The sequence below is a fragment of the Vidua chalybeata genome, chromosome 2 (genome assembly GCF_026979565.1).
Source record: "Vidua chalybeata isolate OUT-0048 chromosome 2, bVidCha1 merged haplotype, whole genome shotgun sequence".
In the NCBI taxonomy this organism is placed as follows: Eukaryota; Metazoa; Chordata; class Aves; order Passeriformes; family Viduidae; genus Vidua; species Vidua chalybeata.
The window spans coordinates 106,506,256-106,794,613 of NC_071531.1; positions in this window are offsets into that span (position 1 = coordinate 106,506,256).

A 288,358-nucleotide genomic window follows, 5' to 3' on the forward strand; every position below is an offset into this window, starting at 1 on the left:
AGTTTCTGCTCCAAGGATGTGTGGACAGATAGAACTCTTCCGTTTTGCTTTGTAGTGGGATCCTGCCTTTCTTGCTCGTAGGCTTGATTCTTGCTATACAGTTTTCCTCATTAAATGTTTTTCAGGCTTGTAAGAAAACAAATTAATTCTTCACACTCACTACCATTAACATGAGAAGAGAGGGCAAGGTTAGGGCAGGAGTTCAGACTGGGGCTTTTTATTCATCATCTGTAAGAGCTTTCCAGATAGAATGGGAGCATCTACAAGAGAAGTGGAGAAGTCTTTTACTTCTACAAAGAGAGGAAAAGGATGGTGATGCAGTGAAATGTCGGAAGTGGACAGTTGAGCATATACACTTCTCTTCCCCAAATCCCTGTGAATGGTCAATCTCTTTCAGGGCTTGTAGACTAAAGGCTTTTTTTTTTTTTTTTTTTTTTTTTTTCTTTTTTAAGGTCACAGTTCTGCTTGTTAATATTAACCTCCCAAATGAAGCTTTTAGTGGCCTATTTCATCCCATTTGTGAGAGACGAGAATTTATTAAGAGCTCTCTCTCTCTCTAAATTTCCCATTACTAAATTAAGCATGGAACTGTGGTTTTCTTTTTCCTCAGATACCATTTGTTTCCCAAAAGTAATTACAATATCAGCTTGATAAAGGCTGCTAGTAATTTTGTTAAGAAATTTTCTGAAAAAGCGCAGGAAAACTTAACAACCTAAGGGAATTGCCTGTGGAATGGGGTGGTCTCCGGAGACCCCCCCTCCTACCCATTAGGAATTCTAACCACTGTAATTAGCAGCAAATTTCCCTATCTCTGTATGTTAAACAGGGAATTCATCTTCGGTTTGTTTCTGCCTGGGGCAGAGGGAGGCTGAAGGAAGGGAAATGCAGGGATGTGCCTGCCTGGGTTAAGCAGCCTTAGCTGCACTGGAAGGAAGCAAATCCACAAATTACACCAGCCTCTGATTTATAACCTGTGCAATCCTGTCACAGTCAAAGGCCTTACTTCAGTTGTAATCCAAGGGAAAATGCAAGTGCACAGGTAGATAGGAAACACCCAGGTAGAGAAATTATGGGGTTATGGACGAGGTTGTTTAAAAACGAATGAATAAAAGATGAACATTTGCATTGTAGAGTTACTGTGCTGAGAAAACCAGTAATTTTTTGTGAGCTCTTTTACTGCCTCTGCAGTAGCAAACTTTATCTAAGTAAATATTTTCTGTGTCAGAGATGGTGAGGAATTGGGAAGCTGATTACTGCATAAGAAGACTGGAAATATATCTCAGCCATCCTCTGAGACTCTTGATGAGCTTCTTCTTGCTGAACAATAATCCTGTCTGGAAAAAAGACTGAAAAAATAAAAGATACAGCCACTGTTGTAATGAATAACAAAAGTAGATGCTAATAAAACCCAACAAATTGCCTTGCCTTATGCATTATGTTTCATTATTTGTCTATCTATCCACTTTATGAGCGATGGTACAATTGCTGGTTTAGATGCTAACTTTGTGCATCCCCCACAAAGGGTACTTAAGTAAATGGTCAGTAATCTGTTCATAATGCTCCTGAAGTGTGCACAAAAGCCACTAGAAAGAATTTCTAGTGTTCTCCTAGGAACATCAATGTTTTTTATATAATTATTTCCAGTGCATTGAGAAGTAGGTTATAAAGTTAGTTGTTTTCTTACATAACAAGTATGTTGTGTTATAAATATTTACACAAACTGATGCCGCAGTATGACCTATATTTGAAACTGGACATGAATTTATAACTATGTTTATATTAGTTTCCCTGGTTGTCATAAGCCAATTGTCACCATGGAGTCCTAAATAAAAAGAATGAGTGATAAACACTGCGGTTTAGATTATTTTCTATTTTTCTGGTTCAACCACTACTAAAGATAAAAAACTGAGCTAAATTGTGTTTTGAAATATCTAAAAACATTATTAATGTCAAATTATTTTCTTTCATCTGTGATGCTAGCTGGAATGACAGAATATAGAATGAAGAGAGACCAGTGAATTACAGAGCAAACTATCATATTTGCCACTTAAAGCACCTTATTTTTAAAATCTGGAGTAAATAAAACTACTTTAGATTTGGCTTTGCATTTGCACATTAAATAAAAAGAAGAGGAAATTAATTACTTTGGTGTCAAAAGCTTTCCTAATACAAACTAATTTGCATATTTTCTGTTGTTCACTAAGGTAATTTTGGACTATGTTGGAACACTAATCTAAAAAGAGCTTGACTGTCTTTAGAGAAAAGAAGAGATTAGAAAACATAATCAACTCTTTTTACTGAATTCACTAAAGGAAAACCAAGCTATCTGATCTTCAGGAGAAGAATGTCAGTTTCCCAGGTGACCTTTCTTTTAAAATTGTTTATGCTGCTTATGTGTTTTAAAACTAAACTTCAGTCCAGCCATGGAGCCATAGCTGAAGTCAAGGGATAAACTAATTCTAATTCAGAGAAACAGGATAACTTAAGGAAAAAACAGCTGAAAAATAGAGTGCTTTGAAAAGTAATGTTGGGAGAAAATAATTGTTATTATACCCTGAGATTTTAATGTATTTTTTCCCCAACCATCTGGACATTATCATAGCTATTCTTCCAAAGCAAGTATTATCACAAATGCTACATTTCTGACTGAGGTCTATTTGTTTCATGTGTGGAGGTGGTGAATACCTGGTGAAGCTGGATGGAATTTGGTGCATGGGATTTTTACCTTTCCATTGCTCTCAGGAACTACTGGCATTATGACTGCTTTGGGGAAAGCCAGACCTCATCTGCAGTGCACTTCTTGTGCCATTAATAGATTATATTAATTACATGCCTCAGAGGCTTCTTTTGGTCACCTCCAGAAGCCAGAAAGCAATTTCTTCTCCCTTACTGCACAACAGTGGTAGAGGGGAGAATGAAATGGGAAAGAGATGAAGAGATGAAACATCAGAGATGCAATTGGAGCTGGAGACAGCATGTGTTGCTGCTAAAAATTCTCATCTGCTTTGTTGACATGTTTTTGTTAAACTTGATGATAACAAATTATATTTATCCGCTATTAATTGATTATAATGGCACTTATCCTCCCCTGCTTATGTTAACAGTTTTCAAGTCTCTTCCCTGTACACAAATGCCATAGAGTCCATGCCACACCATCCTATAAGAGGCTGAACCAGCTCCTGCTGTGAGACAGGACCTGCCTATCCCAGGAGGATCCCACTGGGGCTCTGCTCAGGGATGTCCCCAGTGACAGCAGTGATGGGCCAAATACTCACCCTTGGAAAGCGAAAGAGAATACAAATATTGACAGCACAGTGTGGGTGTTCAGTTTCTTATAAAATATCGCTGCTACACATTTGTCATGACACTGAGGGAAGGCCAAAAACAGGGGCTGTGTGACAGATGGTATAGAAAAATCTGGAATGTACTTTTCAACTTTATGACTTTTTGGTACTGGCAGCAGAGAAATGTCTCAGGAGATTGTTAGCAGGGAAGAGAAATCATGCTCAGGAAAGAAATATCTTCTACTTCTGTGAGAGAAACCAAAGTAACTGCTAAGTCATTATTCTCTGCTAAATCATTTGGGATGGGATATCTTTTTCCTACAGAATTTAAAACAAGTGCTTAAGAATACAACATTTGTATGTTTGCATACATGTCTGGCATTATTTATTTCTTATAAATAAACGTGGCTGTCATAAAATCATTAAATAAAGAGAGCTTAGGCTACACTTGGAATCAGCCCATAATGTTTGCATGCCTGTATGTGAATAATATTTATCACTATCTGGTCTTGAGTATTTCATCATGATTTTGGATGTTTTGTATAATTACATCATTATTTACCAAAAAAAAAGTGGTGTTGACAGAAACAGGACAACTGAACTCTGGTAATGCAGTTAATTGCTGCTAGACCTTGCACCTCAGACTGCATCCCAATTAATTTATGGTTTGGATTTCTAAGTAGCTAGCATCCAGCTGTAAATGGATTCAAGTGTCTTAGACCTGACTGTTGGAATGGGATCCAAACAAAGAATAACTTGATGAATTTTTATGCTAAGACACATGATAAACTTTTTCCTATTTTTTCCCTCAGGAAAGTTTTCATTCTAGGGTTTATCTATTAGACTTTAGGTTCATAGTCTCATCTGATAGTTTACATTATCCTACAATATTGGAAAAAAGTGACAGAACTGAAATGGATGTTTTCCCTTTTGTTTTTTTTGTGTGTGGTTTTTTTTTTGTTTTTTTTTTTTTTTTTTTTTTTTTTTTTTTTTTGTTTGTTTGTTTGTTTGTGTTTTTTTTTTCCTTCTTGATCTCCTTTCTTTCTGCTTGGTTACAGTTCTTCCTGGATTCCTTTGTCACATATTTTAATTTTTAAATGCTGGGGGAGCATGGGTGCAGACTGCCAACATCCGTTAGTTTATCACTAGGGTATCCTGTCTGTAGATGAGCCTGGCATAAATATTATATACCTCAGCTCCCATACTACCTGTGTTTCCACATGAATGGCTTTATTTCCACCACAGAAGGAATTGTAATGAGGCCATGAAGTGACACAGAGCATGCTCCTGTTTAGTCAGAAGGAAGCACACAGCTCTGTGCTGCCTTTGTGCATGTTATTCTGAATGTACACAAATCTAAAGGCTCGAGTTAAAAATAATCAAGAAGACCATAGCTTTTTCTCTTCCTCTGCTCTTCCTACACTGTTTTAAAAATATTTCTCCTATGTTACCTTACAAAGGCCATTAATTTCTGTGTGGGATACTTGTGGTACCCTTGCTTCTCTCTGCAGGACAAATACTCATGGAAGTTAATTGTTAACACATTAGAGTCGTTAGAGTCAAGAAGCTGCCACTGTTTCTCCCAGATTGGTATCTGACTTCTTCTACCTGTCTTGTTAATTGCCCTGTTACTGAAAGCATTGCTTACTCTGGGTATTTCTGAGTGGTGGCTGAGCATGTGCCACATGGAGCTGCTTGACTGAGAGAGTTTGCCTGAACACCCGGAAGCTCTCAGACCTGAATTCCTTGCTTCTCTACTCTAAGCATGTAAATCCCCATTGAAACAGGACTTGGATATGTATATACTTCTTTGTGTCAGGCTTTTACTGCTCTCTATGTACATAACACTCCAACAGATAGAAACAGCAAAACCCTTATAAAAATTGTAACTAGACCTAGATATAGCTATTCTGAAATGAAAAGCTCTGTTTCTGAGAGAATGGTTGTATTTCCCAGCTGAAATTTATTTCTAAGCTCTGAACAGTGTAGAATCAAAGCAATCAAACCAACCAGGCTACACTGCTGCTTCATATTTTCAAGAAATAAATCCTTAGTGTGCCAAATGTGTATCTTCAGGGCAGCAATATGAATGGGAAAAAAATTGATTCCAGCACTTCTAAAAATGTTTGACTAAAGCAGTTGGCATCTTCCACAGCAGGTAGAAAATCACGAAACATTTAAACCAAACTATCTTAATACCAATTTATTAAAGTAGTTGTATCATCAGATGTACCAAAAGGAAAATTAAAGCAACTACCTTTATAAAATGTATTAAACTAATTTATTTTACTGCACCTCAGCAGGAGGAAAAAAATAAAATGAGGACATGCCTGCCACCAGTAATGAATAAAAAACACTCCACAGCAGGAAGGAAAAGAAACAGAAGGAGAAAAAAAAAATCAGATTGAAGGCAATTCGTCATAGAGTACCATGTGCAACATGACAGCTGAGGTCAAAATAGGTGCACCTTTGTAACTACATGCTGATGTTCACTCAGACATGACAATTTCATCTCATTATTAGCATTGCCTTACAAAATTTCTCTTTGTGGGCATTAAAAGAAGCTGAAAAGGCATCCCACCAGGATAGCTTAGTCATGTTCAGTGTAACACTGTTGATTTCCATGGGGCTGTAAGACAGGGAAAATACACCTGTATTGGAAACACTGTCGTCCAGAGTTCTGAGGGTGTTACTGTCTCTCGTTGGGTAATATCCCAGCTGTTTTCAGAAAGGGATTTATCTTGCTGTGCTGCCAGTTTGATCCTCTCAGTTTCTGTTCCTGTATTCCCAAAGGGTCTGGCAGGTCAGTGTCCATTCAGCACAGAATAGTGCTCTGTACAAAGAGCAGCCCATCAGCTTTTTGTTTCTGGAAAATCTTTCTCTCTGAGAGATAAGAAAGAAAAGGAATGCCAGATAAGCACAACTATTAACAGAATGGTCTTTAAAATGTTGTGTGTGCTGTATCTGGTATCTGTATCTGTTGTATCTGAGATCTTCTTTGACTGCTCTAAATAGGATATAAAAATGTTACATGTGTATTTTGCTTTTTTTTTTCTGTAAACATATCCATTTCCATTTAATTTAGATGTCTCTTTTGTGCCTAGAAGCATGTGTTTACTTCTGTACTAACTTCATTAAAGCAATTCTTGCTAAATTGTCATCAGCTGTCTCAGTTTAATGTAACATTAAAGGTGTAGCATGGACAATATGTGTGCACACATACCAGGGAGGCACATATTCCTGTTCCACAGGGACACAGCTGGCACAGGACCTACCAATAGTATGGTACTGACACTGGTGAAGAAAGAGCATCAGCACAGGAGTGGTAGCATTGATGTGGAACACTGGTAGCACATTTAGCCTTGTTTAGGGAAGAAGAAAAATAACCTGAAAATCCTGGGGAGTTGAGAGAAACAAGCCTGGATGGAAGTTTCCCTGAGAATGTCTTTTTTTTTTTTTTTTTTTTTTTTTTATTATTATTTTGGCCATATGGGCTGAAGCAATGAAGTCAGATGCAAAAGCAAAATATGATTGGGTGGGCATTCCTCAGTGTCCAGAGAAGAGAGTTTGGGGGTTTCCTTGTTGTTGTACTTATAACTGTGGAATAACCAATCATTCTCATGTCATCCAATTACTGGTGGATAGTTACAAATACTCTAACTTTTCATAGAATCATAGAATAGTTTGGGTTGGAAGGAACCTTAAAGATCATCTTGTTCCAACCCCCTGCCATGGGCAGGGACACCTTCCATTGTCTCAGGTTGTTCAGAGCCCCATCCAACCTGGCCTTGAACACTTCCAGGGATGGGGTATCTACAGCTTCTCTGGGCAACCTGTACCAGTGCCTCACCAGCCTCATAGGGAAGAATTTCTTCCTATATTCAGCCTAATCCTACTCCCCGTTTGAATCAATTCCCCTTTGTCCTGTCAATGCATACTCTTTCCATCTCTGATAACTTTCCCTCTGTTCTAGAACCCAGCATGGGAACTGGTCCAGTTTTCCAACCTCCTGTTGTCTTCATGTGTGTTCAAATACTGCTTTCATTGTCATCAGTCCAACACATGAAAATGCCTAAGTTTGAGGGATTTTTGTGGCCAGCAAAGAAAGGTTCACCAAGTGTCAGTAAAAAATTTCTGTGAGAGATCTGTGTCATCTTCTAACATACTGAAGTTAGAAATATTCATTTGCTGCTAAGTGAAAAAAGAGGGAACTGATAATAAAGCTTCCAGACTGCACAGGGGAGGTGCAATGATAAAACTGTATGAAATCCATGCTTCTCCAAATAAATTCTTCCTAAATTAAGATATTTTTTAAAGATGGCTGATTTTCTTTTTAATATTGATAAGTAATTTTGCATTAGCTGTCAGCTTTGCAACAATTGCCTGTAATATTTTTTGATGAACTTAAAATTATTTGGGATGGAAAAGTTGTAAAAGTTGAGACTGTCAGTATTCCCACACGAAAAAGCTATTTTTAAATTCCATTGTATTTCAAAGTTTGCAGGTGAAAATATTTGTGTTTTCCCAATGAATCCTTAGTAGTACTTAAAAGGAAGATGCAGGGAAGCCATTTTATGATTAAAGTAAGAAAAAGGAAACAAAGAAAATGTCCTTGGCAAAAACTAATGAAAAATATATAAGAGAAAGCATATATATTTAATATAAATAAATTTAATATAAATAAATAAGAGAAAGCACCAATGGCTGAACTGCAAGGGTTAGTTTTAGGGCCACAATAATTTCTCACAAGTGACTCATAAGATGGGATGAAAAGCGGAATATAAATTTGCTTATGTCATAAAATGAATTTAAGATCAAGCAATCCAAATGACATTGGTAGAATTCAATAGGATTTGTACAGATTAGAGAGTAAGGATATAAGGGGGAGAGAGATGAAAGAATTGCTACACAATGGAAATGCAATACATGACACTGATGTATTTTATCACTTCAGGTCTAAATAGCATAGCTTATAAAGTGGTGTCATGGTCCTACATATAATCTATTTTTTTCTAATAAAAATTATATATCTTTATAGCCCTATGAGCTTGCAAACCTGTACTACATAACAACCAGGCTATGTCTCTAATGGAGCCACACCGTAATGCAATGACTAGTGGGTGGAATTTATGAAATGCATTGTGCTGGAAGAATTACAGCACCCTACCCCATGTCATCCTTAATGTGTGCAAACAGAATTCTGCTCCCCAAAACCTGCCACCCATTAATGTTCTGCTGCTGAGAGGGATAAAAAATTAAACAGGTCTCACAGGGCTGACTTCACGTGAGACCAGTCAGCCATGGTGAGTGATACTGTGGAGGACCAGTGATTTTTGGGTTTAAGGAACTGGAAACCAAACCTATTCCTTCTTTCTCATCATGTAGATGTTATTAAAGTCTTCAAGAAGCATCTCCTGGCAGGAGATGAGGAAGAATCTGTCATGTCTCCCTTCTCAAGGCAGCCCTCTCTGTTAGGCATGACTTTGCCAGAAGGATTGATGTGTATTCCCCTTTCTCTGTTTTCATGGTAGAACATTAGCAGTGCTGGTGGAAAAGCTATTCATACTGTTGCACAAAATACTTGTTAATTTTATGGTCTTCATCTTATATTTTTTTCTTCAAACTAGAGCAATTCTGGGTTGTAATAATTGCCTGCTACATGCCAGAAAGTGCTTGGAAGTGATTTAAAAGTGGGACGTGGTAAGCACCTGGTTCTACAAATACTTCCAAAATCAATGTTCTTTGAGCGAACTTAAATGCATGCATACATGTTATTAGGAACAAAACACTGAGGAAAAGGTAGAATTTTAATCTAACCTGAAAACATCCAGGTTATCTCTTTTAGCTATTGTTTAACACATTTTTTTAGGGATTTTTTTCAAGTAGGGCTTCTACCTTGAATTTCCAAAGACAAGAGAGCACACATGCTTTCAAAAACTTCCTTTTATTAAAGATTTTAAGCTCTTTTTTTAATCTCCAATCCAGCTGCATTTTGTTCCTTCTGTGATTTTCTCACATGGTCTTTCCCATGTCACTGGTGTGATTGCAAGCTTAACATGCATAGGCAAAACTAAAACAGAGCCTGTTGTATGCTTGAAATGTTTCATTTACATGCTTTCCTGAATCCATGAAAAGTCTGTAAATGGAGATCATTGGATGATAGCAGCCTAGCTATGGCTCTGATGTTAGGGAATGAGTGTATGTGCTACTTTTCCTAAAGTATGCAGATATATTTAGAAAAAAATGGAGTAACCTTAAGTCAATCACTGTAGAAATCATGTTTCAGTGGATAAAAGCTCAGTTCCTTTTGGCTCTAAGTGTGGGAGCAGGCCTTTGAAGAAGTTATTTGCTATAGTTCATATGAGCACTTGCACCGCTCTGAAATTATTTTTTATCTCTAACACAGAGCAAGAAGCAAGCAGGCAATGTGGTGCCTGCAATTATCTTAGGGAGCTTCTCTCTCAGTAAATGTTACTGTTATATCTTGAGACTATGTGCAGATTTGCAGCATTTATAGCACTCCCATTCCCTTTGTGCTTTCTGGGTATTTCTAGGTCACCAAGTTGCCTCATAAACTGATACAAAATCATCTGAGCCCCACTCACTCCTGTGACATTTTGACAGTGGGTCATTGTATTCCTCTCCTGTTTCCCTGATGTTCATGTGCTTTCTCTTCTGTGGAGTGAGTAATTTGATGCTTGTAGCCCCTCCTGCCCCCACTTCCCTATGGATGCTTTTCATGTCACTCTTTTCTTGAGCAAAGGGGAGCCCATAATATTCCTTCAGGACTGCTGCAGGAGGAGTGATGAAGCTTCTGGGTCTGTTCAACATCTGCTCAATGCCTGCAGGCCGTGTATGTGTCAACCAAAGGCCTCTAAGAGGGTGAAGAAGAAGCACAGGGTCATGCTGAACGTTCTGGGCTTTGGCTGAGAGTGGTGGTAAATGTCTGCACTCACAGTTTATTTAGTTCTGTATGAATGATTTGCTATTTCTGGTCTTTGTTTTTAACTGGAGCAGAGGTGCAGGGCTTATTGTGTGGAGGAGCTGGACCCCTGAGGCCAAGACAAGGACCAGGGATATCCCAGGCAACAGAATTAATTCCACCTTGAGAATGAACCCAAAAGGAGAACCAAATAGAATTTCTATTATCAGGAGACATACATATCTAGTTGCCTGTGAAAGGTATGGATAAACATAGTCATTAGTTACTTTGCACTCATACTGACACTATACAACTTGCTCTTCTCTTGCTCTTCTGTTGTTCTTCTCTTGCAAAAGGTACAATGATCATGCTTCAGATTTAATGTACACAAAATGGTATTTGATTGAAAGAATAAATTATCAGTGCTATAAATCTGTTAATGCAAGATAAAAGCTGAAAGATTCAAGAAGGTGATCACATATAATCTTGAAACGTAATTGAAATATCAGTTTTAATCTAATTTTATCATCTCTGCCAGTTGCTTCTGAATGCATGCAGTAAAAATATGGGTATTTACTGGAGGTTGTTAGAATGTGTCTTCATGTGTGGCTGTGAAAGGAGAGGTCAAGATCGATCAGTTTTCCATAGTGCCATGTGATGCTCTACTATGAGCCTTGTGAAACCCTAAAGCAGTTTTTATATTGTTCAGGTTCTTACTGAAGATTAGCAGCAGACAGGAGGATTTATCAGAAAACTGATGAGAGGTTTCTCATTTGTGTTTGTTTTTTTTTATTGAGATTGATGTTGTACAAGCTTCTCCCCTTATGTAACTCACTTTTCTATCTGATCTACAAAATTAATTAAGTCCATTCTGTTAAAGTGGAAAAAAATACATGGATTAATTTAAATCTCATAACAATATGCAACCAGAAGCAAGAAAAGCAATTAATACTTTAAGTTAGAGATAAACCACAAAATTCATAACAGAGTTCCTAACCTATTGTAAATTTACTGTGAGATTACATCTGTATGCAGGCATGAAACATAGTGTTCCAAACACTGTTCTTCCTGAGAAATATCCAACTTTTTTGCATTTAAGAGGAAAACTCTTTTTGTCTTGTTAGGAGAGGGCAAAGAATCCTCTCCAGGCTCAAGCTGCTGCATGTATCACTAAACCCCCTGCTCTTTCTGGAAAGAAACATCTGCCTGTGCTGGCCCCAGCTGTGCCTTACCTGCAGCAAACTAAAGGCTGTTTTCTGGGGGCTAAAATCACATTTCCTTTGTTGCCTGAAAATTCTTCAGCATTGTCCTAAACTGTTTGAAAACTAGATTTTCAGTAACATTGCCACTCTAATTGTATTCAGTGTCAGTTTTTGCTTGCAGGACTTCTACAAGGAAAGTTATTGAGATTCCAAGATCCACATATTTTTTTTGGTTGATTATTTTTCTGTGTAATAGCACAACCACTTAAGGGGATAAGTTTATTTTAACACTTACATGTGTAAGGAGAAACTTATTATTTGTGGAAAAAAGGCTTTTAATGGAGTGGACTTAGATAGCCAGCTCAATTTGAAGGCTTGATAGTAATGTTTGAAACTTGATGGAAATGTGAAATCAGGTCTTGATGAGGAAGAAGATCTAATCCTAGAAAAGCTACATTTTGCTTGGTCTACACAACTGAAAGCCCCTTCTTGTGATGCGAAGATTTTTTTAAAGCATTTAAATTCCACAGTGCTTATGGTTTCTTGATCCTGCTGGGGAAAACTGAAAAACTAGTAGTGTTTTGGGGGGAGAATTATATATTATTGGAGAATTATATATTATTGGTACAATATTACCACTGTGCATTTTAGACACCCAAGTCAGTAACCAGAATATTACTTTTAGGGATTTGCACAAAAACAGAATCAAAGGGTGGCCTTAGTAGGGTTGAAAGAAGAGGAATCTCAATAAATAAAGGAAGTAATTAAAGCGGAAATGAAGGGGGAAAATAGCATAATATTTATCATTATGATAGGCAGTTTTGCCAGTGGCCATGCTGTTTTCAGAGAGAGTTATAAGGGAGAATTTTAATGAAGCAATCAAGAGGTTTATGGGAAGCTCCTCCCACAGACCACGAAAGAGACCTTGAAAGTGAACAGCAAAAATTATTTCCTTAATCCTTCTTTTGTTCATTTTTCCTTCTTTCTCATTTTACAGTTTCAGTTAAATTGCAGATTATCCAACCTGACCACAGGCTACAACAGGCTGTGTGTTAACCCAGACATCTTGTATCTGCCTTTGGATGGTCTGGGGAGGTTTTTTTATGTCATGTTAAAAGCTCAATTCAAAAAGCAAAAAAAGGCCTTCCTTGGTTTTTTTTTAGCACTGTTGTGTAGTGCTGTAGTGGTTCAACCCTTATCTGTGTCTGTTCTGGATAGCACTTGATAAAGATGACTGAGGGAACAATTTTTCCTGACAGTGCAGGAATGATAAGCTCTGGCTAGTGAGACTGAGTGGGTAACTTCAATGAATTCACTGGTACATTACCGCAGAGAATATCCTGCACTGGAAAATTAGTAGGCTAAATGATCTAATAAGTATTTTCCATCTGTAATTTCTTGCATATTAAGTACACTTTCCAAGCTTTCCCTTCCTTTTCTAGCTAAGATGAAAGCCTTGGTTTTCCTAAAAGAAAGAGCAGCATACCTTGCTTTCCTGAAGGTGAAGGGTTCTCTAATCCTGCACAGATTAAATCTCAACTGCAGTTTTTATTGAGAGTGCTTTCCTGGGTGGGAGAGAAAACTTGCTATGGAAGTTGGATGCATGGGAGGAAGGGAATTAGCACCATTGATTCAAGCCCTGCAGGAAAAAGTTTTCCCTTTTCCAAGATACAAACATCCATAGCAGGTTTCGTGTCATCTGGGATTCAATTTCTTTTCTAAATCAAGTGAACTGTGGTACAACAGTTCAGAGGCAGTTTAAAAGTATTCTCTCAGGTCAATTTTGGCCCCAATTGCAAAATTCTAACAAATGTTTTTATTAGTCTTTCCAGGTTTTGAGGGTATTTTCTCATTCTATCCTTTAATGAGCTTTTTATTTTCCCTCTGCTGATTTTAAAGTGCAAACACTACTTGAGTAGTGGCTTACTTCTGAAATCAGGGAGGAAATGGACCTACTCTGAGACCAGTTTTTAAAAAAAGGGTAAATTTTCTTACCTCCTTTTCACAAGTGCCATGCAAAGGATAGCAGAGGGCACAGTGAAAAATAGCTGCAATGTGTAAATCTGCAGAGGGCACCTGAGGAATCTGTAGTAGGACCTTTACATGGCCCTGCCACTTTCTTAAATGCACTTTGCAGCTGCAAAGGGAGTTTCCTTTATTCTTTTCCCAAGACTGAGGTCATTGGTGGTGTTATATTGCTTCTAATGTATTTTGTTTAGTTACTTTCTCATGAGAGTGTACCAGAAAACATATTGTACCTCAATAAAGTAAACTGAGTATGCAAATATCCCAGTCAGAGGTGTTTAAAAATGCTTTGGGGAACAATTTTCAGTGAAATAAATACATTTTAAAAAAGTTAAATCTAATCCAGTCCATTTATTGACAAGTGTAACTAGTCTTTCACATCCTAGTCTTTCATATTTCTGTGCAGAGACTAACTGTCAACATAACAGTCTTTTGAGATATGTTGGCTGCCAAATATTATCCTGGTTGTAAAAATGAAAGAAACGAATGCAGAAACACCAGTCAAGCACAGCTCCATTAAGAGGGTAGAACTGTCTGTCTGCTTTACACACAAGGCTACCTCCTGCATGCATCTGTGTATGTTTATGGGCGTGTACACACACACAAGCTGAAGATGTGCATGCTTTTTTTTCCCAGAGGAAAAAGGTGCATTCTCCCTGCTTTCCTCAATAAATCTGGATGTGAGAGAAGATGCTGACAATTAGACACTCCAAGCAGCTGTGGAGCCTCTGGCTATCTGAGGCAGCTTTAACCCCTGACTTAACCTGCAGTTGCACCCAGCTCATCCCCTTTGTTTAAGGCTGCTTGAATTGGCCTCTTGTTTTTGCCACAAGCACTCTTCCCTGGATGCATGAAAAATGAGTCCATGTAAGCTTTCATTCAGCTTTCTTCAAAGATCTGGGTCAGGTTTTATTGCATGAGGTTATTGCACATGGTTTTGGTGTGTAGTAAGAGAGTTTTGTCTTTTCATGCGCCACCAGGGTGTTTGGCTTCCTCTTCCACTCTTCCACTGCAGTCACTGCTTATATTTTAAATGAGATTTAACTTGCATTGTTTTCATTTTTTTTTTTTTATCATCTCTGGAAACAAAAAGGTCTAAACAGGGTCCTAGTTGTGAATGTGGAGACAAACAGGAGAATACAGCCTGTAGGGGTTATGACCAGGGGACAAAGGAAAGACAACCATTGATGTGTAGTCAGAATTCATGTCAATCTGGTTTTAATCTGTTGTGTCAACACAGTAAGTAAAGAGTGGAACAGGAAGAAGAGCACTTTAACATCATGATGGCTGCTGTGAAGTTTCACTCTCCTGTTTATGACATGTTCATGTAGTGCTAGGTACTTCCAAGATGTTCAGGAAGGTATAGATGCCACCTCTTTCTCCAAGAACAAAGGAAGACTAAGTTTAGGGCTGAAATTCAAGAAATTGAACATTTTTAGAAATGCCTTCTTGATGAAGGGGAAATTAACTCAGGCAGATGGTAATATATTTGAAAGGTAGATCATAAAAGGAGGCATAGCAAGGTTGTGCAAGGTGCTAAAAGTTTGATAGACCCTGGGAAGGCCAGTACTGGTAACAGCAAAGAAAACATAATGGAACAGAGCAAACAAAAGATACAAGGATAACTTTCTGCTTAATGAGATAGGCATAATTCAGGTCTTTTCTCTTAGCTTTTTAATTGTCTCCTTCCTGGCCCTTTATGATACCCTAAAAATACTGATTTTTAGCTATTTGTGGAATTAGTTTCCTATGTGTTTACTGTTTAGGTTCTGATCACTCCTCTGATTTTAGATAAGGCATAATTCAAATGGATCCTAAATTAATCTCTTGGATTGGACAGTTTTGTATGCTAAAAGAACTCCAATTCACCTGCAGCTCTAAAGTCAGAGTAACTTATTTCAATTATAAATTGGAAGAACTTTCCAATTTATTGGTGGTCAGGTCCAAGTCGAAATGGATGTCTCAGGACTACCTTGGGTACAGACCTAGATCCAGAGTTAAACTCAGAACATTTAGGAACTGTCTTATCATCCAGATGTTTTGAATTAGTTCATGTTTTGCTAGAAAAGCATCTTGGACTTTGAGTGAGAAAAACTCCTTTTGTTCCCTTCTGGGAAATGATAATTTCATTAGACAGATTACTTAGGCAGTGTCTTTTGGTTTCCCTTTGGTCTAGCTTCTCTCTATCCTCTCGGTGTCCTGTGGATCTACATAAAAATAATTGTTGATTAATTGCCAGTAAAACAAGAAAGAAATTAGATTTAGTTCAGAGTGGCTCTTGTGCCAGTGAGGCTCAGCTGACTCTTCAGGCTACACTCAGACTACAAATTCGTAAGGAATAGTGAAAAATTGCCACAGAAAGGAAAATATCAGTTTTACTCTACTGGATTTTAATTTAGTACATAAATGAAGAAGTGATTTTCATGAATAATGTAAATTCCAATTTACTTTCACAAATGAAGTGGAACTCGAATACTAAGTTTTCTTAGGACTTTGTATTCCTGAGAGCTACCAGGCAAGGGAAACTCCTTCAAGCCAAGTGAAGTTATTTTCCATATTTTCTAATAACAGGGTCTAATCTCTATGCATTGCTTACCCAGAGTAACTTCTAACTGCATCTTTGGGATTCGAATCTGGTTGTGTCTCTTCACTACCTATGGAAATTAGGTGTGTTCAGTACATGTCTGAAGTGACCTCCTGCAATATTCCAGAATGTTTGTTAACATCATAACACCAAACAATATTTTATAGCTTGAAATTCAATTTTTATTCTCTTAAAATTTGTAAATATTTATTTCCCTATTATTTTCCCCTTTCTATTTACTAAGTCTGATTTTTTACATCTTCCTCTCTCTTTCTAAATGGGATATTTGCTGCCTGTTCTTTTTTGTCCACATACCTTCGCAATAAAAACTGGCAATAATAGTGATGTTTCTACTCTTTCCACCCCAAATTCTACCTGTTGTATGCATAAAATAATAGAAGTTAAAAACAATTCATGTAAACATTATTTTTTTCTGCTGGGTAGGGTTTGAGTTCTGCTCCTTCTACACCGATTTCCAGCTACCTGAAGAAACATAATTTACTTAGCCAGAGCTCCCTGGAAAACTAGGTACTCAGAGATAGAGTTATTCCCTGCCCTCCCAAAAAAAACATTTTAGACTTGTACCTCCTGCAGCTTTTATCTCCAAGAGCTGAAATAATGCAGTAGATTTCAGTACTCAGTGGGGTTTCATTCCAAAGTACCCATCACACAAGAGGAAACACGAGCAACAGTAAGAGTCACTGAAGTCAGAGCATTTCAGAAAAATAGTCCAGGGATTTTTTTATCTTGAGCGCTTCCACATGGTCACAAACATTTGGGTATGTTATTTTTGTGGGACTATTTGTAGAACAAAGTGAAAAACTGGCATGCTGAATATTGTGTGCATGCATGCTTAAATTTTTCTTCTAAGTTTCTTTTTTAAAGCATTCTGTTTTTACCACAAAATGTAAAATAATACTCAAAAATTGAAAACTGGGGAAAAACTGGTCAATAATGCAGTAAATACTTTGCAACTCCCTGAATAATCTCCCCTATTTTGTTGCTTGCAGCCTTGGTGAGCTCTGGTTAGAGTAAAAGTGGTTATGCTGTGGAGCAGGAGAGTTTGCAGGCAGACACTTGTACATGGAATTATTGGACTATCTTTTCAACAGAAAATAGCACTTAGCAATCTTCCTGCTGTGAAGGGACAGCATAGGCAGTGACCCACAACCACGGCAGTAATCATCTACTGGGGGGTGGGGAGCAGTCTGTCAGCTCTATGGATGCAGCTTTTGCTTCTGACTGTTCCTGGTGGTGATGTTCCTGCCAAATAAATTGGGCATAGAGGGAAGAAGTACAATTACTTTTCCTATCCAGAAGAAAAGTCTCAAGGGAAGACATAAGAACAGGCTGAAAATATTTTCCTGTTGCGCAATCAGCGAGAGGTAAGACTGCTGCTGTGATCTGGATTATAGGAGCACTCAAGTAAAAATTTTGTACAGCCAAAAAACTGTAGGGAAATAAAACAATCCCTCTTTCATGAGTTTCAGTGGACAAGCTACAGTCTGACTGGTAGCTTGAATCTGTCCCATGATTTACACAAAGCCTGGGCATGATTCTGCACTTCCTTGGATGCTACAGAGGGGTTTGTGTCTCTGTGGTTGATGAGCACAACCAGCTCATCCCAAATCAAGAGCTCTTTCAGGTGATGCTTCCAGCAGGTCTGGGTTCAGTTTGGTAGTTTGAAATAATAATCTCCATACAATAAAACTAGAGACAGAAGTGTTTCTTGGTTGCATGGCTACCTTTTAAAGCTTGTTATTGGTTAGTGCAGTGCTTGAATGTATTTGTAGGCAGGAGAGAGAGGGCACAGCTTTGGGAGAATGGCTCTGAGGGACTGGCCCTTCATCACATTGCAGAGAGATCTTTAAAATTCAGGAACTTTAAATTACTTCTGTCCTGCAAAAGAAGACCTTGCAGGTGGCTCTGCAAGTGTGCTTACAGAAGATGCAACATGACACACAGGCCAAACTCCAAAAAGCAGGGCCAGATCTGGAGCTGGTGTAATTCAGTGTGGTTCTGGTGGCTGCAGGGCTTAGCTGATCTAACTTAGCTGTGCGGTGTGTGCTGGTGTGAGTGCTGAAGGCATTTGGTGGGAGTAATGATGAGTGATTGCTATCAGATGACAACATGTGGCAACATTTGGGTTGTTTTAATTCATTAACAGCCTGGGAGTTAGTAACATAATCACAAAAAAAAAAATTTAAAAAAGGGGGAAAGGACCAATAAAGAGTGGGGGAGTTTTTTTGCTGTCTGCTTAAGCAGCAGAGAGGGATTACAATGGGCTGTTGGAAAAGCTTGCTGCTTTCCAGAGCTTCCCAATGCATGGGATAACCAAGCAATTCAGGCAATTCTGCACAGACACTTCAGAGGACTGCCATCAAGAAGGAAAAACTGAACCTGTTTCATCAATTACCCATCCTTACCCCTCAGTGTCACACAACATGAGACGTCCTCTCTGCTTTTCTAAAATGGTCTTTTATAAACTGTGGGGACCAAAAAGAAAGTTTCCTGTCCTTCCCTGATAATTTCCTGCTGAAGGATGAGCTGCTGATAGTCTGTAAATTCTGAAGTTTCTTCCCCCTTGGTTGCTGTTTTGTAACACGTCATACATGGCCATTATGTTTACCTTCCCTTTACATGATATGCTACGTTTTATGTTGCTTTCCATTCTATACATTTCCCTTCCTTTTCCATGCTTAATAGTCTACACTACTTAATTTAAATTATTCTTGTTACCTACAAATTGTCTTAAAATAACTCAAGATGAAACTGAGGCATTGGCAAAAAAAAAAAAAATAAAGGGCAAAAGAATGTTGTTTCTGTAGTGAATAATGTAAAGAAATGTTTTAATGGAATTCTAAAGGTTATTGTAAGGCCAAATCAGAATTCTGTATGGGTGCAAGCATTTTATGTAAATATGCAATCAGGATGTGTAGAACACTGCTCAAACATTATGACTGTAGAGGATATACATTTCTTAACTCTCCAATTAATAATCATAATGTTGCTCTCATTAAATCTCTTTTGCACCATTATTTCCAGTGGTCAGGCTGATACACTCATACTGAACAAAATAATCACTTAATATCTCTGTATCTGAGTTAATTTTAAAATTAAGACAATAATTGGGCACACCTGCTCTTACTACTGTCGAGACTTCTGATTTTGAAAGTAGATGTCAGGTTGTTTAGCAGCAGTCTCTGTAAGACTTTGACTTTGAAATTCCTGACAAATTTAGAATTCCATGTGCATATGCTGACACTGCCTTGTCTGTGCAGTGCATCTAAAACATACCAGGCACTGAAATAATTGATGAAAATAGAAATGTGGCACATGTTTGTCCAATCCTTTGTCTTCCTTGTCCATTTAAAGTAGTTTTCTGTGGCTGTTCTCATTATGTATTTGCACATCTACCATAGTGGGGCCTGTAGACAGAGCTGAAGGGAAGTTGGTAAACAGTAATAGAGTGGAAGTTTTCTTCTCTGAGTGGAAAGCAACAATTTCCAGGCACATCACTTGAGTGGAGCTTTGGGATTTAACAGCTACCTGAAAGTTTCAGCAATACAGAGGACAAGGTTCTCCAGTTCTTTGGTGACAGTAATTTAAATTCCCCCAATGCAGTATTTACTAAAAGTAATTATTTTTCAATTCTTATCTTCTTCTTTCTAATAATGCATCACAGATGTGAACAGATCAGCCAACACCTGTGATAATTCACTTGTGGGGAGTTCTGAATAAGTTAGAGATGGGACCTCTGAGTTGTTTTTGATGATGTGATTTATTTTCTTATCTTCTACATGGATAGGAAGAGTGAGTTCAGTTCACATCTTTGCTGCATGGTTCAGAAGGTCACAAGACCCTTAGTTACAAGACCTTTTAAGGAGTTATTGACCAATAAAACACTGCCAACAATTATATTTATGGGTTTGACCCAATCCTTAAATTTATGGTTTTGACTCAATCATTAGATATTTCGTCTTATGGACCCATACTACAGTGTAAGCTTTCTTAGCCAATCATGTTATGACACACAAACCTGCAGTACTACACTCTAAACTCCTTGTTTACCTCTGTAAATACTTTTATTTTTTCTGTATCTTAAACTCTAAACTTTCCTTTACTTAGCTTAACGTGTCTCTGCTTTAAACTATAAATCCACATTCTCGCTTCTAGCACAAAGTTTGGAAGCCTTTTCCAAGGTCTCAGATCAAATCCAAATTCTAAGCTTTGGCTTACGGGCCCAAAGTTCTGAGTTCCTTGCATTTCAAATTCCAGCAAACACCCAAAGCTTTTCTGCATCTTAAGAGTGGTGTCTAGTTGCATATTATAGGTATGAGCTGTGTGGAAATGGTAGCTGGAACCTCTCCAGTCACTAACCTCATGCAAAATCCTGAACCTTTTGAATCCCTAGTAGATATTATATACTGACATGCTATCCAGGTACTGAGTTTGACAGAGCTAATAATACTATTTATATGTATAATTATTGAAATTACCCATACTCTTTGGGTTTAATGGTGTTCAGTAAATTGGCATGCATAATTTATACATTGCTGCTGTCAACCATCAATCCAAATGTAAGGCAGCAACATATAAACTGAATGGCAGAATAAAGTGTTTATGAGTTTATTCAGGACAAGATCACCATAAACTATGACACTGGAAATTTTCATATCAGTTTTTCACTATTTGTGGGGAATAGAATGCTACCTATGGGATTTCATTTGTTGCATTACTGTAAAGCCTCTTCAATAAACAATTTAGGAGACAACAACTACATCACTCTTCAAAAAGGCCCTAGGGACAGGATTTATTGTGGAAGTCAGTGTTACCATTTCTGCTTCAATTTTTGCTATGGTTTAATTTAAGCCTCTTATTGAAATGTCAGTCATTTAATAATGGAATGGAACCTTAAAAATGTACAAATGCATACACCTTTGAGGCTTAATCAAGACGTACAGTAGGCCAACCAAATTCAGCTATTATTATGATAATTTAGAATAATAATTAAGACTTTCCAACTCTACATTTAAACAAGAAATGCTTAAAATAACCATTGTCTTCACACATCTGAATATGCATCTATGTGCTTGAAATTACTTTGTCATTCATGATATTAATCAAAATGGCAGGGTACATTACAGAGGATTCAAATGCCCCAATCTCATTACATGGGACTGCTACGAAGTGCTATTAGTATTATGTTTTCATTTTTACTTTGTGAATGCAGTAAACAACTAATAATTCAAGATGTTCTGAAATTTTTTGCAAGGTGCCAAGTGCTGAAAGAAGTGATTAACATGAAATGAGGGAATCTATGAATAGAAACAAAACAGAAGCTGCTGAGTTATTTTTGGCACTCTCTAATGAATAAATGGATTGTTTTCAATGTCTGTCAATGAGTACAAGTGAATGTGCGCTGTGAGTTGAAATATGCGACCTCACTTTAACATGTTTTGAACCAACAACCTAAATCTAAAGAATTAAAAAAAAAAAAGGAAAAAGATTTGATGTTCATATTCTCATGGATCTAAAATTCCTGATTCTCATAGAAGCAAATTATTTGTACTTAATCAGCTAAACAGATTTTCATTAGAAATACATTTTGATTTTATATGTGAATTTCTATGACTGAACACTGTCATGGCTCAGGGCTACTTATCAAGTTAAATGTTAGTACAACTTTTTCATGACTTAAAAACACTTCTTTGGCCTCAAGTTATGGCAGCAAAATAGCTTTCTTTTGATGACTGTTGATTTAAACCATTGAGAGATCACACAGAATGGTTATTAACCCGAGGAAACACATACAAAGGATGCATAAAAAGTATGCATCACTTCAGCCAAATGTGAAAGCAATCATAGTACAAATTTATTTAGGACCAAGGTTGTGATGCCACATCAAGCAAGCAGGATGAGGATAATGCTTACCTACTAAGCAATCTGGATAAAACATTGTATTTTGTGGCAGTGCCAGCATTTTGCTTTGAACAGGAGTTGGGACAAGGCTTTCTGAAATCCCTTCCACTCCAAGTTATCCTGTGGTCCTATCCTTGAAAAGTATAAATGCAGTTCATGAGCTACAAGTGATGATAGCTAATGACTAGTACCTTATGAATGTTTTTCAGAAGTTTACTAGGTCTAGTTTCTTACATCTTGCTATTTTTATTGGTGAAATTTAATTTATTGGGCTGTATCAGATATTTAAAAATAGTATAAAAATTGTACAAAAAATATAGTATAAGAATATAGTACCTTATATACTTTCTGTTGAAACTGTTCTCTGCTGTTTTTATAGTCAGAAGAGGGGATCAGTCCCTTTTGTTTCATGGAGTAGCTGGCCACTTGCTGGCATGGTTCCTCCTCTGCCAGAGCACTCTCCAGACAGGCCTGTTTGTCCCAGTGAATATGAAGAGGGTTTGGATGACCTTCTCAGATATTGACACCCACAATGCAGACCCTGTGGACCTTCCTAAGCCTGGACCACCAGGCACAGAATGTCATGCACACAGCCATGGTGTCTCTGGGCAAAGAGAGCCGTGCTGTCAAAAAAGCATTTAATAGCAAAGTTTGTGACCTCTTGTTATGCCTCTAAATTATTTCATATAGTTTGTGTCAGTGACAGGAAAAGGACAGATTTGTGTGCTGATTAGCTACTAGTGAAAGAAAGGCCATAGTTTTATTGGAATACTGTTGAAAATTGTATATAAAGTTACTGCAGTGTCCAGCAATATCATTTTTAAGTAAAACTCTGCAACACAGGCCATGAAGTCAAATACAAGATGCCAACCAGATCCTACATGTGAAGACCCTTCAGCTGAACTCTTCAAAACCATGTTTTTGTGTGTTCCTGGTGTCAGGAAGAAGCACAAGGACAAAGCAGAAGCTTTGTGACATTCATGGGTTGTGTCTAAAGATGCACTTAAAACATTTTTAAGCATAACTTGAACAGGGAATAAAACCCTGTTCAAACATGCTAAAATGATGAAGACAGGTCGTGATCAGGTAGTAGCTTCAAGAAAGATGGTCTTGGAGTGCAGTGCAGTGCCCTCCCTCCCTGACCATCCCTGTCCTGTACCCCCAGTGACCATCCCCAGGCACAGCTGCAGGCCTTGGGCATGGGATGGAATTGAAGGAGCCCCAGAGGGGTGATGTCTGGCTTATTAGGACTCAGTGCAGGATAGGATGCTGGGCATGGAGTTTCCTGTTTTCCCATTTGTACCCATTGCCTGTTGTCCTGTCACTGGGCTCCATTGACAATGAGCCTGGCTGCCTCTTCTTTACTCCTCCCACCAGGTGTTTGGGCACATGGATCAGAGCCCTGAGCCTTCTTTTCTTTTTTGTTTTTTTTTTTTTTTTTCCCCTTTTAAAAATTAAATCTGAAAAGTTTACTCTTTGTATTGGCAGGTAAACTACATATAAAAGGAGAATGCAGGTCTTACACTAGGTGAATTCTTGGCCTTTTTCAGATTCTCACCCCACACTGTTGCCCTTCATAGCACTTTGAAGGGAGGCTTTAGGAAATCTGTAAATTCTTACTCTTGAGAAATACGCTCAGTGGAGCTGTGGGTGGAGCTGCATGTTGAGCTGTGGGTGAGAACCAGAGACAAGAGGCTGTGAACTGCCACCCTTTGCCCAGCAAAGGGCACAGGGACCTGTGGCACAGCCAGGTGAGGGACACTGAGAGACACGGCAGGAGCTGATGGCTGGGGAAACTTTGGTGTGCTTGGACTTTGAGAAGATAAAAGCCCGGGGGTTGTTTGGCTCAGGGTCCCTCCTTGGAGGAACCAGCTTGGCCTGTTTGTGTGTATGTGGATAAATGGCACTGTGGAATGAGACATCTGAGATTCTAGTATGGAATTCCTGGGACTGAGCCAATGAAGAAGCCTGGTCTGACTGTGAGTGGGTGTGCAGGGAGTCAGGCAGGGACCCACCGGGTCACTGGAGCCACCCCTGTGAAAGGGCCTTGGTCTCAGCAGTGACAGTCTGTGACATTGGGAGTGTGGCTGCCAGAGAGTCTGGTGAATGGACACACTGGGAAGTTTCCTTAAAGCTGTGGGGAAACAGCTGTAACTCTGCAAACAGTATTGATTCTACAAGGTATGCTGATAGCTCAGCTAGAAGCCATGCTGGCCTTGATAATGTTTGAATGTCTGCATGAAAATGAGACTGAACTGGGGTAGCAGTATGATGCATTTCATTTTTATGGCTACTTCCCTCTACCCTTTCCTCTGTAGGCATTCTCCTCTCAGCAGCCACCGGAGTGTCATTGTCAAAGCCAAACTGACAAGACCTCAAGTCCTTGCTGCCCTTCAAAATGTAAAAGGTTCACCCAGTGTGTGGCACATGATTAATGGGTTCCCTTCCCCATATCAGCAAAACAAGAAATTTTCTCGTCCTTTGAAATTTCTTCTGCTGCTTCCAAGTTTTACCTCTCCCAGGCAATGGAAGCATCATGCCCTCGTGGAAGATCTCTGGGTATCCAAAGGGAGCACTGCCCTCTAAAGGTCGAAGGTGAGATGGAATGCAGCTTCCTATAGACCCTGCGAACTCCTTTCAGAGTTACCTTTGTAAAGGTGCTTTAGGTCACAGCAGCAATTGAGCGTGAAGTCTGAACACCCTGAAGCAGCACTGTAAAGATTAATGGTGCAGTCTCACCAGATTTACGATCAGAATGAGGAATAACAATACAAAAAAAAAAAAAAAAGTATACAAATTCAGTAATGTTCAAAATGTGATGTAGTTTAAAGTTTATAATCTTAAGGCACATTTAGGGTTTGGCTTTTGTTTTGTTTTTTAAAAAAGATAAATACCCAAGTGTTATTTTCCATAGCTGCTACCCCAATCCCCAATATTTTTTTTTTCTTACTGCTCAGATCTGCAATTTTAAGTGTTTAAAAATCCAGCAGTAGGTTTACCAATAAGCAAATGACAGGGGTAAAATTGTAAATGGATTAGTAAGACCTAGAGGGTAGCATGTGATATTGAAGTAAAAAAAATTATATGAGACCCTGAAATTTTAAATGCTACATTTTTCATATATCAATAACTATAAATAGTAAGGCAGGTATGCTTAGAAGGTTTACCTACATTTCTGTAAGGTATTGTGCACTGGAAGGGCTTATTCTAAACAATCTAGTGAAATACAGTTTTTTTGGTATTTCAGTTCAAAAAGTTCAGATCGCCTGCTGAAAAGATAAAGCTACATTTTCTGGGAATACATTTTCACTCTTAAACTATGGATATAGTCTAGAATGTGAACCAGGTTATCTGAACAAAAGAAATTGGATAGAATCTCCAATTGGGAATTATATGCTTAAGAAAATATAAATCTAATGACAGAAATGAGTACAGCAATACTGGAAGACAATGGCAATTGTAGTGCGAATATTCTATAGGTTGGTTTTGGTAGGAGTTGGAAATACATAAATGAATATAATTTAGAAATCTCAGTATGACCATGGTGTTAGTATACTGGTTGTGACTAAGGGCTCAATTCAAAAGTCATTTGAGGATTCTCTGAAGAGGAAGTTCCTACAGTGAGTCAAAATGGTTTTAGAGCCAATGTGTGCTGCCAGGATATCATAAAACCATTTGAGTGCCAAGAAGGAACAGGTCCAAAGAATCAGATTCTTGTCAAGCACTGCCTTGTAGAAGATTGAACAGATGCCACTTAGGTCAATGGTTTGATAAATGAAGGAGGAATTATATTTTTTTTCTGTGAGGAAACTAAGCTTGGAGCAGCCAAGGTCTTGCCGGAGTTCAACTCATGTGCACCGAACTTCTCAGACAGCCCTCACGCTGAACACCAAGATTTCTAGAGCCAAGATTTCTCTCCCACACTGACAAAATTTTTGAGGACATGAGAGCTTTTCACACCTTTCCACATCACCACAGCATAGGAAACTGCCAGGCCTCAGTTTTCTATCCATAAAGGAAGTGTTTAAAATCACATATGAAATGAAGCCATGTGCAGTTTAGTAGTCCTTCCAGACAGCCCTGTGCTGTCTCTGCCCTAAACAACCTAGTGTCATTTGGACCAGTGATTTCATGGGCAACCTTTAGTTGGAAAAATATTATAATTGTATTTATTTTCTTTGGAGAAAGTCTGAAAAGTACTCTAAAATTAGAAAAGGAGGTAATCGCAGTTAAGAGACAAGTTATGTATGGCTATTACCAGGATATAAGGAGTTTTTTTCAACATTTTGGTATTATTAAATGTTTGCTGTTATTTGCAAATTATTTGCTCTTAATAAATAGTGCTGACCTTTGTTTTGTCTTTTTCTTTTTTTAGCTTAGCTCTAAACTATAAGAAATAAATACACTTCTGTGGTATTATCTGTAGAAAATCTATCTTCATATAGATAAAATCAGTTAATTTTACCTCAGTTAATTTTACCAAATTTGAGGCAACCATCAGTAAAAGTGTCAAATGCAACTTCTGAATTATTAACTGTATTCCTGGCATATTGTGGTATTAGAACCTCCCTCTTTAGTTTTCCCAGTTTGATTTTCTCTAAAACTTTCATAGAAAATGAGAGAAAAATTACTTGTAAGATCATTGTGTGATCAGTGAAAATTTTGGATAATTTTCTGAGCAGAACATTTTGACAAAGTAATAAACTCATGGGGTAGAATGGAAGTAATTTCTGCTCTTTTCTTCTCTGTGTAATATTTGCATTCTCAACAAAGCCTCCTGCACTGCCCATAGCTTTGTAAAATATGAAGTCTGGCTATATAGTAGTGTTATGCATTGCATTAGATTTAATAAATTATGGTAAAATAGGGGAGCAGAGATTTCCTGGTAGGTTTATGCAAGAAAACAGGGATTTGAGATAATCCCTGAGAGATATTTAACACAGAATCAGGTTTTCATTGCTGGAATAGTGATAGTAAAGCCGGGCTTTCGATAATTTGGTTTCTGTAAAGAATATTGCTTTCAGTAACCTTCATCAAATTTAATTTGACTTGCATTTTAATAATATTTTCATAACCTTGCATACTTGCTCCTGTCTTTCTGGAAAGGAAGCTCATCATCATGTCAAAGGGCGTCAAATGTTGTAAGTTCACAGAGTTTCACTAAAGCCAATTGAGTTACTCTGTAGTTCACCTACACTTTTTTCAAATTTTCAAAAGAATATTTAGTTTTTCTTTAGTGAGGGCTCTTGGGAATACCTGTTTGACTGTGGTACCTTGCTGTGCTTGAGTGAATCACAGTGGTTTTCCTATAATATGCAGTGATTTTTAGGGGTCTGCCTGCAGCTAATTTTAATGAGAACTGTGGCTAAATCAATGTGCTCTGTTTCAAATAACCATATCCATTGAGTCTTTCAATGTGTTCTGGATTTTTTTGATATGATTTTTTTTCAATATGAAATGTGTATCTCCAGTAACTACTCCCTGATCATGTTTAAAGCAGGAAAAATGCCAAGAAATCAAAGGTTATTTATATTTTCAGCCTAAGAACCAATTACTTAATGTAAGACACAATAAACAGGTAATCTTATATAGACCAGATGTTGTTCTGGAATTTGAGATATCAGGCCAGAAATACTTATTATGCCTCTTGCTTACCTTGCATCCAAGTATGTACTCTACTACTATATCCTCCAAGTGATTTCAAAGGCTTGTAGAAGCCCTGCATGTGAAGAAGGGCTACTTTATTTGCTTTTTCAGTTTATGTGGTTGCACAGAGACCACATAAAAAGGGTAGAAATTTAAAATACAGTTGTGCAAGTACTTCTAAAAATTTAAGCTAGCACATATTTGCCTGCTGCAATATTGGATCACATTCTGCTAGTCAGCAGTTTGACAGCTGTCTCAGAAACAGTCCCAAAACTGGTTCCCATCATTGAGGCTTTGCATGTTTGGCTGGCTGCACTGGGGTGATACCCCAGACTGTGCTTGTTCTGTTACTTGGTTGTTTTAAAGGAGCATATTTGTAAACCTTCTGACAGTGGAATATTGCCTTTTTCCTCTGTTGTGAAACTTTTTGATTGTTCGTTGATACTATTTTATTTTTCCAAATAAAAAGTTGAACTTAGTGAACAAAAATCTTCTCAGACATAAAATTTTATCATTTTTATTGAGTGAAGTAACTGTTTACTATAACTATTATAACTTCAAAGAAAAACATTTTATCCTAACTCAGAGGCTGTATAATTCCCCAGTGCAAGTACTTTTGTTGTTTTCCAATACAGCTACATATATTTAATAATCATGGTAGCAAGTGGTTTGTATGCAGTAAGCTCATTGGGTACATTCCTCAGCTTATGCCTGCAGTTACTCATTTCATTTCTGTTAATTATTTATACTTCAATCCAATATTCTCTGAAAGCTTAATACCATAGATACCATAGGAGAAATTCCTTCTCCTTGTCTCAGTGTGAAGAGAAATTGTATCCAAAATTTTAACAGGATTTTTTTTTCTTTTTTTTTTTTTTTTCATTCCCCTCCCCCACTTCATCACCTTACCCAAGGTGATCAAGTCAGCTTTAAGTGTTTAAAGAATACTTAACTTTGTGTTTGTAGCATCATCTCTTGTTGCAAAAGCCAAATTAACACATGTACCAGAGTGCCAAACTTTGATAAGTTATATAAAGACTAAGTTTAAGATAAACTTTCTGCTATGAATACACAGTAATTTGCCTCTTTCTCCAACATCTGTTTCAAAGGCTCGATCCTGATCTCTCCCTGAAAAGTCATGAGGTCACTGGCTGTCTTCATTCCTGGCTGAATCCTGTGGGAATGAATCATTCTCAGCATTTTTCAGGTCTCAGTGCCTAACGAGTGGGCATTTATGGAGACTGAGCCTGCTCCAGCTGAAAAATGCAAGTCAGATAATGGTGTGGAATGAAACCAAAGAGACTCCATTCTCCATTCATGACTTCCTGCATGCTAATTGCTGCAGAGGTCCCTTTGGTTGTTGCTATTTCCTTTTTCTGGTTGTAAGAGAGATGCCACAATAGCTGATGTTGCCTTTGGTTTATTAGCCCTCATGAGACGTGTTTTTCTTTACACTTGAATTCTCTATCTCATTGTTTGCTTGGAGAAAGGAAAAGCAAGGAGGTGAGACCCCAAAAATTTTTCTCACATGCTTTCCCACTTCTGTTCAAACGATTTATTAAAGATATTTATTAGCTTCCCTAAATAACATTCTAATCAAGCATTTGGATCACTTCAGTAACTAATGTTTATTTTTATAAGCAATACTTTAATTTGACACTTTGCATAATGCATGTGCAATAAGGGTGCCATGTCTGATGGATAAACACCACGAAAAAATCATATTGCCTAATAAATAATATTGGATTTAGATATCCCACTCATTTAAAACAAACTTGTCATGGTTTATTAACTGTATTAACTAGTGGCTTTTTTTTATATCTGGTCATAAATAATATGAAGCATTTTTGAAAGATGCCCCTTTCAAAGGACATGATATTACCCCTTTATTGTCACAGATTATTCATGTCTTCTCTGTGGTGGGCAACTTGCCAGTGCAACAACACGTATTCGAGCATATCTTCATATACTGAACCCTTTGCCTTGTCTCTTGGGATGAAGATTACTGAGGCAGAGGTGGTTGTAGTAAGGAAATTAGTAGGGCAGCACATTTGTAAAGGCACGGCTCTGAATTTACATGGGAGGCACAGACTCTCCTGGGATTATGCAGGTAGCAATGGTTGTGCTGTGTCTCTGGACTGCCTCCCTCCCACTGCAGAGCCATGGGATCACAGGAGCTGTTGTCCCACACCCTTTCTGAGGCTGGTGTTGATTAGGATTGCACCAGCAGGCTTAAATGACAGTGAACATCCACCCTCCTGTTCCCTCTGTGACCAGCAGTTCACACCTTGCTCTACCAAGGGTTACCAGGGCACTGCACTGGTTATGTGGTCAAAGGATGCCTTTAATAAGATGTGTTTAAGAAAGAGTGTCTGCTTGGGGTGCTGGTAGCAGTGAGCCACCTGCAGTTTCATTTTCTTCCCAACACAGTCTATCCATAAAACTGTCCACCTATTCCTATCTCAAGTAGCATATGTTTTAAATATTTTTACCCTTCTCAGTCCTCCCCACCTCTTATTTCTGAACTGGCTTCAGGCTGAACTTAACTATAGGATCTCAGCTACCCTTTTGTGTTCAGTGAGAATTTGCTTGTCTAGATTGAATGTGACTCTTCCTTTATTAATTTTCCAGTGTTGTCTTCCAAAACTTGGTTTTCTAGACAATCCTTAGGTAAACAGATCAGTATAACTGTGACTTATCTCACTAATGAAAACTTGTGCTTCTTAACAGAGCCATGTTCTTAATTATGTCTGTTACCCTTTATCTAAGTCTCAATTGGCATGCATACAGATTCTAGCAAAAGGTTTTTAAAATCCTACCACCTTTATGATATTAAATTTAGCATCTGAGCAACCTGGTCTAGTGGAAGATGTCCCTGCCCATGGCAGGGGGGTTGGAACTAGATGATAAGGTCCTTTCCAACCTAGGCCATTCTGTGATGCCATAATTTCCTCTTTTAGATTCTTGCTTTTGCTCTTTTTTTCTTTCATTCCTCTACATACCATTTCTCGTCCACTTCAGAAGTTCATCTCAGATTTCTGTCTTTCTTTTTTCTCATCTTTATTTTAACTTCAAGCTGAGTCTTTATGTTAGCTGATAAACACTGATACCTGATTGAGTTGGTCCATCCAAAGGCGACTGTCATGCTGCCTCCTACAGCACTTCTTTCCCAGCATCTACTTTCTACAACCACTCCTGTGCAGAGAAGTGCAAAGGACACAGACCTTTAGTATAATCATGTTTATGGCATTTTCTGCAGCTCTGCTCAATGATCCACTTTAATTTGATAGCTTTTTGTTGCAATACATTAGTTGGACTCTGGCGGGGGGAGAGGAAAGGAAGGGGAATGTGTATTTTAAAGAGCTCTGATTAATAGAAGAAGAGCACATATATCCTCTGCCTGATACCTCCTCAGTAGGGAAAGTGTTAGTCCCTTGAACCAAAAGGAATTCCTAAATTTGGGGACCCTGATAGGGTGGAAAGCATCATGGTTTACAGCACAGAGGATAGCTGGGGAAAAAAAAAAACAAACCAGTTTGCTTCTTGGCCTTAGTTCCACAATTTGAGCTATGAGTGGAAAAGTTTAGTCTTTACTCTGTGCCTGCAGTGGGTGGATTCCCCACTTCCCTGCAAGCTATCCCAAAATGGCACATCTTCCTGCATTCACAGGAACAGTTTACAGAGAAAATTTCAAAAAGTGTTCCCTTTTCCTGCGATCCCCAACCTGTGGTAGGTCCCAGTTGTTTTGTATTGCTGCTGTTATTCTAGGTTAATTGTTTCCTACACTGGGTAACTCCTTCAGATTGTATCTTTATGCAGCATTATGTATTTACACCCTCATTATGATTTTAATAATGCATTTCATTACAGTTGGCAATTGATGGTTTTCATTACTGAACAAACTGTCAATTTGCTGCTAATGCTGCTTTAATTATTGACTTAGTTTTATTTCCTTGGTTTAATTCTTTCCATCTGTGAGGAAAAAGGTCTTTATATTTGTGAAATTGGAAATTTTAGATTAAAATTTAAAGTTTTCTAAGGGGGCTTTTAGGAAAATTGTTGCTAATTTTCTTAGAGTTTCTGTCCTGTTCTATTTTAGCATGTGTTTGTCAGTCCAGAATAGCTCATGGCTCACTGAAGACCTCAGGATAGGGCAGAAGTGTTGGTAACATTATGTAACCATGAACATAGGATTCCAAGCATTACTCCTACTCCATGGACAAATCTGACTTGAAGATACTGAAAATGATGCCTAAGTATAACCTGCTGTAGAGTTCTTCTTTCTGAAAAGGTAAAGATTTGTGGAGACTTCATTGTATTTGCCATACCATTCAGTTCCTCCAGTGACTTCTATATTTTTTTTTAAGAATTGGGAACATGTGCAAATGCAGTATCTTCTTTGTAGTCCTGTCTTCCACGGTCTTTATTGAGAAAAGATTGGAAGAGAGAAAGTAAATTTTGATGACCCTTCAGAACTGTTCTGGTGGCCAGAGTTTTAAGATGTGTCTTACTCCTTGATGGAGGATCTAACCAGTTGTTATATGTGTACTGCAAAGGGGCTGCAATGACTTTGCTTTTCCTTAACCCCAAAAGGCTGCAATATTTGGACATGGAGATATGGAACTGATGAACATGGTTTAGTGGTGGATTTGGTAGTGCTGGATTAACAATTAGACTTGATGATCTTAAAGGTCTTTTCCAACCTACATGATTCTGTTGTTCTATAATTGAAGCTGTTGATATAGTTTGGAACCTGTTTCTAGTCTATTCATATGACAGGTCATGCCTGTTCATGGCATTTGATTTTCCAGTGGTCTGTGCCAATATTATGTTAGTGTATTTGTACTGATTTCTGGCAAGTGGCATATGCTTTATTCCTCCCAGTCATATGATGTGAAATGCAAAGATCAAGAATAACTTCATAGCACATATAGAAGAAAAAAAGAGGAAAAGCAGGTTTTAGTCACTGTAAGGCAAGGGTCAGTTCTTGTATTTGGGAGTAACTTCTCTTTCCATGTTTGTATAATGACAAACTTGATTCAGTGGAGAGTCATGTGAGAGAATTTATTGTTTCCTCTCAACTTTTGATGGGATCTAATCAAACTTGAAGGTAAACAAACAAATCACAAGCCTATGTAGAAATAAGTAATTCTTAGTCACTCTAAGGTGGGGGCTAATAGTAAGTGGGTTTGCACTAACCCAGGAGGGCATATGTGAAGTGTAAAAAAGAAGGGAGGGAGGTGCTGTCTGACACATGAGAAAAAATTATTTAGGTTAGGAACATTCATAGACCAAATCCTTGAACAGTATTATGTAGATACTTATTGACCTCAGGATCTGGACTGTGATATTTTAAAGACTTCGCTGTGTGGAGATATTTTGGCATGAGTTCTATTTATTACACCAAAATCTAAACCCATATATAAAAATAAGGAGGAGAAATGAGTAATGAAATTCCTTACTAGAAAAAAAAGATAAAGCATTACACTTGGTTGGATGTATAGAAATTAATATACATGACAGAACTTTAATAAAAACTTAGGTTAGTTTTAACATAAATATGTAACCGGTGTGAGTGTGCTAACTCAATTAGACATGTATTGCCACCAGACCTGGTGGCCTGTAAAAACAAAAGTTTATCATCTAGGCTTATGTGCTGGCTAACAACCAATTTTATCCTACCTTTCCAGTCCACTGTGTCCAATCTGCCTTAACTTTCCCAGCTCAGTGTTGTCTCACTTGCAGCAGTAGGTTGTTTGCCCCAAAGTGTGAGGAGGGCAAAGCAGTGATTTACTGGAAAATCCTCTTGGACTTCTGACTAGCTGTATGAAATGTGAGAGCTGAGTTATTCACAGGCTAGGAAGAGGAAGCAGATCAATCCTGAAGAAAAGAGGATTTTTCTCCCTACCACCCCATTGCTGTGACTATGTTTCCTCCAGGGAGCTTATGGAAGTGCTGTCTGTCACCTTAGCTCGTTCACTGTCCTTCTCCAGGGATGGGGAGCATCAGCTGCTGACCTTCATGTGAGAAGCAGGCCTGTGAAAGCAGAAGGAGATAAAGCTTTTTGGCCTTCCTGTAGCAGCCCTGGCCAGCAGCTCTTTCTCTAGAAGTGGGCAAGCAACGAGAGCGAGTGGCCACATGGTCCCCTCCACCTCCCACGGGCATCAAAAACAGGCACCTCTCACTGACTCAGCTTGCCCATTTGAAAAGCTAATTCCCACCTCCCTGGAAAAAAGCATCCTTTAAGCAGTATTATTTTTCACTTTTAATAACTGTCAGCACTGATGTAGGGATATCTGCAAAAAACTGGGAGAAACCATTGCACCATTTATATCCTAAAGCATATCTTGACTCTGACCCAGTGGGGAATGAACCTGTGTTCTGCTCAAGAAACACTGGAAGTATTTTGGGACACCAATTATGTTTCAGAGCATTAAAGCAGTACTAAAATTTTGCAAAATGTAGCTCCCTCTGGTGATGTGCAATAAAATAGGTACTAGGAGGCAACAGCAGAAAACATAAAATTCTTACTCTGCCAATTCCAATTTCAGAAGCTATTTGCTTACAACAGCAAAGGCTCATTTTGATGTGTAAGAAGTTTGATATATTTTATGCAGAATTGCTTATAGTGTCTCTTAAAATCTCCAAAATCTGTCAAAATTAGTTGGCATTTGATCAAAGCAGAGTTAGTTCTTCAAAATTAGGATGCTGTTAAGAAACCTGATGTCTTATCTTATTGCATCATTTTAAAATTTTAGAAAATAAGCTATCTAGATAATAAAATCCTCTTTAGAGAATTTCCTGAATAGTTTTCAGTGAATATTGGAGAATACCTCTGAGAGAGTGATGTGATTATACAAAAGATAGACCAAAAGCAGGGGGAAAATATAATTAACAGAGATTTTATTTGCAGTGGGTGTCTAAACTAGTTTCTATGTTGTAGAAATGCTGAAGTTTTGCAATGAATAATGCTGGATTTGTTAAAATCTACTGGTATTTCGTTGGTGTCAGAATGATCAAGTTTCATTCTTGGCATCACCAGTGAAATTATGTTCTTAAATCCTAAAGAGTGAATAAGCAAAATTCAATGATACACAGTTCTTTGTCAATAGTTCTTCATTGAATTTGATCAGTTTACAGGTATTACTATTGCTTTTCTGACAGTCAGATCTACAGTCTTGAGGTAGTCTTAAGATTATATCTGTTTATAACTATCCTGTACACAGAACATTTCAGCCTCTCACTTGACCTGAGGTATCAACAGGAAAGAAATTGAAGTTTCAAGAGAATTTCTCATGAGTAAAACAGATTAATTTTTAAAAGAGTGAGAAATTCTAGGTTTTTCCATAGATGGAGTTAGTTGTGGGCTTTTTTTTTCTTCTGACATGTTTGCTATACTGAAGTTGTTTGTGTATGGTAAAGGCTGTGTTTAAATGCAGAAAATTTAAACAGACAAAAAGAAAGAAAGACAAATAAAAGTAAGGATGGAGTTGACATTCATTACTAACTCAAGTGTAGTCGTCTTTGGTACATTAGTCTAAATTTAAGTGAAATTAATTTTATTTAAGTAAACTAATGAGAAGGACTTAAACTGAATATGGAACAGATGTTCACTGATGCCAAATTTATTTTGGTTTAGCTTGAAAAATTCTTACAGTACCTAGGCTACTGATTGAATGTTTGCCCATTTCTTTGGTTTCCAGTTCTTTTTAATTTCTTATGAAAGTATACTACAGTGTCTATTTTCACAGGAGGCACATATTTTCTTTTTTCATATGAAAATATATTGCAGTAGATCTCCTATATATCAAAAGGGAAAACTATATGCTTTTTAGTAATTAGATATGCTGTTTACTTTGAATAAGCAGATATGGTATTTAAAATATGAAAAGTATGTCCACATTATAATACTGTCTTGACTGAACTGTGGATTTATTAGATTACCTGTATAATTTCCATTGACACTTATGCATATTGAAGGAGTAATCAGAATATTCTTGTTAGAGAAATATTATCATGTAACTGAAATAATGCATGATTAGATGACCACATTATTTCAGCAATGTGTCAAGCACAGGAATTAAGGTCACTTCTTATTTACTTCAGGTCATTTATTTTAACTACATTGTCCAGGGTTTTTTTTCCTGTATATGGTTGGTACAGAAATGCTTTGAAACAATCTTTCAGAAACCATCATAATTTTTCAGTTTTATGTTGGAGGAAGGACACCTTCAAATATTAGAAGATACAAATTTGAGTGTAGGTAAAATGTGTAGATTTCAGTCTCAGTCCTGATGCTGGATTTTAGAAAAAGCTCAATTGCAATTTTTATTCCATATAATTAACTTCTGTGACTTGAATGTTAGGGTTTTTTGTTTGGGGGGGTCAGGGGCTGGGGATTTGAGATGGATTTTTTTTTTTTTTTAATTTAAAAGATAATCATAAGACATGCATCATGTCAAATTAAGCACACTAGGAAGTCTGTGGGCTATGCAGTCTCTCTTATTGTCATACTGCACCAAAGTTCTGCTAATTACAATTATTTTGTTCATTTTGAGACTAGAGATCTACAAAAATTACTGGAAACTATTCAGCCTCCCTCCACATCTGGCCAAAATGTTCACTGAGCAATGAAGGAGAGAAATTGGCACCAAAGATTTCTTGTGTCACTCCATGATTTTCCAACAAACAAAATATCAAGTTTCCAGTGATGCTTATATCAATTTGCTCTCATCTCCCAGCTGAAAACCATAACATGTTGGTGCTGTAAAAAGAAATTTGTGATTTCTTAAGTTATTTTTGTGGTAGAAGAAGCAAGCCCAGTGGAGGAAAACTATCTATATATATATCGATATATAAAATACATAAGTAGCATATAAATCATATATAAATATGATGTAAGTATATAAATATTAACCTTTCTTTTGTGGAATATTTTCCCCATATTCGAGGAAGGCTTGTTCCCTCTCACTTGAATTTTATCTTCTCTGTTTGAAGGCTCTTTCTGATGACTACCCACAGATGAGCAAGCTGCTCACAGGGGTCATGGACAAGAGTTGTAGTGCTTTGAGTATAAGCTCCTCAGTGGGGTTGTGAGATTAAAGTTATAGTCTGTCTGCAAGAAGACCATTATCATTATAAAGTAACACACATCATTAAAGAGAAGCTCCATGAAGGCCATTATCATTATGAGGTAACACACCATTAGACAGCATCTTCAGCTGCACAGCCCATTGAGGAGGGTACACTGGTAATGTGACAGCTCTCCAGAGTGACATCAGTCAGTCTGCCAGTGGGTTTCAGCAGGGGTTACTCGTGTCTCAGGGATTCCTCTTGTCATCCTTTCTTAGCCACAAGTTGTTAAATAGAAGGAATTGCTTTGGGATAAGCCCCAGGGCTCGTTGAAAAATAAAATTCCCACCGGAGCTGGAGTATTCCTTTAAGCAGAATTCCTGCTCGGTTGCAAAGGGTTCAGACCTGTCCCCTCTGTGCCAAGGTGACCAGCTGGAGAGGAAAATACCTCAGGTGGCTGCACATTGCCTGTGGATTTCAAAAGGTGCCTGCACTATGGTAGAAAATAAGCAGGCAGTGAACATATGAGCCTACTGCTATGGAAAAAACCTGTTACACCATGCAATGGATACACCTGGCTCTCCTATTTATCAGGGAATCAGGGAATGAATTATCCTGACTTACAACAGGCTGGGGAGGAAACTAGATCTGTACTACCTGTAGAAATTGTGTTTTCCTGCTGAAATAGGAAAGTGTAAGAAGGTCATACCTCTATATTTTAGGAATCAAAATCAGTGATCACAGTGATCAGTGATTTGATTGTCAAATCAACGTTTTGATTTGATCCAAATGCACTTAGCTTTCTCTTTTGGCTATATAATCCTGTCCTCCTCTCTGCAGGACTACTGAATCAAAGATGATTTTGTTGTCTATCATAGATAGAGGAAGTATTTCTCTTACCAATCTGTTTTCATGGCCATTCTCATTATACTGTATTCACAATAAGATATGTGTAAGGTATTATTTTGTATCAGTATGCTGTTTTTCATTAAAGCAGTGTACTTTGTATTCCTAAAATACATTCCTCTGGGTTGTGTCTTTTCATAAATTCTAGTATGTAAAATATCTTTAGCTGTATTTTTACAAAGAACCATGTTTTTTAAGTGAAGTCATTAATTTTCTGCTTCCAGGCATATTTTCTGGCAAGATAGTTCAGAAAAGTTCCAAACTTCTATTCTAGAACATGTTTTTAGGAGCCAGTAGAGGGTGCATTTTCCACAGTGTTTTCCACAGCACACTTTAATTGGTGCTCTAATTAAGTATATTAATAGAAATAGTCTGTAACAAATATATTATTTTAGAATTAACATTCAGGAAAGCAGAACAAAATCTACCCATTAAATCATCAGGCTATCCGTTTTTAATTATTCCATCCAATTTTTTACAATAATACAACAGCAGTTGAAATATTTTCCTCTCTTCTTTTCTTCCTTTTCACATCCAACGACTTAAAATGGCTTCCCTTTATAACATGGCCTGAATACATGACCATAATATTTATAACATCATTACTTTAGCCACTTTGCAGTATATATGAATAGTGAATGGGACTGAACAAAGGATCCTTTAACAAGGATCCCCTGGAATGCAGGTTCAACCACAAATATCTCAGTCATCCTTACAGTTAATGTGACATTTCTGCTCCCCTTTAGAGTGTCAAAATGGAGAACCAGTTCACAATCAGGATGTGGTAGGTGTACAGGGATGAGCAAGAGTCTGTGAAAACAGACAAGCTACATTACCTTCACACCAACCCCAAATACTGCAGTGGCCAGAGGAGATGTGAAGTCAAGCCTGCTGAGGGAAAATCTCCACAAATATGCAATTATTTATTCTTGACTATGGTTTTATCTCTTGGGAGCACTGTGATCTGTGGAGCCACTGTTTATTTTCTAAATATATCAAGTAAACCAGTTTCAGTAACAAAATCCAGACTTTCTTTCCAATTTCCATCACATTTGCGTAATTATACGGAAGTTTTTAGTACTTGTATTTGTGTTTTTCAAGACACTTCAGTAATAGGTGTGAATTTCCCTTCCACATCAAATTAAGATAAGGTCATATTAACTACACAGCAAAATGTGTCACTAGGCACCCATTGAACAAATCCTGGGGCATGGAAATGTAGGCAAAGTTAAATGATACAGACCTGGAACAGCTCACTTTTCCTTCCTTGGAAGATGCTTGGCAGAATGCATTTCTGCCACCCACATTAGTGCTGCTAAGGCACCCCTAAGAAGGTCAGAGAAAAGCAATGGGGATGTCTTTGTGGAAGCCATTCCCGCATCCATATGGAAAATGAGAGGTCCTTGCTGCACTCAGCAAAGATGAGGCACATTTACTCTGCACGGGAGATCTTCTCACCTCTGGAGCTATAAATAGGGCTGTGGAATTAGCAACCAATATGTTTCTGTGTCACTGTGTGTGTAATGTCTCTCTGTAATGGTTCCATTTGCTAGATGACATGTACTTAACTCTATTTTGAGCAGCACACATTCTCCAGAGGTCATTCGGAAGGTAACTTTCGGACACGGTCACTCCTAATATGTTTTCTCCTGAAGACTTCCTTTTAACATATTTCTGAGCTCGATGTTTCCTCTTATTCACTTGAGAGTTTTTTAGAACATAATATTTTGGTGTTACTAGGGTATTTTTTTCAACATAGAAATATAAAGTTTAGGACTCCCAATGTCATTTGAAACAATTTGTAATGCAATTAATTCTCACTGGTAAATCCCAATGGCACAATATTCTTTTAGAAGATAGCTCTCCTAATCTCTGATTAAACTGATAATTTCTGATGGATGTCTAAAGAGAGCATTACTGCCAAATTCTGTGATGTTGATAAGAGCATCTTTAATTTAAGGAATGAGAGGAGGAATTTAACAGTGACTGCATAATCTCTGCATCTAGTTTAGGATGCAAGAGGAAATGAGTGTAAGAGGTAAAAAAGTACTAAATTTACTAGATCAATAGCTGGATAAATAAAACAGAGAGTTGTAGTGTTCTGCCTATTTCCTCTAGAAAAATGAACCAGAAAAACTTATCATTATGTTCTGATCAAAGCCTAAAAACAAAAGGCCAAAACTTGAACCTAGGATGCAGGATTTCAGGTGGGATCAGAAGAGTGAGGTCAACTTTGTGTTGAAAGACTTCTGTGTCTGAATGGCGAGGGATCTGCTGAGAATGGGGGTTTGTCTTTCTCATTTGTCTCTGCACTTTTTTAGTTGGTGTCCGGTCCTCACATGGTAGGCAGTAAAGGAATGGGGCACAGTAAAACACAAAAATCCTCAAGGAATGGAGCTTAGCTGGGTTCTGTTTGTTCCAAGAAGAGATTTCAGCTCTGATAGCCAGAAAAAAACAGATTTGCCCCATTGTGTTGCATTGTAAGGTTGTCTTTAGAGAAAACAAGGTTTCATCTGCTGCTAAGGAAGATAGAAGTGAAGAAATGTGTTTGAGTAAAAAAATCCTACATCATTATTGACTGTGGAGTAGTGGGAAGGATGAACAAAAGAATGAATAAAACAATGAATAGAAGGATAAATAAAATAGAAGCACTTTTGGATCAAGAATGCTTTGGGGAAGCACAATGGCAGGAAAGTTTTAGTGTTTCTCAGAGGACAGATCTGAATATAGATATGAATCGTCTGTAACGTTATTAATCAGATAAATATTGGGAAACATTTAATCCCAATACATCAGTAAAATATCTTGACTTTCCTGAAATACACTGTATCCTGCTACTATTAAAAGAAATTGTAACACAGTTAGGCTTGTAAGTGGCAGCCAACAGATTTCTTCACTTAAATTATCGGTCAGTTCTATAGGTTTTATTTTAAAAATATTTTACTTTCTATAACTGTTGCCACAGTGGTATCTAATGGAGCAGTCATTATGTCATTCATCCAAAATTCAATGGAAGGATAAATATTTTCAGAGAGACAAAGTTTGAAAAATGGAGGAAATTAACTTCTGTGAGAAGATGAACCGTGAAGAACCAAGGCCCTCAACAGGAGAGACATGAAAGCAAAGAGACCTGCTGGTTGCATATCAGTGTAGTTAAGGTTCTGGAACAAAAGGAGATTAAAACATATGAAATACAAAACATTAGGGGGAAAAGATTGTAGAAGTTGTATAAATGTGTTATACAAAATGATTTTATAAATGGAGTTCTAGTGCATGCTTTATTTGGATTCACTAAAGCATTTGATATGAAGTAATTAGTGAAGCATGAAAAGACAGGGGTTTAGCAGAGTGACTGTAAAGCAGTTAGAAACTGAATGAAAGCCAAATAATAATGGGTAAATTAGAAAAATCATACATTCATTAGCAGGATTCTTCAGGAGTTAGGATCAGCATTATTTCATAGTTTCAGTATTAAAAATAAGAATTTACTGGCAAGTTTTCCTGTTGACAAAGTTATTACATGGAAAAACCTTCATGAACTGTGATAAGAAGGAAGTATCAGAGGAAGGGAAATTTTTGGTTTCTCTGAGCATCACCAGGATGTTTCAGCTATCAAAATTATGTAGCCCTGAGAACGAGACCCTAGGATGTGGCTATTTATCATATTACTACTAGAGACAGGAATTCCTGACATCGTGCAGGGCATTGGTGGACTCTTACTGGAATACAGTGTGCAGTCCTCTTCACCCAGGTTCAGAAAACCTAGACTAGGAGAGATGCAACGTAAAGCTACTACAGTAACTAGAGATCACAAATACTGTAAGAGGAGAAGATGAAAGATATTGCCTTAGACAAAATGTGAAAAATTAAAAAAGGAGTCTTTACAATTGCTCTCTATAACTGCCTCAATGGGGAAAAAAAATAGGAAAAGTGAGAAAAGAGCTCAGGGAAAATATCACTAGAGAAGTTGTTAGGTAGAAAATGATCGCAGATAAATGCATGTTGAAAATAAAGAAGTGGCAGAGAGATGCTGGAAAATAGTCTCCCATTGGGAGTCATGGGGGCAAAAAGTTAATTAGTTTTAAGATGGAGATTAATCCTATTTTTAAACAGACTCTATGTGATGGCCACCTGCAATAACAGGGGATTGGACTTTGTTCTGCAAGTTTTCTGCACAAGCCAGGTTCCAGCAGTTCTGTCATGAGTCTTCCAGTGCCTTGGCATTTTTTTTTTAAGTCTCTAAGGGCTTGTAGCAGTGTGAAAAACTATTCTTTCAGTAACTGCTTTCTTGAAATGATTACGGTGAATTTGAAAATGTGAACTTCAAGGGTTCAATACCTAAGAAAAAAATAAAGCCCCATTTACATATATTTTAATACTTGCAAGATTTATTGCACCAATATCTAGGAGCTGGAGACAATGAACTGAAGAACCTGAATGCTAATCCTTTATTGAGTATCAAATACTGTCTATGACATCTTGTTTCAAATCCTATATATACTTTAGACTGGATATTTCAGAACTTGAACTTCATTTGACGTCTACTATTTTTTAATATGTACTCAGCTTACCTTTAATCTTAAAATCCCTGTGAAAAGCAAAATGTATTGCTCTGCAAACTATTTACACCTTGATCTTGTTCTTGTAAAAACTTAGATGGGTCATGTCTGGTGTATGCCAGTGAAAAATGTCTGTGGGTGATCAATTATTTCAATAGGGCAGCTGGCAAGGAAGTTAACACCTATGCATCTGTATGCAGAATTATGACCCTGATTTGGGAGCTCATGGATGCTCAGGGAGGATGGCTGTGAACCAGATCAAGGATCCTCTTTTTTCCCACCTGAAAACTGTGTTTGCAAATGCAGTGAACTACTTTTCTACAGTGCCTAAGATATTTTCTTGGCTTGCTAAATGGGAAATGCTGTGCTCTGGTGCGTTTCAAGCCTCGTAAGTGATGTGCAATTGGTACCGTATTGAAATGCCTTTTAAAAATCCAATCAAAATAATTGATTTTTCATAGACAGAGCTCAGCTTGTCATTGAGTTGCATTCCTCACAAAACCCTCAGAAATGTAGCATGCCAATAAAATAGACAGAATGATTACAAAATCACTATCAGTTTTGGTTGTGATGTATGCTTTGGCATCCTTACATTGAAAGGTTTTATTTTCTTCCAAGACTGAAGTGCCCAGAAAGAACATTACTTTATTTTGCAGCTGCTCAGTAAACCCCCAAAACTGAATAGGTGAAATTCCAGACTTTAGTGAGTTCCCTTTCCTAACTGTGATTCATCTGCAAATAACAGTAAAATATTAAAACAACATTCTAAGCAGATATATGGTTATACAAATCCAACCATATTTTAAAAATTAAAAGTAGAATTTATGTTTTAAAGATAAACAGATTTAAGGTAAAGAAGGAATTTCAATTTCAGTGGCTTTGGGAGGATGATTTTGGTTTGGATTTTTTTAAATCTGTTTCAGCTCTATAATAGAAATGCAGACAAATAACAGAAGTTTTGCATATGCTAAGGAATGGATTCATAGCAGATGAAAATCAGTGTAGATCCACTGAAAGCAATGAAGCTTTTCAAGACCAAAAAATCAGAGAGAAGCCTGATTGGCCTGATTTGGTCTATTATTTTTATGGCTTTTCAAAATGGGCTTTCATAGACAGCTCAATTTTCCATCTCTCTTTTTTTTTTTTTTTTCAATAGACCCCATCAATTCACAGATGTTTTGCAGGCATGCTAGATAATAAAAGTGCATTTTTTATTAAATAAGTGTGGCTACAAAAACAGCATTGAGATATTACCAAAGGATGCTTAAGGCTTGCAGCCCAAACCTGTTACACTACGACACGAAATAACTCAGACACGGACGCTAGATGTAAAAGAGGGAAGAAAAGAACTAAAAGAGATGATCTTATTTTCTGATTCCACTATATATAGAATAGCAAAAGTGACAGTGGATTGGAGGGTGAAATTGCCACTTCTCCAACCACACTGGTCAGACCAACAGTCCATCAATTCTCTCCACCCACAAAGAAGAATGCAAAACAATCATTATTTACATGAACAGTGTGAGAAGATTCAGTAGAAATATGTAAACATCAGAAGGCATAGAAAACTTTTAGAAGAACTTTAAAACTCTCAAAAAAGCAAAACAACACAAACCAGCCTTGCACATCACTTGGCTCAGAGCCTTCCTGATTTTGGAGGTTCACAAAGCAGACACACAAGAAGATTCTGTTGTGTGGGCCAAGTTCCAAAGATTAATACTGAATATTAAAGCAGCTTATTAAAACACTTAGCTACTGTTTTCTGAAGTATGACCACCCACACTTGGTTGTTTGTTTTATATCAAAATCTGATTTTTTTTTTCACACATATGAAATACACAAAGCTACAGAGGGTAATAAAAGCGTGATCAAGGTGTCTGTATCCTTTGTGGTAAATGGACTGGTGCCAATTTAACTTTATAAGCATTCCTATTATGTGGATTTTTATAAATTTAAATCAGATAAATATCAGTTCATTCTCATTATAGAATGTTATTTTTAGATTTAGCAGTTACTTGTACGCCTTTTAGTACAGGAAAAGTATCTTAGAGGTTTGCTGGATGTTTTTTAAATTGAAAAGTTTGACTAATTCTTCTTTCTCAAAAAAAAAAAAAAAAAACCAAAACACCAAAAAAGGCATGAAAAAAAAATCACAAGAGAATACTACTATTGTACTATTTAAGACAATGAAATATAATATTTACTATTAGCTGCAAAGTAGATTGAAATGTATGGTGACATATATAAAGTCAAGCCAGCAATAATTTTCTGTTTTAAAATCAGCTGAAGTCAAATAAATTATTGGCTCCAGTGGGGCAGTGAAGTTGTATCATGAGAATATGGCAGTAGACAGCAAATTCTCTGAACAGGGAAATTTAAGGGGTAGAAGTTTCAATTATTTATCAGCTTAGATACTGTACATTATTTTTTAAAATCAGATCAGTTTGGCACAGAGAGGAGGTGTGGTGCTAGAGCCACATCCTGAGGTCAGTGACATGGTTACTCCTCAAGATTTTAGGTGAGCTCTGAGCCCTGTGTTCACCCTGCATCCTCTCTTCCACTTCTCTTAAGAGAGGGTGGCACTCAGCACACGGTTTAGCTTCCACTTTTTTCTGCCACAACTGTTTTGATTTAGTTCTGAAATGCTCTGAAAGCTGCAGAACAAAAGCAGAGTTTGAGTCTGGGGAGAGCTCTAGGGTTTGTAAGATTTTAATCATCCATCTCACTAGCATGTGTTCCAGTGAAAGAACATACAAATGGAGCTTACTGAATAATGTCTAGGATCAGCTGCCCTTTTCCAGCAGGAATTCACTTAATGCACAGAAGGATGAATTTTCAGCATGAAGTTTAGAGTCACACTGACAGTGCCATTGTAATTTTACTTAATTCTTTCTTGTTTCTTTTATTTTTATTTTTTTAAGTTAATAAAAACACAAGGAAGAGAAGGTGGAGCATTCACTGAAGAATTGTAGCTAAGAAAAAAATAATTGAATCAAGTTACAAAAGGATTGTGTATCCCACGAGACAGTCCTCCTCCTGCCTCATTGTATTAATTACTTTCTCCATAAGGAATGCCAAACAAAGACCATAGGAAAAAAAATCAGTCCTTCTGTTTTGATTGGGATATATTTCAATCCTAGCAGGATATTGTCATACCTATCTTTTATTTGTAAAAGCTGGCAGTCATTTCAGATATTGCCAGTACAGCACACGAACACATGCAGGAATTACTGTTAGATATTAACTGTGTGTATTGAATGCTTCATTGCATCTATTTAAGAGTCTCATGAGAAAAATCTCAGCCTGTGCACAGAAATGACATGTGTTGCCACCACCACAGCTGCTACAGTATTTTCACACTTTAGTGTGCTGTCTCATGGCAATCAGGAAACTATTATTTTGTGTAAGAAATAAAGAAAACTTGAAATGGTGGGTTTTGTTAGCCCTCAGCACTTTGTAAAAATCAAACCCCACACCCTAATCCCTGCAATCTACTTCCAAATAAAATCAGCCAGCTATGCATTCTTTGCTGCCTGTCTCCCAGAATATCCCTCCTTCTCACTTGACAAAAACACTGCCTTTGGCTTTTTGTGAGAGTGGAGTGTAAGATGTTGTGAAATCTGGGATCCAAATGAAATAGAACCAGATTTGCCAATGCAATGCCAAGTTACCATGTTTAACGTACATGCTTGGAATATGTTTTCACAAATAAACTTAAAGAAATGCCCAAGTGAAAGTTGCTTTAACTGTTTCTCCACTACAACTAGATGGCCTGACATCCCCAAAGAAGGTCTGACACAGTGATGTTGCCATCAAGGTTTTATCTCCCTCAAAATGTGTTATACTGTGTTTACATATTTAGATTTCAAAAGAATGAGCATCATAAATGCATGTACCCTACCGTATTTTTTGTATACTTACAAAAATAAAATCATTGTTGCTTTAGGATCTGGTAGTGAGAATAAAAATTGAGCTGATGGTCTGAGGAACAGGATCCTTTCCACAAAGCAGAGACAAAATTTCTGCATTACTTGTTCTCAGTGCAGTGGGATCATAGCTGTTAATCTGCACATGGCAGCTTCCCAGGTAGGAAGCTAAATGCATCTCTGCTCCCACCCCTATTCCCAAAGCACTGGAACCTGGCACCAAAATCCTGGGGTGTGTGTGCAGCAGTCTCCCTGCCCCTTGTCTCCCTTGTTAGAGGCACTCTTGGTTGGAAGCTGATTTTCATTCAGAAAGGGTTTGGGATTTCCCTTTCTGTAACAAGCTATGAATTTTCTGTGTGAATATTGAAAAAGTCTGCTTTGTATTCTGCTGTGCAGAGCATCAATAAACCACACTGAGAGCAGGAGGGTCTGGAAATGTTCACACAATTAGTGAGAGCAGCATGGGGCAGCTCTTGGTGGGGACTAGAAAAGGGCAAAAAATGTGCCACAAAAGAGTTAAAAAGGAATGGAAAACCTTCACTGCCTCTGGGTAGACAGAAGAGAAGTTACAAACAACATATTTTTACCCAGAAGAAAGTAGCAGATGTTCCTGGGACAGCACAGAGAGCGCCTGGAGTGCCTGTAGTGATTTCAGTGTAGATTCTGCAGTTTTAACTTCATCTGAGGTGGTTTAGTATAAGGAGTTAAAATCTTGGCATGACTTTCATCAATGAGAAAGACATAAAGCTGCATTTTTAACTATCTATCTCCAAAAAATACAAAATATGGCAAGTTTTGTTTTTTGTCTTAGGAAGTGTTTGGAATATGCTGCTTTTCCTCTCCAATCCTTTCTGTCTGTAACAATCAAATGCCTTCATTACCAAAAAGGAAATACCAGTGCCCAGAGGGTTTATGATATCCAGATTTTGTGTGAAAATATGTGCCCACAGCCAACTAATAGAGCACTGGGACCATTTCTCACTTCTTTCATTTTTCAAAGATGAAGAGAAATATACACTGCTCCCTGTACATATGGCCCAGTCCAACTTAGAATTTGCAGGTTGGAATGGTGTAATAAGCAGTGTTGTGGATTACAGATTCTGTGTCTTGAAAAAATGGAATGAGAGCCTGGGTTTTCCAGGGAGATGGTTCTTACTGCAGTAGAAAGTGACAAACTCAACCAGGTGTACATGCTGCATAGAGTGCTAGAAAAGCAGAAACACAAATGATACTGTGGTGTTACTCTACAAATATTAGTGAGGGGAAAAAAGCCACCAAAGAAGGCAAAGTCTGAAAGACAGGGTGTTGTACATCCTTGGACCTTCAACAGATGTTTTCCAGCCACTTCTTCTCACTGCAGATACTGATACGAAAATAGAGTCTTTACACAAAGTCTTAGCCTGCCATGTTTGTCAGGACTCTTCCCACAGGTGCAAACTGCTTTTCCTGGGCTGTGTCAGAATTAGAGATGGTGTTTGAAAGAGCCTTAGGTACAACAATATAGATGAGACTTGACAGAGCTGTGTTGCAGCATCTGACTTGATGTAGCCTTAGGCTAATGCCCTTTGTCTTCATCTGTCCAGTACAGCATTATTACTGCAGTGCTGTATGATTAAACCAAGAGAATCTTTAATTAAAGAATAAGAAATCCACAGATCATTCCACATATTACAGTGGTACTAGATTTAGTAGGTATCTTATTACTGCTGTTGCTTCTTCTTAATATGTCTCTTAAAAATATTATCAGGAAAATAATTATTTTCCGTGTACAGTGCACCAAGTCTGGTTTCCTTTGGTAAATTCACATGCATAGCAGCTACCTACTTACTTAGAAACCAATTATATGAAAACACATAAAATCATTGAACTATTGGAAAAACTCAACCAACTGCTTTAAGGTTTGAAATTTTTATTCCATGAGCTTATGAATGTACAATATAATTGCTTTTGTGATTATAGCAGAGGAATTGCTGATTATTTACCAAGGAGAAGGTTATTATTAGTCTTGTCAAGATGACAACTTCATTAATTATCTAGTGGCCTTGTTGATCATTTCATTTCGTCATATGAATAATTTAAAACTTTGATACATACAGTAATTTTTGTGAAAGGCCTTCATATTGGTCAACTTGTCAGACACACATAGAAGACTTAAAGCCCAAATTAAATACCCAGTGTCCTTTACAATTTCAGGGAAATTATGTGAAACACTGTTGCTTCCTTCATTTCTAATCCTGCTGCAATAGTTTAAAGGAAATTACTAAATAAAATGTCTTATCTTCATAAGCAAAATTTTAATTAGCTTTATATTTTATTTTATTTACATTTTTATGATACAAATAATATTTCCATGTGCTACTTCCCATCTCTGCCTTATGGCAAGGCATGTTGAAGAATTAAGAGCAAGGCACTAAGGGACAAGCAATAGAGGAGATAATAAAGCATTAACTGTTGGAAAGTAGATCCAAATTCCCAGTCTAAAAAGAAACAGACACATGTCTAGTATAATCTTATTACTACTTCTATGATATGGAATTGCTGAGGACCAACCTAAAAGAAGTTTCAAACATGAGCTATGGTTTTGAGTTACTGCCTTTGAACATCATTTATATTTTACTATTATGCTGCTTTTATTTTTGTGTTGGGTACTGATATGTTCCTCACCTCCACAGTGTCTGAAGATGGAAATACCCCTACATTTCACCTTGGTGCCATGTCATTGACACACAACTGAGTAAAAGAAAAAGTATTCTTGCTAAATTTGCAGTGTATTTAGAACCAGAGATTGTTTTCAAAAGTTGATGAATAGGAGCAAAGTTTTCCAACTAGGTCTCTTATCCAAATTTAGCACAATAAATATTTATTCTAGGAAATAATTAAATGCACACAGAATGTCCATTCAGAATATAAATGAATATTCGCATGCTAAGCATAAAAACTGAATGTTTCCCACAAAACTCTTTCCTTAGCCAGTTTTAGATCTGATGGGGTACCTGAAATATGGTCTCTTATTGATCAGCTTCTTTGAAAGTCCTTCATTATCTCTCCGTGTAGGAATGGGCAGCCAAGGGGTTTGGTGAATAACTTTTAACTAACAAGGGAAAAATTTTCAAAAGTTATCAATAGGAAGCAAACAGTTGCAATACAAAAATCAGGTTTCTTTTTTATATTTCCATAGAAATCAGTCAAAAATGTGGCAAGAGGACTAAGTCATCTAGAAATGCAATATGCAAAAACAGCAGTTAAAAACATTTCTTGTATGTTCCACTCCATGGCATCAGGTAGAGAAAGGCATCAGCACTACATTGGAATAAGCTCTGAGACTCTGCACTTGGTTGCCTTCCAGTGTGAGGCCACACTGATTTCCTCTCATGATGCTCACCCAGATTCTCTCTCAGAGAATTAAGTCTCTTTTGACAGAGATCAGCATTTAAGGGATACCCCACGGACACACACTTATTTCTTAAGTTGTTCTCAATTAGTGAAGCACCCTTCAAATACATTGGGCAGACTTTGATATTTTATGTCTATCTTCCATTTTGCCTAATGTGCTTTTAATAACAATCTTCATCAGATACTAATGACTTCTGGATCTTTCTGTATTGAGTATAATGTGTAATTACTTCAAATTATTCATATCTGAGATAACAGTTGGACCCCAATCGTACCCCTATAGAGAAAGGGAAGGCACATACACACAGCTAAAATGCTTCACATAACTCAAGGGAGATCAGCAGATCTAAGAGCCAAACCTAGCAGAGTATACATTCCAGCCAGGATCAACAGATAATCTTCGTGGAAGGTTTCTTAAAGTAGAACTTTTTTTTTTTTTTTTTCACAGATCACCCATACTATTAGGATGGGTTTTGTACCACGTACAGGAGAGTTATCCTTAACCTAATGGAGCTCTGGGCACACCCTCTCGATTAACAAGACGTTTGTGCCCAGAGTTAACATCTTGGTTAACATCACCTGTGATTTTCACAGGAATCTTATTTAAACCTTTGTGCCTTGGGTCTTCATGTATGTCAGTGGGATCAGAACTCAGGCTAGGCTGAACTCCCTCCAGCAGTAAGTAAGTACAAAACTCTACTAGCTCGCTGTGCTCAATTCAGTAAATATATTTTGTATTGAGAATATTGATTTACTAGCAAAGCCTATGTGGTCAGATCAATTTCTTCTCTGGGAAAGAGACTTGAGAATTTGAATTTGCCTTTTCACTTCCTGAAAGGTCTGACAGTGCATCAGACCTTTTGCAGGTCTAAGAAACCTATTTCACAGGTTTTGTTCTCTTACAACAAATATGCTTCCAGGGTCACTTAGCAATTTATTATCTCGGAAATGGAATTTATGCAATTAGTACTGGAGATGCATGGGAAAATACAGGTGCTGGCCTTGTTTTTTTCTTCCTTTCAGGTGTTCTGTGGTTGAAAATGCTTTCACTCTTGTCCTAACAAAAAAATTCTGGTGCCTTTTGTAATGCCACTCACTGAGCTGTCAAGCAGTCTTGATGACAATTATTGTCATTCCTCTTACTTTATCAACTGCTAACACTTGGATCACAGGAACTGCTGCTGTCCCTCTTAAGGAATGCAGTGCAGCTGTGCCATTGGTCTAGGGTGGGAATTCATCCTTGTTATCTGGGTGCTAATTAACTCAATTTTTAATGTCCTACTACATATGCAGATGAGTTTTCAGGTAGGTGATGGTTGATAATTACTTTGAGGAAGATGAGGTGCCAAAGGAAATGGTTTCTATCAGTGTGAAATAAGTTTTGGAAGCAGATCCAGTTGCATACATGATGCAATGTATTCGTGGGGATGTTACAAATGGGGTGTGTGACTTCATGCAATTTGTCCCTTAATATAAGATTCAAAATAATCCTTTCCAAAGCTATATAAATAATGTAAAACCCTACTTTATTTTTTTTTTATGTTTTGTACTTTAGTCAACTTTAACTTTTTGAGAATGCGAGCATCTTTTATTGTTCATGAGACTGGAGAAGCAGAGCTCTACTCATCTTGGCATACCATGCACATAAGATTTGTTTACAATTAAACACAGCTTGCCTATGTCTTTTTTTTTTTTAATATGGAAAAGAAATTAAAACTTTTTGATTACTGGCATAAGATACAGTTTCAATGGCAAACTTTCATATCTCTTTTGTCTCTGGATAATTTTGGGTTTTGTAATTAAACTGCAGAGAAGGCAAATACTAGGAACCATTCAATTTGGCTGATCAAGATTAGGTAATGAATAAAGAAAGAAATAATCAAAGCAAACTGTTTACAAACACTGATTTTGAAAAGTCAGAAGTATGCTTAATGAAGTAAGTGTTTCACTGCAGTAAGCTTCCAATGATTTCTCTGTTCTGTTATTTACAACATTCTGAGCTGTAACACAAAATTCAAGAGAAGACTGAAAACATGTACTACCTAATTAAAATAGGAAAATAGTAAACCAAAAACTTAGGTCCAGAATCTGAATACTTTTAAATATGTGGGAAATAAAATTATGTAAACTGAAGTATTTAGGTATTTCCAAAGTTTTCAGAAGAGCAAATTTCACATTTGGAATTCATGCACCAGGGAATGATGAAAGCTTTTTTTTCTCTTCTGGTAGTTGGAGCTTGTCTTGTTTAGCTGCATGTGTGTGTATATACACATATATATTTATATTTGTACCATGAATAGTTTTTCTAGAGTACCCCAGGAGAGGAGAATTTTTACACGGGCCCACACAAATTCCTCAAACCACCACTAAAAAAAATACCCTTGACAGAGAATAGTATCCCAGGCAGCAAAAGCCAAGATGCAACATAATGAAAAAATAATTGCATAAATTCAGGAGGGGAGAATGAACTCCCTAGATCAAGTATGAGATAACAACTACATTTGCTAAAAAAAATTAGAAGGCAACAAAAGCACTTTGACAAAGTGTTGTTAAAGTGGTAATGCTGTCAGAATGAAACAAAAATTTCAGTGCATTAGCATCAAACTAGTCAGCCCTAAATTGTGTGATAAGTATACTTGATATAAATAGTAGTCTGGACAGTGGTTATAGAGTGTTCATTTTTTAAAATATTTTTTAAGAAACAAATTTCCTGAAAACACTAGAGTATGAATAGTCAATATTCAAGTTCAAAGGTGGCCTGCAAGTAGAGCAGAATTGGGCCAAACTATTAAATCTATTAAAACTATTTTGTTGAACTAAATTAGGGTTATTTTCCATAACTTGAAAGCACTGAGACTTTGAGTTGTATGCTTGGGCTGGAGTTGCAAAATGTCAGGAATGATATGTCAAACCAATAGATACAAACACAAGTCATATAGAAGGGTGGGGAGACTTTTGAGTGGCTGGAGAGGAAGCATTTGTTCCTAATAAATTAATTATCTGAACCACAGACAGTGATCTCAGAGCTGCTGATTGCCAATCCTTCTTCATATGCCTCATCCCCAGTTTCCTTTCTCATGCTCCCTTCAGTCATTTCTCCCCCCCCTCCCCCCACACTTGATTCCTGAAGACTTTGGAGTGCACGTCCACTTGTCCCTTTCCTCATTCCTGCTGCCCCCCTTCAGCTCTGCCTGCCTGACGTCCTCATTCTCTTTGTTTTCTCCTGGCAAAATTTTGCTCTGCCACAGGGGTGACTCCCCTGGCACTGCTTTTATCCAAATGGTTTGTGGAGAAAAAAAGGATGCTTTTTCTGTAAATCATCACCATGGTCCTCCCTTCAGGAGGGTTTCCTTTGTAGCCTGTTCTTGGTGGTGATGTTGTGCCTAAACTTGAGCACTAATCCTGAGGGCACTCTTTGCCTCCCTGGCTACTCACCCCAGTGGTCCCATTGACTCAAACAGCAGTTTTATGTGATTAAGAAGAGTGAAACCTGGAATTTCATCTTTGTTAAGTACAAAATATAGTCCTAGTTATACAGAACTTTCAGGAAGCTATCAGAGGCAAAAAAAAAAAAAAAAATCTAGCAGCAACCATTTCTGATCTACCAGTTTAAAAAAAATAAAATCCAGTCCCATCTAGGCCTGATTAAACTTCAATTTGAACTTGTCCTGGCCAGAAAATGAATGGTCTATGGTATCTGGATTTTTGCCTACTTGAAAAAGCTTGTGTGTGTGTATAGGAATATGATTTATGGAAGTATTGATTTTTTTGTTAAATAATGAATTAGATGTCCTACCACAATATTATTTATCAAACTTTTTTGTCATATAATTAAATTGTCACATAATGGATTGCAGCCATATAGATTCATTAAATATTAAAACCTACATACGACACAGTTCACTTTTCCTTTAGCTAACAACACAATTCCTCTGTTTTTTTCCATTAAGTTCAACAATAGCTGCTCTTTAGCCTTACCATAGAAGCTGCAGCTTCTTTTTACCAAGGTTAGGAAATAGATGGTAAACAAAGTTTGTAAGTTTACTTACTTTCAGTTTGGAAGCTGATTCTTGGTGATCCTAAGTCTGTTCAATAAACTTTAATTGTAAGAACTAATGGAGCTTTTTGCCATGGAGTTGTTCCATCAGTTGCCTCCAGGTGTGAAATGAGCAAGTCTGCTGAGCTGTAATAGAATGGCTAGAGTAAAATCAGATTCCCGTTGTGGAGAGAATATTTATTTGAAGTCTCTGTGTGACTAAATTCTTAGTCTGTAAGCAGGGAACAAGAAAAGAACTTGAGAATAATATTTTTCTCTCTCAGTAAATTTTGAATGATACAAGATGAAGAAGGGAAAAACCAGTATTCACCACTATCTCAAATGTACCTCTTAATGGAATTTAAAATATATTGAAATTGAAATGTTTTAATCTGCACTGAAAGAGAAGTATATAATAAACTGTCAAGTAATAGTAACTAGAAATTATGTTTGAGAAAGAGGAAGTTGTCAACTGTAATTGCATCCAATGAAAGGCACTAAGACCCCTTTCAAGAACAAGTTCTTAGTCAAAAAAGGACTAAATGACTTCTAGTTGAAGATAAAGTTTTAGAATATTTTCTTTGCAGTATAAGGTAATACTACATTACTGCACTCAAGTGCAGAATTAACTTCAGCTAAAGGTAAGCCTAGTGATCTCCCAATTGGCAGTAGTACTTCTGAGTAATCATTAGAAACATAACAAAGCAACAAGCAAACCAGAAAACAAAAGGCACTCCACTTTAGACAATTTTTTTAAAATTAAGAATTATACTTTAGACATTTTGTAATGGTAAAGAAATTATTTGTTGTGAGGGAGTACTACACTGCATTTGTTGTGAGGGAGTCTAGGTGTAGTTAATACATTGAGGTCAAATTTTTTTGTACTGCTAGTTTGGTGCTGCATGATGTTTCTTCCCATCTACAAAAAATAGGATTGCTTAAAATTTTTAAGCCCCTGATGCCACACTATGGTGTGGGTTTTTTTCTTTTCAGTGTCGTAAATTTTACAAGCAGTCTGATTATTGCATTCCCAATATTACTTAATTTTATTCTGCCTTCAATGTTCATTATCATTTATGAGATTGTGACTTGAACTTTAATTACTTGTAATAGGAGTCTCACTAGGGATTTAAAACAAATTTTACACTCTACCTTTAGGGAAAGGAGCATGACCAAACTTTAATATACACTGTGGAGTAGAAAACATAGATGGCAAAGCTGACTGCTTCTAAGTGCCTTGGGTGGGATCCCTCTTAATTTTAGGAGTCTACAAACTGTCTGTCTGAATTAGATATTTAAAGTTCCTTTCTAGTCAAGAAGGATAAATAGGCACCTTCGGGGGCACAAAATCAATATACTTGCCCCCTCTAAAGTGCCTCAATTGATTTTAAATAAAGCCTAAACTAGTAAGTAGTTGTTCTAGACCAAATACATACACTCTGTTTTTGTTGTAGGTCTGACATCTTAGCCAAAATAAATCCAGTTTTAGGATATGAGACTGAAGCAGACAGGGTAATCCAGGCAAGCATATAGCCTGTCTCCCACCAATTTAGTAAAAAAAAATCTAGCCGTTTAAAAATGATTGTTTTAGTTCCACAAACTTAAAATGTAGGGGATTGCTAGTAAAAGTGTAACTGTCAGGTGAGTTTGTTGTGTTTTTGGGGATTTTTTTTCTGAAAATGCAGGACAGGTTTTTCATGAGTGGTGTGATTCTCCCAAAAGGATTCTAAAAAGAGCGACTGTACCCAGAATAGGAATTGTGTGCTTTTGTAAAGATACATATTTTCATATCATCATTAAGGTTGGAAGATATCTCTAAGACCATGGAGTCCAAACATTATTTTAGCACCATTGTGAATGCCTTAGGTCATGGAGAGGTCAGTATTTTGTGGTCAAAGTTAGGAACTCATTAGGCACTTCTTAGCTGTAACAGTGAGGTATGTGTCATCTCCTTTCTTGATCTGTTTTGTTGAGTGTTTTGTTATTTCCTTAAGAAAGTGACTAATATATATATAGGGTAGTTTCAGTGTATAAGGCTAATATTGCTATCTAGGGATACACAGAAACCTAAATATTCTTGCATTTCAAGTATGTATTTTTCTTTTATGCAGTCCTCGGCAAAATAATAAGTGGCCTTGTTGAGAAGCATATTTGTTTTCCAGTTTCTTTTGTGGTTTTGTTGGCTTTCTCTTTTTTTTGTTTTTTTCTTTTTGAATGCTTTTATTTTACATGACCTGTTCTCAGTAAGCTTCTGGAAAACCTTGAATCAAGGCTGACAGTTTTCCAGTAAATGACTATTCAGATGAGATATAGTCAATCTTAAATGTAGGAAGCTAACATTTTCCAGAAAGATTTCATAATTCTCTTCACTCAGCCATTTGAAAGACATTGCTGCTGCCCATCCTTGTGTGACTACAAAAGCTTTATGAGTATTTTACTGTAGCTCTCTTTTTGTGTTGTTTCTTTTTTATCCGTTAACATTCACTACCACACTCCAGAGCAGATTCCCATATGTGAGAACTGTAGGGAATTTTTCAGCTACTAAATATGAACTTTTTCCTAAGTTTAAATTAGGTTTTGGGAAAAAGATTATTTATTGTGGGAGTGTATGCACTGGCACAGGTTGCCCAGAGAAGCTGTGGCTGTCCCATCCCTGGAAGTGTTCAAGGCCAACATAGATGGGGCTCTGAGCAACCTGGGACAGTGGAAGGTGCTCCTGCCCATGGCAGGGGGATTGGAACTGGGTGATCTCTTAGACCTCTTCAAACCCAGACCAGTCTGTAATTCTATGATTTTTGGTGACAGCTGGTTATTTCCTTGAGAAATAATTGAACAGGAATGGACAAATGGCTGAAAGAAATAAAAAATTTGCCTGAACTATCATTCTTGCTTTAGGTAATCTTTTCAGATAGAGATTTTTTTTTTCCCTCACCTATTTCCTTTTGTAGTTTTTAAAGATTATGATTCTTTCTCACTTCATGTACCTCTAACTTCTGGCCTAGTGTACACGCCCTTCAAAAAATTGCTAGATATTTTTTCTCTAATGTTGCAGTGATGCCTTTTTTAACTAAAGGATAACTGGCACCTGCAGCAACTTTTCTCCTACACAATACACTGCCCTGCAGAATATAAAGGAAATGCTGCTTTATGAGATTTATATGCCAGCACAGGTGAAATTTGAATTTTCTGGGATGAGTGCCCTAGAGAATGAAGTCATCAGAGGAAGCATGGCAGAACCAGAACCTTAATTAAGGCAGTATGAGAAAGGGACAAGGTGACCCTTCAGGATGTTTTTAAACTTCCCCTGTGGCCTGTCTTGTGGCTGCAGTGCTGAGGAGGTGATGGTCCTCCTTCAGGTGTTGGGAGGGAAAAAAGAAAGGCAGAAAGCATGGGGATGGGGTAGTTCTGTGCCTGGGGCATGGGGTGCCTGCATCTCGCCTTGGGTGGAAGCACAGGCTGCAAGCCCCTCTGATTTCCTGCAGGGCTTCCTTGCAGAGCCTGGGAAAGCCAGTGCTCATCAGCCAGGCTGGTGAACTGTGACCTGCAATTAGCAAACAGTCTCAAAAAAACCCCAAAACAACCAGGATGAGAAATGGGGCTGAGAAAGCATTATAATCTATTGTGGAGACTCCTAAGAGTAAATGAATTTTCCCAATTAATCAACAGGATGCTGATGTGTGTGCCAGGTTCTGAAATTTTAATTTAATATTTAATTTTAATCTTGATTTTGTCCTGTTCTCTTGAAATAGCCTGCTTTAAAGCAAAATGTGTTTTGTGTATATTTTTCATTATATTCTACTACTGGCTGTTCCTTTGGTAAATGAATGTTTGAATTGACTTTTTGATATGTTTACTGCTAAATCGTTAAATATCGCACCTTGCCCATTAGATACCCGACAAGCCTGATATTAGATAAATCTAAATAGACAAAATTATTTTCCATTCCCATTAGAGTCTAAAGCATCTACTGCTTCACTGAAGTTGCTGTAGTAGGTGATGGGGTAGATAATTTTAGCCTTTCTTTCTGCTGGATTTCTTTATCCTGTCACTTTCAATTGATGCTGAGTAGTGTGAAGTGCATAACCACCAGTTCCTAACACATCCTAAAAAAATTTGTAATCTGAATTGCACAGGAAGCAAAATTATTAACTTTTTTGTATTTTTTGCTGCACCTCATCATTTTATTTTAAATGTTACAGTATGCTAGTAAGTGTGGTTTGGGGATATGCTTTGTATGCTGCTTATTATGTATTGGTATTTAATGATGTGGAACATTTGTTGGAAAATGCACGTGCAAGAATTACTCTAGAAGGTTTCCTAGACCAGGATTTTGCCCTTGGCTTATTGTTTGAGAAATGATGGAAAAGCATATGGACATGTATCAGTATGTGCATGGATAATTTCAAGTGTTGCTTCACACTTGAAGTGTGAGTCAATCTATTATGCAAAAAAATGACACTTTTGATGAGGCCAGAAATGCCAGTGGGAGAATAGTGATACTTTATTAATCACTCTCCTTTTCTTGTAATTATTCCTCTAATAAAAATTTGTAAGAAAACATGAAAAAATCATCTATGAAAGATAATCTTACCCAGAAAATATTTAGAGCATAAAATTAGGATTCATTTATGATATGGAATTTTAAAACATTTTCAAAAGTATTGTGAGAAACCAAAAAGCATAAGTACTAAAATATCATTTATAGCTCATCAGTGCTATGCATGCAGTTTCCACATTTCCCACCCCATAGTCCTATATTAGTTTTTTTATTTTACTGAAACAGGTAAAACAATCTATAGTGCATTCAAACAAAGATAACAATCAACCCTCATTTTTGGTGAGCAGAGAAAATTTTGTAAGGAGGAAACTACTGAAGACTACTATTTAAGCCACTCTTTTCCCAGAGCTTCTCCTTCTTTTGGTACTTCAATAATTAGATGTCAAGCTTCAGGTATACAAGCAGGATTTCCAGATGTCTCCACAAGTGTTAGAAATGTAAAATACAGGTGTGTATACCACAGAAATTTGTATTGTTTCCCTGGTTTTCCCTCCTTCCTTATGCTTTCAGTTTAATTCTGGAACCCTTTTGGTTAGAAACAGTTTATTAGATCCCATAGTGCTTTCTGACTTGATAATTAATAGGATAGGGAACTTGCCAAAATCCTCACATTGAGGTGGAGGTAGGTAGAGAATCCTCAGGCTACCGTGTTTTCAGTGAGATTCTGTTTTTACTGTGGGCCCATCAGGATGAGACTTGGACTCTTGCCTTCTGAGTAGGCTTTGAGTTTCAGATTTAAAAGTGAAATTATAAATCATTAAGATAATTATGGTCTGTAGTTTTGGGTACTGTGTAAGACACAATGTATTCCTGTACCACCCACGGAGACACGCAGTGTAAAAAAACATGCCTCAGAGTTTGGTTTCTTTTGTTGGTAGTGGGTTTTTTTTATCTGCCACATTTGCCCCATCTGCTGGGACCTATCCTGACTGGCTCTTTGAAGTGGAAGAGGATGTGTCTTGTCTGGTCATATTCAAAGTGGGGTTGTGGTTTTTGGGACATATACAGCCACATCTTTACTGGATTTTTAACAGAGAATTAAAAGCACTTGTATCTCTAGAAATACCTTATAAATAAGACTCATATACTTACAGCAGCAACGTTTAGGCTTTGTGTTGAATTGCACAACTCATTAGTGAGATAAAAGACTTTAGCTCAAAAAAAGGTGTTGATTATGCAGAGGCTGTTCACAGGTATAAGTTTCTTCCATCATGGGTCTTTTCATGACTGCACAGCCCATCGTGATGTGAGCACAACACATGTACAGGATTCTTTGCATCACATTATCCATCTTCTAAATCTTTTGGCAATAATTTTAGTGCTATTTGCTATTAATTTTATAATTTTCATTCATCTTCATTAGTTTAATTGATATTGCATTTTTAATTTTCTTTCCTCTTTGTTAAATTGATATTGAATTTTTTTCATTTCTTGTGATTTTCGTCTAATTTCTCTTCCTGAACTTCATACTTGTTCACATAAACATCAGCTGATTATGAAGATTATATTTTGGCTGTGTTACCAAGGTTGATGTAATGTCCCCCTGCCACTGTCACAGTCCTCAAACCTTTGGTTATATTTTCTCTCCCCTGTCCAGCTGAGGAGGGGAGAGACAGGACTTGGTGGACATCTGTCATCCAGCCAGAGTCATGCCACCACATCTTGAAATCAGGCAAACCCTCAAAAGACATTACTAACATCTACATCAGTGGGCATGTCAGAAATCTTAAAATTGTTTCATTATTCTGTAGGGTCCACAAGTGGTTGAAATATTCCTTTTGAAAATCTAAGCAAAACATGATTTACAATATCCTGTAATTTTTATCAAGGAAGTATTTCAAAGAGAGTAGATGTCTCTAGTCAGGAAAGGGGGCTGTTCTGCAGATGTGTGGAACAGAGTGATTCTATGTCCCTCACAAAGACATTTCACCAAGACAAGAGGATTTCATGTCAGCAGAGCAGATCTGAGGCCTCCTCAAAGTTTTCAGAAGTGATTCTAAATTTACATCAGTATAAATGACTAGTTCTCATATTGTAATGAGGTGGTATTAGCAGGCATTCATGCAAAGTTGTATGAGTGGAAAATATTTTAAAAGGCCTAATCTTTAAATTGGGTAGAAATATTGCTCTTAGTCCCATGGTTTTAGTGTCAGAAAGCATAGAAAAATATTTCCAATGGACGTGGTCAATCCCATCACAAATGTACAGACAAGAAATGTTGCATTTCAATACAAATTCCCAAGCTATACCTTAAACAGAGCTGAGTTCAGAGTACCCAGAAATTGAAGCTGGTTGCAGGACTCAGCCTTGAATTTTATACTGTTTTAATTGATCGTTGAATAAATTGGACATTACAATTATTTAAGAAACTAAATTGGAATTACTTAATTATCTAAGTCTTTTCTAATAATGGAAATTGGAATCCTAAATCACCTTATTTTTCTTGAAAGTTTTACCAAGTCCTTCAATAGCTGAAGAAAGGTGGGGAAAGTTAGGTGAGACTTCTAATTGCCAGTGTCTTCGACACAGTTTTGGAAGCCACCCGTGCCTTTTACATGACCTCTCTGTTGCATTCTGAGAAAAGGAGAAATAGTTTTCTGCTGTTTTTGTGAAGGAACAGAATCTGTAGCTGTGTTGGCAAGAGAGGTCCTGGCTCTTCTGCCATTCTGAAGCATGACCATACTGCAAATTTGTACTTTCTTCAGTCCATCAGGATATAAATACGCTAAATCCATAGCTGATATTTCAAACTGTGTATTCAAATTTTCTTCCTTTTTTTTTTTTTTTTTTGCCTGTGTATGCAAATATTCCCTTTTTTATTTCCTTTCTTAAAATAATCTTATTCTCATGCAACTACCATATGATTCGTGAGTGATGTTAGAATCCCAAATGTATATGTTGGGCTCTTTTTTAGGGGAATGACTTGATTTTGGTTGGTTATAAGGAACTTTGTTTTTTTAAAAATATGTTTAGATATACAGAGAGTGGAAGGCTGGTTGCTTACTATTTGTTGGTTTGTTTTTGGAATAAGGAGGTCAAAATCACTAATCAGAATTTGAGGTTCACTGACATGACTTGCTTTCAAATCTAATCAAATGAAACAAAAGTACAAGCAAAGAAGTTATATTGTTGTTCTGGTGAAGTGACTAAAGCTATTTCTCTATCATTCCAGGGCAGCAAAAGAATGACGCTTCTTCTAATTACTAGTGGCATAGAGAAAGGAAAATACACATCTGCAATTTTCTTCCTTAGTTATATGGATTTCCAACATGTCACACAGATGATCAGTGAAAATGCTGGTGTTCAGTAATTATATTCTGCACTTCAAGGGTTTGCACAGATATGTTAATAATCCCATTAATCTTCTTCCTTTATATGGAAATCTGCAGCCCAGATGTTGCATCATTTGCAAATCTTGCAATTAAAACATTTTATAACTTGCAGTTATGCAAAGAGGCAGTAGACTGGAAAATGGGTAAAATTGCTTGGCTAGGGCATTACCATGGCAACACACTGACCTCTGTTCAATTAGTTACAACTGAAGATCCAGCTATTAATTATAATGGTCAGAAAAGGATATAATCTGAATCTCCTTTTACCTTTTTAATATGGACATTTCTTACTTGCCATAAATCTCTGACTTTAAGAGACAAATCTCCAGACCTGAAGCATTAAAACTGATAGTGCTGAAATACTGATGGAAAAGGAAGGACAGTAAAGGAATCTCATTTATCAGCTGTAGTCAAGGTACTACTTTAACTTTTTGTAGTCTAAGCATTCTGTCAAGCAAGCTTCAAAGTGAATATTCGTTATTGCTCATTTTAGCTATTGAAATCTATGTTATGTGTGCCAGCAATTATCTCTCACTTTAGAAAGCTGCTGTTAATTAGGGCCAAACTAATCACCATGGGTCTTGTGGAAACAGATAGATGCCTCCTTTTGACAGAGTTTTACATTTTGCTGTAGCAAAGTTATTATTTTCTTGGCATGCTATCAAAGATGAGTTATCTGTTAATTATAGAAGGCACTCCACTTTCTGACACGGGAGCAGTCCGTGTACAGTCAGACAGCAGCACTCTGGATGGGCACTAAGTTCCTTGGAGTAGGTTGTTTTTTGGGAGCTTGTGCAAACTACAGTGCCTTCCTACATCACATTCACTCCAAAAATTGCAAATCCTCAGCCTGTGAGGTACTGCAAATTTCAGGAAATTTGTGTCCTTTTAATTTATTTTCTTTTCAGTTTTCTGTTAATCTCTTCACTACACTAAGCAAACAGAAGACCAGGTACTTCTGCACAGTAGCTTCTTCCTTCCCCTTGAAGTACAATATGGTCAATATTCATTTAATCAATGTTGATGCATTTAGGGGATTTGAAGTGCTTTCATTCTGGGTTTATTTGTTTGGGGATTTTTTGTGTTTTTTTTTGTTTTGGTTTGGGTGTTTTTTATTTTTTTTAAACACTGCCCTGATAATTACAAAAGAAAGGCAGGGAGTGAGTCATAGGATGGCCTGGCTGGGAATAGCATCCTAAAATCACTCAACTGGGCAAAAGTTTAGCTAAATGCAAGGGCCTGCAAAATATGGAATTCCTCTTGGACTGATTTCCAGCAGGTCTGGATTAGAACCATATAGATTAAAGTGTACGTTTAAACATGTCTCTCTTATGCAATAACCACCAAGAAATCTCACCCCAGAAGGTATTTGTGCATTTCTTATGACAGTCATGCCCTGCACAGATGGCAAGTGTATAAATTGTATCCTGGTTTTTGCAGCCATGTGCAGGACCCCAGTATGGAACAAGAGGCAAAGAGCAGTGTGATACCAAATGGTCACTGAAATTTTGAGTGATTCCTTTGCAAGATGTGAATTTGTGCCACTTAGCCCCCCCAAAAAAGTCAGTGAAATCCTCTTGGTAATCATAATTGCTTTGCACTGAGTGGTGGGCAATCACATCAAGTTCAGAGCACCTTTTAGCACACTGATTATGGAGCTCTGACTGTTTATGGTTGTGGTTGTTTCCCTCTGTCCTCAGCAGCCCTTTCCTGCAATGCCTCAAGGAATTCAACTCTGGAGGTAACCTCACTGCCTAGGTCACCTTTGCAGTTATTTAAGGAAACTTATCAAGACAGAGATTATAAAGTACCTTGTTGATCACAGGCATTCCCTTATGTATTTAACAGAATACAGTCATTGTATAATAGATGGATCCAAGATGCAGATCCAGCATAATTAATTTTTAAACAGTCTTCAGATTATTTGTGATCCAGGGTGAATACAGACACTGAAACTTTTAATTCTTTTTTTGTTTTCCCCAGATACATTTTGCAACATGGGCAGGGGATTTTTTTGTTTTGTTTTCTAGTTTATTTTTTTTCTTTTGGTTATTTTTTGCCTTTTTAATTTATATTTAACTCCTTCTTCTCTATCAAAACTTGTTCTGTACTCCCTATCAGGATATCTGAACAAAACTCACTCTGTGAGGTTCTTAGAAATATTTTGATAACTTACTCCTTGTTAGTTGGTCTTTTATTTTTTTTTTTTGTTGGTTGGTTTTTTAAAAGTAAATAGTAAAATTGAGAAAGAATTTGCATCTGTTCTGAGAGAAAGACACATATCTAATCCCAGATGTAAGTTACCATTTATACAAGGCACTCACATAAAAGAAGAGCTTTAGACAGTCTGATGAAATAGGGAGGAATGGGTCTGGGGGTGGAAGTTGGAGAACAGAAAGAACATAATTGTAAAAAACCTTTTTGAACCACAGTAAGGCCACTTCTCTGCTTTCCACCATAATCCTCAGCTTTTCTTTGCAAGAGTACATCTGTACAATTTTCTTTACACTCTGTAGGCTCATACAGTTGCCATTTGACTGCATATGGAGAAGAATTTATGTTCTGGATCACAGCAATAGGTTTCAGAGAGTGGTGTCTGGCAATAAATAAATTTACTATTATTAAATTTCAAGGAGTCTGCAAATTTACCATAATATGTACATTATTTCTGCCTACTGCTTCTTGAATTTAGTTTAATGTTTTCCATTTTTCCATGAGATATATATATTCTGGTTGAATTTATTTTCTCCATGTTCCCTAAAACATGAGTCTGGGCTATCTGAACACTTGAGGCCCCATCTAGTTTACATTCAATCAATACCTTTTTGAGCATTTAAATGTTTTCCATGATGTCCCTTTCAGCCATCTGTTCGAAGCCAATAAACCTACCCAGTGTTTCTTTTCCAATGGGTCTTTTTGTAAAACTTGTCTTATACAGGAGAGTACCTGAAACGTAGAATGATAGAGGGGTTTGGGTTAGGAGGGACCTTTAAAGACCACCTGGCCTACCCTCCAAGAACAAGATTACTTTGATTTTCCTATAGTAATTCTAAGACAACACAAAAAAAAATATATGAGGAAGGTGATCAGATGAAGAAAAATACAGGATAAACAAGCATCACTAAAAACCAGTGGCTACAACTCAAAATTATAAACAGTTTTGCATAAAGAATGTACATCACAACAGCTATATGGCCTGATTTATCTCTTTACATATAGCTCTGTTTACTTCATTTTTACAGGGTTTCAACTGTATATAAAGAACATCCCAGTCCATCAAAATAAGGTACATTTGGGATCCAGGAGCAGAATAATGGCTAGGCCCTATAGTTTTCTCACATATCTGCTTCTTATTTATTTTCTGTGGCATAATTATATGAGTGTTCACTTGAATAAGTGCTTCAAGTATTGTATTTATAAAGAAGGAAGTATTTGTACTGCTGAATCTTTATATTCTTCATAATTTCTCTCTGAATTTTTTGTCAGAGTCTGGGAGGTAGACTTCAGAGGGTCTGTCTTTTTATAGAGAATAGCTGAAGAAAATCATGTCATCTGTCCCTGTAATAAAAGGTGTAGCACAGCTTTTTCCATGTGGTTAATTTCCCTCCTTTCCTCCCTTTTCCCCTTTCTCCCCAGACAGAATGGCTTGGTCTCTTCTGCCTGCTGAGAGTGGCTCTTGATCCATGATAGTCCCTCAAATTATCCCTGGGTATTTTCTGGGTGCAGCTGGTTGGCAGAGGGCAAATGTGTGTGAAGAGAGTGTCAGCCATGTGTAGCATGAAGTCCTAGTGCTGGTTTGTCACCACAGGTGTAGCTGAACAGTTCTATCATCCATACCCATATGGGAGACTGCAGCCTCTTCTCTAGCCACAGATGAAGTGGCAGGACACTATAAAAGCTGTGTGATAATCCCAGCACAGCCAAAATAGATATATGCTGAATATCCAGAAGGCTTATTATTTCAAGCTCAGGATTGCACTTATATTTTCACAGGATTTCTGGTTTCAAGTTGGCTTATGTTCTATTAGCTGAGAAGGCATAGCTCTCTTGCATCTGCCTGGAGAATACCATCTGCTGCTGTCTTGTCATTAGCAGATCCAATAACAATAATCGTGTGTGGTTTTACACAGAGCGAAATCCTGGCCCCAGAAGCCTCTTTTTGGAGTGCTGGTTCAATTTTGTGCCAACACAGGTGAATGAGTCTCAAAGGCTGAGTTGCATTAATCAGTGGGAATGTGATGTCATAAAGCAATAAAGTGATTTTTTTTTCTCTAGCATTTGTCACAAGTATATATTAAAAGATGCTTGCATGCAGTGTGAATACAGGTATATACATATGCATGCACACATGCCTGCAAACACGTGTGCATAAATGTAAGAAAAGTACACTGGAGAGAGTCTATATTTTACAACTCCAGACTGTACCACTGGCAGATAGGTTAGTTGAGGACAAGGGTGGTGAAATCAGAATTCCTTGTGGTAAATGGTGGATGTACTTTATAATACCTACATGATACAGTTTGTCCCATGGCTGCCCCTGTTTCATGATTCATTAGTGTGCAGGAAATATTGAGTTGGCCAATTGCTCAGAAATACTTCAGAATGACTTTTACTTTCTCTGTCAAGAATATGAGCTTCCATTTTAACTAGCCCTTGGTCCTTGCATAAGGAGAGGAAGGGCTCTTCTTGCAAGCCTGCAGTGGTGGGGTGGATTCTGGAAGTCTGCATTTTCAAGTGGTTTCTATCCAAAGCTGAGCACTGTACAGAAGACAGGAAAAAATAACCAGACACATGTGTGTGCATGGGAAAACATTATTAAATTATACACTATATAATGCTATACTATAAAACTTTTCCCAATGGTTTTGATTTTGTTTTTCCTCCCCCAAACAAATTGAACTTAGGATCTAAAACTTATGTTATGGCAGAACTAAAATCAGAAGAAAAAGTCAACTTTGTTAGGAAAGGTTGATATGCTGTGACCCAAATGTCTAACCTGATATTTCTCTCCTTGCTAGTAGTCACCCTACAGGCATTATCAAAGCAATTTAAATTACTGTATATCTAATTTGCACTGGCATAATTAGAACATTAGTAAGCTTGACTATCTAGTCATTGCAAGCCATCATTTGTGCACAAGATGAAGTTAGAGCTGTATGAAGGTTCTGACACTTTAAGGCGTGATAAACAAGAAGTTAATTTTTTAGAACATTTCAATCTACAAAAAAAAAGTTCTGCTTTTTATTTTTTTTTAACCTGTGCTGCAGACATCCCTACAATATGATCCCATGCCTGCTGAAACTTTGACATTGAAGCATTGTAAAGTGAACCAAAAAGACAACACCGAGCAGAGAGCTGTGTTTGGCATACCGAATAGTCCCCTTGCTAGATCAAACTGCCACACATCATTCCCCATACATCAGTAGACGTTTCTTAGTCCCATCAATAGTTTACTGACCTGTGCTGTGATAACATTTCCATCTCTGGAGTGCACATTTTGCCAGCACATTTTCTGGGGGAGGGGGAGATGACGCTTATCCTGCTTGTCGGTGCGTGCCGGGGGTATCGATCAGGCGCGGAGCTCTCCTCTGCTGACTGATTGCCATCCCTCGTGCGTGCATGGTCTCTGAACTTTGTCGTAGCTGGATAAATGGAACAGTTTCCAGTGAGATCAGCCAGGTCTCGGGAAAACAAACATCAGCCAAATTGAACAAAAAAAAAATATATATAAATAATGAAAGAAGTCCTTGACATTGCCACAGTGCACTCGATAGTCACAGACAGGCTTAGTTCTGTTGCAGGCTATTTGACTAAGAATGTAAAAGGCTGTTTGAGACAATAAAAATTTAAACATCTTGTCAGACACTTCCTTCCAGAACAACTGTCCTTCCTGCTAGCTTCAGGTTAACACTGAAAGTGAAAGGTCAGAATACCAATTAACTTATCTTCCTGACAAAAACCCCACTCAGTTCAGGAATATTATGTAGCTCAATATTTTATTAGAGTAGGACAGCTTTGATCTGCATTTACTTTCTGAACCTACGCTGATTTTTCTTTAAATTATTTTATTAATTATTCATATAATTGGAAATTAGTCATCAGTTGGAAATAAAGATTTCTGGACTTTGTTTTTATTTTTGTCGCACCTTCATTGTAAAAGGTGACCCAAAGCAATGTGAACTGTCAGCCATTAAAGTCAGTCTGCTTTTTCTTCTTTTGATTTGGTGGCTGAAAAGATTATTGTAATATTGTACAGTACCAAACTATAGGAAAAAAGATTTTAATATTGTACAGCATCATATTCTGAGATTAATTTTTTGAATTAATAGTAATTTACAAGTTCCTGAAAAAGTTAGCAGGGGGACTAAAGAGCTATGGACATGCAAAAACACAGCTTGGTTATATGAAAGTAAAGTGTTTGAATAGTCTCTGCTCCTCAGCTGGAATTTTTCCAGACACTCCTAATGGAATTTGTGCATAATATCAGTAATTATTCCTCTGGGATTTTCCTTACTCTTCACCTTTTCCTGTATGTTCTCCTCCCATATGGATATCCAAGGCCTGTTGAAGGTCCCTGACTTTGACTATGCAATCTGTAAATTACTTGCACTCCAAAGCCATCTACTTTCTTGGACACATTTCTGATGTGGGAGAAGTTCTTTTTGTTTCTGGGGTTTTTTGGTGCTCATTGGCTAACTTTTTCAGAAATAAAAAATGTTTTAACCAAATCACTTCATGTTTCATGCTGAAAGAAAAGGTTGTTTCCTGGTTCTCTTCCATGCAACATGGGATACCTACACCCACCATGCTGCAAACCCACAGCATTTCCAGTATGGATGTACTCTGTCAACCATCTCAGCTTTCTCAGGCAGAAAGGGGTACCTGAACACACTCTCAGTAGATGACCACTGCTTCCTAATAAAGATTGTCCAATAATCCATTCAGCCTTAGAGTCTTAAATTCTGTCTTTAAAAAGTTTTGGATTTTTTTGGCATGGATTTTGCTGTTCTTGTGGATAAACCAACAGCCAAGATGCAGCTGATGCCAAGGGCCCTTGAGCTGTTCCACGCTGGTTTCTCAGGCACAACCTTACAACTGGTTGTAAGGCTTCAAGTACAAAACAGATTGCAACCATAAGGAGAAAAAGGAAAAGCCTAAAACTTTCAGAGTATATCGTTCTTTATTCACTTCATCTGTTTTTAGCCTGCCTTCTCCCCTTCCCCAGAAGACACAAGTGCAAGTGGCATTCCCTGCCTTGCACACAAGCTCTTTGGAAATGCCCCATGGGGAGAAACATGTAGGCAAGCTCTCTACTTGGTTCCTTATGGACACGTGCTCGGTGAAGCTCAGCCCTGTTTTGCCATGGCAGGCTTCTTTTTTGTTCAGCTTCTCAGCTACCAGCTGTCCCTTGGCCTTCCAAAAAGACGACTTAGCTGTGGGACCTATCATGGCCTTTAAAGTGGTTTGATGGGAAGAGTAAAGCTGTTGGAGAAGGGTTTTGAGTAGTTCCTCAGAAACTGCTCTTATACAGACAAGATGTGTCCAGGTAAATATTTGAACTGAGATACCAAGGATGAAATGGCTGAGCAGGAACAGAGAATCCAAGATTGCCCCCTCAAAAAGAGGCAGTTCCATATAATGTGAAGTAGAATTTCATTGCTCTTGTCTCGCTTTCATTTGAATGAGCTATGCCCAGTACAAAGATATTGTTACATACAAATGAAATTCTGTTGTCCTCTATTTATAGAACTCTTGAACTACTTGAGGCATTTAACCTCATGTGTAAGAGTTTAAGACTGGATTGGAATATCAAATGAAGTTCTTTGCCATTTGACAGAAGCATTCACGTTTAATTAAAATTCACAGATAACTAGAAACATACAAATATTATCCATCCACAATGCTCAAGGTGTTGGGGAATTAACGTTTAATCCTTTGTGAATTTCCTGCTGTCTTCTTTGCAAAACAAGTAATGCCATTTTTTCATTCACCAGAAGGTATCTTTGTCCACCTAGTGTTGGATCATATTTTATCAAAACTAATTATTTTTAATACACTGAAGTAGATAAAGTTGGTTTGTGAGAGTTTATGTAATCTAAACAGGCAAGAACAAAGATTATTTTGTCTCATTGGTGAAGGGTGATGTGTTCTTTGCCCTTCTAGTGGAATTTCTTAGTTATATAGCTTGTAATTGTCTCTCTTTATTTTATTTTTTGATTAAGCTGTGACATTTATTAACAAAGACTTTGGCTTCATCTCTCTACAGCTTGCTTTCCAGGGAATTCACACTGTTCTTTAAACTCTGTTTTCAAGACGATATAAAATATGCATACATTCTCTGGAAAATCAGTATTCAATTGCAAAAGCTATCTTCGAAACCAAGTGATGGATTGGCTCCATGAAAGAACCAAATTAGATAAAATGACAAGAACTTATGCAAATTCTTAAAAAATAAAGGGTCTTTTTTTGAAACAATAAAAAATCTTTATCTGAAAATGTAATGTGCCCTTAGGATGTGATACTGGATATTGCTGCATGATTTAAATTTCAGAATGACAGGATAGTTAATGTAATAACTCCTTACTCATAAACAGCTCCAAAGGTATGAGGACGTGTTTATAAGAGAAATGTATTTCCATCAGCTTTATTACTGTAGGGCAAAAACAGGGTTAATATAGTTAGGAAGAATTTATTTTCTTTGCTGTCACAAAAAATATAGTACAGTATTATTAGCATTTCCTTATTATTTGTAATGAAAACCACACCTGTTGGCTCAGTTGGACAGCATTACTAAAAAAAAACTTGTTTTAGTGTTCTGGCTCTGTTGTGCTTAATCACCTTATTATGTCCTAGACACATAGTCATCAGTGAGGACCCTGTGTAGAGCTCTGAAATAGCTACAGCAACATCAGAACCTAGTTTATGGTTGCTTGGTTTCCAGCAGGGGAAGGCATTTACTGGGCAGGGCATAATTTCTGGTTTGGAAAAGGGGGTGAAGTAAATATGGTTTCAGGTTCTGTCTGAATTAATTGAGTACTTTAATGTAGTCAAGAGATAGAAAAGGACAGGGGGAAAAACATGCAACACATTAATTTCATTCTTTCTTAGGTTAAACTTAGTTTTTTCTTTATTTACTTGTTCCAAATGATAATCCAAATACAGTTTTCCCACCTCCAAAAAGTGAGGTCGGACAAGGTGCAAATTCAGGTGTGTTTCCTCATTTGCCTTTGAAGCAGAAGTAGTGTTTACTTCCAAGTACAAACACAGGTAGCAAACCTGACTTGTGGGATGTGCATTCTGGTGCTGTTTTTTTTTTTTTGTTTTGTTTTGTTTTTTTTTTTTTTTTTTTTTTTTTTTTTTTTTTTTGGTTTTGTTTTGTTTGTTTGTTTTTTGTTTTAAATTTCCTTCAAGATTTTGAAATATCTTCCCAATATAAACTTAGAAAATCCCAAACCAGCAAGGTGGCAACTCATATTGCCCTGTGGGTGTCTTCAACTGCCCCTGCTGAAGTTCTGCCTTCCAGCCTGGGAGCAAACTGTGGTTTTAAGCTTTTTAGGAACTCCACCAGCTGTGCTTGCACCTCTGCAGTTGTAGTATAGGTGTGATGGATTCCTCCTAGCAGGGGAGGCAGAGCTGTCTGGATAGGACACTGCAACACACTCTTATCAGCTGCCAACACACTGGAGCCCAGCAGAAGCTGGCAACCCAGATATGAGCAAAAAGTAGATTTCCCTATGACTTGGTAAGGGGAAAGAAGAATTTCACATTTCAGGTAGAGCTTCTGGGGTGGCTGACTGCCTGGAAAATGAGCTAAACCCATGCATGCGTCAGGTGCTTTGGCCTGGCCTTCTCTCTGCATGCCCCTCTAAGCTCTTGTGGGTCCTTAGTGGATTTGACAGATGGTTTTAGACTGTGGTACCCAACTCAATCCAGGAAAACCTTCCCTGCCAAAGGCCCAGTAGGCTCAGTTCTCTAGGTAGCTACTGCCTGTCTTTGGAAACGCGTAAATAATTCATAAATTTGGAAATTCAATGTCATACATGTGTCAGGCTGGCAAAGTTTTTCAGGTTTTTATTTTAATTTCCAGATTGTACTGATAAGCATGAAATAAAATATTGCAGTTCATGCAAGGCATTAATTCTGCTCTCTTAAGATGTTGTTTGCTCAAGAAGGCTCAAATTGGATGCAGCAGCATCTGTTTTTCAGCTCTGCTTTCATCTAATTTTACAGCTGGATTGTCTGAGCCACAAGGAGGTCAAATGATTTGCCCTGACTCTGCCTATGAATTTATGGCATATGTTTGACAATCAGAGACCACATGCTTGCCAAAAGTGTGTTGAACATTTTAAATGTATGGTTTGAAACAATGTCTTTTTTACCAGGAAAAGGTATGGCTAATAAAGTGATTTTCTTGTTCTGCTAAATTAACAGGAAAAAAACAGATACCATTAATTGTTCAGACTTTTACTGACAGTAAAAAGCTGACTGATATTTTCTTTTTTCTACTGTCGACTTAGGAAAAGGATCTGTATTTTTATTATTTTTTATGGCAAATTTTACTTCAGAGCACAGAAAAAGAATCAGTTCACTTCACTTGTAGCTGTTGTATTTTGAATGCAAATCCAGCACTATTCAACATGGTAAAAACAACTGTGAAATAATTCACATTTTATAGTGTTGCTTTTGGGAACCTTCTTACACACAAAAAGTGGACAAGATGGCAGAATATTTCTTTAACACTTTCTTTCTTCCTTTCTCTTTGCTTTGGTGTTGTTGGGGTTTTTTTTGGTGTGTGTTTTCTGGGGTTGTTTTTATTCTTTTCACCTTCCCCAGTGAATTCTACCTGGTTTTGGCTCGGGTAGAATTTATTTTCTTCCCAGTGTCTTGTATGGGGCTGTGTTTTGGATTTGTGCTGGACACAGGGTTCATAAGAGAGATGTTTCTGTTATTGCTGAGCAGGGCTTGCACAGAGCCAAGGCCTTCTCTGCTTTCCGTGCTGCCACGCTGTATGGGAGGTTGGGAGGAGACAGCCAGGACAAGTGGCCCAAACTGACCAAAGGGATATTCCAGATCATATGGCATCAGGTTCAGTGTATAAAGTGAGGGGAAGAAGGAGGAAGGGAGTGACATTTGCAGTGGTGCCGTTTATCTTCCCAAATCACTGTTCTGTATGATGGAGCCTTGTGCTCCTGGCCATGCCTGAACACCTGCCTGCCCATGGGAAGCAGTGAATGAATTCCTTGTTTTGCCTTGCTTGTGTGTGCATGGCTTTTACCTTCCCTGTTTAACTGTCTTGATCTCAGCCCATGAGTTATTTTACCTTTCTGGTTCTCTCCCCCATCCCACTGGTGGGGGAGTGTTGTAGATGCTGGTGAACCCAATGGGAAGAATGATGATGTCTAACTTCAGTTCAGAAGGCTGAATGTTTTCTTTATTATAATTATACTATAATACATTAATATACTATATAAAAGAGGATACTAAAAACTACATGCTACTTTCTCTATCATATCTAACTACTCACAACTTGTGACCCTGTTCTCCAGAGTCCAGACACAGGTGGATCCAATCGGCCATCAGGCCCAAACAATCCACCATGATCCAACCAAGCGCTCACTCCAGATAAACAATTCTCCAAACACATTCCACAAGAGGAAAAAAAAAGGAGCAGAAATAGAAATTGTTTTCTCTTTCATTTCTCCCTGTGTACCTTTATGAAAAATCCTGAAAGAGAGAGAAATGTGCTTGCCACAGGGGAGTGAGCCAGTGGCTGTGTGGGGTGTGGCTGCTGGCTTTGGTTAAACCACAACAGTAAAGAAGAGTAGGAAAGTGCTAAAGAGTATTTCAAGTGATCAGATTTAACCTGAGAATTAATGAATCCACAACTGTTTTGCATTTATTACATAAACCTTATTAATTGGGCATGGGGAGAGCCTTGCTGCCTACCCAAGGTCACCGTGAGCGTTGGGTGACACAGGGTCCATGGGGCTGATGGTCACATCCTTACCTGGTGTGCAGAGGAGCAGCAATGTGCATTCTCTCTGTGGACACAGTCGATGATCAGAGGCCAACTGGGAATAATTTAAGCTAAAATCCAGCCATCCTGACCAGATGGGGCTTGAGTTAGCCTAGACAACTTGTTCTGAACAATTCATAGTCTCAAGAGTTATGACAATGCTGGTGCTAAGCTTTACCTTCCCATAGATATCATTGGCTTAGATTTTCATACTTTATACTCACTTATGTACACAGGATTTTTTTTTTCATATTACTGGAAAGCTATTGCGTGGATTGTACTCTCTTTAAGAAATTCATTTTCCCATTAGTTCCAAAAGTGTCCTCAAGCCATTTTAGCATGGCTCCCTTTTTGGAATAACTTGTTTTCCAGCAAGTCGAGTGGGACAACTTCCCCAGTGTTCAGTAGATGTCTGTTCTTGCCTTCTTCCCCATTTCCCTTTGGCCTGAAGACCAGGGCCTTAGGGGGGGCTGTTTTGAAGTGCTCTCAGTGTCTTTGGTGCCACTGAGGAGTGGTTCAGACTAACTGGTGTCAATGGTGTGTATTACTGTATAGTAAAATACCTCCTGCCCCCCAAAGGAATATCACTGTAAGGATTTGGAAGGCTCTACTGCAGTCAACCTCATGCCTTAGGCTGTGTTCTGTTCTGTTGGGATTGAAGCTCTGGCTGCAAATGGATGTGCCCAATGGTTTTATTCAAAGAAGAGCCATTTAGCTTGTTGTCTTCTATTCATCTTTGTGGAGGTGATTGGCAGTTTGTAATTTTATAATTTTAAATTTCTCTCCACAAAGGAACTTTCTAAGTAGCTCCAAAATGCTCAGTAAACTGCCCCTAAAGCTTCCAAGGGTAGTGAGGTTGTGCAAACCTGGAGGGCTGCAGGGATTGGAACTCTTGGCTGTAAAATGTGCATATCCTGCCTCACTGGAAAACATAAAACTCTTGCACTTCTAATTAGAAGTATAAACCCAATGTGGTTTTTGGGTGTTTTTGTTTTTTTTTTTTTTGGTTTTTTTTTTTTTTGTTTTGTTTTTTTTTTTTTTTTTTTTTTTTTTGTGGTTTTTTTTTTTTGTTTTTTTTTTTTTTTTTTTTTTTTTTTTTGTGCTGGAACCCTCACATTGCCTGGGTATGTTTGTGTTTTTAATATTTTGAGACTTTTAATTCTGTTCAGCCCTTTTCTAGAAAAAGCAACAATTGTTGCTTAAAATAGGGTATGTTCTTCACCAGATGAAGGCTATTCTAAAACAGTTATAAGGAAAACTTAAATTTCCTGGTTTTCTTTCTTCAGGCAAACTGTCACCTAGTGTATCCTTCAGAAACCCTTAAATTCTGTCTAAGTACTGGCTAGTCAGTTTGATAATTTAATATTTTATGAAACTGGATCTTCATTTTGATACTTTGGAGGAATCACACTTATTAATTAGTAAGAACACTGTCACTCAGAATATTCAGGATTCTACTTTGTCTCATGATCATGCAATTCACATTTATATGGTGATTTAAAAAAATCTTGCTACAGAAAGTTTTCCAGTTTTGCTTTCAAAGATATTGGCAATTTCCTAGCAATATCAAGTCAGGTTTATTAATGAAGGTTTTCCAGTTAAAAAAAATGAAGCAATATAATTTTGTATGTTGGGCTAAGCATATTTTTTTCTAACTCAAATAGATTTATATTTAAATGCAAATCCTTTGAAATCAAGTGCCTTACATAGGCTCGTATTTCAAAGGAAGCTGTTGAAGTTGCTGAGAGTACATTTTTTAAAGCTCTCCAGGAAGTTTAACTTACAGTAATCTTACAAAAAAATTCTGTTTGAAGGTGATTTTGGGTCACTTGGTTAGGATGGAGCTATTTTGAGATATTTGCTTTTTAACCTGCTTGACATGAAGATGTGGAGTGTGGCATTGCTTTGATAGCAGGGCAGAAGAATGTCTCTAACACCTGCTGATCTCACACTGTTCCCTTCGGCTATATCTGTGTATTTAAAATACAGTATTTTTCAAAGAATTGACTCTGTTTTTTAGAAAAATCTATCCTACTATATAGAAAATAACTATACCACACAACAAATCTAGCCACTTTAAATGCTTGTGGACTCTTGAAATGATAAACAAGACTGACATTAAATGTTTCAGGCAGTTTTAAAAATATCACCAATATATGCTTATTTTAAGATCACACTATTAAAAAAAAAAAAAAAAGAAGAGCCACATTACTTTTTAAAAATTACAATTTAGCTGTTACAAACTTAGGTATATTAAACAATTTAAATGGTTTGGATTTAGGGACGAGGGAAGAGCTTATCATAGGAGTTGCAGTTCTTTAATTCCAAAAGCCAGAGCAATTGAGATACAGGCTCCATTTAATTAGAAATTATGAGATGGATAAAATGAGTAGAATAAAAGGATTTCCTTTCCATTTATCCATTTCTAATAAATACATATTTTGACAGCAGTAATGCTGTCTTAAATAGTTAATGTTACATGAAACTTCCATCTTATTTATGTGGCTTGTTCTCACTACATCGAGGAGCCTCTGAGATGCCAGATAGAACAAGGATCTATGCTGGAATAAATCAAGATGGATATGGAAAATTTGTTTTAATATTCTTGTGAGAAAATCCCTAGAAGTGTTCTTTTCCTGTAGTCCCCATGAGCTTTCCTTCAAACTTTTCTCCTGCCAATTTTTCAAATCTTTTCTCTGAAAGACCCGAGTGCTAATCTCAAACCAGAGATCACCTTACTTTTCTTGGCAAACCTTACCTTTCTTTTTTTTTTTTTTTTTTTTTCCTAATGGGCAACACATCTGAGCAATAAATGGGAGTTGTAGAAAGGCTGGGCAACATTTCTGACACTGATACAAAGCATTGTATACTTCTTCTGGAAATGTAATCTCTAGTTTGCTTCCTAAAGCAGTCCCGGTGGATTTGGGCCATGCCTGAGCACTCTTTGAACCTGCCAACACCTCTCCAGTAGCACTGCAGCAAATATTCTCCTTATAGCAAAGCAATCAGCATCTGTGGGTGCACTGTAAGAGCCAGTAGCACACTTAATCCAGCAGATCATTTGTCTGCATAACTAAACATATGACACAAAGAAAACCTGTGTGCCAGAAGCAGCTCTCCAGGAATCTGAGATGCACTGAAGTGCTCAGCCAGTGGTGAATGTCTCTGCTAAGTCACCTTTTATCTCTTGTTTGTGATCCTCAAGGAAAACCTAAAAACCTTATTCCTTAGGAATTCACAGCACAATGTAAAAAAAAAAAAAAATCATGGTTTCAATTATATAGATTTTGGGTTAGTTATTTTTCATGTTTATTTGTTTATTGGCATATTAAAATATTTTTTCTTTCCTTCCCAAACATAGTCTGATTTTATTCCCTTTCTTTGTCTTGCCAACCTCTTCCTCACCTGTCCCTTGCCAAATGTCTTTTGTAAGACATCTTTTTTTCTTCCCATCAGAGCACTGACCTTTTTATTTTAAGAATGAGAAAACCAACAGACATTTAACCAAGTGCTAAGCAGGCGCTGCCAGAGGACAACCCTTTCTCTCAAGGTAGCTGCAACAAAGAAGGCCAGAAAAATTTGCTGTTGCATGCTGGATGATGGGGTATTTCTAGCACGTATAGGCACAGGTGGCAGAGATTTCTCTTAAAAATCTGCAGATGAGCACAGGCCATCTGATTTGAAAGGAGGATGTGTTGAACATGTGCATTCAGGATTATTTTACTGCAAAAAGAATGAACAATTTTATTTTTATTCATGCTTATGAGGCATTGAGGAATAGTCTCATGGGTTAACTTTTTAACTCTTTAACATGTAGTGTGAGAAGGGATACCCTGGATATGTGTATTGGAGGGACACGTACCCTGCCACAGGAATCTACTTTGGAGCTACTCATTCCAGCCTAAGAGAAATCAGTTACAAATGCACCACCCAAAATTTATTCACAATCGTTTAACATCCCCTTCCAGCCAGATGCTTAGAGTCACTGCTTTTTCACCCCAGCCACTTGAATTTCACTGGTGCTACCACCCAACTTCTTCACATAAACCATAATGAGATACCTATTTTCCCAAGGAAAAGGCGAAGAATCATCTTCTAGGGCTCTTTAATGAGTCTCTGTGACTTATTTTCAGAACACTTTAATACTTCTGCCTTGTCAGTCTCTGAAAATGAGTGGTAATTAGCCTTCTGGGTTGGCAGGAAATTGCCATATTGATCATCTCTGGAAACATCAGATACAGAAATAAAAGTTTATGTCCCTTGTTGGGGGCTTGAGGGGGTTATTTTTTGGTTTTTAGCTTGAAGAAATATTAACTTTGGGGCAAACAGAGATGAACAAAGCATATTGCTACTGATTTAGACATTTAGATATGGCTTTTACTACCACTAGTGCAAATCCAATAAAAACTCCTGAAAGAAACTAATACTGCTTTTAAGTAAGACCACTTAAGGCTTGGCTGTAAAGGAAATATTGCTCTTTAAAAATGTAAAACAAATCCTTCTAACAGGACTTTTCATGTTAAGCTGTCTCTAAATAAAAGATGATGAGATATTTAAAGAGTTTCTGAGTTCTCTTTAAATGCATAATTAAGGAGTGAATGTTGGAAAGGGAGTAAAAATGTAAAAGGCTTTAGAGGAATATATCTGTGATTCTATATGGTTTGTCTGGAAAGTTTAATTGGCACAGAGGAGTTGAAATGTAACCAGGGAAATAGTTTGGATTATACTGATTTTAAGGTCTTAAAAAATTACCAACTCTTCAGAAATGCTTCCAGTATATAAAAGCCCCTATTTCAGGATTTGCTGCTCTGTGATATGCAAAAAAGATTATAGTAGCATGAGCTAAAGCAGCTGATGCTTTGCAATGGCCATTCCTGGTGTCATTGCATAATTCTGTAAGCCTGAGTTAGTGATGAATTTTAAAAGTCAAATAACCCTGAGTGTCTTCCAGGCTTATGTTGCATATATACCCATATTGGTCTTTGGAATGCAAGAATATATGGAGTAATACCTTATAAAAAAAACATTAGAGCCTTGCTATGAGATTAATGGTGGGATTTATCGAGATATTTGAAACCAGAACTGTGCCCATCATTCCTAATGTTTCAAGCCAAGAGCATGAGTGATGTACATTTTTAGTAGCTGTCACTTCAATGCAGTATTCTTATAATGAGGAAGATGAAAACACTCATATCTTGTGAAAAGGCAGGAAAGAATAAAAAATATTAAATCAGTATTTTTGTAATTTAAAGTTGCTTTTCTAAACATCTCAGTCACATTTTTTCATAAGGCAAGGCTTCAGTCACTATGTTTTAGGGATGAGATAGGCAATATATGAACGTCTTAAAGGGATACATTTTGCTTCTATAGAACTGCAAGAAACGTAGTTTGTGGTGCACTGTTTTTCTGTGGCTGTGGAAAGTCTAAGCACCTTGTAAAGGACAGTGGCCCCTTGGGCTGCAGTTCAGTAAATTTGCTTAGATACTGTGCTCTGCCACCTTTTTAGACAAAATTAATCACAATGGGAGTCCTGTTCCTTATTCTGTAGTGACTAGGCTATGCTCCTACTCTTCCTTCTAATAAGAAGAATTTTTCTGATTTCAGAGGATTACAATGAAGCATGTTAGTGTTTTTCTCCTCTTCACTGGGGTATTTTGCCTTTTCTTGGTTGCATGAAGGTACAACTGTCAGCATTTCCATTGCTATCCGGCAGTTTTTGCGTTGTTCCCAGATCTGTTCCTTCCTTGGTTGCACCAAACTAAGCCAAACTGGCAAAAAGTCTCAATAAAAGTAAAATAAAGCAATTTCCAGGTTGCTGGTCATTAATGTGTCGTTGTCCAGTTATTCTGAGTCATAATTGCACTCACACTTACCAGAGAATTTGGCAAATATTTTCATCTTCTATTTGAATACTTGTTTGAGTGTATAATTTCCCAAGTATTTCATTTCTTTGTAGTGTCAATAACATTTCAAATATCAATGGGCAGAGGTCATTAGATAGAAGTGTAGTGATTTAGGGTGCCCCTGGAGTGAATGGGCATTACAATCTAAATCTAGATAGGAGATGCTTTTTCTGAGAAATCATGAAAATTTAATACAAATGTTGTGTTACACTGCTGTATATAAAACTCACTCTAATACTAGAGGGAGATGGGAGGATTTGATCTGTTATGAATTTAGTAAAAATTGCTTGGTTATGGAAGTTTAATGAGACCTCCCATAGCCAAAAAAAATGGAACTTAGTATGGTTTAACTTTCCTTTCATCTTCTACAAAGAGAAATTATTCTCTGAATTGTGTAGTTCTAAATTCAATTTTGAGCATATATTTTAGCCCTTTTGTGAACTATTTTAACAATTATAATAGAGCAGTATAAATGCAACTAAGCATTCAGTGACTTGTACTAAAGAGGTTAACTAGTCTTTCAAAACTTGAAATGAAAGCAAGAGCTGGAGAGGAGAAACCATGTGGTGGCTGTCCCATGAGAAGGGTGAAGGGACACCTTCAGCTACAAACAGGAAAGAAATCAAGCTCACTTTTGGGAAGGGTGGAGGTGATGTGGAATGTGTTTATTTTAAAAAGGAAACATGAATTAATGGTTAAGATCCTTGATTAGATGAAATTTCTTTATCCTAGACATAGTTTAGTAAGTTTTTCCTTAAGGTTTTAGAACATGACTTGGCATTTGGTTGAATTCTGTTGTTGTCCTTGGAAATCTTCTTTGGTTCTATTAATTTCATGTGCTGAAAGAGTATTTATTTGCTTATTTAAACTGAGTATGCCTAATAGCTGTCCCTCTTCTTAGAAAGCTGGAACTCACTTAATATCACATTTTCCAAGGCTCTCTGTCAGGAAACTGTAAACTATCTAATGACCATTACCTTTTGGAACACAAATTTTCTAAAAAGCAGCAGCAGACATGTTAGACAGATTTTTCGGGGTATGAGGGATTTTCAGGGTGAGGGATTAAGAAATTTTGTGGTGCATTTAGAGATGTGAATATTATGCCATGTATAGATTACTGATTTCCCCCCCCCCCCATATTTGATCTTTGCAGATTAAAACTCCCTGTATAATAGCACATTTCAAAGATTCATATGAAAGTAAGCTTCCATGGAATTCAGTGCTAAGGGCTCAGACTTCAATTTGTAAAGAATTAGCTTTTGTTGCTATGGGAACATATAATTCATTTAGTCCTGAAAGGCAAATATACAAATTTATGATAAAAAAAAATAACACTATTAGTCCACTTGGTGGGGCAGGAGGCACTAGAAATAACTATGTAATCTGGGCATATAATATCTCCTTGTTGTATACAGCATGAGCACACTGGAAAAAAAAAGTCTCCTTGTCAGTTTATTGCTCCATCATAATCTTTTTTATATAAGTTCACATTTGTTTGCATTTTAAAATCACAAACTGCACATAAACATGTAGTACAGTCATTATTTGCCTTTATGAGGAATCACTGGGGACATCTATTAATTCTCACATGTTTATTTCTTTGCCATTCATAAAGTTTTGTATGAAGCCTAGATCTCAGCATATTATTATTATTCAGATAACAAGGAGTAGAGAAATTTGTTGTTGCAATTGAACTTATTCCTAGACACTATTAATATGAGTATGAAAGTGAGTTCTGCTGCTCAATTCTGTGTTTGCTTCTTTGTTTAAGAGGGTTTTGCTGACTGTGAAGGAAGTGGTGGCAAATGTCTCACAATTAGACACTTTTGTCCTTGGAGAGTGACATAACTGTGGATAGATTTTCCCCTTCTCTTGGCTTCTGCCTTTCTTTCTCTTGTCTTCTGTCTCCCCAGTTTTTTTGAAAACGTCTATTGTTTCATGGGTAGACTCAGCTTGAAAATTTATATATGTAGCATTAAAAATACTCTTCTTTTTAAGCCCAAAGAAGTTATAAAATTAAATGCACTTTTTGCATCAAGTTAATGACTCTTATGATTTTGGGTGCTATGACCACCATTCCATCTTTTGTGTGAGAGAGAGCTTGTGTAATTTTATTTGCAAATGCTAGGGGTGCAAATTTATGCTGCTTTTCATGTGCAAAATTTGTGCTGTTTCAAGCAGATATTTACTATCCTGTTTCTCTAAAACTTGATTTGATATTCAGCTTCAAGTGGACATACAAACATAAAGAGAAATACAATAGAAACTGCAACTACCAAGTGATCCCCCAGGGAATTCCTTCAGAGATGTGCTTTTTATAATATTTTGATGCAGAATTCTCTCTAACAATATCTTGGCTGCTTCAGGCATGCTGTTATTAATGCTGGGGAAATCTACCTTTTAGCAAATCCCCAAAAATATCTCCCTCTGTCAGGCTATATGTATAAAAAGAGATATCAAGAAACAACAAAATCAGTAAGAAATGCAGACAAAAATTAACATAAAAGTGGGAAGATACAGAGGCTAAGTGATGTCTCGATTCATCTCTGCGATGGAGAGGAAGTTTGAGCAAAATATTTTTCATTGTTTAGGAATCTCTAGCATGATCTCCACTTCTGCTTTTGCTCTAAGCAGTTAACGTTACTTTTGTTGAAATGCTGCCATTATCATTTAATCATCAAGTCTGTAAAGTGCTGTGCCCACTCAGCACAGAGATCATTCCTTGGCCTAGAGACAAACCGTTTAAGCGGTGGCAATGTTTCATTCTTTCAAATAAAATCCTTTTCCAAGAAATGAACTGGTGAAATGTTTCACTTAAGAAATATTCCCACAGCATTTTATTTGGCTGTGGGTTGCATGGAAACAACCCCAAAATGTCTGATGTTTCTCTAAGTGACACTAATGCGTTCCACCTCTGCTGCCTCTCCAAAAGTTCACCTATTGTACCACTGTGCTCAGGTCACACGCAACCCTTTACAGATGGAAAAAGCAGTAGTTCAGTATTCTGCAGTGAGATATGTCTAAATTGCATTTTGTAAGCATTATGTCAGCTAAATATACATAGTGGCAATTGAAAGAATGACTTTTTGAGAAACCTGTAAACAAACTCTGTCATCGCTGTGGAAGAGGGATGAACATCTGCTATTTCTCTTCCATTTGCAGTCCAGGATACAGTGCTGTGTAAAAGCATTTTAGTTCACAGTAGAGGCTTCCACCTGAAAACAAACCCCCTCCCCATTCTCTCAATTCTTTGCTTTGCAAAGCAGTCTTAGAGCACATGAACTGGGTTCCTTTCAGGGGTCCCAGAAGGTCCACAGGGCCAGACTAGAGCTTATCATAGTAAAAGGCTCTTATGGTGCTTACTTTGAGGCATCAACTTCTTTGTTCCCTGAATTCTTTCTGCTGACGGCCCTGCTTGCTTTTGTAGGCACCACCTCATGTCACCTGAGATCTACCCCACCTTTCATCCCCTCAGTCACTCTGTGTACCTTTTGTACCTAATTTTTAAGGGGTTTAAGTTTACCTCCTTTTTGATGTACTTAAAGGAAACCTTTGTTCTTTTAATAAGTGAGATGGGGGAGTGTTGCCTAGACTTAAGTAGATTTTTCACTTTGAAAACTCATTTTTGTCTGATATCCAGTAGATAGCTTTAGTAAACCTTTATTTTTTCCTCTCAACAGGAAAAATATTCAGGAGTTAGCGATCTATCTAGGTGTTTGTAAACAGAATGAAGGCTTATCATTTTGGAAAAGTATTAACGATTGAGAACTTTACAATTAAGAAAGTGAAATGGCTTTTAAGGTCTGGCCTGATTCAAAGGGCTAAATGACTGCTTCTTACAAAGTCAGCTTTAATAGTGCACTTTTAATTAACCTCTCATGTCCATGTATGTATAGGGAAAAAAAATAATTTAAATGGTAATGGTTTATCTATGCTGTTCTCCTCAACTTTGGAACCTGAATGCCTGTGTTCATTTGCATTTATTCACAAACCACTGAGTTAGGAGTGTTCCTGGCATTGCTTTTGGGATGCTTATAAAACATGAAGGAAGCTTCGTTTGAGATAGTAAAATGGCTTAACGAAACCCATTCTTCACAACTTCACTCAAATACCTGCATTAGCCAGGTACAAATCTTTTTATCCCTAGTAAATGGCTATACATAGACTATATTAATTTCTTCAGAAAGATCAGAAATTATCTTCAAGTAGAAGCAGTGTTTCATCAGAAGGAACGAGTACAACCAAAATTGCCTTTCTGAGGTACCTTAGTAACTCCTGCTCTCTTGTGTTTCCTGGTGTCCTCAGAAGCACCACAAGCTATGGCAAACACCCTTCCCCTCAGGACCTGGCATTTGTCTGTGTTACAGTTCATTTCATAAAATATTTAGCAGCAGTATTTAGCATTTATTTGTGTCTTGGCAGGTCCAAGGGATCGTGTAGAGAAGAAGATGATGGATAAGGAAAAAGTTGCAGGTACCTTTGTTGGGCAGGGCAAGTTCAGGTCTATGCCTGTACCTAATCTATGTATGGACATGGACCTGATCTTCTGTAGTTCAGATTGCAGGACTACCCCCAGCAGGAGATGATTTGCCTTTTCTTATGGATGACAAGATATAAATAAAAATAAACTTACTGATTCTTTGTCTTCAGTAGCAATTGCAAGTCCTGTTGGTTTGGTTTGGGTTGTTCAGGTTTTTGGGTTTTTCCTGTGAGTCCACTGATTACTAGTTGGAGTCCGGACAGATTGGTAGGTTGAGAAGTTTCTCATGTATCCAAGACATTTCTAGGATTCAACAAAGATAATGATCAAGGGAATTAAAGAAAATTATTATACTCTCAGCTAATACATTATAAAATTAATTAAGCAAGGATTTGTCCTTTTTATAATGCAAGAGAGCATGTGTGATAAGCAACAACACAAAACCATGGGTGTAGAATTAAGTTGACTAAATCAATCAGGTTTTTTCTTCAGAGGTCACTAAATCTGAAGGATTTTTTTTTATGTTCAAAATGTTTGTCTTCTCTTTTCTTCATGTACCCAAGAACAACATTTCCAGCCAAGCCTCTAAAGATAAAATATCCTAGATTTTACGTATGCTTTGCTTGTAATAACAAATAATCTCAGTACTGAGCCAGAACTTCAGATGTCTTAAATCAACACAGACTTCAATAAAACTGTGTTGATTTACTTTTTTTTTTTTTTTTTTTTTTTGCTATTAGATGTTTATGTTGAACAAGCCAAGAAAAATTACTGGCCTACGGAAATTCAACACATTACCAAGTTACCAATATGTCGGAGTATTTCTTTGGAGCAGATTCCTCTGATTAGCAATAGGATCTAATTAATTTTGCAGCTTTAATTTGTGGTAAATAAAGTGAAAATGACCACTTAGTATAACACTTCTTAGAACCATTTTCTGTGACTAGCACATCAAAGACAAGGCATGAAATGACAAGATTTTTGTTCAAATCCTGGTGTTTGTGTCATATGGGACATGTGTACTGGGATATGTCAGTACAATCTAAGATTTTGTTTATTTATAATTTGAATTGTTAGTCTCGCTGTCCTTTGTGCTCTGCTTCTTGTGCATCATGCATAGTCTTTTACAGGCATCAAATATGAAAATACCTTATGAAAGGGTGGGTTGGTTTTCTCTTTTTCCCTGAGAAAAAGAGAAAATCACTATCATAGAAGGATATTAAACAGTATCAAAATGAATGGGACCTTAATATTCCCAATGTGTTAAACAGGAAGAGAAATAGAAGTATTTGCATTCTCTCACTGGCTTCTTCAGGAGCATAAGATCACATGTCCATGGTCTGAGTGTAGCTACAAAGGGCAGTGCAGTGCACATATAAATTTTCAGGATGCAATTACTGTTTTACTTAATTCATGCTTTAATTGTAATTTACCATTCTGAAACTTCTTAGCTAACTCAATTCTGTTTGTGCTTTGGTTTTTTTTTTTGAGCTTAAAATTTTAACTTGCTTAGAAACTGAAGCATTAACAGAAGTAATTAGTTGTTTCCTAAGTTCTACTTTAAATAAAGAGTAACTGATAAAGCAGCAAATTGCAACAGCCCCTGGACATGTACTAGTAATGATTGTGGGAAGCTAATGTGACTGAAGGTGTGATGAAAGGTTTGAAATGGATAGGAGAAATAAAACCTTACAAAGTGGCATCCTTATGGACCAAAACTGTTGAATTAATGCCTAATTCATCCATTTCTTTAATGAGTCTGTTTCTAATTCTGGAGAGAAGTAATGTCTTCCAACAAAGAAAAATTAAATATTAGTTGGAGCTGGCATTATTTGTTCATTGTGGTGATTGAGGAGGAAATTTTGCTTTTTAAAATTTCTTCACTGTACCTTACTTTCCCAGGTAATTTGATAATCAGTTCAAACTATTTTCTTGTGTTTTCAGTGCAGAAATTCTGTTCTACTTCATGTAGGAATGCTCAGGTACTTAGGAAAGGAGGCTCTTTCCCTCTGCCCCACTGCCACCACAAAACATTTACATTTAGGGAAAATTAGGTATTCTGAGAGGCCTGTAATTACAGAAGCTGGGGTCTGGCAAGGTCAGTCAGATTACCATGCCTACACAACCTCACCGATCATAAGTGGTCATTAGTTTAGTTTTTCTTCTTATCTGAAAGACAGAGCCTCCTACAGCACAGTGCCCTCTCCTATCAAACCCCATGTTTAGTCTAAGTTTTGTCCTATCTCTTTGTGGTCTAAATAGAAGTTTGTTTTATGAATCAGTTTTGAATTATCTTAAAATGGCACTAATTACATAACTATTACTAATGTTTTCTCATATGGAAGATGATGTTTAGTAAAGTCTATAGCAAAGAATTTTGGCAAACTTCAGATATTTCCTGTTTAAAAAGCTCTCTGTGCAAAAGAGCTTGCTCAGTTTTCATTCTTGCTTCCCAGGATTATATTAAACAGACAGTATGCTTCTTAGAGGTGACTTCAAAACTAATTCAAAATAGTAGTAATTGTAGATTTCAGTTATCTGGGTAGTGTCATCCAGTTGAGATCAAATGTTTTCTGTTAAGAACTGCGGGTTAACAAATGTGGTGTTTCTCTGAAATTGAGTTGGAGACTTTTTTCTGCTTCCTTTCATTTTCCTTATGTCTGGGATTCGGGCTGAATTCATGTCACTTCATTTTTTCCTGCTGCTGTCGTCCCAGATGGGGAACTCTACTTCTACAACTTGCACAAACTTGGTTTGTGGAGGGATTGTAAATATGCTGGACTATGCTGGACTACACTGACCTTTTCAATAGACTATCCCTTGATTGGTAGCCAGTCCACCACTCCCCCACAGGTTAATGAAGCTGTAAATAGGGAGAACTGAAATGGCAAGCCAATCAAAAAGGTCAGAGTAGTATAGCACACCACTCCAGCTGACAAAATATATGAGGCATTAAAATTTGGATACTTCATTCCTATTGACAAAGATTGTAATGAGAGCAGAAAAGAAGGCTCTGTGAATCCCTTCACATCATGGGGAATGTAATGTGGATGGGAAACAATGTGAGCCTGCCATAGCTGAACTCCAAGATGAATGTTTTAAATCTCTTCATATATTTCAGGGACCATGTAATAGCCAAGTTAGGTTAAAACCCATGTTCCTTGCTGTAGGAATACATTTTTCAACATTCTTGCTATTTGTATGCACAAAATGTGCAAATATATTATCTCATACCAATACTATTTTTCAAAGGAGGGTGTAGAGTGGGAAGGGTATGAAATAAAGAACAAGAATAGAAGGCTACTCAGGTTTTATTAGAATATATGAACATGAGAATGTCAAAGCAGCCTCAGTCATATGGAATAACTGAATAAGCTCTTTCCTACTGTGTTGGTACAGTATCATATTTCTCCAATTACATTCATAAGTTTTAAACTTATAAAAATCTGGTAAAACACAGAAGGATACTGCATGGAATTGCTTAGCTGAATGGCTTGCTGTAGTTAAACTTAAAACCATTGTTCAAAAAAATACTGTCTTGAATTTTGTCCCTGTGAGGTAGTACACAATAGTGAAGTCAGCAGAAATTATGGTCATTGAAAATTTTCTTTTAATCCCCAAATCATTTTCTGAATATTGCTGGTATTTATTCTCAGCTGATGCAGAGACATCTCATCCTGGCATCTTACCCAAGAAGTGTATTCCCCAGGAATTGTATCCCCATTGTTTTGAAATGTTTTCTTGTCATCCTGGCAACCCTCATCACTTCAGGAGCATAAAATGTTAAGTGTATTTCCCAAGTTTAAAGCACATTGATTCAAAATTCATGCTCCCTGGTGTAAAGTAAATGTAGCTGGTGAGAGCTCCTTGTTAGAAGGGTATGAGTGGTTACTATGCCCACGGATTATAATGCAGCTTTGAGTTTGTGAAACTCTCTCTCTTCTACAAAGAGTGGCAAAATATTTGCTCACAGGAGAGGAACTTACAGTAGCTTGGCCCGGTCCTAGGGCAGATTTACGGTAGAAATATTGCTCTGTTCTTGCAGTATAAGCATGTACAGTTAAATGTGGCTTTGACAAATGGCTTGGTTTCTCTGGACTCAGAAGGAGCTTCCAACCCCAGCCTTGGAGGACCCCTCTACTCCACTGGATTTCCAGGCTGGCGGGATGAGTTACAGGGACCTGTGCCAAGAGGTGCCTTCTGCTGCATTTTATCAGTGACTCTAATCCAGCTGTCTGAAACAGTGCCAAGCTAATTAGCTGTTTCAGTGCCTGTTATGTCAGGAGCCCAAATAAGCCCAGAGAGGTCACGTTTCGAATGGGAGCAAATCCTTTTCATTCATCTCTCTGTTTATGCAGGCCCAAGATGACTCCCATATGGGACAAATCCCAATTAATGCCTCCTATTTAAACTTGTCTTGACATATTTTAGAACATTCACCAATTAACAGTAGCATTAAGTTATGAACTACTTTAGGTGAAGGTGCCAGTGGAGACAAAGACCCCTTGTTTTTCTTAAGATTGTCTAATCTCAGTTTGACTTGGCTAGTACAGGAAAACCAAAGAAAAGATCTGCTGAAACTGCATCACAGCATTATTAATCTGGAGGATTTATTACTGCCCAGACTCACTACATATAAACTCAATCTCTGTCCTAATGCATCCCTTACTTTGAAATCCCAAGTGCAACAACTGAGGTTAAGAGCAGGCAGGAAAGAAAAATAATATTATGATGATAAATACAAGGAAAAAGAACAGTGAAAATAAATATTATCATTGGTGAATAGCTGCTTTCTCAGTTATGTAAGTGGAACCTAAACAGCAAGGCAGCTGGCTCACACACATGAGACTGTAGATAATGGAATTACAATGTCTGTCAAGATTTCCATAATATCTACCTTAAATACCTGCAAAAATGAAAACCACAGCATGATATTTTTAGCGCTCTCAGTTCATGAAGTCAGATCTTGACTGTGAAAGCCAAGTCTGTTTCTTCAGTTGCTCAAATTAATTTTCTTTGCTGGTTTACTTTATTTAATTCAAATCTTTCACAAAATTACCAAGGAAGACCAGTTGGACTGTTCCCTGTGTCCTGTTGATGAAGCAAAGAAAGCTCAGAGGATAATGATATTTATGGATGTATGCATTACCAGGGGTCTCATTTAATGATTTACATTATTTCAGGAGCATGCTACTAAAGAATGAGTAAAAAAAAAACAAAACCAAAAAAATCTGTTGATTTTGGGTCTGGGCCTTTTAACCCCACCCAGACATTTTATTTACTGTCTCTTAGAATGACAATGTAAGTGATCATTTAACTTTGGGTATTGTCACTGTAATGCCTACATAATCTCCATGTGCGATAAACCTCAGTGATGGAGCAAAATTTCACAAGACTTTAGACAAGTGTGGTCATGAAAGCAATCCAAAATGCTAGCTGAAAGAATGCAAAATGTGCACTCATTTGAGATCTTTCCTCTTCTTTTTGAGAATTCCATGGATCACTTAAATTAAGAATTGTACCAGGGTAAGCCTAGAGTTGGTTAATAAAGGCTTGTTTCAGTGCACAGATAGGTGGACAGACTTGGTGCCAACAGAAAACTGATACTTCCTAAAGTTTTTTCAGGTGGTGAGGGGAAGAGTGATTTGAGGAACAGGTAAATAGTAGGAAATGAAATTAAAACAAATTTTGATCCACAGACCTTTCAAATATCTACATCTTTGTATTTTTTTCATAAATACTTAATCTGTGCGGTTTGGATTATCAACTCATCCTATTGAAATATTAGAACTTTAAAAGCAGCCTTTATTACTTGTTTCCTACCAGTATTCTGGCTTATTTTTATTGCAACCTCCTACAATATGCTGGACACCCTTTTTTGGATGAATCCCAGGACATGGTTGGTTTTCTGGGATGCAAGTGCACATTCCTGAGTAATGTTGAGTTTCTTGCCAGCCAACACCCCAGTTCTTTTTCCTCAGGGCTTCTCTCAATCCACTCTGCCCAAGTTGTCTTTGTCCTTGGGATTATCCTGTACCAGGGACAGCACATTGCACTTGGCTTTCATGAGGTTCCATGGGTGCCCACTCCTAGAGCTTCTCCACGTCCCTCTGGATGGCATTTCATCCCTGTCATGTTAACTGTACTGCTCAGCTTCGTGGCACCTGCAGACTTGCTGAGGGCACTTCATCCCACTATGTCACTGACAAACATATTAAAGAGTACTGGTCCCAGTTTGGACCTCTGAGGGTCATCACTTGTTACCCATCTCCATCTAGTCATTGAGCCATTGACCACTACCCCCTGGATGAAACCATCCAACCAATTTCTCATCCACCAAACAATTCATCCATCAAACCCTTGTCCCTCCAATTTAGATGCTGTGGAGGACTGCGTCAAATGCTTTATACAAGTACAGATAAATTGCATTCATAGCTCTTCCCTTGTCCGCTGCGGTAGATATCGTAGAAGGCCACTGGATTGGTCAAGTGGAACTTGCCCTTATTAAAAAGTGTCCTGTAAAACTATCTTGAATCACCTCCTTGTCCTCCATGTGCTTCAGCACAGCTTCTAATAGGAACTGTTCCACAATCTTCTCAGGCATAGAGGTGAGGCTGAAAAAGCATTAGTTCACAGGAACTTCCTTTATAACCCTTTTTAAAAATGGGTGCAACATTTTCCTTTTTCTAGTCAATGATGACTTCCCCTGAATGATATTTTTTTAATAGAGGTTGACAGTGAAAATTGAGGGGGGAAAAAGTAGTTGAGTAACTCATTCTTTTCCTCATCTGCATCTACCAGTTTGTCAGCCTTCTTCATCCAAGGAGTACATCTTCTCTGACGTTCCCTTTCTGGCTCACACACCTATAGAAGCCCTTTTTTAACTCTTTGCATCTTTTGCCAAATTCATCTCCATCCATACTTAGCCTTCCCTGATCCCATCCTTGCACTGGGCTGTGCCCCTGCATTCTTCCTATGGTGTTGCTGCTTCCACTGCCTGTGCACTTCCTTTTTGTCCTTTATTTTGACCAGCAGGTTTTTACTCATCTATGCCAGTCTCTTCTCTTCCTTTCCTGATTTCTTATACTGAGGGATTGAGAGCTCTTGCACGTTATGGAAAATGTCTTAAAGTTTTGCGTGCTCCGTTCTGCTCCATAGTCCCTGAAGGATGTTTCCCAGGGAATCCTGCTGTCTAACTCCTTGAAGAGCTGGAAGTTTGCTTTCCTGAAATTCAGAGTCCTGACTTCAGTTTTTGTCTGACCCTTAGAACTGCAAACTCCAGTTGCTTAAACACAATATGTACTAGGTTCTATTACTGGCTCTGGATAACTGAAGGAGCTGCTTGGATGCTCTGTAAGAAGCGACAATCAGAAATCCTGATCTAGGAATTGGTTTTGCTGCACCTGTAGCTGCTGCCATGCCCTGCCCTTCCTGCTCCTCTGTCATTAAATGTTCTGAGAGCTTGTTTCCTATCTGTGTGCACTTGTCTGGTGATAAGGAGGGTGTTTCTTCTAAGCCTGGACTTCTCTGCATATCTTTCTAAACCTTGAGTAAGCCTAAGGTATATTATGTGACTTTGTGAATAAATGCTTTTTGTTTTTTAATCATATGCCCAAAGTTAAGGAGTTTCATAAGAGAAGAAAAGACTCTGGAACGGAACACTAGTTTGATATCATTCTCCACACTGACATGCAAGGCAGAGCCTTGTTCCCAGCTCAGGAATTTGATGGGGGGGCTAAGAAAAATGTAGCTGAATGTCAACAGTTGTGTCTGTATAGCAAAACAAGTTAAGTGACTACAAAACCTGCAAATTAACAAAAGAATATGCAGCTGCTCTAAAAAACTCAGTTGTCATATGTAAGTTTGAAAGTGCAGCTGAACAAATTATGAGGTATCAGAACTCAGACAAAACAATTTCTTCCATCCTCAGAGAGGGATTGGTGCTTCAGTCAGGCATGGTATTACAGAAGGTTATCACCACAGCTAGTCAAACTCTACTGAGTCATTCCACCTTTTACAGAAAAATAAGATAAATTAGAGCACTGTGGGCATTGCTGAAGCTATATAAGCACAAACATGGTTTGTACCACGACCACAGAAAAAGTATAACTTTGCAAACACAAGGCCATGAGGTGAAACTGCATCTCTGCCATCACAGAACACAGCACGCTGCAAATCACTGCAGACTTCCCTGAGATTCCCTTCCAAGCTACCTGAGGAAAATGAACATTTTCCTTAGGGCTCTAACAATGTTCTGTATAAACAACTGCAACCTGAAGTTACTGTCCCAGAGTAGCTTGTTTTGCCTGTGGGTAAGATCACAGTGTGCTCGCAAAAATTTATAGTATTTCTATTTCTGATTTACCAGCAGAATGGCCAAATAACACTGAATTGGATGAGAGTTCTACAACCTCTGTTACCTATATTTTTTATTTTCAGTCTTTCCATGATTTTCCTTTTACTGAGCCCAAGCTACATCTTACGAGCTAGTAAGAGGAAACGTTTCTGTTTGCAATTGCTGATATGCAAGTATGGATATTAACACCTTGCATATGTGTTGAGGACATTGTTCTCATGTATTGTGAACTTCACTGCTTCTGAAGGCAATATGAGTCTGCTGCAGCAAACATGCATATAATTTAGAGTGCATCTCTTCTGTACCATCTGTGGTTATTAAAAGGCAGCCTTCATTTCAGCTCCTGCAAAACCTATTAGAAGGTTTGACCACAAGATTAAAATTTGACTTTGCACAAAAGAAACTGCTCCACCCATCACGCTTATTGAGAAATGCTCTAAAAGGAGAGTTTAAAGAAGTACTTTATAATTAAATTAATGAAGATACTGAATGACTTCATGGGTGTAATTCAATTAATGACAGTACTGGCAAAAGTAATTTCTAACTGAACTTAAGAGTGCAAAAGTTCATTGTAGTTAAAAGTTATCTGCTCATATGTCTAAATACTTGTACATCTTAATGGTAAAAGGGGTTCTTATACTGATAATAGACACATTAAATTAAAAATCACCTTAATAAATCACACAGAAGCCTAACAGATGTCAGTTAGCGATCATGATAAACTCTTATACTTGAAATTGTGATATAGGGAGCTCAGCTATTTTGTAAGAGTAGTGTCCATAGTTCTTCAGTATCTAGAGTAACCAAGTAGAGATGCTGTATTTTAAATAGCTCACCAGGTATGTTTGATATGACCAGCAGATAAAGTACTATCTTCTTGTCACATGAGCTTTCTAGCTAATCTGTGTAAGTTCTGGATCAAATTGCTTCATCCATGAGAAGATAGTGAAAGCCAGAGGCTGGTAGTTTGGGAGCTGGTTAGAACCTTCTCATATACTCACAAATTAACCAATGATGGTTATTAATGGCTCATACTTAGACTGTCATCACCCCAAGTCTTTGGAGCAGCAATTTGCACTGTGTTGGAACCAAGCAATGAGATAAAGAAATACCTGCTTCTGTACAAACTGCAAGTGAAATGCAGAATTGTTTTGGTGAAGGTTTATATATGCATCAACACTATTTGATAACGTTATTGTGAAGGGAATTGTACGAGTGGGAATGCAAGTGCCTAATGCTACACAAGATAATTTTCCTGCACGCATAAAAATGAGTACAAAGTTCATCCTGAACTCGTGATAGTTGACAAGTTGGTATTCTCACTAGACGCCCACGTGGAAGCAGCTGAACAGGTCACAAGTGCACTGCTGTATTTTAAATGCAGTAAATGTCAGGCTGCTTGCTTCCATGTCTTCTTTTAAAATAAATAATAAATACATTGCTTTACTCCCTGACAGCCTAAGAATCCAAACACCATGTTCAGTCAGCTGACAGACTTTTAAGCTAATGCTCCATATTATTATCCAGTCTCAGCAATCTATTATTACAGAGGAATCACAGATTAAAAACAAGTGCCTGGCTCACAAAAACCATCAAGGACATCATGCTTTTGGCCAAATCCAAATGTTAAAGCTGAAGGTGCTCCATATGTTTTTTATAACTTTCCAGGTTTGCAGTGCAGCAGCATTGCCTTATAAATTACAATATAATCTGTCCATTTACTGGATTCAGCATGAGGAAAGCTTTGGCTTGTCTACCTGTGCTGTATTCTTATGCTTAGTGCTATTACCTTATTCCCTGTCATATGGGTAGAATTAGCAGATAGGTTTGGTTTGTTGTTTTTTTTGCTTTTTTTTTTTTAATTCCACAAGAGGAAATGTCCTAATTAAGCTATATTGTGTGGGTATGTCCATCAGTATGTTTTCCACAAGCTCAGTTTAAAAAAAAAAAACAGCAAAAGGAATAGCAAAAATACAAAACACATGCAGTTAAAGATCTTAGATTTGAATATAAGTCACCAGTAATTTTTCTGAGAAAAAAGGAGAATTGAGAGTGCTTATTGTCTTCTGCAATGGTACATAAAAGGACCCTTTGCTGTCTAACGGGCTATTATAAAATGTCTTCTGTTTTGAACCTACTTATTAAGTCGGGGTTTTTCTCTGTGTTAGCTATTGATGATAGAGTAATAAAATTACTTTTAACCTCACATTCTTCAAGATCCGGTTTGAGCTTCAAGCATGATGTTGCTCAATCCATCATATTCTTGGATCCACCTGTTATGAAAGTCCTGAATTAGGCTGAGTCATTGTCCTCAACCATTAGTTTATCTGCAACCTTTTTACTGATTATATAAGCAGAGTACCTAAAAATCTCCCTTTACTGCTGTGCCCTTTTAACAGTGTGATTTATTTGTTTGTTTAAGGGTGGGGGATAAGGCAGTGTTGGTGCTGGGTGACTTTCTAAGGCAAGTAGAGATGCAGAGACTCCCTGCTGAGATGCTCTTTCCCAGGTTTTGCCGTGACTCCTCTCTGTGCTGCTACCACAGATTCTTTTTTTATACTTAAAGAATATATTTCTCAAAGCTTCTACTTGTAAAAATATAGCACTACTAAAAGCTGGAAAGTGAAACATATAATTTTAAATATGCCTTTAAGAATGTCAGAGGAAAGTTTGAACATCATTATTCTGTAGCTGCTGAGACACTCTGTACTTCTGAGCTTCCCCAGGCTGACCTTCAGGAGGGTCCTGCATGCACAGGGTGTGTAGAGGAATATCTGCTAGGGGAGGTGCTGGAAAGCTGTTAAAAGCAAAACAAATATAATCAAAACAGAACTCAGGTTGCTGCTGAGTAATCTGTAGATTTATGAGTGTGTCTTGAATTTTGCCCTAGGTATGGTGGGTGACACACGGCCACACAACCTTTATTTACCACCTTGTTACCTTGCCTCCTTGTCTCCACACTTCCTGGCCACATCAACAGCTGCCTTGCTTTGCATAAAGGAGGTTGAGAGGAAATGTGAGGGGGATGTGGGGAAGCAGGATTTGATGGCAATTCAGCTTTAGGAAGGCTTCAGCTGACCTTGAAAATACCTTCAGACCTTTCTGAGGAAGTTTCATGAGAAATATCTCAAAGAAATTCTGTATTATGCACTTCTGAGTGATGGATTTCAAAAAGCCTCGCAGGTCGATTCTTGCTGTGTGTGTTGTGCATGTATGTGTGTGTGCCTGTTGAATAGATTATATTTCCAGTCATGGGAGAAGGAAGATTGCTGGTCAACATGTTTATTAACAAATGTGAAGTTGCAGTTTACATATCCTCATGTCTACAGAATTGAGAGAAATCCAGCTCTGTTAATTATAATTTCAAAGTGCAACCTGTATTTTGTAATATCGCTGCTTCATGTGGGTTTGGGAAAATTTTTCTTACTTTTAGCAATATTATTTAAGTTTTATAGAGGCTTGACTCTGTACTGACTCAAAAGAACACTAATTTGGTTATTAGCATGTGCATCAAGCAATCTCACTGCACTCATTCAGAAAACAGGAATTAAGACGATTTGACAGCCCTCCAATTTTGCTTTCAATGCTATCGATTCCTTTCATCAAGGCTGTGCTGTTCTGTGCTCATTCTGCAAAAGGGAATGATGGCACACTTGCTCTAATCAAATTTCATTGTACATTCACCTCATGCAATAATAAATTTGGCTATCCAGATCAATTTTGGCCCAATTTCCTCTCATGGGATGCAATTCAATGATTGCTTTTGAGGACCATTGTTTGATCCATGGAGGTTTTTTTTTTTTTAAATACCCAAAATATTGGCTAAAATAAGCTTCAGTGTTATTCTATACTTTTGTTTATGATTGCTTTGGGTAAGAGCATGTGCTTGGTTTTGGTAGTTCTGAGGTTACTACATGGTGCATAATGAGAATGATTTTTGTAATGGATTTCAAAGCACTCAGTATATTTATAGAGTCTTCTTGAATGAACAGTTTAAATACAAATGCTTCCATACAGTGTACAGTTCTATAGAACTTGCAAATGCAAAGAGCTTATTGGATAATTTTCTAAGCAGAATTGCAATGCATCTCAATATTTTCTTCAATAACCTCATAACAGGATCATTATTTGACAACAAACATTGCAAATGAGGTCAGTGAACTTTTTGTATTTTTTTTCCCATAGAAATTAGAGCTGAAAGAGGTCTCTTAGGTCAACTAGTTCCTCTTCTGCTTCTTCATCAGTTCAAAGGGCTATATTACTGCTGCAAACCTGTGCTAGGGAAAAGGCAGTACTGGGCCTGCCTATTAATAGATATTGCTGCTGAATGTGCAATAAGAAACAAAATTTTCACTTTTGGTGACTGAAAAAAGTGTCCAAAATCACTTGGAAGTGAGGAGGAAGAATAATTAAGGGCAAAGGCTTGTTAACTCTGTAGTCAGATCACAGGCTGATCCAAATGGAAAATAATGCAAACACCTCTGTGGAGCTGGAAGAGTTGATCTTGGATTAAAGATCTGAGGCTTACAACTAAGCTTCATTTAGCATATAATGACATAACAGTTACATGATCCACAAATGTTTAGTAACTAAGTCCATTAATACAGTTGTTACGTGAAATCCACTTAAGCATATGGCTTGCAAATACATGAGTATGGGAAAGAGTCTCTTAAAGCAGCTGTTCCCAGTGCATTATATTACATTTAGAGCCTGCTTAACTATGACTGGGAAAATACCACTGTAAATTTGCACAGAGGCAAAGACTCCTATGTGGAGCCTGTGGTCTTATTTTAACTTGGTTATAAATCATTATTACATGATTAGCCAAAAACAATGGAAAACCTCCTCCCTTCGTTCCAATTAGGACTAAATAAATCTATCCAGAGTGATACATCTTGAAGCTTTGTAGGTGTTGTGTTGTCTTCTGTTGAACTATAACTGAATGTTCATTAGTCAGTTCTCAGCAAAAGTGTAATAAAGTTGGAAAGTTTCCTTATTTAATGTCAAATTTTAATAATTTGTTTAAAAAGAAAAGCTATAATACACAACTTTAAACAGCCATGGTTTCTGTATTCATTTTTCTTTATATTCTGTAAGCAATTTTTTCTTAAATTTTCTTTAAGTTTTAAGCTTTTTTATTTCAACCCATTACTTTTTTCCTAATTATGCTATCATTGATTGGATCTTCTAGCTTGAACAGGATTTAGTTAACAAATAGAACATATTTTAAGTGACTAGGTAGGAACTTAAAAGATTATTTAAAATAAGTAGTCACACAAAATTTGAAATTATATCTTTAAGTCTTCTCATTTTGATTTTTGATTTTTCTTCTCAAAGAAGCTTAAACACCATAATCATGTGTTCTAGACATTAAAAAGTTGTAGCTTAAGTTGTAGAAAGGCCTTCCATTATATGTGTCCCCAGTGATGAGTATGAATTAAGATTCTATAGAGTAACATTAGAACAACCCTATATAGGAACTTGAAAGATTCATATTTTTCTGCCCTCAAAGTACGTGGAAAAAACACTTCTTTATAAATGACAGACCTTAAGAAATAATCTGTCTTTTCACTACAGCTGGACAGAAAAGGTAAAAATTAAAAACCTTCCTAGATGTTTTGGATTAGAAAACACATTTTAAGAAATCTTGGGCTTTTTATTACAGTACCTGTATGCTTCATCCAAAAAAAAAACACCTCTGTAAGCAAGTTCAAGTATTAGCAGTGACACCTTAGGGCTTTTCAGAGCTGCTTGTCTGGAAAAGTAAGTTTACTTTGACAGAATCCTCAACAGCATTTGCTAAGCCCCAGTGAAAGCTATAAGCTATCATGAAACAGGCTTGGCAAGTCTGTCTGAGGACGAGCTTCCTTCTCCAGGCTTAACTCTATTTCAGAGTTCCCATTTATCTCTCCAGTGAATGCAGGCACCCTTCATGGCCTGACAGATATTCTGTCCTTGCCAGGTAGCTGCTGCTTTTAGGCGGTAGCTGCCAAAGCAATTCAGAGATTAATGGGAAAATGTCCATAAATTATAGTACACCCTCTCCACTTTCACAGAAAATGTAAGATCTTTGGGATGTTTAAATGCTGTAAAATGTCTTCATTTGTTCAGACACTTGGACAATTATTAATACAGACAGATGTGGAATACACAGACAACAAGCATCTAAATTAGCTTTGAGGGGAATTAATACAAGGAGCTGGCAAAATATTCCCAGTGAATAAATTAGTGTGACATTTTATTATGAATTCAATGCAAGATTACAAGTGTTTATCTTAAACATAGGTCTCAAAACCTGCAAGAAGAAAGCTAATATCAAATAATGCAGCAAGGAAATCCAAATGGAAAGCTATACCTATTAGGTCATAGACATTCCCAAGATAGGACAACACTTGTCAACCTGAATAAGACATTAAATGTATTGTTTTTTCCAAGTCTTTAATTACAGCTGGCATTCTTGAATCAGTGCTGGAGGCAACCATGCTGTTGAAGAATATAAACCTTTGTGGGGGGAAACAGCAGAGACCAGCCTAGTTTCTAAAGTGCTTATAAATCTCATTAGCAGGAGAAAAAAACTGTTCAACATTGCATGATTTGCACCTGTAGGTCCAGCCTCAGCTGAACACTCTGCTCTGTGGGTTTGTAACATGCCCCAGATCCACAGTGTCTGTGGAGTTCAGCTCCTGCCATCACTACCTTGTAGCACCCTGACCTCTGCAAAACTGACTCTGTGGGGCTCAAGTGGAAATTTCTTGATCTCATAACCCATAGCTCCAGAGCCAAATGGTGATAGCAACAGTTGCCTGAACTGTGGCATCTGATGACTCTAGTACAGAGTCACACAAACTGGAGATGTCATGTCAGCCCCCAAGATGTGAGTCCAGTCACCTAGACACGATTTCATCACTGTTACTCAAAGGGAAAATATTGATTTTTCCCATTACTTCTCCAGCTCTTTCTTCAGCATGTGCTTGAATCTCCCTGTGCTTCTTCTGCTCCTGCACCCACAACTCCCATCACCTTTGCTGCTGGGTTTTGGCAGGCACTTGAGCTATTTCCTTTCACCAAACAGAAAACCTGAGAGCTATGACACACTTCGGACAGCACTGTGTGCTGCAATACACTGGGTCTTGTTTGAATTTTTGTGGTTAAGCCTCTTCTCTGGTTGAAACTCATCACGGTTCCCTTCAAAGCCTGCATTAGTTCATGCCTGTACTCAGACAGCAGCTGCTGTTTTTAATGCCAGCCATGAGCCTGTGTGACATCTGTAATCTGAATGTGCTCAGGGCTGCCATGTGAAAATGCCAGGTTGGTGCTGTGTCACCTCCTCAGCTCAGCTGGTCCCTCAGCCTCAGAAGGGGCACACTGGTCACAGCCTGGCCAAGCCTGGCTTAGTGTCCTTGCTCTCTCTGGACATGCATCATCCAGGCTTTTCCAAAGGAGACAGCCACTGGTGAATGAGAGGAGGGCTCAGATCTCTTTCTGAATGTTGAAATCAGGAAACAGAAGAACAGTGGAGAGGAGGGATGAGAAGGAGGCTCAGAGCCAAAAGGAATCTATAGGCAATCCCATTAAAAAAAGTGTCATAGCAGCACTGATAGAAAATCTTGTCCTCTGTAAGTTCATCTTGTGGAAAATGATATGCTATGAGTTTGAGTCCCAGTCTAAGGGGGCTTTTTAAGTGATATAGGTTAGTGGCTGAAATACAAAGATGACAAGGGTGATCTCTGTTTTAGACTGGAATTAAGCATGATTTTTTTTCTTCACCATCTCGGTCATAATAGACACCAAAAGACATCATACTTGTATTGTTTCTATGTTTTATTTTGTTTAAAAGAAAATGGTAATACTTTATTTTTAGTTTTGCCTTTAACCTAGTTTGTTGGTGTGTGTTGGATTAAGCGGGGTATATGAGCACAGAGACCTATGCACTTTTCAACCTCTCATTTAGCAGAATACTGAGAAAAGTGAGTGGAGTTGTCCAAACACTAGAATGCTTCAAGAGCAAAAGAGAAAAACAGCCCAACATGTATCTTATTACTTTGTTGAGTACTCCAGCATAATCTGTTGTAGAAATACATCTTGAAGGCAGATCCATGTACAGCAGGATAAAAAAACAGTCAGAGTTGTGGTTTTATATTCCAATTTATATTCATGTATTTTAATATTTCAACTTCTACCTCCAGTTAATTTTAAATGAGAAATGTTTCACTGGAAATTGTAGCTTTATTTTATCAAATAATAATTTAGCAAAATTAATTGATACAATGCATTTCAGTGTGAATCTTAATCTATTAGAATGTCTGTCCTTTTCCCTTGCTCAATATTATTTTTTTGTGGCATACTTAATTTTAGATCCATGACCTATGGTCTTTAATAGACTTTCTGACAATAATGATTAGGATAGTGGATATGAGGTATCAAATTATCGATAACCTCCTTCACTGAGAGGTGAATCATCATCTGATGGGGATATTCTGCTTAAAACATTGATCATTAACTGATTTACATTTTCTATAATAAAATCTACATTTGCCTTTCTGCAATTTTTGTAGAAAATATTTTAAAATGTATGCTTTTAAAATATGGTGGGTTTTTTTTAGCTTGCAAGGTGTTTTTCAGGAGATTTTCTTTGTTTGTTTTTCTAAAAGCTACAACTAAAAATCCATTGGCTTGCAGTCCCTTATTTCTTTTATAGTTTTTGTTGGAATCAAACCTTTCATATGAAACATTCAAAATGTAGCTTAAATAAGCATGAATGAAACCCCTATGTTGAACTCTGCCTGGCAATGCATGAGATTTGTACAATTCTCATTATATTCTGGGAACAAATGGACCTTAAGATCACATTGGAAGCCTTGATTAAAAAAGTGTAACTAAGATAGGCTCCTTAAGGATTATTGACGTTTAATTTAGTATTTGATATGAACTATCTAAAGCCACATCAGGAGAAACCAAATATTGCTTTACTCTAAGTAGTTTTCAAAGAAAGAGCAGATTTCACAATTGAAACTCTTGTTTGAATTGGTTGAAACTGTCATCCTGAATGTCTCAATTAGAATATTTTAGCAGTCTTCTAAACCTTGAAACATAATTGGAATTGTAATAAAATATTCCACCTTCAGTGCCAAATGAGATAGTTGCAAGCCCACTTTAATTTCAGTGAGAAAGTCTCATTTTGACAAAATTTATCCTCTGTTTCAACCTGCACGGGACGCATATTCGGGCTAGTAACTTTCTGCAAAAAAAAAAAAATTCCATGATAAGCACAGTCCCTGCTGGCATTGTCTTAAACCTTTAATTTTTTAAGCCAGATAACGTCTGTAGACATTCTGTTCTTGCACATTTAGGGAGCAGAAGTGTTGCCTGCAAATCATACATGATTTATTAAACCAAACACTGTTTTTTGGCTGAACGTTCCTTTCCGCATGTTTCACAGGACTGTGCATCCACATACTTTCTTTGAAAACATCTCATTGTATCACCACTTCCTTTATGGCTAAGAATTTGATGATTACCACAAAATAATTACTGTCATTTGCCACCCATTTGTGATTCCCATTGAAGTACAGTTTCTAAAATATTTCATGTGGTGAGCCTGGAGTTAAGCAGAACAAAGGAAGGGAGCGGATGCACTCAAGGCAGCTTCTGCTCACAAGGATTCCCTGGCATAATAACTCTGTCATAAACCCCACCATAACCACTGGGTGTTGATCCATCAATGTTATCACAAGGGAGGAGATTACAGATAACCTCATTGGCCTGAAACACTTGTCCTTTCTCTCAGGGAGAGAGCTGCTTGGAGGGGAATCAAGCAATGTTTCACAGAATCACAGAATGGTTTGGGTTGGAAGAGATCCTAAAGATCATCTCATTCCAACCCTTCTGCTATAGGCCACTAGACCAGGTTGCTCAGAAGCCCATCTAATCTGGCCTTGAGCACTTCCAGAGATGAGGCATCCAATCTTCTCTGGGCAACCTCTGTCAGTGCCTCACCACTTTCACGGTATTTTTTCTTAATCTCTAATCTAAACCTACAAACCTACTCTTTGTTAGTGTAAAGCCATTCCCCCTTGTCTTGTCACTCCCAGCCCTTGTAAATAGTCTCTCTCCATCTTTCTGGTGGGATCCCTTCAGGTGCTGGAAGGCCACAATTAGGTCATTCCTAAGCCTTCTCTTTTCCAGGATGAGCAAACCAAATTCACTCAGCTTTTTTTCTGTCATGAGACTGGGATCAGATGCTCCATAGAGAGGCTCATCTATTAAATCTTCCCCTAAAGGAATGGATTTGTTCCTGTTAATTACTAGCCAGAAAGAGTCACAGAACCCTACCCAAACCCATGCTTAATGCAAAATACCTGTTTGCCTTCAGGTTTAGAAAATAAATGCCCTTAGGCCTGTATCAGAAAACGAAAACAAGATAGAAAATTTAGAAAAAAATCACCCTTCCTCAAGCCATATTCAGTCTCAATTTGGCGCTGTATCCTCAGCAGGCAAGGGGGGATATCGCCCCAGAAAAATAGAGCTTTTACATTTAAACCAAGATATTCTCAAGTGGCGTATTGGGAAGTACAAAGATAACATTTTATTCTCCAAGCCATATGGAAGGGTTTTCAGCAGCTGAGGATAGGAAATTGTGTAGAAGACTCTGACAGGCTAAGTAAAGCAAACTAAATCCCTTGCACTTAAACACCATTAGGAAATGCCTGATGCTGGATCACCACTTTGAGGTGTGAAGGTGGGCTGCATGCTGACACAGGTAATAAATGGAATAAAGCGTTTCAGGAGTGATTGGATTAATAATGTAATAGCTGACTTCAGAAGCTTACTGGCTTTACCTAAGGGGATACTTGTCCCAGATATTGAACCAAGTCAACATTGGCAACTCCATTATTTTTATCATTATTTATATTACTGAAAGAAGCCTTTGTTAAAATAAGTTTATATTTACAGAGGACAGAGTGGTTTTAACTAGAAAGGTATTTACATTTTCTCTTAAGTTTACCCCAGAAGGGAGGATCTGTGAGCTTGGCTATGCATTCTGAAAGAGTGGAATCCATCTTTAACACATTGATTCTGTTCAAATAGCATTTTTCCCCATTATCACAAAGAAAAAAAACAAAAAAAAACCCTCAAAGTATTTTGTTGTATTTCATTAATATTACCTACAGTTAAATCATATATTCAGTAAAACCAATATTTTTCTCAATTGTTTCCAGTCTGGAAATGTAATACTGTATGAACTGAACAAATAGAAGAGAATATTTTTCCTGCTTCTTTTTGTTTCTTCCTTCCCACCAAGGGCATGCCAAGCAATATTTAACCTTTAGAACCCAACCTTTAGCTATCAACTATGAGAAATATAATGTATGCTCTAGTTTTGGCCTGATAAAGGATCTCTCTTCTTCGGCTAGTGATTTCCAGCAAGTCACTGCTCTTGTGAAGCAAATGTACAGAATATATGATGGATTTCAATTTTAAAATAAGATTTTTATTAAATTCTATTTTCAGATTTAGACAAATATTTCTTTTCAAGTCAAATAAAATTTCAGGTCAATCAAATAATACCAAGAAAAACATCATCAAAAGATAGAGAAAAATTTCTGAATTATCACTTTATAGTAACACTTTACTTTTTAGAGTGGATTTACATCCCAAGTAAAATTTTAAATAAGGAAAAAATAGCTTTCAGGGCAGCTAAGGAACTAAAAAGCCAAACTGCACAGGCATTGTTAAGCACATAGAGTATTCCTGAGAGATGTGTGTGTGTGCACAGCTGCACAGCCACAGAGCCCATATGGCTGTGTATAAACAGTGAGTATCTGTACATGTGTGTATGCGCATGTGAATGTTTTATAACCACATTGGCAGGTAGGCAGGAAGACCTGAATATAAATTAGCCTATTTCCAGCACTCCTTATAGTGGCTGAACAGCTCTGGAGTTTGGATTAGAAGTGAAATAAGACAGTTTGGGTCTTGTCTTAGAAACAAGGGGATTAAAGTTGGGTTTTAAACTAAAGTAGGTTCAGAATAGCTTTCTCCAAACTGCAGTGTCTGCCTACGAGACAGATTGCTACTGAACATGCCAAGCTGACCTCATTCTCTACTCTCCCGTACAAACTTAAATGCTCTTATTTTAGAGCAGAAGTCCTCATCTAGATAAAGGATTACATTTTTCCAAGGTATCAAATCAATATCAATCAATTTTTGTACAAATCAAGCCTTTTTTTCTCTGTCCATCTCCAAAATAGTTGACAAATCCATTCAAAATCGTTGCCCTGACCTTTTCCTTTTATGTTCTCTTCACTTTTCTTTTGAAATCAATGCCTTTTTTGCACTTTAGAAGCATGTTACTTCATGGGCATTGTTCTTCCAGCACAGTTCTGTTTGTTATACCCAGTTACATGCTCAGCCTATGCCATGTGGGAAATCTATGTCCTCCAAGGGGTCTTTAGTAAAGCTTTTTAATTCACTCCCCATGTCACCTGTGTTTCATGCTCCACATTGTCCAGAAAGTGCCCATGCATCTCACTTCCTCCAGCTGAGTGCTCAGTTAAGTTCTGAAAAGGTTGACCCAAGTACCAGAGTAACTTCTAACAGAAGTTTATTGATTATTAACTTGAAATATAAAAGACTTTTTCTTCTAAACTCATATTTATCTCCATTAAATTAGAAAAGTCTGTCAAACATGTGAATTACTCAGATTATGAAGCTTTAATTTTATGCCTTAAAAAATCTATTAATTCAGCTGCATGTAATACTTCAAGGAATATTTGGTCATTGATTTTTTACTAAGAACTTTTTATTTTATTGTAATTATTTTTGAAAATGAATTGATTTTTTTTGTTCTTCAAGTACTTATAATTTCATTTGCTATAAAGAAAGCTAACTGAGTTTTTCAAAATCTCACCAGGACAAATAAAGGAGAGTAGATTTCATTAAGCCATGTTTAATGTATCCTAAACCAAAACATCTTCATAGGAACTCTGGCAAAACATGTTATTCACTTTTAACAAGACCAGATGAAAGTTTGTTTTCCAAATGTATCTCAGAGGATGCCCTGTTTAAATCTCTGATCTTGAGGTAATCTTGTTTTCTAGGTGAGCTCATGTAAATCTAGGCTTATTATTTCAAGTTAACCAACACTTCTTTTTTTCCCCACTCTAACAGATGCATGAGATTCATGGCAGTAATCCAACTGCCATCCTTGAATTTAAACATTTGCTGAGCTGTTTCTGTGGGTTGGAGTTGTGAGTCTTTAAAAATCTTTCAGGTCATGGTGGTTTATCTCAGTTTCCAGGTAGTATCTGTTTCTACTGCCTTTATAGTAAATAGTTACTGCTCTTTGCTTAGATAAGGGTTATGCCTCTTATCCTTACCCATGCTTTCCTTGTGGCTGCTATTTTACTGATCCCCCATATTATTAACATGCATGTCTCAGTCTCCCTACACATTCAGTGATGCTCAGAAGGGGCAGTTACCAGTTCTTCTCCACACACAACCATAGGACCTGATTTTCTTCTTCCACTGCATCTCAAAATGCACCATCCCAGCCACGACAGTACTGGCTGCAGAACTGGATTGGATGCTGCTTAAAACAACCTCTGTTCCTTTGACCTGAGGCTGCAGTCATTCTTGATAGGAGACAGGATATTTTCTTTCTGGACAATGAGGATTTTTTATATTCCTCCAGTGCAAACCCTGACACCAGAGTGAGCCATGGGATAACTAGGACATGCAAACAAAGACACCTGTGTGCCTGATAAGCAGAGCTCTGCTCAGCAGCTGCTGGTTTGTTTCCCAAATAAGTTGGCAGGTTGATTAAGATGGGGTGAATTAGGAGCATAATCTGTTACAGAAAGCGGACACCCCATAATTAAGATACATTTTTTCCACCACACTATCTCTGCTCTTATGTTGATTTCTGAATTTCAGTTTCATGCTCTGTGTCTGGTTTGAATGAGAAATATTCAGTCCACCTGGTGCTGTCAGTTGCAAGTGATGTCTGTTTACTCTGTGCATTAAATTAGGCAATTAACTGCTTGAATGTATTTGTACAGATAGCCAAGTAAAATTTTATTAAAATACCTAGCTGGCTGTAAAAGGCCTTGATTGACTTGGATTAAGGTTGCTCTGACTCTATACAATGATCATATTGCATGTACTAATATGGAAGTCTTTTGGAAAAAAAGCCCATGTCGTGGATTGGAGAGCTGTTAGAGGAATGTTTATGGGAAATCAGACAGCAGAGCTCACAGAGACACCCATAAGTTCTTGCCTCTAATACTTCTGGCTTTTGCCCTGGCAGATTTGAGAATCACTCAAGTTAAACTATAGGCAGTTATAACAAACTGAAATCTCATGTAACTTAAATCTGAAAGCATCTAAGGTCAGGTAGTAAGGCTAAATTCAGGTTAGTCTGGCTGTGCTAATAATTTCTCACTTAAAAGTTGCTTATCACACTGAGCTGGTGCCAGAGCTGACACACAATGTGGAGGAGCGTGATGCCAAAGACAAGGCTCCTCTCGAGAAAGGCTCTGGGACAGATTTGCTGCTGTCACAAGTGGCATCTTTCCCTTAGTCTCAGCTCCCATAGAAAGTGGGAGAAAAAAGAATCTGTTTCAAGGCATTTCCAAGAGGTGGGTAAAATCTGCCATGACACAAAGTTTATTGACTTTATAGTGTAATAATCAATGCCCTTGTATCTCCCAAATACCTTAAAATATATGCCTTTTAAAACTTTAAAGTGCTTGGCAGAGAAAGATTCAAACACAGAAGTGCAATATTTCTAATTCTTCCCTGGAAGCTGGAGGGATAACTCTCTAATAATTAAACATTTTCAGAAATTAACTAGTAATATAATTTTAATGATACGGTTAATTTTTAATTAGAGCAGATGTGTTCTGACATTTACCGGAACCATTGTATTTTCATTATTAACAGCAATTTACCTATGATTTGTGCATGCACGTGCCAACAACATTTTTATGTTTATAAAGAAAGAAAATCACACCTGAATCCCAGCACATGTTTTGTATTTTATTGGAGGGTGTTTTCTCCACTTTTTTTTTTTCTATTTTGGGTTTTATGATTTGTAGTTAAACATTTCCAGGAGGTCTTTACATAATTCAGTGTTTTTTTATTAATTCCCCTCAGGAAAAAAAAAAAAAAACTGAAATTAAAAAAAAATAAATCTGGAGAAGCAGGAAGGTGGTTTTGCCAGAATCAGACCCTTGTGAGCAAGCCACTTCCTCATCTGAATTCACAGCCAATTACTTAGTGTTGAGAGGGCTGAATTTGGGTCTTGCTTGCAGCTGTAACAGGAGAATGGAATAGCTTTGCCTTTGTGCTGGATAACAAAGCTCAGGGCTGGATTCTGAAACAGCATCTCCATCCTCTCCAAACTCAATGCAGAGTTGGAAGCCAGCACTCAGGAATACCTATTCCTGGTAATCAGATCATGGTTTTCACCTTCTCAACAAGAAAATGAGAGAAAATAGTGCAAAAAATACAGCTATTCATTAGAGAATTAAGGGAAAGCCATGCTAGATATTGAGAGTTCAGCAATTCAGTGATCAAGGAGGCCAGTCAATGGCAATGCTGATATCTTGTATCTTGATGTGGACACTGACTTTTGGTCCTAAACTCTTCAAAGATTCTCAAAACCCTTTCTTGACAACCGTTTCCTGGACACAGTTGTCTCTTACAGCTAAAGAGTGAGTTCTCTTACCTATGTAAAGATCAAGTCAATTGTTTTCTAAATTTCTCCTTGTCCATATGGAAAATAATTTTAGTTCTTTCAGAACTATTTTGCTTTTCCTCTAAATCTACTGTTTCCTAGACTAAATAACCTCAGTCTTTCACCCTTTTTGTGCATCATGTTTGCTAAAGAATTTATCATTCTTATTGCTGTTCTCTGGACTGACTTTCTCCAGATTTCCTGAGGGAATGCTAGAAACTCACACGTTTCTCTTGCTGAGGTCTCACCAATGGAATCACCACTTCAGCATGTTACCCAAACCACTCCTATCAATATGACCTAACAGAAGAACTGCTTCCCTCCCTTCCCCAAACATTGCATTGAGGGTTCCTAATGGATCTGCCATTTGTCCAGACTTTTTTCTGCAAGAATCCTTCCTGTTCCTATTTTAGTCCTTTTGTATTTGTGCATTTAACGTTGTCTTTCCTAAGAATAGCACTTCATGCATTTGCTGTTGTTGAATTGCACCTTATTGATTTCAGTTATCCAGAGTGCTTGTGACCTAGGGGTATCCAGAAATCTCTCAATTGTAATGGAAAGTAGAGCATAAATCTGCATCCAGGACAGATATCTGTGGAATCTCATTAGAATTTCTTTTCACTTTTGAATAAAATAAAGAGGAAACTTTTCAAAGTATGATTTTTGCTCTAAGTTCATATATTTTTAGATTATGTTATCCTTGAAAATAGAAAACACAGAACTTAGTAACATGAAAGTTTTATGTAAAAATGAAGGGTTTATAGCTCAGTTCAGTTAAATTACTGTTGCATAATTTAAGTTAAAATTCCTTGGTTTTCTGAGTGTTGCTTCCCCATCAGACAATCTCTGAGCAGACTTTAAAACTTCACATACCTCTGCCTCCAGTACCTACAGGATTTCAAGTTTAATAAAAGTAGATATGATTAGTAATACGGTTCAAATGTAATTTCTTAGTTTAGAAAATTTGGTAGATTGTAATCTAAGCTGTTTTGGTGATTTTTTTTTTCCCCTGCTGTGTCAAGCAGATTGAGCTCTTAGTCCTCACAGTCCATGGTATGTGTTGGGATGTAGATTTTTTTCTTTTAGGCTGAACAATTCAGGTGTCACCAAAATATGTTATGACAAACACCTAATGGTGTAGCTAAAGCTGCAAAAAAATTCAGTTTACGTCTTGTGAACTTGGACAGTGTTGAACTGGTTTTAAAAGCAGCTTCCCACACAGTCCTCTGAAAATTTGGAAATTCTCCTCTAGCAGTGCATTGTAATTGGTCTGAGCCAGCCCTGCCTTTTTTTTTTCATTCTAGAAATTTTCATTCTGTTATGCTTTGTGGAGCATAGCAGGCTGAGTGTTGAGGGATAGGTATTTATGTTTCTGCTTCCTCAAATTAAAAAATAATGGCAAATAAAATGCTTGGTTTGTGGGATGTAGTTTGGTTGAGACAAATGCTTCCATTATTCAATGGAACACAAAATGCTGATTTAAAATAAAGGGCATTTCAAGCACCCTAGAGGCCTCTACTAGGTCATCATTATTTAACTCCTTTTTTTCTGAGCATGGGGGGGGTTGGGTTGGTAAAGAAATATCACTTATTTTTATTCATTTACTGGTGTCCATAATTCCAGTGAAACTGGCTGCATTTGATGTGAACAAACTGTACATGCTAAAATTATTTAGTGTCATAAGAGCTGAACACCAAATAAGAATGTAAAAAAATATCTTTTTCTAGAGCCTTTACAGTGTGATCATGTGCTAAAATCAAAAGACTGGAAATTCAATACAGCAATATTTCAGTGTGACTGGTGAATAAATTTGTTGTCTGTAATGAGGTCAGAAATTCCAGAAAAATTTAAATAATCATATTTTTCTGGAAAACCTATCTGTCAGAAAGTGGCAGATATTTTGAAAATGGCTGTTGTCATTTCTCTTGTTTTTGCTGAATAAAGTACTGCTTTTAAAAAAAAATGAATGAATATGTTTTCCCAGAGTTTTCCACCTAGCAACACAAGAGGAAGAGCTGAAGCTTCTTTTTGCCAGGAGATTGCCTCCTTTGGGAGTTTGTAGACTCTGGCAAAGAATCTGAAAGAGCCATCAGTGATACCCGCTCCCAAAACTAAAATGAGTTGTTATTACTTTGACTGCTTTGTTCAGCTCACACTTACCTAAGGCTCGTTCCTTCTAACATTCTCCTTTCTAAAATGTACAGGCTTTCAAGTTAGGTTTGAAGTCACAGACACATTTTTTCCCCCCCCATATTTACCAGCTTTTGAAGGTGGCTATGGTTTGAACCCTGCTTACTTCTGGTCTTCCTGTTTATCTCTGCTCAAATTCCGCTTTGCAGTCTTGCAGTGCTCAATCTGCAGCAGTTATTTTAACAGCCAGATAGTTGTCAGAAACACAGGAGTTTAGCTTTTCAGCAGGATAAAACCAAATGAAATGCTTTACTCGAGTGAAAAAAACACATTATTCAAGCAAAATCTCTTGCAATGACAGCAAAAGGATAAAACAAGTTAACTGGGATTTTGATTTCGAGTTTTATAAGAGGATTGTTGAAATAAATGGTACTGAATTAATGCAGCAAAGATTTACTTGTGAAAACTTCCCTTAGTCTTAAATATGTTACTGCTTTCTTTTCCTGTAAGGGCAAGTTGCCTGAGCAATTCAGGTGCCTCTTTACCAGAGTGATGGAAGCATTTGGACTCAATTACCAGCCAGCTGATATTTTGGGTCATGGCACAGGTCCATGGCTGATCTCCAGGGTGGATTTGCCCCAGCTAGTGATAAGCACCCATGCAACCAGTCACTCACTATGCTTCCCAGAGGGACATGGGAGAAAATAGGAGGAATGGGAGCAGGAAAATTCATGGGTCAAAATATAGACTAAGAAATCACCTACAAAGTACTCCAGCAGCCAAAACTGACTTGAGTTGGGGAATTTGACATAATTGTTTTTGCCAATTAGCATAAATATTTTATTACCTATTCCAGTATTGGGAAACAAAGGAGACAGCCATTGAAACACCTTTCCTCCCCCATTTACAGCATCCACTTCACTCCAGATTCCTTTCCTTCTTCCTTTCTAGTATCTACTTCATTACTTCACAATCTTGCTAGAGAGAGGTTGCTCTCAGTCCCTCCACTCAACCTACAAGCAGTCCAGGCAGTGGGAAGTGATTTCTCTCTGCCCACTCCTCGTTTCTCATTCTTCCTGCAAACTTGGATGGCTCCTCCACAGGCTGTGGCCCTTTTGCAGTGTGCCTGCTCCAGCATGATCTCATCCACAAGCTCCTAGTGGCTTCAGCACCAGCCAATGATGAGAGAGCAAATTATATGATGTGTTATTAACAGGTGAAAAGTCACGGATGTAAATAGTTGCCTTTCATTTTTCTTCACAGGGAACATTAAAAATACAGTACTTGTACCAGCAATTTTATATCTTGAGGGCAAAGCCTGAATGTCTGCAGTGCTGTAGTTGACACTTGAAATGCCACATCCCAGAGACATTCTCTTGTAGTGTAGAGCAGTCATTAGTGCTTGGTGTGACATTCCTACTGCAGTGAGCAGAAGGGACTCAAGCTGTTTGCCTCTACTTTGTATATAAGAGCTGGGATTCTTTCTATTTCCAGGGCAGTTTTCTTCATCTTCCCTTTCCAGATTTCTCATTCATCATCTTTGTTTAACTGCCACTTTGCTGGATTCAACAATTTGGTGGGGGTTTTGGGGTGGATGTGGAACAATTCTGTTTCTGCATTTGAGTTAGAAACCTTTTAAATTTCTGGCCAATTTTTATGAAAGAGGAAGAAGGGAAACATACTTAGATCCTTGTGGGTTTGTAGAAATCTCCTTATCTGGTATTGCAGCCTCCTGCTTCTGGCAAGAGCAAACTCTTCCTTCCTACATTGTTCTTGTCATCAGAAGCCATGTATATTTTTGAGAGAAGAATTCTGTGTTTGTGTTCATTTACTATTTCTGTGTGAGAGATTTCTTTGTGTGAGTGAAATCTTGTTGGTTCATTACCTTTTCTCTGAAGGTCTTGTTGCATCCTGGGTGAGAATGCAGTAGCTCCTGCCTGTGTCCTTGGCCCTCTTTAAAGGCAACTTGCTCTCTGTCAAGTCAGCCTTTGTCTTTTATAGACATGGTGACACTTCAGGGTTGATAATGCATGGGTTGTGCATTATTTAGAGAGACTGAGATGTGGTCTTGATTCAGCCTGCAGCCAAATACTAACTCTAAGACTAGCAAGACATAGTGAGAAATTCCTAATAAAGGATGCTTATCTATAAGAGCAACTAGAAATATTACCTTCTCTGTAACTGGAAACCCAATCTCAGCTGATTAAAGCATTCCACCAGGTCTTTATTGAATCCTTGGCCACTCACATTTCTAAGAAAATAACTTGCCATCCAGCTGGTACCCAGGCTTTGTTAAAGAAAAAAAAAAGAGGAGAGAAAGGGAGGGAAAGCAAAGGGAAAAAAAAAAACCCAATCCTATTATTATCATAAAATTCAAAAGATTGTTCACATCCAAACAGTAGGAGGTGGACAGATTAAACTTTTAGAACTGTAACAACATCTCTCTTAGTGCACTCTAGTTCAGCAAAGTGAACCTTGTAAGAGTTGACATCCATCACAACATTTCCTGCAGTTACCACTCCGTTACTTAGACCAAATCCCCAGTTCTGGCTTGCAGACTATAATTTGGAGACATTAAATGACTGTACTGTGGAAAGTATCTGATGATGTATTGTACTTTAGAATAATAAAACTACTAAAATTGCAGCTTTGAGAACTAAATCAAGTATATAATTATCTGTGTTTGTAGGATTTCCTCTAACACTGTTATGTTGTTTAAGCCATACCTTTCTTTGCCTTTTGTTAATAACCCATGTTCTTAGAAAGAGGATCATGCATTTAAAAATGCTCTTGGCACAAAGCCCTATTCCCACCTCCTTTCCTTCCTTCTTGCTGACCCATAACAAATCTGACTTTGATTTGACTTCACTTTCAAATGCAATGGCAGAGGCCTTAATGAAGAAAATTAATTCAAGTGCTTCATTTTCTTAGCTGCAATTCTCACATTTGGAGAGTGTCTTAGTGCCAAAATTCTTTCCTTTTGTTTTTCCTTAGCCTTTCTTTTCAGATGAGTGCTATCTGGCACTAAGAATAAGCACAGTAATTGAATGCTCAGGAGCTAGTGACTTTAGGGTGCTTGCCAACATACAGCATACAGTTTCTTTTATCACTTTTTTCCTTATCACCCAAAGGAGTGCTTTGCACATTTGGAATTGCTGTAGTTTTCTCCTCTAAAGACATTTTACCCCTCCTTTTCTTTACCTATAACTCACTGTCATTGTGTACTGGTTGCTTCCCTAGCATATTCCAAGGAGTATTTTGTCAGTATTATGGATAATTCTCACTTGCTCTCCCTTGGTTTTTCAGGCTGGCTGCCCTGCCTGTGCTCTCTCCAGGCAAGGATCCTTTGAAACCAGTGATGAATGAACCTTGAAGGCCTGAAAGCTTGTATTCACCTGAGGTTCATCAGACAGCACTGTTGTCTGGATTTACTGCTTCTGTAAAATTGTCCTGGAAATCTCAGCAGGTGACATTTTGGTAAGGGCATTGTGGAGGTGTTACTCCTGGCCCTCTTGGGAAGGAAGACAAAATTATGCAGGGCATCTTCTAGAAATTTGAAAGAACAACGTGGGGTTAGGAGAATTTTTATTTAATAATAATAATTTAAAAAAAAGTAATATTTTGCTTGCTCACATATATAAAGTAAGGAGTGGTTTGAATGAGGTCAATGATCTTATTCTATCCATCCCAGCTTACACATTGACAGGACAAAAATTGAAACCATGTGGATAAGTGAACATGGACAATTAATATCTGCAGGTTGCCAGACAGGTCTAACATTAATTCATCTTTTCCCAGAAGCTACTTTGTTCTACATTCTTCAGAATGTATTTTATTCCCCTTCAGAAAAAGAGCATTTAGATTTCTGTATCTCTTTTTGCCGTGTCACATTCAGTGATCTACAGAAAAATATTATTAATAAGAATTTATTTGTATCTTTATGTGTAAGAAATATCATAGCAGCTAGGGAAAGTCTGTATTATTCAACATCAGAAATTGATATATTATAGTTTTGCTTGTGCTGGATTGGATCATGGCATTACTAGCTTTTCTGTAAGATAGGATGAGTATTTTATATCTCTTAGGTGGAAGAGAGGATGCTCTAAGAAATACTATTTGGGGAAACATCAGAAGGAAATAAAATTTAGGTTAGCAGGTACACCAGCAAAGCAGCAACACCACTGTAGGGTCCAGCTTTCCCTAAGAGCCAAAAGAGACTGTCTTGCATATTTTATTTCCTTTTTCATAAAACATAAATATCCTATCAACAGATTGCTTGGGCATGTATTTATTTTTATATGATACTAGATAGAAAATGTAACTTAAATCCAGAAGACTCAGTCAAGTGTGATCAGATTCCTGTAACATGATGAAATCATTCCACAACTGTTTGTTGAAATGTAGAAAGACAATCTACATTTGTTTGTTTTTCGTTATCACAATAAGGATCAAAACAACCTGTAGTTGAAAAGGTTGACATTATTTATTGTCCTTTTTTATTAACATTTTTACATGAACTATCATGACAGGTCTTTATGAGGGGATGGTAACAATGAATTTACCCCTTGACCATAACCAAAATAAATTTAAGAAAAATAAGCATATATTATTCCAGGCAAATCTTCCTGTAACCTGAGAAAGAAAAACTGAAAAGCTTAACATCATAGAGAAAGCTGTGGATATCATTATGCAAATTTCACTTTTGCTCACTGACAGGAAAATATTACAGTGATAAACAGCTGTCTGTATTCATTTTTTTTAGAGTTTATGACTTTCTCCAGGTATTAATTTTAGCATGGAATCCATGACAACTCTGACCAAGTGTGCATTACAGTGCATCTAGCCATTTCCACTTCTATAAAATGATATTTTAGAGTTACATTGGAGTGTTTGAGTACTGCAGATTAAATCATGGGTATAAGGGGAAAGTGTGGCATAGAATTTAAAAATATTGTAGCCCTTTGGCTGGTCTATCCTTTTTCCAAGAAGGGAAAAGAGTAGTAATAATCATTCTTCTTTTGTAATTGCCAAGATTCCTGCAGCTAGAGGGAATGGCTAGGCAGTTGCCTTTCAGCCTTTGGGAAACGAGTGCCAATACACTGTTTCAGAGCCTTACAGCCTTGCTTTTTTTTTTCTTCATGGAAACACTGGTTCTTCTAAGTGTGTGATTCAAAAAAACATGAAGGAGACAAAATGGCCACTGTAGTGTAATGCAATTTTCCAGCCTTGTTACTTAGCTTTGACCCTTTTATATAAATATATATAAGTTTATATATATATATATGTGTCTATATATACATATGTATGTGTATATATATATATACACATTTTTAATAAATATTGACTTCCAGAGTTTATCCAAGTTTAATATATTTTATTTTCCTCCTACTGCTCCTCATACTGGGAGTTTTATTGTAATAAGTAGATCCAGTACATTGAAGATGCATTTCTGAAGGAGGAAAGAAACTGAGGTTACCCAAGACTTAACATCTTGTAGGACAGAGGTTTTCTCTGCCATTAAATTAAGATAGGCCTTTTCCCTTTTATGTGCTTTTACAATGCTTGTTAAAAAAGTTTCTTATTCACACATAAAAATCCTTCTTATATCTTGGTTCAAACTGTTTCCAATTAAATTTTAATGCCAATTTGTAATTAGATAAAGTAATATTTATCAATATGGCAATACCATTATTTCTCTGTTGTCAACTTTAAAAACAATTGTCATAAAATTTCAGTGATTCATAGTTATTCACAAGCAGTTATGCAGGCAATCACCTACAGCACTATAGGAGAAAATAAAATTTATGTATTTCCCTCTCCTACAGCTAGTTATTATTATTTTGTGTACAGGCATTAAACCTCTCCCTCCTGTAGACCTGTGTCACAGGCACTCAGAGATCTGAGTCAGATCTGTGGTGTTTTAGAGTATTAGTTAGGTTCCAGGCCAACACCATTTGTCATTTTATATCGAAATCCGTGTGCCATTTTGCTGATGAGATGTAGCCCATTCAACTAAACATGTGAGGAATAGGTCCATGCAGTATCAGAGGAGGAAAAAATGTGAAAGATCTGCTCAAGCTGATGGTGTCTGTGTGAAGCTTGTTAATCTCCGTAACATGCTGGTAGCACAAAGAAAACACGGTTTTTCTCTGGTAAATAAGAGGTTGGGTCCTTAACTGCTATAGGGCAGGTCATACCCCCTTGCTGGTAGTAAAATCCTTGGAAATACTTATGTAGTAAGGGAACTCAGGGTGAGTATAAAGGAGCCTAGCCCTATATTTTCATCATGCATAATTGCATTTTTTCTCATTAAAATCCCACTTTGATTCTAATTAAATTCATAATTGTTCTGCATTTGATGCTATAAACTGTGGTGTAGTGTTGCGGGGTGCTATTTAACAGATGTCATCCTCCCCCCAAGAGGCAGTGGTATTTCATTGCTGTGTGAATTGATCCTTCAATGTGAAACCTGAACAGGTCCCCAGATAGCCAAGCAGGAAGGGGGGATATTGTGAACTAGCAAGAATGAATAAATGAGGTAACCAAAGAGACCAAGAGATTCTGTCTCTCAGAATGCATGAGATGTAATTCCTTGCACTTCAATATATTTTAAAAGAGTAATCTAATTTTCTCATTTTGTCTTCTATTCATAATAAAGTTACAAATTCATAGTGATACTTCAACACATGGTTCTCAAGCTCAGGCTTACAGTCTTTAGAAGTTTGCATTAGGGTTTTTTTGTTGGTGGTGGTGTTTTTCTTCCAGTATACTGCAACCAGTTTGATTCTTACACACACAGATCTGAGAAAGTTAGTCTTGTCTTTTTTCAGAATATCCCTTTTTTCAAGTGTGTTAATTGCATTCACTACCACTTCTCCTCCATCTCTGGCAGATTTACATGTGCTCCTAACACTCTTCATCCTTTTCGCTTCAAAATAGCTGTTTGATTTTTTCTGATTTTTTCTATCAGGTTTTCCTGCCACCACACTCAATATTTACCCAGGGGCTCACCCACATCCATCTCTGATCAGCTTCTTCTAGTACAAATTCCCAGTTCAGCAAATACTGCAGAAACCTGCTGGTCTTCAAGCAGATCAGAATAAGTTAATATTTAATTTCTATAGCCCAGACTTACTAAGCTGAGTAGAGCCTTATATAAGTTTAAGGACTAAAATACTGAAGTACACTAAATAATGTAACAATAATGCTTTGCAGAAAAGTGGAATTAAGAAACTGAGAGAGAACAGCGGGATATCAGTGGGTCAACATTAATTTCTAGTTCTTTTTTGTATAGCAATATGTTGAGTCTCAAGATGGTTTTAAATTCCTTGAGGACCCTCAAAAATAGCTGTGTTATAAAATGCATGTTATTATTTACCATACAAACTATTCACCAAAATCATATCATCTCTTCCATTCACATGCAAATTCCAGGGAATTTCAATAGGAGAATAAGGTTGAGTGTGTTCTGTTCTGAACATGCACTTCTTCTTAGATATTAAACTTATCCTCTATCCCTTCATATTAGTCAAAATCCGACAGCCCAGACAAAAATCTTTCCAAATGGTACATAGAATGGCCTCAAAAGACAGATAAAATTTTTGGACATAGGCTGCTCATCATGAGTGATTAGAGATCACTAGTAGTATTCAGTATTCTTAGCTCATTATGAATTATGAATATTGCCCTATGGGTACTGCCATGGTTTTGTTTGGGTTTTTTTGGGGGGAATGTGAAAATTTGTTTCACAAACAAAGGGATTCCCCTTTGTTTGCAAATGAGGGCTGAAGTCTCCTTGCTTTTCTTTGATACTGCCTCTAACCCACTGCTTATTTTAATGGCTATCTCCTGAAATTCCTGTTCCTCTCTGAAATGTGTCTGAGTTAGACATACAGGCAATTTCAAATTGCAGTGGAGATACGTGTAACTGCTTTTAGGAAACCAGACAGAAATGCTTAGTGAAGATTAAAGGGTTAATGCTGGCTTACTTTACTTAGGCAGGCAAATATGAGGGTGTGCAGTGGATCTCTAACTCCCTCTTTATTGTCTTTTTCTGACTAACCAGCCATACTAGCTGCCCCATGGTCTGCTTTTGTTGGCAGTCTGGAGAACGAGAAGCAATCAGAGGGATGATTCTGTCTGCTTCTGCATCACAGGCAGAGTCAGGATAGCAGGCTTGTCTAAAATGAATGTTGTTCCTAGTTAGTGGCTGGAATAATACAGTAACATTTACAGAGTTGAGGGACAGGAATGAAGATTTCTCACACAGCTGCCATTTCTTCACAGTTCTTCACGGAATTGCAGAGCTCACTGCATTTTCTCCTAACCAGTAGATTCAATAGATTGAATGCCACTCGATAGATTGAATGAAAGTGGGTAACATGATTATGAGAATTCAGATACAGTGATGGTCTGTGTTGATTTGTATCTGTATACAGCACAGAGTTCTCCTTTTCACAATTAGTTATACCATTTTTTCCTTTGGGACACAGGAGTTAATATTTTATATTCCAATTTGATGACTAGGTTTCTTTGCTATCAGATTTTTAGTCAATGAGCCATCCTTGGAAATTTGCCTTAAGCTCTGCAACAAAGTATTGTATCATTGTATATAATGAGTTGGAATAAATGCACAATATTATTTACATAAAAAAGTTTCCCCCGCCCCCAGATATTTTGAAGTATAAGTAACAGAAACATACATAACATGATAAATTACTGAAATCAACAATGACACACAAGTGAAATAATCAGTAAATAAATATCCTTGTTTTGAAAAGATCTTGTAATTACATAAGACATGTATGACAGTAACATTAAAATAGCTTGTCAAAACATCAAAATACAGACAGTTCTGATTCACTGGAACAATTATCTACTTTGAGCCTGAAAAACAATTTTTGAAAAGGAGCCCAGTCACACACAATGAGGAACATAGGATGGGAGATTTTGATATCCTGTGATAAATTAATCTATTAAAATTCTTTGCATGGTTGAAATGACCACTTGGGGAATGAAGGTACCATCAGGAACATACCATCAAAACCATTGCCATCATTAGTTTAAAACAAAATAGGAGGAAAAAAAATTCAATAAAAAAGGAAAAACTAAGAAGAGAACACCAGCTAAACTATTAGCTCATGTGGCTTTAAGGTAGTCTCCAAATCTAAAAGGCAGAAAGTCTGGATAGCAGAACGTTTTGACAAAACAGTGCAATCTAAATCATAACATGATGATTCAGAAGCAGCAGAACATGCTAATTCAGGTGCTTAAATGAAATGTTAGAAAACAAATATCACTAATTCTTGCCCACTTGGCATATTCAGGCATGTGCTCTGAAGTTGATGAGGAACACATTCGGTGCAGGGAGCTCAAGGTGCAGCTGCAGATGGAGCTGCAGTTTCACCTCTGGGTGGGAGCCGGAGACAAGAGGCTGTGAACTGCCACCCTGTGCACAGCAAAGGGCACAGGGACCTGTGGCACAGCCAGGTGAGGGACACTGAGAGACATGGCAGGATCTGATGGCTTAGGAGGAAGAGTGAGACTGGTGTGGTTGGACTGTGAGGAGATAAGAGCCTAGGGGTCTTCCTCGAAACCAGACACCTGAGACTCTGCCATGGAGATCGAGCTGGTGAGGAAACCTGATCTGACCGTGATTGGGGTGTGCAGGGAGTCCAGTGGGGACCTACCAGGTCACTGGAGCCACCCCTATGGCTCATTCCCAGCAGTAACAGTCTGGAACTTTGGGATTATGGCTGCCAGACAATCTCATGAATGATCACACTGGGAAGATCCCTTAACAAGACTCATCCTTTCTGTCCGTAAAATGGATTGAGAATCACAGAATAAATGAGGAGGGACAGGATCTCTGGTTCATCTGGCCCAAGCCCTGCTCAAAGGAGGCCAAGGCCAGGTTGCTAAGGCCATGTTCACTGTGAATGGAGGCTGCACAGCTGCTCTGGATGCTGGTCCAGTGTCTTCCACCCTCATGGATATTTCTTTACTATAATACCTGATTCTCTTGATACAACTGAAATCTTCTGCTGCCTCTTATGCTGCCATGGTGTCTGTGATGTACCTGTGTGCAGGGTGTACCTGATGGCAGGGAATAGAGGAGACAGAGCCAGACTTTTCTCACTGGTGCCCAGGGACAGGGCAAGAGGTAAACTCTTGGAGGACATTCAAAAGCTGACTGGCCACAGCCCTGAGCAACCTGCTCTAACTGACCTCTAGGTGTGCCCTCTGCATCAGCCATTCTATGTGAGTCTGTGATTTAAAAAATCAGTCTGTTACAGTACAAACAAATTTCACAGTTACTGGAATCTTCTCTGGAAGGCCTCTAATGGAGAGGCTCTCTCCTCCTGTTTTTAAATTGCATTTACATATCTAAGGCTTAACTGCTCAGACTAAGCTTTCCTAAAGTATCTCCCGCAGGCAATTTGTTTTGTGAAATTCAAGCAAGCATACTTAAATAATTAGAAAATGAAAATTTCAGAAATGTTATGCAATGATTCGACTGTATTACATGCTGTGAAACAAGTGGCTGAAGTCTGGTTAAGGCTTGGCTCTGATTGCAAATATATCACTGTTGTGTTATCATAGTTTGTGCCATGGGGGAAAAATTCAACTGCCTTTGACAAGCTAAAGCTTGAGCAATGTTGGTTTGGATGTGATCAGCAGAAGCTCACTGAGAACTGAAGTTTAAGAGATGTGTAAAATAAAGATAAATGTATTTAATACAGGTGTTTTTTTTTCTGCTGAGCATGCTCTGGACAAAAGGCTTGGGCAAGTTTTTCAGAGTTTCTTGGAATTCCAGTTTTCTTGGAATCTGGTGCTACAGATTGAGGTGGTCCATGTGCAAATAAGCTGAATAAGGAGAACATTATTGCTGTGCTTTCCATACCTTCATTCAGAAAGTCTGGAGGAGGAGGAAGCAGCAGCCCAAGATCTTATTCCTTCTGCCTAGCTTAGACCATTCTTGCAGTTTTCATTGTTTCTGTGTAATTACTTATTATGTCACAATAAGGAATGTCTCCTTTGAGGTAAACATCCCTCCATGTCATGTCTCCAGCTGTAGTTTCTCTAATTATAATTTCAGGTTTTGTCATTTAGTCAGGTTTTATTTGAAATATCATCTGAAAAAAAAATTTGGTTATTTTCTTTATGCAAAAAGATGGTACAGGGTACGGGGTGTTCTGGTAATTTTGAAAATTGTAACTTCTCTTGTCTTGAGGGAGTAAAACCACCACAGGAACCCCTGTCTGTTTCCTTTTATTACAACTAGTAATGCTCAAACCTGCTCTAGCAAAGTTTTCCCCCACATTCTACAAATATTCTCTGTCCCTTTATTTCTCCTCAGAAACCCTGTGCTAGAACCTGCAGTTCATATGAGAACATGGCAAACACCAGGTGTATCTGCCTTACCAGGAGTTGCTTTCTTCTCCTTAAAATTGCCATTCTACCTTCACCTCTGTCTAATTTTCTGTAATACTTTTTTTTTTTTCCTCAAACTACAAGGTTGCCTTAATCTTACCTATTTTCTATGTATTGAGGGGGGAAAAATATTTACCTATGCCATACAGATTAAGTCATGTGGTTTTGACAATTTCAGATGGGGACTGTTACAGGTGTTTTCCCATTCTGTACAGAAAACTCACGTTTGGGTTTCCAACAGATTTCATCTTCATGTGTGAAATCGTATCTCATCTTTTTCAAGTCATTGGATAAGACCTTCTGAGAAGTAGTACAACTAGATATTCTTAACTTAAGCCCAGGCTATCCATCATTTCCAGTGACAAGGAATTATTTCAGTGTAAAATAAAAGCTGTGTGTATATAGAGAAGGTGGATTAAAATTGCAACATTTCCTAACTTTGAAGACACTGTCTTTACTTCAAAGTGTTTACGAATTTGGACATGAAGACACTATGAAATATAAAACACTGAGGTTGAGACCCCCAGCTCTGGAGTTTGTGACTGGCTTCTTGAACCCACACTAAGGTTTTTTTTTAAATTTTATTAGTAATTTCTGTTGCCACACAGCTCTGCACACAGTTCTGTTTCCAAAAAAACACAGCTTTTGTTTTTTGGAAAACTAGGGCCTTAGTTTTTATTTTCAATAGAAATTACTTTTTACTTTTGAATTTTGGTTTTGAGATCCAGATAATGGAGCAGACATATGTGAACCACAGCATCAAAATTTAAGAATATGTTTTCTCAGTATAGGATCCTGGTTCATTTCTTCGTTTCTTTGTCCTAGCAGTTCCCTAATAATTTAAGTGTTTTACTAAAATAGAATTTTGCCTGTATTCCATTAGATGCTTCCTCATAATATACTCCTTTGCCCCTTTGGCAGAACTTTCTGGTTCCTAATTTTCCATAAAGTACCTGGACACAGAACTAAAAACTCATCAAATGCATTCCAATTTTTTTCTTTCATCTTAGTGCTCATCATTAGTTATAAATAGTACCTGCAGGTAAATCTTGATTTCCTTGGTCTTTTGTATCTCTGATGTTTTATGATGCACAGAGCTGTGTGATACCAGCTCAACAGAATGTTCAACCTTCCTGTATCTCCTTAATCCCTTTTGTATCATTTGCTCTTAAATATCCTCTTCAATTGATTAGTATAGTTCTTGCTTGTTTGTTGTCTTCTGTCTTGTGTTTTTTGAAGCAAATCTCTAAGGGTACGTTAACTGTCATAGTTTAAGTTATGAGCATAAATTACAAGTAGTAAATTTTGTTTTGAAAAACTTTAGCTAAAGTTTGCCATGCATACCTGTTTGGGTTTTTTTGACTGGTTTGTGTATTCCTTTATTCTCTGCCTGCATTGAGGTGACTGATGATGAGAAGACTTAAAAATGGGTGCTGAGATTCTTTTCTATCTTGCAGTAACCCACAAGGGTCTTCATTTTACCTTTCTAAGGGGATTTATTTGGAACAAGTGTTTTTGGAGTATACCTTTTGTGCAAAAAGAAAAAAAAGAAAAAGTTTGCCTTTTTAAAAATAAAAAGATGAGTGGAAGAGTTTTTTCTTCAACAGCCTGTCCCTAGAAACAGCAAGTTTTAGTTTGTGAATAATTTGATACAAATGCCAGAGCCGTCTCCTTGAAGCCCATATTTATGCAAGCAGTAAACAGAGGGCAGATTTCTTTTTGGAGCTTCTACCAGTTGAAGTAAAATGCTGTAAATTGCAATTCAAGGAGGCCATGGGAGGTAAATTGAGCAGATTAAGGTTAATAAACCTGCCAACAATTAAGGCTTTATCAGAAATAAAATCAGGGGATTATGAAAGAAGATAAGTAAAGCCTCTGTCTGGTGAGCAACAGACTTATTTCTGTGGCACATTTCAAGGGAGGTTGTAGGCAAAGAGCTCTGGTTTAGGAGCCCAGCCTGGATACGAGTGGTCAGTGAGGCAGCGGCGAGCCAGGAGCAGCCACGGCCCTGTGCCCTGTCCTGGCTGTGCAGTGACCAGCCATGCTAGGGCACCTCATCCTCACACTCCAAACAGCAGCACCCCCATAAGGAGCCTGGCTGTGATTGAGAGAAAAAAATATATATGAGTTCCTAAAAAAGATGAATTAAAGCCAGGGCAATGATCTCATAACTTCTGAAGCTGTCTTGGGAATATGAGAGCAACCATACCTTGCTTCTTAGCCAGAACTGTGACCATGCTGCTCTTTTTGCCAGAAATCTTTTTCTCCTTTCCTCACTCATATCCTAGAAGTTAGTTCCCTAAAAAAATAAAAGCTGTTATTAGGTTTCCATTTATAGCACCAAGTTAAGCTTTAGCTATTCCTGTTTGGATCAGTAAGCTGCCTTACATTTGCCACAGTATAATCATTTAACTGAGCAGGGTACCCATTGTTGCTTATAACAGTAGAATTTAAATTATAAAGCATGGGGACTGTTTTCAGAAGATCCCTGAAGATGGCTTTTCATTAGTGCAGATTCCCTGTGACTTCTGAGTAACTCTAGCAGGGCTGGTACTTAATATGGAGATACATAGGACTGTATTAGAATTAAATAGCCATTGAATCAGGATGATAGATAGGAAGTAAAATCTGGAGTTTCATAATATTTCAGGGACTCTGAACTGCTCTGCTGACTCTATATTACATATATAGTCATATATATATATATATATGTATACAATTCAATTTAGAAAGCTAGAAATGCTGAACTGTTATTGTCAGACAATTTATCATGCTAGACAAATGCCTAGATGCAAATTTTTATCTTATGGAACATATTCTCAGCTGGTATAAATAAATCTTTTGGTTCCACAGAGTATTAATTCAGGTAATGTAAAACCCAGAACAGAAGCATTCATCTCTCTCAAATACTTTAAAGTAATTGCTGATTTTTCAAAATTACGAAATGTGCAAGAAGTAGAGACCATATAATCAGACTATCTAGCTGGATCATTTTCACTTTATTTATATTTTTAAATAAATTGTTTTACATAACTTCCATTGTTTCTTGCTTTACACACAGCTTCATTTTACTAGGTTATTTTTCAAAAATATATTGACTATTTGATGAGTTTCATAAATTATTTTGTATGTCAGAGCAGGCAAATTATTTTTCTTAGTCACCCTGCTCTAATTAGTGCATTAGGAAGTGATGTTGTCAGGATTGTGAACACTGTAACATAGGAAAAATGGTTACTGACATAATGCCTAGATGCATATATTGCAAATGCTCTTGTGTCTCTGTCATCTAATTAAATATAGTCCTCAGGTCAGAATATGATTTGTTGTCAAGTGACAGTTTAAGAGGCTAGAAGAACATGTTTGTGCTGAAACTAGATCAGGAGTTCTTTAGTGTTATTTGTAGTGCATGGGCAATGCTTTTAATGACTTTTTGACAAGGCTTTTGCTGCAATTCAACAATATCATTGCAGTGGATAATATCAGAAACTTCACAGTGCAGGCTTAGTGTGTTACAAATTTGTTTTTAGCATCTTAAAACAGAAAACCTCACATGAATGCATACATTGACAGAGTATCCACAGAGAAAACAATTAAGGTTTGTAAAAGGATAAATAAAATTACCAGGAGCAACTGGAGCTGTGAAGTTTTGCCTTGCTTGTGTAACACAAAGCTTATTGAAAACAGGGAAAAAAATAAAAAGTTTTTTATTTGTGTTGCTTGGTTTGATGAACATGACAAAATTGTGTCTTATCTTCTTTAAAAAAATGTCATACATCCTACTTTTTCAGTTGCTTTGTTTTGTTTGTTTTTTTTTCCTTTCAAAGGTGTTTCCATTAGAAAAAAGACTATGACACTATTATTAAGGAGAAAAAAGCACACCTATGTAATCTAGTGACCTTTTCACTTAGAGGAATCAATTTCCTTTCTTTTGCATTATCCAGATTTAACCAGGGTAAAATTTAGACTGTAATGTTGAACCAGGTTATATGCCACGACTGTGTGACACAAAAGAAGAAACTCCAATCTCTTGGCACAATTTTTTGTTGATTTTGTAGTATTCAGACATTGGTAGGAAACAAACTAAGTCTCACACAAGAAGATTTGTTGCTGGTTTGGTTTACTTTAGTCTTGATATGGATTGTTTAAGTATATACATAGTACTTATGCTTTTGGATATAAATGTCTCACAAAGTGTATGGATGATATTTCTTTTTTCCATGGTTTCCTGAGATGCTTTATGACTGTTACAGAGCTAATCAATATCAATAAAACCAGATAAAGAATATATTTTCCTCTGACCTGTAAGATTATGTGCTTTGCTGGTTCATTTTCTCCACAGCATGAGAGGTTGTCTTTGTGACCTTTTTAAAATCCCACTCCACAGATTTGGAAATTCTAAGTTTTTTCAATTATTGCCAAAACAAATAGAGCTTGATGTTAGTGAAGCTTTTGTATAACTTCATCCTAAAAAAGTAAGGGTGCCCAAATTCAGAGCAATATTATCCAATTTATAGACACAAAATTATTAGGTAAATCTTGGATTTGCATAGACATAGTATGAAAAAGCAGCAGCTCCATTGGGGCTGTTTTAATTGTATGAACATAAGGCTTCTCAGGTTGAGCTGATTTACATGATCAGGCAAGAAGCTGAAACCTGTCTAACATCATATGAAATAGTGTATGAATTCTAAACTTTGTCAACCTGTTTGTCAGGAGTCAGTGGAGGGACTGTGAATGGCAGAGTCTCCAAGACCTCACATCTCTGCCATGCCCCTCTTATCTGGGATGTGACAATTTTTTTTAATAGTCATAGAGCTCTGCTTGCTAAGGTTACAGTAAATTTAAAATGAAACCTAGATTTTTTTTTTTTTTTTTACATTTTTCCTTTGGTGCACTGTGCTCAAGATTTTTAAAAGGGTGCAGTATTCACCACCTTTATACTCATGTTGGCTACTCATGACCAGAGCTTGTGACATTTCTGATAAACAGTTTAAGCTAGACATGAAAATGTTTTTACACCAAGGTTCCTCTAAACAATGTATTTTTAAAACTCAAAATCCCTGGTCTAGGAGGGAGAAAACTCAGAATGTTTTTAGCCAGCGATTGCTATTTAGATATGTCCATTTATCAATTTCAAATATAGTTAGAGTTCCCCCTTTTAAAAATTGGATTGGTCTCTCCATTATCTGTGAAATCTTTCAGACTGAATGAACTCAATGTGTTTCCATATGCCAAGAGCGGTTTAGCAGATTCAGGACTACAATAACAGCTGACTGACCTTCTCACTTTACTGTGGACAAGATGATACATGCTAGTTTTCCCCAAGGATATTTTCAGATCTCTGGCCTGACTCCCTATCTGAAAGGTGTTTATAGCAAAGAAAGGGCACTCAGGCTTTGGGCAGAGGTTGTACTAGAAATTGTGCTAATCCCTACTCTGATTGTAGTGCCATCACTGCAGGGTTAGCCAGGGAGAGCAGGAGGGGGACTTCTTCAAATTGGAGTTGAGAAGTATGGAAAGAAGGGTACTTGAGAAGCCAGTGGTGTTAAGGGAGCTGGGTATGTGTCCTATATTTGTAGAAAACCCGACTGAATTATTATTTATTATTATTTATTATTATTTATTATTATTTATTATTATTTATCAGCCGCTGAAGAAATTAGCTGTGACAGAGGAACTATTGTGTTCATAGATACTGAAAGTCATAGCGAATTTTCTATTCATTTCATGTTATAGTGATTGTATCTTCAATTAGTTTCTGAATCTGTATATTTTTATATATATATATGCAAGCAGAGATAGAATAATATCTGAAAGATTAAAGAGAGAAGGAGAGAGGAGAGATGAGATGATGTATTATTTAACATACAGGACTATTTTTTAGAATAAGAATTCAATCCTTAGTACTTTGTGGTAGCATATTATTCAACAGTGCTTCTAGACAGCAAGGGCTAATCTAAAATCTGTGAGGCAGAAAAAGGCAGCAATATTTCACAGTTACAGCCCACTACATCCTTGGTTTATGTGCTTTTCTACACCTGTATGTACCAACTTGCTGGCTATTAGTGGGATTCTGAATGTTGCTGAGGAGTAATAGTTTGAGAATTTATCTGATAACGATCCATACATCAGAATGTCATACACTCCTAATTAAAACTACTGATCACATTTTATATGCGAAATACATTTATATGTGGAATAAATGTAACCAGATTTTATAAACTGAATTGGAATTATAGATCACAGAACAGATTTTCCATGTCAAGGGAGTAGTTGCACAATTATTTTTGTATTTTATCATAACGTATATGTAGAACTGCCTCATCAAGTGATATATGGTGAGCTGGTTTCACAGTAGGCAACTGAAGCAGTGCCATTTTTATATCAGGGAGTATTCAGCCCAGCATATATTTTTTCTTTTCCGGTGACTTATAAAGAGAATGAAGTTCATAATCCATCATTCAACATGGAAGAAAGAAAAATGGAATATAGTATTACCTTGACCTTTATAGCACTCTGCTAATAAAATTTCCTGAGCACTCATCCTGAGCACTCAACTTTCAGGAGTTCAGCAATGTGTTCAATAGCAGAGAAAGAGGCCAGACCCCCAAACCATAGCATGTTCAGTGATTCCAACACACAACGTCCTCTGGTGTCCTGCACTGGAACTTCTGGAATTGATATTTGTAAGTTTTCATTACCTTCATTGCAATAACATTATTATTTCCTTTTCATAGACCTAGCAAGACTCAAAAATGGCAAAGTTTAAAACCTAGTATTTGTTTCCACTTAGGCTTGTCCCAAAAGACAAAAAACTGTCCTGCTGTTTTGCAGCAGAGAAAGAAGTGCCAGCTTGCACACTCAGTTGAGACAGCCTTGCTTCTAACATGTACATATCTTAAGATTCATGCCTTTAGAGGAGCTCTATAATGGAATTTTGTTGGTGCTGCCCACCATATCAGGGGGTTTGGTGTGTTTTTCAAAAGGTCAGTGGGAACTGCTTTTAAAATATTACTCACTGACAAAGTTTAGTGTACTGGTTGTATTGGAATGCCCAAGAAAAGAGTTATCATGGGTTGTGTTTGCTGCTGTGCAAACACTCAAGCAGGAAAGACCAGATAAGAAAGGCTTAAGACTTTGGGATAACTACAGATATTAAATGTTCTGCTACAGGACACCTCTGACCTCTAAATGCTTTTCCTCTTATTTACTCCTGATTTTGGAAAGGATCTACCATAATGTAACTTACTTGGTGACTGAAAAGTCAGACAGACTAGAAGTCAGGTGGAACTAAGAAATAATTTGGGGTATTACTATTCTGATGTAGAGAATTAGATGACCCTGAATATTAGCAAATAAGGGAAGCTTTTACACAGGAATCAGTGTAGGGTGCTTCCCATCATCCATTCCCCACCTTGTGCATGAAGCATCTGCAGAACCAATCACAACTTTTTCAAGGATTCTTACCCCTTTCACACCAGTGAAGTTAAAAAATAGTTCATTTTTAGTACAAACCCACTTCTTTATATTTATTCCATAAAAACAAGAGACAATTTTTAGATGCTTTACAACCTGAGGATGAGAAGTTCTAGATAGGCATAACTAAAGGTCATGAATGTTGCAAAATAAAATGCTTGTGAAATCACTATTTGCCATCCTTCATGGCAGGCTGGTATAAACTGCCATAGCTCTGCTGAAGTCAGTCAGTGCCCTGAATTTCCTACCTAATAATGCACAGGATATGCCTTGAAGCACCTGAATGGAAGAGTGGCAAGTGACTCACACTCAAAGTTTATTTCTTTATCTCAATCATAAATTTAAAGGCTTATTTCCCCTTGGAGTTCACTGAGGAAGCATTTAATCACAGGACAACAGGGAGAGCTAAAGCCAGTTAAGATGCCTGACATCTATTTCATAAAATATTTAGACAAAGCACATTAAGGAACAGATGACTTTGAAATGAATGGGAGCACTAATGCAGTTGACTGCCTTTAGACACAGTGTGTTCACTGAGGATGTTCTCTGAAGGAACTGCACTGCACTGGAGTTCAGTTACATATAGAGTATCACATGTGTTTCTGCAGCTAAAGGAACAGGACCTTATTTTAATTTTAGGGCTCTTACTTGCTGGCAAATGGAATATACACTGTTCCATGTTATCTACACTGAGCTGAAACTTTCAAGTAAACAAGCAGAATAATACTGAAGAGCTTTTTTAAATATGAACTGTTTAGATTTTTTTTTTACAAAGCATAGTTTGTGGTCTGTATGTTGACATATTTTGAAAAAATTCTTAACCTCAGTAGTTTTTTAATTCCCAGAGCTAATAATTGAGCTTGACTCTTCTGGTAAGATTAACTAAAGGTAAAGAAAACCCAGAAGAAATTTTTTAAAAGCTGATGCTGTAACATACATTAACCAGAATTTGAATATTTAACTATTTAAAAAACAAATCAAAAAATATTGGCAGGTTCAAACTGTATTTTAGGAATGGAAAATTAATTATATGAATTTCTACTTAGCTGCCTGTTGACCTTAGCTTAAGTTCTGTGTTGTTTTCTTGTTAAGATCTTAGAGACTTAGTTTACATTTTGACTCTCTATATTCAATCACTTTTGGTTTAAGTTTCATTTGAATCAATGAGGATTGCAACACCCTGAACTGCCTGATATTGTTACTGATGCAAACTGCACAACAGGACACCAGTGAGCAAGGTGCCCTTGCCAAAAGCAGGCTAATGGTATGCTGGGTGGCATTAGGAAAAGTATTGCCAGCAAGCTGGGGGAGTGATCCTTCCCCTCTCCTCAGCACTGGTGAGACCCTTCTGGAGTGCTGGGACCAGTGCTGGGCTCCCCAGCACAAGAGAGATGGGATATAGTGGAGTGAGTTCAGGGAAAGGCCACAAGAACTATCAAGAGGCTGGAGCCTCTGACATAGGGACAGGGACCTAAGAAGTGTTCTCTGGCTTTATGTGCCAAACAAACAATTCAGAAATGCTGAGCACCCTCTAAATCTTCATCAGACAGGGGCTTTCATCTCCTTTGAAATTCTGTGGACACCTAAGAGCTAATTTGAACATTTTGTCTTCAAATGTTTTCCATGTTAAAAAGCATGGGTTAAAAAGCATGCTTGCCCTTAATATTTCTGCTATATTGCTATGTGTGTTTTTTTGTTTTTTTTAACCTTATGGATGAAATTTTAAGAAACCCCAAACTTTTAAAACTTGATCCCTCTTCAACAATCCCTCCCATTCCCTCCCTCTCTTCTTTGTCCCATTACGCCCTCTCACCAATTCTTTTTTTTTTTCTAGCTCTAATTGACATTTATAAATTTGATGGTCAAGTGACAAGATTTTTTGAAAAAAATTAGCTATTGAGCTATCAGGAGGATCATGTTTCTGCACAAATCACTGCTTCGGCATTCTCCCGTCATTTTAATGAGGCACGTTCCTTTGAGCTGGCAAGTCACAATTCCACCACCCAGAGCCTCACTCTGAGCTATTTTTATAATGTCACAGTTTTTTGTTATAATCCTTGCTCACTGGCACCATTTGGCACATGCTTCCCTGCAGGCTATTTCTAATCCCATTACTGTGGAAGTGACTCAGTTTGTAGCTTTTTTAGCACATTTGAGGGAACATCTGAGAGACACTTTGGTCTCCATCAGAAATGGCTGTGTTTATCTAGAGTTTCCAGCTGTGTTTAGCTGAAATCCAGGGAGAAAATGCTGTTTTAAGGGTAAAGAGTAGATAAAGCAAATTTAAATGTTCACCTTGATAATTAGGAATGCAATGATGGATGGAAAGCTGCCAAGAGAGTTTCGTAGTTTTCAAATAGAAGTATAGATGAGAATAAATCAATTGTTTGGCGTTTTAAATTCCCACTACTTCTTCAGGAAAAAAAAAAGGAAATGGACTGCAATTTACATCTAAATTCTCCTGCTGCTACTAATTAAAAGTAGGTTTTTTCTTCTTTAGAAATACCTATAGTGTGTTTGTTATCACAGAATTGTTGTTAAACTTTATTCTCTTAATTTGTCAATCTAATCCATAATGAACTCTCTCAATGAGAACTCTGGAATGATAAAGAATTTGAAACTGTAGGGAAACAGTTCATTTCTAATTTTAAAGAAATTATGAACAGCTATCCTGGCTCCAGCTGAAGGTGCAGTTATTCTGGCCTTAAGTTTGGCATGTGGCCATTAGCAGATGATTAGGGAAAGAGTATAAAAACAGAATTATATTCCCTGTGCCATAACCTTCTGATTTTGGAAGCTACAGCCTTTTCTGAAGCAGAGGTTCATATGTGAAGCTGAGGTATCCATCTTTGTGTTCTATATAATTCGCAAACCTTTCTGTGAATTCCTTTAACTGTTTTCAAACACATTCAGTTTCTGACATACACATCCTGTGCTCAAGTGTTCCACAGCTTAATTACCTACCCTGTGGCAAAAAAAATCTGTACTTGCTCTTTTCTAAACTTGCTATTTTCTGTGATAACTTAAGTTGATGCCTCTAGCTGTTGCATTCTGAGGAAGATAAAATCTTTCATATTTACTCACCATATAAATTTTAGCAGTTTCTTTGAAATTATGCCGGTAGAACCAGACATGTCTTTCCCCCAGAGTTATCTCTTTCCAAAAAGTGTTAAAAGATTTAAACTTTGTAACTTCTTTATCCTTTTATTTAGCCCTTCTTTCTATTTCTTATATTAGTTCTGTATACTTTTTTTTTTTTTTTTCCTTAATTGGGCTACCAGAGCAACATCTAGCATTCAAATGTCATATGTTTAAGAGATTTATCCATTAATCCATTCATTTGCTCTCTATTCTCCTGATATTAACTCTCCTTCAGACTACAGCTGAACATTAAATTGATAGGTATGGCCAAATATCCACAAGATCTTCAAAACCTCTTTTTTGGGAGGTGGACACTTGGTGTTTTCCCTGCACATTTCTATTACATTTACAAATACATTATCTAGGCATCCAGTATCGTGAGAACATTTTGTGACTTTTAATAGTCCATTTAAGTTTCAAACCACTATTAATAAGAATCAGTTTGTTCATCTCCATATCTACTCTCCTTTACAGGTTTATGAGCATACTGAACATTAAGATGCCTTTACATAACAGCTCTGCAGGGTTCTTCTGGCAGTGAACTTATCCTCACAGTAAATACTGGCTATTTTGTTTCTTTTCTTAAACCTCTATTAGGTCATGACCTGGTCATACTTCTTATCTCTTTTGTAGCTTATTTTCTAGAAGAATTTTTAGTGAGAGACTTTATCAAAAGTGATGTGGAAATCCATGTGCTCTATATTGTCCTCATCATACTCATCTATTTACAGTTATTTTCTCCAAAAAAATCCAGTAGATTTTTAAAGATTTATTTCCTTCCATAAAAGCTGGTGGTTATTGTGTCCCTAATACATTAAATTTATCTTTTCATCCAGTAAGTGTAATCTTTTCCAATGCCTTTTATTGATCTCCCTGGTGTGGAAGTTAGGACATGTACAATGTTCAGGCATTGCTAAAGCCCTGCTCAAGATCTGCTGTTACTCCTCCATTCTTCTTGACTCTGGCACAGGGAATAAGCAGAGGGGCTGTGGAAGAGGGGCACAACACTGCAGGTGACCAGGAGATAGATGAGATTCTCTGAGACCCCAGAGAGGGTCAGTCCCCAGGGATACCCAAGGGGGAGGAGGCAGTTTTTGTGCTTATGGGGCTGTGAAGTACAGATCCAGCCTGTGACAGTAATGGCTGGAGGGCTTTGGCCACAGAAAGAAGATCAGGTCAGCACCTGAGATGCAGAGGAGGCACCAGGACCTGAATCCAGCCAAGAACCTGAGCCACAGAGCATCGCTGGGAGAAGGGATCTCCATCACGATGGAGACTCTCTGAGGCAGAGGATGCAGGGCCCTGCCTGCCAAGCTGAGCTGCTTCTCAGGAAGGATTGCTGCTTGCTGGGAGCCTGGGCAGGGTGGAGAGAACTCTGAGGTTATCCATCCCTTGGATGGTTCCCCCACAGCCGGGGAAGACCCAAGGCATGTCAGCTGTGATTGGTTTGGGGGAGAGGCTGTAGGGCAAGGGAGCTGGGGGTTAGATTTCCAGCCTGTCCCTGAGAGGGAAGGCTTGAGGAGAGGAGTGGCTGGGCCTTCCAGATCAACACCTAATGGGCAGCTGAATTTTACAGCAGTGATTTGGCTCTAGCAACCACAGGACCCTTCTTAAGGCTCAAGGACTGGGAGCCACCAGTATGGGTTGATGCCTCCCCAGCCTGACAGCTCTCCACACTGAGATAGCTGACTTGGGGGATGAGGGCAGAGAGCCGGGTGTTGTTTATCTGGACTTTACCAAGGCTTTTGAAACAGATCACTAAGTGATCCACAGAGGTGCTTTCATCCCTCATTTGTTCTGTGTGAGGCTATGATTTTCAAAGTGGAGAAATGCATCACACAGGAGTTCTAAAACTGTATCTTAAAGTTCTCTTAGGAATAGTCAATGAGCACCATTGAGTCCATACAACCAGTTATTTTGTTTTCCATTTTATTGAAAGCCACTTTTATTGACACTTCTGTTTGAGACCATTTCTTCAAGTTTTCCTATATTAAGAAAGATAAAATTGTGAAATATATCTGTGGTTTTCTGTGATGAAGGGCACAATGAGGTTGTTTAATTTTTTTTCTGTCATCTCTCAACTTTACAGGCCCTTGCCAGCTTACTGCTCCTAATGTATTAGAACTGGCTTTTATGGGCATTTTTTATGAGTTTAGCAAATTATTTCTCAAAACCTTCTTGGTCTGCCTTTGATTTGGAATCTAACTTGCCCCATACTATGCATTCTTTGTTTTCCTTGCTTTTGATTCCTATGCTCTTAATTCAGGAGCATGTCTTACTTTTACTAGGGACTGTGTTTGGTTATTCTAGGTTCTTCTTTGGGTTAGACTTTGGTCTTTGATTTTTTGTGGTGGGTTTTCATAGACTGATTTTAGTGGTTAATACCTAGTGCACCTAATTAGACAATCGTGTCTAATTAGCCCTTTTCAATTTAGTTTTAACAAGATTCTTTATTCTTATGTCCTTCAAATTCTTTGAATATTAATATACTATTATGAATTTTTTGCTTGCTCACTTCTTTAAGGATAGCAGCAGCTGGAGTATTTCAGAGCATTGCTTCAATAACTTTATCTTGAACTACAGGCGCTGTGCCTTGCTCAGAACTACAAGATTTGCTTTTCCCTTTGTGGTTTCTTTAACCACTTCTCTTATAGACAATCACCTTGGATACAATGTTAAGTTCTCTACCACCACCTCTTGTGATGATTACCAGTTTTTCTGGGGCTATTTTCTCAATATTGCCATGAGATAGAGGCACATGGTCCCACATGTGTTAGTAGAAGCAAGGTCAGAGAATGTTATCATGCATGTCCAAACAGCTGCCATCTTGCTTAACAGCTCAGATGCTGCCTTCCTGCACAGCTAATGCAAATTTTAAAGCCTGATAAAAGATATCTTTTCACCTTAAATTTATGGAGAATGTTCTTATTTTTAATGAGCTCTAGTTTACACCAGATTGTGGATCATCCCTTTAATTCTGCCATCACATTACTTGAGCAGAGACAAGTGCTGCTTTGAAGTGTCATTGTGCTGTGGAAAATCTGACATTCAGAGCTGAGTGCAAGATGTAGCACTAAGAAAGTGGAAGATGCAGACTCCCAGACAAGGACGTTTCTCTGAATTTTAATACACACCTGTATTTATTCTTCCAGTCCTTCTGATTCAAACATCACAATGTCTGTTTTGCATCAGAGAATTTAAGTCTTCTTTCATTTACAAGTTTCACAGGGAAAGTCAAAAGTAGGTCAGAAGACAACTTAATGTTGTGCTGTTTTTTTCCACCAGTAAAAAGGAGTGAAAGAACCACCTTTTATGATCAATATGGTGCCATTCTCTTTTGTGTTAAAAGCTGGGTGTTGCACTCTGTGTCAACTCTGCACAGCATGTTCCGTTACTTTAAAAGCCAAAACTTTAATTACTGGGTGGAGAACCTGAGAGGTTACCAAGACATGCATTATTTGGAACTTGCCTAGGGATGGAAGACAAAGTTGTTTTAAAGAAAGAATAAGAATAAACAGACATTTAGATCATGCTCGGGCAACAATACCCTACTTCTCCATTTTATACTTACAAATGATGCAGAGACATAAAATAAAGGGATGAAAAGTGGCCTTCTGTTTGCACTGACTATTAAATTACCTTAAAAGAATAATTTAAAAAAACTAATGGCATTGCAATGGAAAAGTTCCTGCTGCATAAGAAAATTTATTTGTACCTTAATGCATACTAAAAGGTACATTGTTGAAAAACAATTAAACCTAATTGTTGAAACTCAGGAGTCTGGCAAAGTGAGAGTTATAGTGTTAGTATGATTAATAGAGCCTTTTTAATTAAAGAAACCCAAGGAACTGCGCACCTTTGCAAAAGTTTTAAAGCAGAAAGGCAAAGTACAGATTTTCAGTAGTATTTTCCTAGTGTGGTCATTTACAACATTTTGGTGTGAGTCAAAATGAAAGAGTCGGAATTTGCAAACTGATATTATTGATCAGTGCATACCATTTTCTCAATAAAAAAAGGGACCCTCAATAAAAACTAACAAATTTTCAGTAAGTTGAGTATTCTGAAAGATTTTAAAGGGAAGAAATCAGTATTTGCAGGAATTGTCAGATGATCTCTCCCCTTAGATTATAATAGATTGAAGTTTAGAGTGGAATCATAAGACCTTTCAGGCTGAGAAAAGCTTCTAAGATCGGGTCCAATCATAAACCCCAAAATACCAAGTTCACCACTAAACTATGTCCCTCAGTGTCACATCTGTATCCATTTTAATACCTCCAGGGATGGTGACTCCACTCTCCTGGGCAGCCTGTTCATGGGATCATCTTTACAAAATTTTTCGTGTAGAATTTTTTCCCAATATCCATACCAAACATCCTCTGTTGCAGCGTGAGGTCATTTCCTCTCATTTGATTGCTTATTTCCTAGGAGAAGAGCCCAATCCCCACCAGACTAACCTCTCTTTTCAGGGAGTTGTAGAGAGTGATAATGTCCCCCCTAAGGCTCCTTTTCTCCAGATCAAACACTCCCAGCTCCCTCAACTGTTCCTCATAAGATTTGTGCTTCAGACAGACCCTTTCCCAGCTCCATTGCCCTTCTCTGGACACACTCCAGACCCTCAATGTCCTTCTTGTAGTGAGGAACCCAAATCTGAACACAGGACTTGAGATGTGGCCTCAGCAGTGCTGAGTGCAGGGGACAATCACTGCCCTGGTCCTGCTGTCACACCACTGCTGATCCAGGCCAGGTGCCATTGGCCTTCTTGGCCACCTGGGCACTGCTGGCTCCTGTTCAGTCACTGCTGACCAGCACCCCCCAGTCCTTTCATCATGATGAGCCACTTTCCAGCCACTCTGCCCTGCAGGGCTGCAGGGGGTTATGGTGACCCAAGTGCAGGACCAGGCATGTGGCCTTGTTGAACCTCAGGCCATGGATGGAGCCTGTGCAGATCCCTCTGTAGGGCCTTCCTGCCCTCCAGCAAATCAACATTTGCACCCAAACTGGTGTTCTCTGCAGAATGACTGAGTGAGCACTGCACTGTTGATAAAGCTATTAATCAGCATATTCCCAAAACTGAGCCCTGGGGAACACCACGACTGACTTATCCCAGGTGCATGTAACTCCATTCACCACCACTCTATACTCCACCATCCAGACAGTGTTTAGCCAGGGAAGAGTGCATCCATCCAAGCCATGAGCAGCCAGATTTTACAGATTACCCAGTCCTGCACTAGCTACCATTGTGGCATTTCTGTTCATTGTTCTCTTGATATATATATATATATAAAAATATATATAAATATAAATATAAATATAAATATAAATATAAATATAAATATAAATATAAATATAAATATAAATATAAATATAAATAAATATATATATAAATATATCAAGAGATATATTTTGTAAATATAATGTAATACAGCTCTCACTTTAATTTAGAAGACAGTAACTATGATAATTTACAGCTGCAGGATAACTCCATCCTCTCTTGTCTTGAAGTGAACTTTTAAAGATAAAGTAAAAGCCATTGTCATGCCACACTGTGCATCAGAAAACAGAGAACTGTTAGAATCCTGGATGCTGAGAATTTTAAACTTTCTGTGCTGAAAGGCACGGACGCACAAGAGAACACTGCATTTGACCTGAGGTTGCGGAACAGGATTTTAAAAATGATTCATAACACTGGGATTACGGGTGTGTAGTTGGTTAGAAGTCTGTGGTAGTCACAGGGTAGAAAACTTAGAGTTTAGGATTTTAGACTACAGAAATAAATATGAAGCAAGATGGAGGTTTTAAGGTGGAAGCAAGTTTTTCCTCTTTACCTTCTTCTTCCTTCTTCTTCATGGTTTGGGTGATGTTTTATGATTGGACAGAAAAGTCTGCATTGTGGGCTTCGAGGGATCAGTTATTGGGTTAAAAGGGAAAATAATCTAGGTGTCCTTTCTTAATCAAATAGTTCAGTTTTAAAAGACCTTGTAACAAGAGTTAGTTAGCCATTTTTGTGCCTTGCTAATATAAAAGCTACTGAACTCATGATAGTGAGACTGTAACATAGATAAGAAATAATAAACACCTGAATCCAAACATGAAACACTGTCTCAAGTACCTTCAATCCCAACCTTGAGTAACCAATAGAGAACACAGTATTAATTTCATTTATTCTGAGACTTTTTGTAGACAGAGTGGAAAGGTTTACAGGCCAGGTTTTTTACTGTACTACTTATTCCACATAGGTCATTAGCATTGATGAATCTAAATGTGATATCTAATGGCACATATCATCAGTACTTAGGAGTTTAAATTTTATATTTAATGGCAGCATGATCCAAATTTGGGAGACTTAATTCCAGGTCCTAATTCATAAACTTGGCAGTTGTCACTATGATTTGTGGCACTTGGTGATTCCAGTTATGGAGACCTAAAGCTCCCTTCTCCCTCTGGAAATACATGTGTGACTACCCCAGCCCATCTCCCTTGTGTTTTGTGAGTAACAACTGGAACTGCCTTCACAGGACTCCTTTATTGACTCAGGGAGCATTAGATTAATTCCTCTTTCTATTTTCTTAAATCCTTATCTGTGTTTGTGTAAATTATTTTGGGGAATATTAAATTATTGACATAAGGAGTGATGTGCATTAATATAGTTTACCTAATCACTGGAGTTAACTGCCACTAGGTAAAAACCCATTTACTTAATGGTGCTTTGTTTTTATTTTTATTGTTGTCTAGAAAATAGCTTTTTTAAAATTATTATCCTGAAGAGCTTAATATGTGAAGAGACTGAAGTGCATAAGCATTCTGGGGAGAAACCTATTGGTAATTAATACACTTCATAGTTTTCTTTTCCAAAACACTTAGCCTAATGACTGTAGAAATAAGGCAAAAAAATGTACTGTAATATTCCACTGTCTCCTGCTTTCTGTTTTAGACTGTTTACCTGTGTATAATGAGCTGTAGGCTGAGGCACTTTTGACTTCAAGAAAAATATACTTGTGATGATGTATTTTTTTAATATTACCACTGCCTTTTATCAATCTCATCTGCAGGAAATAGAACAAGAATTGTCTCAGTCAAGCAAAGTGCCTGGCTCCCAAATGGGGGTTTCTGTACTAGTACCAGGACCAAATCTCTTAACTGTAAAATAGAATAAATTAAATTACAAAAAAATAAAAATTACCTGGCTTCCATTCAGAATGCCATGGTTTCAAATATAGTGCTCTTTCAGATAGACTTGTGTTCAACAAACCTGCTCTTCGTATTTACTGTAGTTCTGTTTTAAAATAGAAAAGAAACTATTTGTAATGGGAAATCTTTTATGTATCACACATTTACAGTTATATTTGATGCATTTGACTAGTTTAGAGCATATTGGGAATGGCAGACATGCTATGCTATCATACCTTGTTCATGCTCAGAGCTCTAGAAAGAAATGCTTAAAAGAAAAATTGCTTGCAATCCCTAAGTAACAAATGCTTCAGAAGATTCTGTTCTTGTGTCAGTATTTCACAGGCTTAAGTTCAGAGGTCTGTTTGTGTTGTGAACAGGAATGGAAGTAGGGATATTCATGGTACCTCAGTTGTCAGAGTTGGTTAGGGCTGACAATTTTTATGTCCTAGTGTTATTTTTCATCATATTCTTGTTAGATTTATAAATGTTCAATCCTGTTTGCTTTAAAAATGTATTTTGTGATATTTTCAGGAAGTGAGGTGACTGTGCCTGACATTAAAATTTGGGAAATATGAGTGACATTTCAACGTTATCAGGAAATTATTTCTACAAATCCCTTGAAAGAGAGGGTTAGTAGAAAAGATGCAAAATTAATTTCAGCTGTGAATATACTGATGAATGTTGTTTGCAGGTTTACAAGCTTATCACAAGTACATGCAGAGATAATGTGGATTTAATATGAATTGTTGAAAGCAGGCATGACCTAGTGCACATTAACGTAAGCAGCAATTCAGGCTTTCTGCTTGTAGGAAAATATTGCATGAGGTGAGGACTGTACACATCCATTTTGGAAACAAGTATGAAAACTTGTTAAACAATGTTGCACCCGAGACATTGATAAAACTCCTCGAAAGATTATTATTCTATTCCATAGATTTCTACCAAATTATATTCACTTTGTTTACTTTACCCATTTAAGATTTCTAAACAAGTCTGTTTTCCTTTGCCCTCCAACTTAAGTTTCTGTTATGAATGTTTCAGCATAGAAGATATTAAAAAAAAAAAAACCAAAAACCAAGAGATTATTAAGGGATTTGACTCCTCTTTTCCTAAAGGACTTCTAATAGTGAGATTGTAGAAAACAATGAGTTAAGAATCCTGACTAACTTTTATTAAAAACATACATTCTGAGTGCATAAACATGTGTTTATACATAGTTTACCACAAATATAAATAAAGCTATATGCAAAATACAGTTCACATGTTATTCTCAAGAAAAATAATAGATGTAAAAATGTGTATTTTTATACCATATGTAAGAAATTAATTATTAATGTGACCTGAATATATAATATGTTAGTTTGATATAGCAGCAGATTATATTAGTCTTTTTGCCTAAAGTCTCATGCTATGAAAATGCAAGAAAGGTTTTCAAGATGTTTGTAGCCTAACTTTTACATGGGGAAGCCTGAGGCTGTCATTACTACGTGTTTTGTCACTGCAGCAGAAGGGGTTTTTGTAACCCAGATTTTCAGGAATCAGTAAGGAATATTTATACCACTGACTTAAGGAGGTATGAGGAAATGTTCTGAAATATTACTTTGTGTACATTAGAACAGACTGCATTAATCTGTTCATTGTCAGCAGAGAGCAAGATGTGAACAGTTATTTTGGAAACATGAACTGGGGATCTGACATCTGAAGTAAAAATTATGGTCCATAAAACCTGCTCAGATGTTGAGACAAAATGTTTAGAGCTGTCTAATCTTCCTGAGAAGCTCTCTTTTAAGTTTCTTTTAAGTTCTTGTCAGTTAATAAGTTAAATGTCGTGGCAGGCTTAGAACTGACCCAGTCTCTTGTTTCTGCAAAACTAAGTCAGAAACTACACAGATCCATACCTAAATACCCATCCAGTCTGTAAAATCTGAACATTTCTGGAACATGTTAGATGAAAGAAGTCTCTTATGAAAAAAAATATTTATAAGATATTTATTCTAAATAATTTTTAAATGTTTTGTTTTAAAACTATGTTCAAATGCTTTTAGAGTAAAGCCACTGTTACATAGTCCGTAACTTCTGTATCAGTGGCTTAAATGTTAGGCTGCTTTCTTATGCAGTGGAACACCAAAGTTCAGTTTTAGTTACAACTCTTGTCGCATCCTGAAAATGTGCTCTATTCAGAATAATAAGTTTTTCAAGATGGATGCTCTCCAAAATTAGGTAGAAAAAAAGTCCCTCAGGACTCCTATGCCCTGTGTAGAGCTATGATGACAACTACAGATTTCTGAGCCCCAGGGGGAGGTGTTCTGGCAACTGGGTTACTCTACCCCATTTCATACACTGTTTTATGCTTTAGAGCCTGTATTTTCATTTCTCTGTGACCACTTCTTGACTTTGTACCAAAATTGTGTGTCTTAAATTTTTCATGCAGTAGATGGAATCATTTCCCTTTGATGAGTATTTAAAGACTACAGCTGATATAAGTAGGAGACTGGTTCAGAGGAAATACAATGCAGCCATCCACTGCCAGTTTGAGAGATCCTAATGTCAAGCAAGAAGGAGTTAATGTGGACTTAAATATATCTGAAAGCAAACACACTTAATGATAATGACAAGTACTTATGCAAATGAACTGCTAATACTCATCCAGCCAGAGGTGATTAAGTCTTTTAGGCCAACTGGAGATTTCACCCAGCAGGGACTATGTGGTAAAAGACAAAGGTTTAAATAACTTGAGGGGTTATAGCTCTAGTGCTGCACTTAAGTCACATTTCTCTGAATTATCCTTCTTTTAATGTCTCTTCCCTTCCCCCAGGAAGGAGGTCACAACTTCAGTTACCTTGTAAATCTTTTAACCTACACATTTTAAGGCCTGTAAGAGCTCTGTAACCTATCCCAGAGTGATATGCTGGTATTAAATAGACTGGAATAATGAACGGACCTAAGGGATTATCTAGTCTGATACTTAATTATGTAGACTAGGATCAAGGGAGAGGAATGAAGGAATTACATCTGTCTCTCACTCCTGTGGTGTTTGTCCACAGAAAACAGTTATTGATACCTTTCTATTAAAAGCCTTGCAAAGGCAACACAAGCTGGAGTGAAATTTAGGTTTGTGTAATATGGTGAGAAGAGGTCTTCAAGCAAAATGAACTACCTTATCTGAAACAGAGAAAAGGAAAATTATTAGCTACTGTAATTCTGCTGTAATAGTTCTTTTTTTTATTCCCAATATTTCACTTAGTGTATCATGTTTATGTATTGTTATCATATAGTTAGATGCTATTGAAAGCCCTTTGTTGTGTATTTCATTGGTGAAAAAGAATGTACAAAGACATCTGTAAAGACAAAATAGAACATTTAGTAATAAAATGTTGTTCTAAGAAAAGAGGTTGGATATTTTTGCATATATTTAAGGCAGAATTGGTTTGTAACAAGAATACATCCACTTCAGACATATTTGTTTATATAAACACATATATATGTATTTTAGTATAAATTATCCAAGTTCTGCTTGCCATTGAAGGCTATTTTACTAAATATATTTTCCAGTCAGGCAGAAATTGGGTACTTGGTATACGCAATTACTTTAAACCTTTACTCAGAATTATTATTAACTGATTTGTGCTATTGTGACCAGTATTTCAGGAAAAAATAGCTGTACAGGCTTATGACTCAACAGCTTCAGGAAAAAGACAGTAGTTAACAGGTGTTATCAATCTGTCCTCAATGTGGTCTTCATAGCTGGGGGAAGAGGATCCAGCTGTCTGAGGTTTTCTGATTAAAAATTCCTCCTTAATAATCTCCCAGTCTTTTGCTTGTGCCCACACATGTTTTATACTTTTCAGTGGGCTTGGGGAAATGAATGGATTAGTAGCATCATGCATCTGAGTCAGCAAGTTAATTAAAGGCTGCATGTGTAAAATGGAACAATGAATTATTTAGTGGATAACAAACATGATCTAAAATTCCATTTACTCACATTTCAGGTCAATTTTTAGTTTCAAAATCCATATACCAAAACCTAATACTTTTGCATATTGCTAAAAGTAAATGTTTGCCAACAACACACTTGCTAAAGTTTCAACTGGAAGTCTGTCAGGGGCTTTGTGACTTTACATTTGGGATGTTTGCTTTTCTTCCTATTTCCCGTCCCCAGAGAAATTTCAGGCAGTGGTGAGAAGAGAATTGTTTATTTGAAAATAAACACTAAACATAAAAGCAGGTTATAGATTTGGACCCAAATTGCATACCATGCCGTGTTTGGAGAATCTCTTCTCAGATTTCAATATGGCTTTATAATGAACCATCTGAAACTATAGACATCAAAGCCCTGATTCAAATCAAGATCTGAGTTTCACAACACAAAATATATATACACTCACTCACACATCCTTGTGCTTGTTTTTCAAACATCTAGGCAACTTGAAGGGCTTTTTCCATGCAGAACCCTACGGCAAAAATATTTCTCTTTATTTCACTGGGACTTTTGCAAGGCCATGGTAAATCTAGACAGAATATTTTCCTGCAAAAGGGTTTAATTTCTGGCCATTTAAAAAAGTACTCTGGACTGGTTTTACTGTAACACATACTCTTCTGCACCTTTATCATCCTTCTCAGTATGAAAGGCCTTGTAAATCTGCAAGACTGACTTTCAGCAGTTCATTTAATGTATGATGTCCTAATTAGAAACAACTCCTCAATGTTTCTTTTATTTAGAGCCAAAAGAGGCCACAGATCTATTGTTCACAAGGACTGGTATCCATTTGGTGCAGGAGAGTGAAATACTTACTTTCTCAAATCAGTTTATGCAGTGTAGTTTGTATTTGAATAACTGAAATCAGTGGTAGATCTTTATAAAGCACATGACTGATATAAGCAGTTTTTCAATGAGCCATTATTGAAAGAAATATCTTGAATTGTCAGAGACTGGAAAGACCATAACATTTTTTCTTCTTGCCCACAAAGTTTTCTAAGGATTGAGATTTAAAAATTTGACAGGATACAAGAGACCTGGCTTTCTGAATGTTTTGAGTTTTCCTTTCTAAAAGCTTTACTTCTTCAAGAAATTTTAAGCTCTACTTGTTTCTTACTTCTGAAACTCTCCTATTCAAGCTCCTACCCAAGAATGGCAAAAGACCTTTTCAGATGTAGAAATCCATAGTTGTTTCTGTATTATTAAGTTATTCAGAATTCAGTTTTTAGTCCTAAATGACAATGCTGGGCAAGTTCATGTGCATCTTCCTTATTTTTCTGTCTTAGTAATGGTACATCAACCTTGGACAGAAATACACAGAATTCTACATCCCTGTCATTTGACACTGAAGCAAAAGTGAGAAATAAAGCATCCTTCTGACAAAATGCTATCTTCTTTCTTTCTTTCCCATATTTCTTCTCCCAAACCATTCTAGAAATTGATTATTTTTTTTCTGATAATTATCTAGATTTTGTTTTTTTTTAATTTTTATGATCAACCCTTATTGACTCATAGCTATCATACTCTAAAAACAATTCAAGACCCTCCTAATACTGATAATAAGCAAGAAAAATCTTTATTAAAAATTAGAATTCAAAATGTTTCTTTAAATTTACTGAAACTTATATAATAATAAAGACTACTTCATAGATACTGAATATATGAATATCAAGCTTTATTTTTAACAATTTATATTTAACAATTTATTTTCCTGCCTCATTATGCAGAAAAAATGAGTGTAGGCTGAGTCAAACTTTCATAAGGTGGTAGAATTTTTGTCAGCTTTTATTCTTCCAGAGGAAGTATCTGGGGGAAATGGATAATTACAATGACAATTTTTATTATCAAAATAATGTGCAAAATTTATGACCTGATAAATCTGTCCTTGGATGGAGATTCTCATTTTGATAATCCCCCTAAAATGAGTAATAAAGTACCTCCGATAGTAATAAACCATTTTTCTTTGACATTTCATGATAAGTGTAACAACAAATAAAGGAGGAACTTCAAAGACTGCTTACTTCAAAAGCTCTATAAAGTCCATTTGAATAAAATCCATGACTTTCATAAAAGTGGTGTTGAAAATGTCATGAATTAAATTAATGGTCTACATCTTCTTGCTTCATATTGCCTGTATTTTAATCATAATTTATTCTTCCGCACATCCTGCATGTTGTTGATTGAAGGAAATATTAAATCCAGCTGAGCTTTAAGCAATTTTAAAAGGAATGACTGAATATAATTATACTCGTTAATAGTCCTGAATCTGCTTTTTTATTTGCTGCTGTCTGTCATATAACAGATTGGTAAGCTTTGCTTTTTATAACTATCATTAATCTTTCACAAAGATTCAAAAAAATATCCATTCTATAACTATATTTCGTTAGCTTTCGTACTACAGTCTTGTTTAAATGTTCTAAGTGTACCAGAGAGGTGAATGACACAGATTTGATCAACTTCTGGGAAAGAAAACCAAATCAATATTTCCTAATAAAACAAAATAAATTTTTGATGTTCCAGTTACAAAGAAAAGCTTATTTAAGAACAGGCTGGATTGATTCTGAAACCAATCATTTTAGAGCATAAGGTTTCTTGATAGTTATGAAGAGCAATGACAATGTAGACCATAGTGTCCAGCTCATTATTGTTCTTTTACACCACATGCTTTTGTGTATGATGGGACTTTTTTTGGTAGTGGTACACTCAGAGAAAAATTAAGGTATCATAGATTATCCTGAGTTGAAAGGGATCCATACAAATCATTGAAGTCCAATTCCTGGCCCTGACAGGACACCCCAAAAATCCCACCATGTGCTTGATGGCATTTTCCAAACACTTCTTGAGCTGTCAGGTTTGGTGCTGTGACCACTTCCCTGGGGAGCCTGTTCCAGTGCCCAATCACCCTCTGGGGGAAGAACCTTTTATTAATATCCAGCCCAAACCTCTCACGACACAGCTTCAGGCCATTCCCTCAGGTCCTGTCACTGGTCACCAGAGGAAAGAGATCAGTGGCTGCCTCTCCACTTCCCCTTGTGAGGATGTTGAAGACCAACAAGGTCTCCCCTCATTCTCTTCTTCTCCAGGCTGAACAGACCAAGTGACCTCACACGCTTTCCCTCAAGTTCCTTCACCCTCTTTGTAGCCCTCCCTTGGATACTCTTTTGTTGGTGTCCTGAGGAAAAAAAGGGATCAAGAGTGCCCTGCCAGGGATAAGGCCCTTTTCTTGGAATACTTGATCTGTCATGTGCTGGAGAATGTCACCACACACCATGACTGACAGGGAGCCAGTTTTCTCCCTGTCAAGTTCCTCCAGCATTTTTACTGCTCATTAAATTTTCTCTGCCTTTCTGTAAGAGTAACAGCAAGAGCTATGAAGAAGCCTAGAGGTCCTAGTGAGCTCCACTGGGATGGAGGCAGGACACGCAGAGAGGTGGAGCAACTTCTTCAGGCTCTTGGCTGAAGTGGGTGAACCACCCAAACTGACTCAGTGCACCACCAGGATCACTGCTCGCTGCTGCTAATGAAAAGCAGATTTGCTGGTGCTCTCATGAATGGTGCTACATCACTTTCTGGGTACCACTGGCTGTGTGAGCTACCAAGGAATTCATTAGAGATCTGCATAATATTCCATTATATATCTAACTCCTTTTTTTTGGTGTTGTTTGTTTGTTGTTTTGTTGAGGGGTTCTTTCTCTTTCTCTGTGTAGGATACATTGCTGTGCATATCACTATTTTTTTTATAATCTCCTTCCCAATCTGTCCTTTTTTTTCATATATTTTTTTCCTTGCATGTCATTGCTGGTAATGATGGTGTTTTTCTTCGTCAAGTCTTTATTTTATCTGAAGTGATAAAAGTGGAAACAAAACCTCAATTGCATAAGAATACTAGTGCATGCTGCATCAAAACCAGTACTGTGTTATTTTTCAGTAGCAGATAAGTTTTCTCTCTAAAACTGACCTTGCAATTTATCCACTGGGGAGGTAGATAACACAACTACACCCTTTGAGATAATAATTATTACTGTAGTAATGTTGGACAGATATTTATCTGATTCTTTTCGGAGAAGGAATTGATATTTTAATATAGTATTCCCAGGCTATATTTCTGTTAACAACATTAACAAATGCCTGCAAAAGTCATATTGAGCCACAGAAGCTCCCTTAAGAAACTTCAGCCATATAAATATGGTAACTGAATCCTTGTGCAGCTCAGCTACAGAGCAATGATATACCAGTGCCTGAATGTTTCTTTGAGATCACATTAGTTTCCTCTTGGGATAGCTGGAAAAGGTCAAGATGCATAAAGTAAAAGAGGGAATAACAAGGAAACTGATCCCATATGTCACCAAATAACCTTTCTTATTCTTAAGTGACTCCTTCAAGTTAACATGGTCAGACATGAACCTAAACATGCCCGTGGTTTTCTGGTAAGGCTGACAATGCCTGAGAAGGTTTGTAGCACTACAAACCCTTTTTGTCTGTGAATTCACTCAGCAGCAAGTACTGCTTTTTCTGCCACTGGAAAAGTCTGTCAGCCTCTGTGTTTAGCCTAAACTGTACTCCAAATATATTCTGGAAGAGATGCAGGGGGGAGGAATGTAGTGCAGAATGGTGGTTTGCAGCATAGATACACAAACAGTAGGGACGTTTCAGGTTTCTGGGGCAGTTCTTCAAGAATGTCTCAACCAATATCTCTCACAAAACCTCAGAAACATGATAAGCTAAAGAGAACCCATCGGTTTAGATAATATCAATGCCATAAAGGTCTACATACTGTATTTTGGGGGGGGGGTTGCCTTTTTCTTTTTATTTTTTAAGATGATGTCTCATTTATGATTTCTGCTTTCATTTATGATTTTTCCTTTCATTACTGTAAAACAGTTTCTCTCCACAAATTTAATTTGTTTATATTTTGCACAAAGTACAAGGGTGTAAGTGTGAAACATACTTTTAAATGAAAAAGGGCTTGTAGAGATTATTCACAAGGTATTTTTATGGGGTTTGTTTTGCATTTCTATTTGAGTTATGTAGGTGCAAGAAACTTTTATGGGAAAAGTAAGATATTTTGTACAGTCAAGTGTTTCAAGTTAAAGATGTCACCAGTTGTAAGCTTTTTGTGCTACTTCATATTATTCTGCCACCATAATTTTGATTTCAATGGTCCTTTAAATAATCACTTGAGGAAACACTGAAATCAGCTAATGAACTGTGTGCTTTAAAGTGCCAACCGTGTCATTTTAATAGGTATCTGTGTCATATAAGTCAGATTTTTGTACCATACACTGACTGACTTTATAAAGCAGAAGAGAATTATTAAATAGTAGTTTTATACTCATATTTCATTGTTTAAAATTAGATATATTAGATGACTGACATTGTGTTTTCATGTGCATGACTTTAGCTCTACATGTTTACTTTTTGTGGGCTCTGAGTGGAGAGAAAATGAGAAGAAATGTGTATTCTTTCATTTGCAATATAGAAGGGGAGATGTGCCAAGAAAACAAAGAAGGGGAGAAGAATCATGTGTGTAAAACCAAGGAATCCAGACAAGGAGAAATCTGCTATTGTAGGGATGAGAGTTGAACTCCTAAATGTCATAGTCTGACTTGTCATGTTTAAATTAAAATAGAAAATTCTACTCTTTTCTCATGTAACTGAAAAGTTGTGAGGAGAAATCTCAGCCTGAATTGATGTAAATTTAGTGCAACTATTCAGAATCAAGAAGTTCTTGGATTAATTACAAGTAGAATAGCCTAAGCATGAGGCAGATTAATACTGTATGTTGAGCCATGTCTGCAAAATGTGCAACAAGGCTGAAATGTATTGTCAGACAGCAGTAGTTCAGTCCCCACCACAGATCTTAAAATACTATTAAGAATAGATAAATAATGTTAATAATGTCATCAGTAAAACTTTGTGCTTATAGATGTCTAAGCACAGGAATTAAAACTTAATTAGTTAAGAGCTCTTTTGTCACTATTATCTTACTTCTCTGAGAATTGGTATAAAAATATGGCCTTATTAGATGATCAGCTAAAATACCTCCTTTTGCAAAATGCAAAATACATTGTTTGTTTCTTTGTGTGTGTGTGTGTGTTTTTTGTTTTTTTTTTTTTTTTAATTAATTCCAAAGTAACAATCTGTAGAAGTAAAAGCCTGGCCCCAGTGACACTGACTATGTGACTGTGTTTTCAGCTGTCATTTTTGTGCTTTAGCCCCAGTGTAAGACACTCTGACTGTGTGATATTACTAAATAAGAAAAGCACCAAACCCCTGACACCAGTGCTGAGCACTCTTAAGGACTAAGCCCCTGTTAAAATGTCATCTGCACACCTTCCCTTAACAAAAGAATTATATATTCTATATTTTTATTTTCATATTTATTATCTTTAAATATTAAAATATTGGATATATTGTACATATTGTGTGCTACCCAGGAAAAAAGTAGGCCCAAAGAAGAATGTAAACCACAAAGTAAGGACCATTTGAGATTTCTTTTGCTTTGCAATAGTCACTCTATTGTTTATCATTCGCCAGACCTTAAATTTCCTTTTTTACTATTTCACAATTTTCAATCCTGTGTGTAGTTAAAGCTGAGCACACTTTTTAAGCTTTAATTTAGTTCTGCACAACCCCAGGCAAACCCAACCCCAGGCAAACCCTGAGCATGGCAGATGTGTGACAGAGTGAGTTCTTTGTTGCCATTTAAGTAGATTTTTACCATGCAGAGTCAGGCATCAATCTTAGGTCCTCGGAATTGTGGTCTGGTGGTATCTTTGTCTTCCTACAGCAGGGTATTATATTCCTAACCACATGATTGAAATTGTACTTCTAGAAAATATAAAGAAATTTGAAGTCTTTGATAATCTATACGTACTGAGATCTAATTGCCGATCAGTGTGTCCAGTATTCCCTCAGATATGGTTTATTTTTCTTTACAAATGAGTTCACGTTTAGTGCTGCTTACTCCCACTGAGATGTGATCCATAGGTTCTCACAGGTGAAAGGAGGGGACAGGGTCTCAGATCTCAGGAGGGGCTGGCTGGCCATAATAGCAGGACTCAGTAAAGTGACCTGATATACCCAGGTGAGTGGGTTTCGTGCATCGCTTTCAACTGACTCTTCATCATGAGAAAATGAAAACACACATTTTCAAATCCACTGGCCTGTGGCATTCCCTTTCTGCCCACAGAACAGCTATAGATTTTACTATTCCCCTTTTTTCTGTGTCTTATTTGGTACAAACTTCTCCCCCAAAACCACTGTGCTTTGCTTCCCTGTTTGAAATACAATGGATCTGCTTTTTCGTTTTTTTTTTAAGAAATGACATAACTAATCAGCTTCTGAGGGGAAAAAATCGAGACAGCTAACACATATTCATTACCGGGAGTGTTGTGCAGGCTGCATTTTTTCCTCACAAGATTGATTAATTAAATATTTATGAAAGAGAAACACCTGGCATACTTCCATAAACAAATAGGTCTCCTGTGGGTTTGCAACAGCTGAGGAGAGTTTTGAGGGACCACAGGGATCTCAGGGTAAAGACTTCCTCACAGCTTGAGTTCTTACACATTGCTGTTTCTCATAAATATGCACCAACACAGAAATAATTTCTATTTTGGAGACAGAAAGTGCAATATCAACAGATGAAATCTAAAAGACAGCCAAACAGAAAGGTAAAGATAAGGCAGAACAGAAGTACTGTATGTGGCGAAAATGGCTCATTTTTATTTATCTAAGTAGGGTCTAAGGAGGCTCAGACAACTGGGCCTCTTTTTTCAGGTATTTATCTAAGGCTGGTAGTTAAATACTGAAAGCCTTAGACTGAAGAGATCTGTTGAAATCTAAGGGCAAGGGTTAAGAAATTATGCAAGACACCTAAAAGTGGGAAATTCATTCTGTTCACTATTTCAGCTGCTCTTCCAGATGGATCTGCTTTATAGATACTTCCCAGACTCTTCATCTTCAGTGGAATGTGTTCACTGGTATGTCACTGCTTTAAAAATAAAAATAATTGTGCCACTGACTTCAGCTACAATGTAGCTGGCATGATTGCTTTTATCGACCACTGCTTTACTGTGGCCAGTTTCCTAAAAGTGATTGTTTTAGTTCTTGGGAGTGGATGTAATGTAGCTGTTAGTGTCAAATTCTTGTGCAATATCTTTTACATGTGCTTACATGCCATGTGCTTGCTGTCTGTTGTATTATACTTCATCATTCTCCAGCTATGATTTTTTGGGGAGGAAACCTTAGAAACTGATCAGCTGCAGTGAAACTTAGAAGTTTAAGGTTCAGCCTATATGGGAAATTGTCAAGCCATTTTAATTGTTTTGTGTTCCTGAAGCCAAAGTCTAAAGTCGCTTATTGTGATGAGAATTTCTGATATTGGTTATATCAGAAATATATATTAATTTCTCAGTCTCAAACACAGTAAAATATATAGGTTCACAAATGCAGTTTATAAAAAAAGCATAAGTATTTTAACTTGTTTTTGTTCTTTGCCACAGCTGGACAAATATTAGAAGAAAACAAAGCCTTTTTCATTTTTAAATTCTGAAACAGAAAATATTGTTTATAAGAGAAAAAGGTGTTTTTGAAAGTTCAGATTGTTAATCATTGAAATAATACAGATGAAGTTTGGGAAATTTGGGTGTATTTTTATTTGGTTTGGGGGGATAGTGGTGCTGTTGTTTGCTTTGCTTTGGTCAATAGATTTTCTACTTGTCAGTATATTGTGTTTGATTGGAGTATTTCCAAGCTGTGAATTGTTCTAAGGATTAAGATTGAGAGGATCATAAGCTTGTCTGTCTATTTAGGAAAAGAAAAAGTGAAGGTTTTTTGATGAAGTTCTGCAAAAACAACTGGTTTATAGTGATAAAGTCCAGTGATGTGTATAATAATGTGGAGATAAAGCAGGACTGTGTTTAGTATAAGAGTAGGTGGCACTTTGTCTTCTAGATAACCTCCATAAGGTGAGATGACTTTATTGCTAATCCTATGATATTTGGTCAAAATGTTAATGAAATGAATATGAGCTTTATCATGAGCTGCAGTATATCAGAGCTGTGGTTTTATATGCTTTTACTTGTATTGTGCATACTTTGAGTTTTTGGGAAAGGTTTACTAATACAGAAGGAAGAATCACCTTTTACATACCACCACTTTTTGCCAGGGTAATCTCTTTTTTAATTAGTTTCACATATTTTTCCAGAAATAATAAGGATTAATATGTAGTATATGTCAATGTAATAGATTTTAAAAGGGTGATTACAAAGACTTATTTAATCTAGAGCAAACTTCTCATGCACCTGCAGTTTTCTTTGTTTTCCCTAGGCATCCATAATAACAGTATAATGCTTTCCAGGGCTGACCTGTTCCCTTAACTAATGTGTTGAGCCTGCATTCTGTAAAAATCTAAAATCACTCTTTGAAATTAATGTGCATGCTGGATGTCTGAGGATTGGACAATTCCATCTTTAACCATCAAAAATGCATTGCATTTGTATTTGGTGAAGGTCTTAAATGTCCTGACTAGAAAGAATATTAATTCTGAGTGGTAGCAGATAGATCTTGATTTAATGAAATGTCTTTATTTCCTGCTAACAGAAAATGATCACAGGATTGTTTAAAGAGGATGAACCATCAAAATCACCTTGTTAGACATAAATACTTAATAACATTCACTATAATGAGATAAAAAGTGATGGTAGTGAGGTCAAGTGTGAGAGGGAGAGAGTTCAAAGACAGTGTAGACCCTTCAACATAATATAACCTAGTTTTAAAGGGGAGAGAGGAAATGCATTGCTTGATGAGAAGAAAAGCCTTGTGTAAGCTTGATAAATATTAAGGTTTTGTGTGTAATGAGAAATGGAATCTGATGAATGAAATGTCATGGTAAAATCATTTTAATCAATAATGGAATGTGACATTATTCAGACCATAGTAATATGTCTTCTTTTTATTCTTTCCTAGTGGTATGCTTTCCTTCCTTTTCTTTTTTAATAATTTTGGTGTTTTGTTTTTTTTTTTTTTTCTTAGCTTGAGATTGGTTATGCTAATGTAGTGTACTTCTGCAGCAAAAATATTGAATGTATAATGTCACAATTCTATACATAAGCCTAGGAAAACAGAGGTAGTATGTGAAATAACAGCATTTTCTGGGAATATTTATGTATTCAAAATTAATTTGCTTTCTTCCCTGCTCCCCAAATGATACTTTTAAATATGAAATTCTGACTGGATTACAGTAGATGTCATGTTTGTAGTGGGTGCCTTTTCAGACTCTTGGGTAATGTAACAATAACCCTAGTGTAAGTAACTGTGGATAAATTATGCACTATTGCATGCTAGTTACCATTTACTTTGTTTCAGTGTTTATTTTAGCATAATAGAAATGAGATCTTTATTTTTTCATTATTGAGATCTTGTGGTACAGCAGTAGCAATGGTGACTTTATAATGCCCTGTGATGATAGTGCTTTGTCAGCCTTATGGAGTATCTCATTTGAAAATGCTGGAGTCCATTTTGAGCATTAAGCAGATAATCTGTCATGTTACCTTTGTGATCTCATGGAGAAAGTATTTGAGAAGATTTGTGTAGCTCAAGGTTTGTTTCTTGCAAGAGCAGCAAGATCTCCTGACTCCTACTTTTGGTCACAAGAGCAACTTAATGTGTGAACCCCCCAGCTCAGATTTTGGAGCATGCATCAGACATAAATCTACATTTTACATCCCTTTTTAAATGTTTGTAAGATATCTAAGTGATGAGTAAAAGCATCCAACCAGGAAGTACTGTGGAGTGACTGTACCTGTTGGAAAAATATTGCTCCTTCATATTGGGAACTTGCCATGCCTTTGGAGCATCTTGGATGTTGATTTTAGAAAAATAGATTGAGAAAAAAAATCCTTTGAGGGTCTTAAGCTTTTGTCATATAACAATAGTCACATTCATGCTGAAATCAGACTTGGAGAAGTAATACAGAAAACTACTAAAGCTGGACAGGGAAAAACTTATCCATTTCTTACTACATTATTTGTTTGGTTTTTTTTTTTCAATTTATTTTCCTATATTTTTTCAATTTCTTAAATTTTTAAAAAATAAGATTAAAAATCTTTCAGTGTGGAATTTCATCAAAGCAACCCAGCTGATGAATGGCATTTTATGCCATGCTTAAACATGCTTATCTGTTTTTTGTTAATTTGATTGTTAGCAACTTATTATTTGGCAATGCTTGAATTGATCTTTTTCCTTTATTGGAGCAGCAATATGGCCTGAATATACTCAATGTATTAATACCAAGTGCTTATTTTTGTTTGGATCAATTTAACTTAATGTCATTCATATCATTAACATTTTGCAGAAATAATATTGACGAAAGCCATTGATCCCTCTTGCAGAAACCACTGTGTCAGTTGTACTGAAGATTTGCAAATGTTTGATCCTGTATAAGCCACAAAAAATGTTTGATATTGTCCATAGGCTTCGCACAGTCAAGTAATCATTGGTTGAGACATGGAGGGACAAAACCCAGAGACAGGAATGGAAACACTGGGCTTCAGTGAGCAGGTCCACTGATCCACTCCTGCACAGGCACTTCATTTCTACACCAATTTTGCTGTAGAGGGCACAAAAAGAGTGTTAACCAGGCTGTTTTGGTAACTACATTTTTTATCTTTGTACAAATGCTTCTCTCTCCCTGGGATTTTGGAAATAGTAGCACAGGAGGCACCGTTTTCCTCCCTGTCTTCTGCCATTTCCAGCCCAAATTAACTGTTTCAGTGTGAGGAAAAGACAGATGTCTTCCTTTCTGGAGCTGCCCAGCCTGAGGAGTCTGGAGAAAGGGGGAGCATCCCTTTACCTGGCTGCCTCCTTGTGTGTCACCTAGTCTGGCATTGGCACAGTTGCATTTGCAAATATACTTTTTTATTATTTTTGAATAAAAAAAATGAATTATGTAAACACAAAAACCCAAAGTAAAATCCCACTTTCAGAGGCATGCAATGCTGTGTAATGCCTCAGGGGGATACAATAATATTGTTAGGTGGCTAACATGGGAATTGCACTGTCCGTGCTGTAGCTAACTGAAATCCATTCCTTCAGGGAATGCCCTTTAAAAATTTGCCTTGTATTTTCTGACTTTGGACAAAGTCTTTAGGATATTTTAGGATATTTACAGCTGTAGTAATAGTCCTGTAATAGTCATTAATAGTCCTGTTAAGATAATGTAGTGGGGTTTATTGGTGGTTTTTTTTAAGGTTACAGATTAAAAATCATGTAGCTGGAAGATTCCTATCACAAAGCAGGTAGAGCAAAAAAGAATAAGAGATTCTTTATATTTTGCAATAGGAATATTTAAAAATAAATGAGCTCTGCTGAGGGTCTCAATACTCCTGAAACTCAGTTATTGGTGATCCTTAAGTCAAACAAAGCCCATGTTGTCATGATAGAACAATGCTTATAGCTCTAGGCTGGTAATAATTTTCTGCTTTCTTGTAAGAAGGCAGGAGAGAAAGAAATTAAATAAGCTTTTGCTGTTAGGAGGCAAGTAAGATTTTTTCATGTTCTTTTATTTCTGTTACATGGAAGGTCATCTGTGATGTTCCAGAAAGATAAAAGTCAAACTTTAAAATGTAATTGTTAAACTTAAAAATAATTTTCATAATATGCTTGGTTTTACTGTTGTGGATGTGGCAGTTCTAGGCAGCACTGCAAACACAGGAATAATTACAGACAAGGACTTTTTTAAGTTAGTCTATATGGAAGCTATAAAGTAGTTGAGAAGAGTGGTAGTGAAGTGCAAACAGATTCTAAATAATTTGTGTAGGCATTGAGGAGTGGGGCTTTTTCCTCTTTTTTTTTTTTTTAATTTGAAGTCAAATTTCTTAAAGGAGTGCCTGCATAAACATAAATAAGTACATGTAGTAAGAAGAAGGGAAGACTGAAGGGAAAGATATATTAAGTATTAGTCTGTGTATTTCAAAATTTGAGTGTTAGCTTTGGTTCAATTAGAATTTTCTACCCATTACCTACCCAAAACAACACCTTTCTTGGAACTCAGTATTGTGTTTAGGTTTGTATCATGTTCACAACACATATGCAGCTGCTAAAATTTCCAGAACTGTTAATTCAGAAAGTTGCTTGCTTTGTTCAAGGTGTGTCAGCCCCTCATCTTTTCTGTTGTAATTAAACATTTGCAGCCTTACAAAAAATCCTTTAAAGGGAAAGGTGCATGGCAATTGAGCTCTTTTTTCTTTTAGATAAGTTGGTGTGGCATTGGGACTTCTAAAGGAAATTTTTAGCGCATCTAGCACTAAATATCAAAACTACATTGAGTAATGTGTCCAGAATTCTAATGTGTGTTTAACTGAGTTTCAAGGAGTATGAAATGACACTTACTGTACAAAGGACATTGTGGTTACTATATAAAGAATCTGAAAAATCTCTACAGATTCATTATGTGACTTGCCATCTGCTATCAAAAGACTGCTGACTTCTTAAGAGATCTTACAGAGTGCAATAATTGCTAACCAAGACTATTAGAAATAATTTTGAGATAAGAACTATAATCATTAATCCCTGTAGGAGCTATATTACTTTTAAGAAACTGGTCTGCATATTGGAAATTTTTGATGAATTTATCAGAAACACATTTCAGGTTTTGAAGTTGAAAATTAACCTGACCATTCATGACTTTTTTAATAAACTGTGAGCAAAGCTGTTATCTAAATTTCAAGCATATATCTAAGTGTGGGGATATCTACTGTGTGTAGAATCTTGCTGTTAAGAGTGGATGCTGTAAGGAAAATTAGAGCTGAACCCTGTGACCATAAGCTTTTCTGACTTTAAGAATATTTCAAGACTATCCCCAGCAGTTAACATCCATTCAAGGAAGCCAATTTGAATTAGTCCTGGGATGAGATTCTTATTTTCCCAGTTGATGCCATTTACATCTTGCTAATACCTCTTTGTAGTTGCTTCAGCATTTAAGAAGCAGCATGGAGACAGAAAACCTTGAAACAGTTTTCCTTTTTGAGACAAATTTTGAGATAGAGAAATGGTTTGAGAAATGAGAACGCGCCTAAAGTTCTGATGATTAACTGAAGTTGGATGTTATATTTGGGCAAAGTGGACATATTTCATGAATAGCAACTTGTGTGTTAAATTTGGGGTTTTTTCTGGCTTTGTTCTTCCAAACACAAAAGTGTTATGTAAGGTGGGATGATAACAGCAGCTGTTTGTACTCCTGGAAAACCTGCAGCTGGTTTCATAGGATGTACCAGAGCAGCCCCTCACCTGGCCACTTAATCAATGTTCTTGGTGACAATATAATAATAAGAGAGCCCATTTCAGTTTCTTTCATTTTCCAGTACATTCATGTTGAGATTTAAATATTGAAGATGGGCCAACAAGTGTCAGTGTCTAAGGTACTAAAAGCAGTGCTAAAGCATGATGGATATCTAGTAACACATTATTGCTCTCTATTATCTGCTCTTGCCTAGATGAGTGATTTGTTCTTGGCTTCCAAATAAATAATGCAGAGCATCCAAAGAGGCCATCTCACAGTTCCTGAATCCAACTTGAAACTGTGATGAACACAGATATTACTAGTTGTTGTTGTTCTTTTTTAAGTAACAAAAAAATAGGGCAGTCGTAGAATTTGGTGCCTCTTTTTGATGAAACTGGAGCAGTTTGGGAAATATAGATTAGTTCCATCAAGTTCCTTACCATTGGTACTAAAGAAAGAAGAGCTAATTATGATATTTTTCAGATTTAATATTATTATATTTTTCAAACATAAAAATACCTCCTCTCAAAACTTACTATTTTTAAATATGTTCATAATTTTTCCTTATGTGATTACAAGAATTCAATTATTTGCTCTGTTCTCTACTACATTTTTCCTCTTGTATTCCTGAACATTGTAAGATATTTTCTGATTTATACGCTCAGTTAACATTGGTGATTTGAGAGAAACAAGGTTTACATTTTTTGTTATTATTTTGTTCTCCAGCTGACAAACTGATGATGTATGCTAATGTCTGACTTCCAGACAGCTTTTTGATTAAGAAGTGGAATTAGCAGATAAATTAGGCTGCTAATTCAAAGACTAGCCAGATTCCTCAGATAAAATCAAGTTGCTCAGTTTCTTTGTCTCGCCTGTCCTTTGATATTTGTTTACACATGGGCAAGTAAATTACTATGCCATAGTTTAAAGAAAGAATACAACTCCCCCCAGCATTACTATGGTGTACCCACATGCACTTCCCTCTCCTCTCTTCAGACCCCCAAAAAATTCCACAGTGTTTTGGACAACTATGTTTCTGCTCAGAATATGTGTTGTTTTTTTGGTTTTTTGTTTTTTTTGTTTTTTTTAAGAGGGTTTCAAGGCACAGGAGGGAAACTTAACTTAAAGGGTAGCAAACTACTTTACTCAATAATTTACAGAGAAGATTTCTGATGTCAAGCAATTTTAAACATTTTTTTCTCCACTTTTGGTACGTCTCTTTTAGAAAATCCAGGTATTTAGAGCCATCATTTAGTCTCTCAATGATGCTCCAAATTGCCCTTCAGAGGCTGGAAAGGAGATCCATCTTAGCTAGCACTAGGAGTTTATAAATGTAATATAAATAACAGCTACCAGGATTAAGAAGTGTCTATTAGTAGTTTAAAAAAGCGATGTTAATGAACAAAAAAATCTGTTATATCTAGCACAAAGAATACCTAGAATTAATTCCAACCCAGAGAGCTCTTCTGGGTTTTAGTTTTAAAACACTGTCTCCAGAACTGAACAGGGAGAACTCTGCAGGATGTAGCATAAGCAAAAGAATGCTATCTTTCTTTTTCCCTTGGAACATCTGATTTAGTTCTGTTCTTTTACATATGTAATACAGATATTGTCATAGTCAGCTAGGAGTCTGATAAATCTGGGTGATATGATAGCTTCTTTGCTGCTTTCTGAACAAAATCCCAAACTACTGGAAATTTAGAGAGAGTTTGTGACAGAGAAGAGGAGAACATGATCTAGGAGCAGCCTGTACTTCCACATAACTCTCTAAAAATACTGCTGGATGCCAGTCATGATTAATAGGAGGGGTAAAGGGATGTAATGTCATACAACTCTGAGAATCTTGCAACCATCTTTAGAAAATGTTGTTTCTTACCAAAATTTTGGAAAGTTAATGCCCTTAAAACCTTTCAGTCATTTTCCATATGAACCATACGTGATCCTTTTGTGTGTTGCTTTGAAAAATGAATTCAAAGCTGGATCCACTGATCTTGTGTGAGCTTGCACACATGTGGAGCTCTTGAAATGAAACATCACTTTCTGAATGGGACTGCCACATTTTGAAACAATTTGGAGCTTGGAAGAAAGTCAGAAACTGGCAATAATTTTACAGGAAGTAAATAGAGGATGTACAAATCATAATATAAAAACTCACCAGCAATTTCTGTTTGGGTAGTTCTTGAATTAAAATGCATGGAAGACAGTATGGGTAAAGATGCTTTTTTAAGCTTTCCCAGCTGTAAAGGGATACTGGTGTGTGGCCACCACCTCCCTTCTGCCTTACCTGTGTTATTTATTGTATTACCTATGAATGAGTGTCTGGTTCATTGTCAATATGGCTTTTAGACCTCACTCCTGTTTTCAAGAGAAATTGAAAGCTGATTATCTTCCTTTAATCTCAGAAAGCCTTCTTAGTGGTGTAATGAGATATAAACCCTGCCTTTTCAGAGGGCATATGTACACAAAATCAGTCCCTGAGGAGGGTTTGCCTTTAGTTTGGTTGGGTTTTTTTTAGTAAGATTGAAAGTAGATACACAGAGTAAATTATTTTTGCTACCTAATGTCTTCTCACTGTTTCTGTCATTTGATGGAACTTTCAAATACAGAATAATTCATTTCACAAATATTTTGCAATTCCTGTGGGTTAAATTCACATTTTCTAAAAAAAAAGGAAAGTAGTTGGGACCATAGCATAGCATCAGTTCTCTCTTTCTCTGTGCTCTTCAAGAAATTTGGTAGATTTAATTTGCATGTTTGCAATCTGTTTCTTGACAAACTTTATGGAAGTGTTTCTTATGTGAAAAATAGACTAAAATAAAACTATCCAGCTTAGTACAGCTCCCAAGACTCAGTATGAGTTCTGCTTTAAATGGGTGGAATGCTGGATTCCCATGGATTCCTTTGTCATGGGGAAGACTGAGACCGCACTAAGGGAAGAGTTGTGGGTGGCTGTGCCCCCAACACACCACACTGCTTAGCTAGAGTCCTTATCCCAAAATGATGTCCATAACAGGGATAGTTTTTCCTGTGTTCAGAGGAAATGGATTGTGCAATCTGTCTGTTGGCCAATTTCCTTGCTTACAATATGACTTTTAACATGAGTAATGAGAGCTCTTGGTTTTGTTATAGCAGAACTTATAAATTGACTATTTTACACCAAAACACAAACTAAGAGAGAATCTGTTCTTCATAAAACTCAGAAAAATATAAGTGGCATTACTGAACTGTTTTGTGGAATCTTCGATTTATTATTCATGTCAGAGTGAGCAATTTGATAATGCTGACAACTTCCTGCAATGCAGAGGCTATATAATTTCACAGAGGATTTTTTTTTCTTCAGCCAATAACTTCCTGTGTAGTACAAGTATATCCACAAGAAGATAACGACTCTGGGGATTTCAGTTGCTGTCATGCCTCTAGGAAATTGTTTATTGTGATTTTAACTGTTTTAGAAACTGAGTTTATCTAATTTTCCAGATTGAAGCCATTGGATCTCTGCTAACTTTGTATTTCATATTGAAAATCTTTACACTGTTAGAAAGGCTGTTTCCTCATTATCCACCAGTGATAATGGGGATAGAATGTGTCAGGATTTAGGGATTAAAACTGTTCTCCTGATGTGCTGCTTGGGAGGTTAAGAAGGACTGCTTAATAAGGAGGAGTAGTTTGTAAAACCTACATACCACTGGGATACATTTGAGTACTTTTCCAGGGAATGGGTCATATGCATGTTTTTACTGGAATGCTTATAAAAATTTTCAAATGTTTGCTGAAGGAATGCTCCTTGTAAATGGTTGCATATGGAAAGGACAGGTAGGTTGTGTAAAACACTTTGTAAGTGTGCATTAATGACTCAAAATCCATTCCCAATTTCTAATACATATGCAGCGCTGAAGTTGATGCCTTCAGTTTTAGTTTTCATATTTTCCAGAGTCTGAACTGCATTAGTAAACTCTGAACTTCATATAAACTGTTAGCAAGTTCTCTTCACAGTTTAGTCAGACAAAACAGTCCTTTTCCAGCCTGAGAACCAAGGACACTGCTGCAGCTTCAGGCCCAAAAAGTGTAAACAACAGCGAATTGAGGAGAGCAAACTGGGAGGATGGGACTTCATAACCTGAAGCTGTAATTGGACCATTAACCCCAATATGTAAATGGACCAGAACTTATAAAAGTGTGAAAATTCATGACCAGTTGTCCATCTTGGGTCCATCTTGGGCAGAGCCACGGCCAGGCTCTTGTACTGCCCAAGGTGTGTCCTTTGAAGGCCTTTTAATAAATACCTGCTTTATTCCTTTATCTCTGGCTAGCCTCCCTTCTCAGTAGCCTCCTTAGGCATCAAAATAAATTGCCTGAAAAGTAGAACAAAATTTGTCTGGTTCTCTCTTGTAACCATTTCATGCTGCATCCACCAGAGAACAGTCGTGGTGCAAGAACTGAGATAGAATGAGGTTTCTATCTTCTCTGAAGGGAAACCAGAAATTTTCCCCAAATTAGGTCGTATTCATAGTGAAACAGAGAACTTGTGCTGCAGCCATTATTCTAACAACATCCATCTGTAAAGTTGTTTCTCTGTTATAACCATGTCTTGGCGCAGAAGTTTGTGAAAATCACACACTCAAAATAAGTAATAAGGTTACCAAAAGATGGGAGGAGAGGTTGCTTGGAAGGAAACACTTAGAGGAGCTAATCCAATGCTATTGCATCTGTTAAAATGCTGTTAATTTTAGGACAACACTTAGAGGAAAGCAAAGAAAATAATTTCAGCAAATGGTATAAGATTTATATTTTTTGGGTTTTTTTTAACAATTTTGCTGAAACTTTATTGTATTTTCTTAGGAAAGGGCTTCCTTAAAATTAGCATTCTGGGTCTTTACTGCCTGTATAAACATCCCCAAATAAGAAAAAGTAGAATGACTGTAACATGCAAGCAATAATCATTTCAGCAGGGGACAAAAATGCATGCATTCATGTGTTGTTTTGGAAATTGCCCTGCTCTATTCCTGTGTTCTTGGCAACGTCTGTGATGGCCAATCAACAATTTGTTGGCTGTGGACAGAGTGGATCTTGCAAGGATGGCTGCAGGCAGCCACTCCTCCACTTCTCTCATGAGTTGGTTTTCAGCACTGAGCTGTTCATATTTCCTCCAGGTCTGGCTTTCTTCCCAGGCTGGAGCAGTGAGCTCTTTAAAGGGAAGCCCTGCTGCAGCATTCACGGGAGTACATATCCTCAGCAGCCGGAATATAGCGATAAGCATATGTTTTTGGAAGATTTTATGTGTTACATGGAAGCAAGTGCTTTTCCTCATTTTTATGGGTGAAGAAACAGTGTATACCTACCTTAGCAGGTAATAGGTTTAGACATTTGCCTTGCCCAGGCTTTCATAGAAGGCTGGATCCTTCCGTGTAGGTCTGCCCCAGTACACGGAAGTTTAGGCCTGGTCCCAAGAGAGCACAAATAATTTATATCACAGCCAGGAACAGATCCAAGGTCTCTTAATTTCTATTCTGTATTATTAATGTCTTGCAGATATCTGTCATGTCAAACTTTCCAGGAAGCCCAGGAGTTGAGTTTGGTTTTTAATAGCAGCTATTACTCTGATTTCTTAGAATTAGCTTTAATCATTTTAGAAGAGCTGTACAGCAATCTGAAATGTCATCCTAATGCAATATTTTGATATAGCTCTCTCATGGCATATATGTTAACTCTTAGTTGCAGGCACAAACAAGTACAGCAAAAAAAAAAAAAACAAAACAAAAAAAAAAAAAAAACCAAAAAAATCAAACTAAGTGGGAAGGATGAGAAAAAAAAATAAAGAATGTTTCTGCTCTTTCTCACAATACTAATTTCAGCTTTGTTTCTTGGATGTTTTCAGTTAATTTTTTTCCCATTCTGATTTGTAGGAGTAAACAATGAGAAGTCTCAGTGCACTGTTTAATACTGTATTTGGTTTCTGAGAACAAAGTAAAGTATTTCTCTTAGTCTTCAAATCTCTTCAAATCATGGTTTAATAATGGAGAATTATTAATATAACATAAAAGATCTGAAGGCTAAAAACACATGAATCTTTTTCACTCTTTCGTCTACCTTGACTCCAAATGCTTGTATTTGCCTTTGAGCTTATTTCTAATTTGAAATACTAATTAAAAAAAAAAAAAAAAAACATAATTTGAATGAACTCCCTATGCAAGGTGGCAATCACATTTATAAATGTTATATACTATATATGCATTACGAAATAGTGAGACAAAGAGATAAAATTAAAAAATAAGGTACATTCACTCTTCCACAGAGCAATACTTGTAACTTAATGAGCAATACTTGTAACTTAATAAGCATCTTGAATTTGTACTGAAGTGCATTTGGCCCCTAAATACATTTTGAATTAAAACTCACTTATCTACAAGCTTGATATGTACTTTCATATAATTTATATCATATTGCAAGAACTTGTATCAGAGTGACAAATGTGTGAGTACACACAAGTAAGCAAGAGCAAAATGCATTGCAAAATTAATTTCCTTTATGTGGGAGGTATGCTGTTGGGCCAATAAAACCAGTTTTTGAGATATCTAGCTCATTTCTCTAGTGAAGATTGGGAAGACACCTTTTATCTGCTATGAAAACTGATTAATTTCTACTTTTGGCTCTCTTTACACCACAGGCTTCTGCTGAAAATTAGTTCTCACTTGTAATGTTTTCAGCCCCAACTGTGTTTGCCCTTGAAATCAGCTTACTGTATACAAGTATTTTGGATTGAAATACATACATTTCTTCTTACAACTTAATGAAAGATTTCAGCCCTCTTGGTTTATTGATAGACCATCATGCAGGCTTCACAGCTCTGCTCATTGATAAGGACACCTACTGATAAATTTTATTAACCTCCCACTTTGGATTGTTATTGAATAATTAAAATAGTTAGATTGCAAAAGGTTATAAAATGTGTATTTTAAACTGTTCCCTTAGCTCCTGCTGCTGCTGCTTTCACTGCTGCTTTTGGTGATTATTGATGTGTAGAAAATTGTCCAAGTTTGCTTGGAGGACCCTTTCTTCAGGCCTGATCATTCAGCCTTCTGCAAGTAGTTTTATTCTGTTAGTTTCATTTATAGTCTTTTGAGGATATAATTAATCCAGGATTGTAGAGTTCAGACAATCTTAGAAATTGTTCTCTACTCAGTCATCATTGCTTTGTATGAATTGTTTCTCAGTTTAGACCAAATATTTTCTCTCCGCTGCGTAGGCATAAAGACAATAGCAATGTCTTACCATTCACAGGCCATTCATAGAAATGAAACCGAACTAGATAAGACATTCTAATTAATGGTCTTGGCTTTCCTGGAATGTTTCATAGTTGATGTGTTTCTCAGACTTGAATTATTGGTTAGACTGTATTGCTAAGAATATTTGCCATTTCATTCCCTGTTCCGGTGGGGAATGAGAACTGAATGCACTCAGGCAGCTTTTGGTTCTGAAGGGGCTGGGATTCTCTTCTCTTGGACAGGTGTTGAATCTGGGCTTCAGTCTGTTCAGACCTTTTGTTGTCAATTAGATAAATAGGAGAATTTACTTTTACCTCCTTAAACTGTAGGTGGCTAAGAATTCAATGTTGAAATATTAAACTGTCATAATGATTTGGAGCAACTGTTCTCTGACAGGAGAAACATGTATCATACCAAAAAGAGAGAGAGACAGTTGTTTATTACCTGATCTTTTCTTACTAGATATATAAAAACACTTACTTATCACATATGTCTATTATTTGGCATAATTTATGTAAAATTCTAATCTCAACTGCATTATTCATGAAAGATATTTGGCCTAATCTCAACATATTGTTCTTAAAATGGATTCTTTAAAAATGGATTCTTTAAAAATGGATTCTTTAAAATACCTCTGATGAGATTTTTCTTTGCAAGGTGAAGGAAGTACACTTGAAATGAATTACTGCTAAAATATCCTGTAATGTGAGATATTAAGCTATGTGGGCAACACATGAAGTTATCTCATGTTATTTAGAAAGCAATGGCATGAATATTAGGTGGTACATAATAACATACAGAGAACTTGGCAGTGTGGTGTGTTCTCAAACTTTTATTTGAAATAATCCTTTTCCATATTTGAACAGGAGGGTTTTTAAGACTTGGATATAAAAATCTGTAATTTTAAAAAAATCTGGTTTTTTTTAATGGCATCTGAAGGCCTCAGATTCAGATAAATGGAGAGTACTTTGGTTAAAACATCCTTGATATCTTTTCTGTCTACTTGAGTTTATTTTTCATTAGAAACTAGCTAATATAAACTAATCTCATTTCCAGTCTGTTTTCAAAAAGCAAACCAGTCTTCCAAAAATAGCAGGACAAAAGGCATCTATGCAAAAAGAGTCCATCTCCTCTACATATCTACGGATGCATATACAAGAGGGCTGGATATGTAAAGGGGAAAATCATTTTTTATCAGCTCAGCTGAAAATAAAATATTTCTCCTAGGCACTGCTTGGGTTTGCTAACTTCTAACCTAATTTTTTTTTAGTTTAAAACCCATGAAATCAAGGGACTAAGAAGAAGCATTATAAGACTCTTTACTGCAGTAGCAAAACCAGACACCACTGTAATATTTTATGATAACCCAGGAAGAGAATTCACTGTTAACTCAGGACCATACATAATAAAATACAAACACAGATAATGACTCTAACTCCTTTACTTTACAGGGTGGAGATATTAGTAGCAAAGAAAAGGCGGGCTGGACTGATTGTCAGAAAAGCATTCTTTCCAAATGACCTGGTGACCCACCAATTTAATTTTATTTTGCTTAAATTATATGTATTGAGATTCCAGCCATGAAATTGATTGCATAATGGCACTCCCTCTGAGCCCAGAGGAGTCCTACCAAAGCAGGGATGCTGGAATATGCCCAGGCTTTTGTGGGTTTGGAACCATAAATACTAGTGGAGCTTGCAGCAGTCCCTGCTGCCAGGAGATTTCTGCATCTTGTTCCTACATCTCAGGTTATTTATTGTCATTTTATTTCTGGGGATTGCAGCTTAGGACGCGTGTATCTCAGTCAAAGCGGATCCTGAAGGCACAATGGGCCAGCTCTAGTGAGCCTTTATTGATTTAGTGCTTACTGGGGAGGCAATATAATGTCTGCTGTCATCAGGTGGTGAGATAGGAAGGCTGTGTGCTTCTAAGTAATGGGGTGGAACAAACTCAAGCTGTTTCTAAGTCTCCTTTCATCTTCTTATGTGTTGTAATGCAGTACCCAAGTACAGAGAGGATAAGTACATGGATTAGATTGACTGGGTCCACAGTCATTAGAGAAGTGCATATTCCCTTGGCCATTAGCAGATGGAAGAACAATGGATAATCGGTGTGAGGTATTTAGTGTTGTTCATCCTAAAAATCCTCTTAGGCAGACCTTAATTTGATCACCTTTGAGGATCAAACAGGTTCTCTTTGTGTGAATGCTGCACTTCCCCATTTGTTAAGAAAGCAGAAAGATTGAAGGTAAGAGGTACAGCTGGAGCTGGAAGAGAAAACAGCATTTCATATGTGAAATTACTGATCTATCTATTTTCACTGGAAAAGAGTGCCAGAGGAGGAATTTTATTTCCTTACATTAGGTTTTGCAGTTAATCTACCTTTTCTTCTCTGCATACTTATGTTTCATGTGTTTTGGCTATGAGAACCTATCACATCTAGGTTACTTTTGTGTCACTCTCAGGTGAACCAGAGAAATCTATCTGAATAGATAGAAATTTGTACTTTTCCCCCATTCATTGCATTATATCTTTCCCCACCTTATCTGTAAGAAAGCAAACATTTCTCATGGGTCAGGAAAGGACACTAGGAGCAGTTTCAGGCATTTCTTCACGGAACAGAGTCTGATTAACAGCAATGCTGATGTCCAGTAAATACAAATATGCTGTTCACTTTTTTGAGACTTGCAGATAAAGCTTGACACTTTCCAGCTGTCCAGGAAGATTCTCAGACAAGAGGGCAAGCAGCTTCTCCTCAGTGAGACTGCTGAAACTAGGTGGCTCCAATGATTAGTAAGATTTATCTAGGCCATTAGTTTAAATCTGATTCATGTTGCCCTCTTAAAGCCCTCTTTGGCTGTGTTAGACTAAATGAAGTAGTAGTTTATGTAGTTCCTACTGGAAAAAAAATGCTTATATCACCAAAAAGAAAAAACAAACCAAACAAAGCATTTAATGTTGTTTGCTGAGGAAAATTCAATGAGCCTTTAAACTCAGACCTCAATTTTCCCTGTCATTCCTTCCTTCTGTCAGCCTCCTCATTGCTGTTTGAGTAATTGTTTTGGTATTCTCTCTGTCTTCCAGTGCAGTCCATAATAAGTCTGTAGTGTTGAAATGCTTTGTGGTAATACACTGCTTTACTTTTCAGTAAAGCTCAGTAAGACTGTCAGATATAACCTAAAGAAAAATAAAAATAAAATGGATAGGCTTTAAGATTATCAGAAATTATCATACTCATTTTAAAGGTGGAAATTCTGAGAATGAGAGGGTGGAACACAAGCAGTTTGTAGGTTTTGTTTGGTGTGGGTTTGGGGTTTTTACTCTTTTGTTATTTATACCATATCTGTGCTATGTAACATAGGAAATTGGTGTTGCTCCCACCTTATCAACCAATGAAGAAACTTCCCAATATCTGCTTAGAATCAATGTCACACACTCGGTTACCTGTACCCAGCAATTCCAAGGGTGAGCAAAATGCTATGGCAGAGGAAGGACCTTGCCTATGGAGTACTAAGGAAGCTCAGTCCTGTTCTTTTGTACCCTTTTCCATGGTGTTCAGGGACAACTTGCAGCCAGACTCTGGCAAGACCATTTTTTTTCACTTCACAGGTCTAAGTAAAGAGGACTTTCTGCTGGGACCATCTCCCATTTCCCCTTTCTTTAAACTTCTGTATAATTTCCTTTGTCTTCCATTAATTTAATCTGGTGAATCCTTACTTCTGTGAAGGGTTTCAACAATACAGTCGTTGAGCTACTCAGTATAGTTTTTTGGCATCCCCTGGAATAAAAAAATACTCTTCCAAACTGGCACGGTGCAAATTCACAGACCATATGGCATCTTGTTGAAGTAACTAGATTTGTTTTAGTTTGCAAATACTAACTTGAGTATTAAATGCCAGCATTTTTTTCTAATGCAACAGTACTTTGGTGATGAGGAAAAAATTAAATTCCACCTTCTGCAATATAGGATTCCTTTTAATCCTCAGTAGCTGGAAATTCAGTAAAAACATTGTTCAGTTTATCCCATGCTGGGGGTGCAGATTGACCTGGATGGTTTTTCCCTCTTTCCCATCGAAAGAAGTTTCAGTTTTCTGGAAATTTTTTATCCTATTTGATTTGTTCATGGCATCAATTTTAATTTATATTTTAAATTTAAATAAGCAAAAAAAAAAAAAAAAAAAAAGAAAAAAAAGGTGAAATGAACTAATCCAGATTTTAGATGAGTTTCTAAGAGAGAGTTGAACATGAAACAGCCATAGTAGGTCTTTTCTTACATATGGTTGATTGCCTAATTTTTATGCTGTCTCTTTTTTCCTGAATAGCCTAAGGTATCAGAGGAGGAGTGAACTGTGTTTGCCAGACCACTACACAGTTAATGTCACAGTTATTAAGGAATTCCTTGTGAAAAATATATAGCTTGGTACAAAAGTAGTTTTAAATATTTCATCTGGCAATGCATAAAGAAAACTAGTAAATTTTCTTATTATTAGCCTAGAATTTTTTTTTGATTTTACAAATTTCTTAAAAATGTTCACCATCGCCTTAGATAAGAAATCTGAGGAGGCAGTGACTGAAAGCCCAGCTTTGAAAATTTTATTGTGAATGCTCTGTTGGCATTTGTAGAGATTCAGTTAGGGCTTGAATGTTGAAAACCCAAGATTAAACATAAATGCCAACATAATATTGCTGACTGACCTCCCAACTCCACATTATTTTAAATTCTAAAGCTCAATTTTAGCTGGCCAGGCATTAATATGAAAAGAATCCGAATTTTCTCTCTCACATACACTTTTCAAAATTACTGTAATGAGCTGCTGGTGAGGAAGAATACCTTCTCTTGTCCTCGATTTTTTTCTCTGTATCAAAATGATGACAATCTTTTAGGTCCTTCTTCAATGAGAAATCTTCAAAAAGAATGTCCTCAGCTTCCTATTATGCATGCAAGCCTGTGAGTCCTGACCATCTTATCCCAAGTTGCCTATTTACAGTCTTGATGAAACACTGATTAGCTCTGATTAGCTAATGGATCTCTGATTAAAATGTCTAATTAAGAAAGTAAGTTATTTTATTCATGCAGTCAAATTAACTTCCTTCCACAAAACCAACATGAGATAGTTGTACATGCTGTGTAAGTACTTGATTCTGGAGGTGCACAGTGTTTCCCAAGCAGTGAGAATTTAGAATATTTAAGTTCATTTCATTAGGTATTGCAAGTTATGCAATCTTATACCACTTTAATGAAAAGTATTTGTGCAAATAATGTTTTCTTGAAAACACTGGCTCATATTTAAAAGCAATGAATATCTTGTTAGTGCTGTTTTAATCATGAATTTGTGTTGTGTGCTGGTTTAAACTACTTGAAAAGTTACATCAGTGGATATTAACTGACATGGTAGCTTTACTTCAGAATTTTTATTGCCAAGTAGAAATTTAGTAATATTTTTTTCAAGTGATTATTCAATAACTATTAGAAATTATTATTTTGGAATGATTTTTGGGTGGTCTGCTAAACTTGAGTGGTAGAATGTGATGAATCAAAATGCACAGGTTTCCATATTTTTTAACAGCATATTGTAAATTTTAGCTTAACTGCCCAGTAGTAATGGTGGATAAAGTGGGTTGATTGTGCTGTCACAGTTGAAACAAATTAATCTAGTGCAAAGTTTAATAAATCAATGGGACAAGTCTGTCTAGAAACTGTATGTCAGAATTTCATAAACCTTCCCAAGCTCAACCAAACTAGCACCCAGCTGGGGAAATTTTCTTTGCTTGGTGCTTTGTAGTGATACAGGTGGAGTGCAAAAGTTATAAACCATTTCCAATTCCCAGGAATTGGGTATGCTTTTAAACAAGTTGCAGGAGATACATTCTCATTTCCACAAGGAAAATGGGAAATAATGGGGTCTATGGGAGATGGAAACAAATCAGCTTTTTTTCTTAAGAAATGCACAGTTAATTGCACTTAAGAAATGGTCTGTACAAATTTAATGAAGGCTTTAAGGATGTGGATTTATGGTGCAAGTGTGGCAGCCAAATTATCTATCCATGGATTTAGGAGTCCCTTAATACTCATAGAGGTGATAGACCATGATGGCTCTGAGGAACTATTAAATCCATCAGGTCGAAAACAACTTCACATGACAACTTTTACGCCCACATTAAAAGCTGCCAGACATTTCTCCAACATCCTGGCTGCCAGAACAGCTGCTTTTTCTGCTAGTCAAACTGCACCGTTCACAAACTATGCTCCTGAACAATTTTTTGACATGTTTTTCATTGTCTGACTTTGATGTCAATAAAAATACAATCTGATATGATGATGAGAGAATTTATCTGGAGTTCTCCACTGAGAACTTTGAATTGCCATTGTGAAAGAGAAAGTAAAATGAAGGACAAAATGGTATAGGGCCATTAGGAGTCAAGTTCCCTGAAAAGAAGTTAGAGTCTAAGAAAATATAAACCTGATAACCATGGCACAATAAATTTCCAATGTCTGGAATTTCTTCTGGAAATGAGGAGAGAGAAATGAAAATTCCTGTTACAACACCATCCTTGATTTTTTTCTATTATGTACCTACTATATATCACCCCTTAGAGACCCATCTACTCCTACTTCATCTGTCTTTCTGGTAACCCTTGTGCAGAGTAATGTCACAGAAAGAAATAAAGGGGCAAAGTGGAACACCACTGATAGCACTGCCCAGGGGTAATTTAGTGGGCCATGACAATATTCTTAAAAGAAATATATGGATGCCTATTGTGGCCAGGGTAAGAGAGAAACAAATCACTTCTGCATGGGCTGTTGGTGTGGGAAGCTTCCAATTCTCCCTCATTACGTATGTTATTAGAAAGCTGAGGCAGGCTCATAATCACATTGAGCCTTGTTTGGGATGTTAGTCAAATCATTTAACCTTGTCACCTCCCTTTAACCTCCTATCTCAACCCAAGAGCGCTGACAAGATCAGGGAACATAAAACACTTCATATCCTCTTGATGGTGGAATGTGATACTGCCGCAGGAGAATAGCTTTGGCTTTAACTCTGTTCTTTTGTTTCAACTAGCTACAATATAATTTGCAACTCGATGGAGGTGTTATAGAAGGCCATAATGAATTAAAACTTCTGTAAGATTTTGAGACAAAGGAAGATATGTAGTTACATATGAAAATATCTGCTAGTGAATCAATGGCAAATATCAACAAAGCATTAAAAAACAAAAGAAAAAAAACAAAAATAAACAAAACAAAAACGCAAACAAACAAAACCCAAAACAAACCAGAAAACAAAACAAAAAACAAACATGATAAATTTCTAAACTATTTCTGTAAACCAGGAGAAGCTGGAGAAGCAGGAGAATATCTAGTAAAATACCAGGTTCTAAGAAAAGAAAATACCAGATTGAGGAAGTGAGAGAGAGAATACTTAAATACTTAAATTATATGATTTTAGAAGAAACAGCTTGACAGGCACAAGCTTTCACTGGACTGGATGTACCAAGTGTGAGAGAATGTCTTTATTGGCACTGTTGAGTATCCGTAAGACTCTTCCAAATCATACTGGAAAAAGAGGCTGGAAATAGAGTCAGGGATGACTTATTCCTAGGAGACTCTCACTTTAGTGCTGTAAATCTAGCAGCCAATCTTCTGTCAGGAAAAAAGCAGTGAATTTGCATTGACTTTGTCCAGCAGTTGGAAGTGCAGGCTCAAACAAATGACTGTGGAGTATATTTATTACAAACTAACTTTGGTGGTTTTGTCATATAGTTTGTTATAAGAGATTAGATTTCATCTTTGTTTCACAAACTGATCCTAGCTGCTTCCACAAAAGTTGCTCTTTAAGCATTATTTCTTGCTGGGCTGAGGAGTTTCATGCAAGTTGTAAAGAGTCAGAGAATGGTTTTGGGTCAGAAGGAACTTTAGAGATCATCTTGTTCCAACATCCCTGCCATGGGCAGGGGCCAACTTGCACTAGACCAGGTTGCTCAGAGTCCCATCCAACCTGGTCTTGGACCCTCCCAGGGATGGGGCAGCCACAGCTTCTCTGGGCAACCTGTGCCAGTGCCTCACCACCCTTCTGGTAAAGAATTTCTTCCTAATATCTAACTGAAACCTATTCTCTTTCAATCTGAAATAATTCCCCCTTAGTAAAATTCTCACTTACATTAGAAGTAGAAACTTTTTTTGTTAAGGACTATCTTTTGGGAGACAAGTAGAGAATTTGGGGTTTGCTTTAGTTTGTTGGTTAGGGGGTTTTTGTTTCTTTTGTTGCTTCTTTTAATTACATTGCTATGCTTCTAGGATTCATCTCCTAGACAGTGTTTTCAGGAATTGAAAATAACATCACCATTTTTGAAGAAAAAAATATTTCGAAGTTAGCTCTCTGGGAGCTACGGTTTAGCTGATTGCTGCCTTCTTTTTCCCACAGAAGTTTGGTTCTTTTCAGAAACTCAATGTACCACAATGGCATTAGAGGGAAAAAAAAAAAAAAAAAGACAGGCCATATGTAAGCAGGATTTGTTAAATTTTCAATGTTACCACTTCAAGGTTCTGGTCTAACACTAGAAAAACATGAAACATGGTTTTTCTTTACAGTTTTACTTTTTCTCTCTATGGAAATGTATATTCTTCAGTAATACATCTTATAATGAGCCTTTCTTCCAGCATGGCCAGGACTGCATTTTGCTCTGCTGTAGCTGCTGCTGCAGTGTACCTGGAACTGCTTTTAGCAGTGTGGTGTCTCAGAGGGCAGATGAATAAAGATCAGTTGAGTATTACTCTTTGATTTTGATAAATATTCAATTAAAACGGGGACTATGAACAGCAAGAGCTCTACCAATAGAAGTTCTTTTTTTTGTTGTTGTTTTCGTCTTGTCCTTCTTTGTATCCAGCATTATATTTTGTCCTTTGTAGTCAGAATTATCTACCATTCCTCTTGCAGAAGAATTTTACTATCTGTTAAGAAAAACAAAAGAAAAAAATGGTTCTCAATGGGTTATAAGTCCTCCAGGAAAACATATTTATTAGATACTCATGTTGCAGAATTGTGTCTGAGAAATATCTGCAAGGGGTACTTTAAGTGCATTGTATTGAAAGCCAAAAAACCAATCTGCATCAACTTTTTCCATTTTGCATTAGAGGTGCAAAGAAATTCAATATTTAAAGCTAAATACCACCACAAGCTTCATATATCTCTTTATAATCACTTAACCACAAAAGTAATGACCCATAAGGAAAAAATCTATCATGATATTTACCATTTCAGCTGGGTACAATTAAATTATATAAGTTAATGAGTTCTCTTAGTGACTGAGACTACAAAAATAATTCCTTTTTTTTCTTTTGCTTTTTTAAGCAAGGACTATGATTACTTCCCCCCGCCTTCATTTGATGGTTCTTTGTAAAATCACTGCCCTGAAAATGTCAGCTTTGATTTAAAAGGAATGCAGCTGTTAAGTCTCCTTTCCTCCTTTCCTCAATGGATGTACAGATCTGTAGAGTTTTGGGTTTTTTATCCATTTGGAATCAAGGTACAGATCTCTGTTCTCCTCTAGAGATGCTTACTGTTGGTAATTTCTCCTTGAAATCTTCTGGAACAGCTAGTGATTTCTAGCCCACCTTAGAGTGGAAAAAATATGGAATGTTTTCTTAAAATACATTAAACTATTTTCAATTCAGTGTATTACTCATAAGCTGGGAGCAATAGAGAGGCATTAAGGAGCTAGGAGCTTTTAAAAATCAGATGAGAGTTTTAAATAAGCTCTGGTGTTTTGCTCTGTTTTCAGTGATTCTCATCCCTTTCGTTTTTCCTCTCTGTCTGCCCCAAGCCCTTCTTTTTGCCCTCAGAGAGCTTCCTTGGAAGAGCAATTATCTGAGCCTAAAGTCTAGGGCTCGTCTGCCTGCCTACTTTACAAACCAAGAGACCCACTATCCTTTACAGAATGGCCTTGTTCAATTCTCTGCTCTGCTGCCAGCAGACAATTGTCTCTTCATGATGGTGGAATTCCACATTACATTATATTCCACCAAAGGCATGATAAGAAAGATGTTTGGAAATAATACCCCATCGTTCAATGAAAATCTGCCTCAAAATGAAGGAAAAGCAGCATCCTGGTATCAATAGCCATTTAGGTAAATAAGCAAATCCAAGGATTTTGTGAGGAGAAGGGAGAAGTATTTAGTAAAATCTCATCAATCTACGGTTGCCTGTGTTATGGCACAAGAAAGGAGAGAGCACTTGTGATTTGTAAGAGCTTTGACATGCCTGTTTCATGGGACATCAGCAGCTTGCAGAAAGTCAGGGTATGTCCTTTGCAATTTTACACATTTTGGCAAAGTAGAACGTGGGCCCCAACGGCATGCAGTGTTTGCAAATATATGCTGAGAACGCTGCAGTTTCTCTGTGTGTGATTTGTGTGTGTACTTGTGATTATGGAAGTTCAAAAGCCTTCTGGGCAGAAACAGAACTGTCAAAGGGGGTAGTGGTTTTTTTTTTTTCGTACAAGTGGTGGTGGTGGGTTTTTTTCTGTACAAGTCATCCCATCACAAAGTGAGTTGGGTGAGTCCATAACACCATAAAACCTTAAAGATTGAGGGGCACTTTATAATATGAGAAAGCAGCAGTAATGTATCTGGAATCCATTACTAATTTTATCAGGTTTGTTCAGCTACATTTAAACAACAGTAGAAAAAAAGACAAGAGTACTCTGCCTTGATAGTATATTCAGGGGAAGGCAACCAGAAGTGGCTGGAGACTTTCTTATATTGTGACTATTTCCTGGATAGTTCCTAAAGAGCGGGGTTTTCCCCCATAATTTTTCTCTCCCAGGACTTTTACTGAATTAAAAGCTTCTTGAGGAGAACTGTGCATGAGAAATGTGCCTTGTGGTCTGCTTGTTAATAGAAATGTTTTGGTAAAATACTGGAAATTATTAATTAATGATGTTGTTGATGGTTGATAATCAAACCATTTACAGAGATTAATTCTGCATTCATTGTGAAGCAAATAAGGAAACAATAAGAATGTGTGGTACTAATGGTTAGCTTTCCAAACTGGAAGACAGTGAGATCTGAGGCTTTAAACATGGCTTCATAACTGACAGAGCAAAATAAATCCATCTATCTTACAGCATGGAATGGTAAAGGATGGGTAAATAATTTTGATGGAAATCCACAGGTTATAGCCTTGTAACAGAAATAATTGGTCGGGTTTGTGAGTTTGCATTTGACTTTCCTATTCCACCAGCCTTTCAGCATAAAAACTTGTTGCAAGGCTCACTTGGGGGTTTTGTTTAGCTTCAACATTACCTTCAAGCTGAGTTATGCCTTTTTAATTTATTTGAGGCCAATTTTTTAGCTTTATTTAATTCCTTTATTTTTTCCCCAAGAACCTCACCATTACTTTTTCTTCCACTCACTTTGGACCTTCTCCAAAACTTATTAAAATTGATGGGGTCTTTTTTATGTCTGCTATTAAAGAGAACTGAAAGAAAGCATAAAACTGTCACAACATTATATCAGCTTTACATATTTATGAAAGGATAGTAAACTTATTATGCATGATAGCTGTATTCAGTGGAGATCTGTATTGTAAATGAATTTAACTACAGTTTCTTATCACTGAACAGTTACTACTGATCTTTAATCTGTCTTTAGGATAGACAAATTATGCTCAGTATTATTCTTGCCCTCCAACTTGAACCCTTTGCATGTAATATTATCCCTTCTGGAATTATTTACTTAGCTTTTATATGATTGTGATTCTTGAATAGCATTGTAGAGGTTAAACAAAACTGGAAGTTAGACTTCAGGCAGTAACACTTGTGTGATATCTGCTTTAATAATCTGGTGGTTATTTTAATAATGAAATAATGAAATCTTCCTGAGCAAAACATGCTATGTTTCATAATGTTTAATGTTTTAAAATGTATAGCACATTTCACAACAATAGAAACAGGAACATATAATAAGAGAGTGTGAAATATTAAGCCTATTCTGACTATGGTACACTAAGTGTGTTAGTGTTCAATCTAAACAGTATGAAGATAGTAGATGAAACTTCCTCCATGGGTACAGAGATATTTTTTCAGTTTATGCAAGGTAGGAGAGGACTGGTAGATGATCAAGAGGAGGTAGAAAAACTCCCTTGGGCAGTCAGTGTCATCTCTGGAGGGAACCAAAGAGCTTCTGCCTCAGCCTCCCTCTCTTTGCTTCTCCCCTAACTCCCTCACATCTGTAACCCATCTTATTCCAATTACACCAACAGCCAAAATATTGCCCTTGACCCTGTTTGATTTGACCTGAAGTCAAGTGGGGTTACATATCTGTGGTTTTGCCTATCAGGGGTTCATGCTACTTCTTTGAGCACTTTGGGAATAAGCACATTTGCAGCACCTAAATTTCACCTGGGGATTTGAGCCAGCTGCAGACATTGAGTTGAGAACCTTCCTCTGAGCTGGAGAAATTCCTGCAGTTCGGAATATATGCTGAGCAAACACTTGTTCTGAAATGAGAGGATGCTCCCTTTGCTCATGGCAATGACTATTGGTTGGAGTCTCTATTTGAAATGGAAATATCCTGAGTTTGTGAAGGATTTTAATTTTAATGTGGCTATTTATGTGCAACTATTCATTCTTCTGTGACCAGACTGACTGTCCACAGCACAACATTTCAAGATAATTTTAGTAGTAAAAGACCAGGCTACTTCTTACTTCAAGTTTAGAGAAGTTTTGTGCTAAAAATTTTCAGTTCTCATAACAATTGGACAGGAGCAACAGGAAAACAGATTATATTCCCCCCCCCAATTTCCTAATTTTCCACCCTATTAATTAAATGATTATGTAATTAATGTTTCCAAGGAATAGCTACATTTGTGTCCAAAAAAACAACCCATATACAGTGTGACTTATTGCCATGTGGTAAATTTATATTTTTGTTTTAAAATCCTATAATTTAATCTTTTCATGATCATGGGCACAGATGTGTCTTTGCTCATCAGTATTCTAATGCTTTGCATAGATACAGGTGACTCTATGTATCATTCTTTCCCTATCTAAGGCCTTAGTTTAAAATACTCTTAATTACAGCCTTCTGCAATCACTTTTATAATTTAATTTTGCAGTTAATACAGAGCCCCTGAAGTATGTATTTTGCTGGTCCATATACTTTATGCTTTGACAGTGATAATTACAAGATTTGCCTGCATATTTAGAATTTGCCTTAGTTAGAAACCTTTTAAGGGATTTAAATCATTGTTCAGGAATTTGCTAACCTTAGCCTAAGGTCAAGAGGAAAATTCACTTACGTTCTTCCACACATGGTGCTGTTCACTGTGTGACTTGCAAAGATCTGGTCCTGGCTGACACCATCTCACTGCATCTAAAATTAATTTCAACTCAATCAATCCTCCAGTTCCAAATACTTATCTGTATCTAATCCATTCTCCTCTTTTCATGCAGGCACATGCATGTAGAGCTTCTGTGAGCATGAGGGAGGGAAACAGATGGCTTTAACAGCAAGATTTTCCACTGACTTCTAGTTAATACAATATTTTCTCAGGAAAATAATCTCTCACATGATTTATTAGGTATTTCTTGAACAGGAAGCCTAGTAAGTATCCAAGTCATCTTCATTTCTTCCCCAAATATGTATTATGCCATCCAAACATAACACTCAGTAATTTTCTGAGGAAATTACCTTTCTTGTAGTTCTTGCCTTAATAAGCACATTGTTTTTACTTTTCAAGTCATCATTGGGAGTTAACCATAGGCAGAAATTGGTTTTAATATACCTAAATTGCATGGAACAGGGGCTTGGCCTAACCAGCAAGACCTTGCCTAGAGCAGGCAGTTTCAGAGGGTCAGAGTTCATTGGGGATGGACCCTCTCCAATGCCAGTTTTCCTTCTTGCACACCCAGTTGTGAGGAAGACAAGGAATGCCTGAGCACATGTGATTTATAATGGTGCTTATGTTAAGAAGCATCGAGCACGCACTGCTAACTCCTGCTAATGGCTTTTTAAAGCTGCAATTCCAGCCTGTGCTTCCACTGATTTAAAACAAACTAATCTCAGCATTCTCATCTTTGCTTTCACGGCTGCTGGAAGATGCCAACGCCATTAAGACCCGGTCTTTACATGTTACAAGAGAAGCATCAGCCCTATGGAAACTCCTCTCCCAGGGGGACGAAGAGGTTTGGCACGTTCAGTTGGTGGAAGCAGGTCTAGAGATGAGCACAAGTGTTACTCTGAAGAATCACTCCTTCTGGCATGTTTCCATAGTCTCCCAAAGGAAAGGCAATCAAATGTTTAACAGGAGTTAATCCCTTCCCCAATTACTATTGCAAGCTAAAGCTGTAGTGACAGCCAGGAACAGCAGAGAGGTTTCCTTCCTCCAGCCCATAGAGAAAGGGGCTTGACACGCACTACATGGAAACCTGAGTAGTTCTGAAACTTCTATTAGCACTCAGAATTGCTGTTATCAGTGATACAGAAATGCCTTTCCCCTTGCCAACAGTAGCAGGAGGAAAACATACTCTGTGTGTGTGTGTGAGAGAGAGAGAGAGACAGATCATTTTACTGGTAAAGGATAATTGAAAAAAATATTTAAGGGACAAAGTTCTCCCAGGGTAACTCACTCTGTATAGTCCGAGTCATGCTGGTGATATCACTGTTGAGAATAAGATGCACATGGGAGTTGAATATCCAAGTTTTGGGTTGGTTTTGTTCAACTGAAAGGGCAATGCAGTGGAATTTTTGCAGAGACCTGTGATCTCTAGCATTTGTTTTGTGTTTTTTCATATCTCATGCGAATTGAAATAAGAACCTAGAATAAGTACTGTTTAATTTTAATGACTTAGTTAAACAAATGCATTTTATCATTTCATCAGGCTTATGGATTATTTTTTTCCTCCATCATTGAGCTGTACAACACAAATATTGGTTTTGCAGATAAGGAATTCAATTAGCATTTCAAAGGTGTCAGACTCTCTCCCTCTCCTAGCAAGTTCTTAATAGCTTATTTGGGATGATTGGGAGCTTCAGTGAAATTAGGCAGCCTAACAAAATTAAAGGACATACATAAGGAAAGAGAAGGTAATGTTTTAATTTGATACAATACAAAAATTATTCCAAAAGCTTTTGAAAATCTGGGGAAGAGAGTAGCCATAAATATCAGGAGTAGTGCCTTCCCTAAGGCAGATAAGTGAATGCATTGATATCTAGAATTTTCAGATTTTAGGAAAAATTTTGAACTTTGAAAAGTATCTGTATATGCTTCAACTTCTCCGCTACTACTTATAATTAGAATTTTATTTGCAGAGCATTTATTAGGAGAGCTAAATTTTCCCTGGACAAAGGAGCAGCATGGTCCTGCTGTATATTCCAGACTAACAACCTTTCTGGCCTTTTGCTACCTTGCTGATAGAGGAGTATCCAGAGTGCAGGCTGGGTGAGAGGCCAGTAAAACAGGGTGCTGCTGGAGTTATCTATTCTGGGAGAGAGCTGCAGATGCAGTGGAATCTCCCCTGGCACATGCTCCCAGGGGATGCACAACTTCCACTGCAGCTATCTGCCCTGCAATGTAGCAGGTATGAGCAGCACCAGAGCCCAGGTTCCCCTTCCTCCTTCTAGCAAGGCATAGGCTAGAAGCTGCCAGCACTGGGACAGCCACGTGGTGCAGTGGATCAAGCTTCCAGTTTTATCTGTGCTGCCAGAAAAACAGACAGGATCCAAAAGTGCCTTGGGCAAAGCTGCACTCTGAGGAGTGAATCCGTTCTAGCAGAAAAGACAAATTCAGCTTTTTCTGATGAAGATGTTCTGTTTGTTTTTTTAAAGGCTGCTTTTTATAAAAAGGATAAAGAAAGGAAGAAGTGGGTTCTGTTCCTGCTAAAGTTTCTAAAAAGGTGAATATAAATGAAAATGAGAAATAATACTACTCAGAGTAGTACATAGTGCTATAAGAGGCAGTAAGTGCAAACTCAAGCACTTGTCACAAGTTGTGCCTATCCAGGTGGAGATTAGAAATCATGGAGCACAGGCTCCCAAGGCTCTTTCACAATTTGTCTTCTCATATTCCAATGCATATTTTGCATGTAGTTAGTGGATGTCTGGCTTCACCCCCACCCTGCCCTCATTAATATAAATCAGTATTTTATACCCTCATGGGTCTGATGTTTATGTCTAAGATGTCTTTCAATCACCTCACAGTATTATCTTAAATGAGAAACTTCTCTTAAGGGGGGAAAAAACAAAACCAAACAAAACAAAAAAAAAAAAAACAAACAAATAAAATTATAATGTGTAGTGTGAATGAGATTTTGAATGATTTTTAGGGATGGTGACTTTGGCGAGGATTAGTGCAAAATATACAGAATTGCTAGCTGACATAAAGATTTATGTAACCACCACTTATCTTAGCATGTGTGAGGGCTGGCTTCTGCCTTAGTGGTGACCTACCTTCCTAGCCTTGCATTTAGTTAGTAACAGCATGATAACCCTGTTAAAATGCAAAATATTGCAGCCTGTCTTTGATGCTGACTTCAGATTAAATTCAACTTCTGTGTAGGAGGATACAACTCTTACAGACTACAAAGCAAATGTAGCCCTACTGGTTCTTGACTGCTCTATACTAGGAGTTAATGTCCCAAGTTTGCTTCAGAAGTTCTGCCTTGAAGACAGCAGATGTGTTGCTAAAGCCATCTGGCTCTTTTTTGAATATAATTTGTATGCCTATAAATAATCACTATGCATATGGGCTGCATTTCAACCGTGTGTTCCTCAAACTATGTAAGTTAAGATAATTTATTTCTTCTTGTCTTACAAAGAACTTCTGCCATACATTCCTGTCCTCTTGTTAATATTCTTGCAAACTATCAGAGGAAAAAAACAACTTATGTGTACTAAGAAGCCAGAAAAGTTGATTAGACAAGGAAAACTAAAATACCCCTCTAGGCATAAGCAATCACAGAGCTCTTTTCAGTATTTTCCAGCATTTGAAGTAGCAATTTAGAGTCCCAGAGCTGATTCCAATCTCTAGGCTGCACGTGTGGCATTAACAAGAAAAGTGTTAGAGAAGGGATGCAAACAACCTCAGTCAGAGATAATATTCTTCTTAAATTATTTCTGCTTAGTGTGCAAAAACTTGATGTGTGAACTCTTGTTCACCTTTCCATTCAGGATTCTCTTACTGATCAGCTGCACAGTTATGACTCATATGCATAGAAGATTTCCTAAGCTAGCACTAAATTTGGCTTTTCTCTAAACTGAAAAAGAAAATCTGACAAACTTACAAAACATATATTTAAATCAATCCCCACTGCTTGCATTCTACTTTATGAACTAGTGTAATTTTGCTGCAGAACTTTCCAGTCTGTGTTCTTTAGCATAAAAAAGATAAATCAAATATCATTTGTTCATATTTGAGATTACCCACTCTGATACCAAAAATAAGGAAATAAAGATGGATGTCATTGCATTCTAAGCAAAAAGAAACTCAGTTTTTGCACTTGTTAGCATCAGTAGAATAAAGAATTCACACAACCTTTTTAGATGACAGTTTGAAAATGCCTGTTATTTATTAGAAAATAGCAAAAGGCCTTGTTACATGGCTACTTATGAAGAAGCAAATTATTTATCGTCTGTTTAGCTACATGTAACCCACAATTAATTGCAGTAAAAAAATCTAATATTTTTCCAAGTTTTAGGATAATGGAAGATACAACTATTACTGCAGACCTGCTTAGGCTCTCTGTGAGGAAAGGACGGGAGATTCTTGTTACTGTAGATGCCAGGTGTCTACAATTCTGTTGGTGGCCTTCAGCTCAGGATCAATTCATGTGCATTCTTAGGTTAAGAGTGAGCAGCCTTTTGATTTAAGAAAAATATATTTACAAACTCACAGCACCACTTGGATAAAAGAATTTTGTGGAAATGCGTGACAGTATATTTAGATGATTCAGATATTGAGCTCAAGAACTTCAACTATATTATTTGGCTTTGCTTAGGTGTGGTATAGAAAAATGTCTTGTAGGTCCATTCAGATGTAGAAATTCAAATGCAAACTATTTTAAAATAAGATTATTAGGTAAATATACACTAAAAGCTCATACATATAATGCAATAGAATACAATATTCTGCTGATCATTTCACTTTTCCTTACATATATTTGTTTTGATCAATTAACACTGGTTACCAACCTTCTGAAAATATGCTTACAAAATGACAGAGATTGATTCTCATGACGTTAAACATTTTTGTGTGCCTCTGTATAATTTTTGTCTCTCTGCAAGGCTTTTGGAATGAAAAAAAAATCTGAAATGTAGGATGGCACTGCTTTTGGTAACCACTTAAAGACTGTCCTGGTTATGAGCTTTGGTTTTCCACAGCGATGTTGAACTTCAGACCTTCTAGGATACTACTGAAACAGAAGTCAACTAAGCACTTATTTCTGAGTTTCAGAATCATCTCCTCTATCTGAGTGCACCACAGCCTGCCTTTGCATAAAGGGTGGAGGTCTTGAAGGGTCGTGGTACACCTACTAAACAACAATTTTCAAATATAAATTGGAAATAGCTGTTTCCTTGATACTAGCTTAATGATCAAAGCCAGAATTCCCATCTCCTTCCACTTTCTTCCCATGACTATAAACTGCCTGAAAATGTTTGTTTGATTAGACTTTGTGGTTTTATTTGCTGAACATCTGTAAAACACTTGTGTCTAAAACCCTTTGAAACTTTTTGCCTCCTTCTCAGATTCTCTCATACTTGCGTTGCCTCCATTTTGTTGTGTTGTTGGTTTCTGTTTGAAGGAAACAGAAATAAGAATTTTGAAAACCAAAAAATAGTGTGTGACCATATTTTTAAGTGCATCTCTCAACCTCCACCTCTCAGGATGCAAGAATGGTGCAATTAGACTGTCAGTATAGCATACAATTGTATTGTAAAACACAACTAATACAACAGCTAGTGATGGTGATGGGGAGAATGGCTGCATATCCCAGGAAACAAGGAATGGCTCTTAAAAAAGCATATCTCATGTAGCTGCAGAATGCTCTCCTCTAGCTAGAATTGTTTTTTCCTAGTTTTCTAGCTACTGCTCCAGTAAAAAGACAAAGCTGGTGTGTTGGGTGATGGAAATATTCTTCAAGATGCTTATGTCTGATGTTGACAGGGTTTTCTTGCCTCATTCATCCACTTCTGCCCTCTCTCTTGCTGCCCATTTGCACATCCTCTTAGGAGACTGACTTCCATTGTGTGGAGCTGTGCTCATTTTGATTTTCTCAAATTGTTCAGCATCATAATTGTGAGCATTCATTGCACAGTACAAAAAAAAATTATTTTAAATAATACACAGAATATTTCATCCTATATTAATTAGTCTCAATTAGGCAGTGTCTTAACATAGCCCCAGATTGGAGAAATTCAGTGTATGAGTGAATGATACTTTTACTGTCATGAATGGCAGTCTGACCATCTGAGTCTTGCTTTGGAGCAAGTTACCAGTAAATGTCCTCAAAGAACACAAAACCTTATCCTATGTAAAAACAGTATTTCCATTTGGAAATTACATAACTAAATAATCTCAGTGCACTAATTATCCAGGAAATATGCAACAAACACTATAGCACCCTGTCATCCTTGCAATACAAAAGTGTTTATGTTGGTGCTGTGTTTGTTGTTACCTGCAGCAGCTACTGCAAGGTAAGTGACAGACACATATCCCATCCCCTTGAACCTTGCAGGCTGCTGCATTAACCCCTAGGGCTGTGTTTGAGCACACATTTTTCCTCCCACCCGTGAGATGGGGTTCCTGTGATGGGACAAGCAGAGCTGTTGTTTCAGAGAGTATAAATCCACAATCCCTGTTAGGACTGTGGGTAGTGTGTGCTTTACCTCCTGATGTTTGCAATCACTGGAATGGCCATGCCATAACCTCCATTTCAGTCCCTGGCTGAAAGTGCTCTGTTACTTTCCTGTTTTTAAGACTTTTCCTGCTGATTTTATTTTGGCCCCTTTTATTCCTGTTGCTTCCTAGTTCAGTGAACACTTGGAAGGCTGTTTTCCTTATTGAAGGAGGCCACACAAAGCCCTTCCCATGTGGCACAATCTTATTTTTTTCAAACTGTAAGGTAGCATCTTTTGCTTGCTTAAGTTACATGACAAAGTTGAGAATCAGAAAGTTAGGGTAAGGAATTAAAATGTGCCTTCATAGTGCACCGGGTTCAGTAACTGATCTTTTTGTCTTCACAATTTCACGAGCTTAGTAACACATTTTAATAATCATAAGAGATCTATAAGCCAGCTTGTGAAGTGACATTATCACAAAGACCATATGGATGATTGTGAAATATCTTGTTGAAATTTTAGGAGTGTGAATTTGTCTAGAGTCATGTCTCCCTGAATACAAAAATAATTCCTCTTCTGTTCACTGTGAAGCTTTAGTTTCTTACAGCACAAAGCTTTGCAAACTCTGTTTTGTAGATTTTTAATTCTTTCAAGATCAACCTTAATTATCACATATAGTTCTTTCTGTAAAGGGCTTGAATATCCACAGTAATCTACATACAGTGTTATTGGAGTAATAAAAGTAATAAATTAATTGGAATATAAGGGCTGTGTTACAGAGCAGTTATCAAAGAACTGCTTGAGTTGTTGTTACTAAAGCAATTTTATCAGCAATCTGCCCATCTACCTTTCAGACTTTCTTTATGAGCACACAGATTTCCACTTTTATGTACATATGCCCTTTTCACTATGTGCCACTTTCAGCTGTTGATGAATTATTGATTTCTCCTGTCACAATCCTTTTGAGTTACAGTACTCATGATGCTGAAAAAGAAACAGGATTCATTATTGTACTTTTTTTTTAAATGCGTTCTACTCTCTTTAGATTTTCTTAATTTCCTGCAAGGCTATATGAAAGGGGCGTTGAAATGACCCCAAGGACAACCTGCACCCAGGTGGGATGGTTCTTCATAAATTTCAAATAAATTGAAGAAGACAGCAACAGAGTTCAGGAGTAAAATTTCTTTATCAGATATCAGTTCTTCTTTCCAATGGGTTGGGAATAAGAAATGATATATTTACTAAGACGATAATTATTTTGGTTTTGCTTTGGGTTTTCAGTTAGCATTTTGAAGGATATAATGTTCTACAAACCAGCTGTGAGCTAACTGGGTGTGCTCACCTTTCTTTTACAGATAGCATACCTTTAATGGCAGCAGAGGGAAGTTAAGAAAACAAGCCAAGAAATGTAAAAAAATGAACAGCCTAATAGTTTAAACTTGCAGTTGTAAATATCAGGTTTGATTAGACTTCCAAAACCAAGGATTTCAGCTTAAATAACTTTCCTTTTACTGCTGCGGATTTATTCATCCCATGGAGTCCCTGCCTGATTTGGATGAGTGTTTCTGCCCAGGAGCTCCATCCAAGGCCAGAGGTGGCTCTGGCCACCAGCACTGGGAGCACTGCTCCAGGGCAGCTCTGGCACCCTGGGCTTGGCAGAGCCAGGAGCACAGTTCAAAGAAATACATGAGATTGTCACAGCAAGCAGGTGTGAGATGTGTTTGGTCTTTTTCTCTGTTTACTAGAGGCTGGCCTAAGACTTAGAACATGAAATTTAATTTAAACTCTACATTTGTACTACAAGTACTATAGATTGGGGACTTAGTATCCAAACACAGTTTTATAAATATTTATATCTTGCCTCAAATACTGCGCATCACAGAGTTCTGTGGTCTATTTTCAGGCTGGGGAGAAACATAGAAATTCTTAACCAGTTTTGTCATTTTAAATGGAGTTGAATGTTCCTGTGAAGTTTTGGTAAAAGGGATTTCTTTCTCTATGTTGGTTCATATTGATACAAGGCAACATAAATAAATATTTCCTACCAGGAGTAATATAATGCAAAGGACTGTAGTGTGTGCCAATAAGTGGATTGAATTATGGATACATTAAAAAAAAACAAGGAATGCGCATTGATGATTATATGTAAATCAAATACTGAACTTTCAGCCCAGAAGCATTTTTTGACAAAACTTATAAGATTTTGTTTCCATGTGATACTAAATTCCAATTAATATCTGCAGGCAGAATATAATTTCTCTCTGCAGTAGACTCTGGAAACCTCTTGTCAGAGAAGTAAATTGTTTGACAATCAACTGCAGGATGTGCTGGAAAATTCAGTCCAAGTTTATTGTTGTTTATGTATACTGCAAATCAAATTATTCCTGGCATAATAGAGCAAGAAACTTCAGTAAAGATCATAATATATGAGCAGATGACATATATTTGTGTTAGTAACCATGTACCTTTGCAAGTTATCTTCAAAACAATTCAGTTTTCTGATTGGAGACAATGGAATGAAAGATAGTGGCATACTTCTTTCCCTTTTATTTGAATCAAACTCAAATATATCATTGAGTAGGAACCATTTTCATTTCTTTTTCTTACTATAAGGCACAGGCTATTTTGAAATAATATTTAGGGGGTTATATTTTAGGATTCATAGAAAGTAAGACCTCAGAAGTAAGGAGGTTGCTAGTCTTTCACTTGACTCAAAACAGTTATGGCTGTTTGTCAGACCCATTCTTTAAAGCTTCTCCAGGAAATTTATTCCAGTGCTTACTCTTCTTTCAATTAGAAAGGTTTTCCTACCTTACACATTTTACCTACCTTAAATTCACCACAGTTCAGTTTAACTCTACTGCTTCTTATATTGTCTGCTGTAAATCTTAAAGCAGTATAAACATCCTCTTGAATTTCAAACCTGGTTTTTGAGGAGTTTGTTAACCTCTTGAAGCCTGGTGCAAATTTAAAGCCAGTTTTCCTTTCTATCCTTCGGGACTTCTGTGAAATATCAGACTATGTGAGATTGGGGTAAAGTCAAAGCCCAGATGATAATGTTTCTTTCTAATTTAAAGTGAAACCTTGACAATCATTCACTTGAGTAGATGTTTAACAGAAAGCTGGTCTAGTTCCCATTTTCTGTTGACTTGTTTTGCTGTGCAGTCATTTCACAGTGGTTTCCTCTAGACACAGTTCTGTAACTTGTTTACGAGATGGGCTTGTCAGATACTGCTTTACTAAACTCCAGGCATATGGCATTTACTGCTTTTTCCCCAGGGAAAGAATATTATGGAGTCATAAAAGGAAAAGGAATTGTGTTTGGCAAAATTTATTCTTGAGAAATACCTGTTGACTGTTGCTCACTTTATTTCTTTTCTTAATTTGCAGGTCATCTTTTTACTAGCGCAGGCAATCTCTTTCTCAGCTTATGTCATTAACTATAAATATTTTTTGTTGTTCTTTCAAAGATAGTTTTATGTCCAGCTATAGGAATGATTTATACAGAACAACAGCATTCTCAGTGTTTTAGGAACACTCAGTATGAAGTTTGGAAATTATGGTTAATGCCAAAGTTGAACCATTTTTTGCTTGATGAGCTAGAATTTGTGTGTTTGGACTTTTAAATTCCATCCTAGGTATGCTTGGATTCAGGCAGGGAGAGTTTATATTGGTCATCTCCTGGAATCATTTTAGACACAGGCTTTGTTTAATTTAAGTCCACCAGTAATATGTCCCTCTTTAGTTAGTTATTTTTTGACTTTAGGGAGATCCTTCCAGTGTCCTTGATTCTTGGCTGAGTTGGGCAGGTTCTCTGCCCTACTTTTCACAGCTGATGAATTATTTCTCTTTGATGATAGTTTCTTGAAATATTAGGTAAACTTGATAGATTGCAAGGCACAGAAATGGATGAATGAAAAACACAAACCTATGCTTGTTGTGTGAGATGTGGTTTTTTTTGTTTTGTTTGTTTTTGGTTTTTTGGGTTGTTTTTTTTTTGTTGTTTTTTTTTTGTGTGTGAATTTTTTCTTTTTTTGGTATTAAAATAATTTTTAAATAAAAGGATATAACCTATGATGAGTAAGACTCTTTGATCCAAAGATCTGTTTGCTAACAATATAGCTTATTTCCACCAAGATTTCTTACCAAGTCCTAAACTCAGAGAGTGCCTGAGCTCTCTCTCTTTGCTTGGATAACAGTTCTTCTGTTGTCTCTCCTTCATTCTCATGGATTTGAAAAATATTGTGATACCAGATAGGGAATGACAGCATCATGCTGTAGAGCCTGTAATCTCTAGATAAGCTGTGAGTTTTTTTAATCAGGAATGTTTGAAATATTTTATTTGAATAGCATGATTTATTGCAATAGTGGTTTTTATGAAGATTTTTTTTTTTGTAAACATTTAGGTAAAAAATAATAAACATGTAGACCTCAGCTATGTCTATCTGTATCTAAACCAAGAAAATGAGCAAAGACAACTGAGGTCTGAATCTATTCTGTTTCTAATGCATTGGAGCAATCATGGCCCTGTACACTTGAGGAATTCAGTGTGAGCAGCAGGAGTGACACCCCACCTCTTTCATTAATATGTGCCATTGGTGCAGCCATGTCATTCTCTCACTTGCCTCTGAAAGGTGATCCATCCTTCAGTGTTTTTCTATTGATGTTGTATTAGATATTATTCACAAAACCTTTTCTGCTTTGAGTGATCACTTTTGCTCTGACCAAAGAAAAAATTGATTTTTTTTATTGGTAAAACTTAGCAACAGGGAGATCCAGTGGCAATTTTCCTCTCTTACAAGCAAAGGGCATTATAGCTGTACTCCAGCACAATTTTGTATTGCCAATTGATTTCCTCCCCCACTTTGCCTGCAAATATCAGTCATTTTGTTATAGAAGCTCAAAATCTAGCATGCAAAACCCAGCAGCAGTAAGTCCACTAGGGCTCAAGGCTCAAACAGAACTTGAAATTAGACATGAGAATGGATATGAGTAAATTTGTGTGTGGAGCTGCCTGTTTTCAGATAAGATACAAACCAGCACAAGAGTCTTATTGCTGAACTCTGTAAATGTACCTTAAGCAAGTGCACAAGGGAAGGAATGAAAGCAGTGAGTGCTGAAAACTGAACACTTTCCTTTTCATTCTTCCTACTTAATCTTTCTATTCCCAATCCTAGTGCCTTAATGTGTTAGAGTGGGAAACAGTGAGATATCCTCCTCCAAAATCATCATAAATGTTGAGCTGGTTATTCTTTGTCCAGTCAGAACAGCTTTTATACCACTCAGTTGATGACACTCTCACTTGGCCTTCTCTCTGACTATGAATTTGTATGTATGGTTGTTTGAGGTGTCTTTCTCAAAAAAAACCCAAACACACAGAGAAGAACTACACAAGGATTCACATCCTCCCTCTGTTTCTTCATGTTCCTGCTCAAGAATACGTACAGAGACCAGTAGCTAGTCTTAAAATTATGCCTTGAAATCTTTTTTATCCATCTTCCAATATTTAAAAGCTAGTTTATAGTCCATTGTTTATGAAATAACATTTTTCTTACTCTTATATAATATTGGCATTTTATCAGTATGTAGAATTATTTTATGATCAAAAAGGCCAAAAAGAGAAACATTTTTTTCTTATTTCTGAAAGAATATTTGCCCAGAAGAATGTTAACCCTGCTGTTAGAAATATGGCTTTTATTCACAATTTATTTTTTTTAGTTTTCCCTGGCCAGAATTATTTATGGAAGTAATGTGGGAGAGGTTTTTATGTCCCTCATTATGTTTCTTGCCAATCAGTAGTCATGTTCACTTGTCCACTATGTCTTCATACCATTTTCTTTGTACCTGTCTCATCTGTGTTGCAGGAGTTTCACTTTGAAAACTAAAATGTTTTGTTATACAGTAATTGCGTTTCTTTGTCTAAAAATGTCAAAGAGCCAGGCTTTCTGTTGCTGTATATTATCATATTGTCAATCCTCCTGCTCCTCCTTTCTCCAACTATACAGCTTAAATTTTCAGGCTTTGTTCATTTAGTCACAAGGGAACCTTTTCCTTCCCTTTCTCCCCTTATAATTATTATTTTTGTCTGTGTTCTGGTTCCAGCCTCATTGCAACTGCACGCAGCAGTGGTGGCAGCTGTGACAGGTGCTTCTTTGAAGCCTGGGAAGAAAATGCATCTAATGAAAGGGCTTGAACACCCTCTCTAAAGGTGTTTGTGGATCGATCCGAACCATTTCATACCTTTTCCATCCCTGTGCTACCCAGTGTGTCTCTTAAGCTTAGTTTGACTTAGCTGCAGAACTTCCCTCCCTCAAGAGATACTGGCTCATGCAGAGGTCAAAGGCACCCTTTGTGAGAGCAATGCTTCAGACCTGCTGTGCGTGGGGTTTGATTTTTTTTTTTTTGACAGACTTCAAATGCAGCATCTCTGGAAGTGCCCTAATATCAGACCTTGCCCAGATAACAGAGAAGGAAATCAGAAGTTTGTTGGGCAAGCTAAATTATAATTTGTGCTTGTTGTTTTTGTGGTTTTTGTTATTTTTCCTTCCACGGTGATGACTTATGGAATTTCAGTTTCTTTTAACGTATGTCGAAGGTCTAGAAAACCCATCAAAGACTTGAATCTGCCATGGTCAGTGACTTGTTTATAAGTAAGATTTCATATTTATTTCTATATAGTTCTCATCATTGCATAATCAAATGTCATAAAATTAAAAAAACACTCTGGTTCCACCACGTTTCAGTGCATTTCTTCATTGTTTTTGGTTTGGGTTTTTTTGCTGGTTCAATCTTACAGCAGCACAAGCTGCAACAAGCCTTGTGCCTGTTTGCAGCCAGGTTCTGATCCTCTCTGAGCCTTCAGAGGTTCAGAGATCTCTTCCCAGCTCACGGTGGCAGCTCAACTCATAGTTATTTGTGGAACCCATCTCTCCTTGGGGGCTGGGAATTGCTAAACTGGTAAATGAGACATTGAGGTTGTAATAAGTGTTTTGTGTAAGGTAGTGGGGAAAATGGGCAAGATTAGCCAAAGAGAAAGTACAGTTCTTAAATTATTTTGTATTTTGGACAGGGTCTGAACTACTGCTACATCCTGTCTACCATGCCTGAAGTGTGAGCTTTATATGTGTTGATGGGTTTCTTTTTATCCTATTTTGATACTTTTGAGCATAAGAAAAATAAAATAGAATATACTTTTCATTCTCTTGCTGTTTGTCTTGTATAATGTGACATAAAAATCATCAGACATCTTTTTTTGTTAAATACTTTATTATCTTTACTATTACTTATTGCAAGAATGCTATACCTTTGCTCTCCTTTACTCAGATTATTTTCTGCATGTTTTTGCATTCTAGAGGCTTCTGAAATGTTTTTTATTCAGTATCCCTAGTGCATCCCTGAGATTATTGCAATTATCCTAATTTTCTTCACATGTAGTGTGTGTATGTGTTTGTGTGTATAAATATTAACTGAAAATATTTTCATGTTCACCTTTGGGGAATTAACTGTTACCCTGAAAAAAGGGTTATTTTAAGATGTTTTGGCTTTAATTCCTGGTTTCCTAAAGAAAAAAAAAAAATTTTTTTTAATTATCCAGCAGCATTCAGAGTGCCAGCACAAGCTCCACGGGGAGAGTTTTATCCAGAAATGCATTTTTGTTACCTACTTGTTGATTTTATCCAGGTTAGTAATACACATAATTAGTTCCATAGTTAAATACTTTAATTTTCTCTTAACTAACTTAAAAATTATCACAGTTGTGGGTAGTTAGGCAAACTTGCTCCCTTTATACTCTTGTATTTAATGAGAACATACCCCCAAGTGGTAAGTAAGTAATGGGATGCAAAAAGGGAGAGAAATTAAAAGTGCAGGTTACGATGTACAGAGTACATAAAGCCATTTCCTGGCGAGAAATGAGGGAATTTTAGAAAGTTGCCTGAGACTGCTCTGCCAGAATATTTGACACGACCCAAGAAATGAGTTCTTACTGAAAGAGATGAAGTCATCTTGTGGAACTGGGAGAAACCTGTGTCAGGTGAAGCAGTGACAAAGACTGTGCCTCAACTTCTTGGCTGGGTAAATGTAGTAAATCATTTCCTAGCAGCGTCAAATAGGCACTCGACCTGTGAACAAAAGAACAGGGATTTATTTTCCCTCAGCTAGATTGCTTTGCTCAGTGAGGTCTTATTCAAGCTGTAAAACCAGGTAAAAATGATTTCTGGGGTGAACTTGGCAAATTCTTCCAATATGATGAGAATTTTTTCAGCCCTTTCAAGAACTTAGGAGAAAACTGTAACTTGTGGAATTTGATCTACCACTAAGGAACCCGGAAACATTAGTGCCCTGATCCTCAAAAGCTAATGCAAACAGCAAAATAGTTTAGGATATAGTTACTGTTCAGTTAAAATACAATTTTAAAATCCCCTAATGATGTAAATATAGGGTCTGAAATAAAGTTGGTTTCATGCCTTTCAGTTGATTTGTATCAAAACTTTTATATAGTGTTGCAGTGATTGAAGTTGAATTCAGAAGTTCAGAAAAGGATTCAAAAGTAACAAATCCTATTCTTTCTAACCTATGAAGACATTAATAAATATGTATAATAAAAATGCTGAATTCATTTATATTTAACCAGTTTTCTAGAGCTAAGTAGAACCTGTAAGAAACAACTGGATTATTCCTGCATAAATTGAAAAAGAAAATCTGTCCTTCTTTTGAGATGGATTTCTGTTTCAGGTATAGGGATATAGGAATATTTCCTCATCCTATGTCCCTATGCCTGAAACAGAAATCCATTTCAATCATCCTATTCCCCAGAATACACAGATCTTTTCTATATTCTATTCCTTCTGTATAATGTGGCTTTAGCCTGGGAAGCCAGGCCACACCTGCTGTGGAGAAAATATGCTGGCTTGAAAAGCTTTAAAGACTTCTAAAATCCATACATCAGGCCTTTAAATGATTTTTATGTTCTTCTGTAGTGAGTGAGGTGCATGTTTGAGGCAAGCAGAATAAGTATTAAAGTGTATGTCATGCAGTAGTGGATATCATGGTGGTGATAGTCAAAGTGTGTCTCAGGATAGTGTAGCCTTGGATAATGCACATTGTAAAATATATTATCATGTTTCCAAACGTCTGAATTCTGAAAACCCACAGAAAGGGGGTTTCACATCCCTCTGCTCCTTTTCACAAATGATTATCTGTGTCTGTATAAAATGGTTGTGAAATGGGGTTAAGGTTAGAAGTAGAGAGGGAGTCCTGGCATGGCAGGATGAATGGTTTCTCAGTGGTTACAGGGTGAACGTGTTGTTAATCTAATGTTCATTTGATCTGACTCTTATAGCTTTTCTGTTCCTGTACATTAACTACTCACTGCTTTATGAACCTTAGGAATTAGCTTGCATTTATTGTTTAGACAAAGACTATTATATCTCTCTAAAGCCATTTTTCTTCCTGGTGATATGAAATCTATGTAGACGGTCAAAAGCAGAATTAAGAAAGTTTTCACTCACAAAAGCACTTGGAAAAAAAAATTAACAAAATATTTTATATATCTTATTTATTGAAGAAAAATATTACTTGAAACAGAAAAAACACTGAAGTGGTTTACACTGGTAATAACACCAGTTGGATCTGTGCACTTCAGGATTCCACTTTAAATAGTGTTGACAGATGAAGGCACCTTATAAAGCTGCTCCCAAATACTGTCCAGTATGACCAAGTAAGATAGTGCTATCAGAGCAATCAATTCTATTTCCAGCCTAAAATACTCTTTTCCATTTTCTTTGTAATATACAAAATGTAATTCAGCTAGATTTCATCCTAAATATAAAAATGGAAACACCATTTTGATTACAATAATGCGTTACATTATTTTTTCCATTTAATAATTTTACGGGTCTTTTGCTCATATGTCATCAAACTTTGGCCACTTAATAAGTGTATTTATTCTCTAGACTCTTTCAAAAGGCTTTATTTTTTCATGACCAAAAAGGAGAAAAAGAAGGTGGTGGATTATAACGGCCAGATAAAAAATGCTGGCATAGTTTAAATCTAAGTGGCTTGTTTCAGGTGTGTAATGCTTTAAAGTCCAAAAAATATTTCTTGAATTTTTATCTATTAGTGCAAGTATCTCAGTGCTTCAAAACTGCCTCAAAAAATCCATCTTCTCCTGAACTTTTCCTTGTCAGGAGGTTTTCAGGGTCTCTGAATGACTTTTGTCCAACAGTCGGTAATTGAATCTGCTACAAAGACAATTCTGCTGTTCCTATACATGGTACAGGCCTTGTGATTTGAGATGCTCTAACACTGCTTTATTTTTTCCTTTTTTTTATGAATACCATAAAAAAGTATTTTCATGATTCCATTTTAGACTCTCTGCCTTTCTTTGTTATAAGATATAAAAATACATGCGAGCAGCAAGTACTTGCCATATGTAGGACACACATCCTCTCTCCTATTGTTCCCATTCAGAAAATCACATCTTGCCCTTTGCCTGTGTTATCTTCATCTCCAGGACACTCTGCTTTGTTTTGATTGGATTTCATAGGAACTATCATTAAATTCTTCAGTCAACTAATCAAACTGATTACTCACATGAAATGAAAATGATTGCATTCGAGAATGAGATAGATGGTTCTCCTGTCTTAGCACACAACTAAATGCATAATACAACAATGTAAATAAAAGTTTAACTTTGTATGTGGAAGTTCTATTCATGGCATAGAGACAATTTGTGCATATGGTATCTAATTCTATGCTTGAATCACAATCAAATACACTTGAGAAAGGCTGAGCAACAGCATTTTCTTTCTAAAATAGAAAATAATTTTTTTGCTTCATCCAGACTCAGACTTAACGCTCAGTCCCTAAGAGTACCTTTTCTGTTTCCAGGCAGATCTTCTCCTTTCCTCCAAATGTTAGCTATTTTTACAATGCCTTGAGCTCAGAAATAGATGCTGCCATTTTAACACCAGAAACAGAGTTTTTAAATGCAACTACTGTATGAGGTATGACTGACAAGTCTGGACCCTGCATAGTTTAAATTCAGTTCTTTACCTTTTAGGAATGACATCATACATGTTTCTTAAATTATATTAGCAATCTTTTTTGTTCCTGTTTTTGAAAACTTACATGAAGGCAATGGTACCACAATTTCACTTCATCTGAGTGCTTGTCTTTTAACATTAGAGTCACTGCATTGAAGTAACTCCAGTTATTGAATAGCAAAAAATAGTGCTTAATGATGCTGATCATAACACAATAGGTGGAAGTTGAGACAAAATTTGGAAGTGTTAATATGCACCTTTACCATTCAAAAATGCACACATTTAGAAACAGCAGATAAAAATGAGTTGTGTCAAATGCCCATTTCTATTAATCCTCTTTTTTTTTCTTTTTTTAATACAAATTTAGTGCTTTTTGTTAGGTGTAAAAAAGCTTAACAATACCACAGTACAAAATTCATATTCATATTCCACGCTAATTAACATACTTCTTATGCCTGCATCTTTGCACAAACAAAAAGGATATTGCCAAGGCTGGCTCATGGAGAGATTACAGGGGAGAAAAAAAATAAAAAAAGAGATACTGAGCATTCTTTGCCCAGTGGTGTCCTGCACAGCTCAAAGGTATACAACTCCAGCATCTGATAGAAAAGGCTGAGGATGGGTAAGATCAAAACAGTCACATCATCAAAGTGCAGCCAAAGCAGGAGCAGCTAATTGCTGCACGTCCCTTGCACTGCAATTAGTGACAGCAGCAGTGGCTCTCCCCAGCAGCCTCCAGCCTCATCTCACTTGCATCCCACCACACAGCCAAGGCAGAGCTGGGGGAGGAAGATGTGGAAGAAGCTTGCAGGAGCCTGTGGCTCTGAAGGGATTATTCGTGCTTCCTAAACAGCTCTAGTTTGTTAGTTTGGCACATCCACAGTAGGGTGTAAGTTCTAAATGCAAATCTGCATCTACAGCTGCTGGTTTTGTTTTGAAAGCTCTCTGCTAGTATTTCTATATGATAGTTGCATTTATTCAGACATTTATTGCCACAGCCTTTACCTTGTGCAATGCTAAATGTTGTCTGTTACCACTCAAGAAATTGCATATTTTTAGAGATTAATGTGGGTGTTTATTCATACAATTTTGATTTACCCTAGTGGGAGCCTTCTGGAAAAGGCCAGTATTTCCAAGGCTGATTATTCACTTTACTCACTACCAGGAGTAGGAAATGATAGGAACATATGCTACCAGAACCTCTGGAAGCAGTGATCCAGAAGTATCCCTTGCAATGCACCCAAAGGGACCATTCCAGGAGGCCTCCTCAACCATCCTTCCCAACAGCAGCTTTCCACTGATCCTGCAACACTTGTACCCTGTGTGGGTATTGGGGTTAGCCAGAGCTGGTGGTTGAGGGGTGATCTTACTGAGGCCTTCCAGGACCTAAACTCTGCTGCACGAGAGCTGGAAATGGATTTTTTACAAGAGCATGCAGTGATAAGTCAAGAGTGAATGGCTCTAAATGGAAGCACGAGAGATTCAGATTGCATATTAAGAAGAAATTCTTCACTGTGAGGGTGGTGAGGCACTGGAACAAGATTCCCAGAGAAGCTGTGGATGCCCCATCCCTGGAAGTGTTCAAGGCCAGGTTGGAAGGGGTTCTGAGCAACCTGGGATAGTGGAAGGTGTTCCTGTCTATGGCAGGGGGGTTGGAACCAAATGACCTCTAAGGTCCCTTCCACCCCAAACCATTCTATTCTTCTCAGTACAGGTCTCTTTGGGTCCAAGTAGCCCTGGAGCAGCTTCATGGTGTCCTGAGCCCCATCTACTGACCCCCTCAAGAGGCTCTGTAGGTATAGAAATATATTTCTCCTATAGAGAACTTATTGTTTATATGATATGCAGGATATGCCTCTGAAAGGAGCTATTCATTAGAAAATGGCAGCCTTAGGTTTTCAAGTGGACTTTGGGCAGGCATATGCTTCCCCTGGTCAGTCAAAAATATAGTCAGTGATTAAAAAAGCCCAGCACAGTTACTAGCTCCTACCTTCTGCATGTCCTTCTGCAGCCTAAATATCTCCAGCTGATTCTTTGAACAAATGTAAGCTATCTTTGACCCTCTCCCTTCCATCTTAATTTTGTATCCCTTCTGACTCTCCTGTGTTTGTGCACTCAGCAGCAGTAAGGATCCAGCTTGTAGGAGAGACAGAGTCTCACAATTTTTGCTCATGTAAATCATGTCAGAAGCTCAAGGACTAATGCTGTGCATGTTGAAGACAGGATCAGACTCAAGCAAAGGAGATGTGCATGTGTAGAAGTTTGAAACCCTTTCCCTAATCAATACCTGCAGCCCATGGTCAGGGAGAAACTCTTGTATGCTGTGGTGTCAGAGAAACTACCTTGAGCACAGCTGGTGCATGTCATAAATTTAAAGAACTGATGCAGGCAGAACACTGTTTGACAGACCAAAATTACTTTTTTGAGAAATAGGAAGCTGAGAATTTTGTGTGTTAAGGTAACAAAGCAGAAGTTCAAATCCATCACCCTTACAGCAACACGATCCCTTTGGCAGAAAGCTCAGTTACACTGTGACTATTTATGTACATAATAATATTATTCTTGGACTGCAGACATCAGTTCTGCTTCTGTATGTGGATTATCTCTTGAATCCTTCAACTTAATCCTCTGGCAGCAGCTGAGAGAACCACGGTGCATCAAGGCTGCTATTGCTCTGAACAGCTTGTTGGTGAGACCCTTGACTTTTCCAAATATGTCACCACTGTGTCTGGCCACCTCCCTCTCAAACAGGTTCTGCACAGACTCTGGAACTCTTAGAACTAACTAGTCCAATCAATCCCACAGCTCCTCACAGCAGTTCTCCAGAATGTTACTCTATAACGTAATGACCATTCTCTAATCTTTTGTTATCACTACAAGAACTCAATTTATTTTATTACTTCACAGTTGGAGGCAAGATAAGGATATAATGCAAGACATATAATGATTTTACGTAAAAGAAAAGGTTTTATTTTGAATATATGATATTACAGCTTCATCTATTTTATGAACAGTAGTAAAATGGAATTTCTGACTCAAAAGTGGGATGGTATCCTCCTTAAAAGAACTTTTTAATATGTATTTTAGTTTATTACTTAAGGCTAAGGAGAACAGAGATGCCTTCAAACTGTATTGTTGTTGACTAATACTGCAAACAGATGTAAGTAGTGCTCTGCTAGACCTCTCATAGATATGGGATTTCTGCAGCATTCCCAGAATAGAAACCATGAGACAAGGAGATGATATCAAAGGCAAGAGTAGACCCTGGGGCCTTTTGAGTGCCAACTTTATTTACAATAGTATCCTGCTTCAGTAGAAATATATTCATTATAATCATCTCTGCAAGTAATCACACCTACTTGGTTGTTCGTTATACATTGCTCTTGACCGAATATGCATTTTAACATTTTCTCTCATGTTCCTCCTAGCAAGTACTGAAACCTTGTGAGGTATTTCTGACTTAAGAAAACAATGGGGTCATTTGCTTAACAGATAAATATTTGGACTGACAACAGTCTCAAAATATTTTATACTGATTTTGTATAAGGTCTGAATTTGGCTATGTGATTAAAATTCTTTTACCTCTGACATGAAAGTCACTGGCAATGACATATCTTAAAAGAAAAAGGGAAAATATTTCATTTTGAAACCTAAAGACCAATATTTGCTTTATTTCTTCTTCAGTATATGATTAAATATTCATCCAAAACAAACTAGCACTAACTATGTGTCTATAAAGAAAAATATAAAATTTTAATATCAAGCTTATTGATCTGGGTTGTGGAGAAGACACAAAAGGACAGTTTCCTCTTGTCTGTAGATACTTTGAGAATTTCTAGGCGTATATAGCTTTATACTCAGATGTTTTCACTACACTTGGGAAGAGAATAATGCCTCTCCACCCCTTTTATATTTATTGTAAACTGATTAACTGTTGTAGAAATAAGAGTGACACTGAACATGTTCATTTAGAACAATTTCCCTGGAACTTTTTGCTCCATGTTTTATATTCCCCTAACTTTACCTACATCTGCAAATACTTTCCTAAATGACCAACATATCTCTGCATGTGTTCTTGCCTTCACTGTAATCTTTCTTCTTTTCTGTAATTAAGTAGGTCATCATTCAGTACAAATAACTCTTCCTTTTCCCTGTCCTGATTCTTTTCAAGTTGCTCTGAACTTGCAAGAAAATATCTGCCTTTTTAAATACATTCCATTTAAAATGTAGATTTCTTGAGGAGAAATTTTTTTTTTCTTTTTTTTATTTTATATATATATAGTAAGGAAAAGCCTTTAAGGACGGGATGCTAAGGTACTCTTTTAGTGGATAAATGAAATTTGGGAAGGAATTGCTTTTGTTTTCAGAAAATAGGAAGACAAATGTTCTTCTATGTTTCTCATGGAAACAAAGAAAATCGGAATCAACTTCTATAGCTCGATAGAATGAATGTGGTCAGTCTTTTCTCATCATTCAATGACTGTTCTTTTCTAATTTTCTTTAACCCTGTTTTATTCTGTGAGCAAGTGGTTCTTTAATACACTTATTTTACTGAGCAAAGGTACAAACTTACTAATTTTTTATCTATTTCTTTGGCATCATTTCATGAGGTAAACATCTTAAAATAGCCTGGATATAAATTTGATTGTTTATGTATGGATCTGTTTTATTACTAATAAAATACATTGTGAACTTTCTGAAAGCTACACAACCATAGAAACTCATAAGACTGTGATGTGCTTTGACTAAAAAAAGTAAAACTTCTAAAAGTAAACTCGAAGAGAGTGTGGGTAGTGTTAGAGTTTTTAAAGCCTCTTGCCACAAGGGTATGCCAGATACATACCAACACATTATGCAAATTTGTCATTGTGATTTACATTCTTAAATGACCTCAAGATGCTCCAGATTTACTTTTAGATGCACACAGACAATAAAGGAAGAACAGTACATGGATGAAATTAGGCCAAAAGTCAAGATGTATCAAAGCAACATGAGTGACAAATATGAAAGAGTCAGGCTGCATCAGTCTTCTTAGATGTCCAGTTATGTTGAACCAATATAAATATTTGATGTGATAGAAAAAAACAAATGCCAGCAGCAGCAATATTTTCCTTAAGGAGGTAAAGTCCAGCTGTTGTTTCTTCCTGTTTCCCAAGCATAATGTGCAGTGGCTTGGCATGGTCTGGATGAAAGAAAGCACAGAAATGTCCAGAACAGACAGGAAAGAATGGAGATGTTTCAGCCCATTGAAATTAGAGCTTTCTTATGTCATTTTTATACTGCAATAAGAAAAAGTTGCTGTTTCAGATTTTTTAAATGGTAAGCTTGCTCTATCTGTAATGTAGTAATCGTTGCTTAAATCATCTTAGGGTAGGAGACAACTTCTAAATATCAGAGATATAAAATAGTTTTCTGGCCATCACAGTTTTACCAGTATTAGGTTTTTAAATGATTAAATGAAAATTGGAGGATAAATCCCCTATTGGAAGTAGATAAAATGCTGGAGAATGGTGTGCATACCCAGATTACTTACCCAAATACAAATAATCAACTAAAAGTATAATATTCTTTGAGACAAGAGCTATTTTTAAAATAAGTCTTTTGAAATAGAAGATGGTTTCCCATTAAATTATATATTATATTGTTAAATCAGGCAGTTTAGGCAGAAATTATGGCTGTAGTTTTACCACTGGAATAAGAGAAAGCCCTGCAGCCTGGACCATTCTCAGGTCCAGGTGTTGGGTCATAACCTGGAGAAGGGAGAGTGAAGGAAAGAACCCTCACTTCAAGAACCTTTCATGTTCACCTGAGCAGAAAATTTCAGTTTCCACATCACCATTGCACAAACCCAAGTTCAAACTAGGTTAGGACTGTAACTGACTATAATAATTGATCTTTGTTTTCTCTGTAATTGTTCATCCATAGCAGTAGAGCAGCATGAGGAAGCTGCACCTGCAGAGCCTCTGTTTTGTGGCTAGAAGAGGTCCCTTCTCGCAACTAACCAGCATGGCAAGTACCTTTTGGCAACTCTAGATTCACTTGGGATTCCTCATTAAGCCTCACTTTAAATGCAAAGCTTTTCTCATATTCTGAGAGCCTGGGATGTCCTTACACAAATGAGCTGACTGAGTTTTAGGATGTGAGGCAGAAGCTGACCCAGTAACTCTGTTTTCATTTCTATTCCATACACATGAGCATTAACTGAAATGTAGCAACAAAAAGCCATTGATACTCGCACCTCTAAAGGCACTGCAAAAATAAAATTATACTGTTTGATTCCTACTACTGTCCTTAAAACAGGATCTCTGTCACTCTCTGAACAACCTCAAGCTTGACCTCCTATTTTACAGCTCATTCCCCTTTGTCAGGTCAAGAAGAATATTTTTAATCTCTCCTTTGATCTCTCTATCCCTATGGTTAAGCATGATGGAGGAACTAATAACTCATGAGATAGAATCATTACTGTCAATAAAAGGACTTGGGCAAGTTTCTCTAGAACTTTTATGATGGAATTGGTAGGCTATGTGTTTTAGAGTTAGTTTTACTTTTGAGCCCACAGTTGTCATTTTTGGGTTTGGAAAATGGCATGAAGCAAAAGAATGCTGAGATATTTTTCCCAAAGATATGAATGGACAAGTGGGAAATAAGTTGCAGGTTTAAAAGCTTCATGATTGATAATTGTTTTACATGATATGTAAATAAACTGATTACTGAGTAACAGGGGTTTATGGGGGCTACGGAACCTTACTCAGAAGCAGCTCAGTTGGGTTCTGTGGGCCTTGGTTCAGCAGCATAATGAACTCAAATCCAACACTTGTGTGCTCAAGTTGCTAAAGCTTCTGTTCTGTTTTGCTTACTGTTTTTCCTCAGTCTTAATTCAATGAAAATAGCCTTGCTCATTTTCAACAGCACATTGAATAGCTTTTGTCAATATCAATTTTCCTTTATAAAGGCCAATTCCCAATCTGATTTCTTTGCTGAAATATTTAGCAGCTTTCACCTGAACCCATTGCCTTCTCCCTTTTTAGCAATCGCTTCTCCAGTGCAAAGTATTGAAACCTGGCTGATTTCCTTTCATCCATATTCTGTCCTTTACCTGTGGAAGGTGGCTATATGCTTATGAAAAAGAGCATCATGCCCACCCATTCCTCCTCAGCTGCCACAGAGCAGAAATTGGGTTAAGGAATATTTGGGCTAAGACTTCAGGATGGTCCTTCACAGTTTATGGGCTCTGCAGTCCAATCTCTGCCTTTATGTACCTTGTGTGTGTGTGTGTGTAGGACCAAGCAGTCAGGCTGTTACTGGGGAATACTTATATCACATATGATGATGAAAAGAAGGAAGGAACCTGGTGTAAGAAAAGATAGAGATATATAGATCATAGTTCACTGAACAATGAAAACAATTTCTTTGGGAACTGCTGTTGAAAAAGGAATATTGACTTTGAAATTCCTGACAGTTGTTGTAAGTGTCATAACAAAACAGTTCTAAGTAATAGAAATAAATATGGGTTTGCTTGTTTGTCTGTAATGCTGCTTATGACTAGACAACTAACTTTACTTTGGAGAGGTGAATGCTATATCATACCTTGAATCAGCAGTGTCTCAAACATATTTTTTAATTCATATATCCATCTATAGCATGACACATCTGAAAATCATCAAGACTGTGAATGGTGAGGCAAATAGACCTTTAATGAGATATGTCAGAGCTGCTACCACATGGCCTGGTTAGAGAATGAGCACATTCAGCATACATACAATTACACACCATGTTGTTCTGCAGTAACACATTATCCACACGTCTCTGCATGAGAGTGTTTTGCCTGGGAAAAAAAAGGCCAGGAATGGTATCTTGTTCCTTTTTTAAATCTTTCAAGTGGACATTTGGTGTATTTTAGGAAAAGGCAGAAAAGGTAAAAGAAAAAAATGGTCTTGTTAATGAGATGTTTTTGAAGCTCATTTAGCTCTATTAAGCAAAAAGGCCTAAACATGTACAAAGTTCTATGCTATGACTTATACAGAACACCTTTCATGTTAAAAGCTATTGTCTATTTTTATAAACTCTGGTCTCTTAATAAACATAATACAGTGAGAAATTATTCTACAAATCATTTTTTATTTAATTTTTTTAATAGAGAAAGTCAGGGATATGCTGGGATATGCAAGAACCAAGTTTAATTTCTGGCTTTTTGACAGACTTGAATAATAATGGGAAAGATAATTAGAACAAGAACCTAAAGTCAATGAAAATATTGCCAGTGATTATAATGGGACCAGAATTCGGTCTGTTTCCCTTTCACAAAATGAAGATATAAGAGGGCTTACAAGTCTCACATGGGAGTCATAAGAATGAAAACATTACAGGAAAAATAATGTGGGTCAAGTCATTACTAAGAAGATATGTATTAGGTACCTGGTTATGACTGAAAGATTCAACAATCAGATCAGGTTACCAAAATCTTTTTTTCCATGAATAAAATGGAGAAATCTCTGGGGTTTCCCTCAGAATATGATTTTAAAATTGTAGAAAACCAGTGCTCATTCAGGGTCAAAACATAATAACAAAGGCAGCACAGTGACTATTGGAAAACCACAGTGTGAATGCAGAATAGGCCCTTGAATTTAAATTTTGGTCATGAAAGCCAATGGAAACTTTTTTTTCTTCATTTTCCAGAACTGATATTTCTTTGTCATTCTCAAGCCATCTAAAAGATTTATCTCTATTTTACAGACACAGAGCTTAAAATTTCTTTAAGAAATTAATAAAATAAAATAAAAAACCTTCTACAATGTTTTCCTGATTACTTGATTAAAACTCTAAAGACAAAACATAAGATCATGACATGGATTAAGCAGTATCCCTTCTGTCTTTCTTCAAATTACCATGAAAGAAGAAAGAAAACATTAGCATGTTAATTTGGAGGAACAAAATATGAACATGAAGGCATTTACCACAACTGCTTTTTGTTGTGAGGGAAAAAAAAATGACAACATCTGGGACTAAATGTTTTCAATTATAGTGGATTGGAGTTACAGTCAAATTGAATTCAATAAAATGGAAAACAGGTTTCATGACAGCAGAAATGAGTGAAAGGGAGAAATCTCAACTGAAAAGCATAGAATATGACAAAGCAATCATTCATAAACAATTTTTTTAAATGAAGTAATGTCCATGCAGTCTGTGAAGAAGTTTTAGAGCTGGCATACTATTAAGAGAGTTTAGAATGCATTAAGAATGCATTTTGCACACCCTGAGTAAGTTTTCTTCTTAGGTTACCATGGTGTTCCTTTACCTCTTTAGTATAAAGTAATATCTACATTAATTCCTAATTAGAGAGGGAGTTAAGTGTTTTTTATTTCTGTTTCTCCTTTTTAAAAGCCTATCTTCATATTGCCTGCAGGAAACAAGTGTGGAGAATACGGATAAGATAAAATTCTACCACAGCATATTTGTTAATATGCCTAAAGAAATAAAATTAAAAACAAAAAAAAAAACGCCCCAATTCATCTCTCAAGTGGTTTTGTGAGACCACATATGAGAAATGGTTTCATTTTGGTTTTCCTTTCAAAAGGAAACTCAGTGAATATCTCATAATATTGCAGTAAGATTTAATAATGTATTTACATAAAACTAAGGAATGGCAAATGAAATAAGAATGGTCATCCAGGCTTTAAGTCCTTTGCCAATATTTGACCAAGTTCAGGTAGCCAAGCTCTTCTGTATTTTCTAATATTGTAGCTGAAAAAATGTAATTATAGACACTGTTTCTGGCTTCATCAGAATGCAAAATATAGTTTTAGAAGGATGTCTGTACTTTCTGTAGTTTAAAAGCCTTGTAAAGTACTGTATGTTCCTGGATTGTTTAGGCCAGGGTCTCTCTGAGTTCAGTGGGAAGCCACCTGGAATAAGGGTCCCTCCTAGCAGGCAGCTTGGAAGATCAGTGGGGAAAACCTACAGAATAATGAAAAATGAGCTGGTCTTACTCATAACATCTTGCTGACACCTGGTTCTGAGTAGCTTATTTAAACCAGAAAGGAAGTGCCTTTTTTTTTTTGTTTTTTTTTAAACTTCTGTAACTTAAAATATGTAAACTATTGCTGGAGGATGTTGTTGATGGTACGTGCATGGGCTCAAAAAGGGATTAGGGGGGGAAAAACCCCAGAAATTTACACAAACTTGTGGAAGGTTCCCCTTAGAATACAGGTCTGATTTCTGATTGTCAGAAAAGGCAAAGAGTGCTTTAGGATTGCACCCCATTTGCCTTGTATGAACACTACTCAAGATCACGTGTTGTTTCCATAGTTTGAAAGCTGGGCAGCACAATCTTGTCCCTTTTTAGTGCCTCTGAGTACATCTTTCTAGCAAATGTCATATGTTTCTTCCAGGAGATTAAATAAATCATTCAGAGCAAAAGGAACTTCTCTGTTAGCCAGCATCCTTCTCTGTTAGCCAGGCAGGTTAACTTGTCTGGCCTCACTCTCTTTGACAGCTTTGGGTGTTTTTTTTCTTACCAGAGAACAGAAGAGCAGCAAGCTACTAAAACATGACAATAATATGAGGTTGTGAAAGGCACTGCAATCTTTCCTTTCATACACAGATACAGACAAATCTTTGAAGCAAGAAAAAAACTTCTCTAAAAATTTATTCTCAGGAAAGATTGAACCTTCCTTTCTTGAATCTTGGATTCTTGTCATCCTTGCTTCACTATTGGTCCCTGTTTCTATGGCAGTCTCAGATACAATTTTTGTTAAGATATCCACCCAAACTTCCTTCTTGATTAAGCTAATCTATTTCTAATTATTACATTTCTTTCTATTTCAGGGATGAATAAACCTGGCCACTGCAGCAGGGCTTGGTTCTTCCTTATTTAGTACCTTGTTCCTTTATTAACAACTGTTTTATGATCCCTTATCTCTTCTACTTTGTTTTTTTTGATTTTATCTTTATGAAGCTGTGTCAGGTAGTATTACACAAATCCACCCAGATTAGCCTGGTATTTATAGGTATTGATACAAACACTTTTTTAACCATTTCCACCAGCTCATTAAAATAATCTGAATTTTGGCATATTTCACTTGCGTTTGCAATTAGAAAAATGAAATGAGGCCTGTGGAGTCAAATGTACAAAATTTTAGAGAGGAATGCAAAGAATACACAGCAAAGTCTCCTATGAAACAAATGGTAAAACAAGCCCATACTTCTTTTATATACCTTTTAACAAGCTTCAGATCATGATGCTTCTCGAGCATAAATCATTTTAAAAGTGCTTTAACTCACAGAAAGTGTTTAATACATCAATAAATACTGAATTAGTTTATTGCCTCTAACCTGTGTGTTATGCTTTGTTTTAATTTAACTAATCAGTTATCCTCTGTGTTCATCACTTTCCCTATCTCTAAAGTGGGGCTAATGTTTTCCTCTTAAAAATCTCAAGACTTAATTTATTAAAAGCAATTTCAGATCCTCAGGCTGAAAGCACTCTAGCAGTGCTATGCATTTTTATTATTACAATATTTGTAATCAAGCCTTTTATCCTGGGCGACAAAATGCTCTTCTCTTAATGGAGATTTCCTCTTTTGTTAAACCAGTTTAGGAAAATAGTAGCCAAAATCCTTAAAGAATTACCATTACATGTGTTTCTGCCACAAGGTGGTGATGGGATAGCTGAGCCCATCATTCTACGTTTGGTGAACGTTGTGTGATGACAGGGAGTTAAATGCTAAGACCTTGACAATCTGCATATATAAAACAAATGTTTTCATAATATGAAAATTAAGACCATTCTTTTCTCTCAAGATTGCATAATTCCAAGATCATCATCCATCTGTGTATATCCTTTATTTTTTCTTTTCACTTACTTTAATAGCTTTATTTTACAACTTAATGTTTTTCCACCAGCAGGTGAAAGCATTCATAAATCTGTCACAAACAGTTGCCAATGAATATTCATATCTGAACTGTCTGACTGCAGTACTGTGACATTTTTATTTGATTCTAGAGGGAGAGCAAACTTAGACATGTTTCTTATTTCCTAATGTATCCTGATTGATACTCTGCATTGTACTGCTGAGTAATTTAATGTAATTAGTAACCTTAAACTGCTATTTTGGAATACAAGCATACATGAAATTGTTTAAGGATAAAATGCCTGACTATTAAATAAAGGGGAGCTACAAACTCTTACTCACATACTTTTATCTAGGTTTGGCAAATAACTGGGATCTTCTGAAGCCAAGAGCTCCTCCTGTTCAGTCACAAAACTTGCCCAATTACAGGATTGTTTATCTGTAACATGAAAGAAGAGAGACAGTCAAATATTTCTATTCAGTTTGTCTCAATTATCATGCTAGTATTTTTTTTTAATTCTCAAGTGGCTTTATTAGTCAGTCATCAGAAGAGAAGTGAGAGCTTGTAGTACCTCCTTATAAACCAATGTTTTCCCTGCTGTATTTAAGAAGTAGCTCTTTTGTCCTTAAAGTTTGTTGTCCCCTTGATCTAAAATTTTGTTTTTATTTTTTAAAGCCAGTGTTCTTCCTATGAGCTCAGTCACATATGACAAGAAAAGAGTGTAATTTTTAATTTTTTTTTCATTTCCTTGCCCCAGCACCAGTCTCTAACCTTTGCTTATTTAGAAGGAAGCAAGAATCTTCATCATTTTTTCACTCTTTCCTCTTTGGATAGTTTACACATTAATGCCACTTCTGCTTTTTTCTTGATCAGAGTTTATGGTAGGAGTCAAGAGAGAATCTTGGAGAAGTTGGATTTTTCATCCCATAAAAATCAATATCTGAACACCTACCTTCCAGTAGGTGTCTTTGGAGATCTAAGCATCCATACTTTCTCTTAATTAGGCAAAAAAAAAAAAAAAACAAAGTTACTGTAAAAGTAGGCAAGAAAAATATTCTGGCGCTGTTTTCCTTCAAGCAGTCCTGTGAAATCACCATAAAAATATGCACTGCCATTAATCTGTGGAGAGATAAGATCAGAATTAATGCTTCCACACACTTGAATGAAAGACACAGTTTGGAGGCAATTAATTGTATTTGAGTGTGGTTTGAGTCTCTCTCACAGAGGAAACATTGTGTAGCCCAGGCCATGGGATTTACATCACTGACAAAGGGTACAAATTAGTCTTTTAATAGTAACCCTACCTAGAAATGGCTGGCAGCCTACTGAGATCTTCAGTTGTGAGTTTCTATTGCAAAACCATGAAAGTATTTTGACTCTGAAGCTGATGCAATCCAAGTCACAGTTGTGTTTTTCAAGGAAGTCATCCAGCTGTGCTACAGGATGTGTTAGCTGTAGTTGAAGAGGTGTGACATACACCTTGAATATCAAATATCTTAGGCCAAATCTCAGAATTTATCAATCACAGGTAATTTAGAGATTGGGAATAATTTCTTGAAATCATCTCAACACAAGTAACAACACTTAGCTCTAAATAAGCTTGAAATGTAAAAAAAAAAAAAAAACAATTATGAAGTTTTATTTCTGCCTCACTGGCAGGTCCTCATCATCTTGAAGAATCTGGCAGCTGGTGAATGAAACTAATGTTATTCATTAGCTGTTTGGAAGGCTATGTCAGTTTTAGAAACAGAATTATAGCTACTGGGTCACTTAGGCCTTGCTGAAAATTAGATCTAAAATTAAATCTGTAAAATCAAAACTACTTTAATGAAACAAGAAAATGTGATTTGAAAGCTTCTAGAGCCTGGGAGAGGCAAATCAATCCAGCTGACGTTGCATTAATGCTTGGTAGCAGTTTTGTGTAACTTCACTGGGAATGCTTGTGTGCATGCATTAGATTTCAGGTTTCAGTCATGAGGAACAACAATGTGTTTTCTAGAAACAGGTATGTGAATGAATGCAAAACATGCAATTCTGCTCATGCCTAGAACGGGGAACGTTCAACTTGCCCAGAACTGGAAACACAGGGTTAGAGGAAACTGACTGACACCAGCATCTGATTTGATGAATCTCTTTTGTTCAGTCAGGTATCTGATGCTGCCACTTACCCAGCAATGCCCAGAATCATAAGGAACTCAAGATATTTGGGAAATGTTTATCTGAATGTCATAGGTTTTGAGGTTTGAAGGTAGATTTACAAATAAATGTAATTTGACTCCAACTGAGCACTCTTTGCTGGAGACAAAGTTATTCTCTGCAGGACTTTTCTGAGGTATTGTGGTGAAAGGTGTTATTTTAGGAGGGATATGATCTTTGTGTCGTTCCATACAGCTTTTGAAGGCAGTTGGAGGTGTGTGTTATCTTAGTAAAATAAAATTGGGTTTTGTTGAGTATGTTGGAGGGGTGATTTTTTTTAATTTGTTTTGGGTTTTATTGGGATTTTTTAATTGGTTTTGTTTTGCTTTTTGTTAAATTGGGATTTTTTTATCATCAGCAGGGTGGAATTTTATTTTTAAATAATCATGAACAAAAGGAGTTTTGCCCAGAGAAATCTCTGGGGCAGAGTGCAATCAATTTAGCAATCAATTCTGTTTTTTTCAATTAGCCTGTAAGAATCTCAAACCTGGATCTTCCTGTCCTTTTATTCTCTAGTAGACTCAGTTAAAATCTGAGGCTTGTAGAATATCTCCCAAGTAATTAGCATTTTCTATAGAATTATAGCATGTTTTGTTGACTCTCACATTAACACTGTGAAAGAGTAACAGTATTGATTATTTAATAAGGAGCAAAAAAACAAATTAATGCTTTGTATATCACACTGTAAAAGCTGATTTCTTAGAACTATTCAGATTATTATACATAGAGAATTAAAAGCCTATGGGAGACCAGAGAAAAATACTGTCATTTCCAAAACAAACTTGTAATGAGTGCCATATTCCAGTGAATTCCAAATGCAGCCCTGTCCTATATTAAATTCTTATATGAAAATTTGGGACGCCACTCTTGATTGGATAATTACTAGTCTTATGTTAACTCCATTTTTCTGTAACAAAATAAGCCAATCATGGCAAACAAAGTATAATGAGGGAATATTTGTATAAATAAGTTTCTAAGGTTTTTCTCCTGTGTAGTTATTTGGAACTCTGCAACTTCGTTCAAGAAATTGTTTGTGAATCCTAAACACTTATTGAATGGTTATCCATGTAGAGTAGCAAAACTCTAGGAAAGCAGAGATGAGACAAAAATGAAATTAGAGGAGTGAGATCAAAGTCATGGCAATATTTAATTCATAAGGATACATGCAGAGAAGGCAGGACTTGTTCATTGATGAATACAGGATGTAGATTGAACACAGAATTCTATTGTGATGAACCATTTAAAGAGATCTATTCCTTAGATTAAAAAAAAAAAAAAAAAAAAAAAAAAAAAAAAAAAAAAAAAAAAAAGAGCAACCAAACATTTTGAATCAAACCCTATCTAATTAGCCACTCTGTTGTGCACAATGCAAGGCTAGGTGGACTTCCAGAGCAATCTTTAGCCAAATCTTGAGCCTTACCAGTGCTAGTAAGGAATGTATTTTTTTCAGTAACATTTGAATCAACAGAACAAATGTACTATAATTTCAGTTTAGTTGCCTTTTCCTTTTCTATGTGTTCTGCAAAATACAGGGTAAGTTTTGAGCAGATCTCTTCTGTTAGGCTTCACCAAGCAAATTGCACTGTAATAGCATCTATTTGATCTTTCAGGACCTAAAAAGTGCCTAGAGGCTACATGTTTCACTTCATTTCATTGGATCAAAGAGAGGGAAGTCTAGGGTTTTGAAAGCACATCCAGACTCCAAGTGGTGAAAAGTGTTCTTTTGATTTCAGCCATCCAGAACAAGCACTGCAGATCTGGTGTGAACCCCATTAGTCACCACACTCTGTTCCATTTAGTAGTCAATGATTTTCTTTCCAAAGTAGTAGGGTTATAAATTTGGCACAGACAGCTCACTATTACACTCTGTAGATGTTTAACAAGGTTCATATAAATATAGGTTTGATTTTTAATTACATCCTGGGTATATGCACAAATTTTTCCCAATTAAGAAACAGACTTCAGTGTGTGGAAGATGTACCCATGTATGCTCTCTGTCTGACGCCGTTAATTTGAGATGATTGAGAGTCTCAGTGTAGTCTCAGTGAAGTCCAACTTAAATATTATCATGTAACTTAATAATTATCATGTAAGACTTCTTTGCCCTAGCAATGGGAGCAGTAGCATTCATTCTGTTTCCTCTGGTGTCTATCCATCTTTAGAAATCAACCTTGGGAAAGCTCTAACTGTGGTAACTCTAGGAATTGTGGTGCTTGAATCTGAAACAAAAGAGCCTTTTTAACCCAATATCATTTTTGCAATGGGAAGCTTTAAGATGCCTGAGCAAACAACATTAGAAAATGGCCTTCCCTCTGTTTCATTCCAACCTTCTAAGGAATGTTTAGCTTCAATAGGTGAAGTTTCAGTGGTAAGCAGCTATGGTGATTTTTTAATTAAAACTATATTTTAAACTGTAGCTTCTGCTGAAAAGTTCGGCCAACAATATTCTTTAAAAACCCAAACAAATAATGAGAAATTAAATTCGTTTAAACAGCCCTACTTTGTCAGAAAGATGACCTGAATGATCTAATATAGTTTGAGCACAATTATATCTACTGTTCTTTGAGTACATTCTCTTGACCTTTTACAGTTACTGTATCATGCAGTACTTTGTGGTTAATTTAAACTACATAAGATCCAAAACTGACCAGTAGCTTTTAGGAAAATTTAAAATCCAATAGGTTTTTGTCATCGAGGTCAAGGAAATATTAATACTATATTGTAATCATCAATAGCTTTTCATTTAAATCAGTTTGAAATAGCTGCTGTATTTTAATTTTTTTTTCTTTGAGTGTTTGCAAAAGTTCATCTCTGAGACAGTTACTTTGAGCTGCATGCTACATTTCCTGTCTGGGTTTAACCTAATTCTATTCAAAAGGTAGGTGGGATGGACATGCAGCATAACCCTTACAACAGTTTACTTTGGAAAATGAATGGTGCATAAGAAAAGTGACAGAATTTTGCATATGTAATTAGACTGAATTAAATAGCTGCCAGAAGAGGATAATTTCCAGGCACTGAGTAGTAGCACCTGCACATCGGAACTACTCTTCATCCCATGAATTTCTTGAGAGTCTGATCTAGTTCACTCATTTAGCAAATTAGTTAATCACTCAGCCATTCCTAGTGGTTTTACAAGAGAGGATGACTCAACTGACCTCAGCTATGTAGTGAGAGCAACACCTTGTTAACAACTTATTTCTTTGTGAACTGTGTTCCCTTTGCCTCCTTTTAATCTATCACTCCAACACTGAATTCTCTAGAAATTAAAAGCTGCTGCTGAACAACAATAAAAAAATATATTTCAAGAAAATAATTTACCAGAATAAAAAAAAAAAAAAAAAATCTGTGCTTCAGTATCTCCCTCTTCATCTTGGTCGACTCACTCTGAACAGCAGCTATGGTATCATGTAATGTGAAGACACAGAGTGGCCTCTAATTCAGGCATGGAATTCAGATAAAATCTGCCTTAGTGTTTTTTTTAGTTTCATGTATCTCTGCTACTCTTGAGCCAGTACATATCCATTTACATGCTTGAAAACTTTGTTATCTGTTTGCTGGACATTTATACAAGATAAAATGCCCCCACAAGGTATGTAAGCAGATGTGAAAGTGCTCAGCTCAATGTTCAGGTTTAAATAGTTCATAGATATCCTCAACTGAGCTTCAGGTTTTTTCCTTATATGCTCATAAGTGACTTTCTTAGAGGTGTTGCAATTCTTGGGGGCAATGAGTTGAGTTTCAGTATTAGTTCTTTGCAGACTGCCTGGCTTAACCTAAAATGCTACTGGAAGGTTTGCTTAGCATAATAGACTAAGTAATTTGCTTCTTCCCCCTACCCTACACAAAATATGAACACTGAAATAAAAATAATGTTGGGGTTTTTTGTTTGTTTTTTTTATGGTATCCAGGATACCTTTCTTGATCTCTGTTTTCCAATAGTTTCATCAGCTGGATATGTGTTACAGCAGACTCTTTACTAAAGTAACCAGATACCAAAAAGATCTAAAGGTTAAAAGAAAAAAAGAAATAAAAAGATAATATTGGATTTCAAAAATGTGAAAGGTAATATCTCTCTCTTTATCAAACTTCAGTTTCATGTTAAATGAAAGCAGATGTACTCTCACAGTCCAATTTAAAGGTCAGTAAGGTCAGCAGGGCCTTTGGTAGTTTCTGTGAGATTTTGTTCATAGTTTCTCCATTAGACCATCTCTGCTGGGCTAAGTCCAGGGACCTAGAAAGCATTTTGGACCAGAGGACTGTGACAAATATGTTTTATACCACTAAGAATAAACAAGTTGTGAAATCACTTAACTCTCCAACCCTGCATCTGTGCAGCAATTTGAGCAAGTTCTCCCAGCATCACTGTGGGGCCCAGCCAGCAGCCTCTGAGGCAGAGTAGGTCTGCTCATCCTCCCAGACTCAGATCCCAGCAACTCATTCAAATGTTCTAATAATAAATTACCAAACATACAAAAAGCTTATATTGTAATTAGAGATAGGGTCTGTGACAGGAGGGGTGTTCCACGAGCTGATGCAATACATTATTTCATCAAACTACCCACCTTCTTAAAATCATTATGCACTTGATTACCACAAAGTATTATGTTTCCAGTTTCATCTGTTCTCTGTATCTAATTGGCCAAGCCAGTGACAAGTCTTTATGGTACTTTCTTTGACTCCTTTATTTTGAGCTCCTGAACAAAGTGTTGTTTTCTGGAGAAGAAGTGTGTGTCTATATGGGCTTCTTTATATATTCAACTAAAAGCTTACTTAAATTTTAACCTTTTAATCTTTTCCTTCTCTTTCCAATCTGTCACACCTTTTGTTTCATAGAAGGTTCCATTTAGTACATTTAAGGGATTATACTTTTGGAATATTAGGTCAATGCAAATCCAAAAGACAAACTAATCTTAGAAAACAGCAATAGATGGATGCAGGTCCAGAGGACTGGACATGCCAGACCTTCCTTGCCAGTGGTAGCTGGAGATGGGATTGGAAGAGAAATAGCGTGGTCAGAGTTTCAGCTAACAGCAAACATTTCCAGCACTGAGGAGGAGACACTGCGCAGTCTGAGCCATGACAGAGACTTTTTCAGGGCACTGCAATGTACAGTTCATAGAACAAATCTTGATAAAAGATTCATGTGTTGACTAAGATAAATTTGATCTTGGTTTTATCTCACAGAATACATTTAGTTATGATTTTATTGAAATCATTTCAGTCTATGAGGATTATATTGTTGTTACAATTAGCTATACAGATTGATCATACATGGTGTTCAATAAACATTCGGTGCTTAACCTGGTTTACTTAATTGCATTTAGTCAGGTATATTGCTTGGAATTGCTTTTGTTATCCCAGTGGTCATAATTTCTCTCAGTGAAAACATTTGTAAGTAGTGACATATCTGACAGTCATTTTCCATCACAACATGTGAAAGTAGAGCTCAAATACATGTTTTTCACAAAACTGATTAACCAAAAAGTCTAAGAAATATCTGTGTATTTTGACAGGAATGTTAAATACTCCTGTAAAACACAGGACAATTCCCAGGACTGACAAATATAAAATAATGTTATATTTACATGCATTAAATTTTTTTAATCCCAAAAATATTCTCATTTCTTCTGAAAAATAATCTGCACAAAACCAAAATACAAGTTGGTTATGCAGATGTTCTGTATATAAAGAATATAATTTGACAATAACTTGGAATATGGCAATAGAGGGAAAAAAGTTTTGAAACATTAAAAAAATTAGTATAACAAAAGAAAAGCCAGGTACAATGACTGTAGGACTCTAGCTTGGTCATACTTATTGCAGAAAAATGGATACACAGAAGAAATTTTTTCATGAACCTGGACATGAAACCTAACTTCTTGGTGAGGCATGATGGGTACATGAAAGGTGAATTTCCATATTAAAATTTTAACTTTTGTTGAATTTAAGATACATGTGTTGACTTTCAAAATAATCACCTCGACATGAAAGAAAATCTGTTTCAATTATCTTAATTTTAAATCTAAGAAGGGTTAAGTGAATAGTGTCACAAGAGGATAAGAACAATGAAAAGTCCATAACCGAGCCATATAGTAGTTTTGAAAGCTAATTGTTTAATAAGTGAATTTCAGTCTTCCATTCAAATAACAAGATTGCAGTAGTAGTTTTATATGTTTATTGTAGGCACTTCATCCCTAGCAGCATTCCACAAAGCAAAAGTATATATATTTTTTTTTTCCTTCAGGTTGCAGGTTCAGATTAACAGATTACTTAAAAAATTAGCACCCAGCTGGTTTAATGAGTTTAAATGATCAACCTTTCTATTCTGAGAACTCTTTGTAAATAGTGCAGTACATGAGAGTAAACTCATGTCATAAATCCACACATGCCTTTCATGGCCTCAGTTTGATATTGTCTCCAATATTTCACATCCTGTAGCTGGCTACAGAGATGTAAGGGTTGGATGTCAGGAAAAGGTTTTTCACCCAGAGGGTGGCTGGGCACTGGGCCAGGCTCCCCAGGGCACTGGTCACAGCACCGAACCTGACAGAGCTCAAGAAGTGATTGGGCAATGCCCTCAAGCACATGGTGGGATATTCCTGGGGTGTTCTCTACAGGACTAGGAGATGGACTTTGATGACCCTTGTGGGTCCTTTCCAACTCAGGACATCCTGTGACTCTGCAATCCAGAAGGGCTTACAGAAGTGTGATATTAGACAAAATCACCTTGTGGCCCACTTTGAGAGCGAAAAACACTAGCTAATATCCATTGCTGGTGGGTCACTTCATAAACATTTAAACATATGCTGAGATTAAGTTTGTGTTTCCCAGGATGATGAAAAACACTTAATAAATATTTTAATTTTCTCAAAGGTTTGCTCCAAGCTACAGAATGTTTGGGTTTGAAGTAAAAGGGTATTTTATTTTTGCTTTACCAAATCTTCCTGTAGTTTTCAAAGTTGGAAGAGAAAATGTGTAATAAGGTTTACTTTAGAATTTGGATGCATTCTCTAGAGACCTATGATACTGGCTTATTGAGAAATATATAGGTTATCCAGGAAGATATTTGTACTTTAAAGTTATTTTGCTTGCCAAAGTTCAGCCATCAGTTTTTAGAGCTCTATAAATTTTAATTTTTAGAGCTCTAACTCCAGATCCTGTTATTAGGAGAAAATAGCCTATTCTTTCAAGTTTAAGATGTCTGGGTTATAATTTCTGAACAGATTTTGAATATTTTGCAAAAATATTGATTGATTGTAATTGAAATTGTGTTGTTAAATGTTTAATGATATTAAGATCAGTCTCCAAATTTGTTATTTTGTTTGTCTATCGAAGCTGGAATTGTTGTAGAACAGCAAAACAAAGCTATGTTAAAACAGGAAGGCAGGTGTATATATATCCTTAGTAGAGAGTAAGAGAGATTTGATTTATCTGCAAATGTTTGTAATATGGTACTAAAAAATCCTTAGTAAAATGGCATGTAAACTATTGCCAGGCAGAGGTAGTCTTTGTGTGATACCAGCTGTTTAACTGAGTTTTGGCTAGAAAATACAGATTCTACCTGTTTGGGGACTGCTATGTTGCATCCTGTCTCGGAGCTCACTCAGTGTGCTTATATCCTGATTTACTGATTGCATGGGAAAGAGGCTTGTGAGAGGTAGATTCCTCCTAGATTTTAACTGATGCTCACAGGGCAGAGGCTCTGCACTTTTTCCATTCTTTTCATTGAGATCTTCATGGTTCAGACTGAGATAAAGGTCCTGAGGAGACGGATCTCGGAGATGGATGTATAACTCAATAATTGTTGGCCATGACAGTGAGAATTCTTGAAAAAGCATCTTTAAATCTCTCAAGTCACAAAAGTTACCCCAGCATTTACATAACTCCTAAACTATGTAATGTATGAAACAATATTCCACTGGTAACGTGAAAAAAAAAAAAAAAATGAGAGCGAGATGTCTTGAGGACCATGAAAAATTTCCAAACAAATCACTTAGATGAGCAACACCTTAGAGGTTTCCTTTGAGAAAGCAATAAGATTTCTCTTACATTTTTAATGTTCCTGCGTTACATTTGTCCCAAAATGAAAGGAAAATCCTAACCTTACAGTAAGGACTAATACCTCATTGAAATCTTGTTCCATATGTGTCATCCTGGACAAGCCAGTTAGTTTCCACTTGCCATCTGTAACTCAACTTCTTATGAAGTTAGAATTGTAAGAGAATTGGAAATAAAGAACTTGGGTGCTAAAAGTTTTAGGAAATTTAACATATAGAAGCATTCCACCATTCCACCACTGCACTGCACTGAGTGATTTGTGTCATTCAGCTCCTTTGTGTTTTTAAACAAAGCCAAATGACAGAGCTCAGCTGAGTGAAAAAAATTTCTGCTATGGTCTGTACTCATCCATCATGCCCTAGAGGAGTAGGAGAACAAAGTGCACCCCCACATCTTTTCCTATCCTTCAATCCCATAGGCAGGGTGGGGGCATGTGAAAGCACTCACACAGGCCACTGGCCTCAGTTAGCTTGCCCCAGCCTCATGGCCCTAATACAATTCAGATTTTTAGATTCAGAAGATCACTATTCCTACCTTCTGGGTCATATTATTCATACATTTACATTCATTTTATTAAGTAGCTATATGCAAATATATGTAGTATTTTGCATTGTCAGTAATGTTTATATTACAGAGAGAATTATATTTACCTTTATAAACCCTAAAATTTATAGACTAGAGAACAAGCTAATTGTCTTTTATTTTGCTTTTAACTATTGCTTCTCTCTCTGCTAAACATTGTAAATAAGAATTATATTGTTTACCAACAAACACAATGAAGAAATTAGTGGAGAAAAGTCATTTTGCCAAGAGAACTCTTAGGGAAGAATACAAATGGGCCCTAAGTGGCATTTCTGTTGCACATCTCCCATGTCTCTGGGTGAATTCATATGTATTTTTTCTCTCTCTTTATAACTTATTTTTACATGGAAAATGCTTACCCTAGGGGACATTTATACATAAATTATGCTGTTTGAGTTCTGGCTTTCTGTAAATATAAAAATTGCAAGTAGAATTAGAAATTCTACTCCTGAATACACAATACAGATGCACCACACAAGAATGTTGCTTAATAAATTGACATTAAAGGCAATTATTTCTGGTATTTCTCTGAAGATTTTGGAACACAATACAATAATAGCTAATCTTCTCCTTTAAATTCAGTGTGGCCCATTTAATCTGACAATGTCAAGAACAAAAACGAGCAAGTTATATGAAATAAATGACTTGCCCTTCTTCTCAGAAAGACCTTTCTGCCATATCCTGATTGCATTTAAACATGTCATTTTGCTAAATGTGAGCTAAAATGTTCTGGAAATTTAGTGCAAGAAAACTGGGATAGGTTTACTGTCAACTAACAGGATTAAACTGAAAGCTGGAAAAAAGTCTCCTCCCTTCTTTCATTATTTAAAAATACATTTCTAATTAAATTAATTTTAATCTTAATCAAGAAAATATGCATGACAGTAGAAGAATGCAGGTTGGTGGGGCATATTTTGTAAGAAGCAAGACAAATGTATATGGCTGTCCATGGCCTGGCTGTCCAGGGAGACTTGGCAGGACTTTCTTCTGCTCTGGAAAAGTGTATATTTTAATAGACATCTGCTCCATGCCTTATTCTGACTTGTTCTGAAGCTAAAGTACAGGCCAGTATGTGGGCAGAGGGGCTGCTGTGCCCGAAGTTGCAGCCCTAAGACTGCAAGAAGAGAAGGAAAGATAAGATTTCTTCCTCTCTTTCCACTAAAAAGAGAGGGTGGGAAAAGTGCCCCAGGTTGGTAGGCATAATCAGTGGTTGTGTTGTGTTTTGTGTGGTTTGGGATTTGTTGGGAGGCCCTTTTCCTTTTCCTTTTCCTTTTCCTTTTCCTTTTCCTTTTCCTTTTCCTTTTCCTTTTCCTTTTCCTTTTCCTTTTCCTTTTCCTTTTCCTTTTCCTTTTCCTTTCCCTTTCCCTTTCCCTTTCCCTTCCTCCCCTCCCTTCCTCCCCCCCCCTCTTTCCTCCTTTCTTTTTTTTTGTTACCTTACTCTATTTCAGACCCTCCTCAGCCTCAAAAATATAAGAACTCTACAGAGTCCTTTTCTGATCAGAATACTGAGGAAGCATTAGATAACTTGGATGCCTGTTTTCAGGCCAAAATCAGCCAAGGAAAATGTAGCAAGATTGAAGCAAGTTATTTATTCATTAGAAGTCAAGGAAAAGCAACAGGAATAGTTCTTAAACTGAATCATTTAAGGGCAAATTTTGTACATTTCCTGGGGACCCTTATGTCTATAAATAATTCATGTCCTTGCATGGTTTTGATTCCTTTCTCTGAAAATGCTTTTTTTTATGACCGGGTCACATGGTCAGATTTATCCTTTAATGTCCTTTAATGTATTTTTTCACTTTATCATTTTTCCATTTTGCTGAGGAATACATTAGCCTTTGCTACTTACCCTTGAAACATCTACTTTAGCAGCAGGCTTTGAAGAGAAAATGAGTAGTGAAATATTAGTTGCATCATACATACTTGGGTGAGAAATTTTACCTGAAAGATTGAAAATGTCGAGGAAAAAATATTATCTCTTCTAGTTTACATGTAATTTCTTAAAATGCCAACTATGTTAACTTTATATATTAAAAACAAAGTTCAGTAAGCAATGCATCCCAGGTCATTCATAGATCTGTGGATTCAGGCATGTAAAACTATCCCTGAGTAGCTTCTCCCATGTCTGAATTTTGGCTTATTTCCTATGCTATGTAAAAGGCATAAAAATGCCTTTGAAATTAATGTGACTTTCTACAGAGAAACTTCAAAGTTGGGACTAAAACTGAATTTCAAAATATGTATCCAAATAGAACACTTCTAACATTTGAGGCTAATAAAGTTATGAAAGGAGATCAAAATCTTCATTCCAGCCATTTTTCTGGAACAAGACTTCTACTGATATTGAAGGATGCCCCATTGATGACTTCGTCTCTAGTCCCTGTAGAAAGATGGACTATTCAGAGGAATAAAAGTATTCCCATTTATGTATGCATACATAGTCATTTATTTATTTATTTAAACAGTGCTGCCTTTCCAGCCTCAGGAGAGTTTCCCTATATTAATTGCCTCTGTGCTTAGATGCCTCCAATTATTAACCTGCAGGTGTCTCTAATCACTGCATATTCCCATTGGAGTCAGGTTGAGGGCTATTAGCTGTGGTGGTTAAATACAACACACATTATGTGGGTTTTGTTTACTGTTTTATCCCTGAATTTGGCCTCAAAGATATCAGAAAACAGTCATCAGCAACCACTTCTTTCCACTCCTGCAGTGCCTTGGATCCCATTTTCCTCCTTCCCTTCTTTCTCAGGGAAATATTTGAAGACGGTACGTAGGCTAAAGCAAGGAGAGTTTTCCAAGCACTATTCCATATTATTGAACTTGGAACGCAGTCTCACCGTTCAACACTTCTGCTTTCCAAAGCCATAAAAATCCCACTTGGGAAACCTACATAGTTTTGCTAAAACTGCCGAGCTGGGACATTAGAAAATGTAAGGAGCAGTGGACTCTGCCTTCATTTGTACGGGGTTATCATGGCTTATTCAGCAGTAAAATTGTATCTAATTATGTTGGTACTAGACTGAATCTCCTTTAATTGATTAATTATAATTCACGTGTAGATTAACAGCTTTTAAAGGTCAAAACCTTTCAAATTGCACTGAGTACTTGTTTATCTCTCCCTGTGCTGTGTAAACCTGGTATTCTATTGCAGCCTGAAAGCAACACCATAATTACAGATTTGGAGGCCGAGAAAAATTGATTAGCAACCAAGGCTGGGTAGGAACAAAGGAGCTGGGTCTGGTTATTCCTCTGCTCTCCCTCCTGAAAAGCACGAGCCTTGACTGTATTTTAGAGCACGAGATTTTGACAGCCTGAGGTGTTTCAGAAGTGAATGAGCACTGTTTAAATAAAAGTTGTTGTTGATTATGAAGCTGGCACACTGCATACAACTATATATCCTTCCTTTAAATTCTGAGTAGCATGAGGTGCTGGTATTATTACTTTTTAAAGAAGAAGCATACTGATGCAAAACTAGTTAAACTTTTAATCTAGTGCTCCATTATACTTTGTTTCTCCTCTCACTCAGGTGCTAACACAGAACAAAATTTTTGTGCATGACACCCTGAGGGCCTCAAAGTGCTTGAATAAAACATGTTATTTTCACCTACTGGGAATATCCCCAATATTTTCTATACTCTACAAGCAGTATATGATTGTTACCACATTTTTTAAAGTGCTGTGACAGATAAAAGTGAAAAATATAAACGTTTTCATTTGTAGTGGAAGCAAATATATATTTTTCACAATAGGAAATTTGCCCTTGTTTCTAAAAGGAATATTTATTCTTTCTACTTTTGAGGTTTGATATTGGAAGAGAGCAGCTTGTTGTTATTAGCCTTTTGATGTGCCTCATGATAAAATTAGCATTTTTGATTTTTGAAGGATTTTTTTTTTCTGACCCTTGATAGTATGTTAAAATAGATAAAATTTAAAGCTGAAGAACATTCTTCTCTTTAAGCACAATCAAAAGCCTATTTGGAGCATTGTTTCTTATTTGCTAACTTGCCAGCAGAAACCGAGTAATACTCTTTTGTGAAATATTCTGTTTTGAATAGAAGCAGAAATTAAGTGTAAGTCATTGGATTTTGGGTGTGAAATTAAGAGCACAATGCAATTTCTCAGAGAAAAGAGAAAATGGAGACCAAACTGGCAGTGCAGTTGGCTAGAGAAAGCAGACCTGGAGGGAAGAGCTGTCTCAAGTGTGTATGTGTGTATAGATATAGATATCTCTATCTTTACTCCAGTAGTCAAGTAAAATACTTCAGGACAACACTTGAAATGTATCAAGACTGATCCCTGCTAAGTCAGGTTTATTCCAGATAGGTGTCCTTACCATAACTTAGATTCTACTGCTAAAATCCACCTTTTGATGATATTTTAATTTTCCTGAACTTGGTGTAATTTTCATAATTAAAAAAAAAAATTTCATCCAGAGTAATGTTAGCTAGTGGGAAGGTGGAATGAAAGTATAAATACAGCTAGTAAGATTAATGAGTAGGAGAGGCTGGGAAAAGCACAATAACAGTGAAGTCTATTTTAAGGTGAAGTGAAGTCTATATTCAGGGCAGGATAAATTGTGAATACTCTTTATCTCTTACAAATTGAGAGAAGATAAAATATTAAAAACAGAAGATGTGTTGAATATCAAAGTGAATTTTGGTGTGGTGTGAATTGCGGCCAATTTCACAGAGTCAGAAGGGCGCTACTTGGAAGATATCTGTAAACAGCAGAAAAATATTTCTAAAAATTGACTACACATATTTGCATCCACTGTATAGAGAGAGCAAAATACACATTTGAACCACCCATCTCTCACAAGTTTGTACTCCATTTATTTCTGCATGTTATTAGAATAGTCAGAATAGCATTGTCAGCCCTTATTATGGAGGGAGAAGAGACAGACAACTCACCAAAGAAATTATCAAAAACCAACCAACCAAAAATAAAAAAAAAAAGCCACAACAACAACAAAACCCCAAACAATCCAAAAAACCATAGGCTGAGGTGCTCTCCCTGCAAGCTCCATGGCTGCTCCCCAGCACAATTCCCATCCTGCCTGCAAACACCACAAACTGAGGCATAGTACAAAGTATGTGCTGAGGGAAACGAGACACCATTATTTCTGATAGTCATACTGATTATATAGTAGCTAAATCTAATTTTCATTCATCTGGCTGTTCTAACAATGAAATCAACTTAAAAGTCACAATTGTCAGCAACTTGGCAGAACAACAGTAAACATCTAAGCAAGATTGGCAAGGAGCTTTGAGATATTAAGAAAATGTGCATTTAAACAACATTAATCCTCACTTTCCTTATAAGCTCTTCCCCTTCTAGGCTCCTTGGAATTTAATTTGGCTCTGGCTTAAAGGAGTTATGAATGGAAGTAATTTAAAGATGGATGGATGTTAATTTAAAGATGCCATCATTTTCTGACAGAGTCGGGTACTGAAGTGTAAGAAAATGCATAAAGAAGATAGTGTGTAATCAGGAAATGCCAGTCAGACAACAATTTGATAAATTGATGGGAAAGAGACATGATGCTTCTAATGGCCTTTAGTCTCTACCAAATACAACCTATTTGATGAGCTAATTTCTGCTATGGCACACAAAGCAGGTTTCCTAAATTATGCTGCACAATTGTGTATGTTTGTGCTATAAATGGAGACACTTTTTTTTTTAAATAAGAGTAATATCAATATTACCTCCACTAAGCAGTAATGTAAATTGTTTAATATATAAACATTAGTGTGAATTGGAAAATTAATTAAAAGAACAAGTCACTATAATTATGATAAATAAAGCTTATCTTTATTGCTAGCATGCTTCTCAAGCAATCTGTCTAAATGAGAGGAAATTATATGCCATCAACTTCCCCAAGAGCTAAAGTCTCATTTTAAAGATCAGGTATGCTACACTGAAATTAGAAAAATATCTGCTTAATCGGTATCACATCTCAAGGAGGATTAGAGAGAAAGGCTGGCCCTGTTTTTCCACCTGTTCTGCACATACAGAACACAATTCTTGTCCCATTTAACTGAATTTTGACCCCAAGTTTTGCTCATTGTGGCTAATTTAGTTAGATTTTGATGCCAGGGAAGCTGGTCATTAGACTTTAATGATAAAGTACATGTAGCTATTAAATATGCAATGCTTTTCAAATTGGGTTACTGGAATTTGTTCACTGCTGTGGGATTTTCTTACCCTAGCCTTCCCCATCTCCAGTATATTTTCCTATTCACTTATTTCCATCTCCAGTATATTTTCCTATTCACCAGATGCTAGTCCCCAATTTGAAAGGAAAAAAAAGTCAACAGGAAGTCCTTTCAACTTTGCTGAGCTATTAGAAAATGCCTGATCAATCTGGCTCTTTTCTGGCTGGTCTTGTATTCATCTTCTTGGTAATTTGTTGAAATATGTTATTGCCTCTCAATATATTGAGCAGTCATTATTGAACAAGGAAATATTGTGTTGAAACACACATGCTGTATGTTGTTTAGTACTTCAGCAATGCTTTAACTTAATAATACCTTCTACAGCTTCTAAAAACCATCTTCTGAATTCAAATGTATATAGAAAAGCAAAGTAGATCAGAAGATTTGGGGATATGTGGAATAAGAAGAGATGAAGTAGTAATAAGCAAAGCAATCTCTGGCCTCTTTTCACTACAGTCAAAGTCTGATGCAGTGATGGACAACTCCTCTTTCTCCTCCTCCTGCTCCTCCTCTACCTCCTGAGTGTGGAACTGGGCCAGTTTGGATGTTCTTGGTCAGGATTTCAGGCTGTAATGGTGCCCTGGCACCTTGGCACACAACTGCTGCCAGAGGAACTAGGAGTAAATGCAAATGAGGTTCAGGCTGTTGCTTCTTATGTTGTCTGTGTTGTATAATCATGTAAAAAAATTATGTGTGAAGTTAACTAGAACTCGTGCTTGCAGTTATCTTTGCATACCAGAACAGCTGCATCAGCCAGGATGCAGCTGAATTTTCAAAACGACATCAAGCTTCCTATAGTTTATAAATCACCATCTGGATGTGCCCCTAGAAAAATGGCTTTATCTTGTGTTGCTGGGAAAAACTTGGCTTCAAGTCTTAATCAGGGCCATAAATAGAGGAGGATGTGGGTTTATTATTTACTTGTCTAGTCTGGATGTTCACACATGGACATGTGGCATGTTGAAAATCTTGCCATTCCTGATTTTTGAAACTTTTCAAGTTCATTCTTTCTAATATTCAACTATTTACACTACTTAAAAAAAAAAAAAAAAAAGTAATTTTAATTGGAAGATACATTCCCAACCAGCTTTACTGACAAAAATGTCAATTTCCTCCTAAAACCACTTATAGACCATACACTATAAGATTAATTATATGCATCTTACTTCTTGCCTCATTTCACTATACAAATGAGATACTAAACATACATAAAATTCTTGTATTAGCAGCTACAAAACTTTATTGGACAGAAGTTGCATTGCTGGATGAAACAGTCTCTTTCTTAGTCTTCACTGCAGCAGTATGGAAGCTGCTCAAGCAAGACTTGCTAATTATCTGTCTAAAGCCCACTGTGCCTAAATTGATAATGTGCCACAGTGTTAAAGATTTTTATATCTGGGAAAGTTTTTAGCACCTACTGTTTTTATTCTGACTCCTGCTAATTGCAGTATTCCCACCAAAAAAATACAAGTCACACCAACATTCTGTACAAAAAAAAAAAAAAAAAAAAAAAAAAAAACCAAAAAAACCCTACAAATTAACTTCAATTGCTAAGCAAAGACTTATACAGGATGCTTACTGTATTTAACCTATGAATTCTCTTCCCTTTGAAGTTTTTTGTGATTTTAGTTTATTTTTAAATTCTGGAGGACAGATTAAAAAAAAAGAAGAAAGAGAAGATTATTTTTATTTTTCCTGTAAAATTTAATAAGCCTCTGTAAGATTTGGGTCGTTTGCTTTTGAGTTCACTTCCTAGGTAAAATATGCTTGGCTTAATTGGTTCTTGCAATGAATTCCCAGTAAAGCCTTCAGGAACAAATTTTGTTTACCACCAAATTCTATGCATGAGTGTTGTGATTCTGTTACATTAATGAAATAAGAACCAAAGGCCAAATTCCCACCTGAACTAATAAAGAATCAGCTTCTCACCAGCTCTTTTCCACTGGGGAGCCAATCCTTTAAAGGGGAGGTGAAATCTGAGGTCCTCATAAAATTTGTGGTCATTTAAAAATCTTGCATGTGCCAAGTTAAAGGTGTTAGCCCCAGTGTCTTGGTAAAATTCCAAATTAAATATTTATGTTCTGTGTGCCTGAGATCTCTGTCTAATTTCATTTAAATATTTTTTCTTTCCCTAGTGGCATCATTCCAGTATAGTTGCTGTATTTCAGTAGTGCTTTCATGCTTCATGATGGCAGTCTAACCTTTTGTGAATATACAGAATGTGCAAGTGTATTTAAAGGAATTAAGACATTTCTATCTCCTTTGACAAGTTCTTTGCATCAAATCAAACTGTTACATAAAGGAGCAGAGAGGATTAAAAAGAGAGATGAGGTCTGTTATTATCTGTGATCCCTGTGCTTGTTCAGTCTCAAGCAGAGGTTTTGGGGAGACCTCATTACAGCCTTCCACTACCTTAAAAGGAGATTATTAAAAGGAGGAAGGGGGACATTTTGTATGGGCAAAAAAGTGTCAGGATAAAGGGCAATGGTTTTAAACTGAAAGGGAGTAAGTTTAGATGAGATATTGGGAAAAAAATTGTTTACAGTGAAGGTGGTGAGGCCCTGGCACAGGCTGCCCAGAGAATCTGTGGATGCCCCATTCCTGGAAGTGTTTAAAGCCAGGTTGAATGGGGCCCTGAGCCACCTGGACTAGTGAAAGGTGTCCCTGCCTATGGCAGAGTTGGATGAGATGCACTGTAATGCCCTTACAGCCTAAACCACTCTAAAATATTTCATGGAGACTCAACTACCTATGTGGATTCCCTGGAAGTATTACCACCAGCATGGACAGTGACAGCAAGACAGAAACACTTATTAAGATTTCTTGGGAGAAAAAAATCTTAGATTCGGGCTATGTCCAAGCTATCTGACAGGAATTAACATCTCTATGAAATGTGGGATTTTAGCCACATCCCAGCAGAGAGTGCCCAGTGGCAGATTTTTCCAGGTGCATGACTGTACATGTACAGGTACAGGAGAGAAGGCAGCACGCTGTGTTTCCAGTGATTTGTGGGTTCTGTCACGTTCCCTCTGAGACCAGTGCTCTGTTTAAGCTCCAGTGGATGCACATTTCTGCCACTCATGTGTTTGCAGGCTTCTGGATCAAAGGCTGAAGCCTGCAGCTGCACTGCAGGCCGTGAGCATCCAGAGCTGGGACAGAGTGGGTTCATGTCCTCATCCCAGCCCCAGCAGCTCTTCCTGGCAATGCCATGGCATGGGTTACTTAGATACCTACCTTTGGGTTTACCACCTTTAAAATAAACGTAATAAATATAATAATACTTCTTTTTTTTTTTTTTTTTTTTTTTTTTTTTTTTTTTTACCTTCTCATTTCAAAATTTGATGTGCTCATATATGGAACTCTAGTATGAAAACCAGTATGTGCACGTCTTCCTATGCCCAAGAATAAGGATTTCCAATTGTGGCTACACTTGGGACTTTCTGAGTAGTTACAGTAACATATATATGTGTACATTGTTTAAGAATCATTCCTCTAAGCTAAACAAGGAGGATTCTGAGGTGCTTTATCTTTTCAAAGTGCATACCTAAACAGCCTGGACCTTTCCTTCCTGGTCTTATGTGGAGAAATGCTTCCCTTGGTCCCAAACACCCCAGACACTGAACACAAATGAACTTCCTAAGTAGAGATATATGAGAGGATGATCAAAGAAGAATGAAGGCAATTAACATATTTTTGCTCAAAACAATTCTCATCTTCCCCTTTTTTTCTAGAGGTCACATAGAAGCAGGAAGTAAAAAGCTGTTATAACTGGTTGCCTCCTTAGATTTTTGTTGTGCTGAAGAAAAATTACCAAAATACAGACAAGGAAATAAATTTATTCACTTCAGATTTATACTAGTTTAACAATGAGGAAAATTTTAATTCTGCTCCCACAATTCAGCCATCTTAGCAGGAAGGTCAATAGTAAATACAGACATTCATTTTATAAAAATACTATAGGTGTTCTTGTAGGGGCAATGTTTCCCTTGAATATAGTAAGATAGTGCTGGCTCATTTTTGCTCAATCAAAAACAGCACAGTGACAGAAAGAAAGATAATACTTGTTAAACTGAAAAAAACAGTTGCTAATTTTACAATAAATGTCTGGAATATGGAGTTTTATTATTTTGAATTCTTTTTAGTAATATAAATATATATGAGCCTGGAAAATAATCTCAATAAATTAATCATTTTGAATGTGAGGAGACTTCAAAAAGGGTTTAGATCAAAGTGTGCAGAAATACAATTCATTCTCGAAGACAATTCAATACAAATATTGAAATTTTATATTTCTCTGTATTTAATATGTAATTTTCTTCAAACTATCCAGCTTAGAAGCAGAGTCTCTGGAATACTAATAGGCTATTGTTTATACTGTCTTACAAACAACAGTATGAGAGCAGGAAAGACAAAGACCTCAGCGCTTTCTATCTCCTGCTCTGAATTTCTGAGCTTGCTGATGTGGCTGGTCTGCAGCACAGAGCCATGTGATCTCAGTGGCCTAGAAACAGCCCAAGATCAGGGACTGAAGGAAAGGAGGGATGTAAGATCTAAAAATGAAAAGCACCTAAAATGAGAAAAAAATAGAGAAAGATCCCCTTCCAGAATAGATAATATTTTGCAGTGACTAAAATTTTTCTCTTGAAATTGCAATAATTATTTTTTCTTCACTGACAATTACATGCAATGTTTGTAAGGTATACAGCTGAAATGTGGTGCAGGCCCTACCACACTTCAAGTAGCAAAAGATTCTTTGGGAGAGTGTTACTGCATGTAATTTGTGGAGTAGTGCCAGGAAATGTGCTGTGGAAACTTTAAAAGCTGCCTTTTTCCTTCATGTGTTATTTCCGCTGCCTAGAAGAGCACAACTCATAGTAATTCTAAAAAGGGCAACAGGGATAATTGGGTTCCTGCTGCTACACGTGTTTATCAGTGAGCTACTGCCAGATGTAGGACATATGCTACAAATGGTCTCCTTATCCCCAAAAGAAAAAAAACTACCCAAACCAAACCCCCTCAGCTTTCCCTATTTCTGTGCAGACATAGAGCACCGGGAGTAAAGCCAGGAAGGTTTTTTTAGCTCTGATACCCCTACCTCTTAAATTAATGCTTTTAGTCAACTGATGGTTACAGATGAGGGATTGTTATAATTTTGAACATGGAATAAAAAACCAAAGCTTTTCATGAGAAATTTAGAGACTGTGTGCGGTTTTAGATGTGTACATAAAAGTTTATACAGCTCATGCTTTGTATGTGGCTAGTGAGGATTGGGTTATGGCTCAAATTTCAGTACTGGGTATTTTTTACATTGAGAGGTGTTGTTTGAATGTATGCTTTTGCTCAACATGTGAGAATCAAAGCTTACTTTTGACTTTGCTCCAAATGAAAGCAGTTGCAAAGAGAACCATAGACTCATGATTAATTCAGATTGTTTTGGGTAAAGAAATTCACCAGACTCAAAGGAGAAAGAAAAGGCTCTTTTGTTATTGTTTCTTATTAACGATATTTAGTGAAACTCTAAAATAAATTTAAGCTTTCAGTTATTAAAATAAGTGAAATGCTTTAATTTCTTTAAAACATACATTTAGAGACTGCTGTCTTCTAAAAACCCATTGAGCTGGAACACAGAATGTCTATCTACAAATCCAAGGACTCTACAAAAGTTATTTAATCTCACCATGAGCCTTTCTTCTTCATCTGCAGAAGCAAAAATCCAGTTGTGCTGTGAAATTAGTGAAGTAGGCCAACATTATTACAAAACTTTTACAACAGATACAAAACACATGATGGGAAATAGGAAACTCTCAGATTAATAGATTCATGTATGTGGACTAGCACAAGAAACCCACTAGGTTTTCTCCCTGTTAACAGACTGTAGACAATACTCAACTCTCATCTGAAAAAAAAAAAAAAAGAAGTGGATAATACGATTTTTTTAAGTACAGGTCTCTGAATAGCCTCAGGCGTTATGCTAAAGAAAAATTATATTCCAGGCATAGAAATGCTTGCAATCTGTGGACTGATATGTAGGGAAAAGCTGAGGCAAAAGTAGTCAGTGGTGATTAACAAGTGAGGAATGAGTGTTTTGAAAAAAATATATGGACAACCAGAAAGAAATGTAAAGTTGGAAGGTAATGCTGTAATAAAATGGAGCTGTTGGAGGTCAGGAGGAAGGTATGGGAAGATAGACCCTACATAGCTCCAGGGCAAAGGGATAATGCAACAAGAAATGTTGCTTCATTTTTTTTATTATCATTTGTGTCTAGGTGACATTCTGAATAGATGGTTTGTGATTCAAGTGCGCTGAAATATTATTTTTGTTAACACAAGTGCTAGACAAAATAATGTTTTGAAAATGTCAAGCCATTTTTAAATGGCATGCACTGTATAGACACAATTATTATAGACACTATTTATCTCTCAAAATGCATGAAACTTGCAAATATAGACCTGATTCATACATATGCATTGAGAGGGCAATAAGGTGTCCTTTAAAGACCAGATGAAGCTTATTTATAGAATCACAGAATTATAGAAGGATGTAGGTTGGAAGGGATCTTTTAAAAGCTGTCTAGTCCAAGCCCCTGCAATGAGCAAGGACACCTTCAGCTGCATCAGGTTACTCAGAGCTGTCCAGCACAACCTTGAATGTTACTCAGAATGGGGCATCCATCACCTTTCTGGGCAACCCATTCAAGAGTCTCATAACCCTCATAAAAAAAAATTTCTTCCTTATATCCAGTCTAAATGTGCCATTTTAATTTAAAACCATTATCTCTTGTCCTATTGCAGCAGGCCCTACCCCAAAAAGTTTGCACTCATCTTTCTTATAGACCCTCTTTAAATACTGAAAGGCTTCAATAAGGTCACCCCAGAGCCTTCTCTTCTGCTCTCTGTTATCCAATGCAGTATCTGTACAATGAGGGATTTATTTTCACTTTAAATTTTCTGGTTTAGAATACTGTGTTTGAAGCAACACAAAGAACTTTTTGTCTAAGAATAACATGGCTCTGAGAAGAATGTCAGTTTATCAATTGAAACTGAGAGATGGGAGGTTGAAAACCCAAAAAGCAACATTTTCCTGCAAAAGCCTGTTTTGTTGATAATTGCATATCCATTCTTTTCAATATTAGAAGGAGTCTAGGAAAAACTATTTTTAAATCTCTGACAACATAGAATTAATTTGACTACCAAAGAAAAATAATTTTAGCATCAGGAATGTTCCCCAGCACTTTTCCTTTTGCCAGTATGAATGACTACATGGAAACCTTGTCAACAGCTTGAACTGTGTCCAGAAACAAGTAGGAAGTGAGTGCTGTTCCTGGAACAATTATATCCTGCAAGTAGCACCACTCACCAAGGAGAAAAAGTGCACCTGGCACAAAATAATGGCTTCTTTTCTTTTGGGCAAATGTAGTGCCTCAATGAATATCCTGGATTTTTGTTGGTAATTCAGTGCATGATTTCTGGCAGCTGATTAGAAATTGAGAGGAGTGAGGGATGTTTTTGCTTCAGAAAACCAATCCTGGGGCCTTCTAGGTTTTCAGAAACATGAAGTCATGTCAGCACAGTGTTAAGATAAAACAGCAGAGGTATGTTACAGACCTGCAACTGGTTCAGACAAAATTATTGGCCATAATTTGTTGTTACGGTGCATTAGTAGCAGACTTTGTGTTGTGCTCAAGGTTCCCCATCTTCATACTTTGTATTTTGTCTCTGTGTTGTCAGCATTGCTCACATTCAGATTATCATGGCATATCTGCTGGGCTGGTTCTCTGGTGCCCTTTTCTGGAAGATCTATTCCTTTATAGACAAGGCTATTGAGCTCTGTAAGACAAAAAATGCTGAGGCACAGCAAGAGACCTGGCTATAATCTTCATCTAAACTGAAAATTAAATTTAAACTTTGGATTTTTAGTCTGTTATTTGGAGGCCATTGAGGCCGATGACGCCATTCTCATTGCTCCCCCAGGAAGATTAGATAAGACTCCCTCAAAAGAAAAGTAAATGTGCCCTATGGGTCTGCTGAAGATGAGGCAAAATGTCCCACCTAGAGGTAGGAATTCCCTTTTGATCTATCCAAATCTTTAGTAGTATGTCAGTATATAAGTCATTAGCAGTGACAAAATTCTTTAAAGACAGAGCATGCCACCTTGGACAAGCACCCCAAAGTTTCAAGAGGCTTAGAAAAAGAGCTGATTAGGTCAAAAAAGCAACCCCAAATATAAAGATAGGTTTGTTTCTCACACCAAGTGATGAATGGTGTGGGTCGCTGTACATTAATTACAAAGTCTCTCTGCTGGCTGGCATTAGAACTTGCGAATACTTTTTCTCACCAGCGTATTTAACGCAACATGAATATTTTGCTATTTATTATCTGTACAGGACCAGTGGCCACCTCAACACAAAACACCAAATTACCCTTTTGGATGGAAAAAAAAAAAAAGGCTATATTTCTTATGAGTTTGAATAAAATGGTTTTAGCAAAGTGTTAGTAGAAAATTCTCTTTGAAGTGACTTGTATTTTGACAACAAGACATACAATTTAATGCCAAGAAATACTGTGCAGATTTCTTCTTGGAACATGTCATAATTTCTATATCCATGCTTTGAGTCTTAAAAAAAATGATTAGGAAGTACATTTACAATTCTACATCTGAGTTAATTCTAGAGGAATGCTTTGATTTTTGATCCCTTATGCTCTATTGATGACACTTTTTTGACTGCACAAAAAGGACCATGCTACCTAAAATGCAGGAAAGTTGCTAGAATCCATTTTAGTTACCTCCTCTTGCTCCCTCTGAACAGAAATTTCCAGATAAGCACTCTAATGAATTCTTATATGTTTTGTAGTGTGAACTGCCATCAATTAGGAGCTAGGCTGAGACCATCAAACTCATTTTAATTAGAACCTCTGACTGGATTCATGCCAAGATCCCAAAGGTAAAAAATTACTGTTCAGACATTTGCCATCTTTTCCAAGTCAAAATTTGAATTCTAGTCAGCTCTTCTTCCTCAGTTTAGCATTTGCTTTCTTGGTGTATGAACTTGTGTATGAGGTTAAATTTTAGTTTCCTTGGCAGGAAGTGGAGATGTTCTTACATAGACTGTGCTGAGAGCATCCTATTATTCCATCCCTGTCATACACCATTCCATTTATACTGGCAGGCAGAAAAGCAATTTTACCTCTAGCACTTTCATTCTATATATTTAATTTCTAATGAATTTCAGGGATGCTCCATTCCCAAGGCACATTACCTTCCATTATAACCACAATACACTATAATATTTAAAATAATAATAGAGAATAGTAACAATAGCTAATGTGCAATCATCAGGCACATTCTGTCTAGCATCAGTTCTTACAAAGTCTGACAATTGTATCCAGGTAATAGGAAGATCATGCCTCTGGATGTTTCAGCTTGGAAAGATAAAATATTATTATTATTATTATTATTATTATTATTATTATTATTATTATTATTATTATTTTAACCTTCACAATCTGTGATTTGAAATTCATGCTTAGAATTCAGTTAGCCATAACTAGCTATCTGAAAGAGAAATTTGTTTCCCGTGTGGCCAGGAAAATGCACAAATGAGCTTTTCCTCCTGACACTGGAAATATCTGTGCATTGAATGCATTTGTATGTGTAGAGAACTCCACACATAATGTTCTCCAGAATAGCCTTCATACTGAATAGATTTGAGAGCAGTGAACCTTACAAACAGAATGATAGCTGAGAGATAGTTTTGGAGTTCATACACAAAAAAAATCTATAGGGTCCTATGTAAATAGCTGGAGGCTGGAGGAATTAGACAGAGAAAAATTATGTCTGCTCAGGGAATAGACAGCTCAGACCAAGTTGTTGACCCATTAAGTCACCTATGACAGTACTGAGACAGAAGCCAGGGGACTTCAGTTCAATCCTCAATTAGGTCATCCAATCAAAACGTGTTTCGGAACATAACTAACCAGATGAGTTGCAGGATGTCTCAACTCCTGCCCTTTCTGTGTCCCACAACTGAATTTCAGTCAACTATGTCAGAAATAAAATAAAGATGAGACCACTGCTGCACCAACAGCTTGTGGTTGCACTAAAATATCACCTAGGTATAAATATATGGTGATATTTAAGTCGGGTTTCAAGCCTTTGTTGAGACTTAAGCTTATTTACAGCCCAGTAAGTATAAAGAGTTATTGAAACAGTGTTAGGCACATTATTCCTTTATCCATGGCTTAATTTTTTGGTTAGATTTTTTGGCCAGAATCCAATTTTGGAAGTATTTTAGAGAAGTGCTTCCAAAGTTAGATGCCATGACATGGGCAAGCCAAATCCCCAAAACCAAGAATTAATAAATCTCAATGACATTTCAAGGAGATTTGGGGGGTTTGGTGACACTAAAACATTTCAGGATAACTATCATTACACAGTTCAGAAACAATTTTAAAATCTTAAGTCAATTCTGTCTTGTGAAAAAGCTCGTATTTGGACAATTAATTTTTTGTAAACTACAAGTAATTTTTTGTACATTATAAATTCTAAATTCTACCTAACCTGGCAGGTCCAGGTTCTTCGAAAAGAAAATAATTTTGAAGGATCAAAATATTCAGTGCTAAAATGAAGAAGGGAGAGTTTTAAATTCATAATTCTTTTTTGAGGTTATGTTTAGAAGTAAACTAAAAAATTAGTCTTTTTGTTTCCTGAAGTGTTTCCAGTTATTGCCATCTTAATCTCTATGATTGAGTTCCTTTTCTAGAGAAGGATTTCTTTTAACCTTCATGTATGACACTTAACTTGAAGTATATTGTGATAGCTGCTTATGAAAATCATTTCCCCTGCAGTTTTTGTGATTTAAAATAATGCTTATTGTTTCATTTCCTTGTGGGTTTTTAATATTATGATCATAATTTTTGATCATTGAGGGAAAGCAAATAACAACTCAGATGGGCACTGAGTCATTGCAGATCCAAAAGTTAATAACTTCCTTCGCTAAACTAACTCCATATTCTTCCTGAATCAAATGTCCTGTGCCCAGCCTCTTTTTTTCACAGAATCACAGAATAATGAGGTTGGGAGAGACCTCTAAGATCATCAAGTCCAACCTATGCCTTAACACCTCAACTAGACTATAGCACCAAGTGCCACGTCCAGTCTTTTTTTAAACACATCCAGAGATGGTGATTCTACCACCTCCCTGGGAAGACAATTCCAGTACTTTATTATTCTTTCAGTGAAAATTTTTTTTCCTAATATCTAACCTATACCTTCCCTGACATAGCTTGAAACTGTGTCCTCTTGTTCAGTCAGTTGCTGCCCGGTGGAAGAGACCAAACCCCACCTGTCTACAGCCTCCCTTTCAACAGATGTGTAATCATAGCAGGTTTTGATTATAGTGAAACAGGTAAAGCTCTCATGGGACCAGCCCATGTCTGGTCATAAGGATATGGTGGAAATAAGACAGCAGACCAGCGGGACTGTGGTTCTCACTCAGGATTCGACATCCGTTATATGTCAAATATGCAGGGGGAGAACCACTCACTGGAAGCCTCATCATCCAACTCCTATCTATACTGATTGTTATCGACAAAATTTTACTGATTTTTCTAGACAAAATTTTAGAGCAGTGTCGAGCAAAAAACTTTCAGGCAAAGCAATTCTTCTCTGGAGAGCATATCCTCTTAGTGTTGCAGCCTTTATTTAGCAAAAGCATTTTTCTCCACTCCAGCTTGTGAATCTTTAACTGAGTCAAGGAAATAATGTGATGTTCAGCAGACTCCAGTCAACTAAGATTACATTCTTTGTACCATGAGAGTAAGGGGGGAAAAAAACACATTTGTTGAGACCAAAGGGCGCATAGAGGCAGCCCCAGAGTAATTCAAACATAAACAGGAAAGAAACTTGATAGAAAAGCCTGGCACTGGTCCATGTCAAGGCTAATTACTGCCACTTTGTTCATGCAAAGTTCTGAATTAATAAGGTAGAATAAAAAGGGAATAGAGAGTGTGCACTTCTCTTCAAGGGCACAGCTTCATCCTCACAATTCTTTACTTGCTCTTGAATTGAGAAGACATAAGAGCTGTTGCACAAAAAAGACACTGTCAAAAAATAGCAATTCTGATTTTGTTGACATTAGAATCCAACTTGTTAGGTAGTATTTAACAGTTATTGTGGCCTTATATTTCATTAGTCAGAAACAGGGGCGGGTTTGTTTTATAGTAGGTCAATTTATCTGTCTAGCATTATGCCACTAAGCAGTCAATTTGTTTTCTCCTACAAATATCAGTAATTTTAAAGTGCATTTTCTTTGTTTAGCATTCAAACATGCTGAATGCTGTAATTATTTCAGTAAAATGGCAGCTGTACAATTTAAATGGATAAGGTAATATATGTTCCATTTTTAAAATATAAACATAAGTATAAAACAATCTTCCTTTTCAGAAATTTTTGCATGGCCCAAAAATCCTGCTGCAAAGGATAGGTCCCTAGCCTTGGAAACAACCTTTCTGGAGGCAGTAGACTCCCCACCTGGGTGATGAATTCTAGGAGGGAAAAGAGAATTTTTTACCAGTGGAAGGTTTTTCCAGAAATGCAAGTCTGTCATTTCCATTTGATGTCTTAGAGAACATAGCCACTGGAGTGAAAAACAATGAAGCTGGTTGAGCAAATGGCCAAACTCTGAGATTTTCACAAAAAGGAGAAAAAATTCATAAACCAAAAAGCTTTCTCGTGAGTGTAGTCCAAAATAAGCTGTTTCTATTAAGGCTATTCCTGTAAGGCTATTCCAGAGATGTGTGCCTCTGTGTGCACACACAGACATTATCTCTGAAAAGAAAAAAACTGTCCTGAGAGCTGACAGACCATTGATAACCATTATCTGTTTATTTTTCCCTTGAACTTAAGGCCAAACAAGTAAGGGTTCATGTCTTCCACACACCCCTTTGATGTTTCATTGACTGCTTTTGTCAAAGTGAAATGTTTGAAAGCTGGGAACCAGAAAGATTCAATAACTTTGCATAACGTGTGTGATATCACTTTCTGCTATTTGTAGGTAAAAACATGCATTGTTTGCTAATGGCTTGAAACAGCCATAAGATGTTTATGTGTGCAGCCTCATACACCCGACATATCTGGTCAGTGCCAAGCATGCAGTATTCTCAGGGTTCAAAAATACATATTGCTTGGATTTGTTGCTCAAGTGACATCATTCAAGCCATTTTAGCACATTTTTTGTAGGCAATATGAATACCACATTTTAAATTTGCCCAGGCCTTGTTACCATTTTTATGTCAAGAGCTGGAAAGTACTTGAAATTAGATCTTTTAGTTTCAGTCCTGCTTACTCTTCTGCATGCATGGAAAATGTGGTTACTCTACAAACTGTACTTTTTAGTGTGTGCACAAGTTTGTGTTCTCAAGGCCAAGAGTATTTGATACTTCCAGGCAGATTAAGAGCCGTTCTAACAGCATAAATGCAGGACACAGTATGAAGGCAAAGACAAATCTACTGTTTTGCTGAAGGCCATTAAAAACTGTGATTTTTGGCAAACCTATCCATTACTGTGTTAAACTATAACAGAGATATGTTCAGAGGGGAAACAGTATCCCCTTTGTTGAGCAAGAAAAAAAAATCCTGATTCCAAACTGCCCTTATAAATTCTCACTGAACCCTTTCAAGTAGCTTGCCAAGACATTAGGCAGTTTTAGGAGAACACTGGGGTGCAGATTAATTCTTAATAAATTGATTGATATCCCTACAAGTCAGCAAGCAAGCTGTGTGCTCAAATGCCATTTGGGTCCTGTGTATCCAACAGCTTCTTGTATAAATTATGGTTTCATTCTTTAAAAGACCAGTGTGTCATCTGTATTAAAAGTCTTCAAGAGCTTACAGTTGTTTCACATTATAGCTTATTGTATTACAGTTCTGGTATATTCTTTCTATAAGTAATCTTCTGGGAGCCAGAGAAATAGGAGCCCTTCAGAGTGCAACGACAATGACTTTTCCATGTTTCCGCTCTGCACTGTGGTGGTGGGGGAGCAACTGGAAGAGACTAATGAAGCTTCCTAGGCACCCAGGTTTCTTCACATTTTATTCAATTTTCAGTAGGTTTTGATTTTCATTTTGAAAAGAGAGCTGGGGGAGACTGGTGACTCCTCACAGACAGTAAATATTCACCTCTCAGCCATCATTAACTCACAGGAACCTAAAACTCAGTTTCAGTTGGTCTGGTTGGGTCTGGGGGTGGTGATGTCTGAGCAGTACTCCCAAAGTGACTGAAAATTACCAAACAGATTAAAAAAATAAAAAACAAAAACAAAAAATCTCCAACCAATCAAACAAACAAACAAACAAAAACCCAAAACAAACCCAAAAAACAACCAACCAAAAAAAAACCAGGATGACAAAGAGCTTCAAGGGTAAAATTACTCTACAGGTAAAACTATATTATCATAGACAATTCCAGTGGAAAAGTGTGAATAACCTGTATGTAAATTTCAATAGCATTAATTTAATTCCTTTGAAAGTTGTCCATGTATGTGTTACAGATGTTTGATAAGGAACTCTTAGAAAAGTGATATTTCATTTCTTTCAGGCATGCTTTTCTTAGGAAAAAGGAGATTTTTTTTACAGTAACTACAACATGAGAAGTCACTAAATTTTGACTGGGCAAAATTTGGTTGGGTTTTATAATCAATGTTATCTTTTTCCATTTGTCAACCTATAATTTTTCACACACATGAAACAGATAAATGATCAAATGAAAGCCTAAACTGCATCTATGCACATACACAATTAAAAATATGGTTAATTTAAAGGAAAATATCCTGTAGGCACCATTAGAACCCTACCATACTATCATACATTAAAAATGAGAACAATTATCACACTTTGGGTGGGGTTTGACCATGGCTGGACACCAAGTGTCCACCAAAACTGTCCCCTTCTCAGCTGGAAAGGGGAGAGAAGATACAATGAAAGGTTTGTGGATGGAGGTGAGGACTGGGAGAGATCTGTCACAGGTAAAACAGACTTTACTTGGGGCAAAATCAATTTAATAGATCAGCAATCAAATCACAGTAAGATAACTAAATATTAAAACCTTTCACTCACACCTCCCTTCGTTCCAAGCTCAACTTCACTCCCAGTTTTGTGCATGTATCGTCTCTGCTGCTTCTTCCTCCTGTAGCTCTTGCTCCACCTACAAAAACTTTGCCATGAAAACTCAATAAACATTTTAATTTTTCTTAACCATGTCTTTATATCATACAATTTCTATTATTTAATTTTCTGTGAGTTAACTATTTCCATGGTTATTTTTCATCCTTTCGCATTACTTTTTGAAGACTCTGGATAATAGTGCAATTTCCAGTTTCCAAGGAAATGCCAGTTGTTTAGGTTAACAGGTTGAAAATGAAGCTCCTGAAAAGCATTTCTGGGATATTTGGGATGAGAAATTGCCAAGTGTTCTACATTGTTTAAGTGTATACAGTTGAGATGCACCCAGAATTGCTTCATTTGACCCTCTCTGCTGATTGTGCTTCTAGACCAAATCTCAAAGCTGATCCCTGTTTGTAATAAAGAAATAGCAGCAGTCCAGGGATGCCAGGGATAGCACTCACAAGCATGTGACTGAATTCACACCTGAGTTTTATTTTGCAGATTACCTGTCAATGCCATTATTCCAGGGTCTGGAATAATGGCGAGGGCAAAGCCAAGGCACTGCAGCTGAGTGTGTAGCAGCGAGTTTCTGAAACCTGAGACTGTATCTGGTGTCTTAATCCACTCTAGCACCTAAAACAAGCCCCTTATCTCTTTGGAAAGAAGAGAACTTCTGAAAAGCATGATAGTAGAGTATTGAAAATAACTGACATGAGTGGGCAAGGAAGAACTGTTACTGAACAATAAGATGTTAAGCATTTCCTTTATTAAAACAAGTCTTTCAGAATATCTTACAAGTAAGGTTTTGCAGAAAAGACATTAATGGTCTAACACTTCAATGGATATTTTGAATTATTTCTTATTAATCTATCCTGTTAGAACTACAAATTTTGCTCTCAAATATTCTTAAATTGTACTTTTTACTCTGTGAATACCTCTTATTATTGCAAGTGTAGGCTTCTTCTGTTTTCTTTAGTTTTTAACCTTTCTGCAGATGAAAATAAAATTATTTTGTAACATCCAGAAAATCATACCTCATCTCTTCACATCCAGGCTTCGTGCACACTACAAAAACTCTTTGCTGACATCTAATTCAAAACTCTGTGGGCTGTGGCTTCACACTGTTCTTTTCCAGCCTGTTAAAATGTATCCCTCCTGTTGAAATATAGCTTTCCTGTATAGAGAATCCAAATAGTTTATATATGAACAATTTTTTTTTCCATTTTCTTAATAGTACTTTATAATAAGGATGGGATACCATAGGGGCTATTTTATTGGCTTGTTAGAATGCAGCACATTGATCCCAACTGCTAAATCATTTTTATGGCACATTAACAGTATCATGACATCAGGAAACATATCTCTCAGCTTGAGGGACCTCTTTCCAAACCAAATGCATCCCACATGAACACTGAAAACAAATCATATCAGTCTATTCTACAGTGGATTAATAGAGGCCATTTTCAGTCTTAAAAATGCTTGCTCAAAAGAGTCATTGCTCAGACTTGGGATTGCATTTAAAGGTTTGGAAATAGCTAAGGTTTTATCTAAGCTTCGTGTTACTCCCTTAGCTTAAAAATGTTTGTTTTGTTTGGGTTTTTGTTGTGGGTTTGTTTTTGTTTTTGGTTTTTTTTTTCGTTTTGATTTTTTGAGGTTTTTTCTTTTCTTTTTTTTTTTTTTTTTTTTTGGTGGAATGCATCGTGTTATTTAATCATATATTGATGAAAACACATCAATTCTGGAACAAATTTTTACTACTTCTTGGTATCTAATATTACTGTGTAGAAGAGGAAGACGGAGAAAGCACTGGATGGTTTGGCCTCCCTGTATTTCAGAATATATGTGGCACTCTCTTAATCAGATCATTGGTATAGGTAAAAAGTATTGTACTAACTATGTTTTAGCTGCATCACAAATACTTTGTAACAAATATTTCTCAAGCAGGAAAGTGAGCATCTGATTGTAATGTTAGGTTTGCAGGATGCTTCATTTCATACTGGGAGAGGTTCTCTACTCAGCATTTACACACAGGTTTACCTCTCAAAGAACAAGCCTTGCTTTGTTTATCTCTCTTTTTGCTTTAGTCATATAATTTCTTCTACTGTTTGGTAATAATGACAGTTGCCCTCTATTTCAGAAATCAAAACAGTAACTACTGAAACAGCAAACATTTGCAGCCTTCATTATTGCCTACAGCCTTCCTTTGATATGCAGTCTCTGTCTCCAAATTAACAAATTAATATGAAAATGGCTGGGATGGGAAGATAGAAGAAAATAATGTGAATATAGTTTTAATATGTCCTCTTATGCTCTATTAAATCAGACCTGATATCACCTTTGTAAAAGCAAAATTAATCCTAAGAAATCAGGGAACCTAATCCAAATTTCTAAGAAAAACATCAGTTGTCTTCTCAGAAAGGACATGGTGCCTGAAAATACCCAAATTTATTTCCCATTCCAGCCAGAGCTTGTCATTAACAACTTATGGCCTCCTTTTATCTAATATAAATATGTGGGCAAGTTCTGTAGCTGTTATTAACTACCAAATTTTATATGAAGCAATTGCATTAAGTAAAGCATGAGAATCTTCCACTGTTTTTCTAGGGTGAAAAGGGTCTCCTTCACTCTTCAAATAACTTCATTGTTATCACCATGTATTGTAATTTCTCAGCTGTTTCCTATTTTGCAGGGAGAACCTGATACCTGTACAAAAGAAAGTGAAATTATTGTGTTTCCTGTTTGTTTTCCCAGGCTTCTGGTTCTCCATATTCCCTGACATTAGAAATGCAATGACCATCCCATTGAACAAGAGACTCAAAGAATGAACTTTTCAGTGATGATTATCACATGATAAAATAGGTGAAAATAGACTGATCAGTAGGTATTCATTCAGCTTCCTTCCTTCCTTCCTTCCTTCCTTCCTTCCTTCCTTCCTTCCTTCCTTCCTTCCTTCCTTCCTTCCTTCCTTCCTTCCTTCCTTCCTTCCTTCCTTCCTTCCTTCCTTCCTTCCTTCCTTCCTTCCTTCCTTCCTTCCTTCCTTCCTTCCTTCCTTCCTTCCTTCCTTCCTTCCTTCCTTCCTTCCTTCCTTCCTTCCTTCCTTCCTTCCTTCCTTCCTTCCTTCCTTCCTTCCTTCCTTCCTTCCTTCCTTCCTTCCTTCCTTCCTTCCTTCCTTCCTTCCTTCCTTCCTTCCTTCCTTCCTTCCTTCCTTCCTTCCTTCCTTCCTTCCTTCCTTCCTTCCTTCCTTCCTTCCTTCCTTCCTTCCTTCCTTCCTTCCTTCCTTCCTTCCTTCCTTCCTTCCTTCCTTCCTTCCTTCCTTCCTTCCTTCCTTCCTTCCTTCCTTCCTTCCTTCCTTCCTTCCTTCCTTCCTTCCTTCCTTCCTTCCTTCCTTCCTTCCTTCCTTCCTTCCTTCCTTCCTTCCTTCCTTCCTTCCTTCCTTCCTCCCCTCCCCTCCCCTCCCCTCCCCTCCCCTCCCCTCCCCTCCCCTCCCCTCCCCTCCCCTCCCCTCCCCTCCCCAAAAAACCAAAAACACATCAACAAAAAACCAATGGCATTATAGAAGTAACACTAGAAGAAATGAACACTATATATATGCCAATATATGAAGGCAAATATATATGAAATCTGTGTGACTCATTACCTTATTATCCTACACAGAGGTATATGGCAAAGCGTATTTTTGCTGAGAAAAACACTAAGTTTGTATATTTTGGCAATTGCCTCTTGGTACAGTTTTTAACAGGTTTTTGTAGTAACATCTGGTTTGGCTTTTTTAAAATCTTAATCACAGTCATAGAGCATTATTAATGAGTTTCTGTGAGTGCTTGTTGAGCATGGTTATAAAACATTGAAAAAATAAAATATACACTCCCTGCCTGTAGAAGTAAGGGGTGTACTTGTCTCATCCCATGGATGACCTCCCCTTCCCATGTGAATGCATTCACATCTTATATTTTTCCCTCTTCCTTTTAACAGATTCTAGATGCACAATGAATTCTGCGCTGTCAACCTTTTTAATTTACCCAGGACTGGGTTTTGGTCTTTGTAGCTAACTGTGGGAATGAAGTGATTGGCACTTAATCACTCTTGGAGATGTTGTCCCCAAAGAGACGTTCCTCTTGTACTGGCAGGAAATGGTTCACTTTATCTTCCACGTGCATCCTTCTTTTCAGTGACTGAGCATGCACAGCTCAGACACATGGTGAGGAAAGCAGTTTTATTTCTCATTTTCATGGGATAAGTACTCCATAGGTAGATCTGGTTGCTCATCTCCATAATCAGTCAGGAATGTATCTTGCAAGCGAACACAAATCTGATCCAGAACAAAGGAAGCTTTGGTAACATGGCATGCAAAATTTCAAGGGCCAAGCAAGGACTTTAAATAAGGGGTTAATTTTAAATTCTTGTTGTGCTCTGGAGCTCCTCAGAGGGCTTTCTGTTCTGTGTGTGTGTTTCTCTGGTGTTGACCACCCATCTGCTGGGAATATAACTGAGTATTTGAAAGTGTTTGATTTCCTGTCACCTGTAAGATATCGGTCAGGTAGTAATCAAATGTTGCTGTCTGATCCACCCTCCTGGTACAGGTTAACACTGTGAGCCCTCTGCCAAGTGCCACTTGGCCTTCTCCACAGTCCTCAGTCTCCTTTGGAATGTTTTTGCCAAGTACACCGTTGTGACCACAGACTGGACTCATGTCCTACAAGAAATCATAAGCTCAGAGTTTCTTTGCTTCTTTACCAGACCTATGACCAGAGAAATACTTGGCCTAGATGTTCTAATAGATGCTCCCTGCATACTTAGCTGCATTGTAGAGCAAAATTACCCTTCCAGAAAAAGAAGTATTTTAAGAGCCCAGCACTGCACTAATTGCAATGAACTTTATGGGCAGCAATGAGTGGGAAAATTTATTATCACCTGAATTTCAAGGCTGCTTTTTCTTTTTCTTTTTTTTTTTTTTTTTTTTTTTTTGGGGGGGAGGGAGGGGGGTGATGTGAGGGGAGTGAGTGGTTTTTTTTTTGTTCTATTTGGGTTTTTTGCTTTGTTTGCTTGGGTTTGGTTTTTTTTTTTTTTTTTAATGGTTTTAGAATTCAGCACAGAGCAACAGCATAACTCCCATCATCCAAGGCATTAAGTATGGAAAGAAGTAATTGATTGCTGGTTAGGTGTAGCTGTGACTTGTATTCCTATTACAATAATAACTTGCAAACTCTTACAGAAAGCAGCTATCTATTTGGCATACTCCTAAAAAGCATTTGTGTAAGTTTGGTGTGTTTGCCTCATACATAATGTATACTCCTTAATCACCTGCATAGCCGAAGGATGGCACTTTAAATTGATGACTGTGATATATTCATACGTAGAACAAATTAGTTTAAGGACAGATGAAGAATAGATGTGCACTCTAGCTAGCATGAACTGTTACAATTATAGAGATTATTACAACCACAGTCTAATACCTTCCAGACATCAGAAATCATTAAGTGCCAGAGTTACACAGATCTACAAGCTAGTTCTATCACAAAAATATTACTGCATTACAGCTGTTTCAATTGTGCTACTATATGTGAGATTAGAATATTCCTACTAAAAATATTTACTTTCACAGGTTCTAAATTTAACCTCAGGAAAAAATATCCCCAAGTGGAAAACAGAGGATTATAGGGTGGTAAATTTTGTCTTGGAGCATTTTGTTTCCAATACATAAGAGGAAGGTGTTGTTTTAAGTCAGTGAAAATCAAGGTGAAAGTGTTGACCTGAGCAAAGCCTGTGCCTCAGATAAGTGTGGGACTGAAAGGAGCTCATTTCCTTGAGGATAACTTAGAAAGTAATGAACTTAGTCATATCTGTTAGTAGAATCTATAAAATATTACAAAATCTAAACTCACTCCAGGCTGCACTTAGGTTTAAAAGTGAGCAGTACATCCTAATACCTGCAGGTTTGTGTGTGTCTTCTACGTTGAATATGAATAACTTTCATGACTTGAACTACTCCCAAAATTTAAACTGAAAAAGTAACTGGAAAGCAAAATTTATTAGAGATGACATTTTTCCTGATGCAAAAACTATGAAAGAATGACATGCCTACTTGTCAGATTCTTCTCTACTCTTACAGAAGAGAACATTTGCCGTTTCATTGGTGCTTAAATTCTTTACTCACAAGGATTTTTCTTTTTATCTCCACGAGGTAAAAAAGGCATGTGCACATGATAGGTAACCCAGAAAGTCATGGCAATAGTAAGGAAAAATGTTTGTACCAAAAAAAAAAAGTCAATGAAACTTAACGGTTAATGGTATCATTTGTTTGTTTTGTGTTTTGTTGGTAATGCCATAAATCCAGTGGTTTTGTCTTTGTAAATTACTATTTTTATATATGCAATTTCCTACATAACCCCAGACATGTATATGTATATGTATATATATATGTATATGTATATGTATATGTATATGTATATGTATATGTATATGTATATGTATATGTATATCCTTTCCCCAAGTCATACTTACTCTTTTACTGACAAGAGGAAACATTTTTAAACTAAACGAGAAGAGATATTAGGAAGAAATTATTTACTGTGAGGGTGGTTACACACTGGAAAGATGCCCAAAGAAGCTGTGGATTCCCCATTTCTGGGAGTGTTCAAGGCCAGGCTGGATGGTGCAGCCTGGTCTAGGATGGTGTGGATAATCTTTAAGGTCCTTTTCAACCCAGGCATTCTATGATTCCCCTTAGGACAGGGATTGCATGGTGGATCTGTGGAGAGCAGCAGAACAGAATATTCTTTTTTTTGGTATTCATGTGTTTTGCTTGTTGCTGTGTCTGTTGTTGTTGTCTGCACTGGCTTGGATCTATCTGGAGAAGTGAACCTAAAGGAGAGAATGCCAACACTGTCCACCTACTGCCTTCACCAGGGCTGGATGGCTGCACAAATTATACAAAATCCCACAATTTCTTCCTACTACTACATCTCTCTATTCTTAACGTTAAATAGTGACAGGCACAGAAATGCTCATGCAGGCAAGCAAGGAACAGAAAGGCAGTTCAGAAAGTGAAACAGCTCCTATCATCCTGCCCTGGTAAAACATGAATCATCATCAGGCTCCCATAAAATATGGAAAATCACCCCTCTCCACCCCTCACCAATCACTACCACATGTTCTTTTATTAAGACATGAGAACTGCCATTCTTTTCAAGAGAAAGAGGTAGGTTAATGTGGGTTTTTTTTCAGCAAGCCAGCCCTTGGTATATTTATGCACATCACCAAAATGCTATGAATGTTCACTGTGGAAGTCTCTTGGTTATAATGAGATTTATATCAGATGTTTTTTTGGTCAACTGCTGCATCTGTGCTAGATTAGGCAACATATGGAATGAAAAAAGTGAAACTAGAAGCTAGGAGGACAGCATTTTGAGGTTGGACTGACAAGAAACAGGTATTTTCTGGATATTTGAGTCTAAATTCTAAGTTTTCAAAAAGAAATTTCCCTAAGTAGTCAACACCTAACTGCTGTGTGACTGCAATGGATATCGGCCTTGAAATTTGTCTAGAAATCTGAAAACAACAAAAAATGTGCTCATGCTGAAACTGATGCAATTCAAATTCAGATGGTGAGGGAAACAAAAAACCAGCAGAGAGCAGAAATCATTATTTTTCTACTCCTATCATCTTTAGGCAAATCTTGCACACATTCTGCTTATAACAGGGCACACTATTACTTAAACCCTCACAAAGAAAGCCACACTATTCAGGAATTAGTAGATGGAAGACCAGAAGCTCTGTAACTTAGACAAGCTGATGAATGAATTGATGGGAATTTAGAGGAAGGTAGGTTGGTTTGTTTTGTTTGGTTGGTTTGGTTTGTTCGGTTTGGTTTGGGTTTGCTTTTTTTTTTTTTTTTTTTTTTTTTGTAAAATAGGATTGCCACTGTAAAGAAAACATTTACAGTGTGAAACCATGAGTGATTGTTAATATCCTTAAGACTTATTTTAAACTTTTCTATATAACTCTACAGTTCACTTTTGTAATTGTAGGTATTTTGTATAATATGTTTTTGTTTACATGTAAATTGATTAAATAATCCCCAAAAATATGAAAATTTTGGGTAGAAGAGCAAATGGAAATTTGCATCAAAAAGACCCATGATAAGATTTCAACTATTACAATACACAGTATTTAATTTTCAAATGCTAACTGAGGTCTGCACCCATCCCACATTTAAAATGTTTCTGGCTTTTCCTGGTTGTTATTTGCATCCACCACACATTTTCAAGTTTGTTGTAGGGCTGTATTCTGGTAATTTAAGGGAAAGAATCTGAAGGTGTGCAATGGTTAAATCCCCAAGAAAAATGTCTCTTCCAGGTGCAAAGTAGATTCCACAGCAGTGGCCATGGCCAGTCACCTAATCTTCCTTGGTCCCCGCTAGAGAAGACTTATTTCTGAGCAGGTGCTGTTCATCCATGCAGGCCCTTGAGGTGGACTCCCAGGTGTGAGTTGGTGGCCAGAAGAGGTCATGTCGATGACATCCTTTTAGTGTAGGGCTGTAGTAGAGGTCATGTCTTCCTGCCTCCTATTACTGCACCTTACAGGTAGAAGAAGTGGTGATTTGGTTTTGGCGTAATAGCTGGTGACTGATGTAAATGTATCCCAATTACCTATGGACTGGTGTACAAAAAGGACAGAGAATAGCAGATTCTTCTATAGATGAAGTTGGTTTTAGTTCACTGACAGAACTACAGATTTGTCAGAAAGTTTTCTCTTGTTTTGGTTTTTTTTTTTTTTTTAATGTATCTATACAAAGACCAGAAGAGCAAAGTAATGATAAATTTTTCCACTTCTACTCTACACTAAACAGCAAATCCTGCATCCAAACTATTCTCAACAGAGGCAGAAATTTATATGTAAATTGTAATCATGGCTATAGGCTGCTTTTATTTTTTTTTTCCACATATTCTCTCAATAACTTATTAATGCTATTTTCTGCTATTTAGTCACCAGGAAGTCAGTGAGGTCTGTATTGCAAAGTTTCACTTTGCTGCCACAGGGTCCAAATGCAGGGGATTCCACTGCACAATGTTGTAACCTCCTTATCTCGAGTTGACCTTGCACACCACTTGTCTCTGTATGTGGCAGAAGCTTTATCAGCCCCTTCAGCAAGCAGCACCACTCTCTGGTTGGAAAACATCTGTGTTTACACTTAGAAATGTCAATCATCTTGTCCTTTTAATTCTCACTATTACTTACTGCCGTGTCTGTCAGAAAGCAGCAAGCTTCCTGGCTTTACCAAAAACCCATATATTCTGAAAAAAAGGAGCAAGGAGCATTCTATAAAAGTGCAGCATGTAGGCTTAGGGTTTTTTTAAAAAACCATGCTAGTGTGTAAAAGGACTTTGCCAATCTGTTGATATTCTTTTGTTGTTTGAGTCCCTTGTCACTTCATAAAACCTTAGGAAGTATACAGTAATAAACTATGCTGGCAGTTTTGAGATATTTGTCCTCAACTTCTATGTGGGGTTGGGACACACTTATGCAGTTAAAGTGTACACTTTTACAAAATTAAGTTTATTCATACCATTGCAGTGCCCAGCAGCACATCTGCATTCCCACTGCATGCCAAAATATCCAGTAAGCTGAGTCCACTGGCTTAATCCCTGGGCCATCCACAATTCCAGTGTTATGTGTAGTTTTCAATCTGTGTTTAAGTTGCACACAAATCATGGTCAAATAATTCACTCAAGACCAAACACTGCAGGATCTGGTTTCACTGTCAGGAAAAGGCATTATGGAAAACTTAAGGAAACCATAGAATCCTTGTGCACAGGGTGTGCTGCTCACTGACATTAGCATAAAGCAGCCTTAGCAAGTGAAAGACTCTGACTGTGCAGCTTCAGAAAACCACTTATTTTTCTCCTTCAGTCATTTGTAAGCTCTCAAAGAAAGCAGAAAGTCTGTGCTCACATGCCTACCTAATCCAATATTTCTTATTCCTCTGGGTCAAGGTTACCCAGTTCTGTCAGATGGAATATAAATTTTCTGTGAAACATTGGCATTTGGGGGCTAGAAGGTCAAATATAGGATTGCTCCTTTGTTGTGGTCAGTTTGTTCTGTGTAAAGTATGTAATGTGACATCTTAAAGAACTCACTGGAACTTACATTTAGCTCATTTCCAAGTCCTAGCTGCAAAGTGTACCCTCAATTTCCAGGTAGTAAGAATTTCTATACCATATCTTTTGTGCCATACATCATAGACCTCATACATACTAAAGTGTTCTCTGTCAGTGATCACAAGGTTTTGTTTCTCTGCTGAGTTCTTCAGCAAATGCAACCCAGTATTCCTAAACCAGGACACTCACTATTTTAATTTGTGTGGTGGCAATTTTTTGCTAATTTTACAGGCCATTACTAGTTGACTAAAATGGGTGCAATTTGCCTCTGCCAGCTGATGTTTAATAATAACTGTCAATCCTGCCTAGACCGTGCATCAGTAATTTCTGAAAGTACATAACACACAACACATATGTGGATTGACTGCCTTACACTCTTCTGACAAGCCATTTAATTAATGGATAAAAATCAAAGAATGAGTGGGTGGACCTTGAAAGGAAGCTAATTTGGGTGTTTATTGGGCATTCGATACTATGTTGGCCTCTATTAATTGCAAAAGTTTTGTGCTGCACGCAGCTTGCTCCAAAGGTAAGGCTGGGAAATGTGTTCACTTCACCCTTTGCACCAGTTCTTCAGCGCCAAGGACCCGAAGCAGCGTGCACTGGATGTCAAACCACAGAAAAAGTGAGATGTGGTGGGGCTTTCCTGACCGTGAAACTGAGGGCAGCTGCTTTATTTGCAAACTGGTTTAATCTCCTTGCAAGCAAACTTTAAACAAGGAACTGCTGAGATTTATGGTTCCTTACAGGCCCCTAAGTGCTGCGTGTAGTGGAAAAGTTGGAGTGAAAACATGTCGTTTACTTCCCCTGGAGAAGAAGTATTTCATGGAGGCAGGTCAGAGAGCCACGTCTGGATCATTGCTGACTTAATATGTGACCTGGACAAGTTATATAAACCCACTGTTTCTGCTTTCTCAAGTGTAAAATAGGTAAAATATTTCAGTGTGCCTTAATTGGTTGACCGTTTCCTATATACTGGATAAAAGGAGATTACTGCGTGTTTAAGCATCGCATTTCCCTTTTGTATTTTGTTTTAACCACAGCATGACAAGATTTTCTCATTCTTTCTCTTACACTTAGCTAGTTCGTGTGCCTGACAATTCTTTTTTCTCCCATTTTTCTCCTCTGGTTTTCCTCACTCTGTGCCTTTGTTCTCCTTCTTCGTTATTTTATTCTGCTTCTTTGTCTTTCTTCCTGCTCTGTTCCACCATAATCATGACATGAATAATTTCTATTCAGGAGTCTCACTGAGTGTTTGATACACTGAGGCACGTTTTTGCTGCTTGCTGCAGACACAGTCTGTGGAGCATCAGTCCCTGTAGGCTGCCTGGGTACATGGTTCTTATTCTCAAGTACTTTTTCCTCCTGCATGAAAATGTTTACGGGTCTGCTGGAGTAAAACACACCCTGAGGAGCTCAGTTTTGCCATGATTCTGGTCTGGAGTCTCCCAAGGAATGTTCCTTTATGAAGGAAAAGCTATTGCTGAGTCATAGCCAGTGACTTGAAGGGGCCTGAGAAGCAAATCTGTGACCCAACTATTGATTGGACTGTCACTTTGTCATGTATGGTAAATATCCAGAGGCACCATAAGGAAAAGAGGAAGAAAAGGAGTTGCCAGACCAGAAAAGCAAGGAATAGACTTGCAAAGCTGAATTTTCTTAGATCATCCCTGTGCTGAGGGACAAAACTTTATAGCAATAAAATAGCTATAGCATGCATAGCATATGCATAGCTATATAGCTATAGCAATCTGCATGCTTTTATCATAAATATAAAAATTAGTTTAATGTAGTAAAAATTTGTTGCATGACAGTGAAGGTATTTCCTCAGTGTGGACAATGTGAAATAATACATAGCCAGCACATCTGGCTGTAGCACCACACTGGTATATTTGCTATTCCATGATATAGCAAATATCAAATATTTCAAGAGGAAAATGAAGGCAGTTTTGAAAAAGGTCATTATTGTCTTTTTTAGCTGCCTAGTCTCTCATTTTATTCCTTGCTTTGTTAGCTGGTAAATCACTCATTTCTCCTCAGACAGAGCTAGAACTGACTGCTTTCCTTGGACATCACAAAACCAGATAAGATTAGGATATTGGCTTACAGCAGGTCATCACCACCACTGCCCTCCACAAACCCAAGAGTTTTAGTGCACTGTCCTGGTTGTGCATTGTTTTCTTGAGGTATTTTTTGTTGTTTGTTTTGGGGTTTTTTTTCCCTTTGGAGGTCTAGAAAACTATCATTGAGGCATCTATTCAGGGTGGCCTGATTGGAAACTTAAGGATGTCAAAAGGAATATTAAAGGTAATTTTCCACTGAATGAAAATGGAAAATGGCAGTAGGTTTCTTTTGCATTGCATTTACCACAGACCACAATACCTAAAATAAGTGTCCATTGCATGCTGACATATTCTAGCTCTCACAACTGGCAGGTTGTTACTCACTTTAATTTCTTCAGATTTATCTGTTGAATTCTGAACTCTGAGTTTTAGTCTCTGGCTAGTTACCCATATGGGAGTTGTTTCACCCCTGCCCTCTCAGCAGGATCAGGTGCAGAAGGTAAGAGCTGGTCATTGGGTGCAGGTGTAAAGGCAGCACAAGGTACCTTCACTAACAGCTGTCAGGGCAGAGGGATCAGAGAGATTGACCTAGAGGAGCAAGGCAAGTAGGTTTGAATATATATATATATAAGAGGTTTGCCTTTGTTCTATCAGGGACTTCTTGAACAGAAATGTTTTGTGGTGTAGTTTTAAATGGTTTTAAAATGCTAGAATGTTCTGGCCTGATACAGGTAAACAAGAATATTCTTGGGTATTCTTTGTCTTTTTTATCATGAAAAAAATCAAACTAATCTTCTTGGCTTATAGTTCCAGTGGATTCTTTACATTTCTCTAGCTTTTCCATAGAGAAAATGAAAAACACATTTATAAGTGACCTTTAGTTTTTGCCATCTAGCAAAGTGTTCTTTGCACCGGCACAATAATACCATTATCTTGACCTTTGTCTCCCTCATACAGTTTCTCTTTGTGCCTGTCACTAGCCCTGGCTCAGCTAGTAAGAAGGAGGAAAGAAAGATACAAAGGAAAAAACTACAATCTTATTCAAATTGTTAGGCCATGTAAGCTTCTGTTTGTTCCAGCTATGCTTGATTTTGTTATGTTTATTTTTACCTTTTCAGCTGGAGTTTTCTATTTCCTTCCCATATCTTTTTATTCCTCACTCAAAGTCTATTTAACCAGGTATATATGTGCGGAGAAATAAAGTTTAGGAGAACTTCAATGTGAGATTTTTCTGGTCTGATTCATAGTTGTGGTTTGCCTTGATGTAAAACCTTCCCCAATACCATGCTGTTGCACTTCCATGTGCAAAACAGTTGTATTTCTTTGAAGTTAAAATAAAAGTGCTTCACTGTTTTCTCTGACTTCAACATAATCAAGCAGCAAGCATCTATGTCTAAATCCTACGTTTAACTTTCAGTCTGACCTTGGATTAATCCCTTTAGCTCACCATGCCTCTGTTTCTTTTCCTGCCCCAGATCAGCATGCAGGCAGTGCAGAGAGAGTTGGGGAGCTCAGTCTTAATTCTTTAATACAGCTGGAAAAAATCCCTCAAGACATAAACTAACAGATTTCAAGCCATGCTTGTTGGCTACTTTCCAGTCTGAGTGAAGTGCAGAGCTACAGGACGACTAATATGGCTTGAAAATATCACTTGAAAGCCTTTATCTCAAAAGTGTTTTGACTGATGCATAACTTGCGGAAAGACATTCAGTTTCCATCTGAAAACATCAAGAGATTTACAGTGCGCCAGTTCAATCTGTAATTTTGTCCTTTGTTCTGTGATTTATTTCCAAGCACATTGCATGCTGTTATAACACATAAATTTAATAAGAAATGTAATCTACTCTGTTTCCTTCCTTTCCTGATTTGTAGGAAAGAACTATGGAGGATATACATTTAAGAACAAGTGGCAGGGCTTCACTCTCTGTTTCAGTGACAAGGACTCCTGAAACAGGGTTGATGTGCACGCAGATAGATGGTTTCCTGTTGTTTGTTTTTAGTCTAATCAAGCTGATTGGGATGAATGGTAATGATGATGTCTTTAGCACATACCAGAAATTTTCTTTGCTTGTGAGCTGGAAAACATTTGCAGTTTGCAGCAGCAATAGCAGTTGACTGAAGATGGGATATTTGATCATTACCCTCCTAATGGGAGTCACTGTTTTCCCACATATGCGTCTGCTTATGAGCTTAGAAATTAAGAGCATGTTTCATCCATTGATCTGAAAAAGCTCTTTGTGAAAAGGGTTCCTATTGAGCAAATGATGAAATGGATGAGCAGACAGAGGGAAACTAGCTCAAGGTGATGGGCAGAGGGCTGGCAGAGGACTTGGGTCTTTCTGTGGTTTGAGCCCCAGGGACTGTATGACTCCCCTGAGTTGATTTACCCCTGCCAGACTCAGCAGAAATGCAGAATTATGGTTATCCTAAGCATAGTTCCCCAAATAATCCATGGCCAGACTTGCATGGAAACTATTTCTGTTCTGATTCTTGAGGTTTGATAGCTCAAAACCTATAGTTAATTGTATCTGCTGATACGGTCTACTTTGGTCTTTAGTACCAAAACACAAAATACAAAACATTCATTAATTATAATAACCCTTGTGTGATCAAGTCTTTCATAGGGATGCATTTTATAGATGGTCTTTGTGGCAAAGGCAAAGCACTGTGATTTTGGATGTAGACAGGGTGCTGGGTGTCCCCAAAGGTAACTGAGGATGCATTCCACATGAAAATAAAAGTGCTAATTATATAGTATATAATATTTTATCCAAGACTTGTGCATAATTTCTTAATTTCCTACCACCTTTGTGTTATCTTCCCATTCATTGGCCTAATTGATACACTACCTATCCTCTTTTGTGCCAAATACATTTGTTTTCTTCCTTCTAGGTCACAGTTTTACAATTATCACCATAGCAACATTCCAGCTATAATAAGTAGATACATCTTCTGAATGGCTGGTGATACAACATTAACTGTTAGAACATAACATTTTTCATGTTGGAAACATCTGGAGTTCACAACCAGCAAAGATCTGTAAAAATGTCTGTAGCTCTTTAATAATCACCCAAGGCTGCACTTGCAAGCTTTATTAGGATGCATTACAAACACTCTTTAGTCTCCAGGCGGGGAATGTGATAAAAATAAGCTTTAGTCCAGCACCAAAAGAAGAATAAGAAGAAAAAAAAAAAAGAGTTCAGTTTAAGTCATGTGACTTAAAAAAAAAAAAAAAAAAGTGAATTTGAATTGGCCTTCATGTCAAGCCCTTTATATCTGAGTTGGGCCAGACTCCTTTCCTCTGCTGTTCCCAGCCCATTACCTACAGCACTAATATTGCTATTTACTGGCTGATTATATCCTCTGGCAAGATTCGGACTGTGTCTACTTCCCTGCAGCAAACTAATCAGTTTTCAAAATTAGTTATTGATCTCAGGCTCATTGTGGAGGACAAATTTAGTGGCTGGTTCATTGAGTATCAGCAGTGTCACTCTTTGTGTGAGCTGCATAGACATGAAAACAAACAACATATTCAGGCCCACGTACATATATAATCATCTAATATAAGGAGGTACAAGACAAGTACAAATGCACTGGCAAATGAAATAGCTTTTTTTTTTTTTGTGAGAAAGGTGATGTAAAGAAATTCAAGACTATTTCTCTCTTAAAGTACATGTCTATTTCTTACTATCTACTGTGGAGAGTTTATCTGAGAGGGCATACTTATCAGCACTATTACTGGAAAATATTACTGTTAATCTGAAGTAATTTGGGGTGCTGAATTTGTTTAGGGTTTTAAACTTGTTTCAATTGTTTGAAGTCAGTAAGATTTTCAAATAATAAGTACTTGAACTTTGGATTTACATTTTAGTGACTAACTGTGCTGCCATTATCCATTGCACAGCTCTGTTGAGCTACATAGAATCTTTTCAGTGATTATTATATTGCCATCACTTTGGTTATAATGAGAATTTACCAGATGCAAGAAATTTTAAGTGGAAAAGCTTCCCTCTAAAACACTGAAACAAAGATATAATCAGCAACACAGCATTTTCCTGGGGGTGGAAGGCCCATACCCAAGCTGTTTCTCTACTTGAATGGAAGTACATCAACACTAGGTTTCATGGTTCTAAATTTCATAGACCTATAAAAATTTCGAAACCTAATTCTTTTTCTGAGAAAAGAGATTCCCATATAGGTCCAGATGCAAGAATGCATTTTCTAGTCCCATTAGGAAAACTTCTGGTTCATGCAAGCCTATTGAAAATGTCCAAAATATTTTTAATAATAGTCTACTCCCATCCAACTGCAACAATTTCGTTATTTATGATACAAATAAAAAATGCTAAAAATGTTTTTTCTCTTTCTTAAACATTATTATTCTTAGGCTTTTTACTGGAAAAAACCTCAATCTTTTACACATTTCACTGTTGAAACAGTATTCAGAGAATCTTCCAAGTGTGTGTGTATAAACATATATTTCCAAATTAATTTAATATGTTCAGTAAGTCTTTTATTTTGATCTCCTTGAATTTTATTTCAAGGTTAGCATTTTAAAAGTGTCCAAAAGATGAGAATGTCAAAAACATTATTTGCATGGATTTTTCATTAAAAACTATAATTTTCCAAAATTCACTCAAAACTTGGCCCAAATTTCCCAAAAGGTTTATGGATCTGGGCTCTATTTCTGATTTATGAAAAAACCACACACCAGGTCCTTGGCTTTGCCTGAGTTTTGAGACTTTCGTGGTGTGGTTTATTTTTGATGTACAGAAAAGCTGGAACCTTAATAAATAGTTGGTGGTCTGTGATTACATTCCTTGTTTGAATGATACACATGCACACAAACAAACTTCCAAAACAAAACTTTTTGATTCATATTGAGGTAAATTAGAAATTACTGAGAGTTTTATTACAAGGTTCATTTTAAGTTGAAAGTTTGACCCTACATTCCTGTGTGTTTAAAATTTCCATAAAGCTCAATAAGAGCTGGAATAGGCAAAGAGAACAAATTGAATATAATGGGAATAATTGAATATAATGGGAATCGAATCTTAGAGAAGAAACAAGGAGACAGTGGAGTCACCTGTGTATTTCACCACTATTTTCTGTTACACTGTGATGAATTTGAAACATGCTGCTGGTTTTCCACAGTTCTTGAATGAATCTCACAGTGTTAGAACATGCTTCACACTTTTATCTCTCAATTTATTAAGAGGTAGTATAAGAATCATAGATTTCACTACAAAATCTGAGCTAAAGCCTTCTGTGGTTAGCACGTACTTTGAACCAAACACTCCTTAGTCACCTTCATTCCTGAACTGATGTACCTGAAACTATTCATATTTAAAATCCAGTTGCACCTGCAAATCCAAAAAGTATTTTAAGAGATATGAATAAATTAAATGTGTATTCAATTTAATTTGAAGATGGGCAGCCAGGTCTAAAACCCCCAACATTTACTTGTTTCAGTGAAGCAATCGCTGAACAAAGAACTTGTATACAATTGATCTATAAATACAAGTAAATCAATAAAATATTTTAGACCTCCATTTCTAGCCTATCTAGGTCATTTAAATGCTCTGTCCTCAAGAGAATTAATGAAATTAAAAACTATATTACTTTTTTATTTGAGCATGCTCTGTTTGCCTGCAATTTCTCTGCTTTCGAGTGAATGGTTCCACTAGAGTTAGCACAGCCATACTTTGCCCTAGATTTTTATTCAACTAAAACTAAACTGAAAACCAATATGCTTAAAAATGTTTTGGTGCACACAAAGATTGTATTAAGCAACTCAAAAACCCCCCATATTAAAATGCAAATGTGAGGGTTTATACTCAAGACAATTTTTTTAAAGAAACAAGCTCTCCTATGAAATTCAAGCTATATTTTAATGAGGTTTAATTAAGAAAGAGGTAGTAAAAATTTAACTTGTGAAAAATTCAGAAATTGAGGTGCAATATTTGTACACTGAAAGCCAGTATTGATGTAAAATTAATAAATTTTTGGAACATATTAAATGACAATTACCCGTGTCACTGAAATGTTGGTACACCAAACAATCCTACGCTAAAATGGAGTAAACTTTAGATTTGCATCTCTAGTTCTCATATGTTTTGGAACTGGTTTACTTCCAAGATGTTTCTTAGCAACTTTGTGTGGCTGTATGCCAGCTGAAAATATTTAAATGTATTTTAATTATTTTTCTTCATATGAAAATTATGGTAATTTCATAGGGGTTTATGTTTTCATAATAGAAATTTTGTTTGCTATTTTGCTTATCTCATATGCCAACACTTGATAAATAGTTAATACTTGTTAATGGAATAAGAGATAATTGGTTCAGGTATTTAAGATTTTTGAAGCTTGAGTACTGTTTTGAACACTTTTCATTTTTTATGCCATATTACAGTCTACTGAGAGGCAGTGAGAATTGTGAGATTAAAACGATCTTGAAAGAAGTGAGCAAAGTTAGTGCATCTACATCCTCCCTTTTTGTTGGATTGCTAAACAGGCCACCAGCTGTGATTACAGCTACATCTCCAGTGTTGCTGAGTTGTAAGGGAAAAACAAAGTCAACAATAAACTGTTTAATATAATTTCCATCTATCTTTGGTGCCACAAATTAAGATTAATTTAATATTATAATTTATATGGAATTAATTGAAAACATGCCATCTCTGTTCCCACACTCAGAGCGTGTTTATCATTCAACAGTAAGATAAGTTACAGATGTAAAATCTCAGGAGAAGAACAAATCCCTGTGATTTTGAGTGCTTTGAATTGTTTGTGGGCTGGTTTTGGTTTTTTTTTCATTTTAATCAGTAGCTGCTAATACGGCTAACCAAATTACTACAGATTTATTGTCTTATGTAAGTGAATTTATAATGTGTGAAATGCAATATGACAGAATTTGGGGTCCATTTGAAGATGCTTAGCAATGCAGAAGCTGTCCTCATGCAGGAGTGGTGATGGCATTCACTACCAATAGCAGGTGTGGTTTTTAAATTGGAGATGTGGATTTTCAGTACAGAAGGGATTCATCCTCTTTTAAACGTGATCCAAGTGCGCTTGCACCAAAGATTTTATTAGGGTAGAAACACTGTTGCTCCTTAGTGTAGCATTATTTTCTTTTCTGTAGATTTTCTTCCAGTAAAAAGTGAAGGGCCTGACATGTGCAACCCAGCCTAAGTCTATCCTAAGAAGTACCAAAATAAAAAAAAAAAAAAAAAAATCCAAATGTTGTTAAGCAGGTTGATTTCATGCAGCACTTGACTAGATTCCTACCATTTAAAATATTCAGGTTTGCTTATACACTGCCATTGAAGTTCAGAGCAGAGTATTTGGTTCATTTAACAACTGCAGACACTCCATTAGCCTTTTTCCCTACCAGCCTCACATCTCTCATATGCCTGCCTGATCCATCTGTCACGTTTTGTCAAACGTAAGCACTCTCAGGGAGCAGCCATGATTTCACAGTGCATTGCAAAGTGGGGCTCCAACCTGAATATCCACTGAACCACAGACTAAAATTTTAATAATAGAAGAGCAAATGGAAGCTCTGTAATCAGGAGGACTGTGAGCAGGGAGGGATGGTTACATTAATGTAGATGTGTGGTGGGCACTAAGACATGTAAATCTTCACTGAACGGATAATGGAAGGACTGAAATATCAGGTTAGATTACACAGTCAGGCTTCTGCCTTTGAAAGTACCCAGTTAAAGATGCTGAGAAGAAAGCTGAATAAGCCAAGTACCCAGAATCCTTTCCTGATGTTCCTTGGCTCAAAACAAAAGAGCACACAACATCTCACAGATCTGGCTTTTCAAAGTAGAAATGGATGATAGGGAGTTAATTGCAATCTAAATACAATATACCTCAACAATCTGGCCACTGACATTTGCATACTCAATTAATGTGCAGTATGATTATGGGATGCTAAACAAGATTTTTCATTCCAAACAAAAGGTATTTTAGTATGTTTTTGTCAAGACTTGTGTGTTTTATATACATATATATATGTACATAAATCCCTTCCTGCCTCTGCACATGCAGTCATACTGACACACATACAGATATAAAGTGCATACATCTATAGTAGAAATCTGTTACACTGACTTCTTACTGTCAATCTGACAGAAATTGTGACTTATGTTGAGTGCAGAATATCTAATTTTGTAGCAACATCTGTATCATTGTGCAATTAACTTCTTCCCTGTCTACATGTACTATATATTTTCTTTAATATTCTTACATGCAAATTGCACACTGAAAATAAGTCATAAGTCTTGCCCTGTAAAATTATAAAAAAGTTTATATTATTCAGGAACTAAAAATGTAGCATGTGGGAGGACATTTTTTGCTGCTGGAGTTATTTAGATGCTATACATAACCAGCTAGTGCATCATGATATAAGAGCAGCTGTACTAGTTAAGTTATACAGTCACTGTTCTCCTTGGGGAGTTGTCAGCAAAGTGCTTAGGAAAAGAGTTTCATAAAAGGCTAAACACTGAGCGTTTTCTTAGTATATTCTCTCATTTTCAGACAATCTGTGGCACTGAGATTTTCTGAGCCAGAGGCTGCATGCACATCTTTGTGCTTAATGGCCCTTAATGGATTTTTTTTTTCTAATCATTTGCCTAATTATTTTTTTAACTCATTTATCCTTTTGGCCTTCGCAACATCCTGTGGCCATGAGTTCCACAATTTAATTACGTGTTATGTGAATAAGCACTTCCTTTTGACCCTGGATGCATTAAGAATACTTTATCTGTATTTTTTCTTTCCTTTCTTTTTTAAATTCCTTTTACTTTTATGCTGATGCCCATGCAGCAGGAGCTAACTGCTTGGAAACTTTGTTCTTTAGACTTTACCTCAGTGTTCTTTGAATCAGAAATGGCCCTTTTGATGTTGGCAAGTATATGAACTATAAACTGTACATAAAATACTGGCTAGATCTTGAAGCGTGAAAGAAATGTGTTTCTAGTCCAGATCTTTTTCTGGTTCTTTCCCATAGTTTTAGAGACTGAGTCCTTGATTAACTTTTGTGGTCTCCTACTTTATGAATCCTGACCTTTAGGGACTGTGAACAATGAATGACTTAAAAAAAACCCCAATCAACCATCAACAACAAAATCACACAAAAAACACCTGCAAAAACCCACAAACCAAAACCCAAACAACACTGTAAGTTTCAAATTAAATCTAGAAAAAGACTAAATTTGATCTGAAGAGTATATGAGGAAAAGAAAGGTTAATCTTCATGTTTCTTAAGTTAAATTCCCTCTGGCCACTAAAGATCCGGTTTTATTCTGTAGTTGCTCTTGCTTTTGTCATTGGTGAGTTTGACCCCAAGAAATGAGGGATAATTTAATATGATCATTAAAAATCAAGAAGTCAACTCCTTTAATGTAAGGAGTGGAAGGAAAAAGGACTTTTGGATGATTATAACCACTCCCAATTGTGTTATTTTTCACCAAGTAACTAAATGTGGATTTGTGGCTACTCCTGAGGTGCTGCACTCTAAAAATGTCAGCATTAGAACTTTTGATTTAGAGGTAGAAGAAATCAAGCAAAGAATAAATCTGATGAGATCTCTAAAGCTGAGGTTATATTTCAGGATAACTGAATTCCTTTTGTGGAGAATATGCTTTATTTTAATCTGACTACCAATGTTTTTGTGCCAGTTTTATTTCAAATTTTTACTTCCCAGTTCTCAGGCAAATGTTCTTCTGATGGCCTTGAGTCAGCCACTGCTGTCCATAAGACAATAAATAATAACACATGATGTGCATAATATCCTTCCTAGAGAGATTACCACAAATTATTTTGCACCCTGTTGAGCATATCATGACTCCTGGTGTGATGCTTGGCAGTTCACTGCCCTCCAAATGCTCTGCCTGGTCATTTCCTACATCCCACAGTTTCTGACTGTCGTGTAGATTATCTTTCCTCTTGTCTTGCTATCAGCGGGGATATAAAACTCTATTTGTAATACTGAACTTACCAAGAGATATTTCAGAACCTTAAGTGTAAATGTACAAACAGTACTCATGGAAGCTGTTTAATGCATTTCCTGTAAATTCTTCAAGTGGCTACAGCACAGCTTGGCAGCTCAGCTATGAGTAAGTTCAATATTTTTATATTATAGCAACTGGAGATGTAAGGTGTGCTTAAATAGGAAAGGTATTACAGTTTGATACAGATAGGAGGCTGTTTTTCAGCCAGTTAGGCCTGGTCAAAAAAACATGTCTTATGTTTTAGCTAAAGAAAAACACAGTAAAACTGCAGGAATATGTTTCAGATGCCCCTTGTGTTGAATGGAGACAATTACTGTGATTTGAACCTTGCTGATTCATCTCCAGTGTTTTAAAAGGACAGCTGAAGCAGTCTGATGATTCTTCAATTAGAAAAAAAAAAAAAAAGGAGTTATAAATATGAAAATAAATGTTGTAGCTGATTTGATATCACTAATAGTCCAGCAACAATAAAGGTCCATTTCCTGGAATCAAAGGGTTCCTGGACTGATGCCACATCCACATGAGAGAAGGAGTAAGTGGAGGCATCTGCTTGTTTGCTTTCTCTTGCATGACCAGGGTTTCACAACTCAGTATTCCATTTCCTGGATATTTTCCTTTTCATTTTTAACATTTTTGAGCATTGGAATGCACAAGGATTTCAAAATTAAAACCAAGGCAGCCCCAAGATGCAGCTGACTGAAATGTTTATATGCCTCACAATGGCATTGTAGGCAGTGCCTCCTATTGTCATAGCCAAACTTCAAGGAACAGATGATTCCTGCTTGAGAAAACAGCATTATGATTATGAGAATGTGGAAGGCTCTCAGTGCTCTGAGTTGTTCTGACTTTTTAAATTGTGCTGTTTAGCCTAAGGCATGAGGATACAGTTCTTTTTCAAGGAAATAACAGCTTGCTATTGCAACCCAAAAGATGGTTAAAACATGTGAGTATTAAAAAGAGTAATATCTTTCCCATTCAAAATTACCACTATAATACACTTTTCAGGTTTCTGTGGGGAAAAATAAAAGTTAAGCAATCTTGTTTTGCTTAGCTTTTAAAGCTTTATCTTGTGACTGATTTTAAATGTCAGTTATATACAGAATAATTCTCATCTAAATATTTTATTCATCTTATAAATAATTTATTTTAGGTTCATCTTTAGGTTTTCAAAAGTGTTGTAGAGTTTGGGGAGCTAATCTCTACCTTTCCCTTGCAACTGTGCAGAATGATTTCTACACTCACATGTTGAGGGAGGCCAGGCTTTAACTTAAGGAGTCATCTATACAGGGCTTGGTAAAAATGGAAATACTGCTATGTGTTGTTCTGTATTTTTTGTATAAGCAGCAGTGGCTGTCACCATGATATGTTAGAAAAAGAAAAGAAATGCCTGTGGAGGATGTCAGAATGATAAGTCTTGGTCACAGAGGCCTCTCAGGTTCCAGTGAGCTCTGCCAAACCTCTAATTCAATCAGTGTTAGGAAAGGCAAACTCTCAGTACCTGCTCTGCCTGCAGTGTTTGAGTTATAGCTTTCCCTTTGGGTAGAAAAACCCACATGTAAACACAGATATCTATATAGATATATATATCTATATAGATATATATAGATATATATATGGATATATAGTATGTATATAGATGGGCTACTGCTACTTTGCAAGGTAAATGGAAAACAAGTCTTTATCTTACTGCCTGGAAAGAACATAATTTCTGATCTCATCTGGTTCTTTCTCACAATTTTTATTCTTGTCCCTTTTAATCTTGGTGTCATAGTTCAATCCTACTATCTCGAATCTTCATATCTTTGCCTCTGCTAATAGTTTGATGTGTCTTGAACTATATAGAACATATATAGACATAGACATAGGCTGACATAGAACAGAGGAATGATTACTGACCACAGAAATGATCAGCTAGAATTTCTACAGAGAAGCTGTCCATGCCACCACTGAGGGTATAATGCAAATTTAAATAGATGATGAGTATTTCTTTAAATACAATAACAAAATAAATTGCTCTCCCCCCCCCAAAAAAAAAAAAAAAAACAAAAAAACCGACTAAAACCTACATTACATGTTTTTCTGCCAGAGTCTGAATGCTTTATTGTTTGTATTTCTTAGAAGAACTGAAGAGCAGCAAGATTTACCTAATCTGTACTTACTCTGAAGGGGTTTTACTAATGCTGAATGTTTGCTGTTTGAAAATAAACACTTTAGTTTGTTCTGACAAACACTGCTTGATTGAGAGTAAAAGCATATCTAGAATTATTCTAACAATACTTAAGTGTCATAAAAAGTGTGGCCAGAAGGACTAGGGATGTGATCATTCCCCTGTGCTCAGCAACTTGAATCCTGCGTTCAGTTTTGAGCCCCTCATTACAAGAAAGAAATTGAGGGGCTGGAACACAAGTCCAGAGAAGGGCAATGGAGCTGGGGAAGGGTCTGGAGCACAAGGCTGATGAGGAGCAGCTGAGGGAGCTGGGGAGACTCAGCCTGGAGAAAAGGAGGCTCAGGGAAGAGCTTATCACTCTCTATGACTGCCTGACCGGAGGGTGTAGCCAAGTGGGAGCCAGCCTCTTCTCCCAGGTAACAAGTGACAGGACACAAGGAAATGGCTTAAAGTTGCATAAGGGGAGGTTTAGGTTGGAGATTCAGAAATAATTTTTCACAGAAAGTGTTATCAAGTACTGGAACAGGCTGCTGAGGGAAGTGGTGGAGTCACCCTCCCTGGAGGTGTTTAAAAGACGTTGATGTGGATGTGCACCAAGGGACGTGGTTTAGTGGGGACTTGGCAGTGCTTTCCTCTCCCTTCTGAGACCCATCAGATTTCTGACCCCCTTATTTAAACATTCCTCAGGCACCTGGGCACGATGTGCTTCTCTAGGCTCTCAGCAGCTGTCTTCACAAAGCAAACAACTCCTCCTTGGAGGGGACAGAAGAGAAAGACAGTGAGTTCTGGATATATTTGCCTATAATTGGTGCTCTTCCCACAGATTACACTTGAGTCAACCCACAAACATAGAAGATGAAAGCTGAGGACACATACTGAGCTATCAGTCTGAAGGAAAAAATAGAATCCAAGTCCAGACTCAATCCTGTTTCACTCTGGTACACACATAAATAAAAATTAGATCCATCCCATAATTTTCAAACAATTCATAGTACAAACACACACAGGTTTAGTTTATTTTTGAAGTAATCTCTTATTGCATTTATTCAAAACTTTGACCCCACTTCTCCCTTAGAACATCACTGTCATGGCATGCAAGGTCAGCTAGAATTTCAGGCACAGGAAGGGTCAAATAGCATAACTAATTGCACTTTTATGAAAGACAACAGAACACAAGTTCACTAATTTAAGCCTGCAGTGCAATCACATTTAAATGCTGAATACCCATTTGAACCACAACACATTTTTTGCCTGTACACATTGAAAATCCAAGCATAAAATTTCCCCAGAGAGATGATAAGCACTTTTTCAGTTGTGTTTCCCCCACATTTTAAAATCAGTACAAATAAAGTGTGTAAGTAATTTGACGATTGCTTGGGTTTTAGCACTGTTTGTGTTTCAGAGCTACAGGTCTTCTATGAGAGCATTTCTTCATTCTTCTGTGGTGTTCTCAATAAGTTTGATCTTTATGTAACTCCTCTTCTGTATTTTTCCACTTCACTTTTTTGGTGTTTTTTGCCAGCTGGGTCTCATAATGTGTAACCACATCTGATGCTTCAGAATTGTTTAAAATAAGTATTTTATGTTAAAACTTTGTTTACCCTTTCCTTATGCTGAAGAAGACTACAGAAGGCTTCTTCTAATCTATATGTGTGTAAAAAGATGTTCAAGATGTTCTTAAAATTTCATCTTTTAAATGCTAAATTTGCCTCATTTATGACAATCCTTGGCAGCTAAGGATGCTTAGGTTTTCTATCTTTAGTTTTTATACCTCTATGAAAATACAGATTCTTTAAAAGACATCCTGGCTTGGACCTCATACACCCTTTGGAATGGTAGGTAGCATTTAGGTAATATATTTTTCTGGAGGTTATAGAAATACAAGCTTGGCAGTCTTGGAAATGTTCTCTGTTAGCAGTAGGAGCATTAAACATATGAAGAAACCGATGTGATTTGCATTAGTGGTAAACGAAGCTCTAAGAAATCGCAGCACTCACAGCCCAGCCTGCGTTTCCTGATCTGCCATCAATCTTAAGAGCTGGAATAAATTCATATTAAAAGATATGGAGCTATTGATGCACTCCAGAGAACTGAAAGCTGGATGATAACATTTGCTGGATGCAAACACGATCAGCACAACTGCAGCCACTATCGGCTCTCTCCTGTTCTCTCTGAAAATATGACAAGGGCAGGGCTGTGTGCAGTAGTTGAATGTCCAGTTGTCATTTTAGCTCACTTAAAGCCACTTGATCAAACCATGAGAAGTAAATGCAAACTGGCAGTCACCCTTCCTTCGAGGAAGCAAGTCGATATTGGGTCTATGTGCAGCAGATGCATAGCTAATGCAATAAATACGGTTCTTAAATTCTGTATATAGGAAAGTGAAAACCGCTCATATTTTTTAGCTCTTTTTATTTTGCATTTTGCAAAGAAGGGTTTATCCTGTATTTCACATTTGAAAGGCAGACAATTGCTGTAAGTGATTCAGAATATTTTTGGACGCTTGTTTATCAGCATAAAAGATTAAAGCTTTATGAATAAATATAGAAAATTCTTCACATGTTTCTAACTTCAGAAATCCTCTCGTGGTAGCTTCTTGAACTAATATATTTATAATCTATACATAGGAGGTATTCAGCAGATTTATAATGTTTTATAAAGACTGTTAAGCATATTAATCAGCAAGCTTTTGTGATTTCATTCAAATTGAGTCCACTAGGATTCCTCTGACTTTATAAAGTCAATCTTTTCTATTTTTTTTTTCCTATGGTGTTTTAGGGGGTGTCTACTTAGTTAATTTCTCCAGGGCTTTATTATCACCTGCCTCCAGTGCTTACAAGCAGCAAAGAAAAGACAACAGATGCTGAGGAAAAGCAAGAAGCAAGATGGACGCTCAAAAATACCTCAGCAGTTCCAGTCAGATCTTTTGTGGAAGAATGGAGTATCTTGTTCCACATAAACTGGATTACTCAGCACTTGTGTAAACTAACCTTATACCCTTTCCTTCAAGTGTATCCAGACATTGCTCATGCCTCAGTTTAATTAGGGTAAGGGTTTCTACGTAATGTGATGCGATATTAAGTGCACACAAATATTTGGCTAGACAAACATCTGCATTTTCACTTCTGAAATTAATCACAGTCTGAAGAATGCTGGAAATGAATGACCCAATGTATAGGAGCAAAGTTTCTACAGTGGTATAAGGAACAGTGCCTGCTTTGTTACGTACAGACGGAATATTTGCTCAGATAAACAGGGGGTTAGGCCAAAGGGTATCGAATCCTCTCACATCTTTTGTTATTTACCACTTGGTAGAGTAGCACCTTTCTCAGCAGGCATTCCATGTGGAAGAAGACAAGTTTGTCAGGGCTGGGCAATAATTAATCAGTTGTGGTCATTAGGGAAAATCCAAGGCATCAGTGGGAATTGCCCTGTATGTTCTGAAAGCGTGCGGAGAAGCACCAGTGAGGGGCACGCAGTAGGCACAGCAGATGCCAAACAGACGGGATACTTATGGCAAAAGAACTTTTCTTCTCTTCCTTTCTCTTTTCATGTGAAAAGTTTCCTCTTGTAGTAGGTGGGATAGGACTGCACCTATCTCAGATGCCAAGCAGCAGCACTAGAAGTGTTCACAAGTTGCTTCCCACACTAATGTTCCCTGCCCAGGCTGAACTGGCATTTTATTGGAGAGGTACAGTTTAGCCAAGCATTGCAGATCGGATATACTCAGGTTCCTCTGCCCATGCCCTTTTCCATGGCTTAGCTCACTATTGTATATTCTTTATTATCTAAGCAAGCTGATATCCAAGAGCTTTTTGTCTTCTCTTGGAGGGTATTTTTTGAGGATTTTCTCTCTCAAAAGGCTGTCCCTGATTAGCTCAGTGAATGTGGAATGAGACTGTTTTGCTGTTTTCTCTAGAAGTTGTCACTGCAAACCCAGATGAAGCAAAAGCACTTGTCAGCTTGGCACATTGTGTGTATTTTGCAACTAACAGGAACAGTTTAGCTTTTTTGTCCTGTTTTGAAAATCCAAGAGACCTTGATTCTGCACATAAAAGCTCTGGCAACAGGCCCACAGATCTCTCTTCTAAGTGTATGATGAGAGTTTGAGTTAAAAAATTCAAACAGAAAATATTTGGGACAATATGCATAAAAATTCTGTCCTTTCTTTTCATCAACTTTAAAACTCTTTCCATTTATGATATCACAATCTCTAAAATATATGCAATATTCTTCAAAGCTCGCCTTCACTTTAGCAGCTGCTCTTGGTAACAAAATAAAAACAAAAGAGCTCTTTGGAAAAGCCTTCTCTCTTAGCAGAAAAGATCCATGTTTTCCTGCTCTCCTTTAAAAGACCGTGTGCACGATACCTAATTTATTTACCTGGGGCACTGATCATTATGGTTCTTTGTTTTCTACAGTTTAGTTCCTGAGGTAGGTGTCAAAGCAGCTGCCATGGCAGGGAGGTGGTGTGCCAGTCTCCTGGCAGTGTTTCCTTCTATTTTGGGAAGAGCAGTTCCTCCAGTGCTGCCCCAGTGACCATTGCTCCCAAAACCAGCCCTTCCATTCTTGCCTTTCTAACACTTGCAATTGCCATGCTGAGGTTTCAATTAAGAGATTGAAAAGCAGCTTCAAATGTGCCCTGTGGGTCTTTTGAAGGATTAAAAAGAGGTGTTACCTGTTTAAAGACAAGAGGAAAAGGGAGTTGATATCTGGACACCTTATAGATAATATTAACAGGGTGAAAATTCAGTGCATTTTCTTCAGAAATGTATTATTGGGAAAAAAAAGTAAGAGTTTTCTACGTAAAATTCTCTCATTTAGAAGTACATGTCTTCAATCCTGCTTTTCACTTTTAAAAATACCTTAATTATACAGGTGGGGCTGTTTCTTTGCTGTGTTTGGCTATATAGGCATATGCATACTGAGAATTTTCTTCTTGAGATTAGTGTATCCCAGGTGGATGGCAGAGGGCTGTTCAACTACACTCAGGGAAAATATTGTGTGTAAAACCACATGGAAATGCACATGTTTTTTTTCCTGTTTTATATAGAGGTGCAGTACTCAATGTTATTAATGGGATATTTTTGGTTTAATAGACAATGCTGCTATGTTTTAACACTTCAGTATTGTTCAAAAGTAGATCCTGGGGAAAAAAAAATAATTTACTTAAATAGCTTACATGGCAGGCAAGTGTATGAGAGTCAGTGGAAATCAATACCAAAACAGACATTTCTACTACCAGGCTTTTGAAAGACATGTATAGACAAGGCTGTTAATTGGTTTTCAGTGGAATAATTTTCAGTGGAGTTCATAATTATTCAGTTGTATGTATTCTCAGACCACTGTAGTTTCCCTTTAATTTCCAAACTCTCCACTTTCTATGGAGCATTTATGAAAGAATAACATGAATTTGCCACTTTCAGGAAGACTGTGTTCTATAGGTCTTGTTTCTCATGTGTCAAATTACTTTGTTTCTTGTGTCACTTGAAATCCAAGAAATATGTTGCAAACAAATTTAAGAAATAATCTATAATTTCTGTTCTTGAGCTCTAAATATTTTAGCAGTCTTAATTTTCCAGGCTAATTTTCAATAATCTGCCTCTGAAGTTGTTGCCTGATTACTTTTCAAAAAATCCCATGGGAATAAGCCCTGATATGTATGTGCCTCTCCTTGTGTCTGTTTCTCCCCAGTCAAAGTTACTTACAATTAATTTTCTGAAGTTTGGTCAACATTTTGCTGTACATACAACTCACTAGCTGTATTGGTAATATTCTTCTTGGCCAGGGAATGAAATTCCCATGGAATGTGGCACACTTGGATTGTGCTGCAGGGATTATGACCACTTTGAGCACAGTTTAAATTAAGAGGCATAAGACTGTAGGGGTGCCTAAAATGTATCTGCCAACTCCAGGCATGTCAGTTCAACCTCCACTACCCTGACAACCTTGTGCATGCTTTAAATAACCACAGTATGGGATAGCGAGTCCTGTGGCACGGGAGAGATTTTCACTGGAAACAATTCTTCCTAAAAGCTGTGAAAGCTTTTAGGAAGACAAGCTGGAAACAGCCCTAGATAGAAGCAAAGATGAATAAAAACCAATTTAGAAGCCAGAAAAGATATCCTAATTTAGAAGAATGCTTTATACCTCAAATAATGTGGTGTAAAGACCCTATAAATTTGAATAATTTTAGCATATTTGAACAATTTTAGAACAACCAAGCCCACCCCAATTTTGGGTGCATAGAAGTTTTTGGGTGCTATCATGAATTATATATGACCCACTTAGAAATAGGCAAAACTAATATTTTATAACAATTTATGAGGATATTAAAGTAAATAATTATTTAAAATATGATGACAGTATTAACTTAGAATTGTGTTTGTTCAGGTATGGATTATTAAGAAAATAGGAATGTGGCACTCAGTCCAGCTTCCTTCTGAGTGAGCAGACTTATTTAGCCCAGTGTTCTGTCTCTGCAGTAACTAATCAAGGTACATCCAGAGAGACTTTAAAATTAGGTTATACTTGCATCTTTTGCTAGCACACTCTCTCAGTCCAGCATCATCAGAACTTCTTGCTTTGGATCATATCTAGATGGTCATGTTTAAGATACATTAGTTTACCTTTCCTTGATTAATTCATCTAAGTGTGTTGTATTTTTTGCATTTTGAATATTGCATGGCTGCTGGTTTAATATTGCTGTAAAAAAAAAAATTCCTTTCATTTGCTTTAAAACTATTATCTATATTTTAAAGCTGGACTCAATTTTTGTATTGTGCAAAAATGTTTTCTGACTGATCAGCTTCACACTATTTAGGATTTCCTTTTCCTTAATTTCAAGTTCCCTTCCAGTTGCCCCTTTATTCACTGGAGACTATCAAGTCTTGTCTCTTTGCAGAACTTGTTCTGCACCCCTTGCTCACACATGTCAGCCTTCTATGTTTTTATTACTTGGACCATATGATTTTTTCAGACAGCCTAGCCAGCAATGCATACAGTAATTACAGTGTGGGCACACCAAGGATCTACAAGCAGTTTAATACGTCTCTGTTTATACCCAGAGTCCTTTCCCAATAACTCCCAACAATCTGTTTGCCATCCTGACTGCTATGGGTAACAGCTAAATCAAATCCAGCATTGTGTACATTTGTTTTATTTTATTAGCCTTCATATTTATTGATAATAAATTGTAATTGCTATTTTAACTATCACTCTCTAAATGCTTTTGGTCTTTCTGGACCCTTCAGGAGTTTTTTTTTTATAATTTTTGACCATGAGGAATAATTTTGTATCATCTGCATGCTTTGGCATCTTTCTGCTGGTTATTTTCTCAGGCAGGTGAATGGAACGGAATAAAGCTTGTGGAATGAAGTGAATGGGACAGATAACCACAACAAAGTGAAGGTGATGGCTATTAGACATGAACACTTTTTTCTGAAGCAGTCATCTTAAATCACCACTTGCAAAGCCCACTACCACATGGCATTTTCTTACCTGTGTTTGAGGAGTGTAGTTCTGAGGACTTATTTATCATGGCAGTAGGGGCTTTATAGAATTACATTCTAAACTTCCTTTCTTTTTCAGCTTGAAAAGGTGGCATAAAATAAACTGTTACCTACAAAAAGAGAGAATCAAGCTTGTAGTGCATGATCTTAAAATAGCAGTGTATCCTAGATCACTCAGGATTGTTGCTTATGTTATGCCACTCCCAGGGATTATTTTGGTTTATGATCATCCCTTGTTGTCCTATAAAGGTTTGTGATCATACCTAAATGTGGCCATACCTATGCAAGGCTATGCTAGATAACATATGGTGGTGTAGGCTGAAGTACAGTGAAGTAATATTTAAACTTAATATTTCTGATCCAAGGAAGAAAATAACAGCCCAGTTGCTTGCTGATGTGTCCATTTTAGGCTTTACCCTGTTTTATTTGCTTCTTTAAATAATTTTAAACCCATGCGAAGCAACAATCCCTGCTACCTAAGACTGGCAGACTAAGCTTACATAGTTTTCAGGAAAATTTAATTTGCTTATTTCTAAGGAAATTTCTGTGAAAAGTTTGAGATTGTATCTCTAGATATTGACAAACATAAATACTAATATTTCTGTGCTGTGCTAAGGTATAAGGAAAGAGAATCTGAAATGGAGGAATTTTTATTTTCAGGTAGGATAGATCAGATTTCTACTATTTATCAATTCCCTTTAAAATAAGTTTGCATTGCTCAAATGATGACCTTTCCTAACGTGACCCTCAGAGATCCATCCTTAAAGATGGTTCTGTTTACTTTTGCAAATGGGGCTTCTCCATTCTGTTATTATTTTAGGAACTCGGTATCTTTCCAGGAATTTCTTCTCTCCCAGAAATGTGTGGCTGTGTTCCCTCAGGGTGCACGGTAAGAAGCGACGGCCTCACTTCTTCAGATAGTTCTGCACGAGAGTGTAGGAATAGGAATACTGGCCCAGACCCAAGCTCCTTCTCTTCTGGCAATACCCTATGTAAAATGCTTTTAAGGAAGATTATAATAACCTAACAGATGGCTTGTGTAGGATAATCTGACACTGATCACTTATACTTAAAGGTTGTTTTAAACCCAGAAGGGTAATTTATTTCCACATTTTTATTACGAATATTTATCATAACAAAATATTTTCTGTAGAGATGTCTCTGAATCTTGTATTCCTGATGGCAGCAGTAATCAGTTCTTCAGTCAGATAATATGTCTTTATGAAAAAAAACATTTTAGTTTCATTTTTTTATTCTCATGCTACCATGTGAGAAACTTTGTGTCATCATTATTTCATACACGATTACTGTGACAGCTGTTATTCCTCTTTCCTCGGCAGTAAACAATCTCACACCTTTTCAATCTTGACATGTCTTCCAGATTCATGATCATTCTTATCATTTTTCTCCAAGTTCATGATCTATCCCTAAATACCTGATTTCAAAAAAGTTTTCAGATGATCTTTAACTCCTGCTCATAAATACAAAATTGCTTTTCTGTCCCAGGCACATCTTTAAGCAATATTAAATGAAGCAGAATTAGTGTGGAAAAGAATAGCTGTTGGGAATTAAGAGGCCTAAATTAGATTACTTCTTGTTGATCAAATCATAAACTCTCCTATATCCCCACCTGCAAAATAGGGATAATAGTAGTTCCTTGTTCACAGAATGGAATAGAGGCACAAGGACTCACATGATATAAATACCTCAGGAAATGCTCTCAAATATATATAATGCTACAAAAGTGCAAGTTATCTGTATTCAGCCAGCCCAGTGGCTTGAATCTAATTGTTTCCTGAGAAAATGTAAAATATAATAGATTTTGACATGTAAAATTTCCAAGTATGTGACTATATTCCCTTCATTAAAGGCATATTAAAAAAAAACCCTTTGAAGTTAAAGTAGGAGAAATAATAATTCTACCTGACAAGAATAGCTGGAGCATTAAGATTATGACTTAAAGATTAGCTAGACAATAAAATACAATACTAGCCTCTTTCTCACCTCATAGGAGCTTCTTCAAAAGGAAATCATAGACAATGAAGTTATAAACTAGAGCTTTTGGTAAAAAGAGAGGAAAAAAAAAAAAAACGAAAACCTTTATTCATTGGTAATCTCCACACTTTCTCCTAAGGGTAACTCTGGGCCACACAGTGCTGCTGGTGCTGGGATTGGCACTGAGTATCTGTTACTTGGCTATTTTTTGACCAGCTCATAGTCCATGATCTCCTCATCCTTGGTGAAACACAGGTTTAAGGCAAAATGCATGACGACAAGTAGGCTATAACTTAGCCAAGATGCCATGGTTTTCCTTGTAATGTACAAGTGCAAATGTACAGCACAGCACATCTGGTGGTTCCTCTGCTGCAATCATACTGACATGTCATGTCTCACATAACTACTTTTATTTTTATCAGACAATATTAGTTTTATTATAGTACCTATTTGTTATTTAGAAAAAGAGAGGGTTTTTTTGGTTAGGATAGTGGTGGGGGTTTTTTTGGGGTTGTTTTTATTTTGTTTTGTTTTGTTTTGTTTTGTTTTGTTTTTGGTGGATCACCAGACTAACTTTTATAGTTTATCCTTTCTTTAATGTGGGATTTTAATCATCATTCTCTGTCTTGGTCACTTAGTACTGTAGGCTTAACTTTGGTTCTTTGTGACCAGAATGTCACTACAACTCTTCTAAACAGTTATTGTCTTAAACTCTAAAAGAGATTCATTTTCCCATACCTGTGCATGGGTGTTCACTTCATCTTCAGATGTATTTCCAAACCTCAGCAACACTTCTTCAGACCTGAGTTATCCAAATCTGGAAAGCTGTTGGTCTTGGCTTGTAGGAAGTTTGTGCATCACTGTTAAGCAGATGTAACCTGTTTTTTTTACAGAAATCTAAGCCAAGTTTTCACAATGCCAGTTTCTTTATTTTGCTGGTACTTTCTCCTTGGCTCTTCCCATTGTAGAAGCTGACTCTTAAGTTACACTTGGACAAAGTTGACCAGACTGCAGCAATAAAAGGCACTTTTGGCTGGATCTCAGCACCAAGAGTGACTTAGTCTGTAGAAAGAGGAAATGGAAACTTGGGGAAGTCTCTGTGATGCCCATGAATTCTCCTTAGCTTTGGGATCAGGTGGTTTAGCTTTACTGTTTTGCCCTTTCTTTTCCCTATCAAGCCATCACAAATGTTCCTCAACTAAATTTAATGAATTCTTTCTTTCTTTTTTCAAATAATGGGCATGATTATCAATACAAATGAATTCTGTGAGGTGGCCTTGAGCACTCGAACACCACAAAGCTTCTACCAGTCAAAGGTAAAACTAAAAGGCCAATGCTTGAAAGTTACAAGCAGCTGAAAAAAAAAAGAGTTTTTACATTAAAATTACTTATTCAGGCTTAACTATAGCTTGCATTGTGTGACTCAGCTACAATTCTATTAGCACTAAGACACTGCAGGGAGTGTATTTCCAAGCAATTATTATACTTGGGTGATTAAAGTAATTCTAGATATGACCTTGTCCCGTATAACACCGCCAGAGGCATGATGTAATCTTGCAGAAGTGTATTGCTTGTCTCATCTCATTGCTTAATTATAAAATGTACACAGTAAATATTCTGGAGATAGGAAATGGAACCGATGCTATAAAACCCTCAGGTATTACATTACAAAATAAAATGAAAAGTACGACTCCTTTTTTTGCCAATTGTCTTCAATTTTATAACAAAATAAGCAAGTAATCAATTGCAATCATAGATCAACTTATTTTGAAGCCACACAAGATGGAAAGATCATTATATTGCATAAAAATACACCTTTTCTCTTTTTTAGTACTTTCCTCCTGTGTTACTAGAAGCTTTTCATGTCAATGTAAAGCAGTTCAATCAATAACCTATGGTCTTCCTCAAGCAGTTTTTTTCCTCCATATAGCGAGGCTTCTATCTGATTCAGAACAGGTACATGAAATTCACCTCTATTTCCTGTTAGTGTTTTTCAGAACTGAGATCCAAACTCATTCTCTCAAAGGGAAAAAAAACGCTTATGTAGTCATAAGTATGATAGTCTTGCTGCTGGGCTTCTTCATTCTGAGGATAAGATTATCATCAAAATTCACTGCTGGGGAAGGAAGAAAGAAAAAGCATTGAATTCTGAAGGAAAGACATAGACTGGTAATCACTGTTGTAGGATATCTGTATGCAAGAAATTTCAATCTTAACATAATAAAATCTATAGTCATAGAAGTAATTCTTGGGCCTGATCAAAAGCTGATGGGATCAAACAGAGCCACCATGAGTTACTGCAGATCAATCATAAAATACTGTTTAGCAACATAAAAATATACTTTATTTAGCAACATAAAAATATATTTTGCCACTATTTTTTTTTCAGTCTCGCATTTCACATGATTTTGAGTCTTTACTTCCATTTGCTTAAAAATTGTGGAATAAAGCAAGAATTTGCCTACACAAAACTTAAGACATTAATAATTGACATACAGAACAATTTCTAGGGATTAATAACCAGCTGGGAGAGCTGATGGCCTGAGGCAAAGCCAAGGGCCATTACCCCCTGGCTGGTTATTAAATCCCCAGGAAATTCCCAATGCTAAGGTCATGATTGCTATTACAATCCTTTTTTTTTCTAAAGTAAAAAAAGAAAAGAAAAGAAAAAAAAGCCTTGCTTCACTTTAATTCATTCTCTTTAATAATTTATTTTAAAATACTGCATGTAATATAGATACAATGACAATGACACTGGTGTTTGGATATTTCTAAAACCATCTCAGTATCAACAGAAAGCCTCCTATATTTTCCTGTGGATCAGGCCCTGCTTACAGGCACAATCAAAATTCTTTTTGGGTATCTAGTACAATGCCAGGGTTAATTCATACTAAGAAACAAAACACTTCCATTTTAAGTTAGTGATGAAGAAAAATGGCAAACCCCACTATTGGTTGGGAAAAGAGCAGATATGTAAGAAGCATTAAATTGTAGCATTTATATTGCAAAATGATGGGCAGTGGTGCAGTCAGATGTCTGTTCAGGCCATTACTATATCTTGTGTACTAAATGTCAATTTTAATTGTGACTGGATGTGCTCTGCAGTGCAGCCCACAGCAACCAAGTCTATGATAGTCAGAAAGAGATTGCAATCAGTGCCATATATGCAAATGCTATTAGGAAAATCAGCTGCTTGGTAAAACAAGTCCGGCATCAGAGAAGGAAGGGCGAAACAGTCATATTTTATTGTCAATAGGAGCGATGAAACCATGTAGATTAGATTAGAACAGACCTAATTGGAGATATGGGTGGTTTGCAGTACGGTAGGGGGAACAGGAGTTAATTTGTGTCATGCTACGCCATGTCACTACCTCTTGAAATTCCATTGGGCAACATTAATTCAAACAGAGGTCTAGGCTGCTAATAAATGAGGTAAATTGAGTCAATTACTAATTTCATGCTTTTCTGATTTTTGGTTTGGATAGATAATATCCACAATTTAATGCACTGTCCTCTAGAGATCTTTGCCACTTATGAAGAGCATGTGTTCATAGAATTATTTCTACTATTCCAGTTGATAAACATTGTTCCTGTACCCAGAGCAACAGGACAAAGGGCAGGAAGGGAGCCAGGTTTTGTCTGCCTTATCCTCTTGATTGAACTATTTCATTAGTTGTGATATGACTTTCTTGCCTCCAGGCAGATCTTCACTTTTTCCTTGTCATTTGCTTCCTTATCAGTGGCACAACAAAGTCTTCATTCATGTGCCTGCATTGACATTTCCTTATCAGTATCTTATCACTGCTTAAAGCAGTTGGGAAGGATATTTTGTACCAGTTAAGGCAGAGGGGAGCAGTCTTTACACCCTCTCTCACAGGAGAGACCCCAAAGCTCATCTTGAATCCTGCTGACAAGTGTACATTTTCTTGATTGCTCCCATTTTACTGAGACAGAGCTTTTAATAACACTCTGCTTCTCCCACTCTGCTCTTGCTCCACTCCTACCTGTGGCTGATAAGGCAGGAACTGTGCAATCAGCTGCAGCAGCTCACCTCCTGCACTGCCCAAGGAGCGCTCTCTGATCCACTGGCTCACTTTCAAGTCTTGGATGCTCTCCCAGAAAACCCACTTCTAACAGAATCTCTCTTACTCTATCAGCATAATGCAAAACTCGATACCTCTGTTTGGGAAAGACAAAGCAGAATAAATGTGATGGAAGGGTTTTGATCTCTCTGGCAGAATTATTTGTCTTCTCTGCCATATCTTCTTACTGAAATAGCATATTATTTATTATTGCTAACTGAACTTACCACCTTAGTTCAAGACGTGTATCACCTACTCATAAACACATGCCCATCACTTATAAAAGTTAAAATAAATGTCAAGGACATAAAGAAACACTATCCCCACCCCTCAAAAAAAAAAAAAAAAGGAAAAAAAAAGAAAAAGAAACTAGCATAAACTACTTAATTTGGAAAGTTACTGGGGAGAAATAATGGTTCAGAAAATACTTATACCAAGATAATCTTCCTTCTTGCATCTCAGCAAGAAGCAAGCTCAGCATTTCTCCTTCCCATTTAGCTTTCTATTTTTTAAATTTATCTTTTAAAATGTAATTTTACATGTTGGCCTTTGATTATTGTTACATCTTCCTCTGTGGGATATGTTGTACTCTCGTTTTAGTGCATACAGAAGTTCACTGTTTTTTAAAACCTTTGATGTTTTAAGCAGAGAATTAATTGTGAGAGACAGTAAGAATGAATTAGATAGATAAAACCTTCAATAAACACACAAATATTGAGATCAGGCTGATAGAAAAGGAAGTACAGAAAAGTGCAGAGGCAGCTAAATGACATAAAATGATCTGATGCCAAATGATCTGCAGCCACAGTCCCATCTTTCATGGCTCAGTACAGGTCATTGGGTGAATTTTATTTTCACACTAACCTTTGTCTGTATTTGTATAATGAGTATTCATGACTACATCTTGAGGAGATGTTTAAGTCCCTACATCTTGTGGAATAAATGCAGCTATCAAAGCTACAGATCGATTCCTTTCAGCCAGAATGTAAATTTATTTAGTGCTGCCATTTCATGACTGCAGACATTTTTGATGGAGCTTTTCATCTTTATTTTTTTTGGTTAAAATGTAATAAAGAATCGCCTCCTCAAATACTGGCTTTTTTTTTTGTGAATATGCATAGGTTTTTCAGATCCTATCAATATTTGGTATTTCCCTTTGTGAGTCTTTTCAGGAAGTCTTTTTCCTCAAATTTTTTTCCCCACAGAATTCAAACCCACTACTTCTGAGATGTTTTAATGTCTAATAATTTCTTTAGAACGATCATTTGCTTTATGACTTCCTGAAGTGTACTGTATACAAACATATTTTTACATCATGGCACAGGGCAAGGGAGAAAAAGGGAGAAAAAAAAAACCTCTTGACTTTTGGGTGAAATATTAGTCTTCAAATCCAGATGAAAATTAACATGGTGATTTATTAATATTAATATTAGCCTATTAGTATGTATAACATGGATATCTCAACAACTACTCATTCTCTAAGTTGATAAACCAACAATGAGTGTATCATTCTGTGAAACACTGTAAGCCTTTAAGTGCAGGGGAGAGACACTGCAGCTGAATTATGAAACAGATTGGTTCTCTGCTAGATTTGTACTTTGCATGTTTGTGAGGATATTAACCTCAGGATGGGAGTTGTGTGCCCCCTAATTACACACTCAGGTTATTTTGAAAAGCTTTTAATCGGACTTTCACATAACAGTGAACATGAAAAACATACAGATAAAAAGGGGCCATGCCTTTGAATTTACATGGGCAAATAGTACTTTCAAGTCTTCAGCAGTAATTTTTTCTGTTGACATTGTAGATGTGAGGTTTATGCCATCTGGGTCAATAACCTCCTTGTTTCAAGAAAAATGGCTTCTTTTTCTGGAATGTTTAACAGACAGCGGAGGAGATTAAACAGAAGCTCTTACATAATCTTTTCATTTGTATGTTAAGAAGAGATGGACAGGATGCATATAGAATGGTATTTGTGGAATTTTTACCAAAGCTATCATTGCAATCGAAATCTGAAAGTAAATTACTTTTCCATTACCATCATTCACAATTTTTTTTCTTAAGTTTAGCAGGATAAAGTCCTGGCTTAAGCCTTTTCAATGAACTAAAAGCATTAGGAGGAGATAAATACAATGAGTGCAAATCCATTTTACTGCTAAAATTATTGTCTTACTCACTCAGTAGGAAATACTCTCCTGCCATTGCTGCAGGACTTGTCAGAAGAAATTCTGGCTCTACTGAAATTAAGAGCAAAGCTTCCTTTGATGTCAGTGGGGACAGGATTACATCTTGGTGTTTGCCACCATGGATGCTAATTTTGACCCTCAGGAGAAATGTATTCACCAGTGTCCTCAAAGCAGAGCTTTGCAGTATTTATTACAGACTGTCTGCTCTCCAGCAGAGAACTACCTTTTATTTTTCTACCAATTCTGTCTGCAAATAAATAAAATCTATTTGAGGAATCATGAAATCTGTCATGCTTCTGGCTTCTCCTGTACTTTTAGTAGAAGACTAATGTTAGGTGGTCAGTTTTTTATTAGGTCATGAGCACTTATATAAAATAAGATTCACCGTAAGATGTCACAATTAATAGATTTCTAAGAAAGTCAATTTAGCACCTTCATAAGAAAAGAAACCCAAATAGGCATGACCACCAAATAGATGTCATTTTTATTTGAGAAATGTTATACGAGACTATATTATTTGAGACTCATAACCAACAATTTGCTGCTCTGAAGTGCAAATGTAGATTTTAATATCCAATACCACATGTTAAAAGGAATGTAGATGTTTAACTCTTAGAAGACTGAGGCGTGATCATATGTTGGAGTCTAAAAATAAGGTTTTTCCCTCTAGCGTAAGAGATATTGAAACTAGCAATGGTGCATGAACACCTGCTGCCATCAGACTCCTAGTGAAGTTTTCACACAGGAGTGCAACTGCAACATCTAGTGAACGGTGACTTAAAAATCCACCTTTTTAACTGCTTTAAATTGCAAGCCACTCTCATGACACAAACTGAGTAGTGTATTCTGTCATTCTATAGTTTCTCTTGTCTTAGAAAGAGTGTCTTGGCCCTGGAGGAACTCTGGTCTGCTCAGCAAATGTATTGAGGACTAAATTTTATAAATATCATAGAAAGGTTTGAGTTAGAATGCACCTTCAAAGATCATCTAGCACAACCCCTCTGCCATGGGCAAGGGAATCTTTCACTAGATCAGGTTGCTCATGTTGGCTCGTGCTTGCTATGGAGATGTTGATTAATGTAACACATAAGGTATGTGTACAGATGCCCTTCCCTGATCGGAATAAGAAGGAAAAAAGCTGGATAAAATAGTGAATAACTAAAATGTTATTAGTGATAATGGCTACTCCTCTTTTTTTGGTCGGTACTTTGGACACCAATAGTCTCATAAATACATTTAAACAAAGCTCTTAGAGGTAAGAGGGAACTTTCCTCCCTCTAGTAATTAAAAGACAACCGCTGGCCCAGTAGATTTAGTGATGAGTCATAACTTTAACTCAGGCAGTTTTGTGGCCAGCCCAGATATGCAGATGGCCTTGGCATATGACTGTGAAAGTGATGTAAATCATTTCTCATTGAATCGTAGCATCCCAAGCTGTTGCCATTTAATTGTTCAGTTTACACAAACGTAAATGCCAGTAGAATAATTTGAATTACTGGCATGATCTTTCTGTGAGGTGCTGCTTGTTTATCAGCTGCAGATTGTTTCAACAGTGAACTTCTGCCCCAGAAGGTCATGCACTGTTTCACCACTTCATCTGACATGTTTCTGTCAGTTTTGGTGTCTTCACAGTTTTTTGTTTTGTACAATTCTCTTTTATCTCTCTGATCCAAAATGAATAAAATGTTTAAACTTCCTGTTTCATACTGAAATAGTGTTTATTTTACTTAATGTAGGTCTCTCTGCTATCCTAGTGTGACAGGTCAAGATAATTTCCTAACACTCTACCCAATACATTAAGGCAGGTTTGAAAATTTCTAATACTGTAAGCTGGGAGTTGCCTTATGAAGTGGTAAGAAAAAATATTGCAATATCTTCTTGCCATAGCAAAAGTGAGGTAAATAGGTTTGTGCAGCTAAGTGAGTGTTCATATTTTCTACTATAAACTAAAAAACATACCTTTTCTAGAAACATATGGCTTTCTGGATGGGTCTTCCTTTATTCTTATCTTCCATTTTTTCCAGCTGTACTTTCCCTCTTAGAGTAGAATATTTTTTTTAGATTGAAAAGTCCATACTTTCCTGTGTGCTTGCACCATGCATGTTCTACATATTTTAGATTTAATCCAGCTACACTACAAAATACGTCTTTGTGCTCAGTGACACTTCACTGTAAGTCACACAACTGGATCATAAGGAATATGCTGGCTAACATGCCTTTAGTGTGGAGCCAACATAAAAGTATATGATGCAATTAATTAGGAACATATTGGAAATATCTTTGTGACTGGTAGATTTAAATGGCAATGAAAAGATTAGCTCCTTGGTCAAGCATCTTAATGACAAGTGTTGCAATGGGACAGTGTTAAATCCTCTGACAAGCATGCTGCAGTGCTAGAATAATGCTTTAGATGCCTTTAAAAATACAGTGAATGGACTGCAAGAAAGTGAGAACTGTTTCTGGAAGAAACAGAACACAATGATATCCAAGTAAAAATGAAGAGCTGTTTTAGATTTTCCACTTGACTCCTATCACCAGAGGAATAGGCAACACTACTGCTAGTATAGTTCTGATAGCATAGTTCATAACTGGTTGAATTTTAGAAACAGAATTATAGTCATTATTCTGTTTATAGCAGTTATAAAAAAAGCCTTAATAAACAGAATGTTACAGCAGCACTTTGTCATCTCATATTTCCTTCTCATAGTTCTGTCATCCCATTTTGTCTATTTGTATATATCTTCATTTCCAGGCTTTCATATGCTTTTAGCTGTGCTCATCCTACTGGTACCTAAAAGAATCCTGGCTTTAACTGGGGAGATGGGAATTTGGTTGTAATGAAATTTATGAATTTCAGATTAAAAATGCTTAATTTGAGATATTCAGAGTTAGTAGACAAAAAACTTGTGGATAGATAAGGAACTGGATAAACAGCAAACAGCAGTGAGAAGTACGAAGGAACTAAGTGTCAGGGGAAAAACTCAAAAAAGAGTAAAGAGCTGTTTAAGGTCTTTAAAGATTGGCAGAGCTCATTTTATATGGCTGGGAATAAAGGAGGAATATCCCTAAACATTAGAGCTCTGAAATTTTGGGGACTGTCTTACAGTCCAACTACATCTAAAATGGAGCTTGTAAAATTTATGAAGAGGATTATGTTATGTGATTGTGATATTAAATAACTGATGCTGAATAGACTCATATTCTCAAAACTTCCTATCTCTACAATAGCAATAAACATACCTTGGAGTTCTCATTCAACTGTGTATTTCTTCTTAAAACACAAGACTCTAGTTTGAATAAAAAAAGGGAAAGAAGTAGAAGCAAAATTTGGAACAGAACTTCTTTCTCCATAAGAAATCCAGATTGGAATGTTGGACAATGTCAGTAGTAACAGGGTTCTGGCTGCAAAGCAGTCAATTTATTGACTCATTAACAGTTCATAAAATTTAGCACATTCCTCTGTTTCTTGTCACTGGTAAACATATGCTCTGAATTTATCGTGGGATCTGCAGGACAATTCCATAAATATTAAAAATAGTTTTGTGATCATTACAATGAATGATCATTACAATGTGTTTGAAACCACAGTGGAATTCTGATCTTAAATAAAAGAATTGCAAATTGTGGCAGACAAGTTCACATGATTCATGACCTACTGAACTCACTGAAACAGTCCAGCAGCTCCATGAAAGCCTTCAAGAACACTTTTCCTCCCAGAATCTAAAAGCAATTTCTGATCATAAACATAATTCTGGAGGTGTGGATGAAATATACTGTTTCTCACTATAGTGCATCATGAATGGAACCAGTGAAAAGGCATTCCCAGGGTACTGATAAACAAATGTGATGATTATAGATCTTTTTAGTACAAAATAGAGTTAAGACATAAGCACCATTTTATCTTGTATTAAATAGGGTCTGGTATATCTGTTTCTGCCAGATTCCTCTAATTTTACTCATGTTGAAACATAGTATTTAGTTTGAGTAAGGAAATTAGACTTTGACACACAAGTTTTAAAAGTCTGTCATAAGTACATATTGTCAAGGAAGTGAATTAACGGACTGAAACAATTACTGTGATATTTCTGTTCTTTTTTATAAATGTAGTGAAATATATGAAAACAGCTCAACAATTAACCCAAGAAGCAAAAAAATTCCACAGTGTAATATTTTTATTTTCTCTCTTCATCAGAAATATGGTATGGAAATTGTTGACCAGAGAAAGAGAATCTCCTTATTTCTCTTGTTCCTGTGAACTTGTCTTTTCCAATACTCTATGGCTGGTAGTGTCTTCAACAATTTTTAGAATAGCATCAAATGTAGCTGACAGTAGACCTCTATATATAAAAGTATGTGGTATGTCTCAGTTGAAAGCATTTATTTTGGCTGTCTAGTTTAAATTTGATTTGACTTGATGCAGTTAAAAGGGAAAAAAAAAAGTCATTTTATTTGCAGACATGACATTTGTCATGTTATAACCTCATCCAGAAACTAAGTACCTCGCAGCCCTTTGCTCAACCCCTGACCCCCACCACCAGTGGAATAGGGAGGAGAATCAGAACCAAAATTAAACCTGTGTGTGAATTGAAATAAGAAGAGTTTAATAATTGAAATAATAATAATGACAAAAAAAAAAACAAAAAAAATGGGAGACAACAAAGAGAGAGGAATAAATTCAAAGACAGATCATTGATGCATAATACATTTTCTTTAATTTTATGTGGAAAGTAGGGGAAAATTAATTACAAATACCTGCATTTCTAGAACCCTGTGTTTGTATAGGGAGAAATTCTACTCACTGATTGCATCTGTTCAGTAAATAGCTTTATATGAATGAATATGCTTTTTTTTCTACTTCTAGGAAGTCCACCTAAGGTATACAAGCAACAAAACTGTTCCCAAAAAGGTTACAAAAAGGAATGTAAGCTTTCCAGTCCAGAGTAAAAGGGGAGTTGCATATATAAAAATGCAGCTTCCACTTTGTCCTTATGCATCTCCTTTCAGAGAGCTCTGCTACAGGCTTGGGATAACTGAGAGCATATGCAACCAATCAAAGAGGCAAGATCACAGTGGCTGAGATTTTCTCCATAGCAGACCTGCTGCTTTCGCTCGGACTTTTCATGAGATACAGTAGGATACAAATGTGAGATTGTACATATTTACAATCAAGATATATTCTAAGCACTTGATGTATCTAATTCAAACTTCCTCTGTGAAGTGGAATAACACAGTTCAAATTTCCTTTCAGCTAAAGGGACACTTTCATAAAAACAAGGACTGAAGCCCAAATAAAATTGTCTATTCTGATTTCCTGTAATGAACCATATAGTATGCATCCTTCAATAATCTCCACACACAATTTCTATCATTAGAAATTTCTGTAATTTTTTTTTTCTGACCTGATTAGAGGTCTCATGAAAAGACATTCACTCTCAGTTCTAGATAGTGGTGAATAACACACTTTTGGGTAATAGCTGAGTGTTTGTGACTGGCATTTTAACAAATGGAGTAGAAGCATACCACAACAACTTTTCCTCAGCTCCTACGTGCAAAGATTTATAAATGAATACTAATATTTACATCGTTTTTAAAATCTTTATATTCAAATTTTCTAGATTATTCCCTGAACAAACTATTTGGCAAGTCTCAACTGAATCATCCCTAGTTAGGAATGCAGAAGCTAAAGCCTGATGCAGAACTCTACTGTCTGACACAAGATGAAAAAGTGCTCTCATCTTTACTTTTGTGTCTTTATAAGCATCCATGATCTTTGTGAGTGATCATGACACTAATGTGTGATTCTCAGGTCACACATAGAAAAAAATATCCCAACTCCTCTGTAATTTCTTCCTTCTGCAATGCTGTGATTTGCCAGTTTAATTTTTTTTTTAATATAAGAATTGATCATATGGGCCACTTAAGGCATCATATATGTGAAGTATTATTAGGTAGTACATAATTAAAAATTATGTAACAAGATAATTAAAATGAAAATTATCTAACACATAATAGGACATTTTAAATGTAAAAAAATTTTAATGTTTCATTTGTTTGTTTACAGTACAGTAGTACTGATAGTATGGTTTTGACAAAGACCTGAAATGATCAGAAGTATTAGCATATCTGACAGCATCTTGATAGTGAAAGAGATCTCATTAAAATCTAATAATTGGGATTGAAGCCAACAAGTTCAGTAAGAGGGAGAGTGTTAAAAAGCACAGGTACAGAGTAAGTCCTGGCAAAGCTCTTGGTACAGGTCAACAATGGGCAGATATACACACCAGGCATGTAATAATGCCCAAGAAATTAAATTCAGGCTATTCACCAGATCCTGCAAATATACTGCCATATATTAGCAGTAGCTCCTTTTCTGAAAGTGTATTACACAGGACAGATTGTAATAGTAAACAATTGCCTGAATCTGTGCCTTGGCATCCTGTAACAAATAATAACTCAGTGTATGGTAGTATTGTTCTGTTCATCCAAACACGCTGCCTGAAAAGCCACTGAGCACGTAGCTGACATCTCATTTGTTTTCCTCTCACTTTACTTCCACATCTCAGCTCTCAGCTTCCAGCCTTGCATATGTAGTTAACCATATGTAGTGTTATTACCCAAAAATTACAGCTCTTTTATTTCAAAAAGTTATATTGAGTTGGGAGATAAAAACAAAAACTATTTCTGAAACCAAAAATCAACCTAAGTAAAGCAATCTTATGTCTTTGCTTTGACTTTTCTTTTTTAATACTGTGAGAAAAATGGAAATATATCCTTTCTGTGTTTTGGATGTTTTTAACACCATCTTGATACCATACATGGTGCAACCAAGTGTATCAAGTGATCTATACCTACTCTTGCTTTCTAAATAAGTAAATAAATAGCTTATTATGCATCAGATGTAAACAGCTTGACTTGTCATTCTGCACTTGGTGCCTTTATAATACATAGTGCTGTCATTCACAGCAGTAATACTAAAAACTCAGCTTTTATTGAAATATGTCTATAAATGCATAGCTGAAATAATAACAGGAGAAAAAGTTGATAAGATTGCCTGTTTAAAACTAGAATGTAATTGTGGTTTTTATTCTCAGCAGACATATAGGACTAACTTCTTTAAAGTTCTCTGCTTCATTTTTAGATGGATAGTTAGTCATATGCCATGCCAGTTATGGGAATTTATTAAAGAAGCAGGAGTGACCCTCTGATACTCTCCATGGAGGCAAGAGACTGTTCTGCAGCCAGGAATTGCCAGGGCTCAGGGTCACACTCTCTGTACTCCCATTACAGCGGGTAAACCTGCAATAGGAGGCTTGTGGCACTTCTGAAAATCTGCCAGTAAAGCAATCCAAACAAATTCCAGAACACAGAGCATTGCTATTTGCTGTTTGTATCCCACATAATTTTTCAAGCAGTCAACAAAGCTCTTATCTCCCACAAGAGGTCACACACGTTGCCAACAAAGAATTACCTGTTACCTCCACCATAACAGGCACTACAACCTCAGCCTTTATACAAGAGTATGAGCTCAGATTTCCCCAGTTTCTTTTTTTATGTGTGTGTGATTTGTGCAGTGAAAAGGACTGCCTGTTCATTCAGCTTACAAGACTTCTGAGGAACTACGTTCTATCCATCAAAAACTGGAAAAATGTCTTGTGCGTGAGGGTCAGTTTCTTCAAAAGAAAGGGGGATGAGTAAATTTAACTTGGCCATAATTAATAAGCAAATTTTTGTTCGTGTGTTTTTTCTTAGCCTTTCTGTCCTCAAAATAAAGACTAGCATTTGAAAATTGTGCTAATTATCCCACTGGTATATTTAAAGTAGCTTCTCAAGTAAATAAAACATTTTAGAGATTAGTTCTTTAAGGAATTTCAATGCAGAAGTACTTTCAGACACATAAAGTAACAAACTCAGCAAGAGTCTAGGAAGAATGAAGCACAATGGAATTTGAAAAGGACAGGAGCTGGCACAGCAATGCAAGAGGTATTTATTAGCTGAGGAGTAGTTTTCTTAGAACCTGAGCAGAAGAATTTCAGGTCATTCTGATAAACTACAAGAACACTGGAAAGCTGTTCCCTGTTTTCCCAGGATCTCAAGGACCCTACTTTGCAGCTCAGTATTGTCATAGATCTAAACTCACATTCCTGCTAAATTGTGTTTCACTGGTAGTGAAGTATCTGTTCAATGTTTTTTTCCTCCTCCAAAAAAACGCTGTTATCCACTAAGCAGATCACAGAGCTGGGTGAAATGAATTCCCTCTTCAAAATGCCAAAACTCATCTGTTGTTGAAAGCATCTACAGTCAATAAGAGCTATTTGATTTTCTTCCATGCACATCTACTTTTTTGAGAATTCATATTTGTAATATAAAATCTAAGATTATCATGTAAATATAGATACCTGTCTTTTTTTTTAAATTATTTTTTCCTCTCCTGTCATTGCCTTTTATACTGAACCCAGCAGAATGGATGATCCTAGAAATCCTCCAGTTTATTTAATTTTAA